At 39.8% G+C, this 265,233-nt stretch overlaps 1 protein-coding gene, 1 long non-coding RNA gene and 1 pseudogene across 3 annotated transcripts; 1 reads left to right on the top strand and 2 right to left on the bottom strand.

Moving 5' to 3' along the window:
- The first annotated feature begins 27,740 nt into the window (after window positions 1-27,740).
- RTN1 (reticulon 1) lies at window positions 27,741-253,852 on the top strand. Of its 2 annotated transcripts, XM_042989811.1 has the most exons (9): window positions 27,741-27,989; window positions 148,728-149,501; window positions 157,258-157,986; window positions 243,489-243,696; window positions 246,115-246,253; window positions 247,697-247,766; window positions 248,525-248,571; window positions 248,657-248,715; window positions 253,089-253,852. In XM_042989811.1, exons 1-9 carry the CDS (start codon window positions 27,749-27,751, stop codon window positions 253,129-253,131), a joined length of 2,310 nt encoding a protein of 769 aa, XP_042845745.1. In that variant the 5' UTR covers window positions 27,741-27,748; the 3' UTR covers window positions 253,132-253,852. The 2 variants fall into 2 exon arrangements, with proteins under 2 accessions (XP_042845745.1, XP_007095291.1); XM_007095229.3 differs by lacking the exons at window positions 27,741-27,989; window positions 148,728-149,501; window positions 157,258-157,986 and adding an exon at window positions 228,318-228,431.
- On the bottom strand, window positions 250,772-256,097 carry LOC122239622. The gene is made up of 3 exons (XR_006218885.1): window positions 255,957-256,097; window positions 252,230-252,295; window positions 250,772-250,926 (listed from the first exon to the last, which is right to left on the bottom strand). It is a non-coding gene; the product is annotated as an uncharacterized LOC122239622 (long non-coding RNA).
- A 1,471-nt stretch (window positions 256,098-257,568) lies between these two features.
- Window positions 257,569-258,997, bottom strand: LOC102955201 (annotated as a pseudogene).
- Window positions 258,998-265,233: the final 6,236 nt, after the last annotated feature.

The raw sequence follows: 265,233 nt of genomic DNA, 5'->3' as shown, positions 1-265,233 counted from the left end.
GCAGGTCTTTTGGATAAAGTACAGAGATTATCAAAGTACATTGCTAGAAATCTGTTGTGAATCTCCTGACCAGTAAAAGACTAAGAGAGAGCTAACACACAGTTTTCTTTATGTTATATAAACAAGTAATTTTAAGACTCAAGGATTTGGCCAGTCAGCAACGGAATCAGAGTTCCTGTGTAGCTGTAGGCTAATAATCATTGGTGATTTGCCAAACTAAAGCCTTTGTCCTGAGCAATTCTTAAAGGAAGAATTGCCTGTTGTTAACATATTCTAGATGGTATTGGGATGGTATTGGATTACAGTTAAAAGCCACAGGAAGAATACGAAACCAGTGATGATCTTGTTAATCTCCTTTTCTCAGCTTTAAAGTTTATAATGTGGTATATGTGTCCGTTCAAGAAACAGTAGAAAATGAGACTGCTAAAACTCCAATGTGTTAAATAAACATTCTAGTGAATTAAGACTTCATTCATCTCTCTATTTATATTCCTAGACAAAGACTAATACATACATATTTAAATCTGTTTACTTATGGGTAAAAGTATCTTGAATCTGAAAATACGTTGTAAACTGGTAGCAAACTTACTGTATCACTGCCTGATTTAAACAAGAATCATTTCAACAAAATAGAGGTGACTTCTCAAACCTACATAAGAAAATCTTGAGTTGCATGCTAATTGTTAATTAAAACCTTTTGAATTGGTTGTTAAATTTATTTCCCCAAAAGCCCTATCCTTTTTGCTGGAGAACCGTGGAGACATCTAATTACAGTTTGGCTTTTTAATGCCTTTAATTCCAGAGAACCAAAAACCTGAAGATTTCAAATGCTAGTTTAATTTAATTTTTGTGTTCTTGTTAACATTTGATCCTTCTGCAAATTAGTACTTTTCTGTTAATGATGTTATTAGATTATCTGTGAAAATTCCCTGTCCCATGTTTGAATTTGATATATCATAAAAAAGTGAACGTAGTATAATTTAGGGCTTACTTTGGCAGTGGAGAGATAATTATGTAGTTCTTATAACGTCATCATCAGAGGCTCTCATTGTTAATATCTGGTAATGAACATATATTATTCAATTAAAAGGAGTTTTCTGAAGTGAAATTTTTAATTAGATGAACAGAATGGTATTTCTAAATGGTCTATCTGAAAAAGTTAAATAATCTTTGTCCATGATTTGCTAACATATAATTAATGGACAAGATTTTCTTAAAAGACAGCCCGAATGGAATTGTAAAGGTGTTACTCTGTTGCAGACAACATAACCTTTTCATTTTACTATCCCAGTTATATTTAGCTATAAGGTAGCAACTTGAATGACAGTGAATTTAACCAGGGATGGTAGTCTTACTTAATTCACTAGAGAGCTGAGCAGTTCTTTGTGTGTGAGAACTCTTTCTTTACCTCCTTTCTTTTGAGTCTTTTATTTATACCTCTGGCTCAGAAAGTCAATTACATCCCTCAGGTTATAGCACATTATCATCATTTGTCCATATGAGGCCCTTTCTTTTATCTCCAGTTCCTTCTCCAATCCCACCCCCATCTCAACCACACCCCCCACAATCTAATATTTCTTATAAACCTTGAGTTGTGTATCTCTCTTTGAAAAACAGGCGGTATTGTTTTGTAGGTCTGTATTTTTTATTTATATAAATGGCACTGTGCTATAAATTGTATTGATAAAGAATCAATACTTCAGTTCTATTCAGTACTATTAAGTACTGAATCAATCCATTCAGTACTATTTTATGATCTTTGTTTCTGAATGTTCAGGTAGATTATTGTTTCTATACTCTGAACAGTATCCCGTAATACACATCTACCAAGGTTTACCTTTTGCTTGTTCCCCTATCTTGGGCACCTAGGTTGACTCCGATGAACAACACTGTGTTGAACAGCCTTGTAATTGCTTTCTTACAGACAATTTCTCCAAGACATATGTCAGGAACAGAATTACTGGCCCAAAAGCAAACAGTTTCCTGAATACCTTCTGATAACTTTCCAGAAGAGCTGTCTCAGATTCTCCTCCCTCCAACAGTGCTTGACAATTCTTATTCACCTTGTTGGGGAAATATAATTAAAACTCAGATCTCCTGACAACACAAAACACCTCTCCACAAAAGTAGAAGGAAAAGAAAATCAATTTTATTACTGAAAAAATTACACATTAAAGCAGAATATGATGGACGTCACAGGCAATCCCCTAAAGAGACTGCAGACAAAAAGAAAACTTACCCTTTTGTATAGCAAGCAGATACAACCTATCCCATGCATGTTCTCAAATAATAACTAGTCCTCAAGTAAGAGGATTTGACAGCACCATTTGTCACAACTTTGGGATTGACATTCAGTTCATCCTAAGTTCACCTGGTAACTGGGATGACCCTCTGTGTTAGCTAATTGACTTTATCCAAAGGAAAAATGAACTCTTTTTGACATAACATCTTCATGACAGAAGGTAGTTTGGGAGCAAGGCAAAGTTGGTTTTTACCCTCCCACAGAAACTGGGACACAAGGGTGCAATTGACAAACACTCTTTTTTTTTTTTTTTATTGAAGTATAATTAACATACAATATTGTATTAGTTTCAGGTAGATGTACAACAGTAGTCCAATAGTTCAACAATTGTATACAAGAGTAGTTACCACCTGTCACCAAAGTTATCATAATATTATTCACTATATTCCCTATGCTGCACTTTTCATCCCCATGACTATTTTATTACTGGAAGTTTGTACCTCTTTTTTTTTTTTTTTTTTTTTTTTAAATTTTTTTTTTCCAACGTTTTTTATTTATTTTTGGGACAGAGAGAGACAGAGCATGAACGGGGGAGGGGCAGAGAGAGAGGGAGACACACAGAATTGGAAACAGGCTCCAGGCTCCGAGCCATCAGCCCAGAGCCTGACGCGGGGCTCGAACTCACGGACCGCGAGATCGTGACCTGGCTGAAGTCGGACGCTTAACCGACTGCGCCACCCAGGCGCCCCGTGGAAGTTTGTACCTCTTAATCCTCGTTACCTACTTCATCCAACCCCTCACTTCCCTCCCCTCCAGCAACCATCATTTTGCTTTTTGTACATATGGATCTATTTGTGTTTTGTTTGTTCATTTGTTTTGTGTTGTTTTGTTTTGTTTTTTAGATTCCACATTTAAGTGAAATGGTGTGGTATTTATCTTTCTGTCTGGCTTTTTCACCTAGCATAATACTCTCTAGGTTCATTCATATTGTTGCAAATGGCAAGATTTCATTCTTTTGTATGGATGAATAATGTGTATATACTTGGAAGCAACCCAAGTGTCTATTGACAGATGAATGGGTAAAGAAGAGGTCTTCACAATCTACATATCACAGCGTGTTGTTAAATATTACCTTATATACCCCAAACCAGTGCTACTTTGACTCTGTAGAGATTTATTGAAATTTTTTGTATCTGTAAAATTTTATAATAAAATACTTGAGAAAGTAACAGATCACCTGTGAGACACACACCCCCCCCCCAACTCCTGACCATTGTCTCACGTTTCTTGATTTCGTGAAGCTAATCTATAACAGGATTAAAAACACTGGGGATTTGCTCCTGTTTTCATCTGTCTATACCCCCAGACTAGTGGGATTCACTAAGTGAATCTTCTACATTGAACCAAACTTTCCCTCAGGTGGACTGTTGCAAGATCTAGTGGGAAGACAGAATGTTAGTGGGTCCTTTTCTGTACAGATATGCAGTCATTTTTCCCAATGGAATTTCCAGTATTAAAGTTGATATTTTGAGCTCTATGTATATGTCTCATGTCTGTTTCCCAGTTGGTTTGAAGCTTGAGAGGGAAAGAAAGGGTTTTTGCCTTCAAAAGCCTGATTCTATAGTCTGGTTTAAGTGTATTTTTGTATAATCCAAATGTTTGAAATTTAAAATGCATATTGACCCTGAAAAAGACAGAATATTCTACAAGTCAGAATAAAGAGCTCTTTTTCCATTTTAGGAAAGTGAAAGTGTGCTGTACTGTTACTATAGATCTACCTGCTAGCCACATGCACACAGAAATGATAGTATCTGTAGGATCTAGAGCCAGCCTACACGGAAACACTTGATTTGCTTTATAAAGCATGGCTAATGTGCACATCTATGCACCTGACAAGAGGTCTTGGGAAAAGGATGTAGCACTGTTATTAAACAGGGAACTCTAAGACAATTACTAGTTGTGGCCAGCACCATTTTGCTAGCTCTGCCAGAATGATCATTGCATGAGCCAACCTGCAAATCCAACACCTGAGTAGCAGCAGAATTTTAATTGTGCAAACACAGGATGAATTCCACCAAGCAGAATATTAGACTGTAATTAGTAACTTTAAATGACCCACTTAAATCATATCCAGGACATCAAAAATAAGAAAGACATTCATGCCCTTGAAAACATTAGTAACATATAATAAAAGCTAGCACAAATATAGTGCGAATGTCTCATATGTATTTTCATTTGTATATATGTATTCATAAATAAACAGAAGAATTTTACCTAAGGTACCAGGTTTTGTGTCAGTTACCAAGTTTTTAAATTATTGTGCTTAGAAGACTAAGCATTTAATTCACCTTTTGTTTTAATACATAATCACATTTAAAATCATCCCAGATATTTTTTCTTTGAAAGATATATTAGCAGTCTTTCATTCTTGTTTTAAAAATCTCTGCGGTGCCTGAGTGGCTCAGTTTGTCAAGCAACTGACGCTTGATTTCGCCTCAGGTCATGATCTCACCATTTGTGAGTTCAAACCCTGCATCAGCCTTGGTACTGACAGCACGGAGCCTGCTTGTGATTCTCTCTCTCCCCCTCTCTCTGCCATACTCCTGCTTGCTCTCTCTCTCTCTCTCTCTCTCTCTCTCAAAGTGAATAAAGTTAAAAAATTTAAAAAAAATCTCTATTGGCTGGACATGTACCCCATACCTGATCTAAACCTGAAATGCTACAGACCCTGTTATCTTTGTCTTTTTTGATCTTCAATAAAGATACCTACTTATTCCAATATTTAGAAGTCCATACTGTAGGGGTGTCTGATGGGTCAGTAAGTTGAGAGTCTTACTCTTAGTTTCTGCTTAGGTCATGATATCATGGTTCGGTTTGTGAGATCAAGCCCCAAGTGAGGCTCTGTGCTGCTTGGGATTCTCTCTCTCCCTCACTCCCTGCCCTTCCCTCTCACATGCACTCTCTCATTCTCTTTCTCAAAATAAATAAACATTTTAAAAAGTCCATATTTTAGATCAGTTCTGTTCAATAGAAATAAAATGTGGGCTATATATGTAATTTGAAATGTTCTATTAGGCATATTAAAAAAGTAAAAAGAAACAGGTGAAATTAATTTTTTACGATATTTTAAAAATCACATTATCATCAGAAAAGTCTTTTTTAAAAAAATTGTGGTATAATAGGGAGGTGAATGCAGGACGAGCTAGGTGGGTGATAGGGACTAAGGAGAACACTTGTGATGAGCACTAGGTGTTGTATGCAAGTGATGAATCACTGAATTCTACTCCTGAAACCAATATTGCACTGTATGCCAACTGACTAGAACTTAAATAAAAATTTGAGAAGAAAAAAAAGTAAAAAATAAACTTTCTGGGGCACCTGGGTGGCTCAGTCGTTTGAATGACCGACTCTTGATTTTGGCTGAGGTCTGGATCTTGCAGTTTGGGGGTTCAAGCCCTGCGTGGGGCTCTGCACTGACAGTGGGGAGCTTGCTTGGGATTCTCTCTCCTCCTCTCTCTCTGCCTCTCCTCAGCTCATCCGCTCTCTCTCTCTCTCTCTCTTTCTCAAAATAAATAAACTTTAAGTAAAAAATAAATTATTTCCTGCATTACAAAAAAATTTAAGTATAATTGGCATACAACATTATATTTGTTTCAGGTATGCAAATTTGATATTTGTATATATTGCAAAATGATCACCATAATAAATCTAGTTAATATCAATCATCATGTAAGTTACAGAATTGGTTTTTTTCTTGTGAGGAGAACTTTTAAGATTTACTGTCTTAGCCATTTTCGAATATGCAATACAGTGTTATTAACTATAGTCATGATGCTGTATATTGCATCCTCATTATAACTGGAAATTTGTACCTTTGGTTCTCTTTACCTATTTTGCCCAAGCCCCAACCCCAACCTCTGGCAACCTCCAATCTGTTTTCTATATTCATGAGCTTGTTTGTTTGTTTTGCTTTGTTTCTGCATTCTGTATATAAGTGAGCTCATACAGCATTTGTCTTCCTCTGACTTATTGCACTTAGCATGATGCCCTCAAACTCCATCCGTGTGGTCACAAATGGCAAGATTTCATTTTTTTTAATGGCTGAATGTATATTTTGGCCAACATATTCTTTATCCATTCATCTGTCAATAGGCATTTAGATTGTTTCCATATTTTGGCTGCTGTAAATAATGTTTCGAGTTAGTATTTTCATTTTCTTTGAATAAATACACAGAGGTGGAATTGATGGATCATAGAGTAGTTCTACTTTTAATTTTTTTGATGAACCTCTATACCTTTTCCACAGTGGCTGTACCAATTTACATTTCTACCAACAGCACATGAGGATTCCTTTTTCTCCACATCCTCACCAACACTTGTTATTTCTCATCTTTTTGGTAATTGTCCTTCTGACAGGTGTGAGGTGATATATCTTGTGGTTTGGATTTGCATTTTTGTGATGATTGATTATGTTAAGCAACTTTTCATGTGATTGTTAGCCATCTGTATGTCTCTTTGGGGAAAACATCTATTCAAATCCTCTGCCAGTTTTTAGTTTTTTAATTGGATTGTTTGGGGATTTTTTTCTATTCAGTTGAACGAGTACTTTAAATATTTTGTATATTAACCCCTTATCAGATATATGGTTTACAAATATTTTCTTTCATTCAATAAGTTGACTTATTTTGTTGATGGCTTCCTTTCCCGTGAAGGTGAAATCAAGTTTAATGATTTTTTTTACCCAAAATATAAAAATATTTTCATTTCAACATGTAATATAAAAAGTCATTAATGGCTATTTTTATTCTTTTCATATGAAAATTTCAAAATTCAGAGTATATTTTATCCTTTCTGAACTCAGACCAGCCACATTTTAAGTGCCTGTGAATTGTGGCTACTGTATTCAATTGTATAGTTCTAAATGATTGTTTTTAATGTTTTCATTTAGAATTTGGATGCATACTAAACTTAGGCTTGGCTGCACTGAAAGAAAGCACAAAATAATCATAGCTTTATAAAGAAATTTATTTCTCTCTTATACAAAGTTTGGAGATAATGCTCTAGTGTTAGTAAGGTGTCAGGACCCAGCTTTTTCACCTTGTTTCTCTGTTGTGTATGGCCTTTATTAACAGGGTTGCCTCATGGTCTAAGATGCTTGCCTCATCTCCAGTCTTCACATCTGCTTGCCAGCCAGCAGATAGGAGGAGAGAGAAGGAGAAGTTTTATATAATAATCATATACCGTCAGCTTAGTCACAAGTCTACAGATAGCAGCAAGAGAGACTGGAAAATTTACTGTAAATTCAAGTTAGCCCTATGTCTAGCTTAAAATGGAACGTTCTTTTACTACAGAAGAAAAGGAAATGGGGAAGGAGGGGAAACTAGTAATCTTTGTTTCAAGAGGGTCTTTGAAAACTCAATGGGTTTCTGAAGAGATTGTCTTTTCTTTTTTTTTTTTTAATTTTTTTTAACGTTTTATTTATTTTTGAGACAGGGAGAGACAGAGCATGAACGGGGGAGGGTCAGAGAGAGAGGGAGACACAGAATCTGAAACAGGCTCCAGGTTCTGAGCAGTCAGCACACAGCCCGACGCAGGGCTCGAACTCACGGACAGTGAGATCCTGACCTGAGCCAAAGTCGGACACTTAACCAACTGAGCCACCCAGGTGCCCCGAGATTGTCTTTTTCTTAATGTTTATTTTATTTTTGAGAGAGAAAGACAGAATGTGAGCAGGGGAGGGGCAGAGAGAGAGAGGGAGACACAGAATCTGAAGCCGGCTCCAGGCTTGGAGCGGTCAGCACTGAGCCTACACGGGGCTGGAATTCATGAACCAGGAAATCATGACCTGAGCCAAAGTAGAAGGCTTAACCAACTGAGCCACCCTGGCACCCAGATACAGTAAAAATTCTTCAAATGAGTTCATTTGTTTTTAATTTAGTAAGTGAATGCATTAGTAGACAATTTAGGATTGTTTGAGAAGAGGAAGGACAGAGGAAACAATGAAGGGAAGTAAAATGTCATACAACCAGATAAATGGGAGAGATTCACTATGTCAGTTGGAGCCTCACTGTTATTTTCTTTACTAGACTGGGCCACTCTCAGGCAGCAGGGTCGCTCTCTCTGTCTCTGTCTTCAGGTCTTAGAAGTGCACTTGCCACATCGTGATTACTTGACAAGTGTGTGTTGTGAAGTAAAGGAGCACTCTTCCTCATTATAGAGACCCCAGGAATGTTGCCAATATTCTTTGACTAACCTAAGTTGGTTGAGTTAAAAAGATACTTGAGTAAAAGTGGTGATTTTAAAGAAATCACATCAAACTCTTTTAAGTTTAATCATGATTGCGATTCTCATTTACAACTATTTCAGCAGCCTCTCAACTGGGTTCAAAGAGGGAAAATAAACTGGAAAAGATATAAGCCCCTTCTGAAGTTGTAGATGAGAGAAGGGACACGAGAGAATAACTGAGATGCTTGCAGGTGAGATCTTTGTGTTTCACAGTCCTAGACATTTCTCCTTCCCTCGGGTGCACTTTATATTTTTAATTCTTCACGTAATCACTTTTACTTCTCATTCAGTTGAAGCGATTACTTAATTCATCTGCAATCATTGTTTTGAATGCCTCAATTCTTTAGATTGCCCTTAAGAATTTTCCAACTGGATATTCCATTTGAAGAAAAAAAATGTTCATTTCTTCAAGGATTTTCAAAATGTTCTTAGATTTTTGTCACTAATCTTCTTCCCTTTGGTTTTATTTCTAAGTTCAGTTTAAGTGAGTTGCTAAGCATTAGGAGTGCTATATGAGCCAGAAATACAGGGACTCAAATGAGAGTCACCCTAGACATTGATGAACAGCTGTAATAAGTAACTGACAGGTACTTCAAATTATAAGCTTATCATGTTTCCTTTTTTTTTTTTTATAATAACAACACACTGTCCTAATTTGTAGAATATCTCAATCTTTCCCAGTGTTCTAGACTATCAAAGCATATCTACAAGGGAGGGCTTTAAATTTAGAATTTCATTACAAAAATCTCTTGATTAGAACAACTATTCTCAAGGTTTTGGTCTCCTTTATACTCTTAAAAATTATTGAGGACGCCCAAAAGCTTTTGTTTGTGTGAGTTATACTAACTGAGACTTACCATACTAGGAATTAAAACTCAGAAATTCAAAACATGTTTATTTTAAAAAGAATAAATAATTACATGTTAACATAAAAAGCATGTTTATACAAATAATTGTAGTTTCTGAAAGAAAAACTTTAATGAGAAACAGCATTGTTTTACATGTTTTGAAAGTCCTTTAGTGTCTGACCTAAGAGCATATGTTTTGATTCTTACATCTGCTTTTGTAGTCAGCTGTTGCAAAATCTCAGCTCACGGAGTTTCATACACTTATGAGAGAATGGGAGTATTACAGCGTAATATTATGAAACTGGTTTTGACTTCACAAACCCTGAAAGTCATTGGCCACATATTGTGAACCATTGGTCTTTAACAACATTTGGTGTATGAATAAAAAAGGTTTAATATTCATAATTGAGAGTAAAGAAGTTTATAATTCTAGGCCTAGAAGTTACTCCATTAGTCATTGGGACACAAGTTTTAAATATCTTTTTTTTTTTAATTTTTTTTTAACGTTTATTTATTTTTGAGACAGAGAAAGACAGAGCATGAACGGGGGAGGGTCAGAGAGAGAGGGAGACACAGAATCTGAAGCAGGCTCCAGGCTCTGAGCTGTCAGCACAGAGCCCGACGCGGGGCTCGAACTCATGGACTGTGAGATCATGACCTGAGCCGAAGTCAGACGCTTGACAGACTGAGCCACCCAGGCACCCCTTAAATATCTTTTAAAATAATTTCTTCACTATTTAGCTTGTAGAGGTCAAGATAAGCTTTAAAATTCTGAAAAATTCCACATATGTGTTTGACATTATTCAGTGTTGACATTATTGACATAATATGAGGGTATATATACATATTGACAGAACTTTAAAAAGTCTTTAGAAGGGGTGCCTGGATGGCTCAGTTGGTTAGGCCTCCAACTTTTGATCTCAGCTCAGGTTCTGATCTTGGGGTCATGAGTGCAAGCCCTGTGTTGGTCTCTGAGCTGGGCTTGAAGACCACCTTAAAAACATGTCTTCAGAAGTTGTCACTTGTGATCTTACCTTTTTAAGCAGTTAGCACCGTCATATTGCCTGGCAGAGTCAGCATGGCACAGTAGAAATAGCTCAAGGTTCTGAATTCTAACTTCAGAATTGACTGACTTTATGAATGTAGATGAGTTACTTCACTCCTCTAAGCCTCAGTGTTCCCATTTGTGAAATGGGAATACAGGTACCTGCACTGGAGAACTGAAAGGACAAGGGCCGGCAAGTGTGGGATGCGGTTAAAGAGCTAATGGCTGTGACTATAAAGATTAAGTCTCAATCTCACAATGTAGCATGGATTTTGATGGACAGCCATGCTGAATTCCACCTGGAAACAGGTGGGGGCAGTGGTGAACTGTATGAGTAGGAAGGCTTTGGCACACCTTAGCTGCAGATAGACTGCAAAGACCCTACTGAAAGAACAACAGACCCATCCAAGCAAGATGCAGCTGTGGCATCAGAGGAGCATGCAGATCAGAGTTAGCACGAGGTACAGAAACACGGAAGCCAGAAGCCAGAAACCAGGGTGAACCCAAGCATGAAAACCAAAGAGCAAGCCACCAGGTCACCAGAGAGGAGAATCAGATCAAGGTCAGGAATTAGGAACAATTAAGGACCTGGAGAGGGTGCAAAGAATATTGAGAGAGAAATTTCAGGGCCTGGTTGAGCCTAGTGAGGGATGAAATCCTTTGAGGTGGTAGCCTGGGCCAGTCACACTAGCCCAGCCTGATCCAAAAGACAACCTGCCCCAGTGTGGTCATAGAGAAGGGATGGAGGCTTTTACCATGATTCTACCCAGATACCAAATGGATCCAGCCTGAGTGAAGTGACTATTCCCCCTACTTCAGCCCCTCTTCCTCTTCATCTTGTAACAGAAGTGCTCTTTCCTGTGGGGAAAAAAGTAAGGTGACCAGTTTTCCTGGTTTGCCTGGAACCGAGGGGATTCCCCAGGACATAGATTTTTTTTTTTCAGCTTTAAAACTGGAAGAATTCCAGGCAAACTGGGATGTGTTGGTCACTGTGTCCCACAGTACAACCAACCCCCCCCCCCCCCCCCCGTAACGCACTGCACGTATCACAAGTGAGGCTGATGGAAGTCCTCATGAGGGACATTCTTCTCAAAGCTATCAGTAAAGACAATGCTATTGCTCCTGGCTGGACTAAGTTAGTGGGATGGATGTTAGTGGGATGGATGTCATGATCTGCCAAAGGTCATTTCAACCACTACAGGGAGAATTTCTGTCTGAGAGATAAAGATAAATCCTCATCCCTGATGATCATCTTGATCCAGCTGAGCCTAAAGCAAGACTACTTAGGGACCTTTCAGTGACATGAACTTATAAACTTTTTCTTCTGCATAAGTTTGGATTTGGCTTCTAGCCTGGCTTAATATAGTGGGTACCTTGAATAGAAGGCAGCTTGTAAATCATGGCATACACTTAGCTACTAGAAACCTTTCTCATTTTGTGAGAAATTAGAGCTGACTAGGTTAAAAGCTGTAATACAGGACTCCTAAAATATAAATTGCTCTCCTCTGACCAATGTCATATGACTGCCTGTCTTACATTGGTTTGATGTGTCTGGTAACATGGCCTTTATTAGAATAGCCTGTTTCTTTTTTCTTTTCTTTTGTATTTTCTTTCTTTCTTTCTTTCTTTCTTTCTTTCTTTCTTTCTTTTTTTCGATTAGCTTGTTTTTTGAATTCTTCTGGGTATTTGTCAGGGATATCTTCTTGCCATAACTGTGTTCAGTATCTCCTCGCCCCCTCTGTCTTAGCTCTTCTAGCACTATACCTTACTTTAAATATCCAACCACATTTCTTCCAGCTCCTTGCCAGTATTTAATGCTCTCAGCTCCACCAGTCTTTCTGGGTTCCTGGCTACCAACACTTCTCCTTGACCTACTTGACTACACCTTGGCCATGGTTTGCTCTAGTCCTTGTTTAACCTGGCCTGACCTTGGCACCAGAAGGGACTGAAAACCAGTGAATGGAACTTTGGCTTAATCTTTAGACACTTGAATGTTGATCTTGGTTGAAACAGCCTGTTTTTGTCATTATTGGAAACATGGTCTATTTCCAAATAATTCTTTTGGGCTTTATGCTGCTTTAGTGGTCAAGAACTTCCTCTCCCATATTATGTAACTTTGGGTGGATGGTTAGGGCAGGGGATGGAGAGTGGTAAACTTGCAGAATAGATTTTTGAAAATGATGACTCAGGGCTGAGTTAAGAAGGATGCTGCTACAGCTATAGTTTTCAGATTTTGTGGATATAAGAATAACTTCAGGGGCTTATTTAAATTGCATATTTCTGAGCCTGTTTCCAGTGACTCTGACTCAGTAGGTCTGGGGTAGGGCCTAGGATTAAGCATGTTAAGTAAAAATATCAAGTGATTCTGATGTAGTTAGTCTCTAGAGCATACTTTGGGAAATACTTCTCCACGGTGTGTTCAGAACATTTGCTTGGGGGAGGAAAGACCCTGATAGTCTGGGTATACTAGAATAGATATAGGGTATATCATCTTTGTGATTTTCAAATCCTTTTGGGTCTTTTATGATGCTTGGCTTGTTTTCCTTAAGCAGTCTGGAAAGTTGGAAGTCAGGATGGAGAAATATGGGTGTATATATATATATATATATATATATATATATATATTATAATATATATTATATATATTAATCAGAATATGATACTGTAAATGTCAGTTCTCTAGAATCATCTCCCCTTAAGACATCAATGATGTATGTGCATTAGGCAGGTATCTGTCTCAGAGTCCCTACATCTGTATTCTGGGAGGGATGAACATAGCCCATTAGAACCAGGGCTCCCAGCACCAAGATGGCAGTTTCCATTGTACTACAAGTTCACTGGAAGTGTTGATGCTTCTAGCATATCTCAAGAAGGCTTTGCTTGGCTGCTGGTTTCTGGACAGAGTCCAAGAAAACCATAGACCTCTCTAGGGGAGCAAAGTGCTAAGTCTAAGGTGGACCACAAATTCTGAGACCTATAGGGAAAAGAGGGATATATATTACATTAAGGGTTAGAGTTTTTTAGTAAAATTCAACAGTTACCATGAGTAGCTGGTTTCTCAAGTTGGCCATCAATGGTTTCAATTTCAGTGGGGCAAAAAACACTGCAGCACTATTTGGTTTCTGAAGGTGTCATTCACATAGAATGCAATGGGCATGGAGCTCCATGGACTATTTTTAATATAGTAATACTGGGGACAACATTGTATAAAAATAGATGTGGTCTCTAGTTATCAGGCAAAGTTTATAGTTCCTGAAACTACTTAGGTTTGTAGACCTTTTGAAGCATGTAGATTGACAGATGTAGGTTCTGGGATTGTTCCATGATGATATTCATCCTTTAATAAGGGCCTCATTACTCCAGAGCTGATTGTTTTTCCACTCTCTCTCCACTGGGGGCTTGTAAATGGTATAGTGCCTCACCTGCCCAAGTGCAAAGAGGAAGAGAACGTTGGAGTCAGGTTAGCTTAAGTGCCTCAGTTTAAGATGATCCTTAAGGAAGCCACCAAGTTTGAGAATAGTGAAGATACCTGAGCTGGTATTTAAGGGGGCATTGAATCAGTTTCAGTCAGTAGGCACAGTAATCTGCACAGAGTCACAACTATTTCCACTTCAGTGGCCCAAATGGACTGACTATTGAGAACTTCCTGAAACTCATTTAGAATGGCTTTATTCCAGACCAAACTGAGTAAACTAAATGAAATTAGCGATCTAGGCCAAGACTAAGATATAGCTCTGGTGATTACCATTGAAACTTCCAGACCCAGTCAACCACCTTTAGGCATCCTTCAAAATCCACCACAATTAAGCTGTGGATTATCCAAAATAGTCAAGCAGGAAACTGTAATTATTATCACTAGAGGCTTTTAACGCTAACCCTCTTGGATTGGAGGTTTATGAGGAAGTCTAAACTTTAAGGTAGCTGTGCTTAAGTTTATAGGTTAAAGATTTTAGCTAAAACTAAAGCCATGCCAAGAGGCTGGACAGATTCTTGTTTCTTTCAAAGGTATTTGGAAGGCTAAGGAGAAAGATTTTAGGAGAAATAAGAGAATTAGGTGATGGACTTCAGTTTTCAAAATATTTAGGAATCCAATGGCCTTCAACGTGGCCTTGAGCTGGGGGTGGTATTCCTTCATGCATATTTGGGGGGTAATGGGCAGAGTAAGCACTACTGACAGAACCCATGAGGTTAACTTCAGAGCTTTCAGGTACCCGGAGTTGCATAAAAGCCTCTATCCCATGGGTAAGAGATGTAGAGAGCAGAAAGCCAAGAAGTGAAAACCAATGACTTGGGTTTAACTGGGAAGTGGGTGGAGACTTGCAAAGTAAAAGCAAGATGAAATGAAACTAGGAAAGGGCAAGTCACCAGAATTGAAGCCACATCTAAGGGAGAAACCAGGACAAGCAGGGACTGAAAGCTTAAATCTAAGCCAGTCCATCTCCATAAGGCAAATATTGGTCAAAGCCAGGATCCAGTATATTACAAGATCTCGAGGTGCCTGGTGGAGACATCTCAGAGTTGGGATGAAAGAGCAGTGTCCCTTGAAGGAGGTGACCCTGCTTAGTCCAAAGGATCCCCAATGTGTCTTCTACTGGGACTCCGCACTTCTTCCTTCATTTATACAGACATCATATATTAAGTACCTACTATGTGCTAGTCACTGCTATAAAATGTCCATATAAATCAGTGAGAAAAAAGACATCCAAGAACTCAGTGCTACCCTGTTCAACACAACATATAGGAAGAATTTCATTTTTACACAACCAAAATAACTCTTAGTCAACATGTATCCATCTTCCCAATGCTCTTTCACATTGGCACTCTTGGCAGCGGGCCCAGCTGGTCAGCCAGCAGTGCTGTTTCCTAGCATTTCCTAACCAAGCAGGGGCATCATTGCCTGTGGCTCTGCATTCATTGATTTTTATGGTGTTTCTTCAACTAGAAATTATTTCACGTTTTTGTTCTTGTTAGAGCAGCTACTTCAAGTCTTGAGAGCATTCATGCTTTATATATGTATGCTCAGGTGCAGTGTTAAATGCATCCTTATTTCTAATATAATTTAATTTTCAAAGTCCAACTTCCTACAACTGTGTAAAAACATATTCCACTAGTGGTAGTTGGAATGCTGGCATTGTCAGTTGGGCTTTAGGCAAACCAATGTTTATTATTGATCAGAATCATCTTGAAGAGACACTAAAAACATTCCTTTTAGAATAATTTGAAACCATTTATTGAGTGCTGACTATATGTCAGGCACTGTGCTGACTATATCATAATAATAGTGTTTATAAAGAGCTCACTATATGTCAGACACTATGTTAAGGGCCTTGTATTATCATGTCGCTCAATATTCACAGCAGTCCTGTGAAGAACAGACTATTATTCCCATTTTTGAGTTGAGAAAACGGAGACGCAGAGAGTAGCTCACCTAAAGTCTCACAGCTAGACTGTGGCAGAGCTGGTATCCAAACTCAAACAGCCTGATTGCAGAGCTCATGCTCTTAACCCTAAATATATGACCCACTTCATGTCATGTTCACAATAATCCTATGAGGTCTGTCTACATTGTGACTGCTCTTTTACAGGTTATAACATCAATATTATAGATATTAGAAATGGGGCTTGGGGTGCCTGGGTGGCTCAGTTGGTTAAGCATCCGGCTGCAGCTGAGGTCATGATCTCACCCTTGTAGGTTCAAGCCCCGTGTCAGGCTCTGTGCTGACAGCTCAGAGCCTGGAGCCTGCTTCAGATTCTGTGTGTGTCTCTCTCTCTGCTCCTTCCCTGCCTGCTCTCTCTCTCTCTCTCTCAAAAATAAATAAACATAAAAAAATTTTTAGTAAAAAGAAAAGAAACTGAGGCTTTAAGGGAATCATTTGCCATCATCGAGTAGGAAGTCTGATGCCACCATGCCCTTTTGCTTTCTTGCTATACTATACTGCCAGTATGTAATACAATTGGAATTCGAATCCCACCTGATTTCAGAATCCCTAACCAATCCAGTTCCAGTCAATCTCACACAGTTCTCTTTGTTTGTCTGTTTTGATTAATGATTTATACTAAGGTTTAGAAGCAGTGGGATAACTATTGTGCCATTTAACTCCACTGGAGTTATTGAGGAACTTTTAGAAACAGAATGTCTTAAGATGCTTTTTGTATGAAATCTTATGTTGATTATTCATTTGCCTTCCAGAGAGAGATATTAGAATGCCTTTGGTAAAGAGCAGTTAGAAAAGTCTTTGATAATATTGGAATTCTCCATTTGGAGAATTAGAGTCTAGCAGATCTGAGTAATAATGTGCTGTAATATTATAATAGAAATCAATTGGAAAAAGCGATACAAATTACAAATATTAGGCTTACATGCAACCTTTCCTATCCTTCAGAAACTCTGCTATTTCCACCTTCATGCTTTAAAGATGACTCTGCCTTCTACTTCACTGAAAAGTTACAAGCTCTCTGACATGAAGCCTCCCTCATCTCCAGCTCAAACTTTTTCCTCAATATTCATCTCTCTTGTATTCTCTTTTCTATTTCTGAAAAAGAAGTCAATTTCCTACATTTTAAATTTAATCCTTGCTCTCAAGGGCCTGTACCAGGTTGGGGTCTTATGGAGAGACTAGATTGGGTAGGGTGTTTTCCTACACTAGATGGGAGCTGGCTAAATTCTAGGGGTGCACATGAGCTGTAGACCAAGAAGAAGGCCAATATCAGTATTGGAGGTAAGTATCAAGCACCCACAGCAAGGAGAGACTTCAGGGCTACAGGGAAGCAGTCAAGATCCAAGAGAGGCAGGAAGAGACCAGAAAGTGGAGTTATGGTGGGTCCACCTAAAATGGTTTAAAACATAGGCAAGAACAATGGGAACTTCTTTGGGTGATGAGTATAGTAGGTGAAGAGAACCAGGTGCTCATTCTATCCTTATCCACTGGCTTCTTCAATATCTCCTCTTTTTCTTGAATCTACAATTTTTCTTTCTATATTTTATCTTTCCTCTTAGCCTATACACTTTTTCTCTCCCTTTCCAAAAGGCACATTCCCTTAATCTCTTTATTTTTTAAGCAAGTGTCATCTTTCCCCCCACTTCCTTTCCAGTGGCCAAATTCAATGGTGAAATTCAGTTGCCAATTGAGTTATCATCACCATCAGGCATTAAATATTGTTGAAGATGCCCATACTTGAAACTCCTCCCTCAACTGTGCTCTCCCCCTACCTCCTTGGATGCTGATTTTTCTTCTTTGGGCTCTTAAATATGTATTTCTTTTTTTAATGTTTATTTCTTTATTTTGAGAGAGAGAGTAAGTGAGCAGGTGGGGGGTGGGGGGGGTGGGGGGAAGTGCAGAAAGAGGGAGAGAGAAAGAATCCTAAGCAGGCTCCATGCTGTCAGCTCAGAGTCCACTATAGGGATTGAACTCACAAACTGTGAGATGAGGACCTGAACAGAAACCAAGAGTCAGATGCTTAACCGACTGAGCCACCCAGACACCCCTAAATATGTTTTTCTTAAGGATATATTCTTGGCCTGTTTCTTAGCCCTCTACTATCTCCCCTGGTATACCTATCCAACTGTATGACTTAGATTATCCTCTCTACCCAGGTGACACCTCAATCTGAATCACCAGCTTTGACCTTGATTGACCTTTCACATTTCAGTATCCAGATGGATACCTTCACTTGTGTCTCATCTGCACATTAAATTCTGTGTGGCCAAACATTAACTAATTATTCTTCCACAACCAGCTACTCTTCCTGTGTTTTTTAAAATTCCTGTTAATGATATTTATGAACTCTCCATTCCCCCAAATTCTAGACCTTTTGGTCAATCTTTACTCTTTCCATGTTTAATCAGCTATCAAATTCTGTTGATTGAAATATTTTTAATATATGTCCCCTAATTTCTATTTTTACTTCCTCTTTCTCAGTGCTCTTAATCAAAACAACTTTAATAGCCTGATGGCTGACCTTTCTACCATTAATTTTCTTCCCTTCCAAACCCACTTGAGTTGCTACTATCTTTTCCTGAATAACATCTTTCATACCTCTCATTAAGACTCTTACCTTTAAAAAAATCTAAGCATCTTAATATAGCATTCTAATTCCTTCACAATCTGAGACCAACCAATTTTTCTATTTTTATTTCTGACTTTGTCAAACCTTTGCTCTAGAAAAACAGACTTATTCTTCTCTGTAAGTGTCCTATAATTTCTCTCTCCCAGGCCCTTATTGTTTCTTAGATCAGAATGATCTCTAGTCATCAGCTCCTCATGTACAAATCCTACAACTTTCAAAGCCTACCTCAAATACTTATCCCATGTAGCTTTTTTGACCTCTCCAGATAGCAGTAATCTTTATGTCTTCTGATTTATCATATGACTTTATCTGTACCTTGTTCCTAGTGCTTATCACCTTCTGCTTTGGATTTTGATTATTCACATGCTCATTTTATTATCTCCATGATTTGATTGTACACGTATTGAAAAAAGGATTCATCTTTGTATTCCCAAAGTGCCTGGTATAAACATTTGAACAAATTTGATTGGACTCACCAGATATTCCACATACTTCTTTATATTTTCCAGGATCCTTTGCCATTAGACTTGGGGCATGTAACTAGTTCTGGCAAGTACTCTGTAAGGAGTTATGTGTAACACTTGGAGTTTGACATATTTGGGAACAGATGAGAATTCTCCACTCCTTCTCCCTTCTTATCCTTCTGTGACAGTCTACAAGGCCATGTGTTCCAGCTACAACTTGGTGGAGTTTCTATGTCTGAGTCTCTGATCGTGTAGATCAGGGCTTCCTCTGAACTGTACTAGTTGTGTGTCTAAGCCTCTGAGATTTCAGAATTAATACTTTACTGCAGCATAGCCTGTCTTAGCCTGACAAATAGAGGAAGTATTCAGTACATTTATGAATGAACAAATGAAGAAGGTATCTATTGAATAAATTGTGTCGGTGGAATTGCTCAAGAAGCATGATCCACAGCCCGTAGGAGGTTCTAGTTTCATAGGTGTCTGCACAAAAAAGGCAATATCATCAGATTGTAAGTAGTCAACCGTTTGATTCATTCTGCCTACAAATATCTTATAAACCTTTTGCTTTAAAAAATTCATTTTGTAGTTTACTTTGTATGTAGTTTCATGGTTTGTTTTCTTTTGGGGGGGTGTAGCAAAATTTGAAGTTAGGTATTAGACATGCTTGCTCATTGAAAGCTAACATGAAGTTTTCTTGATGCAGTCAAATGCATAATCCTTATCTTCCTCTGGTTTATCAACAGCCTATAGCACTCCTTTAATGAATTGATTTTTGATGCTTAAAACGACTTTACATGAAAAATTTATAAGCAAAACTTACTAGTATCCAAAGGATGCTGGTTGTTTACCTTTGAGATATTTAATATAACTTTTTTTTCTTAGAGTATTCAGAAAAGATGAAAAAAGTTTAGGAAGAAAATAAATGTTTTCACAATCCCAGAGATAACTTCGGTTACAATATTACAATCTGTAAGGCTTGGTGAGCAGGGTTATAGTTTGCTGAAATGAATTCATCCCTGAAGAAGTTAAGCATATTCCTCTGACTCTCAAGGGCATGCCATTGCAATTCTGTGGGCTGTCTTCCCTGGGCAGGGCAGAATGCTTTGGCTCTTGACTTCTCTCCTTATCAAAATCTAAGCTAAGCTTAATTAGTAAAGCTGTCTGGTAATTGACTATGAGATGTCAGTACTATGAATGCCAAGTTATCATTTCTGGGGATACTGCCATTTACAACAGTGCTGACCTGACAAATTTATAAAGTCAAAATGTTGAATTTCCAATACCAATTACAGGCTAGAGTAAAAGCAACTTTTGGCAGAAAGATCTATCTAAACTCTCCACAGTTAAGCTGCATAAGAAGTTATAATTCTGTTAAAGAATAACATTATTTCATGCATCACCAGTTAGTTAACCTACAATGTGATATTAGTTTCAGGTATAGAATTTACTGATTCTGAGACACAGAGTTTTGTGTGGTCCCATCTGCTCTACGACACCAGTGGTCAAACTTGTGTTACAGTATATATGGAATCTTAAATATGGTCTGGCTCTGGGCACTTTTACATCAGTATTCCCCTCAACTCTTCTTGGAACTCTCATGTAAACTTAAGCCAAGTAATGTTTCAGGACCCCACTTACAGTGGAGTTCCTGCCAGTCCCTAACTTTGATGAAAAAGCAGCTTTAAGGATAAAGAGCTTCAAGCAAGGAGGGAGAGAAAACAATTTCTCCTCAGACTGACTAACTGACTAACCCCACAGAAGCCCCGGGGATCCGGGATTTCTTTCTTTCTTTCTTTCTTTTTTTTTAACGTTTATTTATTTTTGAGACAGAGACAGAGCATGAACAGGGGAGGGGCAGAGAGAGAGGGAGACACAGAATCAGAACCAGGCTCCAAGCCATCAGCCCAGAGCCCGACGCGGGGCTCGAACTCACGGACTCAGAGACCGTGAGATCGTGACCTTAGCTGAAGTCGGACACTTAACCGACTGAGCCACCCAGGCGCCCCCGGGGTTTCTTAACGTATTTGTCAGGCTCAAAGATGAGGCCATGCCAGTTCATAAAGACTACAGACTCTTGGAAGATGGTATGACACTTTCCTCAGGATATATTGGGGCCATATGAATAAGACCAGTGCCCTTTAAACTGGAACTAACCCCATAACTGTGGCCCAACCATGAATCTGGAGTTTCAGTAATTACCGTTTAAAGTTAAAAGAAAACTGGTTTTGCCTAATGCTCCTGCTGAGCTGTCCAGGGTTCTGACTTCCACACAGGCCATCAGTACCTTTCTCATCCTGGTCTTCATGCTGATGATTTTGCTTCAGACTCAGAATACTTTGGATGTAGTCTGTAATTACTAATCTTGAATACCTCTGTGGTCTATATTGAGCTCTATAGTGGCATAAGAGCTCTGCTGGGCTCTTGTCAATGGCATACTATGTGCAAACTGAAAAATTGATTATACTATGTGAGGACTTTACATTTGGAGAGCTTAAGTCATAGAGTCAGAAAGCTTAGACTTCAGTAACAGCTGCTTTAGCCTTGTGACTTTGATAAAATCTCTGAAGTTTGTTCAGAACCTTAGTTTTCTCATTATGCCTGCACAATAAAATGTGATGAATATCTGCAACATAAATGACAAAAATACAAAACAAAGAGCATTTAAAAATATTTAAGGAAAAATACCTGATTGGAAAAGTAAACACTGGACACAAAAGGCAATTCACAAAATAAGAAAAACAAATTACCCACATGGTATTTAAAGTTAACTCAAAGTGGACCAAACACCTAAACATAAGATGTAAAACTATGAAAATCTTAGAAGAAAATTTAGCTGTAAATCTTTTGACCTAGGATTAGGCAATGGTTTCTTAGATATGACACCAGACCATAAGCAACAAAAGGGAAAATAGATGAATTGGACTTCATAAAAAGTAAACATATTTGTGCTGCAAAGGATGCCATCAAGAAAGTAAAAAAGACAATTCACAGACTGGGAGAAAAAAAAAATTGCAAATCATATATCTGATAAAAGACTTATATCCAAAATTATAAAGAACTTTTACAACTAAATAATAAAAAACAAATAACCCAATTCAAAAATAAGCATAGGAATGAGTGGACATTTCTCCAGAGTCTGAAGCTATACCAATGGCCAAGAAGCACATGAAAAGATGCTGAATGAACATCATTAGCTATCAGGGAAATGCAAATCAAAACCACAATGTGATATTACTTCACACCCACTAGGATGGCTGTAATAAAAACAAGAAGATAATGACAAGTGCTGAGAAGGAGGTGAACAAATTGAAACCCTTATACATTGCCAACAGGATTTTTAAATGGTGCAGTTAATTTGGAAAACAAAATTAAAAATTGACAATTCCTCAAACAATGAAACACAGAGACCCTATATGACCCAGCAATTCTAATCCTAGGTACCTATGCAAGATAAAAGAAAACATGCTCGCAAAAAAACTTGTACAAAAACATTTATAGCAGTAGAAACAACCTAAATGTCCATCAACTGATGAGTGGTTAAACAAATTATAGTGTATACATACAGTGTAGGAGAATCCATACAAAAAAAGGAATAAAGTACTGATCTGTGCTATAACGTAAGTGAACCTTGAAAACATTATACTAAGGAAAATAAGCCAGTCACAAAAGGGCACATATGGTATGATTTCATTCAAATGGAGTGTCCAGACTAGGCAAAGTTATGGAGTCAGAAAGTAGATTAGTGATTGCCTAGGACCGGATTTAGATTGTGGGAATGGAGGGTGACTGCTAATGGGCACAAAGTTTCTTTTTGGAGAGATGAAAATGTTTTCTAGTTGATTGTGATAATGGTTGCAGAACTTTGTGGATATACTTAAAATCATTGAATTAGGCACTTTATATTGTATGCAAGTTATATCTCAATAAAGCTATTATTGAAACAAAAAAATACAAATTACCAAAAGCACATTTGAAATCTCCTAATTCATTGGTCATCACATTAGTATAAAACTTACTGTGAAGATACCATATCTCTCATCAGATTTTGGAAATTAAAAGTATGCATGTGTGTGTACTCAATGAGATCTGTTTACAAACTGCAAAGAACTATTCAATTTACTTCCATAATGTATATTTTGGTTTTCTCCTCAAGCTCAGAACGTCTTAAAAGGTGTTTTGTGAGTCCAAAGCATGGAGAATTCATGTTACAGATCTCCTAATTCATAATTTCACCCAAAGAGAAAAAAAAACTTTCCAGTTTTGTTCAAAGGCACAAATTCTATAAGGAAACCAAAACTGGGTTTAGTGAAAAGTGATCAAGTCTCTTCTGTCCATCCCTACTAGAGGACATTAGAAGCATCTATGTTTTATCCCCATGGATGGCAGAGTAACGGCAGCCACTTCCTATGGACAGAAGGAGCCCAGTGCATTCCAAATGCATTGTGAGACATTTGTGAGTGTTGTAGTGGAGAAAACACAGCGGTCTTGTGCACCAGCCTATGGTCTCTATAAATTAGTTTCAATCTAAGTATTCTTTCACTGCAGTAGGAAATGGAGAACTGTTTTCCATATAAAATTCAAGAGCTTCCACTCATTGGGGTAGAGTAAAACCCATGTTGCAAAATGAGCTAGATGCTATAGACAAAATAAGCTTTGAACCAACCCCACACACAATGATTTCAGAAAAATCTGAGGCTGCAGAATGAGTCTCATCTTGAGTGAAACACTTTATCTTACTAAATCAATGGGAGTGATTTCACAGTTGCATTCTTTTCTAAAAAGTTTCAAAAGTAGAGCCTTGGCTTGGGTGCTAATAAACATATATAATCCAGAGAAGGAAAATACTTGGTATGTGTTGCCATATCTCCTTCACTTGCCTGCATGTAGATATTATCTTTCTAGGCACTTTTTCCTACTGAATCTGAACATGGCCTAAGACTCTCAGCACAGTGCCCCAAGCACTCATTACTAATCAATGAATTGTATTTGCCATTCCTGATATAGGCTATTCCAAGTTGAGATGTATTTGTGTGTGTGTGTTACCCAACTACTTGAAAGAATCTTTGAAGGGGACACCTGGGTGACTCAGTTGGCTGAGGATCTGGCTCTTGATTCCAGCTCGGGTCATGATCCCAGGATTGTGGGACCAAGCCGTGCATCAGGCTCCATGCTGAGTGTGGCGTCTCCTTAAGATTCTCTCTCTCTCTCTCTCTCTCTCTCTCTCTCTCTCTCTCTCTCTCTCCCTCTGCCCCTCTCCCTCATGATCTCTCTCTCTCTCTCTCTCTCTCTAAAATAATAAGAACAGAAGCATTGAAATATATTTATTTTTATGTAAGGTTTGCCTTTCAGAATTATAGGACTTACAAGTAGAAACAGACCAATGGTCACTCAATATCAGGGAACATTTCTCATCTAATTTGATTTAAATGCCTTTAAATTTGTTTGAAATGAACTCTTTGATTCTTTGGCTTTGACTCTTTCATCTTTGCAAATATAAATACCCAGGCAAATATAAATACCATTATAAGCCATTCTCTGGAAGTAATTTGGCATGTGCTATTATACCTTAATAATATAACTACTTATGTAGTACCCATTTGGTGCGCCCCCCTCCCAAACCCAGTGCAGAAGATACTATTAAAATATCTAGGTTACAGTTAAGGAAACTGAGGCACAGAACTCTTATGTAACTTTAATATTGAAGCTGGAAAGGGTTTCATATTGGTTAAAGTTTGTTACTTGTAGTGCTCTTTTTGCATACTCCATGCTCCCTTTCCCCATGATATAAGAGTTGGTCTAAGTTAAGAAGCTAGTGTTAAATAAATGCTCTTCACTAGATTCCTTCTTTTGAAATAATGAACAAAACTTCTTTTCCAGAAAACAACAGCAGGAGACAAAACCTGACAGTTCTTTTGTCTCGACTCTTCTTGCCCAGAATTCTTTAAAAGTGCCAACCTTATTTTTTTTTTTGTATCAAAAGCATGTTAGAGCAATTCATAACTTAGAGCAACTATGCAAGCCCTGCAATTCCACAGTCGACTGTATCATGCCCATAAATCTTCAAAGTAGTCAAGCTTTGTCAGTCTGCAAGGGTGCAAATATAACATTGATAAACATTGGTAAATTCACACCAAAGCACAAACCTGAGGGGCACCTGGGTGGCTCAGTCAGTTAAGTGTCCTACTCTTGGTTTGGCTCAGGTCATGATCTCATGGTTTGTGAGTTTGAGCCCCACATCGGGCTCTGTGCTGACAGTGTGGAGCCTGCTTGGGATTCTCTCTCTCCCTCTCTCTCTGCCCCTCCCCTGCTCATTCTCTCTCTCTCTCTCTCTCTCTCTCTCTCGCTCAAAAATAAACTTAAAAAAAACCCTAAAAACACAAACTTGAAGATTTCTTCACCCAAATAGACGATGATTTGTGTATATCCAGAGGAAGAACCTAAAACATAAAGATAGTTGTGAAAATTGCTAAAACAGAAACAGCGAATGAACCTCTTTTCAGCAAGCAAAATAGAATTATTTATTAAAATAAAATTTCCATCAAATTGGAAATGAAAATGGAAATTTTCAGTCACAATGGAAATTTTCAATTTCCTCTAACAAGTAAAATCTAAATATACTTAACTGGCTATTTTCTCCTCACATTCTCAATTAGAGTACTGATCATCATCTGATGAAATATGGAAAATAATTAGAATCATATTCCCAAATTATTTATTTAGGCACAAGGAAGCTAAGAGGCTTGTGTTGCTATTGCAGTTTTTTAATGATGACTTTCATGAGTGTTTCTCAGGGAAAGAAAATAACATATTCTGTGTAATTCTGTATGAAACTGCCCTACCAGAACAATTCTCAAATATTCAGTACCCATTGGTAACCACTTAATGTTATAGAGTTAGAGCTTTCTGTGTTCTTGGCATGTTATAATAAAACTGGGAAATTCCCTTCTGGTATCTCTGATGGCTTTAAGGGTTGTAAACAATAGGTTTGAAAAAAATCTCACAAGTGCCCCCTGATTACACAACAGGATTAAGCTACACAGAAAGACCGCAGTGGAATAGCTTTTTGTCTTAAAGATTTCTTAAACAGGCTTGTTTTACCCATGGAAAGATTTCAAAAACCACGATGATTCATGATAACCAAGAATTTTTTGGTTGTTGTTGTTGGAGGGGGTGATTTTTTATAGCTTTATTGAGGTAAAATAGATATCCATTAAATTGCACATATTTATAGTAAACAATTTGATGAGTTATGACACGTATACACCTATGAAGCTATCACCATAATCAAGATTATGAACATGTCCTTCATAATTTTTGCAGATAACAGTAATGTAAAATTTTTGTGATCATCATATCCCCAGGGACATCTGGCACTAGTAGGCCATATCTATGGTCTACTGAGTGAATACATTTTCTCTAATTTGTTGTCACTGAACATCTTTTGAACAATAGTGTACTAGAAGAACAAAGAGTTGGACAGAATCCAGGCTTTTAATTTTCAGCATTTTTGAAGAGCATCTGAATAGCCTTTGAATATAAAAATCAACAAGTGGAGACCCTTGACAGGCCTATGGTGGCTTAGCAGTCCCACAAAGCCTCAAGTAGTTCTAGCCCTACCATTTTTAGAGAAAAAGCAGTGGATAAGCCTATTCCTCTACCCTGTGTGTTGGCTTGAACCTTATTTTTTTTCCAGCTTCATCATTTTATAGACCATTTATGAACCAATAGCGCACAAGTTTTGTTTGAAAAGATGGGTCAAAATATGGGAATGACACATAATAAGCCAACTCCTCTGAGTTTTGGTTTTTCTCATGTATCGTCCCACCTTGTCAGAGACAGCTGTAAAAGAAAATAAAAAGAAGCAAGGTTCCTGAGATGTCCACGTTCTCAAATGAAATAGACTGCGCAGACAGCTGATAATCAGTATGGCTTTGGCTCAGTGTTTCTGAAAGGAAGCGTAGCTGCTTTTTGTCCTGCCTAGTGACATCCTATTTGCTTTCGTTGCTGGTATGGATGAGGTCTGGTAAGCTTTTTTTCTGGGACTCTCCTCATAGTTCTTTCCTGTACTCCGCTGTGTTCAGCCCCGTTCTGGAAACAACAGTTTTTAAGAACGCAGTATTTAACTTCGGGGTTGCAGTTGCCTCCCTCTGCCAACACCCATCTTCACCCCTCCCCGCGCAGCCCCACATCCCCTCCACCGCTGAGACTGGTCACCCTCAGAACCGTGGCCTTGAGGTCTCTAAGCTTCCCTTCTTTGCCTCAGGTCCCAAGACGCCAGTCCCGGCTTAACTTTAGGAGTTGGGAGGGCAGCTTGCCTAATCAGTCACGCTTCAGCTGGGGACTGCTTCTACCTGCTCATCTTCTCCTTGGATTCAAGGAAGACTCGAGTGGATTTGGCACATTCCCTAATCTGGGCCTGCCACTAGCAGGCCGGGGGCTGGCGTGGGCCGAAGGAGCCCAGGACGAGGCAGGCCATTTCCACCTGCGTAATAACAGGCTTGGGAGTAGCGAGGCGGCGGCGGCGGCGGCGGCTGGAGTAGGAGGAGGAGCGCAAGCAGCGGCCGCGGCGGGGCCGGGAGGAAGAGGAGGGGGAGGAGGAGGAGCTGAAGCGGGGAGAGCGGCAGCCAGCGGCTCCGCCGGAGTTGCAGCAGCAGCGGCGGCGGCGGCGGCGCTGACACCGCAGCCTCCCCGAGCCCGGAGTCCAGGCGGGGGCAGCAGCAGGGAGCGCCCGGCCGCCCCAGGCACCGCACCTCGGCCCCGCCACACCGCCGTCGCCGCGCCGGGGGCACCGCCAGCCATGGCCGCGCCGCCCGATCCCCAAGACGAGCTGCTGCCGCTGGCAGGCTCCGGGTCCCAGTGGTTCGGGGACCGGGGGGAGGGGGAGAACGAAGCCGTGACGCCGACAGGGGCCAGGCCGGCGCCGCAGGCGGGGGAGCCCGGCCGGGGGTTGGGCGCTGGGGCCGGGGACGCGGCGCCGCGGGAACTGGACTCGGGCCCCGCCCGGCCGCCGCCCGTTGCCATGGAAACTGCATCCACAGGTAAGGCGGGCGACGGGCGCCGCTGCCCCGCAAATGGCGTCGGGGACCCGGGTCCCCCAGCCGGTCCCTTGCTCCGCAGCTCGGCTCTGCACCTCGCTCGCGCTCTCTACCTGGAGCACCAACCTCAGCCCTGCTTCGTCGCCACGGGCGACTGAATATTGGCGGACTGTAGAAAACAGGATTTTTTTTTCTTCCAAATGCTCCGAAGAAGTCAAAATACTATTAATTCTTTTTATGTCGTTATCATTGTTATGTGGGCTTTAAAAATTGTCCTCAGGGGCAAACGGCAGCATCCTGGCTGCCGGCGCGCCCGCGTACAAGTTTCTTCCTTCCGCCAAGGGGTTGGGGGCCGGAGGGCCCGCCCGGCCAGTTGCGATGATTTTCTGGGGCGTGTTTGCGCTCCGCGTGCGCGCGGGCTCCCGGGGACGCTGACAACAAAGCGACGGGCAGGCCGGCTGCCGCTACACCGGGCTCGGTCCCGGGCAGGGATGTGGCTTAAGTCTTCCTTACCCCTTCCCTCCACACATCGCCACACCCTACTCCCTCCCAGTCCCCTCTCCCGGCCTCCACCTCCTCCTCCTCGCCACAGAAAACAGAAACCCCAAGGTGTGTGTGTCTCTTTCTGGAGGGGCAGCGTTGCTAGAGGGTTGGGAGTTGTGGCTGCCCCCGCCCACAACCTTTCCTTCCTAACTGCCCAGATGCCCCCATCTTGCAGGAAGCATTATTGAAACTTGGAACCCCTAAGAGCGGCCGGCCTGGCTGCGGTGTGAGAGGGCTTGAGTGGTGGTGGTGAGTGGACGAGGTACAGTTTACAGGCAGTATGGACGGCCCGGGCATTTGGAAATTGACCTGGGCTCGGCCCCCCTCAGCCTGACTCCCCCTTTCGAGAACCGGAGCGCTTGGGTGCCCAGCTGGGACCAGGGCCTTGGAGCATCCCGGCCAAAGGATGCGGGAGGCGAGATTTGAGTAAGGGCTGCCGGCCTGGGCAGCCCTGTGTTTCCAGGCAGGAGGTTCGAGAGGGGCCGTGTTGTGTTGTTTTCTGAAAAAGCTTTGTTGTAGTGGAATGGGAGTTGTGTAGATTTGGACACGTAGCCCTCGAGGATCTGGGGTGATGGGTGCTTCCGGAGGAAGGAAAGGGGGTGGAATTGGCCTGCGTGCTTTTGGCAGCCGATTTAGGGGAACCCCTTTCTGAAACCAGCAGCTCTCTTAAGGGTCATGTGGAGTGCATTAGGTAGTCTTAACTCTGATCTAGTTAGTATAGAGATTTGAGCTGAGGAAAGGAGGTTTGGGGAATGCGTTAACTAAAACATAAACATTCGGATGGAAAGAGAAAAAATGGGGACCATAATCAGAAAAAAAAAAAAAAAAGAAAAGGAAGAAAATAAAACTCCATTTGTCCTATATTGATTGTTAACTCAGGCTGTGGGGGTGGGAAAGATTTAAGACTAGGAAAGACTGCCTTGCCTCTCTCAACTTCTTCATCTGAATGAAAAGAAAACAAAACTCTTTACAATTGCAAAGGAAGGTAGAAAAAGATAATAGACAAAGGGAGGCACCTTTTTTTTTTGTTGGTTTACCATTATCATTCTTTGTAACTCATAGTTCAGAACCTTTATCCACTGTCATCAAAGTTAATTATTTCTTTTTAAATATTGCCCACCTCCCATTAGTGTCACCAAGGTTAGGGAAACCGGGGAAAGGAAGCTAAGTGCCCCGTGTTCAGTAACTTACTATACACTAGAATGAGTTGCTATATATATGCTTAGGAGAACTCCTGTCACAAAGCAGGCAATTGTAATTTTTAACATTATTATTATAGAAATTTAGAGAAATATTTTGCTTTGTTGAATGTGTTGGGGGTTTCCTATCCTAGACTATAAATACACTAATAAAATAGAACATGATGATTCTAAGTTTGGATGGGAGGAGAATGAAGGGAGGGAGGGAAAAGGAGTACATTGCGTATTTACATAGAAAATTTTTAGTTTATTATCACTGCTTGAAGGACTGTCTCATATAGTTGTTGATTGTTTAATGTTTTAAATCTTTATGTTTCATATTTCCTATACTGGAGAGACTACTGTAAGAGACCTAGATGCTAGAAATGATATCTAAATAAACAACTAGGTCTTGAAAAATCCAAACAAAATCTGGGCCAGCTTCCTTGTCTGTTATTATGACAGTTTTAACCTATAAGCAAAGTCAGTAAGTACATCTTTAACTTTATCAGAGACAAAATCTAGAAGAAGCCTATTACACTGATTTACTTTTTTGAAAGAATGGTGCTCTTTGGGACTCAAACTAAGAAGTAACTTAGACTTTGAGCATGAGGCACTGTAAACAGATTTTGTTTCTTTTACAGATAGAATTATAAAGTGTAAGACAGATACTGATATTTTAAAAGCTTTTTTTTTTCTGAAAAACACGACTAATCATGCCATCTGGACAGAAATTCTGTTATTTATTTTTATACATTGATGGTAATTAAAGTTCCTAAAGAAACATTTCCAAAAATATTTCTTAGTAATGTCCTGCAATGAATGTGTTTAAACATCACTAAAACTGCACTGTAGTTTCTAGTATTCTCATTGCTTCCGTCCCTTTTGTGGATTGGACATGTTCTTAAAAAAAGTAACTCTTAAAGCTACAATTTTTCATGTCTAAAATTGATAATGGGCATGCAAAATGATGTCTGTTGCCAAGGGAACATTTAATACACCATGTGTAGGCTACAACATGTTAGAGTTGTTAAATCATGAATCAGTGCCATCATCTAATAACTTTATACAAAGGATGGTAAGAGCAACTGTTTTGTTTTTTCATGATCAGTTATTTTATTCCTGGAAACCATTCAAAGGGAGCATACAATAACACAAGGATAGAAGAATGGCCCTTTGTTTAAAGGAAGAATTTAAAATAGAACACTTGAGCAAAATGCAGTGGTAAGAAGTTAACTCATGGTTGCTTTGGAAATTAACTCATTGACCGCTTCATGCATGCAAGGCAAAATGAAGAACAGAATGGAGAATGGTCCAGATAAATAAATATGATTTCCTTCTGTAATATTGACTTATAGATAATTTGACTTAAATTACTAGATGATTGGAGAGGGAGAGAAGAGAGAAAGATTTTTACTTTACTTGGATCACAGTGCTCATAAATTTACATTTTTCAAATGCTCAATGTGATACTCTATGGGAAAAACTATAAATTGTCTATCATGATTTAAATAACTTCAGAGTTTTTATATATCCTGTGTTCTGTTTAATATAGTAAATTACCATATACATTACTGATCATCTTCTAAAATTCACATGGAGGCTGGATTGACTGTCTTAACCTGTGGGTGTGTTTGATAGATGTGTGTACATTTTTTTATTTGGAGTCATTCCCAGTAATCCCCTTCAGAAGGTGTAAATTTCAGTTTTCTGTTTTCTTTCATCTTTTGAGAAAGCTACAGTTCTGTTGAAATGAGAAGAAACACTGCACATGCTTTTACAATATTTTACAGAACATGTAAGAAGAATAAAAGAATTTATTTTTTAGTTTTTATTAGCATTCTGGTTCAAATAAGAGTTTCTAATGTAATTTATTTCTCTGGACATAGTCTCTGGTTATAATCAATATTTCTGCTAGAAAGTATGTATATGTCCTTTCATATAGGGAATTCAAATCAGGTTACATTAAAATTTAGAAACACTTACATACCCTAAAAATACATTGATTATAAATTTTATCAAGGCAGGGTGCCTGGGTGGCTCAGTGGGTTAAGTGTCAGACTTTGGCTCAGGTCATGATCTCACAGTTCGTGGGTTTGGCCCTGTGTCGGGCTCTGTGCTGACAGCTCAGAGCCTGAAGCCTGTTTTGGATTCTGTGTCTCCCTCACTCTGCCCTCCCCCGCTTGTGCTCTGTTTCTCTCTGTCTCTCAAAAATAAATAAATGTTAAAAAAAAGAATATTATGATAAATTTTATCAAGGCTTCCAGCATAACTTCCTCTTCATGAGCTCACTGTTCTGGAAACCCATCCTGGTCATTGCCCCTCAAATCTTCCATAGGCCTTCTTGCCATCTTTTTTCTAGTGTTCATCTACTTCTTATTCTGATTCTAGTGTTCCATCTACTTCTGATTCTGCAGGCGAGTTGTGTATTATCTTGCTCCTTATACTGTATCCTGAGTAGGATACAGATCACAAAAAGTTTTATTATCTACAAAGTGAGAAACCATTGCGGTTCAATCCAATTTAGTAAACATTCATTGAATGCCTACTTTTCTAAGTATCGTGGTTTCCTAGAATATGTACATCTTTCTGTGTCACATTAATATTTAGTTTAATGAAACAATTCCTTTGGTGTCATTTCTCATTTTCCTTATTCCCAAGTCATTGCTGGAAGCTTGTCTAGAAGAGGTTATGATCATCTACCCACATGGGCACAAGGGCATGAATTAGTTTTCCAAGGTCAACACAGGATCAATAAACATGAGCATGATTTGCTCAGACCACACAGCTGTGGGAAAACAAAACCTATGTATCTTTGTGTCAATCTATGGGATTGAGGTCAAGAGAAGGGAAGGTTTTATTTATTTTCTTACTATGGGAGACTTTAAAGCATATTAGTAAAGTAATACGTGAGACACCTAGGTGGCTCAGTCTATTGAGCCATGATTTTGGCTCAGGTTATGATCCCACAGTTCATGAGTTTGAGCCCTGTGTCGGGCTCTGTGCTGGCAGCATGGAGCCTACTTGGGATTCTCTGTCTCCCTCTCTCTCTGCCCCTCCTTCGCTCTTGCTCTCACTCTCTTTCTCTCAAATATAAATATATAAATAAACATTAAAAAATAAAGTGATACAAATAATTCAGTAGGGATGGAAAGATGGATAAAGTAGGAGAGAGAGTGCATTTCTTGCAACTGAGTAGGTGAGGGGAAATGGATCCAACGCACAGTGGAGGGTTGATGTTAGATGGACTTTAGGACAGTTTGTGGATATAACTGGAGGAAAGACAGAGGAGGGGGGCACAGGTACAGGGATGGGTCTGAGAACAGGTTGGGGTTCTCTTCCAACTGCTTCTATTTTCGATAAAATAGGAAGCAAGGTCAAGAGCACATGAAGGCAGGAGTGGAGCTGGAAGTTTGAGGGGAGGGGAGAAAGTATGAAATGGTGTAAAATAGCAGAGTGAAAGGACTAGCGGAAGCTGGGAATTCTGAGAAGCCCTCAGGCTCACTTGGAATTTGTGGTCATGAGCTTGATGTGAGACTAGTTATCATACATGTTATCTTTTTTTTTTTTTTCAGCCATGTCCAGCTGTCTGGGCATTGGTTTGGATTAGGTGGATGGTTGAACTGGTTTTGATTTTGAGAAAAAGAGAGGGTCCATGGAGGAGGTGAGCTGTGTATAAGGCAGTGAGGATACTGATGGGTTATGGAATCCGGGGAGAAAGGAAGGAAGACAAGAGGGGGATGACGCACAGTGAGAAGATGATATAAATGGGTTGCATGTGCTGGCAGGACAGAAGAACAGATGGGCCAGGGTTTCCCGAGTGAGGTAGCTGAAAGGATAAGAGGTGGTGCTTCCAGAGTGGGGTTGGAGACAGATTAAGGAGGGGGCACAGTTATTGAGGGGAGTAGGAGACTGAGCGGGAGTGGAAGACAAGGTCATTGGAGGAGTGGGGTCCAGAAGAACGGCAAGGGCAGGAGTGAAATAGTCATCTATATGATTACTGAAATCACAAGGAACCATGGCAGAGATTGGAGAAGGACGGTGAACTCAGTGCTGATATCTTTAGGAAAGGTCATAGTGGCCTCAGCTTCAGTGCTAGGGGTTTTTAGAGGAGAAGGAAGAGCAGTGTCCTATAAAATTATAAATGTAAAGTCCTTATTGTAGGTTCTGCAAACTCTACTTAATATGTACAGAACGTAGGAGATGCAACTTAAAATAGTTCATGGTGGGGGATGGGAACTTTGAGGGTTGTAATTAACTAAATATGAGCTAGTGGTATGGTGAAATTACTAAAATCTCTTATGTAATTTTAGATCGTATTAATAGAAAGTCTTGGGTACACATTATATGAGGTACTAATTCCTCTAGATTCTGCTCTAGGCAGATTTGGAGTCCTGTACTAAACAAATGGATACTATGCTTTGAGAGACATTAATGGATTATAGAATAGTGATAGAAGGGTGACCAGATTGTGAGGCTTCTAGAAAAAATGCCACTTGAGAAACAGTTGAAGAAATTAGTAATTTTTAGCCATAATAAAGGAGGAATTAAAGGAGATCTGAATATTAAATTCGAATACTGGAAACACTCTTATGAAGCAGAGATGTGACCCAGGTGGTTTCACAGGGCAGAATTGGAATGGTGGGAAAATTAGAGAAGCAGATTTTTACTTAGTGAAGGAGAAAGTTCTAATAATTAGAACTACTTGGAAAAGAGATAGATTGCCCATCGGTTACTGATATTCAAGCAAAAGTGAGGTTGTTGTTTATTGGGCGAAACTTTGAAAGGAAGGTATTATAGCTATACCAAGAACTTTATACCTTCCTAAAAGAAAACAATGTGCCTAACTTTACATTGTGGTTGTTAACAGGAACATATTTCTCAAAAGCAAACAGCACGCTAATGAAACCAGAAACAGAGTCCATCTCAAAAACCATGGTTAACTCCAAATTAACTACCAAAATGCACTCTCCACAAAATTGTGGCCTTCTTGCAACTCTGTTGTTCTCCATTGTCCAGAAAAACTCCAGGGATGCCTGGGTGGCTCAGTCGGTTAAGTGCCAGACTTCAGCTCAGGTCATGATCTCATGGTTTGTGGGTTCGAGCCCCACATCGGGCTCTGTGTTGACAGCTCAGAGCCTGGAGCCTGCTTCAAATTCTGCATCTCCCTCTCTCTTCTCCCCTCCCCCACTCACGCTGTATCTAGAGTCTCTCTCTCTCTCTCTCTCTCTCTCTCTCAAAAATAAATAAACATTAAAAATTTTTTTAAAAAGGAAAAACTTCATATTATAACATACTTGCTTAAGAACTACACACACACACACACACACACACACACACACACACACACACACACAAAAGAACTACTCAATTTTATCCATTTGGGGTTATTAACCTAAACGTGCAGCATGATATTTGCAACCATCTCTTTTATTTATTCTTTTTCCTGGACTATCTTTTTCATTTTTTGCTACCATATCTAATTCCATAAATATTTAGCATATTCTAAAATATTTTGGGAATTCACTAAATAATTCTGTGGTGCTAAAAGCATCATATAAATCTCTCCTTAGTCCCCTGTATATTTTTGTGAGATTATTCATTGTAAAACCATGTTGGCTGGGTTTCTTAATGAATTACATTTTTAGTTAGAACAGTTCTGCATTCTGACTTCCACGTCCAATCCCCAAATGGATTTTCTAATTCATCTACTGCATGAGATTATTATAAAGCCAGTAATAGACCAAATTATTGCTTCTTGCATGTGAGGAATTTGTTGTATATCATATCTTTCAAAATACCTAGAATTTTGTTTTAGGCATAGCAAATCTTGATGCATTTTCAAATAACCCTTGGATAACCAAAAATTATGCGTGTTCAAGTTATTGTTGATCTGGTTGATGAGCATAAGAATAAAAGCCAATGTCATGTCTATCTTTGGCATGAATTTTGCAACTGATCCTGAAAAATAAGAGGACTTCTCAAAATGTTGTCTGGAGGTTGTCTGTTTCAAGATCACAGGAGGTGATCCATAGACCTCAAACCAGGGAAACAAGTCTGCCAGCTGCATATTAAAACTTCAAGAAGCACAGATTTATTGGAGCCCCTCCTTACGTTCAGCATTTTGTTAGGAGCTGTGAGCTCTCCATTCCCCATTCCTCTGAGCTTACTGTCTAGATGGGAGATAAGACTAACTCACACAAAACAAAGGTGAACAAGTCAGAGTACAGCCTGGTGCTTGGATGGATGGTACGAGCTTTAAGTGCTGTGCAAACTTCATGATTTTATGGGTCTTAGAGTTACTGGTCTTTTGAAAGAGGTGGGATGTGACTTTGACCTAAATTATAGATAGAATAGGAATAAGCAGAAGTGAGCAGAAAGGCAGTTGGGGTGAGGGGAGAAATATGGGCGATGGGCGATGACCTGGGGATGACCAATGACTAGGCTGGTTGAACCTGCCCAGCTGGGTGAGGGGAGACAGATTCTGGGGGGCTTGAAAGCTACTCACAGGACTCTAGACTCCTTGTATATGTATTCTGGGACCTTTGAAAGCTTGTGGATGGGGCATGTGATATTATAAAGCTGTGTTAAACTGTATAAAACTGTTGCACAGTGGCATAGAAGATGAACTTGGTGGGGAAGCCTGATCCACTGTCAGGGTCAGGGCCTTGAATAGCCATGGGAAGGAAAAGGAAGAAAGATGAGCAACTCCCCAGGAACATTCCATAGGACTTTGTGACTGACAGAATACAGGGGGTGAGGAAAGGAATAATTCAACTCTAAAGTTCCATGTCCTATGGCAGGGAGGATGTTGATATAGAGACATAGGAGGAGGAACTGGTTGGAGAGATGAGGGTAATTGATTCATTTTTAGTCATGTGGGGCTTGATATGATGACAGAGCACCTTGAGTGGAAGTCTCCCCTTGGTGCTGAAGATAAAAGAATGGATTTTAGAGATGAAAACAGGATTGTTGATATAGATATAGAAAGTCAGAAGAGAAGCCCTAGAATACGTTCAGTTTGTGAAAGAGAGTACATTGTATGGGAAGAACAAATGGCCAAGAACAGAGCAAGAGCTCTTTGCCTCTTACTAGCTGAGTGGCATTAGGTAAATTTTTGAACCTCCCTGAGCCTCAGATTCCATAGCGATGTATATGGTACTAGGGGTTGTAGAGAGTCTGGCAATCAAATGGTAAGTATTCTTATTATGAGAGTATCACGAAAGCCAAGATGGCATGGTATAGAATGAGCTCTGACTGGGAAAGCAGATTTGTCTCCTCTTGGCTCTGGCACCTAATACCATGTCAATGTGGGCAGCTCTGCTTTACGACTCAGTTTCTTCATATGTAAAATGGGCATGATACTGGCTATCTTACAGAGCTGTGTGAAGGTAAAAGGAAGTAACACAGGGAGGTAAATGCAAATTGGAAAGAACTAATTATCTGTAAGGTGCTATTAATAGGAAGCCCGGTCAGCACTGTCAGATGCAGAAGAGAGGTCTAGGAGAACAAAGACGGAGAAAAAGTCATGTTACCTTAGCCTTAGGCTTTTTAATAGAAAATGCTTGCTGTGCTTACCTGGACCTCAGCCAAGTATCAGCAAGGAATGGCAGGAGAGCAAGGAAGAATGGGGGTGGGGAGAAGTGAGTTCTGGTGGAGCACATTGGAAGACATTTTGGCTACGGGGAGTGCATTTTGGCTCCATTCCTCATGTCCTGATAAGTGATCTGTGACTGACCAGGGCTAAGGTGTGCTCATGGGGGCCTGCTGGAGTGAGTGAGGGCAGCAGACGGAAAGGCAATAAATGTAGGAAGCTGTCTTAGATGTGTGTGGGAGTGGGTCTGGAAGAGGCTGCTTCTCTCACCAAAGAGGGTATTAGAGTGAAAGCCAGCTCCTGCCACTACCTATCGCGCCCACCTCTTGCCCCCAAGGGCAAGACTAAATCAGCTGGTCCTGTGGACTTGTGGGTATCTGCAAGCAAGTCTCATAGCTCTGTAGGTTAAAGTCTTTTATAAATAGACTAATGCTTCTGGAAAGATGGAACAAATATGCTTTTCTTTATCTTTCCTGCTAAGTAGAGCTAAAAACCCTGAACACACACACACACACACACACACACACACACACACACACACACAACATAAAAAGACTCTGAAAGGTGGAGAGAGGAAGGCAATCTTACTAGGGACTCTGGGACTGAGGATGACACAGCAGTGAGTTCTTTGGGTTTTCTTTTTTCCTTACGTACCTCAGACTGGGTATGGGAGAAGGCAGCAAGTGGGCAATGCCAATGGGCACAGAAAAAAGCACCCACAAGAAAGCCTGCTCTCATCAGATGACCAGGAAAGGGACAGCCTAACAAGACAGAAAATGTTTTGACAATAACTTCTCTGCTCCAGCCAAACACCACAAAATAAACAGCTGCCCCCACCCCTATCCCACCAGCAAATGCTGAGTGGGGAGCCTAGACTTCCACCCATGAGAAGCTGTGAGAGGCACCCCAGCAGCCCTGCCCAACAATCCCAGTGCCAGAGGAGACCATGTGGGAGTCCTGGGCTTCTGCCTCCACCCAGGCAGGAGGCTGGGACCTAATAGGCCTGCCAGCTAGTGTGGTGACAGAGGAAGCCTAGAGGAGAGGTATGAGTTTTGTTTTTTTTTTTTTAATTTTTTTTTTAACGTTTATTTATTTTTGAGACAGAGGGAGACAGAGCATGAACGGGGGAGGGGCAGAGAGAGAGGGAGACACAGAATCGGAAGCAGGCTCCAGGCTCTGAGCCATCAGCCCAGAGCCCGACGCGGGGCTCGAACTCATGGACTCACAGACCGTGAGATTGTGACCTGAGCTGAAGTTGGCCGCTTAACTGACTGAGCCACCCAGGCGCCCCTAGGAGAGGTATGAGTTTTTTTTTTTTTTTTTTTTTAATTTTTTTTTTCCAACGTTTTTTATTTATTTTTGGCACAGAGAGAGACAGAGCATGAACGGGGGAGGGGCAGAGAGAGAGGGAGACACAGAATCGGAAACAGGCTCCAGGCTCTGAGCCATCAGCCCAGAGCCTGACGCGGGGCTCGAACTCACGGACCGCGAGATCGTGACCTGGCTGAAGTCGGACGCTTAGCCGACTGCGCCACCCAGGCGTCCCAAGAGAGGTATGAGTTTTAACACTGCTCCCCAGTAATGAGATGGAGTGGAGAGCCTAAGCTCCCACCTTCCTCTGGCAGTGATATGGCAGTATACCCCTTCGCTATTAGTGTGGCATTTAAAAAGATCTTTGTCTCATAACAAAACACCTCAAATGTCCAGATTTTAACTGAAAATCACTTGTCATACCAGAACCCAGGAAGATCTGAATTTCAATGACAGAGGGATGATCAACACCAAGATGACACAGATATCTGAATTATCTGACGAGGATTTTAACTTATTTTTAATGTTTATTTTTGAGGGAGAGAGACAGACAGAGTGTGAGTGCGGGAGGGGGGCAGAGAGAGAGGGAGCCACAGAATCCAAAGCAGGCTCTGGGCTCTGAGTTTCAACACAGAGCCTGATGCAGGCCTCGAACTCATGAGCCATGAGATCATGACCTGAACTGAAGTCTGACGCTTAACCAACTGAACCACCCGGACACCCCTGTCTGGGGAGGATTTTAAAGCAGCCATCACAAAAATACTTCCATAAGCTATGATGGACACACGTGAAACAAGTAATAAAATGGAAAGTCCCAGTAAGGAAATAAAAAGTTTCAAGGGGCGCCTGGGTGGCTCAGTCGGTTAAGCGCCCGACTTTGGCTCAGGTCACGATCTCGCGGTCCGTGAGTTCGAGCCCCGCGTCGGGCTCTGGGCTGATGGCTCAGAGCCTGGAGCCTGTTTCAGATTCTGTGTCTCCCTCTCTCTCTGCCCCTCCCCCGTTCATGCTCTGTCTCTCTCTGTCTCAAAAATAAATAAACGTTAAAAAAAAAATTTAAAAAAAAAAAAAAAAAAAAAAGGAAATAAAAAGTTTCAGTGAAAAAATAGAAGATATCATGAAGAACCAAAGGGAAATTTTAGGAGTGACCAATACAGTAACTGAAAGAATTGAAGAAAAAGAAAAACCACAGAAATTCAGTGGATGTGCTAACAGTAGAACAGAGAGGATAATGGAAAGAATTGGCGAACTTGTAGATGAACAACAGAAATGACCAAGAACAACAGGGAGAATCAACTGACAATAATAAATAAATAATACATAATCATAAATGATAATAAATAATAAAATGCTTCCAACTGTGCAGCACAGGCATACTGACCGGGACTTGTTCCCTTTGTCAGATGTTCCCTCCGTGTTCATGTGAACAGACTATAGTGAAAACAGACTGAGAGGTGTGTGCCTCACATTTGCTAAGTGCGTACAATCTAAGCTGTGTTGGTCTAGATGCGGGTTTTAGGGAGAATAACCGAATAGTACTGTTTTAAGTCCTTGAGCCATCTTTTTACATTTACAGTACTCACTGATTTGTGACCCTCTAGTACTTAGGTATTTGTGACCCTCCAGTATTTAGGTAACTAAATATATGCACATATTAGCTAAAGTATTTATCTAACAGGCACTTATGTAGCACTTACAATGTGTTCTGAGGGCACTAGTTTTACAATTCAGTAAAATCTCACTGAATCATCCATTTATTTATCCAACAAATAGTTATTAAGCACTCTCTCTCTATGTGTGTATACAAGGTATGAACTAGGTATGAGTAGGTGACACTTAACTACCTACCAGGATATAAAAATAAATGCGGTGGGAGAAAGAGTGTGTACTTAGAGGCACCATACTGGATTCTAGCCAAGCTCTTCCAAGGGCCAGTAGCTAGTCTCCACCTCCGTGGGAAGGGCTAAATGGTGGCTCTAGGTGGATCTTCAGTGTCCATGTAAATGAGGTAACATTTGTTCATTTGTTGCTTTTCTGTATGCTGTAACCTTCTGTGTATACTTCAGTCATTGCTAAAGTTTTTGTAACCAGTTTTACTTAAGGCAGCATCCCTTTAGTGTTATTATCAGGAGACGCTTGAAAGTAAGGTAGAAGAAGATGTTACTTCTCCCTCTAATATTTCCACGGGCCATCTAATGCCACAGTAAGGAAATAAATAAGCAAACAAACAAATAAATAACCTCTGATGTGGACAAGTAATGTGTCCTCAATTTTATGTAAAAAGTGCATATAATATTTTAAAAATTCTGTACTACTTTTATTTGTGTCTGGATACATCATCAAAGTAAAAAACAGGGTTATTCTTGCACAAAGGCAGCTTCAGAAGACATCTTACCAGCCTCTGGCTCCTAAGCACTAGAATATAGGAAGTTTGGAGTGGCTCCTACTATGAGTTTTGTTTAACAGACCTTTTACTGTAGATAATACAAGGGTAAATTGTAACCCAGCATGTTTGCATTACCGGAACTGAACTCGTATGAGTTTATTTTATTTACTCAAATCCATGGTGTTAGAGAAGTCTTTATATTTTATTTTACCAGAAATGTGAAAAAGAATGGACACCTAGTACTGTTCCCTAGAAACTGCATAATCTTTTAAAGGCCAAGCAGTTTATAATTTGGATGTTTGCACATCAGCAATCCAGAAGTATCAGCTTCATTTCTATAAATAATGTGGAACAATCAAAATTTTTTGAAGAGAGGTAATATACTTCTTTCTAAAGAAATGAGCCCCAGAAATAACCTGTCTTGAAGGTAAGTAAATATGTATTAGGAGTAGGGAATAGTTTGCAGTGGGCTATCGGGCCCTTTGTGTTTGTTTGTTTGTTTGTTTGTTTGTTTTCCTTTTTAAGTATCATACAGTGCTTTGTGCTCAGTACTTATTTAACCATTATTATAACTTCCAGGAACATTGGTTCCTAAATGAAATCTCAATCAATTTGTTAACAAGAAAGCTCTGCCATTCTGTCAGACAGGAGACATCAAAGTCAACCTTTAACTGTATCACTTAACATGCAGTGATTAGGTTTCCCCTGTGATAGTTTGTGTGAAAATGTCTTTTGGGTATTGAATTGATATTGATATGTTCCATTGTATAATGAATCTTGTGAAGCAGAGTTTTCAGTTCATAAAAGGGAAAATTGGTACATAGGTTGAAAATAAGAGCCCAGAACTTCTTTTCTTCTATGAAGGGCCCTGTCCTGCAGGGAAAGAAGATACCAGCAGATGACTGTGTATGAGTTAACTGGAATATAATTTAATTGATTTTTTAATGCTTATTTATTTATTTTGAGCAAAAGAGGGAGAGAGAGAGAGGGAGGGAGAGAGAGAGAGGGAGAGAGAGAATCCCAAGCAGGCTCTGTACTGACAGTACAGAGCCCGACTCGGAGCTCGATCTCACCCACCATGAGATCATGACCTGAGCTGAAATATAGCTTATGACACTTAACTGGCTGAGCCACCCAGGTGCCCCAATTTAGTTGATTTTCTTTGTCTTGGAAGTATTTAATTCCACAGTCCTGTTTTAAAATTATAAAAACAATAGGGGCCCCCGGGTGGCTTAGTCGGTTTGGCATCTGACTTTGACTCAGGTCTGATCTCACTGTTCGTGAGTTCAAGCCCCACGTCGGGCACTGTGCTCATAGCTTGGAGCCTGGAGCCTGCTTCAGATTCTGTGTCTCTCTCTCTCTGACACTTTCCCTCTCACACTCTGTGTCTCTCTCTCTCTCAAAAATAAATAAACATTAAAAAAATTTAAAATTATAGAAACAATAAATGTTTGCAAGAGAAAAAACTTACCATCTCACCCTCTTTGCACAATCCTTAGTGCCAACTCTGTATAGTGGTTTTAGGGTTCAATGAAATATTTGTAATGCTTGACACTTAGTAAGGACCTTGTAAATGTTTGCCATTCTTATTATTGTTTTAATTCCCTATTAATTTTTTCATTTGCACAATAATCATTAATCTTCCTTAAGTGCTTTGGAATGGATGAAGTGCTGATATCATTTATCTAGTGATCCTCATTTTACAAATGTGGAAGCTGAGAAAGGCCAAAGCTGCATCTCTGCCTGGGGTGATGGTGATAGAGGGAGAAAGCTTGATGCTTGGAATGGACCCAAATAGACTACAGGGATGGGAAGGTGGGGGAATATATTGGATGTGTAAAAAATCCAATATATATGTATATATGGATTTCTAAAAAAAAAAAAAAAAAAAAAAAAAGGTGGGGGGGGTGAAGAGAGATAGGTAACAAAGCTTTCCTAAAGTCTAGAATTAGGGTCTTGGCCTTAATTTCCTCTGCAGTTATAATTTGCATCTTTTTAATTGTTTAGATTAAACCTTGGCAGAGGTTTTCTAAGTGGGGTGACCTCAGTAGGCCCCGGGGCCTAGGGAAAGAAGCTTGGGGTGTTCTGTGCAGGGCCGCCCAGAGCGTTCTCAGCTTCAGGCTGAATGAAATCAAGTAGTGGGCTGAGTCAGGCCTGTGGGCCCAAGTGGTCCTTCTTCCATCTGGGGATTTTCCAAAGGATTCACAATTAGCCTGGTCTAAATGGAGAAAAAATTAGCTCAGAGTTTTCTCTCAGAAATAAAGGATTATTTGTAAACTTTTCTCCTCTGCACAAGTAGCCCTGAGATTCTTTTTTTTTATTTATTTTTTTTAAATTTTTTTTTTTAGCGTTTATTTATTTTTGAGACAGAGAGAGAAAGAGCATGAACAGGGGAGGGTCAGAGAGAGGGAGACACAGAATCTGAAACAGAAGTAGCCCTGAGATTCATAAATGCAGTGGTTTGGATAGCAGTATGAGAGAGTTACCTGGGTTTTCTTTACTGTGCTCAAATGTAAAGATGTACTCTATACCTTGACTGAGAAATGGGAGTAGTTAAGGAAAAGAGAGGAAAGAAAACAAAGTAAAGAAAGTTAACATTTATTTAGCACAGAGTGTTATGCAGGCAGCCCTTGATACCCATTTTATGTATCTTCTTAGGTTAGTTGTAGTATCCAGTGGCCTTTGAATGTGTGGCAGACAACAGCACAGTCATTTGGTTAATCTGAGTAGCGGTGACCACTAATTTTCATAATTCCCTTTATTTACTTCTAGCCAAGGCCGGAAATTAGACACAGAACAGGAGTCTTCCAGTGAAATCCTGCTAGGCTGATTAGGAGGAGGGACGAGATATGGGGGTTTAAGTCCTAGCTGGTAACAGGTGTATATTTTCAGGGATGTTTATTTAAACCACATTCTTGGGGCGCCTGGGGTAGCTCAGTTAGTTAAGCATCTGACTTTGGCTCGGGTGATGATCTCAGGGTTCGTGAGCTCGAGCCCTGTATCAGGCTCTGTGCTGACAGCTCAGAGCTGTGTCTCCCCCTCTCTCTGCCCCTCGCCTGCTCACACCCTGTCTCTCTCTCCCAAAAATAAACAAACATTAAGCCACATTCTTTTTGGGGGGCATACTGAAATAGCCAGCTAAGGATTTGGGATCCTCCCTATCCTTTCATCAATGATGATTTACGTACGAGTACGTGTTCTTATTGCATCAGATATATGCATGTTGTTTTTTCTTTGGATGAAAGTCCCTCGAGGTAAGTGTAAAGTCTCCAATAGTCTATAATCCCTAGCCGAAGGTCAAATATATCTGTGTCAGAATTTCATCATTTGATGATTTATTTCATTCTTTGATTACATAAAAAGATCTTAATATCATATTGGGATCATAGCACGTTTTCATAAGCTTTCAGAGTTCACAGAATCGATAACTATTCAAAGTATTTAGAAGTAGGATTTGGATTTTTTCAAAAACATTTTTTTAAGTTTATTTATTTATTTTGAGAAAGAGAGAGGGAGAGAGGGAGAGGAGAGCAGAGAGAGAGGGAGAGAGAGTCCCAATCAGGCTCCGTGCTGTCAGCACAGAGCCCGATGTGGGACTCAAACTCACGAACTAGGAGATCATGACCTGAGCCAAAATCAAGAGTCAGATTGGCTTAACCGACAGAGCCATCCAGGCACCCCAGGATTTGGATCTTTTATGTATTACTCATGTGACCACTATTAAATCAATTACAGTGTAAATCCTTGCTCCTGTTTATATGAGTTATAAGACTAATCAGCAAAAATATTTCACATGTCATACCACTTTGAATGTCTTTAAAACTCTAAAGTGCTAACTTAAAAAATAAGAATTCTTGTCAGTTATGATTAAAGATGATGATCAATGAATTCTGTTAATATTTTTTAAATTAACTAAGTGGGTGCCCTTGATAAGGTGTTCAATATTCCTGATAATTTACATAATAAAATGCAGTAGTTTGCACTGAGATTAGTTTGGCACAATTGTCATTAAGAGCTCCTCCTCGGCCCCTGGCAGGCTCACCTGGCAGCCTTGTCCTCAAACAGGGGATGTGGCCTTGAGGTACTGACTGGTACAGGTTAGATCCTCATTTTCTATTCATAGGAATAATAATCGTGAATTTCGTAGGTAGCAAGACATTGCAGTCTCTTTCCAATTCAATTCTTGGCCTTTGAAATCTGGGCATTCGCTTGAGATGAAGGAGGCTGCCCTGGAAGGCAGCTTGAGGACAGGTGTGGGTCTGCTCAAAAAAAAAAAAAACAAAAAACAAAAAACAAAAGATTTCAGGTACCCCAGCAAAGATGGCCAGGCTAAAAGTCTTCACGTGGGATTTGTAAATCAGTTCGGGCCCTGGGCCCACTTCCTGACTGCCACGTGGGGTGGCCCGTGCCAGCTTCCTCCATGGCTACTTGGCCTCTGTCTGCTGCTGTCTCTTCATGTGGCAGGAATAGTCTGTGGGTTCAGGAGTTAGACTTGTTCAAAAGCAAATGTAGCATGAAGTAGGGCACTCTCCGTCCCTGGAAGGTTTGAGCAGAGACTGTGTGATCTCTTTTCAGGGATGTTTAAAAGGAGGCTTATTTTCAACAGGGAAGTTGAACTAGATTACTCGCAATATTCTTTATATTCCTTTTGTCTTAGGATTCCATGATTTTACAGCAAAAACTGAGGTTTGTTATGTGCTAAGTCCTGTGAATGACTTTAAATTGACACATACGTTTTTAATATTGGGGCTTTATATCCTTAGCTAAAACTTACATGAACCCACATGAGCAAACCAGAAACCAACAATCTAAGTTATAACAAGTAATTTTAATACTGAGAAACATTTTTCACTTATGTTTATGGCATAGCCAGATAAAAGGTCTTTGATTAATAAAATGGAAACATTGGTTAATGGTTTTGTTCTTTAAAATGCTCATGGTAGGGGCGCCTGGGTGGCTCAGTCAGTTAATCATCTGACTTCAGCTCAGGTCATGATCTCACAGCTCGTGAGTTCAAGCCCCATGTCAGGCTCTGTGCTGACAGCTCAGAGCCTGGAGCCTCCTTCAGATTCTGTGCCTCCCTCTCTCTCTGCCCCCACCTACTTGCATTCTGTCTTTGTCTCTCTCAAAAATAAATAAACATTACAAAAAATTTTTAAAAACACTATTGGTAGACAATATTTTATAAGGTAGTGCCCATGAGGGACAGTGATGAAAAGATGGGCACTGATTATTTGTTATTATACACTTACATGCCAGGTGTTATGCTAAGTGTTGATAGAACATTTTTATTTATTTATGTTTTTAATGTTTATTTATTTTGAGAGAGAGAGAGAGAGAGAGCGAGCATGAGCTGGGGAGGGACAGAAAGAGAGGGAGACACAGAATCCAAAGCAGGCTCCAGGCTCTGAGCTGTCAGCAGAGAGCCCAACATGGGGCTCAAACTCATGAACCATGAGATCACTACCTGAGTTATAGTTGGCTGTTTGACTGAGCCACTCAGGCACCCTAATAGAAGGTTTTTAAAAACCTCTTTTCTCAAGAAACTTATAGTCTAATAAAGGGGATATATAAAGCAACAATTACATTTTATAGTGGAAAAATATGATAGACCTATGTACATAATGCTATGTCAAGCATCTTAACAGAAGGGAAGGTTGGAAAATGCTTTTTCTTTCACTTTGACTGAAAGTGGTTCTGGAACTGAGTTTTAAAGAATGAGAAATTAGCAAGAGAAAGCATGGAGAAGACTATTCAGAACCTGCTTAAAACCATATTTCTTCCTTCTTGTTTTTCAAAAAGGAATCCTTTTTTTTTTTTTTTTTTTAGTCTCTCAGAGTCTAGGTTTCTAGAATGGTAATGAAGAGGTATAGAGCTCTTTATTCCCCTTTGTCTTTAAGCCTCTAGATTATAGCTGGTTCATAAGCAAAATCAGCCTCCTCGAAGTGGCTGCTTCTATGAAACTGCATATGGTTTTCAGAATTGGACAGACTATGCATCACAAACAGATGTGCAGGCACCTGGCTAAGGACCAAGGAAACGCAAATCCAGACTAGACCAAGTCAATTTTCTCCAGTAGTAAGCCTTTTAAATCATTAGGTTTTATTACAAAATAAATGGATGCATTAGGGAGGAAATTCACATGCAGTTTTCAAATGTGAGACTTTAAGCTTCCTGCATCATGCATCTAGGTTACATTCACAGGCCCTTGGGATACAAACTTACTCTTCTTTATGATGCTTACTTAATTGGAAATATTTGAGAAACACTAGGCAGAAAAATGTCTGGGTAGGTGCTCCGGGTGAATACTGAAGACCTTGAGAACAAGGTGGCACAGAAGTGTGTAAGTGTGTGTGTCCTTGAGAATAAGGTGGCACAGAAGTGTGTAAGTGTGTGTGTGTGTGTGTGTGTGTGTGTGTGTGTGTGTGTGTACATGTGTATACCAACTTCTAGGTATGGGTGCTGGGATGAGAAGAATGGTGTGGAAAAGAATGCTGGGTTTGATGAGTGATGTCTGCCATGTATGAAAAATGAGAAGGGAGAGAAGCAAATTTGGGCCAGGATTTATCCCTGAGATCACTCTATTTCTCCTTCCTCGTAAAAGCACCAGTGAACCTGTAGCCAGGAAGGGGTAGGAGACATGTCACTATTCTAGTCCTGATTCTTTCCTTCCATCTTCCTTGTACCGTGATGTCACTGCCATTCTCTTATATCCCAACCTGGTTCATGGCCTTTAATGGCTCACCCCAGACTGATGGCTTACAGACATCAGAAGTATTATTACAGAGAGTTCTCAGCTATTTTGCAGTTCTAAATTCAGAGTTTTATATAGAGAGCCTTGATCAACTCTATGTTTATCATTTCAACTACTGCTGTTCCTAATCTATGATAGTTCTGGCATGTATGATGCTGGAGTTCAGGGAATTTTTTTTTCTCCTCTAACATGTGCTCTATGGAGTTGTCCATGGCACCTGCATGAACTAGCTTCTTTCTCTGAGTCTAGAAGAATTTCACATGCTGGAAAATTGTGCGGGAGGATCTTCTAGGGAGAGGGTTCAGTGAGTGCAAATGAATACACTTGTAAAGCTGACATGAGGGGATACTGACAAGTGGTTCTGTGTGTGCTGAGACCCTCCTGGGAAAAGGGGAAGGACGAGGGAAAGGTGGATAGGGGCTGGGCTGTGAAACACTCAAAGCTGCTGGGTGCCATACTGACAACTTCAGCTTTTATTCTCTGTTGATAATGGAGAATCATTTGAGGATTTCTTCATCAAGACAGGAGCTCTTTCAGATTGGTGTTAAGAAAGCACTCTGGCAAATGTGGAAGGTCAGAGTGGGGAGCAGGGTGATGGGTGGGAGGTAAGTTAGGGGGCTTCCACAGCAGTCCTTTGAGACATGGTGAGGCCAGACCTTTGGCCAGTGGGTAGCAAGAGGGGTTGGGATGCAGAGATTTTACAAAGTACAGTGGGTAGAACTTGGAGATGAAAAAGACTTCAAAATCATTTCTGTTTCTGGCTTGAACACGTGGGTGCATGGTGATGCTGTTAAGTGAAATGCGGATATAGAAAGAGACAGTCAATGTAAAACACTTTCAGAGATAATAGCACTCCATTGCAAATGTAATGTATTAATATTAAAATCATATTTCACTGAACTTTTCTTTAAGGAAATGGTCATACACAGTATTGATTATACAGATGTAGAGAAACCATTAGGAATCACAAAGCTAGTGCTTTTGTAAAAACCATACAAAAAGTGCAAACGATAAGCGCTTTTAATTTTTAATTGATGCAGGGAATCTGCAATGTCAAGTTCATGTATAAGGTGATTAAGTTTTATAGATTTTACTTTATTAGCAATTTATGATAGGGAGAAGCACTAACCAGTTCTGACTGAATATAGGTTGATTGCATAACTGCATCCTTATAATATCATTATTTAGCATCCATAAACGTTAGTGAAGTTTTAAACCTTAGAGAACAAAATAAAAGCTTGACAAGTTCTGATAAGATGTATCAAAAAGATCCTTGATAATATATTAACCTATTTGGTAATTTATTAAAGCAACAGGAGGATTTGCTATTTACTTAACTTTTACTCATGATTGTCTTTTTTAAATATTATTTTAAATTGTGGTAAGAAGCACATAATGTAATATTTACCATCTTAACCATTTTTAAATGTAGTTTAGTGATGTTAAGTGCATTCACCTTGTGCAACCATCACTGCCATCCATCTCAAGAACTCACTCTACCCATTAAACAATAGCTCCCCATTCTCCCTACTCCCAATCCCTGGCCACCACCAATCTCCTTTCTGTCCATGAATCTGAGTACTCTAGGAGGACTCATTATTTCTTCAGCAAGAGAAGATAATATAGTTTCCTATAACCTCTAATTGATGCTCTGTGTTGGCTAACATGTGACTGACTCATTGTCAGAATAACTTTTGAAAGGTTTTAAAGCAGCACAGTGCATTGGGCTTGGTAGAAAAGTAGCATATTCATGATCCTTGGAAAAGTCCTTGAGATGCTGCCCAGTTCAGATCAGGAGCTAACCAGCAGTGGCTGACAGGCAGTAGTCTGAGAGTATAGAATCTGGAGTTGCTTTGTGTTTGAACCATGGGCCACCATTTTCTAATTGTGCAGGGCTGAGCAAGTTGATTGAACTAGGAGAGTCTCAGTTTCTTCATCTGTAAATCAGTAGACCCTTCCTTACAGTGTTGTTATGAGGCTTCAATGAGTTATTATGTATGAAAGCACTTAGAACAGAGGCTAGCTTATACTATAAGCATTTAATCAGTATTAAATACTATTATTTCTCAGGTAAGTTGCTTTCCTGATACCTTGTATTGTCAGTCTGAGCTGACCAGGGAGCACAATTGAACCATGGTTATAGAATATTTTAAGACATCGCTGCAGTCAATGTATTTGAAATCAGCTAGAACTCGTATGTAAAATATGGTCGTGGTTAGTAAAGTTTATGGAGTTCTACTTTGGGCCTATGTGTTTCTATAGTTTTGATAACGGAAATATGAAGTGTGAAAATTACTAAGGCTTTAACATGGTGACTCACAACCCTGACTACACTGTCTACTATTCAAAAAGATTGTGAATCAAAGCATCAAGGGTTGCCCAGGTTCCTCTGTATCACGACAGAATCTGGGCATGAGGTGGACTGTGGCTCCAGGTAGGGATTTTCTTCCTTTCCATTAGTTGGAATCCTCTTCCGCTTCCCCCAGGACATAGTGGAAGAAATTGATTGGTTCACTTGAAAACTCAAGAGGTTCCCCCCATTCAGCCCTATTCTTTAATAGTTTCCTTCCCATTATTCCACATTCACAGGCTAAAACAGGGTTGTTCTTTCTCTAAGGATAGAGGTTTTGTCACTTATTTACAATATTTTCTGATTGATATGGTAAGGCAAGAAGGATTATATCAGCAGCTCTGTATTCAGAAACCTGGTGATAGCAACTCACTTGTGAATACCTGGTTCATTTTTCTTGTTTGAAAACTGTGTTCTCTGAAGTCTGATTCTCACTGTTATGTCTCCATGGCCCATAACAATGCTTGGCACGAAAGAGTGTTCAAGGGGTGCCTGGATGGCTCAGTCGGTTAAACATTCAACTCTTGATTTTGGCTCAGGTCATGATCCCAAGGTTCTCGAGATAGAGTCCAGTGTCTGGCTGTGTGATGACAGCATAGTGCCTGCTTGGGATTCTCTTTCTCTCCCCCTCTCTCTCTCTGCCCCTTCCCCACTCACATGCTTGTGCTCTCTCTCTCTCTCTCTCAAAATGAGTAAACATGGAAAAAAAAACTTTAAAAAGAGTGTTCAAAACATATTTTTTGAATGAAAGAATACATAAATGAATCAGTGAATAGCTAGTTTTCTCTGGTGGAGAAGTGAGGAGATCACAGGGAGACATCTAGAAGCAAAAAAGTCTAAGCCCTGTGTACTTGTGCCTGTGAGAACACGCACAAGTTTTCCTTGTTCTTTTGCCAGACAGGACTCACTCCTCCATTGCTAAACCAGCCTGTATTCTTGCAGAGAGCCTGGGAGTAAGGGCATCCCAAGAGGATGCTGAGATTCCCAAAGCAGCTTTTTTCATGGAGCAAATTAAGGACAAATACAAATCATTGTGGGATTTTGACCTAAATCTTAACCCATTTATTTTCTTAAAATAAATCCCTTTTTTTCTAGTGCCTTTAAAATGTTTGTAAAAAAAAAAAAAGCACCATGCTATCATTGTTGCTTTCTAAATGGAAGACTTTGAAAATAAATGATACGAGTGACAAAACTCCAATGGCTTGTAATTAATGAACATTTTATGAAGTTTATCTAACCATTTGTAAGACAATAGGCTCTACAAGTTTTGCATTTTTTTCCAGTGTCTCACTTTTGTGAAATTGCAACTCACAATTTTATTTTTTTTTAAATTTTTAATGTTTGTTTGTTTTTGAGAGAGAGAGAGAGAATGAGCAGGGGAGGGGCAGAGAGAGAGGGAGACACAAAATCTGAAGCAGGCTCCAGGCTCTGAGCTGTCAGCACAGACTTGATGTGGGGCTTAAACTCATGAACCATGAGATCATGACCTGAGATGAAGTTGGACGCTTAACCCACTGAGCCCCCCAGGGGCCCCTTCACAATTGCACTTCTTAAATCACATGTGCCTTCCTTTTTCAATTTGTTTTAGCTTATCTTTCCAAGTGCATACAGTTACACTTGCTTAGCAGATGTTAGTAGCAGGTATTTAAGTTCGTATAATAGTGATATGCATAATCTATTAAACATCCTCCACATGTCAGGCTGACTTTTAATTTAATTTCATTATACTATTTAATTTTTTTAAAATACTGAGATGTAATTTACATATAGAAAAACAAACAAATCTTATTTGTACTGGCAGGTAGATGCACATCAGGTACCAATTCCCTAAATCAAGAAAGAACATTTCATGCAGGAAGGCTCATTCATACAACTGCTCCCAGTCAGTCCCCCATTTCCAGAGGCAATCGTTATTCTGGCTTCTATCACCACATAATAGTTGTACCTGTATGAAGGGAATATTTTTGTATCTGACTTTTTTTCCTTCTCTCCTTTTAAATTTTACTTTATTTTAATTCCAGTTAACATACAGTGTTATATTAGTTGCAGGTGTAAAATATAGTGATTCAGCACTTCCATACATCACCTGGTGCTCATCACAAGTGCACTCCTTCATCCCCATCACTTATTTCACCCATCCTCCCACCCACCTCCCCTCTGGTAGCCATCAGTTCCCTATAGTTCAAAATCTGTTTCTTGGTTTGTCTCTCTCACTCTTTTTCCTTCTCATTTGTTTTGTTTCTTAAATTCCACATATGAGTGAGATCATACAGTATTTGTCTTTCTCTGACCGACTCATTTTGCTTAGCATTAGACTCTTTAGCTCTAGCCATGCTATAGCAAATGGCGAGCTTTCATTCTTTTTTATGGCTGAGTAATATTCCGTGTGTGTGTGTGTGTGTGTGTGTGTGTGTGTGTGTGTGTGTGTGTATAAACACACACACCCCACATCCTCTTTTTCCATTTATTAATCAGTGGATACTTGGGCTGCTTCCATATCTTGGCTATCATAAATAATGTTGCTATAAACACAGGGGTGCATGTATCCTTTTGAATGAGTATTTCTGTATTTTTTGGGGTAAATACCTAGTGGTGAGGTTAAATTTCTGAGGATCCTCCATACTGTTTTCCATAGTGGCTGCACCAGTTTGCATTCCCATCAAAAATGTGAGAGGGTTTCTTTTTCTCCATATCCTGGCCAAAAATTGTTATTTTTTGGTGATTTGATTTTAGCCATTCTGACGGGTGTGACATGATATCTCACTGTAGTATTGATTTGCATTTCCCCAATGATGGGTGATGATCAGCATCTTTTCATGTGTCTGGCTTTTTTTTCTTAATACATGCTTTTGAGATTCATTCATGTCATTATATATATTAAGAGTTTGTTATTTTTGGGGCGCCTGGGTGGCGCAGTCGGTTAAGCGTCCGACTTCAGCCAGGTCACGATCTCGCGGTCCGTGAGTTCGAGCCCCGCGTCAGGCTCTGGGCTGATGGCTCGGAGCCTGGAGCCTGTTTCCGATTCTGTGTCTCCCTCTCTCTGCCCCTCCCCCGTTCATGCTCTGTCTCTCTCTGTCCCAAATATAAATAAAAAAACGTTGAAAAAAAAATTAAAAAAAAAAAAGAGTTTGTTATTTTTGTATTATTGTGAAATATTCTACAATGTGAATATACCACAATTAACATTTACTTATTGATAAACATTTGGGTTCTACCCTTATTTTTTGGCTGTGATGAGTAAAGCTGCTAGGCACATTATTGAACATACCATTTTGTGGACCTGTAGAAACATTTCTCTTAATTATGTACCTAGAAGTATAATGGAAAGGCATCGGGTAGGCCTCTTTTAGTTTTATTAGAATTCTTTTTTTTTTTTTTTTTTTTTTTTTTTAGTTTTATTAGAATTCTAAACAGTTTTCCAGTGTAGTTCTGTCATTTTGTACTCCTATCAACAACACATGAAAGTTGAAGTTTTCCATATCCTCACCATTACTTGCTATTGTTAGACTCTTTAATTTCAGACATTCTAATGGACTAATGGAATCTCCTAGTGCTTTTTCCCCCACTGAAGTGTATCAAAATATAATTTACATATAATAAAATGCGCTCATTTTAAGTGTACGAGTTGATGAGTGTCCAAAATTGTATAAAACCACGTAACCACCATCCCAATCCATTTTTAGGTATAAGTGTTCTGTAATTGCCAATTAGGTCACATTAATATCTTTTTTTCATATTTTCTATATCTGGGGTTCTGCGATAACTCATAATGCCTAATGCATGCATTTTATGGATGTGGAATGGTGCTAGTTATATATCATATTTGGAAAAATTGGAAAAAATAGTTATTCAAATCATTTTTTAAGTTAAATTTTTTTTTTTACAACTCTAGTTCAGGAAAGCTGTTCTATATCCTTACTGTTTTTCTGTTTTTTGTCTACTTATTTTAACTATTTCTTTTTTTTTTTAAGTTTATTTATTTATTTGAGAGAGACAGAGACAGCATGAATGGAGGAGGGACAGAGAGAGAGAGAGAGAGAGAATCCCAAGCAAGTTCTGTGCTGCCAGCATAAAGCCAGATGTGGGGCTCAAACTCACAAACTGTGAGATCACGACCTGAGCCAAAACCAAGAGTCAGACGCTTAACCGATTGAGCCACCCAGGCACTCCTTAACCATTTCTGAAACAGGGATTAAAAACAATTTTTTTTTAACATTTATTTATTTTTAAGAGACAGAGAGAGATAGAGCATGAGCAGGGGAGGGGCAGAGAGAGAGGGAGACACAGAATTCAAAGCAGGCTCCAGGCTCTGAGCTGTCAGCACAGAGCCTGATGCAGGACTCAAACTCACAAACCGCAAGTTCATGACCTGAGCCAAAGTTGGATGCTTGCTCAACTGGCTGAGCCACCCACGTGCCCCTGAAAGAGGGATTTTTAAGTCTCCAATTATGAAAGTGGATTTTTTCTATTTATCCCTTTAGTTTTTTCAGGCTTTGCTTGATATAACTGAAGCTCTGTTATTTGTTGCATACACATTTATGAGTGTTATATCTTTGTGATAAATTGTCTCTCAAGTAATTATAAAAGTATGCTAATACTCCTTATTTTGAAGTGTACCTCATCTTCCTTTCTTATGTTTGTTGTTTGCATGTATCTTTGTCTACTCCCCAGCTTTTAGTTTATCTAAATCTTTATAAAGCATGTCTTGTATAGACTGCATACCTTTGAGTCTTGCTGTTTTATTCAGTCTAACAATCTCTTCTTTTTTCCTTCAATTTTATTTTTAAAATTAATTATTATTTTTTGTTGCATGTGTGTGTGTGTGTGTGAGAGAGAGAGAGAGAGCACATGCAAGTGAGAGAGGGGCAGAGAGAGAGAGAGAGAGAGAGTGAGAGAGGGAGAGAGAGAATCTTAAGCAGGCTCTATGCCCAGTGCAGGCTCTATGCCCAGTGCAGGCTCTATGCCCAGTGCAAAGCCCAATGAGGGGCTTGATCTCAATACCAGGAGATCATGAAATGGTCTGTTATTTTTAATAGTTGCTATACAGCTAATATCCTTAATTTATCAAATTTTACTTGGAAAATTGAAATTTAGCATCTTTAACCACTTAATCTTTACGTCTGCTCTATGAAGTATGTATTATTATCCAGACTTTGTAGACAGATGAATAAACATGCCCAAAGAGGGTACGTAAGTTGTTTAAAGTAATATATGGGAATATGTGGAACAAAGACATCATCTAAAGAATGGTAGGTACTCAAATGGCCCTGATGATATTTAGTTCAGTGTTTTTTTCCATATAGTCATTGCTTATGCAAATGACCTTTATGAATAGCATCAAAAAATATTTGCACTAAGGACTTGGTGAAATATCATCAATGCTTCTCATGAAAGAAATTGACATTTTGAAACTATAAGATTGGTTGCTTTCTTGTTGAAAAATTCTTTAATTACATGGAAATATTATTGATAAGTTTCCCCAGGAGAGCAAGTTGAGGAATTACAGAGGGAAAATAATGAATGTTTTAAACTTTGGAGGTGGAAGAATATTTTAACTTTGGGTTTATTATGAGAATGAAAGGCTGAAGTGATATAAAATGAAGGTAGCCTACATTTATTGATCATATACTATGTATTAAGTGCTTTTCAAATATTATCACATTTTTTTCTCTTTATTTCTTGGCATATGTTGACCAACCTCTTCCCAAACCCTCTACCTCCTAGCCCCTGGTAACCACTCTTCTACACTTTGTTTCTATGAGGTCAACTTTTTTAGATTTCACATTGAAGTGAGATCATGAAGTATTTATCTTTCTGTATCTGGCTTATTTCACTTAGCATAATGTCCTCCAGATTCATTCATATTGTCGTGATTCACAGGATTTTCTTCCTTTTTTTTTAAAGGCTGAGTAATATTCCTTTACATACATGTATATATGTCATTATATATTATGAGCATGGAAATGCAGATATGTCTTTGAGATATTTTCTTTGGATATGTACCCAGAACTGGGACTGCTGGATCCAAATATTAGCACATGTAATTCTTACAATAATCATATGTGGTGGATATGTTTTCATATCTAATTTGCAGATGAGGAAATTAAAGCACAGAAAGGATGCAACGTGCCCAGGATCACATACCTGGAAAAAGAGAACTAGTCAGGTCAACTTGAAAGTCTTTGTTCTTAACCACTATACAAGCTGAAGATACAGAGGAGAGGGTGGTTTTCAGTTTACAGCTCTTCTGGACTCTATTTTTTGTAAGCCTCACAACAACTTTCTGAAGTCAATAAATGCAGTTATGATTTTAATGATGGAAAGATGGAGGCAGTGGCTAGGCAATACATCTAGTATTGCCATCAGGAAAGGTCTGCTGTGTCCAAGACTCCTCCAAGTCACCAGATGGACCTATCCTGGAATGGAATAGAATCAGAAGAGGCAGAACCAGATCAAATGAAGTACAGAGCATGTAGTGGGTTCCAAAGGCTGAAAGTGGAAGAGTTTGAAAATGATTCTGGATACCTATTTTGAAAAGTTTGAGAGAACAACAACAAAAAAAGCAAAACATGGCAAGAAATTTCCATTCTAGAATACCGAGAAATCAGGTAATCTTAGAGTCTAGGAAAGGCTAAGTTTACAATGCAGAAAAGATCCAATTAAAATTTTTTTTCTCCTGCAAGTTTCACACCAAAAACAGATTTTCACTTATCCTCTATATGAATGAGAATTCTGCAAAGGAAGTTCACTGTCTAAAATTAGTTACATGTATTAGAGACAAAGCTGAGTTTTCCCTGTGGGTGAAGCTGAATTTGTTGAATTTTTAACCTTCATTTATGGAAAAAATTTCCTACTTCAGAATTGGACTTAGTAAAGGTTTTGAATCACTTTTGATATATTTCCATTGGTTTTCTTGTAAGTATATAGATTCATACTTTGCAAAACCACAGCACATCTTGCTAATGGCCTGAACTTTTTCTTTTTAAGCCTATAAAACTGAAGTAAAGTAAGTGCTTTAGAGAGTGCCAAAGGACAACAGCCAAACAGTTAACCTTGGTTCCTCACTAGAATGGATTTATTGAAAGAAGATTACCAGCTCTTTCTTTTGATTGCTCCAATTTGTTTGACAGGTTACAATAAGTAGGCATCACTTTGAAATAGCAATAATTATAGTAATAATGAAAGGAAATCATAGTATATTTTATGAGCTAATACTAAAGACAAGCTAATGTGTGTTTTGAGCTTCTGAGAGGAAGAACAGGGTTGCTTCCTGAAATCAGAAAGTATTTTTGTAGTCATAGATATATTGAACTTTGATTTCTAGTATAAACTGAGTTACATCTACGTGTGTTTGTTAGGGACTTGAACAAAATAGTAGAAAGCAAAAAAAAATCTATTATCCATTCAAATGAATTTACTTGATAATCCAATTTTATTGATCATTTTCAGTCTTTCTCTTTGATTCATAATGAGGAATCAGTGAGAAATCTGAAGGATTTTGTTAGTAAAGTAGTCTGGAGAAAGCTTCTCTTTATTTTTGCCTGATGCTGTTTCCTTTTTAAGCTTTAATGATATATATTTCACTAGGGTCCATGAAAAGGGCTAAGTACACAAGACTGAACCATTCTAGAGAAAAATGGCAATATTTGAGATGAGCAGAGACAGATTTAGAGGAGATTTTATAGGTGAGAAGCACAGCTGTATATCAATGATCTTAATATCCTGAATCACATATGTCTGTAACAGCCAAAATATAACATCAGGTTTTTTTGAGCCCACTCAAGTTTCACATGGAATTAAATCTTATGGTTGCAGTGCCCACCTGGAGAACTTCAGTAGATGACATAAATTAGTATTTTGTTATATACACACAAATGTACATATATGCCAAAAACATTTGGGCTCGTCTTCTACATACTGTATACTGACTTGTTTTTTTTTTCACTTTACTGGATATTTTCGACATCTTCTAATATCACTGTTTTTTATCAACATGAAGTCTGTCTAGTATACCATTTTGTAGATGCCCTATAAGCATCAAGTTTTCCAGCTCTGAAACTTTGTGGGTTTTTTTTTTTCCATTTTTTCACTACTGAAATACTCCTTGATTTTGAACATCTTTGTATTTGAGTCTTTGGTCACTTTTTTTTGTTATTTCCTTTGGATGAATTCTTTGAAGTGAAATTCTGGGTCAAAAGATATGAATGTTCTTAAGACTTTTGATACAAATTCCTTTCAGAAAGGAAATTTCCTTTCAGAAGGATTGACCTAATATGTATTTCCACTGTGTGAGATTGCCTGTTTATCCAAAAAAATTAGGTATTATCCCTAAAATAATTTTTATCAATTTTAGAAACAAAGACATACTTATTTAATTTTTTGAATACTAATGAAGCCAGTGTTTTTTTTTGTTGTTATATTTGTTGCCATTTGCATTTACTTATGAATTCTTAGTTCAGATCTTTTACTTGGTTTTCTACTATAGTATTTCTCTTGGTAAAAAATCTTTATGCAATAAAGATGGTAGCTTTTTCTGTTACGTATATTTTATTAATATTTTTCAGCTTTTTATTTGATGTGTTTACTGGTGTTTTTGACATATAGAAGTGTTATTCTATGTGTGTGATCAAATCTATTACTAATTTCCTTTCTTTACTTTTATGCATAAAAAAGATTCCTTTACCTTGAGATTGAAAAATACTCATTTTTTTTCTATTCCTTGAATGTCATATTTTTTTATATTTCAACATTTAATCAGTTTTGAATTGGATATGGAAGCCCATCTTTATTTCCAACTTAACCAATCACTTTAGCATCATTTACTGATTATTTATTATCATCCTCTGATTTGAATTACTACCTTTACAATCTACTAAATATGTATTTTTACTTATATTGCTTCTGAACTTTCTGTTCTGTTACACTGATCTGCTTATTAGCATACTAGTTCTACTCTATTTTAATTATTGTAGCTTAGTAATATATTTTATTGTCAGGTAGTATGGTTTCCCCTTTATTTTTGTGTTTTTTTTAAACATGTACTTGGCCAGGGGCATCTGGCTGGCTCAGTTGGTAGAACATGTGATGCTTGATCTCAGGGTCATGAGTTCAAGTCCCACGTTGGGTGTAGCGCCTACTTAAAAAAAAAAAAGTAGCATTAAAAAAATGCACTTGGCCATTCTTTTGTCCTTATTCATGAACCTTAGCATTTTTTTCTTGGACTACAAAAATAAAATAAAAGACAGCAAATATTTGGTTGAGATGGATATGCTCTCCATTTATTCAGGTATTCTTTTATGTTTTTTCAGAGGTGTTTGACAGTTTTTCTCACGTACTTTCTGTACACTTTTCCTTCTTCTTTGCTCCCTTTTTTCCCCAGTTAGTCTTCTGGACTAATTTGCCTGAAGCATTCCTAAGGTTGTTGTCATCTCTGCCTCTGTAATGGCGACTTTCCTCCTTGACATATCGAAGTGTTTACCTATATAAGTCCACCTTTACCTGTCTAAGTCCAAATCCCGTTCCCTTTAAAATCCAGCTTCCACCCCCTCCCCTTTCCAATTTTATCTCCTGTTACTCCCCAACACATGCCTTTTGCCCAGAACAATTTGGCTTTTTTGCCTTCCCTCAATGAAGAATTTTAGTTTTCTTGCCTCTGCTCCTTTGTTCACATAATTTTCTCTGTCTGGGTTGTCATCCCTTCTGTTTTTCCTAATGGTAACAAGTATAGCAGGATGTCTACTGATGAGAACAAGAGACTAAAACCTCTGGAAACCATGTGTTATGAAGAGGAGTTGTGAGAACTGACAAAATTAGGCATATGGCCTGGGAAGGCCTTTAATGCCTCTGAGCCTTAATTAATCTCTCTGTAGAATGAGGACAAGAATAGGACCCACCTCATAGGATTGTTGGAGCGATAACATGGGGTGATGCAGGTAAAGCACTTGGCAGCATGCTTGAGGCATAGTGAATGCAGTGAATGCTAAAAAAAATTAACTGACGTGGGAGGCGAAATAAAGTGTTCTTCATCCAAAGATGTCCATGTACCAATCCCAGCAACCTGTGAATGTTACAGGGCAAAAAGGACTTTGCAGATGAGATTAATAAGGACCTTGAGATGGGGAGATTATCCTGGATTATCCAGGTGGGCCCAGTGTAATCACAATGGGCCTCATAAGAGAGGGACTGGAGGGTCAAAGTCAGAGAAGGAGATGTGATTACAGAAGCAGAGGTCAGAGTGATGGGAGGAAGGAATCGAGGCAAGGAAATGATTCTCCCCTCAGAACCTCCAGAACAAATGCAACCCTGACCACAACTTGATTTTAGCCCAGACTTCTCAGCTGCATAAATGTAGGCTGATAAATATGTGTTGTTTGAAGCCCTTAAGCGTGTGGTAATTTGTTATTGCACTAATAGGAAATGAATACAATGTTATAATTAATTTTACCATCATCATTAGAGTAATTATTAAACCTGGAAAAAAGAAGCCTTAGGATATGATCACAGTCTTCATACAATTAAGGAATTTTCATATGGAAGAGTGATTCTAGGTGGTCCAGGTGGCAGAACCAAGGTCAATGGTTGGAAGTTATAAGGAAAGACATTTTGAGTAATTAAAAAAAATCACTTCCCGAAAGTACAATAAAAGTAAATTACTGCTATACTGGAGTAGTTGAAGCAGCCACTGGATGACCTCTTATTGAATAAGTTGTTCATGCACCCTGTAGAGATTGGGACAAAATTTCAGTCTTTGAACCTAGCTTGCATGCCTTTCCTTTTGGTGTGTTTTCATTGTCATGCCAGCAAAAGTGATTGCTTATGCACATTCTCTCTGTGTTTTGTTCCCATTACTCTTGGATGTCCCACCTCCATGGTATTTATCACATATGACCTTATGTTAAATATTTAGATTCCAGGACTCTTGAGAACCTGGTCAGTGTCTTGCACAACTTAGTAACTTTCACATGGCTTGGCATGGTTTCTCGAGCTCACCAAAAATATGTTGAAGGAAAGATTAAATTCATCACAGTTCAAGTGTATAAAATATTCATATTTTCATCCATCTTCCTTTGGGTTGGTTCATGGAATGAGAGACTATTTCTGCAATTATTTTAATGTTGATTCGGATTTTTATTTTGATGAAGTTATGAAACCCAGGACATGTGGGTAATACCTGTTGAAAGGAATGTCTACTTCTCCACCTTAAAATCTCTAAGATAATTAGTGTTGTTTTAAGACCCTAAGTTTGTAGGCTTCCTATTACTAAATGCTTTCCATTTGTCTTTTATACAATTTGCCTACAGGATATTTGAAATCCATGCAGTCTCTTGGAAACTTGAATTCTATTCCTGATCTGTACCAACCTTAAACCCAGGCCAGAGGGAACTCTGTGACCTGGATCTTGTTCTTAAGAGGGCTCTGTGTATCACAAACACTGAGACCCAAAGATTTAAAGACTTAAAAACTCTCCCTTCTTGTAAAACTTATTTTTTTCCAAGTTCAGAAACCAATTGAGCAAATGAGACCAGGCAAGGACTCAGAGGTGAGATTGTGGGAGTCCACAAGGAAGAAAGAGAATATTACAGCTTCTGTCCTGGACTCCAAAGGGTGCTGAGGCTGCCCGGGCTCCCCAGGTAACTGCACTCCTGCTCTCTGCTCTGCTCAGGCAGGCTTGTTTTGGGAGGCCTCTGGAAATCCCAAGTCTGGGAATTGGGAGTTGCAGGAGAAGCTTGGTTCTGTGAGTCCTCTCAGGGTTCCCGGAGGCCCAGCTTCTGTCCTGCCCCCGCATTTTCATGCCCTCGTTCAGGCTTGCCAGGAGTAGGGAGGGCCCTGTAAGAGCGGCTCCTTAGCCTCTAGCTCTTGGGGCCCAGGAGAGAATGTGGGCTGGGAAGAGGCACAGTGTGATTTATTGCTTTTATATATGAAATTTGTGCTGTAAGCCTCTATTTGCACTCTTGCCTCAGGCCCAGCAAATGTTAGGGGAGGACCTTCTTCTGACTCTACCAGCTTTTAACTTTTATCTTGGACTTAAATAATTTTTTAAAATAAAAAAGAAGATAATATTTTTGTTTAGAGGTGACCACAGAATGGCTTTTTGTCTAATTTGTTCACTGTTATATCCTATACCTGTAGGGGTGCCTGGTACAGAGTGGGTGCTCAACACATTTTGGTGAGTAAATGCATAAAATTACTATTTTCTTCTTCAAAAAACAATTTTATTGAGGTATAATTGACATACAACAAACTGCACGTATTTAAAGGGTGTATTGAGTTTGACATGTGTAAATCTGTGTAACCATCATGACAATCAAAATAATGAACATTCCCACACCCGAAAAAGTTTTTTTGGTGCCCCTTTATATTCCATCCCTTCCACCCCTAGCCCCCAGTCTGATTTCTGTTACTATACTAGTTTTCATTTTTTAAGATTTTATATAAATGTAATTATATAATATGTACTCCTTTTTGGTTTAGCTTCTTTTATTCAGTATCATTATTATAAAATTCATCCATATTGTTGGGTGTGTCAATATTTCACTCCTTTTTTATTGCTAAGTCCACTGCATGGAAACACCATAATTTGTTTACCAATTTTATCTGTTGAGAACCACTTGAATTGTTTCTGATTTGGGGCTGCTACAAATGAAGCTGCCGTGAACCCTATGTACAAGTCTTCATATGGACATATGCTTTCATTTCTCTTGGGTAAATACCTGGGAGAGAATGGCTGGATCATAAGGTAGGTATAGTTTTAAGTTTGTAAGAAACCACCAAACTTTTTTTCAAAGTGCTTGTGCCATTTTATATTCCCACCACCTTGTGAGAGTTCCAGTTCCTTTGTATCCTCACTGACATGTCGTATTGTCAGTCTTTTTAAGTGTGGCCATTCTAATAGGTGTGTAGTGATTTTTCATTGCACTGTTAACTTGAACTTCCCTGATGACTCATAATGTTGAACATCTTTTCTGTTCATATTTGCCATCCACATATCTTCTTTGATGAAGTATCTGTTCAAATCTTTTGCCCATGTTATTATTACATTTTTTTCTTACTGAGTTTTGAGTGTACTTTATATATTCTGCACACAAATCCTTTCTCAGATATGATTTACAGATGTTTTCTCTCATTCTGTGGCTTGTCTCTTCATTCTCTTAACAGTCTCTTAGAAGAGAAGAAGACTTATTTTTTATTAAGTCCAATTAATCGATTTTCTCTGTTATGGATTACTGTCTTTTATGGATTTTACTCTTGTATCTAAGATATCTTTGCCTAACACAAGGCTGACGAAGGTTTTCTCCTATTTTTTTTCTGGAACTTTTATAATTTCAAGTTTTGCATATAAGTCTAAGATCCATTTTGAGTTAGATTTGTATATGGTGTGAAATACGGCAAGAACTAACTTCCTTCCCCCTTTCCTCCCTCCCTCCCTCCCTCCCTCCTTTCTTTCCTTCCCTCCTTCCTTCCTTCCTCCCTCCTTAAGTGGATAGCTGTTTTTTCTGGTATTATTTGTGAAAAGACTCTCCCTTCTCTCCTGAATTGCCTTTTTTGAAAACAAGTTGTCCACAAACTCTCTTGCACTGTTAGTGGGAATGCAAACTGGTACAGCCACTCTGGAAAACAGTATGGAGGTTCCTCGGAAAGTTAAAAATAGAAGTACCCTATGAGCCAGCAATTGCACTACTAGGTATTTACCCAAAGAATGTAAAAATACTAATTCAAAGGGATACATGTATCTCTATGTTATAGCAGCATTATATATAATAGCCATATTAGGGAAGTGGCTCAAGTGTCCATTAATTGATGGATAAAGAAGATGTTATATATATATTACTTGTTATATATATATATATATTATATATATATATATACTTATATATTATATATATGTTATATATATATATATTACTTGTTATATATATATATAACATATATATATAACATTATGCTAAGTGAAATAAGCTCAGAGAAAGACAAACACCATATGATTTCACTCATATGTGGAATTTAAGAAATAAACAAAACTAGCAAAGAGAAAAAGAGAGGGAGAGAGGCAAACCAAGAAACAGACTCTTAACTATAGAGAACAAGCTGATGGTTATCAGAGGGGAGGGGATGGGGGATCGGTGAAGTAGGGGATGGGGATTAAGGAGTGCACTTGTCCTGATGAGCACTGGGTATTGTATGGAATTGTTGAATTGCTATATTGTACACCTGAAACTAATATAACACTTTATGTTAGCTAATCAGAATTAAAATACAAACTTAAAAAAAGAGTTGTCCATGTAAGTGTGGGGTCTATTTTTGGACTCTTTATTCTGTTCTATTGATCTGTCTTTAAGCCAGTACTATACTCTCTTGATTATTATAGTTTTACAATAAGTTTGGACATTAGGTAGTGTTTGCCTCCAACTTGAGTCTCCTTAAAGAAATGATTTTTGAATCAAAGGGAAATTCTGAAGTATTATTTAGAAGAATCTTCAGTGTTTCAGAGCTAGAATTTGTTTTGGGGAGCAAAGATGTCTATATGACCTTTGTTATTGTTTGTGCTCTGAAAAAAATGGAGTTACTATATTATTTACTGGAGCATGCACAATCTCTAAAGCTAATGTATAAATCATGTCACTAACTTTTTAACTATTATTTAATGTTTTCCGGCAGTTTAAAATTTTACATTACTAGTTTGAATATTTTCCAATCACAACGAGACAGTCAATATTTACTCTATTCTTTTTCAATCTTTCTCTACCCCTTAGATTTATATCACCCATGTGAATCCATGTGGATATAAATGTCTTGTTTTCAGATAAATCTTTGAGTTATGAGCTCTTTTTCTAGGTTTGTAAGCTCTGCATCTTGGAAAATATTTGTTCAAGCTTCAGTTTGGCAGTTACCCAGATGTGTCTTGTCATTTATTTTTCTCCTGAGGCCCTTTGTCGTACTCTCTTCCAGACGTGCTCTGTGTACCTCATTTATAAAGATGCTTCCTGATGTGTAATCTTTTTAGAGTGCGGTCTTGACTTGCTTTGCATAGTTTTTTTCTTGACTACCCCTGCTGTAAAGGGAATGAGGGGGAAAGTGACAAAGTGGGTTGATTGCCTATTAAAGATAAATGAGAAGAGAAAAGATAAATACATTGTCTATAACTTATTATAATTATAAAAAATTATTGTAAAGTGGAGAACAAATATAATTATAAAATATATCTTTATAAAAGATACTAATCTTTTTATCTTAAATCTAAATATAATTAATTATATTTATAGGTAAATATAATGACCCTGTTCTGATCCTTACAACCCTGATTTCAGGTTATAGTTTTTCCTGTCTCTGCTCTTTAGGTGCTTGGCATGAACTGTGACTCTCAGAAACCCATGGTTTCGAATCTAAGCCAGATTTGCCAGAGTTAAGGGGGATGATCTATGTGATGCCAGGGAAATGCTGCCTCAGAAGGCCTCAACTAGAGGGGCCATCTTCTGTTCTCGAGAGGGTGAGGCATGAACGGTGCAGAATGTTGGCTGTGTAAAGGCAGGTGGCCCTTCTTTAGAGTATAGTGGAAGGCAATTGGTGTTTTCTAATGTCAAGAAGCTAGCACAGTCATAATTTAACATTTTTTCTTTTGATTTATAACCTATAACTTTAACTTTTATCTTTAAACCCATACTTGCTGGGAAACTGATCTAAAACACCCTTGTATCTTCTTATGAACTTGTCCAGGACACAGAGCTGAGAATTCTAAGTGTTGCATCTGTGTCTTCCACCTTGATTAATAATAGTAATAACAATAATAATGGTAGGTAATAGTTATTTAGCCCTTACTACGTGCCAGGCACTGTTCTAAGGGACTTACATATGTTAACTCATTCATTCATGACAACCACCCTGTGGATGAGGTCTATTTCTATCCTTATTTTACAGAAAATTGAGGCACAGAGAAGTTAAGCACTCGCTGAGGTCACACAGTTAGGAACAGAGCTGTTACTTAAACACAAGTGATCTGCTTCTTAGTTGGGAGGGGACTCAATCCTCTGATTTTAAATGAAGAGAGGACTGAAGAGGGTAAATGATCTGCCTCAGAGGCACCCGCTGTCTAGGAGCCAGAGCAGGGATTTGTCCTCAGGTACTTGTCACTCCCTCGTGGGTGCTTTTCCACAGTGCTTTTTCCCTGCTACCCTCTGTTGCCTGACTATAATCCCCTTTCCCCTGGGCTACCCTTTCTTCAAGTCTCACAGAGCTCTCTTTCTGTTATCCCTGCCTGGGCTGGAGAACTCCCTAAGCTTCCTGACTTAATGAGCAGTGCTGGTGTTGCAGGCTCTGTGGGTGAGAGGGTTGGGTCGTCCCTTGTGGCTTGCTGTTTGATCATTTTCTTACAGCATGCACTTGAAGAGTCAGCACAAAGCATCTTTAATGCTGGCACTGAAGAAGTTTGGCTACTTTAATATTCAGACTCATATCCGATGAAGCTGGGATTGCTTTCCAGCAGGCATTACCCACATCGATCCAGATTCCCTATAATGCCTTCAGGAAGGCATTGTAACAGCTGCGTGCTGCTGGTGGGCAGACAGCTGACCATGCAGAGAGGGCTTCAGAGTTGCCCATTCTGTGGCTGACCTATTTGGGTGACTGTGTTCCAGTTAAAATCCTTTTAGAGTTTACTCTGCTGTCACAAGAAAATCATACGTAAGAGTAAACACATGCCAAAAATACTATTTTTGAGAGAAAACTCTTCAAAAACCAGTGCCCGATTGTACAGTTTGTGTATACAAGGTACAGTTGTGTACCTTGGGATACCATAGTCATTAGCGTTATTTGACAAGTATTTTTGGTTTTCCTCTGGGCACACTCCCATTCCCTGGAAATTAGGAATGGCCGTGTGATTTACTTTGGTCGATGGAACATGAATGGCAATGTCATGCACCTCACTGAGGTGAAAGTTTTAAGAGCTGTGTGCTTGGCCACATTCCCCTTGCCCTGCTTCCTATAGGTGGAGAGGTGGGGCCTTTCTCAGGCTGGTCGGCGTGTGAGGACTGTGGAGCCTGCCTGGACAGGCCGCACGAGCAAGAAATGAAACGTTCTGTACCCCTTTGCTTGCCTGTTTGTTTGTACTTTTCATATGACAGTAATTACAGATTTATAAGAAATTGCAAAAATAGTACAGAGAGGTCCCTTGTACCCTTCACTCAGTTTTCTCCAATGGTTCGATCTTACATAACCATAAAACGCTGTGTTAAGTCACTGAGATTTGGAGGTTATCTCAGCATTATCTATTCTATTTTGATTAATAGAGATGCTTTCCTTTTTAAAAGTACGTACCTTAATTGTAGGGACATGAAACTCTTTCAGACTCACATCATATTTTAATTTCCCCTCTTTTATCAAACAGTATATATATATATTTATATAAATATATATATTTATATACACACATATATTTATTCTCTTTCTGTCAGATCACAGGCTCCCTAAGAGAGCACATCTGATTTACCTTTGAATCCCTCCCAACACAGTAGTGTGTGTTGTGCACTCTAAAATGCGTATTAGTGAATGAATGATAGATTGCTGTGTAGTTGCTAGCTTCTTAGGTAGAAAGGATGGGAAATAAGAAGCTCATCTGGGGACCTAAAAGGTGCTAAATACCCTGAAATTCACCATCATCCAGCTGCTTCAATATTCAGCTATGAGATCAAGCAGAGATGTGGTGAAAGCCTAGGAGGTTGCATAATACAATATTTGGCAGAAGTGGGACTGGCAGAGAAGGCACTTACCATACAGCTTTATTCATTAGGCATAGAATTCTGTCTTGCACCATTTTTAGGCCACCTTGGTTCCTTATTGCCTATAACTTTTTAGTGGTTTAGAAACTTTATCTGTGAATGTATGTCTTTAAAAAAGTTTTTTTCATGTTATTTTTGAGAGAGAAAGGGAGAGAGAGGGAGGAGGGGTGGGGGAGGGGAAGAGAGAGAGGGGCAAACATAGAATCTGAAGCAGGCTCCAGGCTCTGAGCTGTCAGCACAGAGCCCGACGTGGGGCTCAAACTCACGAACCATGAGATCATGATCTGAGCCGAAGTCGGATGCTTAGCCGACTGAGCCACCCAGGTGCGCCGAACGTGTATATTTTTAGAGTCATGGTTTTCATACTGAAATCGTGGTACCTCTCTCTTCCCCACTATTAGATTTTTCCACCATCTACCTTTGGCCTATGGGACCCCAAAATCACACTGCCACTTATAGTTAGCAGTGCATTTACCCCTGTGGCATAGCAGGGAGGAGCTGGCCAGGTGTTATCAGAGAACCCTTCTGTAGGTGCATCTTAGCGAGCCATTGTCTGAGAGAAGAGCTGGGACATATTTGGACCACTGGTGTCTGGATTAAGGCAGTTTGCAGTTCCTGTGCTGCTGGTATGCAAAAAGATGCTCTGCAGCCTTCACTGCAGGCCACAAAACACCCACTCATCCTCACCAATCTCTTCTTTCAGGCCTCTGTCATCTTCCCTCTGTGTTCCTATCTAGTGTCTTCCACAATCCTCTTAAGGTGGGTTTTGTCCAGCCCAGAAATGAGCACAGCTCTCCAGGGAGAGTCAGGCTTGTCGGAACATAATCCCTGGCTTCGGTTTAGGTATTACAGCCAGCCTCTCTCTCCCTTTTTTCCTCTTGCCCTCCCTCTTCCCCTGCACCCCCTCCATTATAATGGTTCTACTTAACCCAATACTTCAATACCGAGAAAATGATTCCATCATGGTGTAGACTTGATCACATTTAATTCTTCAGCTCTCCTTTTAGAATAAAAATGAAGGACAAATGTTTGAAGGCCTTCAGGAAATAATTGAAAAGATACACACCAAATGTCCACGTCAGGAGAGATGATTCTGAACTATCGTTAAAGATGTAAGGTTGCATTTGCCAAGCTACATTCCAGTGCGAGACGAACGAAAGTAAACAAGCCTCCTGAACTCATTCCCAGGGAGGTAAGTAGGGTGATAACTTATTTTGGGCCTATATGGCTCATTAAACACCCAAACACCCTGTCCATTGGCTTGTATGGGAGAACTTAGAGCAGATACCAAGATGAGTGGAAACAAATCATACCTAGGCTGCAACTTCTGGAAGTATGTCTTAAAGAACTATTTGAGATCAAAATACTTGTCTCAAGTGAAAATATATCCAGAGGAAATCATAAGGAAGTTTGACACAGAGCAGAGGAGAGAAGGCATCAGACAGGGCTATTATGGGTTACTTGGGGTGGCTGACCTGAGCCTTTTGTTGAAAGCAAGGTAGAAACCGATTTGAGAAGGCTGAGCTTCTTATTTGTGAAGGACAGACAATGACTGAGGCTTTCTCCTGGGATGAGGCTGCCTGACTTATTTTCAGTTCCAGCCGGATAGTCCTTGGAGCGGATGTAAAGAGTTATGGAGTCTATTGTTTTCTCAATAATGTTTCCATGACTAGTTGCTAGGACTGCGTATGCAATGAGTGTGGGCTGGTGAATGACTGGGTGGGCAAAATAAAATGGTCTGCTCAGGTTGCTATGACAGCCAACAGGAGGGCAAGTCCGGTGAGAAAATGAACCCAACCGATGCAAAGGAGAAAAGTGCAGTAAGAATCACACATGTGCATGTCCTTTGTTGGCTGTAGATTCATTTAGTGCCCCCAGATCTTCATCTGGTTGCATGCTTCTTGCCATCCAGATACCAGCTGGAACGCTGCTTCCTCAGAAGGGCCCTCCTTGACCACCTGCTCTAAATACCACACCCCACGTCCCAGCACTCTCTGCCAGTCAAGTCTGTTTCTTTTCTTTGTACTCATCATTAGCTGATGTTGTGTTTTGGGTTATTTGTGTATTGTCACTAGCATGTAATTACCATGAAATCAGGTGCCTGTCCTTCCCCCATGGTATCCTCAGAGCCTTGCGTGGATCCTAGCACCGAGTAGGGGCTCAGTAAACATTTGCTAGACGAAAAACCGCGTACTGCTTGTGGGGAAATCCTGTATGACTCATCTTTGAATTTTAAATTTCTGGCTCCAAAGCATTTATTGAGCAAATGTAGGCTACTGTAAAGCAGGGAGATAATTCCTGTGACCTTTGTCTTCCTTGTCATTTGGTCCCAGGAGCTGTCAGCCAAAACAAAGTGTGGAAGGAACTCAGGGGCTTCCAGTGAGCTGCTCAAAATTATGGTTTTATGGTCAGACTGGGATTGGAAACGTGGCATTCTGAATATGGAGATGAAACAGACACAGCTTGCTAGAACATAGAACAATAATCACTAATAGTTATGAAGCACTTACTATGTGCCAGCTCTTGCACTGAGCACTTTATATACACTGTGTCACTGAATCCTTACAACAGAATAAAGGAGTGAGTTCTATTATTGTACCCATTTTACAGATGAGGAAGCTGAGGCACAGAGCGTTCAAGTGACTTACCACACATCACCTAGGTTTTCAACGGTGGAGCCAGCACTCAAATGTACATCATCGGCTCATGCTGAGAAGTGAGATGGTTACTTGAAAGTGTACTTTCTGCTCATAAATGTGTGTTTTCTTCATCCCTCCTCTTTCTTTCTCTTTCTCTCTTCTTCTTGGTGCTTTTCTAATCCCTTGATATTGTGGTTTAATGCTTTTATATCAGCTTCCCTTTTTTTTCTGTCTGGTGGGGAAATATAAGTATACCGTGACATGTTCAATCGTTCAAAATGTGCAGGTGCCCATAGAAAAGCCAGTGCTGAAGAATGAACTGTGTGAGCCAGGCTACAGAGCCTGGCTACCACAAACTGGCGGGTGCTTAACTCCACCAGGCCTGGAACGAGCGGCACATGATGAGGTTACAGGCTTCTGGCCTGAATTCCGTGGCTAAATGGCTTGGTGACATTGTGTGTGCCATTTAGCCTGTACAGCCTCTGTTTTGTTTTGTCTAAAACTGAGGGTAAGATGGGGCATCAAGGCAGGTTGAACTTAAACTTCTTTGTAAACGCTAAGAACACGTGATAACTTTTCTGCATGACCTGTTGTGCTTTGTGTGGACTCAGTGGTCACGGCAGGCTGCGTAGTGGACAGCTCCCCCTCAGGCTGATAAAACTTTGAAAAATCAGAAAACGCATTTTAATGACTTAAGTATTATTTGACAGCAACTTACTCTGAGTTAAAGCACTTTTCCTGGACCCCCCTGCAGGCTTTCTAGGGGGAAGCTAGAAGGAGAACAAGAACAGTGTGCCTAAAACATTGTAGAGCGGCAGGCAAGGGTCAGAGGTCAGATAGCCCAGAGGTCAAGTTCAGGAGAGTTACATCACTTTCTCAGTAGGGGGAGCAGTTTTTCCCTCAGGGAACGTTTGGCAATGTCTGCAGGTAATTTTGATTGACATGACTCAGGAGTGCCATTGGCATCTAGTGGGTAGACGCCAGGGATGTTGCTAAACGTCGTACAGTGCATACGACAGCTGTCCACACAGAATTATCTGGCTCTAAATGTCAACAGTGCCAAGGTGAAGAAACCCTAAACTAAGGTGGGAGATCACACAAAGAGTCACATCCAGAAAAATCTGAGATCAGAGATCAGAACCCAGGTTAGAAGCAAACTGAATAACAGCAGGCAGGCAATGCAAAGTTGGAGGTTTGGGCCACAGAATGTTAGAAACCCAGCTAAGGATTAGGATTCAGGCCAGACATCTGGAAATAGGCACAGGCCGCCAGCAGCATAAAACATCTAATGTGCCATCTGCTTTCTGAAACAGGAGCCTCTTTATGTTTGTAAGGACCCTCCTGATGCAAGCTTCTTGCTTTGGATCAAGTCTGGTGGGGGCGCCTGGGTGGCTCAGACGGTTAAGCGTCTGATTTAGGCTTAGGTCATGACCTCACGTGAGTTCAAACCCTTCGTCAGGCTCTGTGCTGACAGCTCAGAGCCTGGAGCCTGCTTGGATTCTGTCTCTCTCTCTCTCTCTCTCTCACAAATAAAAATTAAAAAAACAAAAAAAGGAAATAGGCAGGCATACTTGTAGCATCTGATCCTCACTACAGCTATTTGAGATAGGCATGGCCGTTATTATTTCCATTTTACTGCTGGGCCTTCTGAGGCTGTGAGGGGCTATGTGATTGCCACTTATTACACAGTAACTAAGTAACAGAGTCGTCAGCCCCCAAGTCTTAGACTTGTTTGACTGAGAAGGGTGGAGGCCAAAGTCAGGTCACGTGGGCCAGAATAGGCAAGGCCCGGGGTTAGGATAAGGATAGTTCTCCAGAGTCTCCTTCATCAAAGCTGAAAGATGGAAAGGAAGTGGTCAGTGAAGGAGTGTGCGGTTTATGCTCAGATGTTAGCACATGGGAATTTGGGAGAATTTTGTCATCTTTCATTGAACAGACGTCATTAATGAAATCAGGAATTTCACATATTCTGACGATGTTAATTTTAATGATGCTTGAGGTTGAGGATCTAGACTTCTCAGGTGGTGAATAAAAAAATTATAAAGTAAAATAAAAGCATAATGACTTTTTCATCTAGTTGCTGGCCAAAACTTCTTGTTGCTACAGTTCCTTGAACTATATTTTGAAAAAATTAGCTACCTCTTAAAGGGAAGGACTTCAGTATGGGAGCTGTCACCACATTTTCCTTCAGAACAGCATGGGGGCGGTGGGAGGGGGGAAGTATTTCCTAACAACAGATTTAAAGGATCACCACAAATACAAACATTTGCATGGTAAATACTATACAACATCTTATTTTTCTAGAAATCACATTTTGGGCAACTTTCGGAAATGTTTATGAACCAAAGAGTGAACTCTCTACCCTACCCTCACCACCCCCCCCCCATAAATTTAAACCATCAAAATAAGTGTCACAGCATCCAAAATAAAGCTGAAATATTAGCAGAGGTCCATGGGCTCTCCTTCAAAATGTATGTATTTTACGAAGGGTTTGCACGACAAAAACAAGCAACATTGAAATAATAAAGAAAATGTAGAATGGGAGAAAATATTTTCAATCATTCTGCCAGGTTAATGTTTATTGCACAGAATATAATGAGTATGTCCAAATGTAAAAGTACATCGTTAAATTGATAATGGATAAATAGACACAGCCATTATCTATTGAATGTTTGCTACATCCTAGATATTGGGTTTAGCATTTTAAGAACATAATTTCATTTGATTCTAAACAGCACTGCAGGGACAGGTACTATTATTATCCCTATTAGATACATAACGAAGGTTAAGCTTCGAGAAGGTAAGTAATTTGTTCAAATGACATAAAAGAAAGAAACCAGTTAATCAGCTTTTTGAAAGCTGTTGAACCTCACAGCAAAGAAGCAAGAATTAGGCATTGGTTTGTAGCTATGCAGCCAGCAAAAATAGAGAAGACACTGAAACAGGCTGCTGACAAAGCTGTGGGCCGTCAGGTGCACTCCACCATTGAGCGCTGCAGTGTCCTGGGCTGGCTGGGTATTCCAGGAGGCATGGAAGTGCGTATACGATTCACCAGCACTCCCACTCCACAGAATTTTTCTAAAAGAAAAAAAATGAAAGGGAGAATAAATATGTAGGTAGATAGATGTTTTAGTATGTTAGCAATCGCCCATTAATAAGGAAGTGGTGAAGAGCATTGTGGTGGGTTTATAAAGAGGGCCACATGACTGTCTCTATAAACAAGAAATGTGAAGAGTTTCTTCTTCAGGATACCCACTTTGTCAGGATCTTGGAAGGTGGGGTTATTTTTACAGACAGGTGGAGGAGATTATATGGCAACTTGATGGCTTTTTAAGAAACTGATGCAGATAGGCTTTTTTTCCCTGGCCGTTTGTTTTAGAAATGCAGTTTCCCACCTATGAAGCATCATCTTGGTTCTGTATAAAAGCTCATAGCAGCCTTTATTTTTTCTTTATAGCCCTTGACACCATTTGCAATTACATTTTTATTTTCTTTATTACTAGTTCATACGTAACCCTTTTCCCCACTGGCCTATAAGAGGTCCCTTAAGGATATGAACCATCACTCTTGTAACCCTAAGGTTTGGCTTGATGCATGTCACACATAGACCCTTAGTAACAATTTCCTGCATAAGGGAGTGCATATATATTAGAACTTGAGCTCTATGTTTGACTATTGCCTTCAAAACAGAAATATTTCTTAAGATGCTCTCTCCTGTTTTCTTGTAAGTTCACCATATACTGTTCATCGTACTGAGATTTGCCTTTATTTTTAAATTTTTTTTTAACATTTATTTGTTTTTGAGAGACAATGAGAAATAGAGCATGAATGGAGGAGCAGAGTGAGAGGGAGACACAAAATCCAAAGCAGGCCCCAGGCTCTGAGCTGTCAGCACAGATCCTGACGTGGGGCTCAAGCTCACGAACCGAACCGTAAGATCATGACCTGAGCTGAAGTCAGATGATTAGCTGAGCCACCCACATGCCCCTTGCCTTGAAAACGTACCTAAAACAACCTTTATTAGTTCTGGGTATTTTATAATTTGATCCTTCACAATATTATTATTTCACAGTTCCCCACCCCCAACTCCCAGCAGGTCTTAATTTTATCCTGGGTGCTGGTAACAACCTGGTTTGTGTCCTCCGTCTCAAAATTCATTTCTACATGCAATAAATATTCATTAAGCCCCTGTTCTGTCTCAGGCACTGTGTGAGGGCTGGAGATACAGAGCTCAATCTGATTCTGTTCTGGTTTCCTAGGAGGTACTTGGGGATCAGAGAAGGCAGACAGTGCACGCATTACCATGTGGTCGGCTCTGTAGGGGCAGGGAAATGGACAAGGTGCTAGTGGAGATGTGTGAGGGTGTACAGTGACTTCCCAGGGAATGGCTATTTCGTTCTTTGCAGAAAATCTGACTCACTTGTTAATGTTTGTATTTACGTTTATGTATGCGTGTATATTTACATACTTTAGTTTCTGAAATTATGCATGTCGTATTAAAGATAATCTTAAAAGAGGGGCGCCTGGGTGGCTCAGTCGGTTGGACGTCCGACTTCGGCTCAGGTCACGATCTCACAGTCCGTGAGTTCGAGCCCCGCGTCGGGCTCTGTGCTGACAGCTCAGAGCCTGGAGCCTGTTTCGGATTCTGTGTCTCCCTCTCTCTGACCCTCCGCCATTCATGCTCTGTCTCTCTCTGTTTCAAAAATAAATAAACGTTAAAAAAATTAAAAAAAAAAATAAAGATAACCGTAAAAGAAATAGGAGACAAGAATCCTACACTCAAGCATCAGGGACAAAGCATCAGGGATGTTGAGTAAAATAACTGGTGGGAGGATTAATCAGGGAAGGCCACATGGTGGGAGTTAATGTCTCTAAGAACAGGTGGCACAAAGGACTTCTCAGTGGCAAGGAGAAGCAGCACTGCTAATGGAAGTGGTACCCTGAGCAAAGGCATGAGGAGCTGGTAAGCAACACAGGAAATAGCAGATTAACTGGGTTACTGGAAAAGGGTGCAGATACAAAAAGGGCCCAAGTGGGGATGGGGGATGCTTCAAGTCTGGAAATCAGAATTATGGAAATGAGGTAGACAGGAAGACTCTAAGAAGGGAGGTTGGGTATTGAACAGGCTGACCCCAGGATTGGGAAGGATGGGTGAAGGGCTGAAGGATGGGGAACTGGAATGAAGAAGGAAAAACCACCAGGGAATGCCTTTCTGTCTCTGCGAGGCCACAGAGAAGGTAAGGGTCCATAGATACCTTCTGCAGAAGAGCCTGCCTTGCTCAGTAGGCACTAGTTGATGGACCTGGAGCTTTTGATGATTTGAGAAAGCGGGAGTTGAGAGGTTAAGACAGTATAGATGACCCACCATCTGAAATTGAGGTGAAGAGATGAGATAAGGAGCCCATGGCAACTTCAGGGGTTTGTAGGATTCAGGGGGCGGGGGGATTGTTAAAGTCAGGAGGGAGATTTCAGTATGAGAGACAGAGGATGAACAATGGAGTGATATCTTCAAGGAAGCAGCAGAGAGGGCTCCTATGGGCTGGGAGGAGACTTGGACTCTGTACTCAGGGCTCCAAATTCAAGTTCTTCCAGACCTATTGATGTGGTTTTGGAATGGGGGGGGGGCGTCCAGAGCTGATGGCCAAGAGAGAATTCTTGGGACATCTTTGGTGCAGAAAGGTGATTTTGTTAAAGCATGGGGACAGGACCTATGGGCAGAAAGAGTTGCACTGGGTTTATAAGGAGTGACTGGTTATATACAGTGGAGTTGGGGGGAGGTAGAGGCAAAAGGGAGACCTCCAAAAGGACTTTCATATGCTAAAGAGGACTCCTAAAATACGGGAGGCCTAGCTATTGTCAAGCTAAGGTTGTTTTTTTCCACCTAGTAAAGCATTAACTTTAAGACAGTAGGGGGTTCCTGGAGAAAGGTTATACTCTGCCAGTCTCAAGTATTTGTCAATGAGCTGCAGGTTATAAGGAAATTTAATTTTACCTACCATTTCCTTCTTGTCTTTGTTGCCCACATCACTATGGAGGGGAGGGTGATGTTTAGGAAACTGAGTCTGTAGGTTTCTGGAGATTAGGCTACTGGTAAGATTGCCTTTTTCTTATAATTTACTGAGATATTTGTAAACTGATGGAGACTGAAGTCCTGCATAATTGATCTCTATCAGTTTACCATTGGTTTTCTCTTTCCTTCGTTCTTGGGCAGCCAGGAGTGCCTGAGTGCCCTGGATGGGGGGGGAGCAGGGGGGTTTGTGGGGTGTCAGCTTGCCTTACGCTCCTTCATCACTCATCACTATCACCGGCAGAGTGTAAAATCCAAAATTTGATTTCTGTTTCAAGTTCTAGAATGGAGCTTTACACAGTGCAGTATGCAGGAGGATAAATATTATTAGGAGGGTTGTCAGTGCCCATGACAGTGACCTTAAAGAACAAAGCTCTTTGAGAAGAAATCACTTTTCAGAGTAAATATGAGCTATCTTGCTGTAAGTGGTAGCATCTCAGCCGTAGTATATTACACGCCTTGTTGGAAGTAAATGAATAATGCACAAGCCTTTTGGGTCTTGAGCAATGTAAAATAGCCAGGACACACTGAGCAAGAGATGCATAATCTTGACCTTAAATATTACTATTTCTGCTGTTTCAGCAGTCACTGATTCTATTACAGAGCAAAATCTCAAAAATACTGTATATGAGAAAATCAGGCAGAACACAAACCAGGATAACTTTTCCTTATCAGGATGAAATTATCCCAGAGAGAACATGGCTGCCATTCTAAGCTGTGGACATTCCGTATTTATTTCTTTGTTTGGGCTGTCTGTCATAGCCTAAAATCATTGAGGCCGCTTTACAAGGGTGAATGAATGAGACCATTCATAGGTTAATTTTCAGCCACTTCCCATCAGGAAGAATATTTTGAAGTAGGCACCAGTCTGGCTTGTTAAAGCTGTAGATGCTCCAATGCACTATTGTTTGCAAAAATAAGTCAATGGATTAAAAAGTGTGAGAGGGAGTAAGACTGAGAGGCTCATTTGGCTTTTCCTTCTCATAGTCTTCCTCTACTTTGAGCTGATGACTCTTTGCAGAGAAGTGCTGACTTTATGTGTTCAGAGCCTGCCTCTTCAGATGTAGAGCAGGCTCTAGGCTGTTGCTGGTGAGGACCCCATGCCCTGGCCCCACTCTAGGACAGGGCTTTCCTTGGCCCCTCCCTGCGCAGGTACAGGCAGCTAGCAATCGTGCCTTCTGCTCACTTCTCTGCAGTAACTCTTGTTGAACCCAATTTCAGCCTCTGGCTCTGTTGTCTGCCTTGATTTAGATAACAATACTGTAAGAGGCTTAGTTGACCCCCTGGGATTTTTTCCTCTGGTTGCCCAGCCCTGGGTTATCTGTCCAAGCCTTCGGCTAATGTGTGTATTCTGTCTTTTTTTTTTTTTTTTCCTTCACCTTTCCCTCTTCTTCTTGACTGTAATGTGGACATGATTTCTAAGAGTCCAGCAGACATCTTGCGTGCATGAGGGCAAATCCCTATGTTAAATAAGTCTCTGTGGAAAGATAGGAGTCTGGGCCTTTCATGAGTCCCAACCTAGGACTGCCTACACCTGGGCTTCTTTTTATGAGAAAATTAAACCTCTAAAGTAGGATTTCTGATAACATGCGGTCGAGTGCAGTCTAACTATAATATTGCAGTGGTCCCCAAAACTTTTTTGATCATGATGTCTAGCAGTAAAAAAAAAAAGAAAATGTATTTCTATATATTGATGTGTATTCTTAATTTATAAACTACCTGCATGTGCTAGTATATTAGACATAGAGACAAAGAGATAAGTTAAAGGCAAAAAACATTTTAAAATAATTTCATATTCTATTCTGTTTATTAATGATACGAAATCTTTTTTACTCTCAATACTGAGCAAAATAGAGAGCAGTGTGACTATGATTAATATGCTTTCAATTTTGTTTTCAATTTTTTTGAAAATCTTAGCCTAGCACTTTTGTGATGGAATGATCTGGAGGTCTGTCCTCAAGAGTAGCTTAGCTCACTGCCTGCCTTTATTGGCTGTCAAATCTGAGAAAGATGTCTCACAAAGATACATATTTTCAAAAGGCATAAGTAGAGCATTGGTTGAGCTTATTAAATATAGATACTCATTGTTCAATTCCATCTGTCAATAATGCAAAGTTGTTTTTTTAAATTATTAAATTTGGCCAGTAAACCTCACTGTTCCCTGATGACTTTCCATGCAGGCTAATTGTGGGAGCAGTGCTTTTTATACTTTCAACAATTGGTTTCAAAACCCACAGACAGGAATTCCTCATGTGGAAGATTTTTAGATAGATTGGGAAATGCAGTTTCCAATTTAATGTGTGTAGATATGAGAGTTTACTCATATATGACACACATCATTTTCAGCAAAAAAGCATGTGAGCCATACTTGTTCTCATCTGGTGTTACAACCGTCCATCTAATTTCATTACCACTTCACCTTTTTTTTTTTTTTTAATGTTTATTTATTTTTGAGAGACAGAGCATGAGTGGGGGAGGAGCAGAGAGAGAAGGAGACACAGAATCCGAAGCAGGCTCCAGGCTCTGAGCTGTCAGCACACAGCCCGATGCGGGGCTCAAACCCACAAACCGCAAGATCATGACCTGAGCTGAAGTCAGACACTTAACTGACTGAGCCACCCGGGTGCCCCTACCACTTTACCTTCTTTATCACTTCTCATTAACGCACAAACTACAATCCTCCCATCAGCTGTTTCCAGAAACCTTCAGGCCTTTTTCAAACTGCAGTGCCAAATTTTTTCCGTATATTTGTGTATTTCTTAGCCGTTTAACACATGTAAAGCTTCTGTGCTTCCGTTTTTATTAAATTTCTATCCTTTAAAAAAACAAATCTGCCACGGATGAGTTTTTGAGTGTTTGGGGCATTTTCTGAATAAGCCCTGTGGGTTTTATTGCAATTTTGCATGCTATAATGCTGTGATTCTTTATTTTTAAATTTTTTTTTTAACGATTATTTATTTTTTGAGACAGAGAGAGACAGAGCATGAACAGGGGAGGGGCAGAGAGAGAGGGAGACACAGAATCTGAAACAGGCTCCAGGCTCTGAGCTGTCAGCACAGAGCCCGATGCGGGGCTGGAACTCACGGACCGTGAGATCGTGACCTGAGCCGAAGTCGGACGCTTAACCGACCAAGCCACCCAGGCGCCCCTATAGTGCTGTGATTCTTAGGAATGTATATGTCATGTTACAGCAGACGTGACCATACACTGATGACCTCCAGTAGCTGTTTGTACCATCCTGGCTTTAGCAGCTTTGCTTAATGGTTTGCTGGCGAATGATTCAAGTGAGATTCCATCACTGCAACTTCCTTCCTATTCTCCTTCCTAATGCAAGAAGTATTTACAGTGATTCTAATTTAATTGGTCTGGGAAGGGACCTGACTCGAGGCATTTTTAAAACGTACTCAGTTAATTCTAATGTGTAGTTAGGGTTGAGCATCACCGCTTCAGTACTTCATGCAAAGTAACTCTTTGTGTATTTTATCCTCAAAACAGAGTTTAATTACCGTAAGCTGAGACATGTTGAAACCCTAGTACTTGCATCCAACTGTGTAGCCAACCTCCCACATTGTATAATTTGTCCTAATACAACAAGTCTATTCAAATATGCAGAAATATTTTTAATGCACCTTCAAACAATATTTTCTGGGTTGAAGCAAGTATAATATTAAGCAACACTGAAAAAATTGTAATTGTTGACTCCCTGCTTAAGATGCTTGGTTTCTAAATGTCTTGTTAATTGTGATGACCTGACACTCGCATTAGCTAATATATCAAGAATCAACAGGCACTTACAGTGCAGTTAATCTTTATCCATAGCGGGTATAGATCCATATTTCTGTTAACAAGAAAACAAAGTCCTGTGGTCAGATCTGATTAAATTGTCATTGATTACAGCTTGTAATGTGGCTGATGAAGAAATCAGACTAGAAACGGCAGCCCATGTTTAAGTCATTTGTTTGTGCTTGCGTTATTACTGCTATTGCCAGGCTGTGGTTTCTTCTCTGGAATCTCTTTAAGCCACTTGTCCATGTCGTGAAGGTTGGCTTAAAACTATGTAGCATCATCTTCACATATTGTTCACCCGGTATTCACAGACTGCATTGTCACAACGTGCTAAAAGGAGCTTCACACTCTTGGGAATCCCCTGTATATACTGTGTCATCCACAAGGTGAAAAATACAGATCATCAAGTGAGGGAGTCTATGTCAACCCATACATTTAATATTATAGGTGCTGTAGTAGATTGCCTTGTGTGCCTTTCTTTGGAGACCACAGGGCTACAACTAAACTTTAGGCTCCTATGAAGAGATAGGAGGGCTTCTGCATACCACTCCAGCCATAGTCTGGGTCAATCCCGAGTTCACATTTGATGCTCCAGCATCAGTGAATGGTTTGGTCCCCTGCATACACCATGCTATTTTGCTGTCATGTCTTTGTGTATGCTTGCTCTCTTCTTCACTTGGCTGATTCCAACAAATACTAGAAGGTACTGTTTCATGTATGACTGCCTCCCAAAAATCTTTGCTGACTGTCCCTCCTCCTTGATTTCACTTTGTACACATAACACCTGAAGGATAGTTCTATCACAATGTGTACACGTTTTTTTTTTTTTTTTTGGAATTTTTTGTTGTTGTTACTTCCCCAAGAGACCATGAGCTCCTGGATCTGAGGAATTGAATGTCAAGAATATAAATGGTTGGAGACTTTACCATGCTTACAAACCACAGCTTCATGGATGCTGATAGAGATTCTGGGTTAGAGATAGAGAACTCCATTACACCATGGCAGGCAGCATGAACTTCCTGTTTGCATGAGTTTGCCTGTCCCCAAATCCCATGGGGGTGATGCAGAGCACCTCAGGTAGATGCTGCACACACAGTGGGCTCATGTCACAGCCAATACTCTGAGCTTGGGAAAACCTCCAGTCTTCTAAGGGTCCACTAACAAACCTGTGCCACCTTTGCCCCCAGTGGAGATATCATATCCCAGTTGGGAAACAAACCTGCCCTCTGCGTAGGGGGGAGATGCTCTCCCCATCTTCCAAGACCATATTATTTATTATGAGTAAAAACCACTTACTAATGTACTTTAGGCTGTATTGAAGTAATAGGGCTCATGGAGTCCAAACAAAAACAACTGTACTCTTACCCCTCGCCCCCTTTCCTGTCTGATTTGTGAGGTGAGTTCTTCCTTGCTTTTTTGATAAATGCAAGAGTAGTTCCACAATTTAGTCACTGTTGTAAAACAAAACATCCTCAGTTACTTTGAATAGCAAAAAAACTATCACGTTGTACATGCCCTTGTAAATGTGACAAAATGTCATGTCCTTATAAAACTTCATGTCAATTCATTGAAAGTTAAAGCATTCCACTACCACGACCTTCAGGGCTACTCCATGCGGGAGGTTGCTTTGGAAAAGAGGGAGCCAGTCAGCTTTTCTGTGAACTCTGCCATGTCCTAGTACAGCCTGTGACTTTCCAGGGTTAATTAAGGTGGCAGTGGGGAGAGAAAGCATCAGGAATGGTTTCACTTGAAAGGCACTGATGTAAAAGACTATTGACTTCCTCTGAGTGTGGTATGTGTTTAAAGCCTTTATGGGATACTAGGAATTATTTGCAGATTGTCCTCCTCCCTAAATATCTCTCATGTGCAATTACTTTGCGTCTCCAGTGGACTTTCACATCCTGAAGACCAACTCTGGCCTCATTTTGCGAAGGTCCCCTAACAGGTCCAGGCTGACCCCGGGGATGGATCTAAGACAATGCGGGTCAGGTCTCCTTTGGCTGTTAATAGGTAGAATGCATTTACTTCCCAAACTCAGCTCTCCAGTCTGCAACCACCTTTGTCCTCACTGGCCACCAGACCATAGTGCTTCCAGGCACTAGAATATATCCCAAACTTGGGTAGGTTCTCCTGGAAGGCACTTTCATTTGACTTGAAGCCTCACTGACACCTTCCTTCACTGAAATATTCATTTCAGTTGGTAACTCAGCCAGTTCAACTTTAACACCTTAATCACATCAAATGAGTTAGGGGCAAAGAGTTACAAATTTGATTTTCCCATTTCCTTTGGAATACAGGAGTGCTAGCCACCTAGTCTTTTGTTCTCAGCCTTTTGGGGCCTCAGCCAAATCTGAGATAAAGAATCCTATTTAAAAAATTTAGCTTTGAAAGGCAAAATACAAAATACATTGCAGGGGTGCCTAGGTGGCTCAGTCGGTTAAGTGTCCGACTCTTGATACCTGCTCAGGTCGTGATCTCATAATTGTGTGATCGAGCCCCACTTCAAACCCTGCGTCAGGTGTGGTTCTCCCTCCTCCTCTCTCTCTTCCCTTCCCCCATGTGCACACGTGCCCTCTATCTCAAAATAAATAAATAAATAAACTTAAATATATATATATGTGCATATATATATATATATATATATATATACTGCAATCTATGTTTGTCAATTCAATTATTTTTGCTGGATTACAGTCAGACTTGGAAAAAATTCTATCTCCACAGATCAACATTGAAAAGAAAGATCTATAATGGGAAAGAAGTATAATTTTATGGACTGTGGTTCATAAATTTATTAAATCAAACATATATAATTACTTATGTATGAAATTAATATAATCCATAGCAGATATCCTCTGGTCCCAATTTTATGTATGCTTCTCAAGTAGTAATGAGTTCAGTAAACAAAATGAAAGGCATTATACATTCTTTATCTTTGTTTTGTGCTCTTTCTTTTCTGGGTCTTCATAATGTAATTTGGGAAAGTACCAAATAACATAGAATTCATAAATATTCCCTTTAATTGTAAAAATCAGGAGGAATCATCTAGGAAACCTAACTGATGAAGAATAAAGTGTTCTGTAGAAGAAACTTTTTGGTTAATTGAGGTGTAATTGACATGCAACATTATATTAGTTTCAGGTATACAACATAATGATTCATTATTTGTGTATATTGTGACGTGATCACCACAATAAGTTAATGGTCATCACTACACATAGTTACAGAATTTTTTTTCTTAAAGTGATGAGCACTTTAAAGATCTACTCTCTTAGTGACTTTCAGAGATTCAATACGGTATTATTAACTGCAATCACCATGCCATACATTACATCCCCATGACTTATTTTATAATTGGAAGTGTAGGTGCCTTTTGAAAGTTCCTAATTGGAAGTTAATTGTGCCTTTTGACTCCTTTTATCCATTTGGCCTACCCCCCACCCCCCAATCTCTGGCAACCATAAATGTGTTCTCTGTATCTATGAGCTTGGGTTTTTTTTTTTGTTTTTTAGATTCCACATATAAGTATTCCACATACAGTACTGATCTTTCTCTGTCTGACTTATTTCACTTAGCATAATGCCCTCAAGGTCTATCCAGATTGTCCCAAATGGTGACGAGTTTTGTTTTGTTTTGTTTTGTTTTGTTTTGTTTTTTTACAACTGAGTAATAGTCATTGTACATGTATACCACATTTTCCTTATCTAGTCATCCTTCAGTGGGCCTTAGATTGTTTCCATATCTTGGCTTTTTTTTTTTTTGAGATGGGAGAGAGGGGCAGAGGGAGAGGAAGAGAGAATCTTAAGCAGGTTCCACACCCAGCATGGAGCACAATATGGGGCTTTATGTCATGACTGCAAGATCATGGTCTGAGCTGAAATCAAGAGTCAGACACTTAACCAACTGAGCCATCCAGGCACCCCTAGCTTTCTTTAGAGAAATACCCAGAAATGGAATTACTATATCATATAGTAGTTATAGTTTTTGATTTTTTGAAGAACCTCCGTATTGATTTCAATAATAGCTGCACCAATTTACATTCCCTCTAACAGTGCACAAATGTTCTCTTTTCTCCACATTGCCAATATTTGTTATCTCTTGTCTTATCATCTTTTTTGATAGTCATTCTGACAGGTGTGAGATGATATCTCATTGTGATTTTGATTTGTATTTCCCTGATGATTAGTGATGGAAAAACTTTTTTGATAATAATTTTAGGTCAAACTTATTTATTTTGTTATAATCCAGGTTTATGACCCTATGTAGGCCTTCCAGGAAAGGCTCACTTGTGGGTGTAATTAATTTGAGCATTGGTGATTTTGAATCTAAGCTGTTATCTGATCCTAATGTTTCATTCTTTGATAAAAATGAGGCCTTATTGGGAGGCAGGGGGGAGGCCATGTCAGTGGTTCAGTCCCAATCAGGATGTTCAGATTAGAGACTTGGCCAGACATAGCTAGGTTCTTTGGCATTCCAGGCTGGTGACCTCCCTGTCTTCCCCTACCTTGCTTAAGTCTATAAGCCTATGTGACAGAAACTATTTTGGACTTTGGCAGTGAAGCAATGAACAAAGAAAAGTCCCTGCTATTATAGAATTTATATTCTAGTGGAGGTGGGGGGAGTACAATAAATAATGTCACAATGTGTTAAGTATCAAAAAGAAAAATGTCCAGAATAAAGAGACAGAGACTAGGGCTTGGGGGCGCCATTATAGGTAAGATTGTTAGGAAAGACCTCCCTCTGGACGGGACCTTTGAACAGATGACACTGTCCGTGAAGATATATCATACTACTTAAAGATAGATTGTGATGAATTCAAGTCTTCCATAATTAGAGAAAATTCCACTATTAGTGTTCTTCCCATACTATTCCATGTGATATCTCAGTAATTCATGGATAACACATGAAAAAAAGTATCCCATAATCAAATAGGTTTGGAGTCAGACAGTGTTTAGCAAACTTCTGAGACATGTTAACATACTATTCCATCTTATGCAGCATTTGCTAAGTGTATGTGAATATGGAAACATCTCATGACTCACTTATGTCCCAAGACATGCAATTGGGGCAATGGTGCCTAGTATAGCACATCATGGACAATTAAGTTTTTGAAGCAACTGGTAAAGTTACTAATGTTGAATGAAATCTGCAAAAAAAAAAAAAAAAAAAAAAAAAAGAGGGGCTCTTTTTTCTCACTGGCTCCATTTACTGACTAGTAAAAATAAAATCATGGAAAATGTGAGGATTGATTAGTTAAAACCCAGATAAACAGAATTGTGAACTTTTCAGAAGCAGGGGCTAGAACATTTCTAGTCAAAGTGTGGTCCACGGCCTAGCATTACCTGGGAGCTTGTTTGAAATACAGAATTTCAGGCCAAGTCAAAGACCTCCTGGATCCCAATCTGTACCAGGCTAGAAAAATATGTGGCACTAGGCGGAGTGGAATATGACTTCCCATATGTCATTTTACTCCTGGGGATACAATTCAAATCTATCTGAATCTGAGCTGTAGGAGCATCAGAGTTTGCCTTTGCTTCAATGACTGGTAGAAAGAAACCCTTAATCCAAACTCTGGTTGTTCATGCACCTTCTTGACACTTAATGTTTATATGTAATTTCAGATGAAATAAGCATTTGGAATTCAGTCATCCACTTCAAACTTATGTATTTAACATCTGAGATTTTCCTTAGTTTCCATTTTCAATATTTAAGCAGCTACACCAGGAAGGAGGCTTCTGGATTGTCCATGAATTTCACCCCTGGGGAAGCTTCAGAAATTTTGCCCTCCCAATATCTAACCAAAATCTAAACCAAAATCTCACTTGCTAAAATGGCAACTGATTTTAGTTGTATTAACAAATCTTTTTGCCTTTCCCCAGAATGACGTCACAATCTTGCTTAAGCCAGAGGCAGGCCAGGTACCATCTTTTTGCATGTCTCAGTGTAACAATAAAATGGAGATAGCCCTTTATAAAAGATTGCCTTTACAAAGAGGAGAGATAGAGTTGGGAATTTACAGGTGACATTTAATTCTTTCAGCTTTCACCACTTAAAAAAAAACCCACACGAAAAATCCACCACCCCTTTGATGAAACTGATAAAGACAACAACCTGTCATTTACTCTGGGATAAGCACACAGGCCAGGCAGAAAATAGCTGTCTGTCTAGATGAAATCACAAGGAAGGGATGCCTTCCTTCTCATTTGACTAAAAACAGCTGGTGCTAGGACACCTGTAATCAGAGCCCCCTGAAGCTGTGATTCTCGCTGGCTCGCCTGATGGCCTGATGAGGGGAGAGCAGAGTCGATTCTGTACGAGACACTGAGCTGTGTGTGACTCACCTCTTCTCCCAAGGAGTGTACAATTGAGTAAATGCCTGTACACGCTAATAAGTCAAGCCGGATGTGAATCATTTCCAGACCTGTCAGTAGTAAGTTTTCATCCTCCAGGAAGGGAATGAGTATCATAGAGAATGGATGGCCTATTTCCCTCAAAGGCCAGGTCTCCACAGTCAAAGCAAAGAATTAGGGCAACTATCCAGATAATTCAGGCCACCCAAATCTACGTTGGCCTGAATTATTCAAGTTAAAAAGCAACCTTCTTTGCAAGATCTGGTCTCACATATATTGCAGGGGGGTTGAGATCCTCCAGTATTTTCTTAATTTGAGAAATTGGCATCATTTTCTGCCTCAGCCAAGAGAGGTAAGAGTATTAATGTAATCCACTTACATCTGTCCTGTGACTCTCTTTGCCTGGGTACATTACAGTTTGCTTTCCATTCTAAAAAAAATTTTTTTTAATCTTTATTTATTTTTGAGAGAGACAGACAGAGTGTGAGCAGGGGAGGAGCTGAGGGGAGGGAGACACAGAATCAGAAGCAGGCTCCAGGCCCTGAGCTGTCAGCACAGAGCCCGACGCAGGGCTGAACTCACGAACCGTGAGATCATGACCTAAGCCCAAGTTGGACGCTTAACCGACTGAACCACCCAGGCGCCCCAGTTTGCTTTCCATTCTAAACAGCACTTTCCTTTCCTGCGCTGCACTGTGACCTGAGGGAGAAACAGTAGTAAGTAGCAAAGGAGGCAGTAATCAGGTGGGTGGTTTAGGACCCTTGACTTGGAAGTTCAGAAATCGGAGGCCCCAGTATTCTATTATCTGTATGTGATAAAGACTCTGTTTCCACACCGAGGACTTTATTTATTATTTATTTATTTTAACAATTATTTATTTGCACATAATCCAGAATAGTTTTGGGTTTACAGAAAAATTGTGAAGATAGCCCAGAGTTCCCATATGCCCCCCCCATCCAGTTTCCTCTCTCATTAACATCTTACCTTAGGAGGGTACAGTTGTTAAAATTAATGAATTAATATTGATATACTAGAATTAGAGTCCATAATTCATATTTGCTTGGTTTTCCCTTAGTGTCGTTTTTTTAGATCCCATCTAGGATGTCACATTATATTTACTTGTCACATCTCCTTAGGCTCCTCTCGGCTGTCAGACTTCCCTTATTTTTGATGACCTTGACAATTTTGAGGAGTGCTGGTCAGATATTTTGTAGAATGCCCTCAGTTGGAATTTGTCTGATGTGTTGCTCCCGATTTTTCTGGGGTTATGGGTCTCTGGGATGAATACCATTGAGTACCGTGCCATTCTCAGCATATCAATCAGGAATGCAAGATATTGACATGACTTATCATTGGCCATGTTCATGTTGATTACCTGAGGTGGTATTGCTGGGTTTCTCTACTGTAAAGGTACTGATATAAACTGCTAATGCCACACTTATTATAAATCTATATTCATTTATATGTAAATACAAATATATTTTAAAAAATACTGGCCCTTAAAGTAATTTGTTTTAAAAAGAATTACAGAACACTCATCTGTATAGTAAATTCTAGAGTCTGAAGAAGTCACTGAGGGCATAAAAGATTATTCATATCACAGGTTCAAAAAGTGTTTTCATAAATGTCTGGTATGAGCAGAGGTAATCAGAATTATTATGAAAAGCAAGTAAGAACTAGAAAGCCATCCCCTGGCAAAACTGGGTGGGAGGTGAATTTCCTCCTAGAAATTCAACCGTTTTTCAGGTGCCAATTCTCAGCCATTCTCTTTTCAGATATTTTTCTGCCTTATTCTCTCTTTCTTCCCCTTCTGGGATTCTACTTAACTGTATGTTAATTATTTGATGTTGTCCCACAGATCTTGGATCCTCTGTTCTTTTTTCCCCCCTACTCTTTGTATGTTTCCATAAATTCTTTTTTTTTATAGTGCCTGTTTTTATAATTAAAAAAAATTCTATTTGCTTATCTGTAGTTTGCTTTCTTTTCTCAGATGTATTCAGTAACCTGATAAACTTGTTGAAGGAACTTTTTTACATCTTTTAATTTATTTCTAGTATTCACATTAGAATTTTTTTTTTTTATGTTTTCTGTATCTCTTTGTATTTTTTCTATTTCTCTGTTCATTTTTTTAAACCTTTTATACTAGGCTGATATTACACTGTATGCAACTAACTGGAATTTAAAAACTTAAAAAAGAAAAAAACCTTTTCTACTGGACCTTTTATCATGCAAATCAGTTAAAGTCACTGAATGGTATTTTTGACATCTGTAGAGGCTCTGAGTCTGATTCTGTTGATTGCTTTATCTCTTGACAATTAAGAAAATGTATTTTAAATTGTCTTTTTGTGTTTCCTACAAATTTTGAATACATGTCAAACATCATGTGCAGAAGAGCAATAGAGAATTAGGTAAACAGTATTTATGCCTCGAAGTAGGCATGTCCTTCTTCTGTAAGGCTGTTTGTGTCAGGGGGTGAGTTGGTTGAATTAATCTTGGGTTTTGTTGTTTTGTTTTTTTTTTAATTTTTTAAATGTTTATTCATTTTTTAGAGACAGAGAGAGACCAAGGACGAGTGGGGGAGGGGCAGAGACAGAGGGAGACACAGAATCTGAAGCAGGCTCCGGGCTCTGAGCTGTCAGCACAGGGCCCAACACGGGGCTCAAACTCATGAACTGTGAAATCATGACCTGAGCTGAAGTCGATGCTCAACTGACTGAGCCACCCAGGTGCCCCAGGTTTTGTTGTTTCTATAGTTATTTTCACTGCCTCACACAGTCTTCAAATTCCTCTCACAGTGGGTTACTGTTATTTTGTGCTTACTGTGGTCATGTAGTGCCAAAGGGTTTTTCTTATTTTTCCTGCCTCACTCTCAGCTTGTAGTAGGCCCTACGTATCTACTCCACAGAAGGAATCAGTCTCTCTCTCTCTCTCTCTGCTTTTGTTTCTCCCCTACCTGTAGATTTATTTTGCTTATTACTTGGTGCAAGGCTTGTGGAGGTGGGAATTCTCCTGGTCCAGCTTTAGTTTTAGACAAGTCTTCTGTGTTTAGAGCTTGAAGGTAAGGCCTTCTCATTGCTCTTGTCTCTCTCCCCCTTTGGCTGTCAAACTCTGTCCTGTTATCTCTGGAAGCTCTTGAGAAGTATAGATTCCTCACCCCACCCACTCCGTACCCTGCCCAGTGAGACCAGATGTCTGCTCGGGATCCTGGCCCCAACAGGTTTTCCTTATAAGAGGGCTCTTGTATCTACCTTTCTAGAAGCAGTAGATTTCTTCTTGAGTCTTGGCAGTGAGAAGATTTCTTATCCCTTCCTCCAGTGGCTCAAAATACCTGCTTTGTAGGAGAGAAGAGTCTGTTGAAGTGCGGGTTAATTCATGTCTGTCCCGGGTTATTTCATGTCTGTTCCCAACTGGCAGCTGATCATTACCTGAAAGTCTATGCTACTCAAGTGGGGCTTTCCTGCTCTCTTGCCCTTTACAAATCTTTCTTGTGAGCACCAAATAAGGTCCATGGAGAAGAATATGAACTCTCTGTATTTGGGATTCCTAGTTATTCTAAACTTCTGCACTAGCCCACATTTAGCCTCTACAAATTTGTTAGAACTTTAGCTGATGTTTTATGGTGACTATCTATTCCCTCTATGCTCTGGCAAAGGTGAGAGAGTTTGTGTGTCCCATATCTTCTTGGGGAAGATGTCTCTGAAATTTAGTTCACTGGTTGCTTTATAACCTCGTCTCTCTGATGGCCTTGAGAAAATTGATGATTTTGTAGTTTATCCAAATTTTCCTCAGTGTTAGAATGGGAGTGATGTTCTATTGAAGCTGTCTTCTGAAGAAGAAGGAGAATTTCTTCCTTCATGGTTATTATGATGAGTGAAACTTGATGAGTGTGGCTCAGCAGCTTATTCTCATTCCATAGGTATTTTGTTTTCATTCACACTGAGTGTACCATTGCCGGCCTGGTCTCTGAGTGGCAGTTTGAAAGGATTTTAAATACTTTTTTTCTTTTTCTTTTTTAAAGTTTATCTATTTGTTTTTGAGAAAGAGAGAGCACATGAGCAGGAGAAGGGTAGAGAGAGAAAGTGAGAGAGAATCCCAAGCAGGATCCACTGTCAGTGCAGAGCCTCACTCTGACACAGGGCTTAGTCTCGCTAACCATGAAATCATGACCTGAGCTGAAATCAAGAGTCAGATGCTTAACTGACTGAGCCACCCAGGCAACCCTAAATACTTTTTTTTCTCATCCCAAATTGTGAGGTACTACCCTGAGTTGTATAAAGCAAATCATACATTTAGAGTAACTCAACACTTGTTTTTGAAGTCCAGTCATAATTCACCTGACCTCATTGGAAAGAAAGGAATTATTACATTTTTAGAAAAGTCAGACATATCAATTGCTTATGAAGTCTGGGAATTGTTTTTCAATTGACCTTGGCAAATCACTGACTGTTACTGGAGACCTGAAAATCCTTTGCTTATTCTCATTTTAATAGTTGGAGTCACTTTTTAGGTCATCATTATTTGAAATGTTTTATTTATAAATTTATTAATCTCCATATGTTATAAACAAAATAATACACCCCCAAAGATGTCCCTGTCCTAATCCCTGAATATGTTACCTTATATAGCAAACATGTGAGTATGTTACCTTATATCACAAAAGGGACTTTGCAGATGTGTGCAGTTTACATTATGGACATTGAAATGGAGAGGTTATGTAGGTGGGCCCAATGTTATTACAAATCCTGATAAAAGAGGGGCAAGAGGGTCCGAATCAAGAAAGATGTGATGATCGAAGCAAAGGTCATATCAGAGAGAGAGAGATCAGGAAATGCTACAATGTTGGCTACGAAGATGGGGATGGGACACTAGCTGAGGAATATGGGCAGCCACTTTGAGAGGGTAAAAAAGGCAGGGAAACTGATTGTCTCCTAGAGCCTCCAGAAAGAACCCATGCCTACACCTTGATTTTAGGACCTCTGACCTCCATAACGGTAGGGTAATAAATTTGTGTTGCTTAAGCCAATAGATTTGTGACAGTTTGTTACAGCAGTAATAGGAAACTAAACTTTGGAAAGTTCAAATCCTATTTCTTATGCCTTCATGGCATAAGAAAAGGAATTATCCAGCAGATGTGACCATTTTAAAGAATATTCAGGCAAATGAGCATTTAGTTGGTAATCCTAAAATGGGTACTTGATATTGTCACTTGAACTGCTTAATGCATTTTATCCTATGATTTTAGCAGATATAAATTCATGATAAATGATTCACTTTAATGAAGGAGAAGAGTCATGATTTTTAGTGGCCTCTTATTCTGGGAAAGTGGGTATTACACCCTTTATTCCAGAGATTTAATGTGATATCCTGTTGTAACATGGATAATAATAGACAACAACCTGTCTTTATAATGGGGAGCATATTATCTGGGTTTTTTTCTGGCTCAATATATATGCATTTTCTCTTCACTGTAGAATTTGTGGCCATGATGAATTAAAGCTGTGCTATTATTATTTGTAGCAGTAACAACAACAGCAATAATGAATTTCCATTTATTGTGAGCCATAAACTCTGTGAGCCACCTAACATTTATCTCATATAATCCTCATAGTTTTAGAAGTAAGTATTCTTTTCACTACTTTAGTAAAGCTCAGAAAGTTGATGTAACTTGCCCAAGGTCATACAACGAATCAGTGGAGGAGCTAGGTTTGTACTAAGAGACCTATGTCTCTAAATCTTATGATCCTCATTGCTATAATAAAACACTGCTCCTCAGTAGTGCTAACATAGATGGCACTAGGCAGAAGTAACAGAAAGGTAGATTTTTATCATTAATGTGATTTGCATTCATATGTATTAATATGACTAAGCATTCAGACCTTTTGTTATATCTTTAATGTTGTGCCACGTAGGTAGCTGCTGCTAATCCTTGGGTTATGCTTTCTCAATAGTAGGTTCTGATTACTGGTTGCACAAGGGATGTTTTCTTAAGTTTTAATTTAAATTCCTATTAGTTACCACACAGTGCAATAATAGTTTCAGGTGTACAATATAGTGATTCAACACGTCCATACAACACCCAGTACTCATCATGAGAAGTGCAGTCCTTAATCACCATCCCCAATTTCCCCCACCACCCTCTACTTCCCTCCCATGTGGTAACCATCATCTCTATAGTTAAGAGTCTGTTTCTTGGTTTTGTCTTTTCTTCTCCTTTGCTCATTTGTTTTGTTTCTTAAATTCCACGTATGAGTGAAGTCATATGGTATTCGTCTTTCTCTGACTGACTTATTTCACTTAGCATAATACTCTCCAGCTTTATCTATGACGTTGCAAATGGCAATTTTCATACTTTCTGATGGCTGAGTAATATTCCAGTGTGTGTGTGTGTGTGTGTGTGTGTGTGTGTGTGTGTACACACCACATCTTCTTTGTCATTCATTAGTCAATGGACACTTGGGTTGTTTCCATAATTTGGCTATTGTAGGTAATGCTGCTATAAACATCAGGGTACATGTATCCCTTTGAATTCGTATTTTTGTATTGTTTGGGTAAATATGTAGTAGTGCAATTGCTGGATGATAGGGTAGTTCTATTTGTAACTTTTTGAGGAACCTCCATACTGTTTTCCAGAGTGGCTGCACCACTAACACCAAGAGTGTAACAGGGTTCCCCTTTCTCTGCCTCCTCGCCAACATCTGTTGTTTCCTGAGTTGTTAATTGTAGCCATTCTGACAGGTGTGAGATGGTTATCTCATTGTAGTTTTGATTTGTATTTCCCTGATGATGAGTGATGTTGAGCATCTTTTCATGTGTCTATTGGCCATCTGGATGTCTTCTTTGGAAAAATGTCTATTCCTGTCTTCTGCCCATTTCTTAACTGGGTTACTTGGTTTTTGGGTGTTGAGTCTGATAAATTCTTTATAGATTTTGGATACTAGCCCTTTATCTGATACGTTATTTGCAAATATCTTCCCCCATTCCAGAGGTTGCCTTTTTGGTTCCATTGATTGTTTCCTTTGCTGTGCAAAAGCTTTTAGATGAAGTCCCAGTAGTTTATTTTTGCTTTTGTTTTCCTTGCCTCGGGAGACATATCTGGAAAGAAGTTGCTACTGATGTCACAGAGGCTGCTGCCTGTGTTCTTCTCTAGGATTTCGATGATTTCCTATCTCACATTTAGGTCTTCCATCCATTTTGAATTTATTTTTGTGTATGGTGTGAGAAAGCGGTCCATGGGCACCTGGGTGGCTCACTTGGTTAAGCCTCCAACTTTGGCTCAGGTCATGATTGGGCGGTTTGTAAGTTTGAGCCCTGCATTGGGCTGTCTGTTGTCAGTGCAGAGCCTGCTTTGGATTCTCTGTTCCCCTCTCTCTCTTCCTCTCCCCCTTCACGTGCTGTCTCTCTCTCTCAAAAATAAATAAACATTAAAAAAAAAAAAAGAAAGTGGTCCAGTTTCATTCTTTTGCATGTTGCTGTCCAGTTTTCCCAACACATTTGTTGAGGAAACTATCTTTTTCCTATTGGATATTCTTTCCAGTTTTGTCAAAGGTCAACTGGCCATATAATTGTGGGTTCATTTCTGGGTTTTCTATTCTGTTCTAATGATTTATCTATTTTTGTGCCAGTACCATAATGTTTTGATCACTAGAGTTTTGTAATATAACTTGAAGTTTGGAATTGTGATGCCTCCAGCTTTGCTTTTCTTTTTCAAGATCGCTTTGGCTATTCATGATCTTTTATGTTTCCACACAAATTTTAGGATTGTTTTTTCTAGCTTTGTGAAAAATGCTGGTGGTATTTTGATAGAGATTGCATTAAATGTGTAGATTGCTTTGAGTAGTGTAGACATTTTAACATACTTGTTCTTCCAATCTATGAACATGAAATGTCTTTTCATTTCATTGTGTCATTTTCAATTTCTTTCATCAGTGTTTTATAGTTTTCAGATTACAGGCCTTTCACCTCTTTGGTTAGGTTTATTCCTAGGTATCTTATTGTTTTTGATGTAATTGTAAATGAGATTGATTCCTTAATTTCTCTTTCTGATGCTTTATTATTGGTGTATAGAAATGCAACAGATTTCTGTACACTGATTTTGTATCCTGCAAATTTACTGAATTCATGTATCAGTTCTAGCATTTTTTGGATGGAGTCTTTTGGGTTTTCTATATAGAGTATGGTGTCATCTGCAACTAGTGAAAGTTTTACTTTTTCCTTGCTGATTTGGATGCCTTTTACTTCTTTTTTTTCGCCTAATTGCTATGACTAGGACTTCCTGTACTATGTTAAGTAACAGTGTTGAGAGTGGATATCCCTGTCTTATTCCTGACCTTAGAGGAAAAGCTCTCAGGTTTTCCCCACTGAGGATGATATTTGTTGTGTGTTTTTCATAGATGGCCTTTATTATGTTGAGGTATGTTCCCTCTACACCTATTTTGTGAAGGATTTTTTTTTTATCATGGATGTTGTAATTTGCTTTTTCTGCTTTTTCTGTGTCTATTGAAATGATCATATGATACTTATACTTTGTTTTATTAATGTAGTGTATTGTGTTGATTGACTTGCAAATGTTGAACCACCTTTATGTCCCAGAAATAAATCCCGCTTGATTGTGGTCAATGATTTTTTTAATGTATTGTTAGATTCGGTTTGCCAGTATTTAATTGAGAATTTTTGCATCTGTGTTCATCAGGGATATTGGCCTGTAGTTCTCTTTGTTATTGGAGTCTTTACCTTGTTTTGCTATCAGGGTAATGCTGGCCTCATAGAATGAGTTTGGAAGTTTTTCTTCCTTTTCTATTGTTTGGAATAGTTTGAGAATAGGTATTAATTCCTCTTTAAATGTTTAGTAGAATTTGCCTGTGAAGCTGTCTGGCCCTGGGCTTTTGTTTTTTGGGAGTTTTTTTTTTTTATTACCATTAATTTCTTTGTTGGTTATTGGTCTATTCAAGTTTTCTATTTCTTTCTGTTTCAGTTTTGGTAATTTATGTTTCTAGGAATTTATCCATTTCTTCTAGGTTGTCCAATTTCTTGGCATATAGTTTTCCATAAAATTCTCTTATAAGTGTATTTTTGTGCTGGTGTTGGTTGCTATTTTTCTTCTCTGATTTGTGATTTTATTTATTTTGGTCCTTTCTCATTTCTTTTTGATTAGTCTGGCTGGAGGTTTATCAGTTTTATTAATTTTTTCAAAGAACATGCTCCTGGTTTCATTGATCTATTCTATTGTTTTGTTTGTTTGTTTGTTTTTGTTTTTGTTTTGTAGTCTCTATGTCATTCATTTCTGCTCTAATCTTTATTATTTCCTTTCTTCTACTGTCTTTGGTCTCATTTGTTGTTCTTTTTCTAGCTCCATTAAGTGTAGGGTTAGGTTGTTTATTTGAGAATTTTATTGCTTCTTTGGTTAAGCCTGTATTGCTATATACTTTCCTCTTAGGACTGCTTTTGCATCATCCCAAAGATTTTTGGACCATTGTGCTTTTATTTTCATTTGTTTCCATGTATTTAAAAATTTTTTTCTTTGATTTCCTGGCTGACTCACTCACTGTTTAGTAGCATGCTTTTTTAAACTCCATGTTTTTGTGGTCTTTCCAATTTTTTTTTCTTGTGGTTGATTTCTAGTTTCATAACATTGTGGCCAAAAAAGGTGCAAGGTATGATTCCAATCTTTTTGTATTTGTTGAGGGCTGATTTGTGACCTAATATGTGATCTATTCTGGAGAATGTCCCATGTGTACTTGAAAAGAATGTGTATTCTGCTGTTTTAGGATGGGCTGTTTTTAATATATCTTCTAAGTGCATCTGGTCCAATGTGACATTCAAAGCCATTGTTTCCTTGTTGATTTTCTGTTAAGAAGATTTGTCCACTGGTGTAAATAGGGTGTTAAAATCCCCTACTATTATTGTGTTATTATCAGTTAGTTCCTTCATGTTTGTTATTAAATGCTTTATATATTTGGGTGCTTTCATGTTGGGTTCATAATATTTACAATTGGTAGATATTCTTGTTGTATTGTCCCCTTTATTAAGATATAGTGCCCTTCTTTGTCTCTTCCTACAGTCTGTTTTAAAGTCTAGTTTGTTCAATAAAAGTGTTGCTACACTGGTTTTCTTTTGACATCTGTTTGCATGATAAATGTTTCTCCATTTCCTCACTTTCTTTTTTGTTTAAGTTTATTTATTTATTTTGAAAAAGAGAACAAGCAGGGGAGGGGCAGAGAGAGAGAGAGAGAGAGAGAGAGAGAGAGAGAGGGACAGAGAGAAAATCCCAAGCAGGATCCACACTGTCAGTGCAGAGCCCAATGCAGGGCTTGAACCCATAAACAGTGAGATCATAACCTGAACCGAGATCAAGAGTCAGACACTTAACCAACTGAGCTCCCTAGGCTCCTCCCCCCGTCCCCTCACTTGCAATCTTCAGGTGTCTTTAGGTCTAAAATGAATCTCTTGTAGGCAGCATATAGTTTTGTCTTTTTTTTCTTTTAATGCATTTTGGCACCCTACGTTTTTTTTTTTTTTTTTTTTTTGAGAGAGAGAGAGAGAGAGAGAGAGAGAGCAGGAGTGGAGGAGAGGGGCAGAGGGAGAGAGAGAGAATCTTAAGCAGACTCCACACTCACTGCGGAGCTTAACATGGAGCTTGATCCCACAACCCTGGGATCATGGCCTGAGCCAAAATCCAGTCGGATATTCAAACAACTCAGCCACCTAGGCACCTCCTCTCTATGTCCTTTGATTGGAGCGTTTAGTCCATTTACATTAAAAGTAATTATTGAGGGGCACCTGGGTGGCTTGGTCGGTTGAGCGTCCGACTTCGGCTCAGGTCATGATCTCACGGTCCGTGAGTTCGAGCCCCGCATCGGGCTCTGTGCTGACAGCTCAGAGCCTGGAGCCTGTTTCAGATTCTGTGTCTCCCTCTCTCTCTGCCCCTCCCCTGTTCATGCTCTGTCTCTCTCTGTCTCAAAAATAAATAAACGTTTAAAAAAAATAATAATTATTGATACATAAATCTGTAAAACTCACTGAAGTATACACTTAAAATGGGTACATTTTATTGTTTGCAAATTATACCTCGGTAAGTTGACTTTACCAAAAAAAAAAAGCAAACTAATTATTGATAAATATGTATTTATTGCCATTGTTTCTGGAGATTTTCTCTGATCCTTTCTTGTCTTTGTCAGTTTTGGTCTCCCCTTTACACTCAGAGTTCCCTTTAATATTTCTTGAGGGCTGGTTTAGCAGTCATTAACTCCTTTGGTTTTTGTTTGTTTAGGAAACTCTTTATCTCTCCTCTTATTCTGAATGATAGCCTTGCTGGATAGAGTATTCTTGGCTGCAGATTTTCCCCATTCAGTACTTCAGACATATCATGGCACTCCCTTCAGGCTTGACAACTTTCTGTTGAGAAATCTCCAGTTAGCATTATGTGTCTTGCTTTGGAAGTTAAGGACTTCTTTTGTCTTACTGCTTTTAAGATGTTTCCTTTATCACTATATTTTGCCAATATAATTACAGTATGTCTTGATGTTGGCCTGCCTTTGTTGATTTTGATGGGAGTTCTCTGTGTTTCCTGGATCCGGATGTCTGTTTCCTTCCCCACATTAGGGAAATTTTCTGCTATTATTTCCTGAAATAAATTTTCTGCCCCCTTTTCTCTCTCTTCTTCTTCTGGGACTCCTATAATATGAATGTTATTTTGTTTGATGGAGTCAGTGATTTTCCTAAGTCTATTCTCATGTTGCATGATTCTTTTTTCTCTCTTTTGTTCAGCTTCATTATTTTGCATTATTTTGTCTTCTAGGCCACTAATGTTTTCCTCTGCTTCTTCCAATCTGCTGTTCATTGTATCAAGCATGTTTCCAATCTCATTTATTACACCCTTCATCTGTAATTGATTCTAACTTAACTCTTATCTCTGTAGTAAGGGTCTCACTGATGTCTTCCATTCTTTTCTCAGGTCCAGTGTTGCTTTAAATTCTCCACTGGGCATGTTACTTATATCTGTTTCACTTAGATCTCTGGCCATGGCCTCATCTTGTTCTTTCATTTTGGAATAAGTTCCTCCATCTTGGCATTTTTGTCTAAATCTCCACATTCTTCTGTGTGTTAGAAAAGCCACCTTCTTCTGTGTGTTATATCTCCTGCTCCTGAAAGTAAGGGCTTTATGAAGAAGAGGTCATGTAGTGTCCAGGGTCTCACACTTCAGGGAGTCTCTGGTGTGTGTTGTGTGTGCTCTGCTGTTGTGTTTTGCCTGGCTCTTCCTTCAGGCCCAGTCATCTGTAGAGGCTCTCCTTGCACAACGGACTTTTGGGTAGCTAAAAAGAAAGCTCTCTCCATAGCTTCACAGGAAAGAAAACTGCTGGATATTGCATGCCTTTCCAAATCAGAAGCTACTGCTTCCTGCTTTGACTCGTTCGAACTTTGATTTCTTTTTTTTTTAAGTAGGCTCCATACACAGCATGGAGCCCATCACACGGCTTGAAATTGTGACCCTGAGATCAAGACCTGAGCTGACATGAAGAGTCAGACACTTAACTGTCTGAGCCACCCAATCTCCCCAGTTCCAGTTTTGATTTTTAAATGGAACAGTAGGTTGCATTACAAATACAATTACAAACGCCTATTGATGTAGGGAACCCAACGTGCTTGCTGGACAAGGGGATTTTCCCTACAGTGTATCACTGTCTCATATTCTCTGTGCTTGTAGAAATTGCGCGGAAAATGGTGCAGAATGGTGATGATGATGATTTATGTAGTGCTTAGCAGTAGTTTGTTACAAAGAATAAGAAGTTCAAACTGCTTCATGTATAATAAATAATGAACCTTCCAAAAGAACCCTCCCTGAAAGCCGAAAGCTCATGTTATTCCAAACACTGTTGGGGGAAATGTTCAGAGAATTCAAGTAACTCCCTTAGAATTTGAAGAAGTTATCCATAAATTACAGTAATTTGCATTCAGTTCATTTACAAACTTAACACACCATATCTTTTATTCATTAACTCAACAAATATTTATTGAACTCTTATGTTGTACAAGGCACTATTCTAGGCACAGAAGGTATAAAGATGGACACGATAATATCACTGCCCTCCCAGGATCCCACAGTCTAGTGAATGAAAGAGGTCAGCAAATTAACAGTTAGAAATAATGCAGTGTATGCAATCAGAGAGAATGATTTGTTTGGATAGAATTAGAAAGAGTACCTAATACTATTTACAGTGGTTAAGGAAAATTTTCTCCCCAAAGATGATTAAACCTGAGCTGAATGTTAAAGAATGAGTAGCAAACAAGGAGACCAGGCTGAGGTAGGATTTTATATAAAGGCATGGAGGTATGAGACAGGATAGCATGTTCCTGCAGCCATAAATACTGATGTTAGGATAGGATATAGAGTGTTACAGGGAAGTGCTAAGTGAACAAGAGCCAGTACATTATTAAAGTCCTGTATATCTTGCCAAGAAGTAGGGGTGTTTTCCTGCAAGCAGAGGGAACACTGAAGGTTTTATACATCAACAACAAAAATGAGATGAGCAGCGCTTTATTGATAACTTGACATTGACTATATTACCAGACTAAATATATCATGGCGGTGGGGACCTTGTCTCATTCTTTATCTGCCCCTGTACTCACACAGTATTTGGGACATAGTTGGTGATTAGTACATGATTTTTGGATTGATTATTAGTAGATTATTTTAATGATCATATTTATTATAAAGCCCAGTTCTGGTCTTTTCCTCATCCCAAGTTCCTATTACACCCCAAGTTCCTATTAGATTGTTGGGATTCCAAAAAACCCTCATCTTCTGTGACATTAGTCAGCAACAATTACATGTATATACATCTAAATCTGTCAGTCTTCGTGTACCTGTGTGCTGCATAGGTACCAAATATCAGTGTCAAATTTTGGCCTTTATATCTTGGTAAATACCTTAAAGAGATGTTTGTTTAAAACATCTGTAAGTAGTGGGGCATCTGGCTTAGTTGGTTGAGTGTCTGACTTCGGTTCAGGCCATGATCTCACAGTTCATGGGTTTGAGCCCCACATCAGGCTTCGTGCTGACAGCGTGGAGCCTGTTTCAGATTCCATCTCCCTCTCTCTCTGCCCCTCTCCTGCTTACATGCTCTCTCTCTCTCTCTTTCTCTCAAAAATAAATAAATATTTAAAAAAGTAAGTGAGTAGAGGCTCCTGGGTGGCTTAGTTGGTTGAGCTAAGATTGATTAGCTCTTGATTCTGGCTCAGGTCATGATCCCAGGGTGGTGGGACCAAGCCCTGCATCGGGCTCTACACTGAGTGGGGAGCCTGCTTAGGATTCTCTCTCTCCCTCTGGCCCCTCTCCCCTATTCATGCTCTCTATCTTTATATAAAACAAGATGATAAGATAAGATAAGATAAGATAAGATAAGATAAGATAAGATAAAAATAAAAACCTCTGTAAGTGAATGTAGGTTCCTAGGTACTGGGAAGTTATTTATAATAAACAATGTATAATGAACTAGGAACACTAACAGATAATATAAGCAAACATATTTTATGTACTAGAACAAGTTCAGAATTTTGGCTAAAGTTGACATTATCCACAATATTTGACATTAACCTAGTTATTTTGAAATGGTTAAAAAACAAGCCATTCTCTTCCTAACGGACCTTAGAGAGTAAGTGCTGGCACTTGGTATACCACCATTCTTTAAAAATCTTTAATGTCATCAAGTGAAAACAATTTGGGTTAATTCCAGTTTTTCCTATCAAAGATTAAAAATTAGTCACAGATTATTGAAATTAGCCAGAATTTGAACTTTAGTTGGTATGCACACAAACATACACACAATATGGAATTATTTTCATGTAGCACTCAGCAGATGGAGTTGAAATTCTGCTAAATTGGAGTGGATATTAAATAGGTTTAAAAGAACAAATAGAAATGAATTGGGAAATCATAGGGAATAGATTATTGCATCTATATGTGACAATCCGGGTAAAGGTCAGGGTGCAGAATGAGTAGTTTTCATCCAGTATTCATTTTTTTTTTCTCCCATAGTGGAAGACTTTTTGTCTCAACCGATCGCTGACCAGATGATGATCTCAGCCTCCCCTATAGCTAAATGTGCCCATACAACCATCCTCTGGCCAATAGACTATGGCTACAAGCAGTATGTGCTGCTACTGAATTCTGCCCTTAAATGAAAAGAGGATGCATGCTCTTTCTTCTTCTTCTTCCCTTCTCATCTTTGAGCCAGGAACACAGACTTAGTGATGAGCCACCTTCAACCACAGAGATTACAGCATATCCAAGATGTGATGACAATAAGATATTAAGAACTTGGGCCCCAATTCCATAAAGCGCCATATTGGCCTTGGGCTAAGGCGTTGTTATTTTGGATAATAAATATTTTGGACAACCAAAACTTTATTCTAATATGGTTAGGAAGAAGGAGAAAGCTCTTGTGCTACGAATAACAGAAACTCAATCCAGACTGGTTGAAACAATTAGGAAATCTATTGGCTTCTGAATGAAAACTCTAGAGGTAGACAGGCTTCAGGGGTGATTTAATCCAGTGATTTATAATACCTTCAGGGCTCTGATACTTTTTGTCCACAATTCTTTCCATTTGTCTTCTTCTGTAAGTCAAAAAGATACTGCTGGCAGCTCCTAGGGCTACATGCATTTTTGTTAACACTCTGAGGGCAGGTGGTGGCCACTGAATGAAGAAATTGAGTTTCATTTCGAATGAAACAAATTTAGTTCTCGTGTCTACACCTGAATTCATTACTGTGTCCAAGATAACGCCATATACTTACTGGCTTATCTCTGTGGTAAAGGGGATGTATCATCCTGAATAGCTTAAGCCAGTGAGCAGCCCTGGGCCTAGAGGAAAGGCCAGACTCATTCAGGCTTCATGGCTGCTGCTCAGTGGCAGAGGAGCATAATGGATGCTGTGGTGTAGAGGCAATGTGTATAAGATTGGGTGGGGCTGCTGCAGAAGGTATTTGGAAGTCATAATCCACATTTTGCATGTAAGTTGGGCATTTGGGCTGTGGCTAGAGCAGGACTCGATGAAAGTGAATTTTGGTAGTAGCACAACAGTAAGTGTAAATTAATAGAATGACCCCTAAGAGAGTCCAAGGGAATATATGTTTGGATATAGCTTTTTGATCTTATTACTCTGTGTGCGTGGGTCTGAGACACACCTGAGAAGGCAATGGGATTCTTGTGAATTTCCTGTTAAAAGGCTCTGGGCACAGGGAATGAATTCTATACGGTTAAAAGCACACCCACACACCTACATACAGTAATCAGTCTCTTACTAGAATTCTAAGGGTATGAGTCAACTATTTGTTGTTGTCGTTGCTCTTGTTTTGATTTTGCCTAAATTATCCAGATGACTGACACAATCGTCTGCTTTGACCTGGCTGAAAAGACTTGGAATGGAGCCTGGTGCTTCTTATGTTGCACTTATAATTTAGCACCACTTTCCATCCTATGAGTGGCTGAAAGTAAAGGCGCGACTATGGTTTACATATCCTGAATCCTCTGGCTGTGCCCAGCAGAGAGCTCTGCTTCTGTCACGTTGCAGGATGAATGAAACTGGGAAATCAAGTTTCTGTAGAAAAAAAAAATCTTAGTTTTATCTAGAACAAAGTAAAATACTACATGTTGGTTTTAAAATGTGCACTTCAGGGGCACCTGGGTGGCCTGGTCGGTTAAGCGTCTGATTTCAGTCGAGGTCATGATCTCACAGTTTGTGAGTTTGAGCCCTGCGTTGGGCTCTGTGCTGACAGCTCAGAACCTGGAGCCTGGTTCAGGTTCTGTGTCTCCCTTTCTCTCTGCCTCTCCCCCACTCATGCCCTGTCTCTCTCTCTCTCTCTCTCTCTCTCTCAAAAATAAATAAACATTAAAAATTTTTTTAATGTGCATTCTATGTTAATTATTAAAGGCAGCTCTGTTAAAGCCAAGTCTTTGTTTCTCAGAAGAATTATTATGATGTATGTTCTTCAGATTTTGCCAGTTTCAATAATTTCTCCTTAGGCTTGTCATGGCTTGACCTTGGAGCCAGAGTGGACCAATACTGTTTCAAACAGTATTTTTAGAGTTAAAAAAAATCAGGCTAAGATTGTCATATGATTTCAGGTAGGTTTTCATTGTCTTATTACCTTGCTATTGGCTTATGAAGTAATATAGATCATTTCAATTCAGCATGACAGAATGTTAAAAGAAGCTTTTGTGTTCATTCTGGGGGCCACAAAAGAAAATCTCCATTTAACCATTCTCTTAACTGATAGAAAAATAATGACTAGAACTCCCAGGAAATCTGTAAAGTATTATTGACCATTTCTTTCTTCCTACTGGTACATTTTTGAAGGATTCTGCTTTTCAATTCTGTTTAGATATTTATTAAGTATGGTGGGGTTGAAAATGTGTTGACTATGCCTTGGCACTTCTGGTGAAATTGGAATGATAATAAATACAAAGAAAGTATGAAATGGAGGATTTTGACCCCCTTTTTCAGAACTGAGCCATGAAGAGTACTGTTGATCCTGGTTTTAATTCCCCAGTGATACTAAAACAGTTGTTATCATTTTTTATAAACACATTAAGCTTATCCAATTAAGTATGTCCCATTCTTTATTTGGCTTTCACATTTACTTACGGATTCATACATGTGCATGAATGTATTTCAATAGATGTTACCTCAGAACTTTTTTTCTCAGGCTAAATTGATATGTTTTATGTTTTCACTGTTGAAGAGCAAAACTTATTGAGTTACTTTTGGGAGGAGATATATAACCTTAACTCTGCTTCCAGGATGAGGTGGCAGAGTGAAGCCAAATCACAGAATCCCCTCTCCCAAAAAGTACACATGTGGCATGCCCAGAGACCAAATAAATTTAAAAACCAGCAAAAAGTATGCTGGCAGCCATCAAATAAAAGTACAGGCACAGCTTCCTGCAATGTTAATAGCCAGAAAGAAGCACAAGGCTGCAGGAACCTTGGTGGCTCCTAATTCCATTCCTTTACTTCCTGCCCCCCGATGCAATTGAGGGAATAGGATGTGAGTGGAAATGTCCTAAGGAGGCTCTCCATTATTCCTCAATTTAGATAAAAGCAGTCTGTGGAATGTGTGGGCAGGCCTGGGGAGGAATTTGAAAAGCTCTTTCTGTGCCCTCGGTGTCTCACCAAAGGAAGAAAAGCATCACGACTAACCTTTATGAAACTGACCAGGTGGAAAGAAAGCTGAGAGGGAATTGGGAGTGACTATAATTACCCTGAGCAAACGATCTCCAGCACTAATTGGCGATTTAGATGAATGAAGGATGAAGGGTAACGTGAAGGAGAGAGGTAGGAGCCTAGAGAAAGACGTACTCAGACGATCCAGTTGTTAGACCATAGCGGGATGTTTCTTTTCTTTGGTCTCTGTTGGCTGGGAAGAGAGTGAGATCCACTGCTGGTAGAGGAGGGGGATGCAGGGAAAGTAGACACGGCTCGGTCTAAATGACTTTTCCTCGGCTCGGCGTTTTTGGGAAATTGGGGAAATGAGGATAACACCCATCCGCATAGGGAGAATTAGAAGGTGTGTGCCCAGGTACAGCATCTGTACTTATTAGGAGCAGAGATGCGAGCACAGCAGCGGGGTCTGCTGGCCATAGCTGCCCATAGTCCGAGCTGAGCTCCCCTCCAATAGAACTGGAAATTCCCAACTCTCACATGGAAAGTAAAAGAAGATGAAGGTGTCTGATCATATGGAAGAGCGCAATTTTATGGTCAGCTGTTCAGGTTAAACGTGAGCAAGGTGAAAAGAAAACACATAGAAGCTAGGCAAGAGTAAAGGGGCAAAGAGGAAAAACAAGAGAGAGGAGAATAGAATGTCAGTGAGAGAAAAAGAATTTGTTCTGTAAGAATACTAGCTGTGAAAAAGAAACATCTGAATGTTGCATTTTGCTATAAAGAACTTAAAAGGGCATGAGTTCCATGAAAAGGGCACTTGAGACAAGATGATAAAGCTATACAACGAGATAAAAAAAAGGAAATGCCAGAGTCAAGAATATAAATGGGGGGCCCAAACAATATTGTTACCCCAGTGATAAATAAATTAGAAATAGGAGGAAGAGGATAGACACAGACAAAACCTGAAATAATGGCATAGAAGAGAGGTTTGAAAGAATCAGTGGGTGTAAAAGGGAAAGATAGAGATTTAAACATTAGAAGATAATAGTTATGGAGCTCAAAGATGATCACAGCAAAAGGAAAATTGGTATGTCTGAGTTAGAAAATAGAACAAATGGGATAGAAAAAATATTAAAAGAAATGATCCCCCCAACTCTGAAATCGCTGATTCTCTAGATCAAAAGAACATAGTATGTTCCAGGAAAAATTGACATAGAAGTCTCAATACCAAGATACATATTCTCTGGTTAAACTTAGAAGCTAGAGAATTATTAATTCTTCGGGCATCTTCTTCATACATAAAAACAAATCACTTACAAGCAGGAAAAATCAGGCTCACCTTAGAATTCTCTAAAACAATACTCCCAGCCAGAAGGCAAGAGAACAAAGTATACAAAATTCAAAAGAAAAAGAGTCACTCAAGAATTTCATGTAATTATTAGTTTAAAATTTAAATAAAAATAAGGAAAAAAAGAAGAATACAAACCTCTATTCCTTGCTAAACAAAACAATGATGGCTACCACTCAGAAATAATTACTATTAATGTTTTGTCACATTCCTGCCACATTTTCCTAAGTGTGTGAATGTGTGTGTACGTGTGTATCAGACATAATGAATGAGTATATTGTTACCATTTAAAAAGTTACATGATTACAGATAAGTTAAAATGATCCAAGACACAAACCTATTTTTTAATGTTTATTTCTTTTTGAGAGAGAGAGAGAGAGAGAGAGGGAGAGAGAAAGCGTGAGCAGGGGAGGAGCAGAGAGGGAGGGAGACACAGAATCCAAAGCAGGCTCCAGGCTCTGAGCTGTCAGCACAGAGCCCTATGTGGGGCTCGAACTCATGGACCGTGAGACCATGACCTGAGCCGAAGTCTGGTGCTAAACCAACTGAGCCACCCAGGCACCCCCAAGACACATATCTAGACTCTAAATTTAGTATGTTTATCATTCCAGTCTTCATGCTATACTTTTATACATCTGTACCTATCAAAACCATACAATGTTTTTACGTGTTTTCTTTAATGTATATAAATGGTATTATGCTGTATACATCATTTTGCAACTTGGTTTATGTTTTAAAAAAAGTTTTACATCTGTCCTCATTGATACCCATTTAATGTTCCTTATTCCTTTTAACTTACGTACTTTGTTATATTGTATGTGGATATTTAGATTGTTTCTAATTTTGTTAGTTTTACAAATAAAGCTGCAATGGACATCCATAAGTGTTTATGCACAAATTTGAATGTCTAAGGTAAACATTAGAATTTCTAAGTTGCAGGATTTGTGCATTTTTTTTAGTTCATCCCAAGCATGTTATACCCAGCCAAATTGTTTGACATCTAAGAACAGCAGAATATTTTCAAATATGCAGGACCTTCAGGCATATTATTCCTAGAGAAGCATTTATTTCAACTAGACTTTCAAGTTTATTTGCCTAAAAGTTTGCAAAGTGTTATCTCATAATTCATTTGTTTTTCTTTGTCAAAGGATAACAAGCATAGTCATTTTAGTAGATGCCAAATAGGCACTTGATAAAATTCGGTTCTGAAAAGAGAACAAGTACCTTTTAGCAAAATAGGAATGGATGAAAGTTTTCTTACATTAGTTAAAAGAAATCAATCACACAACCTTAAATGTTCTCCCATTAAAATCATGAACAAATGCCATCTATCTTTATTATTTACCATTTTTCGATATGGCAAATGAACTTAGACCAAAGAAAGAAACAGTGCTAGAAAGGAGGCAAAATACAGTATATTAAGAAAAGCTGAGAGAATTTAACTGAAAATACTGCTCAACATGTTAACAGAATATGGCAAGGTGGCTCATTATGTAATTGGTAAGGAAATAAATATTAGGAAATGCAAAGGAAGAAGAGATCCTATTATAATAAGAGCCAAATGATAAAAATATGTGGGAAGAATTTAACAATATTCCTCAATATGTGAAAGGCTAGTGTAAAATTAACATTAAAAAATCCACTGAGGGGGTACCTGGGTGGCTCATTTGGTTAAGCGTCTGACTCTTGATTTTGGCTCAGGTCATGCGTTGGGCTCTAGCTGACAGTGCAGAGCCTGCTTGGGATGCTCTCTCTCTTTCTCTCTCTGCCCCTCCCTTGCTAGTCCTCTCTTTATCTCTCATAGGTAAATAAACATTTTTTAAAAATCCACTGGGACACTTGGGTGGCTCAGTCGGTTAAGCATCCGACTTCCACTCAGGTTCCAAGTGGAGCCTGCTTGGGATTCTATCTCTGCCCCTCCCCTACTCACCCACTTGTGTTCTCTCTCTCTCTCTCTCTCTCTCTCTCTCTCTCTCTTTCTCTATCAAAATAAATAAATAAACTTTAAAACAGCATTAAAACTCTACCAAAGGACACATGAGAAGACTTATGTAAATTTGTACTTTATTCTTGACTAGGAAAATTCTAAAAGATGTTGTTTTCCCCTAAATTAATCTCTAAGTAAATATCAATTAGAAGTCAAAGTATCCTTTTTGGAATTTGACAGAATGACTGTCAAGACCATGTGGAAAAATAAACTTGTAAGAACGGCCAGAAGATTACAGGGAGACGAGAACGGTAATAAACAGTCAAGATTTAAAAATAAATTATGAAGTTCTAATAACCAAAACTGAAAAAAAATTGATCAGCACAAGAGAATAAAGATTCTAGAAGTAAACTAAAATTCATATAAACGTTTGGTATTAAAAAATGAAGCATTCCAAATTAATATAAGAAAAGATGATAAAAGGCCAATCTACTTAGCCGACAAAGAACAAAACCTTTCAAAACAGAAAGCTGGACAAGGAGCATGAACAGGAATTTCATAGGAAAATAAATACAAGTGGCAAACAAACATGAAAAACAAATATGATAATTATATCACTTATAATCACAGAAAAGCCAAATAAAATGACATGTTATTTTTTGTGTACCTGATGGCAGTGTTTTCGGCACTTGCTAACACACTCTGTTGGCCAGGCTGAGCGGAAGCAGGAACTCTCACGCTGTGGGTAGGAGTGCAAATTAATGCATTATCTTTAAAGGAAAATATTTGGCAGTATTTCTCAACAGAAAAAAAAAAAAAAAAGCACACATACCCTCTAATTTAGCGGCTCCGTTACTGGAAATTTACCCTCTAGATAAGTTATGCAAAAATATGTAAAATTTATATGTACAAGGATGTTTACTGAAGTATTGTATTAAATGTAAATGTCCACTGATAGGGGTCAGATTAAAAAGAACTAAAGTACATTCATACAATGAAATACCTCTGAATCATTACTGAGAAAAGCCAGATGAATAATTGCACATGTGGAACGAGCTCTGGGATGTATTATTTAATGAAAAGAGGAAACAGGTGGGAAAGATCACATGTCAATGGCCCCCTTGTGTAAATAAAGAGGAAGAGGTTTTGACACAGGTGCAGGGCTTGAAAAAGTATAGAGATCGATTTAGGTTAATATAGGCATAAAAGATTTCCTGAGGGACACAGAAAAATATGCAACACTAGGTATCAGAAGGTGAAGAAGCACATGTCTTTCAATCTTCTGCCTTTTGTCCTGTTTGCATTTTTGACCATGTGCGCATATAAAGGTTATACATATCATCCAGTCTACGTGGGAACCCAGCCACAGCAGTTCTGCTGCCAGCCTCTTCTTTTTATCCCTATTAGGGGAGTACGCTCCTACCATGCTCAAGGGCTTTCTTTGGTGCTGACTTCACACTGGCAGGTAGAAGGTGCATAGAGGAAGATCATCAAGCCTGTACTTCTGTTACCAATATTAGTTGTCACTGATGTTTACTGAGTGCTGATTGTGTTGAGGGCTTCCCAGGTATGGTCTCAGTTCCTGTTCACAGGGACTCATGAGACTGGTACTATTTTCATGTCCATTTGACCAAAGAATCTTACCATTTAGCACCACATGGATGGACCTAGAAGGCATTATGTTCAGTCAGTCACAGAGGGACAAACACTACACGCTTCCTCTTATAGGAGGTGTCTAAAATACCAAAAGGTATAGAATTACACAATAGAATGATGGTTACAAGGCATGCGGTGGGTTATGGGAGTTGTTCAATGGGTATAAAGTTAAGGTTATACAAGATGAGCAAGTTCCAGATATCTGCTGTTTAACACAGTGCATATAATTAACAATAAGGTATTATGGACTTAAAAATTTGTTAGGAGTGTAGATCTCACATTAAGCATTCTTGCCACAAAAGACAAAACAAAATAAATAGAAAAGGGACAGGAGGAAACTTTTGGAGGTGATGGATATGTTTATTACCTGGATTGTAGTGATGGTCACACAGTGTATACATATTTCCAAACTCATCAAATTGTACACATTAATTATGTGCAGTTTTTTCTACTACAATTCTACATCAGTAAAGCTGGGAGGGCAGTGGGGAAGAGGTAGACTGAGGATTATCCAGATGTAAGTATTTTCCCAGGCCTTTACCTGTCTAATAAGAAGCAGGTCAAAACTTCAAACTGTGGTGCCCCCAACCCCAGCTAGAACTTTCAACACTATCACAGTACCACTGTGACACTCTTCAGCCCTGGGGGAGTCAAACAACGTTCCCTCGGCCGGGCAAACCATACTTATGACTTCTTTCTCTTGATGGGAATATGTGTCTCAGGTCCCAAATCCTGACTCAGATGGACTTGGGGAAATGTAAGTCCTTTATAAGCTGAGAACCATCTCAACTGAATGTTCTTTTCCCTTCAATAATACATATACAGCCAGAGTTCCTTAAGTACTTTTCTGACCCTTGACTGCTTTCCCCAAATAATTTCTGATTCCTCAATTTTATAGTTGTCAGGACTATTTTTGGTGCTTCAAAGGTGTATTTTCGGACTTACTCATTTCACTTCAGTTCACTTACTGCGTTCTGACAGGATGACTCTTACGGCTAAACATTGTTTCAGGCAAGCTGCAATTTTTCTCTCAAAGGCTATATTGCTCTGACAAACCAGGGTAAAAACTTGGCCCAGCACGGTAGAGTTTTAGCCTATAAATTCATGAGACTCTTTGAACAGAAATTAAAGAGGAGTTTTCCTTAGGTTCTAAAAGTTTGCCTTTTCGTGTTCTTTCCTCCTAATCCCCATCCTCCCTCTTAAGCCTATACTCTTACCCTTTCTCATAACTCTTACTGCCCTTCCCTAAAATCCAGAAGCTGAAAGGGACCTTAACAAGGCTGGTTGTTATCTTCCCTACTACTACTAGTAGTAGTAGCAGTAACAGCAGCAGCAGCAGCAGCAGTAATAATCATAATTAATAATAATAATAAAAACTATCACTGGGTGCCCATGATGAGCCAAGAATTTATTGCAGGTACTTTATGTTTAGTATCATTTATTTCTCTGCGTACAAGAAAGACAGAAGGTCAAGCCTACACTTCTGCTACTCATAATACTAATTTTAACTGCCATGTATGGAGTCTTATGAGGTGATTCTATTCACTCCATTTTATGGTTAAATATAGGCTCTAAAAAGTTGTACCCAAAGTCACAGAGTAGTAAATAGTGTCGCTAGAATTTAAACGTAGACCTACCTGACTGTAAATTCTTTGTTTTTTCCTATGAACTTCTGTTTGAAAGAGGGTTTCAAGCAGGCAATGTTAGACACATAGGTAAATTTAGTAATATCTAGCAAGAAAGACACCTGTCCCTTTTTCTACTCTAGGTTGCCTTCAATGGGCCCCTAAATTCTGTGAGTTATTGATGGTATTTTCCACCTTCTAAGTGGTATCCCTAAGCAGAGAACTTTCTATACCCTCATGTTTGCTGATTGGAGGGAAATTTTCTTAGCCTTTGTGGCCAAAAAGAGGAAGCACAGGGAAGACTTTTGGAAGAAAGAGGAAAGGTCTGCCTCTTTGGGTGGCCCAGTGTTATCCATGCCTGCTGGGGTTTCAGCCCTTAAGACCCCTTTCAAATCTACCCTTTCTTAAGAGATACCTTTGAGAGTCCCAATGCTGGAGTGCCAAACAACACCATCGTGACCTTCATGGATGAGGGGAAGCATGGAAGTGTCATATATTGGAAAAGGCAGGGACAAGCTAGACAAGACTAGTTGAAATTCCAGGTAAACCACTTAAGAACTGTATGGCTTTAAACAACTTCCTTTACCTTTTTCATACTGTTTCTTTATATGTATAATGGAGATAATAATAGTTATAACACAAAGTGTGTGATGGGGACTAAATAATAAAGTATGCAGAGTTTCTTCAAATAAAGATATTTGCCATTTGATATGGCAGCCAGATTAATTCTGGGACAAATGTTAATTTGCTTAAATAAGTTTCCAAACAGATGGGAGAGAAACAAATGTACTTAGGTAGAGACAAAGCACCAGATGACAAAATTTATCTTGGCACTCAGATCTTATGTGTTTTACTTTTGTTATAATTTTTCATATGGGTTTTAGCAATGTACTTATATCATTAGGCACTAAGATTAACTCACGTAATGCAAAATGAGACTTTTAAGAAGAAGAAAAATGAAATCAGTATTGCAGGAAGAATTAAGATGAAACAACTTGAGCATTGATGAGTTTTATTAACTTGATTAACACAAGGATTGGAAAAAACATTGTAACTGGAAAAGTATAAGGGCAATTTCTGCTGCATTAATAGGGTTTGTAAAAAGCCATTTAGAACATGAACCATATCTTTAGTATTGTAAGATACAGACACCTCTCTGTTTGAAGCAGTCAGTGCAGGATTTATCCAGCAAGATAAACTCTGGATTAAGTTTTGCATTGTAATAATATCTGTGAAAACAGGTCAAACTGGAAACAAAAAGTGACAATTGGAAAGGTATTTAAATCTATCAGGAGATTCAGGAAGCCTTTCTCTTCTTAAAATGTATCAATTAAAAGATAGAACTATGCCTCCAAAAAGTTTACCAGTTCCCACTCTCATTTTCAATCTTATTTTCCCTGCAGTATATGCCCCAGTAATTACAGGAGCAAAAGTATCATTGCTTTCTCCTCAGCCACTAAGAGTCACTGAGCAATCCCAGCAATATGAATTTGCATGTGGTATACAGTTTTTTTCTACCAAAATATTCAAGTTGAGAAAAACGGAATAACATGTTTCACAAAAGTGAATTGTGGTTATGAAAAAGAAACTTCTGAATTGCCTTTCTTTCCAAAATGCTCTCTCAGAGCATACTTCCAAGTGTACTCCAGCAGTATTTTCTGCACAATAGACACAACCCAAGAGTTGTCATCAGCAAAGATACACAGATTTGACCACAAATAAACTAAAACTTCTGTACAGCCAAAGATACCATTATTAAAGTTGAAAATAGTATGATGTGGATTTTTTTTGAAATATGTAAAGACAAAATCAAGAATCATGAAATGTAGAGTTTCAACAAAGTTACATAAAAAAGAAAAATGACCCAATAGAAAATAGGAAAAGGATATGAAGAGTCAGTGCACAGAAAAAGAAATAATAAATAGCCAATAAGCATTTGTAAAGATTCATACCTTTTCTTGAAACCAGGAAAAGCAAATTTAAACCATGAAACACAATTTTTTTTTGGCCACCAGGTTAGAAAATTGTAAGAGAAGACTTTACTACCTACCTTTTTCATTTATTTGTCTGTATTACACTGTTTTGTTTTTTTTTTAAAGTAGATTGAAATCATACCAACTATATTTTTCCAACCACAGTGGTACAAAACTAAAGATCAATAAAAACAATAAAGCAAAGCTGAAGTATTTACAATGTAAATATTAAATATTTAATATGTAAATATTAAGCAACATACTGCACAAGCAATGGGCCAAATAAGAAATCAAATGGTAAATCAAAATTTATCTCAAGAGAAAAAGAAAACACAATATTCCAATACTTATGGGATAAAGCAAAATCAGATGCTAGAGTGAAATTTATGCTATAAATGCTTATACTGAGAAAAAAAGTTTAAGTAAACAACAACATACCACAAGGAACTAGAAGAAGAAGAAACTTAGCTGACATTAGTAGAGGAAGGAAATAACAAAGAAAAATCATAAATAAATAAAATAGAGACCAGAATAAACAATAACATAACATTGAAAATAATGACCAGTTTTAAAAAAATTGGCAATGCTTTAACAACATTAACTAAGAGAAAGAGAGAAGCCTCAAAAACTAAAATGAGAAACGAAAGAGAAAACAATACAATAGATAACCAGAGAAATACAGTTTGATAACAGATTAAACAAATACTAACAAATCAGATAACTTAAGAAAAAAACCTAGATAATTCCTGAAAACGCACATTACGGTGATTGAAACATGAATCTTGAAACCAAGAAATAGGAAATCATCTAAGACCAATAACAAGAATGAAATTTGAATTAGGAATCAAAAATCTCCCAGCACAGAAAAGCCCAAGACCACATGGTTTCATTGGTGAATTCTACTAAACATTAAAAAAAAATTAATGACAAACTTTATCAAAATGTTACAAATGATGGAATGGAAGGAACACATTCAAAATCATTCCATGAAGCCAGTATTACTCTGATACCAAAGCAGAATAAAAGCAATACAAGAACAAAAAGTCTAGTTTTTCTGCTATAAGTGTTGCTACTCTGACTTTCTGTTGACATCCATTTGCACGATCATTGTTTCTCCATCCCCTCACTTTCAATCTGCAGGTGTCTTTAGGTCTAAAATGAATCTCTTGTAGGGAGCATATAGTGTGATCTTGTCTTTTTTTTTTTTTTTTTTAATCTATTCTGACACCTTATGTCTTTCGATTGGAGCATTAAGTCCATTTACATTCAAAGTAATTATTGATAGATGTGTATTTATTGCCATTTCATTACTTGTTTTGTCATTGTTTCTGGAGATTTTCTCTGATCCTTGCTTGTCTTTGACAGTTTAGGTCTCACCTTTGCCCTCAAAGAGTCCCTTTAATATTTCTTGCAGGGCTGGTTTAGCAGTCATGAACTCCTTTGGTTTTTGTTTGTCTGGGAAACACTTAAGTGTCCTATTCTGAATGATAGCCTTGCTGGATAGAGTATTCTTGGCTGCAGATTTTCCCCATTCAGCATTTCAAATATGCCATGCCATTCTCTTCTGGCCTGCCAAGTTTCTGTTGAGAAATCTCCAGCTAGCCTTATGGGTCTTCCTTTGTAAGTGAAGGACTTCTTTTGTCTTGCTGCTTTTAAGATGTTTCCTTTATCACTATATTTTGCAAATGTAATTACAATATGTCTTGATGTTGGCCTGCTTTTGTTGATTTTGATGGGAGTTTTCTGTGCTTCCTGGATCTGGATGTCTGTTTCCTTCCCCACATTAGGGAAGTTTTCTATTATTTCCTGAAATAAATTTTCTGCCCCCTTTTCTCTCTCTTCTTCTTCTGGGACTCCTATAATATGAATGTTATTTTGTTTGATGGAGTCAATGATTTTCCTAAGTCTGTTCTCGTGTTGCATAATTCTTTTTTCTCTCTTTTGTGCAGCTTCATTATTTTGCATTATTTTGTCTTCTAGGCCACTAATGTTTTCCTCTGCTTCTTCCAATCTGCTGTTCATTGTATCAAGCCTATTTCTAATCTCATTTATTGCATTCTTCATCTCTGACTGACTCTTAACTCTTTTATCTCTGTGGTAAGGGTCTCACTAATGTCTTCTATTCTTTTCTCAAGCCCAGTGAATATCCTTATTATTGTTGCTTTAAATTCTCCATTAGGGATGTTACTTATGTCTGTTTAATTTAGAGCTCTGGCTGTGGCTGTATCTATCTTGTTCTTTCCTTTGGAATGAATTCCCCCATCTTGGCATTTTGTCTAAGTTTCTGCCTTCTTCTCTGTTAGCAAAGCCAGTTATGTCTCCTCCTGAAAGTAATGGCTTTATAAAGAAGATGTCATGTAGTGTCCAGGGCCTCACACTTCCGGGAGTCTCTGGTGTGTGTTGAGTGTGCTCTGCTATTGTGTTTTGGCCACTCTATCCTATAGGCCCAGTCATTTGCACACTGTTTTAATTACTCAAGGTATATAGTGCATGTTGCTAGCTGGTGAGGAAAATGCCCCTTAATTTTTTTTTTCTTTACATTTTCCCAAAGGAAGGAACAATACCCTCAATGTCTTGGTGATGACCTTCAGTGATACCCCCATGTTATTCATGTGTCACTGGCCCCACTCCCTTCCCCCTCTTTGCTATGGGGGAAAGCAGAAGGTTTGGTTTCACTGTTTCCATTACATGTGTGATTTGGAGTCTGGAGGCTGTTCTTCACTGCTCTCAATAAGGAATCCTAACACCTAGAGCATTTTGTGAGTTTAGTCTCTGCTGAAAATCAGGACTGTGGAGGAGGAATCCTATCCCATATCACACAGCTTTGACTACCCCACCTACTATTCCTGTCACCCTCCACCCCTTCTAAAATTCTGGTGAAAGTATTCTCTAGTGCACCAGTCCTCCTGGGAATGTAATCCAGGCTCTACTCCAGTTGCTTCTCCTGTGGGTTATGGCCCCACCAGGGTAATTTTCTTACCTGGTTCCTTCTCTGCACCACACCTCATGTGGAATTTCCATGTGTATATTTTTCTCCATCTTATTGCACATACATTAGAAATTTGGAGATATTTGTGATTGACCCAAAATACAAATACATAGGCATGTAGGGAGGTAACACAGCATAGGGTTCAAGAAATACTCTAGACTAGAAATTTAGCCACTGTGTGTCCTTGGACAACTTTCTTAAACTTTCTGTCTTTCTTCATCTATACAGTCAGATCAACAGAGCTTCCCTTGTGCAGTTGTTGTAGGGCATAAATGAGATGATATGTGCAAAATGCGCCAAGTGCTTAGCACAGAACAGAGGCTCAAGGTAAGCAGGGCCATTGCTGCCATCACCAAACAGTCACTGAATATAGCCCACTGGGTAAACTTGGCTTCCACCGTCTCCACTACTCCTCTTTGGGTGCTGATCAGACCATCATTCTGCTCAAAAAGAAAGAGAAACTCATGACTGAGACAAGAAAAGAAAAATTGCACCGACACATGATTGCTGCGATTTAGCAACATTACATAGCAGACTTGGAAAAGGTATTGGTGAAGTGCATGCTTTTCCTGGTGTTAATAGGGCAGCTATAAACTAGGGCTTCATCCTGAAAAAAAAATTATAAAAAGTAATCATCACATATTATTCTACTTCATCCATTTGGCCACATTTTGCCTCTTTATTGGCTGTTAATAATTAATTTAGGTAAGAGACTTAGGATAAAAGGCTGACTTGACTCCTTTCCATTTCTGCAACCGTGTGCAGTGAAGTTTTATTGGTCCTTCAAGATGGTTCTAGTTCTGTCAACCCAGGGGAAAATTGCACTAGCTAAGTTGACAGAGAGTTATTTAGTCTTTTCAACTTGCATTCTTAGTCCCAGCTACTTTCATTGTAAAAGAAGCCCCAAACTAGAGTAGCCCAAAATGAGAGTATATTTTCCACTTCCTGTGCATAGATTTTGAGGGATAGATTTCTGGGTAGGTAAGTATCTTCCAATAACAGTGCCTGCATGACCCACCTTTCTGTGCTGAGTCTATGTACTCTTTCATCATATCTTTAAGAAATGTCTGTCTTTCAGTCCAGAGATTTTTTTTCCTTAAAAAAATATTTTAATATATATTTATTTTGAGAGAGAGAGTGTGTGTGTGTGTGAACATGCATGCAAGTGGGGGAAGGACAAAGAGGGAATCCTAAGCAGGCTCCATGCTCAGTGCAGAGCCTGATGCAGGGCTCAATCTCACGACCGTGAGATCATGATCTGAGTCGAAATCAAGAGTTAGATGCTTAACTAACTGAGCCATTCAGGTGCCCCCATCCCAGAGATGTTTTAAAAGCTATATGTTATTTTGTTTTTTAAAACTAATTCTTATCTAACCTACTCACTTCATTATATTTGTGATTTTAATCAAGTCATGTGTCCAGGGAACTCAATGCATAAGAAAAGTAAGGTTTAAATGACAGGCACTTTCGAAATTCTTATAATTTGTAAACATCTCAATAGCAATTAATAACAATGGGAATAGGAGGGAATGGATATATGAAATCTGTCTATGGTTATTTGAAAGAAAACAAAATAATGGCCAGAATATAATATTTTATAGCCTTAAAAATGACAAATGGTGTGAACCATATCAGAAGATGGGGCCAGATTTAAATAACATTGAGTAGAAAAAGCAGAGACTCAAAATTCTATCCTGATTACAACTGAGTAGAACATTAGCATATATAGAAACAACAATTGGAATAGAATAGGAACAGGTACATAAACAGTTGATAACTAAAATTTAGAGATTTTTGTTTCTTTAAAGATGGTAAAGTCTACAGTGAAGTCATTAAGAGAAAGAAAGAATCATCCACGAGGTCTGCTCTGATCTTTGTTCTGGTCTGCTCTGAACAAGTAGAAAGGAGATGGCTGAGTGATGGAGAGACTTTCCTGGATTCAGATCCCAGTCCCATCCTGTCCATGTGACCTTGGTCCAAGCACTTCCATTTCCTTATTTGCATAGTGGGGATAAGACACCAGTTCCACAGAATTGCTTGGGGGGACTAAGTGAGGTGAAAGAAGTAAAAGACCATGCTTTGCATGGTCCACTCATTATTATCATGTAATTAGAACATATTATTGTATACTAATAAAATGTAAATATTAGTATATGCAGATGGACGTAGAAGCTTTCATTCTGTTTCTAAGATAAATACCTCCACCTCTTGATATGATATCTTTTGCTGTTACAAGTTGCAAGTAAAGTGAATAAATATTTGTGGCAGTAATTGTTTTGCAGCACCTTCTTGTATTTACCTTGCTTTTTTCTATGATATAATTAGATTCACTGCTACTAAAATAAGCTTATGTTATGGTAATTCAGTCTTTTCAGTCCTTTATTTAAGTAGCAATGAGAAGAAACAAATAGAAATAGAGTTGCCCTTAAATAGTGAGAGTGAGACAGAGAGAGAGAGAGAGGGAGGGAGGGAGGGAGGGAGAGAGAGAGAAAGGCAAAGACAGAAGAGAGAAAGACAAATGAAAAACTGGCAAATTGTATGAGATCTGAGATCTGAGATCTGCACTAGACCTTGGCTCTCTACTTTCAATAGCTTCTTCATTCACTTAAAATGAGGCTGTTCCATATTCTCTCTCCGCTTTGATAACCACCAGCTTTGATCACCTCCTGGATGGTTGGCACTATTAGGTAACATTTGCTTGTTATGGTTTTTCTTCCTCCAAGCTTCCTCTTGGTTTCATGACAGTTGGATATAAATCCAAGATGATGTTAAGTTTTGTTAATATTGGTCATAGATTTTCCTTAATTTATTTGAATTTCTTTGCTTTTATGGTGATATTTACATGCTAAGGAAGTCAGGTTTCAGTACAAGCATTGAATCTCCTCTCCAGACCTTCAGATAGGATTCCACCCTCAATGTTACCTGCAAAGACCTCTTTCACAGCACGAATCATAGTGTTTTCTAAGTGTCAACCAGTCCAGCCTCCTGGAAGCTCCTTGAGGACAAAAATCATGTTTTTCCATCTTTTATTCCTAGTACCTAAGCCGTGCCTGGCACAAGAGCGGTAAATGAAGGACTGAGGCCAGAATCTGCAGGAAATACCAAGTAGTAGGTTATCTATGGACTTTTTTTTTTTTCTAGTCCTGGTAGAACTTAACTGTAGGAGGAAATGATTCTGGGTTTAAATTCCTGCTTTACTATTGACTAGTGATGTAATCCTTGCTAAATCATTTAACATCTTGGTGTTAATGTTCTCCTCTGAGATTACAGAGTGGAGGCAGGGGAAAGCAGAAAAGCAATGAGGTTATGAACAATAATGAAAGAACTGAGTAATATATGGGCATTTTAAATGTGTATGCACACAGCTGGATTAGGTTCTCCAAAAGAGGTCAGGCAGATTCTCAAAATCACTAAGTAACCTGGTCAGAATATGCCAAAACACCATGAAAATGCCCAGAAAAAAAAAAAAAAACATAATGTATTAGAAGGAGAGTATGATTTTCCTTATATGGTGGGAACCATTTTCTGTTCTTTATTGTTTAGAATAAAAATGTTGGGAATAACTGCCTCCGTTACTGGCCCCAGCTCATCAGTCCACACCACAAATGCAGGTTTGCTTCCTTGGGATTCTGGCTTCCCTCCCTGCAGCTTTCTCCATGACCTCATTCATATCCATGGCTTTACCTACCAACATTGAGCTGAGGTTTCCCACCTTCCTTCCTCTAGCGCAGTGAATAGCTCCACTCCCATGTTTCCCAGGCTGTTTAAATTCAGTGGACCTCCAAATAGAATTTGCTTTCTGTCTTCCCAAACCTCTTTCTGTCCTTCATATGTGGGAAACTTAAACTGCCATTCACCTAATTAGTCATGCCCCTAACTCTAGGATCACCCCCAGACCCCTCCCTCCCTCTCTACTTTCATACCCAGTGGGTATCAGATCATGTTGATTTCTCTTTCGTTAGTGTCTCCTATATCTGTTCCCCTCCATGTCTCCTGCTACTGCCATAGTTGTGATCATTATTACTGCTACCCTGGACCACTGCTGGATCCTCTATTCTGATCTTCCAATTCCCAGACTCACCTGCGCCTAATCTGTCTGCCACTCTCCACTTCAGACTGACTTTTCTGAAATCTTGTCAGATATTCCTTGCTTAAGACCCTTCAGTGATTTCCCATAGCTATAGCATAACACCCAAGGTCTTTGTATGGTATATGAAGCCCTCCCTGACCCGACTGCGCCCACTCATCCCAGCCTCATAATCTGTGTTCCTGCACCGCGAGTAGTTGCTCTATCTCAGGGGGCCCCACTGTCATGATATTCCATGCCTTTGCTTCCAGGGCTGCCTTGATCCTAAAGCCCTTACTCCTTGTCTGTTTGGTAAGCACTTGCTTATATTTCAGGATTCACTGCTCTTCTGGGAGACCAGTCTTCCCTCTCCTATGTATGCCTGGCATATGCTAGACAAACATCCTAACCTGCACAATATTTTATTTGACTTACTTGTTTGCAAACCTCTCTCGCTCAGAAAGACTAGGATCTCCTTAAAGAATTGTGGCTTACTTGTTATTTTATTTCACTGTCTGGCACAGAGCAAAGTAAGTAGTGAGCACTGAATAAATATTGGATGAATGCATGAATAAGTATGGTCTCAGGCTCTATCACTTATAGTGACTTGGACAAATCATTTAGCCCAGCAAACAGTGCTTCTTTATCTTAAAAAATTGGATTTAAAATATCTATAGCACAGGACTTTCTAGGAATTTATTAAAGCCACTTATTCATTAGAAGAATTCAAAATTCAAAACATGGCTTAAACTGCCATGATGAAGAAAAACATATATGGTCCCTGCTGTCATGGAGCATACAATCTAGTTAGAGAAAATAAAATAATCACAGAAACAAATGCAAAATCACAACCGTGACTAGTACTTCAAAACAGAACCACATGGGGCCTGGTGAATCTCTTATAGAGGTACTGACCTAGTCAGAAAAGTCTGGGAAGCCTTCCTGGAGGATGCAGTGAGTGAGCAGAGATCTGAAGGATGAGGAGTCAAGTAAAGAGGGAGGAAAGTATTTTCCAGATAGGACACATCAGAGTGCAGCACATCCAAGGAACTGAAAGAAAATCAATGTCCCTGGGACACCGAGGGCAAGGGGTGAATGCGGGGCAAGAAACAGAGGCAGGTGGAGGCTATATTGTGAAGCCCTTGACTTGGCACAAGAAAGACATGTAGCTATCTTTGTCTTGATTCTTTCTCATCTTTGATTTCTAAAGACTTAGAAAAAAAAAACGGGGGAACAACTCATTCTGCTTTGCTGAAAATGTAGTGTCAATCTCATTAGACACCCACTCCTTCCCCAGGAAGGGTAGGATATAATACCTACCTAAGAGTGGTCCTAAAAAGGGGCTAAAGGGCTAGGATTCAGAGTCCAGCGTTAAAACGTCCTTAGCTGAGCCAAAGAAGCCATCGTTGACTTCCATTTTCCTCCACAAAGAGGTTATTTAGAAGAAGTGCCACCACGTTAATGACCAAAGTGAAGAAAGAGCCAGCAGTAGGTACCAGTCATAATAGAAGGGCATTTAGACAACAAAGTCACTGGATTGGCATAAGTTTAAAAGGAGATATTGCTAAGATGGGAAATGTAGCTTCAACAAGTGTAAGTGTTCTACTTCCAGCTGACCAGTAACTATTACTGGGAGAAAAGGAAGCGCTGAGAGGTAAGAAGTCTATAGGCCATGTTGAAAGACAAACAGGAAAAGCAAGCAGACACCCCAGAATTTTAGGATATGTCTCTAAACCAAGAGAAGAGGGATGGTCCATCACACCCACAACAATGATGGGTAGCATTTGCTCTCCTCCAGTAACATAGTGTCAGAGAAAGCAGAGTGCAAGGTGGAGAGCCTGCATGCTCTTCTGCGACGTGGGCAGAATTCCCATGCTGAGGTTCTCCATGCTGAGGGACTACATTTACTCCTGCTGACACATTCAGTCTTCTTAGGTGAGGGGCATGTCGCCCTGTGATGAACACCTGCACATAGTTGCCTGTCAGTAATGGCAGGTGGATTATTTCTAGTTTGGGAGCTATAACTCAATAAATAGTTTAGGATATCCACAGGAATTTCAGTGTGGATTAATTTCACGCCTTCTCCTCTGAGTTCTGAACCAATCCAGTCAGTCAAGCCTACATGATTGCTTTATTTATGGTAAACCTAGGGTGCCTGGGTGGCTCAGTCAGTTAAGCGTCCAACTTCAGCTCAGGTCATGATCTCACAGTTCCTGAGTTCGAGTCCCACGTCAGGCTCTGTGCTGACAGCTCGGAGCCTGGAGTCTGGTTCAGATTCTGTGTCTCCCTCTCTCTGCCCCTCTCCTATTCTCTCTGTCTCTCCCAAAAATAAATAAACGGTGTTTCTGGTAAACCTGGGTTGGAGGGCACAGCTCGGACCTGCAGGGGTAAAATGGGCTTCTTACTCCTCCAGAAATGAGTTTTCCATCCAATCCCCAGCATAGCTTCCTACTGATGACAGAAAAGAGGAGTGTCCAGTAACAAAGGAGAGTCAGAGAGGAGATGAGAGGCCTGGGGAGGCAGATTGAAGCTCCTTAGCTCCACCCAGCAGAGGAAGGCTCGGCCTCTTCTTTCCAACAGGGACGAATGAGGCAGAGAGCAGAACTAAATAGCTTTTCTCCCTAAAACACTCCAAGGCAAAGGAAGCTCCTATTTTATGAATCTTGTCAGAAATCAGGAGAAAGAAGAACAATGGCTGGGCAACTGATTTTTTTCTCACAAGTGTCAGCACAAAGTATTTATTCCCCAAGACATAGAATTTTGACTGCGGGATAAAAAGGACAATGATAGAATGGGGCTAAACTCAATTATAATATGGCATCTTATCAAATCACATTTTATTTAATTTTCTTATTGGACATTATTTATATTGATTGATCTCTGGTACCCTCAATTTAAAACTTTATATTCCTAGTTGTAAGAGTAACGGTTTCAGACTTCAACTGGCTTCTCCTCTTTATTTAAGTTATTAGAAACAACTTGCCATTCCAAGAATGAATAAACGGTCAGTTTAATAAACCAGGCTACCAGTCCACAATTTTTATTGCCTATTTGCAGAGTGTATTAAAATATATATTGAATCAGGGCGCCTGGGCGGCTCAGCTGGTTGAGCGTCCGACTGCAGCTCAGGTCATGATCTTGCGGTTCGTGAGTTGGAGTCCCACCTCGGACTCTGTGCTGACAGCTCAGAGCCTGGAGCCTGCTTTGGATTTTGTCTCTCCCCGTCTCTCTGCTCCTCCCCCACTGGCACTCTGTCTCTCTCTCTCTCTCTCAAAATAAAAAATTAAACAGAATTTTTTAAAAAATACATTAAATCAGAGGATTTTGGTATTTGTCATATAAAATATAGAGTACAAGTTGTCTTATTTTTGGTCTGGAGATGCATCATCTGGTATTTCAGTTCAATTTCTGTTACTGTGTGTTCTTAAACTCACTGTGCCTCAATTTTCTCATCTGTAAAATAGGAATAATGAATAGTACCTACCTCATGAAGCTGTTATAAGGATTGAGTTGATATCTGTAGAGGATTTAGAACATGTGTGATGCCCAGTTAACAATTTATAATTGTTAGATATCAGCATCATTTTCAAGAAGCATCATGTTCAAAATGCTGTGATAGGCTTTGTCTGAGTTACAGTAATGCTAGCTGCCATTTTTTAAACAAATCAAAGATGTTTAATGCTCAAACACAATCGAGGTTTATTTCTCACTCACACGAAGTCTAATATGTGTGTCCCTAAGCAGCGTGCAGCTCTCCCTCAAATGGTGATTCAAGAACCCAGGCTCCCTCCGTATTTTGTTTCTGTCACCTTTAACATAAGGTTTTCAATGTTACACAGACAGGGACATTCAGCCAGTAGACAGAAGAGAGGAGCGAGGGTACTCCCTTTTTACCCACCTCAGGCCGCAGGTGACACACATCACTTCTGCTTACATCCTGTTGGCAAGAACTAGTCACATGGTCCCACCGAAGCAAACATCTTTGCCATACCCTTGAAGGAGGTTTCTGTTTATTATTATTATTTTTATGGAAGTATAGTTGACACACAATGTTGTATTAGTTTCAGGTGTACAACGTAGTGATTTGGTAACTCTTATAGTTTATGCTTTGCTCACCACAGGTGTAGCTGCCATCTGTCACCATATAGTACCATTGACTATATTCCCCATGCTGTATCTGTCATCCCTGTGACTTATTCATTCCATAACTGGACAGCTGTATCTCCCACTCCCCTTCACTCATTTGTATTTTTTGTTTATTCCATTGTTTTGTTTTTTAGATTCCACATATAAGTGAAATCATATGATTTTGTGTTTCTCTGACTTATTTCATGTAGCATAATGCCCTCTAGTTCCCTCCATATTGTCACAAATGACGAGATCTCATCCTTTTTTACGGCTGAGTAATATTCCATTGTATATGTATATACATCATCTTCTTTATCCATTCATCTATTGGCGGACACTTAGGTTGCTGCCGTATCTTGGCTATTGTAAATAATGCTGTATTTTTATAAATAATTACTGCAATATTTTAAATAAATATGGGGGTGCATATATCTTTCCAAATTTGTGTTTTCATTCTCGGAGGGTAAATGCCCAGTAGTGGAATTACTGAATTATATGGTATTTCTATTGTTACTTTTTCGAGGAACCTCCATACCATTTTCCACAATGGCTGCACCAATTTACATTCCCACCAACAGCGCACCAAGGTCCTTTTTTCTCCACATCTTCACCAACATTTGTTATTTATTTTAGCCATTTCTGACAGGTGTAATATGATGTCTCATTTTATTTTGATTTGCGTTTCTCTGATAGTTAGTGATGTTGAACATCTTTTCATGTGTCTATTGGCCATCTGAATGTCTACTTTGGAAAAATGTCTATTTAGGTCCTCTGCCCATTTTTTAACTGGATTACTTGGTTTTTTGGTGTTGAAGTGTGTGAGTTCTTTATGTATTTTGGATATTAATCCCTGTTGGATATATCATTTGCAAATATCTTCTCCCATTCGGTAAGTTGTCTTTTCGTTTTGTTGATACTTTCTTTTGCTGTGCTTTTTATTTTGGTGTAGTCCCAATAGTTTATTTTTGCTTTTGTTTTCCTTGCCTGAGGAGACGTATCTAGAAAAATGTTGCTAAGGCCAATGTCAAAGAGATTACAGCCTGTGTTTGCTTATTATTGCGACAGTTTCCCCCTGAAGTGCTAATTCAGTAAAGCAATATAAAAGTGGTTGCTTGGCCAGCGTTGCCTCTCCGATTAATGAGAAAAAGATGGTACTTTGATTATCAGGAAGATTTTTTTAGAGGGGTGACTTCCAATCATGCCGTCTCCCTGGGGGGATATTTGTGGATGTTTTATGAGTTGCCTATTGGCTGATTTTACTGTACCACTCCTCAGAGCTCAGCTCTTGGTGGGTGGTGAAATACTGTGACCAGATTTATCCACCTAGCTTGTGGTTTGTTCAGAAGGGAATATTAAGAACCTAGGCAAATATTAGATTCTGAGTGAAAATTACTTAAGTTTCATTGACTTCACAAGTTTTTATTTGAGCCTTCTTGAGGAAAAAAAAAGTAAAGAATTGGACTCTCATGAACTGAATTTATCCGTGTAGAGAAAGACTGCCAAGTAGTTTATTTCTCCATCATATTTTTGGCCTGAATTATATTTGCTTAATTACTTCAGCTCTTAATCTTGCCCGTGTCGACACAGCTAAAACAGCAGGTGACACAGCTAAGATTGCAGAGGTGGAAAGAAACCAGCCCCTCAGAGCCAAATTACAATAATCTGTAGAATGTTGTATAGAGTATACATCACTTTGTACACTTTTTATTCAGAGTTGATTCCACATTCCACCAGGTGGGATGCAGAATGCTTTGGGAGGATAATCAGCAATTTTTAAAGTCAACTTAGTAAGAAAGTCCCAGTTTTTGTTATAGAACAGTAAAGAATTATGCTATCATTAACTCAGCAGTCGCATTAAGTTTTAATTCTGCTGCTTAAGGCACTTAAAATTTTCCTTTCACTTAAGTGGTGCTCACAGCTGACTATAGATACTCTGACCAACGTGTGTGTACTAGCCCAAGATTTGTGAACGTGACTTTCTGGTTAGCAAACCTGTGTGCAGGTTTATCCCAATCTTTTCAATGATGGAAAAATAGCAGTAACTGTTACGAACACAGAAGAAAGAAAGGTTTAGGTGGACAAAACTTCAGACGATTTAAAATCCTTATTTCATCATTACATTCCATCATCCTGGTATGATACCCCTTTCTGGATGTGCCAAAAATGAAGTACCAGAGGATGGACTGAATATTCATTTCTTTTCCTGCCTCTTGTCCTTTTCTTTCATCTTCTCTGGGGTGTGATAATTAATGGGATTGTCAAAAAGCAGGGTGGAAAGGAAAAGAAAGACAGTAAGTGAAAAGTCGAGATACATCATCCCCTGCGTACCTGAGAAATGGCACTGCTCCCACCTGCTTGTAATTTCATGTGCTTGTCCTTGCTGAGTCTTAGACATAGAGGGATGAGCTGGTAGCTCAGGTGGGGACACAGCAGTGCCTTCAGGAGACTCTTCATGTGATGGAACAACTATTTTTGATACTCAATGATGGAAAATTTAGTTTTCATGAGATATTTAAAGGTTCAATCCAAAATGAGAGTATTTATGCTCTCTAAATGAATATTGTTACTGGTTTAAAGTGAGTTCTCTTTTCCATGTTCGTTCTCTACCAGAAATTAGCTTTTGGCAGCAGAATATACATAATAGATATAGAATGCTTCCTCATTTATTCCTGGAACCACAACAGTAAATTATATGATATAATACTATCTTTAATTTTTCCTTAAGTAGACTTAATATGGTTTTGTTTACTGTAACAAGAAATAAATGATGAGAATCTTTCTTCCAATATAACCGACCAGGCATAGGAATAGTTCATAGCTAATGAGATAGAACACACTTTGAAATGTGTCTCACAGATTTGCACTTTATTGTCTTGGGGCTTTGACCTGAGAAGCCACTTACAATACTTAAGGAAAGGACAATGTAGTTAAGTCTTAATTTACGAACTATTTTATGGTAAGGAATGATATCCCTTATTAACAAACTTACTATTATACTAATTTATATCAAACCATCTGAAATTCATTGCTCCAAAATTTTACTGTACCGGTGTTCATTAGAGATGGAATCCAGTGTAAATTGGACACAACTTGAACCTCATCCAAAGGAGCCTGATGACTGGCATACCGAAGAGCTTCACTACCTAGAGCTGGACCATTTACCTGGAATTCAGTCACAGGGATCCCACAGACTTAGCTACAGGGTTTTATAAATATTACATCCTTTAATCGTTTTCTAAGCCCTAAATACCCCCATATCTAAAATGGGGAAAAGTCGTTTATTGACCAATGAGGATATTATTAGTAGGTTGCCTACATGTTTGAGAACCTGAGCTATTAAATAATGAAGGACAAGAGCTGTGTCTCAGTCACATTCATCTTAGGGGATGAGTGTTTTTCACAGCTTAGGAGCTTCCTTGAGCGGAAAAGCAGGAACCTAAAAGATGCATAGTCATAGTTGCCCGATTTAGCATCATGTTAGCAAAGGAATCAGCCAGAAGCAAAGATTTCCTCTTATTGGGCCTTCTTCTTCTTCTTCTTCTTCTTTTTTTCTTAAATCATTGGTAAGGAAAGGAAGGAATTAGGCTGTCATGGAACTTAATTTAGAAAGGCATAAGCTGTTATTTCGACCTTCTTTTCCTTCTTTGGTAGCACTCAAATTTCCTAGTAAAATGCAGAGCGCATTGAAGGCAGCTAAATGTAATTGTGGATAAGTTGAACAATGGAATTGACATATACTGAGCACATTTGTAAATGAAAGTAACTAAGCAGTAAAAAAAAAAAAAAAATCCCTGAGGATAGCATAACTCCTTCAAATTTAAAAGTATCTCAGGATCGGTCTAAAAATGTGCAAACAACAGGTTAATACAGTTTAGTTTTTTAAAGCCAATTAGATGATATAAAAACAATCAGATTTTTTTTTAATGTTCTGTAGATGAAACACCAGTTGATCGACTAAAAATCTTATTTTCCTAGCAATTATGTGCGTCCTCAGCCTCCAGATATAAAAAGTAATTTCGGTACTATTGTCTTCAAATGTTCTATTTGTTCAGCTTTTATGGAATTTTTTAGTCTCTGTATTCTCAGAAGTGATTATAAAAGGCAATAGCAATAAATAATGAATAGTATACTCGAGTCTGAAATAAAATATTTCTTTGACAATTTAAATGTAGACATTCCTTCTCACTGTGTTTCTTGTGGTCTCATAATTTTAAAAAGCACAATGCAAAATGACAGGAATCCATACATGAGTAATTCTTCTGAGAATGTCTTGTCATATCCACAAGAAGCATAATTGGAGCTGCATATAAGCCTTTTATTTACTGATAAGGATAATTGAACATGAAGCACTTCAGTGAAGATTTCACCATATGGGAGAAGTTACTCCATTCCACTGTTTATTTGAAATTTATGGTGAGAATATTCACAGTAGAAGAATAATCTTTATGGCCTCCAGCAGCAGTTTGGCATTTTATTATGAAGTATTTTCATGGCTTGAAGATACAGCATTCTTTTGCTAATGTGCCTCGAACACTGCCATGCCTGTGCAGTGTGTGGGCGTTTAATAAATACTATTTGATGATAAGACTTAAATTAGGCATGACATTTTATGAATGCTTATGATTCACACACCTCCATGGTGCTCACAGATGCACTTGGGTTTTAATTTTGTAAAAGTTAAGGAGCCAACTTGGCACCTTAAAAAGCAATGCCTGCACTTCTTGCATAGTTCAGACTGATGAGTTTACCGGCAATTCTTGGTTATTCTTAGCCTGTTTGGTGAGCAGCCCACTGAAGACCCCTGCAGAGGCCCATGATTTTGATAGATTCCATGGCTACAGTCGGCTCCCTCTGCCTACTCTGCCATTTTGTAAGTATGGAATCAAAATATCAGTTGGGGAATGAGAGTATAAAAGGGTCATCACAAATCCATCACAGCTTTTAGAGAAACAATTTAAAATACAGATCCTGTCGGTGATAGGTGACTTTGATATGAGAAGAAGAGCTCGTGTCATTACATAATTCTTTAAATAAAATATTCAAGGCTGCCAAGGCTTCTGGGAAATAGACTTGGTTTGAAAATCTAAGTCTTTATTTTTATTTCTGAATATTTGTAGTTGATGCAATCACTGTTAATTCCCATGAATCTCTAGTTTATAAAAATGAAGATACATACATACATACATACATAGAGCTTAACCACATCATTAAGGTTTTCAATGATAAATTCTTAGACACGAGTAGAGGTCTGAGAATATTGAATTGGCCTTAATGCAAACTAGATACATTTGCATACCCCAAGAATCTAAATAAAAGGAAACCATGCATTAATCCTTGAAATCCCAAGTGTTATATTGTTTTGGCTTTTGCTTTGTTTATTCTATTGTGTTCCACATAGCTAGTGTCAACTACATCAGACAATCTTTTTCTTAAGACTTGGACTTTCCCATGGCTTTACTCATTCTGTGTTCTCTGTTTGGGGAGGGTGAGACTCCTATCTCCTCCTGTTGCCATCTTATCCATCCACCCAAAAACCAGCTCCTGTCGATGCTCCTCCATATCCCACAGGTCAGAAAGGATGGCTTTCTCCTCCCACATTCCCATAGTGCATTGTCCTGTATCTTCCGTTCATTACCTTTCATCCCAGCTGTCGCCAATGTACTGTAAACTCCTGAAGGGCAGCAGACTACCCCTTCCCTTGGTATCATAAGAAGTGCTTGTTGATGCAGTGGGTTTTCTCCCCCCGAACCAGCCAAGAGGTGCATAGGGCTTTGATGTTTACAGGGATTGTGTAGACTATTGTGTGATAAAGGCAAAGAGAAATAACCCTTTTTATCTAACTTCTGTTTAAATTTACTCTTAATGCAAAACAAGACCTGCATGGCTGATCTTACAAGACTGCATTTCAGCGTTCTCAGCTTCTTGCCCCCCTGGGACCGGATCTGTAAGGAATGGGACCTAGGACAGTTCTCATCAGTAATTCTGGAATTCTTGAGGCAAAACAACTCATTGCTGGGGAAAGTGTTCACCAAAAATGTAATTCATTTCTAATGAGGTTTAGTAGTGAGTCTTTTCATATTCATGTTCATATTACACAGACTAAGGGAAATGCTTGCTATGTATCGATACTGAATTTATTCAGGTGGCAAATCAAAAAGCATGTTTCTTAAAGTACATGTGTTAATGGTGTTTTGAAAAACCCTATAATGGAGATTGCAGTGCATAATGTTATGACTTCATGAGAAAGGCTTTCCGGCTATCACTGTTTTCACTTAACATTTGCTAGATACCCCAGAGAGAATTTCCATTCTTTTGAGTAATTGTCTTCATCAGCTCAGACTGCTATAACAAAATACCCTAAAACAGGAGGCTTATAAACAACAAAAATGTATTTCTATTTCTCACAGTTGTGGAGGCTGGAAGTCTGAGGTAGGGTTCCAGTGTAGTCCAGTTCTGGTGAGGGTCATGTTCCGGACCACAGACTTCTCACCCTGTCCTCACACGGTGGGGAGCGGACAGCAGCAAGCACTGTCACCACTAGGGGCGCTAATCCCATTCATGAGCGCTCTGCCCTCATGACCTCATCTAAATCTACCACCGCGAGTTCCACCTCCTAATACCATCACACTGGAGGGGTAGGGTCTCAATATGTGAATTTTGGGGGTTACATTCAGTCTATAACAATAATGAACACACAAAAAGTCAAGCAGGATAACATCAGAGTTAAAAGCAAGTGCTTTACAGGGCACCTGGGTGGCTCAGTTGGTTGAGCATCTGACTTTGACTCACGTCATGATCGCAGTTCGTGAGTTCGAGCCCAGCATCAGGCTCACTGCTGTCAACACAGAGCCTGCTTCGGATCCTCTGTCCCCCACTCTCCCTGCCCCTCCCCACTTACATACTCTCTCAAAAATAAATAATACATTAATAACAACAACAAAAAAAGCAATTGGTTTAGAATCCAACTACCCAGGTTCAGATGCTTCAGCTACTGACAGGATGACTAGTTTGTCTCGGTTTGTCCAAGACACTCCCACTTTTAACACTGACAGGCCTAAGTCCTGGAAAACCCCATGGTCGTGGGCAAACCAAGATGATGCTCACCCTAGCATTATGTGATGCCTTGTTTAAGTCACTTACTTCCCCTCATTCTCAGTTTATTCATCTGTAAAATTGGCACAATAATAACACCTGCCTCACAGGGTTGTCACAGAGTTTAAATGAATTAATACACTGACAGCTGTCAGCACGGTGCTTAACACATAGGGAGGTTAAATAAATTGGTTATTGTCATTCTTTTTATTAGGCAATATAATTTTGTTTAACAGTGAGACACATGGAATTTCATGAAAGGAGGGAAGCAGGACTAGGTTAACATGTTAGTGGCAAAGTATAGTCATTTCATGGCTAAGACTGCCTCCCCCCCATCCTTGAGTCACTGATAGTAGAAACTGGGGCAGAGGAGTGAGTGTGGAGGAGATGTTTAGTTCTCTAAGTACAGTCCAGGGCCCTGTGGCATGTGGGCAAAGATGCCAAAACCAGACCAGATTGAGAGCCATGATACATCCACCGTTCTGAGGTACAGCGACCCCTCAGTTACCTCCAGTGATCCAGTCAAACTGAGGGCAAGATAGATGATATAAATTCTGATTGTAATCACTACACCATTACCAGGCCTTTGGAAAAGCTTGTCTTAGAATATACAGCTGCTTTGAGGTTTTATCTTTTTGCTGCCAAAGAAGAAGGAATTTCTTAAACATTTGGTGAGTCCTACCTTGTAAACGTAATCATTCGATAAAATTTATTGAACTCTTATTAAGTGCTAAGTACTATGCTAGGGGTACAGAGACAATAGGACCATGCTTGCCCTCAAATATCTCCCTGTCTAGTGTGACTATAAGACGAGGTAGACAACCATTCATATGGTTTGTCGCCGACTGGTTAACTGATGCATGTGGCTTTCTACATAAAGGGGATAACAATGGTACATCCAGAGAGATCAGGTACTCCAGGAAGAGACCTATCCCAAGACTTGATATAGGGGTTTAGTAATTGCACCCTGGTATGTGGACAAGAGTAAGAAAAACAGTGCAGTCAAAATACAGGCAAGGAAAAGAACTGAAAGCACAATAGGGAAATTTGAAAGCTACATATTGCCTCTTCTCATCTTTTGGTCTCCCTCCTCAGAGTGGCCTGTGCATCTTCTTGAAAGTAATCCACCCCTCCCCACTGATAGCCTTTTATTTTTTCTCTTGTTTGTTTCCTTCAGACCACTTATTATAACTGTAAGTTGTTTTATTTATCTGCTTTGTTAGAGCACAACTTCAGCTGCTGTAGCAAAGAGATGCAAAAATAGAGTGGCTCAAACAAGCTAGAATTTTATTTCTCTTAACAGCCCAGAAGCAGGTGAGGGTCTGTCCCAGGAGGGCATCCAGGACTTGATTCCTTCTATCTTGAATGAGCATCTTCTTTGAAGACGTGAGCCAGAAGCAACACACATGGCTCTCATTCACATCCCAGTCGTGTGGCCATATTGAGGTTGGGATCCTCCTAGATATGGCCACATGCTTCTGGACAGTTAAATAAGAGAAATGAAATTTGAGTTTGTTTGAATCACTCTGTTTAGTGTTTAGCTGGGTGACCATATGGTAGATTCCTGGGGGTGGGGGGGGGTTATCTATTTCTAAAGGAGAGAAAGACAGAATAGACACAGGGGGACAATTAGCAGTCTCTGTCATGCCTGCATAGTTGTGGCTTTGTTTGTTGTTTGTTTCTGTCTTCTGTGGGGCTAGGGGGTATATATCCATCTCATTCACTGTTATTTCCCCAGAAACCAGGATAAGTGCTCATTAGCACATTATAGGCATTCAGTAAGTATCGAATGAATGAAGTTTTAAAACACTGGGAAATAGGGGCACCTGGGTGGCTCAGCCGGTTAAGTGTGATGGTCTTGATTTCTGCTCAGGTCATGATCTCACAGTTGTGAGACTGAGCCCTGTGTCGGGCTCTGCACTGGGTGTGGAGGCTGCTTAAGATTCTCTCTCTCTGTCTCTGCTCTTTCCCTGCTCACGTGTGTGCTCCCTCTCTCAAAAAGAAAAAAAAAACACTGAAAAATAAACACTGATTTTTAAATACAAATCAAGTTTGTTATATCATTATCAGGTTTGGCTTTTTAGAATATTTATTGATTGGCATGATGGAAACCTTAAGCGTTAACATGCTGACTGGCAGGTACACAGCAAATATTCAACAAGATAAATCACCTTCCATTTCTTTCAGTCAAGAAGAAAAGGTTCATGTATAGACTATAAGGTATGTTAAGAAATAACTTTGAAAGTATTAATTTTGCCATTCACAGAAGAAATCTGAAGCATTAAAGAATTGAATTAAAGAATTCCCTTAAAGGGTATCATTTGCAAAAAATCAGGTCTCTGGGATCATCTGATGAACAATTAGCAGCAGCTAACTGGCAACTGTACAGCTGTTTTAATCCTTGGTTTCTTTCCAGAATGTAAGAGCATCTGCCTTACACACTTCCAAGTAAATAAAAAATACAGCTGACCCTTAAACAACATAGTTTTGAACTGCAAGGGTCCACTTACATGAGAATTTTGTGGATAAATACAGTACAGTACTGTAAATGTATTTTTTCTCTTGATTTTCTTAAAATAACTTACTCTTTTCTTTTCTCTAGCTTACTTAGTTTAAGAATACAGTATATAATCCATATAGCACACAAAATGTGTGCTAACTGGCTGTTTATGTTACTGGCAAGGCTTCCAGTTAACAGTGGGCTATTGGTAGTTGAGTTTTGGGGGAGTCAAAATATGTGGATTTTCACTGTGAAGGATGTTGGTGCCCCTAGCCCCCACTTTGTTGAAGAGTCAACTGCAATATGTTTGAATAATATGCATGAGTTTGGAGCAAAAATAATAAAACAAAGATAGAACAGAAGGTATACATCGACTCTTTCCTGTTTTCTACACACTTAAGGAAAGAGGAAACTTGATTCTCTGTTTTCTTTCCAACTGCTCTTTTCAAGAAATGTCTATTTCAAAAAAAAAACTACTTTGTCTTGAGAGGCAGATTAAAATTCCAGCTGTTAAGCAATTTTTAAAAAACACACCCTTAAATAGAATTGACTTTTGTTTGTGGCCCAATCTGTTAATTCGGTCCTTAACTAGAGCAAAGTACAATTCATAGGAGTCATGATTCGCGAAAGAGCTCTGAACACCAGATGCAGGAGATAATGTCCTGCAGATTATTTTAAAGAATTTTTAAAAACTATGAAAATTTAATGCTTATATTGAATTATTGACATAGTAATTGGTTGTTGGTTCCTCTTCCGGGACACATTTGATTGTGGCTTCTGCTCTCATGTCATGAAATCGTACAGAACAAAGAAATTCAGTATCCTCTGCAGGCTCTTATTTATATTTATGGTTTTACCCAGAATATTTTAACTGTTCACATACTAGCTTGCTTAGGGTTTAGTCAACTTTTTTACCTCAAACATGACAGATTCCTTTCAGACTATTCAAAGAAGATGACTGTGAGACGGTGTCCAAACTTTAGATGGAATATATGGAAATTCAAATAACTTTGTGAATGTATCTGACTGAACATCAAAGCAGCCACACTTCCGTCCTTAGAAATTCTTTACCTATTTTTTAGCCTACTAGGAATCCTGCACATCCTTCAAGCTTGAGCTTCAATGGTTTCAATTCTGTGAAACTTTCCTAATCAGCCATTTCTGTACTAAAAAAGTCTTTCTTTTGAACCCACTTCCTCCAGTCTCTTTGACAGCGATTCTGTCTGAAGTCTGGAGCTCCAGGCTCTACTTAAATGCGAGTCCTGGTGGATGTTTACTCTTGTTTCATAGCATCTGCTGGAAACAGCCCTTTTCTTAGCCTCTGTATTGTTGAATCCTGCTCCTTCTTTGTTTTCTTCTAATTCTTCCAGTTTGACATACAGGTTTGGCACAAAGAAGAATGTTTTACTAGGCCATTTTCAAATAGCTATGTAGTAAAGTTCAAAATAGTTACATTCTTGAACTTCAGTGGTCTCATAAAAAAGTCATGTACTCAAGGGATGTTTACTGCAGCATATTTTTTAAAAATGTTTATTTATTTATTTTGAGAGAGAGACAGAGAGAGACAGAGAACAAGCGGGAAGGGATAGAGAGAGACGAAGACACAGAATCCGAAGCAGGCTCCGGGCTCCGAGCTGTCAGCACGGAACAGGACATGGGCTCGAACCTACAAACCGTGAGATCATGACCTGAGCTGAAGTTGGACGCTTAACCAATTGAGGCGCCCAGGCGCCCCTACAGCATAATTTTTAATAGCAAAAGAATGGTGGCATCATAAATGTCCAACAGAAGGGGAGTGCCTGAATGAGAACATTCATTCTATGGAATACTGACTTCTAAAATATAAAGCAGATCTCTCTCTCTGTCTCTCTCTGTCTCAGAGAGAGACTAGGAAGTAGGGATAGGGAGTGTAACTTTTTAAGTTATGTATGTTTATATTTTTAAAAAATTTTTATACTGATCATGTATTATTACGTTTATAATTTTAAAAATCACACATTTATTTGACATGACCCCAAATGTATATGCTGCCATTGTGGAAGCTATTTTTGGACTAGAACAATCACTGGGTCCTTGTCTCCCACCACTTTTTAAAGTCCTCATGCTGGCTCCATCTTCCCAGCTATCCCTTCTGGCCTGAATTCCCTCTGCTTCCCAAGCAATCCCTCCTGTTGGAGTCGGGATTCTTTCCAACTCATTATTTTGCCTTTGACTTTGCTATTATTTCTGCCCCGGAGATAACCTCTAACTGCTTCCCTCTGCCTCTCTAAAATCATACCTATTTTCAAAGCCCCGGAGCAAGTCTTGCTATCCTTTCAGTAGCGGTCCTTCTCCAAATTCCTAAAAAACAAAGTATTTTTATGATCATCATTTAGGTAGTTTGTACTAGAAAAATGCAATATTCTAGTTACCCCTTAGAATGTTCAGGTGATTGAAATTTTGGATGAATGTCAGAAATTATGCGTGTTTTTTTTTTAATTGATTGCTTATTGTTTATTGTCCTTTTCTTCCTGGGGTTAAAAGGGAAGAAAGTGGGAAGAAAAGAAATGTTGATAGAGTTTCCTGACTTAGCACTGAGAGCCACTTGGATCAATACCCCCAAACTTTGGCACCTCAATGGCTGAGTTATTGTCTTGCTCTAAACACACAGTTTACCTCAGCCCATAGATCAGATAGCTCAGGGGAGCAAAATGAATGCTGTTGTTGATAAAGGACATTAATCTTTCTTGTCACTTCCCTTGGTTAGTACGGCTACCTCTGGGGTCTATTTTCTGTACACCTAGTAGAATACATTTTCTCTATATATTTTGATCTTGACTCTGTGTGTGTTTGTGTACTTGTGTACACATGTGCATGTATGTGTGTGTGTGTGTGTGTGTGTGTGTGTGTGTGTAAAAGGCAAAAGATTTGCCTTTGAGTCTACCAAGTGATGTGCCCCAAATTCCAGTTTGAAGCTAATTTGCCCCAAGATGTCATTCACCTATTTCTGTTTTATAAGATGCATTCCAATATTAGATTATATTTGAAATCAACAATGCTCAAAACACAAAATTACATTTCAAATATTCCATGACTACCAAAATATAGGAGTTAGATTTTGAAAACTCGAGGAAGAAGAAATGCTGTATAAAGGCAAAATGACAAGTAATGATAATATTGAAAAGAAAATATTTCAAAATATTAACATTTCAAAATAGAAGTCTTCCTTCTACCCAGGTACCTCAAAAAGGCAGTCAGTTTAAGAGTTTTTAAAATCCACTTTGATACAGTCTCAGTTAAATCATAAGTTCTCGAACACACACTTTCTTGCCACAACCACTTAACAATTTATGTAAGAAACGAACATTGATCAGCCATTGAAGTCTACTTTGTGCAGGTTGTGCAAGACAGGTTCTTCCCACTTTACTGCATTATTAGCTATGACGTGACTCCAAATCAGATCCATCTAGCTTTGCTTAAGCAGCCAGCCACAAACTGTTTAGTCTACTTTAATCCTTGCAGCAATTCTGAGAATAGTGCTAATAGCATCCGCTTTGCAGTCCGATTGCCCTAAATCCAACTTTTGGTCCTGCCGTTTCTGGTTGTGTTCCTCAGAGCAAGTTCCTTAACCTCTCGAAGTTTCGATATCTTCTTCAATAGCATGAGTGTGATTTAAAAAAATGTGTCATAAACTGTTGAAGCTGGAAATGAGATAATCTGTGTAACTATCTTGTTTGGAGCATAGTAAGCATGTAACTTACATGTTCGTCATTGTTGTGACCTTCCTCTTTTCCTGAGAGTTTAATGACATTAAAGATCAGTAACTCGACGAAAATGGAGCTCCAGGTCCTCTTGACGCCTGTGATTTTTCTGTCACAAAACGCCATACCCTGAAGCCCACCACATCACACGCCATGTCCTGTCTTGTCGTCATGTCACGCCGCCGTGTACCACAGCACAGCACTGCGCACCACACCATACCGTGGCATAACAGACTTCCTACCGCGTCATGACTCATCACATGCCACGTTATCTTTCTAACAGAATTATCCCTCTGTTGTCATCCTCATTTGTCCTTCCTTATGTACCTCTCAAAGCGGTACATGACGTCGTCTTAGATCCCAGTGACCTATGCGACCTATGATCAGTTCTCCACACTGGCACAAAACCCAAGACCTTCAGCAGAGGATGCAAGCCTGCAGCACAGGTCTGTGTCCACCAGAAGAAGGATATCTTTTTTTTTTCCATCAAGACACAGTATGGACTGGTGGCAGGCAGCCCTACAGGGACGGCCCTATGCTTTGTGGCTGTACATTTCCCTTTATGAAACATATTCTAATGTGAAGTCCCTAATGCCAGCATTAGCTTGATTTTGTGGATTATGCCAAACTGAGGTAGATTCCATTCCTAGGATCTTCTTCAGTGTGTTCTAAATGGTAGATGCAGATGAGAAAGAATGAAATCCTGCCATTTGCAGCAACAGGGATAGAACTGGAGGGTATTATGCCAAGTGAAATAAGTCAGAGAAAGACAGATATCCTGTGTTTTCCCTCATATCTAGAACTTTAGAAACTTAACAGAAGACCATGGGGAATGGAAAGGGAAAAAAATAGTTACAAACAGAGAGGGAGGGAGGCAAGCCATAAGAGACTCTTACTACAGAAAACAAACTGAGGGTTGATGGAGGGGCGGGGGGAGAGGGGAAAGTGGGTGATGGGCATTGAGGAGGGCACTTGTTGGAATGAGCACTGGGTGTTGTACGTAAGTGATGAATCATGGGAATCTACCCCAAAACCAAGAGCACACTGTACACACTGTATGTTAGCCAACTTGGCAATAAATTATATTTTTAAAAAATGATAGATGCAGGTCATAGGCAATTATCATGAAAATTCTTTGCATCTGAATTTGATGTCTTTCAAGCTTATGAAAAACACCCAGTGCTATGGGTTAAGTGTGTTTTGAAATTATGCAGTTATTTAGAAACAAAAGAACAACTTCTATGCCCACAGGTTTTGGTTAGCTTGCAGATGCAACATGAGCCAATAGTGCAGGGCAGCAGGTGTAAAAGTTTGTGAATCAAGAAACAGACTCTTATCTGTAGAGAACAAATTAACGGTTACCAGAGGGGTGGAGGGTGGCAGGATGGGTGAAATAGGGGATGGGGATGAAGGAGTGCACTTGTGATGAGCACCGAGTGATGTATGGAATTTCTGAATCACTCTATTGTACACCTGAAACTAATATAACACTGTATGGTAACTATACTGAGATTAAAATTAAATTAAATTAAATGAAAAAGTTTGTGAGTAAAAATAGAAAGTTTAAGTCATGGGAATCAAAACTGGTAGGGGAAATTATCTCACTGTCCCACCCTGTATTCATCAGCTTATGGTCAGGTCCAGCTCAGATTTTAGAGGGAAAAGGACATATTGCAGTGCATTCCCCAACGGAAACCACCGGTGTGATGAACCTGAAAACATATTTATTCACTCCATAAGTATTTACCAAGTAAAATCTATTTGCTGGCTAGCAAGTGTGCACAGCATGAGGGAAGCAATGAGGCACAAGGTGCAGTCTGTAGCTCCTAGGAACTCAGTGTGCAGAGAACAGAACACGTGAAGGAGAGAATGAAGAAAGTTAGCCTGAGCCAGGAGAACCTCAGAGAGGACATATTTGTCTTCACACCTTTGAGCATCTGTCATGTGGAAGAAGGAAGCTGGGGTGGGGCTTCCCATCAGAGCTTGTGCAATCCTGTTGTTTTTCGTTTTCTTTGTTTTAAAATGAAATTAAAACTTTAAATAGTATACATTCATTTTGTGGAAAAAGGAAAATGGTTTTTAAAAAGAAGGACACGATGAAAAGTCTTCCTTCTACTTCTGTTACTCTCTGTCCTGTCCCAACCCCATGGTTAATAAATAATTTCTCATGAATTCTTCCAGTGTTTCTTTATGCAAAATATATGCTTGTAATGCAAATATATATTCTTATTTTCGCCTTTTCTTATAAAAGACTTATCATTCCGTATATCCATAGTTATTTCTAGACCATATTTTCTGCACCTTACTTTTCACTTAGCAATATTTGTCTGGAAATCTTTCCGTATCAGTGCATGCATAGTGTCTTCATTACTTCATACAACCACACAGCATTCTATGTGTAGAAGCATATAATTTGTTTGACCCAGCCCTGCTCATGAATATTTGACTTAATTCCAATTTTTGTTACTTTAAACTATGCTGTGATGAACAGCTTTGTTCATATTTATTTTACACATGTGCAAATATGTCTATAGACTAGCTTCTGTAAGTAAGAGTGCTAGTTCAAAGAGTAAATGAATTTATAATATGGATAGACACTCCAAATTGCCCTCCTTAGAGGTCTATCATATTCTAATCCTACCAGCCTCCACTCAGTATGAGAATGCCTGTTTCTCCCAGCCTCACTAGAGTGTATTGCCAAACTTTTTTGAGTGTTTCCCAATCTGAAAATGGAGAAATGTTATTTTAAGTTTGTTTTAATTTGTATTTTTATGTTCCGGGGTCACTTATATTGATTTTCCCCTGCAAAGTGTTTATTCTTGTCCTTTGTCTATTATTAAGTAAATGGATTGGTGGCTTTTTCTTCTTGATTCCTAGGAACTCATTATATATTAGAGAGATTAGCTCTTTTTATGCCGTATTATTTACTGATTATTTCAGATGTCTGTTTCCACAAACCTGGGACTAGAGGTGGGGGATGGAAGACGTGAGGGCAGAAGCCAGACACTTAGGAACTGGCCACAGTCATTCAAGTGGAAGGTGATTAGAGTCTCACTGAGGAGGTGGCCATGGAGGGGGAAGGAAGGGAGAAAGATCATGTAAGAGGAATTATGGGGATTAGCTAGATGATTCTATGTGGGGGGAGGGAGCAAATGAACCACTAATGTACAAGGTTAGAGTATACCTTTCTTTGTTCTTTTTTAAATGTTTATTTTTTGAGAGAGAAAGAACATGAGCACGGGAGGGTCAGAGAGAGGGGGACAGAGGATCCAAAGCAGGCTCTGCGCTGATAGCAGAGAGCCCGATGTGGGGCTCAAACTCACGAACCGTTACTATCATGACCTGAGCCGAAGTCAGTCGTTCAACTGACTGAGCCACCCAGGTGCCCCTACCTTTTTTTTTCATATTACCTGTGTGTACATAGCATTGGAGTAATGTGACCCAAAACAATTATTTTCCTCCTTGGGAATAAAAGAGCAATATTCTATCAACAAACGATAAATAGGATAGGATAGTTCTTTTTTATGTTCCAAAGAGAATTCTTTACATGGCAGGGGTAACTTAGAGCTTTCTCTGTATTGATAGCATTAAGAGGAGAATGCATCTGAACTGGGCGGGTAGATTAGATAGTGATAATGGTTGTATAACTCAGTGAATATATAAAAACTGCTGATTGTACACTTCAAGAGGGAATTTTATGGTTTGTGAATTATGAATCAATAAAGCTGTTTAAAAAAAAAGGCAAGGGTAAGTCTATGTAGGGTTTTAAGGATCTTTTCTGAAGATCTAAGTAAATTAGAAATATTTACCTCCTCTCTCCCTCCAAAAATGATTGCCCCCCAAGGAAGGTCACAGAATTGCATTTTTACCTTGGATGGCAAGCAAAAATGTATCTCACACCCCAAGCTCTTCAGAATTTCTAGTCCCGTTTTATCTCCATGCTCTGCAGCTTTGTGTTTTCCAAGGCGCTGCTGAGAACTGTCAGAGAAACTTAGACAGTGGTTTGTCTGCCAGGCCAGAATTTTTCCTCTAACAGAATTTTCTGCTAAAGTGAAAACTCACAGGCAGTACATACCCTGGCTCTTCATACAGGAAGATGACAAAAAAAAAAAAAAAAAAAAAAAAAAAAAAGAATGTAACAACCCCCACCCAAACCAAAAACTTGCTGAATCATTTTTTATTAAACATTAATTTTGCAGTCTCAACAGCTAAATCTATTATCCTGACAAGCAAGCTTTCAGTAAGTCAGCAAATTGGGGAAGAAAGAGTAGTTACTCATATTCTTGAACCCCCAAACTTGCCATCAGCTTTGGCTTAGAGTCTTTTGCTAGAGAATGCAGGCTCATTTTTCTTCTTTTTTCACTCTATTAACTAATCACCTAGATAAATTTTTAAAGAATGGTGTACCTGGATTTTTCAGCACCCATTTTTCATGTTAAATCACAGGCCATTTAACTTCAGAGGGAGAATATTTTCTAGGTGACATAGAGGCTCCTACAGCCTCCCTGGTATATTCATCCTTCTTAAATGGCTCTGTTGTCAAATGTGTCACAGCCTCCGTGCTGTGGGCCTGCTGATATCTCCGCACTCAGAAAAGATGAGTGGGAGTTTCAGGGAAAAAACCTTACAGCCTAAACTCGGTGCAGGCTACTGCCATCCATCACACCGGCAGCCTAAGGGCAGACAACTGTGGGCAGAGGGAATGCAGATTTACTTTGGGTCAGTGCTTCTGGCCTTTAAGTCTTGAATTTTAATGTGTATCTCTCTCTCCACCCCCACTGTCATTACAATTTTTTAATTATACCCCCCTTTTAAAAATATACTTCTCAATTAATGGGGCTAATGTCCCCAAACTCTGTTAAGCATTGGCTCTATTCAAACAATAATTGGTGTTTTCTGTTTTGTTTTGTTTTGTTTTGTTTTGTTTTGTTTGTTTTGTTTTGTGTTGTTTTTTATCCAGGGAGAAGGGTAAACCAGATGTTTCTCTAATAGAGCACATCTACCTCTGTGCTCAGAAAACCTTTTTGGTATAATCAGTCTTTTTTCTGGCACTCTCTGTTTCCATTCAAAGCAGTAAGGGGGGAGGGGGCTTTATTGAATATAATAAGTATTATGTTAAACCATAAACACCTTCTCTTCACCCTGAGGAGTCAGAATGAGCTCTAGTCACAAGGGAGAAAGCTCATCCTTGGACACTGAATTCTTCTGTTCCTTTACTGTCTATTGTCTTGGTAAGTTTCAGCTTTTCACCTTCAAGTCGGTCATCACCACATCCATGAAAGGATCTATGTCATTTGCATCACTAGAAGGTACATAAGGAACAACTACCTGCTCCTGATGCTGTGCGGACAGCCTTGGCCTTGCACTCTGGGGACTTCAGCATCTAAGGCAGACCCCAGAGTGCAACACAAGGGTGATTTGGCTATACTTAACTCTCAGCCCGTAAGATCTTGATCACACCTCGTTACAGATAAAGTACCAAACTAATAAATAGATGGGAGTGTGTTGCAAATGGCTAGTATCCTCTTTGGAAAATAGAGGTAGTAATCAAATCTACAGCTCTCATTTATTGAGTGTGTGCTCCGTGCCACGCACAGAGCTAAGTGCATTATGTCCTCTAATCCTCATAACAGCCTGATACAAAAGGAGCTATTAACTGCCTCCATTTTCAAAATGAATGAACTGACACACAGAGAGGCGTCCACAGAGTCTCCCAACAGACAGTAGTAGAGCCACAATACAAAACTAAGCTGTAGGCCACCAGTCCCTTAAGCTCAATTCTGTGAGGAGGAGTCAGAGTTTAGGAGCTGAAGGATTTTAGGATTGAAACTTTCCTCGGGAAATGTAAAAACCACCTTCCACAAGCCATCTTTACTACCTCATTCCTTAGTATCGCCAGAGGATTAAGAATATAAAATAAAACAAAACAAAACACCCACCCTTTATGCAGTTACTGAATTTGTCTAACTCATGATTAGTATTTCTGACCTAGGACATGGACGGATGCAAAAGCCTGATTTGATTCCCACATGTGCTTTAATGACAATAGTTTTAGCTTATTTTTATTCTTCTTCCTCTTAGCTTTTGGCTAGAAATAGTGGCCTGTGAATCCTTTGGTTTTTTTATTGTGAGCCCGTTCCTGAAAAGTTGCTTGTAAATTGAAAATTTTAATGTCAATCCCATTTAAATGCATCCAAGTCGTGAATTTGCTGTGCCTTCCTGTATAGCTGCCTCCCGAGACAGCATCTGCGGGTCCGCACATTGACTCTCGAAGTACATCTGCCTCCACGCAAGCCAGACTTCTAGATGGCCAAGGAAACAGCTGGAGAGAATGAGGAAGTCAGACGTTCCAAGGAGTCTTTGGTTATATAAAGAAAGTAGTAATTTCTAGCCCAGACAAGGAAAGCACTTTTATTTGGTGGATTTGTATTTAACAGTGTTCCTACTGAGGGCAACTGGCTTTTGCTCTCTGCCTCAGTTCTCACATCTGCCAGCTCTACAGGAAGCGCTGACAAGAATTAATTGGCTTTCCTGAGCCTTGAGGCTCAGTTCAACTTCTCAGATCTATAGTCCCACAGGACTCTGCCCTCACATAATTTACTGTCTAGAAGGACTTTTGGTTTTCAAGAGTTCTGTCTGATAGGCACTATATAATGCATATACATTTCAGTAAGTTAGACCTTAGAGAAACTTTCGGGGTATTTAGCTCAGTTTAAGAAAAGGGGACATTATTTGTTGTTTTTACAAGGGTCCTGACCTGTTCGCACCTAAAACGTGTGGTTTATACAAATGCCTTTATTCTTCCTCCTCTTGTTGGTGTGGCAAAGGGGTCCTTCCAATTTGATGTCAGGCTCTTTAAGCAAGACAGAGCTGGTAGGCCAGGAATTTCAGGGGTGGGAGTTCTTCCTAACTGTTGATTCTGTTTATAGACTCGCAGATGATGTAAATGCACTCTAGATCCTATTCCCTTAATTACCAACGTACATCTGGGAAGCCCCTATTCTTTGTGGCATCACCTCAGGGAAAATTATATTGATTCTCTTTTACAGGTAAGGAAGAAGTAGAGAAGGGGCACCTGGGTGGCTCAGTCTGTTGGGTGGCTCAGGTCAGGACCTCACAGTCCGTGAGTTCAAGCCCCGCATCAGGCTCTGTGCTGACAGCTCGGAGCCTGGAGCCTGCTTCAGATTCTGTGTGTACCCCCCTCTCTGCCCCTCCAATGCTCGCACTCTGTCTCTCTTTCTCAAAAATATAAATAAAGAGTAAAAATAAATAAATAAAAAAGAAGTAGAGGAGGTTGTGTCTGATGACAGGGGCAGCCAGTCAGTATAAATAATCATAGAAAGGTGGAAGGGACTTCTGCACTTGTCTCAGCAACTTCCGCCCACATGCTTGCTCCTGCCTAGACAGATGCCGGGCCTCTCTCTATCTGGGTGCCCACAGGGATCCAAACACTCTTGTTCCCAAGATGCAGGACCATACCCTTGTTGAGTAACTGGAATTCTAGACCGTTCTTTCACATGATAGATTAAAAACATCCTCTTTGTAACTTGCATCAGTTCTAATTTGTTCTGAGGAGCTGCATAGAATAAGTCTACTCATTGATCGATTGGTCCGTTTATTCATTTTGTATCAGACACTTACTATGTGCAGTATAGTGTGCAAGACATGAGCCTCAAATTCCAGGAGGTGACAGGTTAGTAGGACATAACATGGACACATGCCATAGGAGCAGAATAAATTAGCTGCAACAGGAAAGAGGAGGGAGGAATATAGGAAGGGGTCAGGTCCTGACAGTATGGTCAGCAAATTCATCATGGAGGATGAAGCATTTAAAAGCTACTTATCTTTAATGGCTTGAGGCTAAAAGGCAGAGATTTGGACGTGAAGATTGGAAGGATGAAGTGTTGGAGAAGTGATAGGTACTTTATATGAACCAGAGCTCAGAGTTTGAATTGGTGCGTGGAAGGTAGGTCTAGAAAAGCCGGTGGAGTAAGTGTGAGACTGTGAGGGGTTTTGTGTGCCTGGAGTGGAGGGTCAGCGAGAGGAGCAGTAGAGATAGGGCTGTGAGCGAGGCCATGTGGCGTTCACCTCATCGCAAATGCCAGCCTGCAGAGTTTAAGGATTATCCAGTGATTCAGGGCAAAGCCCTGGGGCCAGTGGCTGAGCTGTTGACAGCTGTGTGTAGTATGATAACTGATGGCAGGAGACTGTGGGCAACATGCCAGGTATAGACGTTATGGGCCAGGAGCCCTGAGGTGGCCCCTGCAGTGACAGTGTCAAGTGGGAGTTGAATGACAATGACTGTGCCACAGCCCTGGAAACCACCTACTGCATATTCTCCAGGGGAGCATCCTTGTCCCCACGGCCCACACCTCCACACTGTTTATATCCATGGGCAAGCCCCTCCTTACTTTCAGGCAAACAATTACTTAGTAATGCATGGAAGTGCTTCCAGAGAATTGTGGTAGACAATCCCCAGATCCAGATGTCTGTAGTGAAATACCTCAGGTTTGATTTCCTGCCTCTGGTGAGGTCTACATGTAGGCTGAACCCATATAATGAAAGAAGCTTTGAAATACTTCAGGGTAGAGGTTATGTGCACACATATGGATTTAACTTTAACAGCTTTTTCTTTAATGGTGTATGTATGCTTCGGTAATAAAGTCCATCATTACCATTATTCCTTCTGTAATTGAGCTTGTTGTTGTTGTTGTTGTTGTTGTTGTTTAACTTGAAAAGAGGAGCTGCCTTGGGTAAAGGAAGTACAATTAGAAGCTTTGCCAAAATATACAGATTTGAACTGGTCTGTTTTTCACAAAATTCTGCCACTTGCTCAATAGAGGATCATTATCAACTTTGGGGGATCTTCCAGCGTGTCTTCTCACACAATCCTGTTATTTGTGTTTTATTCTAAACTTCAGATTACCTTCTTTTACTTTGCAAGTATTTATTGAGTACTTACTATGTGCCAGGCCCTCTTCTAGGTGTTGGACTGCCTCAATGAATCGAATATTCAAAGATTCCTGCTCTCATAGAGCATATTTCAACAATTGATAAATAGGTAATAAATAGGTTAATTAAGTGGTATTTTAGAAGGAGACAAGTGTTACAGGAGAAAGAAAAGGTAGAGAGAAAGGTAGGAAGGCACAGGATCACCAGGGAGTTGGAACGTGAGGGCTGGTTGCAATTTGAGAGAGAGTGGTTGGAGTCATCTTCCTTACGAAGGTGACCTTTGAGCAGACTTGGTGGTGAAGAGGTCAGGTCGGCAGGTATCTGGGGGAAGAGAGCTCCAAGGAAGGAAAACAGCAAGTGCAGAGGCAGGGGGGTGCTAGAGACGTTGTGTTTTTCCATTCCCCAAGCAGTGGCTTAAGCAACCAAGAAGAGAGCTAGGAGAAGACAGAAGCCAAGTTTATTTGTGATAAAACTGGCTCAAAATTACTTCAAAGAAAATTCTACAAATTGATTTAAGGTGGTAAAAAGGGTGTTAGGGGATGTTCCCTGACTTTGAGACTTACTGGATTTGAATCCTGGTTGGGCCACCTTCTCTTTGTGAGATCTTAGGTGAGTTATTTGGCCACTCTGTTCCTCTGTTTCCTCATCTGTAAAATGTAGTTAATGATAGTACCTATCTTCTAGGATTGCTTTAATGATTAAGTGAATCAATATTAATTAAAAGCTTGGAACTCTCTCTGACGCATAGCAAGCGTTCAGATATTAGCTATTAGTATTATTGTATCACTGCTACTACTTTGTTTACTTTTATGAGTTGGTGCCCTGGAATATTCTTCCAGTGTGTCCTAAGGGCTTAGTGTATATTTGTGCATATGTATGTGTGTGATGTGTTGGGAATGTGGGGCTTAGTTTATAAAAGAGTTGTGAGAATTAAGTAAAATCACACTGCTTAACACATGATAAGCCCTCAATAAATGTTAGGTTTTCCCCCCTCTGGCAGCATTTTACAGCAAAGAAAAATTACAGAGGTTTCCCCTCTTCTCGCTATTAGTGAAGTTTTGGGCTGGTTTATGGGCATGAAATCCAGGTGAAACCATTGCATTGAGTCAAACTTCAGAAATTTGCTTTGTTCTTAGCACCACCAGTGGAACCAATAAATTCCCAGTGGGTCACTTTGAATATCACGGGGAGGTAGAAGATGGGCAGTAGGCGGGTGAGTAAGGAGGGAAACAAAATGAGGGGAAAACCGAAGAAATAGGGAAGTGCTTATTAAGGTGATACTGCTTTGGGATGAGGCTATTGGAAAACCGGGAGTCCCTTTCTCTGAAGACCTTTAAAAAGAGAAGGGACAGCATAAATCCAGGTGGAGCAGGTGGCCCTGACTGAAAGGGCCAGGCCAGAGGGTCTCTTGTGGCCTCTCCCAGCTCGCTGAGTCTCCAAGAACAGCCCCTCTCCCCACTTGGCTATCCCATTGTTGGATTTACAAACTCGAATCAGCGTACATTTCCAGCTCTATTTGGAGTCATTAACACTTGAGATCCTAAGAGGGCCAAGAAGGACCAAGTCACTGTATATTGAGATAGTAGATGTTGAAAATCAGCTTTCTAGTCCTCTGGGATCTGTCCCCAACTTCTCTTGGTGTGGCAGCTTCTGCGAACCTGTGTGATCTGCCACCCGGAAAACAGCAGTGCTGAGGGCTGTGAGCGAGACCAGGAAAATGAACATGAGCGTGCTCCGAGGGGACTCCGAGGGCTTCAGGAGAAAGGATACCATGTCTCCACAGGACGGGGTGGGTGATGGGTTAGGCAGGAGAGAGAAATGAAGCCAGACACCCACTCCTTGTCTGCTGCTGTTTTGATTCATAGGTGCGGCAGATGTCTCCAGTGCCACGGATCATACCTTTTCAACAGCATCAAAAGATGGAGAAGGATCGTGTTACACATCTCTGATTTCCAACATCTGTTACCCACCTCGGGAGGATTCTACATATTTCACTGGAATTCTTCAGAAGGAAAATGGCCATGTCACCACTTCAGAGAGCCCTGAGGAGTTGAGTACCCCTGGGCCCTCCTTACCAGATGTGCCTGGGACAGAGCCTCGTGGCTTATTTAGTTCTGATTCTGGAATAGAGATGACTCCTGCAGAGTCCACTGAAGTGAACAAGATCTTAGCAGACCCCCTAGACCAGATGAAAGCAGAAGCCTATAAGTACATTGACATAACCAGGCCAGAGGAAGTGAAGTATCAGGAGCAGTGTCACCCCAACTTGGAAGAGAAAGGCTTGGACTTTAAGAATAAGGACATTGCAATCGCAACAAAATCTGAAGAGGCCCGTGAACCGGAGAAACCAGCTCCTGTGGAGGGAAAAATCCTCAAGGACCATTTATTTGAAGAACCAACATTTGCACCTTACGTAGATGATCTCTCTGAAGAGCAGCACAGTGCTCCTCTGATCACTGCCCCCGTCAAAATCACACTCACTGAGATCGAACCTTCTGTTGAAACTGCGACCCAAGAGAAGACCCCCGAGAAGCAAGATATCTGTCTGAAACCAAGTCCTGATACAGTCCCCACAGTCACCGTCTCAGAGCCTGAAGATGACAGCCCAGGATCTGTCACTCCCCCATCTTCTGGAACAGGTAAGGGAACTAGTGTTCCTTGCCTTGGGAAAACCCAGGATTTGGAAATCTGAATTTTAAAGGGATGTAAATCTGCATTCAAAATCTTTTACTATAAGGGTCCCTTTAAGTCTCAGTTTAACTAATTTAATTAAACATACAACTTTTTCAATCTTTTTTTAGTGTTTATTTATTTGGAGGGGTGGGGGGCAGAGAGAGAATCCCAAGCAGGCTCCACACTGTCAGTGCAGAGCCCAACACGGGCCTCAATCTCATGAACTGTGAGATCATGACCCAAGCTGAAATCAAGAGTTGGACGCTTAACTGACTGAGCCACCCAGGCCCCCTAACACAACTTTTTCAGTCTTGTGCCCATGGTACAAAGTTTGAGATCTGGGATTTTCCTTAAAGTCCTATCAGATTTGCCTTATAAAGTGTTTCTTTCCTCATTTGAAGACAGAGGTAAAGATCACTGAAACATGACAATCCTCATGTGGCTCCACTATTCAGAGCAGAGAGGGAGGTGCTGCTTTGCAGCTGGACCTCCAGGTCACCTGGAGGCATCCCAGAGAGAGCACCTTAGCTGTCCTCCCCAGACCAGCCAGGCCACCTGGGACAGGGCATTTCACATTCCTCAGCCCAGCTCCATGTCTGTACAATGGAGGAGGGCTGGGGTGGACTTCAGGGTCTTCAGAGGGACATGAACAGTGAGAGGAAACCTAAAAACAGGATACTCTTCCCCTCCCTTCAATCTCAGCAGGATCATTTTGGTCTTTTTACTTTGTTGAAGTGCTGCATACAGTTTTACTTCTTAAACTTAAAGGATTCATTTGATTAGAGTAAAAAAGTTCCAAATTCACTAAACTATGATCTTTTTCATCTTGAACATTCTCCTACTGTGACCTAAGGTTGGGTGTTAAACCATACTCAGTATATCCTCTCAAACACAAAGGGGTCTCCTATACACGGGTGAAAGGCCAGAGTGGTAGCAGGAGTGTCCCCACCCCACCCTGGGAACCTAGTCCCAGGTGGCAAAAGTGGAGCCTTTGTATCTCTACTTCTTTTGAATGTTCACAAGGTATCAGGATAGAGAGAACCATGAGATGTCTTTGGATCTTCTCCTGCCTCCAGTGTCTGGCATTCTTACCTGACTCAAGAGTGATTTACAAACCTTTCTGATTAAAAAAAAAAATGATTTTCAGTATGTCAGGAAGGAGCTTTTAGTGAAGTCTTAAAACAGATCCAAAGCCTATTAGGAGCAATTGCTCTAAATCCTGATAATGCAGTAAGTCCAAGTGTTAGAGAGGACTTAATGTAAGTCTCTCCTGCCCTGTTTCTCTAAAGATTTTATCATCAATTCCTCTCCTTCCCCAACCTGATCTCAGACTCATTCAACTAAAAAGCTCCAAGGGTCTTAAAGATCCACTGTGCCACCTCCCTGATTTTCAAATTCATTCATTCACTCAACAAACACGTTCCACATACTTTCTTTTGGTCAGGCACTCTGCTAGGCACTGGTGAGGTTAGAACTGAAAAAACAAAAACCAGTTTCTACCTTCCAGTGGGATAGATGACCAAGGAAATAGTCACACTAGTGTGATCTGTGTTCTGAGAGAGGGAAACATAGCATGCTGAGGAACATCGGAGTCCAGCAGCTCCCCAGGTGAACAGAGCAGGAGGAAATAAAGGTGAAGGGGAGGGGTGGCCTTCCAGTCCGAGAAGGCTCAAGGACATGGAGGTGTGAGGTCACAGTGAATTTCCATGTGACATAAATTGAGGTTTGGATAGTGATGACAAATAAGAAAACTGAGGCTCCAAGTGAATTAGATATGACTTGTCCCAGATTACAGGATAAGGTAGGGACATGTCCAAGTCTCAAAGCCTCCTTGTGGTCTTTGTGACAATGCATCGTAAAATCCTTCTGTTATCCGATGAGTTGAAGATACTGATGCTTGGAAAATGTAAGCTATAGTATCAGCTGTGCTTTCTCAAGCTCCAGGGTTGTCTGGGGATCAGTTGAGAAGAACTTCAGCCCAGTTTCATGAAGAGTGAAATGCTCCAGCAATACAGGTCCATTTACATGGCACCTGCCTCATGTAAAAACTACAGTTTACAGAGGTGATGAGAAAGACCTGATATGATGTAGGGTTTATGAATTATTAAGGAATTTCCTTTTTTTTTTTTCTTTTAGTGGCCATAGCCCATTGGGGTTTGGAGCAACTTCAAGATAAGACAAAGACAGATCTGGCTGACATGATCTTGGAGTTTTATAACCTTGGGTTGTCCACTTGACAGCACAGGATTAGGACAATGTTTTCTCTTCAGTTGCTCCAAATAAACATTCTAACCAAAGCTTATTGAAGAAAAAGAAAGTCCCCAGACCCAGTACACAGTCCTCTCCCATGTTCAGCTGCTCCTCTCTCCACAGACACCTCACCTCATAACACCGGAGTCCAATGACAACAGATAAGAATAAAACTAACAGGAAAGATAGGAGGAATTAACTTGCCACTGAGGCCTTTCTCCTTGTTCTTTTTATCCTAAGAGGTTACCAAAACTCCCTTCCCTGTCTTGAGAGCCCCTGGCACTCCAGGCATGTGACACTCTGATAATAATAATGATTCTAATAATTATTAGTAGTATTCTAATTATCTGTCCAATTCTAATAATTCTAATTATGTGAATTACGAATCAGGAGAAATTCTCATTTAGAACAATTTTAGCCACACACCCTGAAGCTTAAGCAAGGAGTCTAATATATTTCCTTCACTTCCAATAAATTATTCCATTTTGTAAGTTACTCCAAAGTACTGAGCTATTTTCATCATGTTAAATAATATATTCTGAGGTACAGAGGCAAAAATTCTTACAGCTTACATATTGGAAATGTCTTCTCAGCAAAGACCAGTCATGAACACAAGTAAAGCATTCTAGGAAAACGTACTAAGGGCCCTGACACATGCCAGACCATTGGCCTACTGGCACCACAGTGTTTCTGACACAGTGCCTAAGGGTATGTTATGGAGGTCATGGATGTTCTTCAAGATGTTGGCCTCAGAAAGGACAGCAATCGAGAGGTCATTGTTAAACCATCCCAGCTTCCCTTAGTAAAAAAAATAAGCAATAAAAAGTAAATCAGTTTCATAGCATCTGAAATTTCACGGAGTCTGATTACAATAATGAGTGATAGAGTGTTGGGCGTGAAGGGGTCAAGGATGGCCTCTTTGAGGAGGTGACATGTGATCAGAGATCTGAATGAGGAGAAGGAACTTACAATTCAAAGGAGGGGGTTAAATGGGGACCCCAGGTACAGAGGAAAGCAAGTGCACAGGCCCCAAGGCTGTATTATTTGGGAACTGAAAGATGATGCAAAGAACTGTTAACCTTAAAAATAGCTATTTTGCCAGAAAACGTTGATTTATTCAGGAATGGCAGAGCATTACAATTCAGGACATGCTATCTATGGTAAAACCATAGGCAAGTCCAACAGAGGAGAAGAACATTATTTTATGGGTAAGACCAAGGAAGTTGGGAGGGGTTGTTCTGAATGAAAGTCCATCAGAGAAAAGCAGGCGTTCAGAGTGATGATGGTTTCTCATTGGCCAAATTGCAGGGGTAATCAATTTCTTCTAGAAGAGCCAATGTACATCTTTTTCTGTTGGGGCCTGTAAGTGATCATTCTTTCCTGTTGATGGTTCTTCTGTTGAGGTCTGCAATTGACAGTTCTTCCTGTAATTGACATTGAGTGGAATAGCACCCCCTTCTAGCCTCTCAGTTGTTAGTGAGGTTTCCCTTTATTAGTTTTTACAGGGACAAAGGAAAAGTATGGCATAGATCAGAGTCAGAGGTGGGGGCGGGGGGCAGGGCCCAGATTGTTCAGGGATTCACATGCTAGGATGAAGAATTTGGATTTTGTTCCAAATGCAATGGGAAACTGCTGGAGGGTTTTGATGTGGGAAGTGACATCACTCATTCACTCATCCATTCACTTAACAAATATGTGTTGACCATTTATGGTCATGCATGCCAGGCATTGTCCCATCACCACTGGGGAAGCAGTGCTGAAACCTAACAAGGTTTCTGCCTGCACAGAAACATTCTATTGGGAAGACTTACATACAAATAAATAAATGTGTAACATAATATTAGGTATTTATAATGGTAATGAAGAAAAATAAAGCAAGATATAGAGTGAAAGAGTGATGGGGTGGTTGTGAGGAAAGTCTTCTCCTTGCTGATGCCTCTGAGCAGAGACCTGAAGTGGGGTAGGGAAGGAGCAAATCATGATGACACGTGAGGAGGAGGTACCAGGCCTGGAGCTGGGAATGTTTTGTGTGTTCAAGGAGGAGCTGCAAGGTCAGTGTGGCCAGACTGGGGAGAAGGAAGGGAAGAGGGGCAGAATCAGATGTGTGTTCTCAAACGATTCTCTGGAGGGTGACTGAAGAATGAGCCAGGGGCAAAGGGGAGACCTGAATGGCAACATCATTCACAGTTGGATGGTGGCATCTGTGACTTGGTAAACTGGCCCATGTTCACCTTTCCTTTTATCATTCTAAATTATATTGTCATAATTAGCAGCAGCAGCAAACACATCTCCCCAGGCAGGGCAGTTCTAACCTTCCCAGTTTTTATAATCTGTTCAGTTATTTTTGCTGACTCTTTCTAGATTTGCTGGGTCAGTTGTGACACATACTAACCAGTATCTCAGCTACAGGTCCATAAATTTTAAAAGCAAGAGTACAAAAAACTTCTATTTTGTTTTAGTTTTTTTCCCTGATTCCTCTTAGCACTTTGTTAAACTTTTGGTTCCTATTAAGAACAAAGGATAGCATCTATAATTTCTACTGAGGTTCTTTTAACTCATATTAAGGATGGATTCTTTTCAGGGTAGTACCTTCACCTGCCCAAGATGAAAGGCATTAGGGCCTTTCATCCCACACCCCACAGCTGTCTGATACCATCCTATTCTTGAGTAAATAAAGCAAGATCCTTGAGCCTTTTCTGAGTGCTGTACCTCAGTGGTTTTCAACTGGAGATAGGGTTGCCAAATAAAACACTCATATTTCATAGGATATCCTTACACTTAAAAAATTCAAAGCTTAGCACAGACTCAAATGTGACTGGATGTCCTGTGTTTTTATTTGCTAAATCTGCCAACCCTAACTGGAGGTGACTTTAGAATTGCCCTTGGAGTGGGGCACCTGGCTGACTCAGTCGGTTAAGTGTCCGACTCTTGATTTTGGCTCAGGTCATGATTTCATGGTTGTGAGTTTGAGCCCCAAGTCCAGCTCTGAACTGACAGTGTGGAGCCTGCTTGGGATTCTCTCTCCCTCCCTCTCTCTCTCTCTGCCCCTTCCTCACTTGCGTTTCCTCTCCCTCAAAAATAAATAAAAATTAAAAAAAAAATTACCCTTGGAGATACAAAATGCAGATGGTTAGGCCCCTCCAGACTTATTTCTACTAAAGTCAGAATTTCTGAGAGCTGTTCTGAGCCATACGTGTGATTAAGAACCACCGTTCTAAAGATGTGAGCTAGTCCTCACATCAGCTCTTCTTTATCGAGGACCTCCTGGGCACAAGACATTGCACTAGGTGCTGGAGATATGACAGCAAATGAAAAGATGTTGGTTGCCCTTTGCGGTCCTGGTGCTTTCGGTCTGGGGTCGGAGAAAGCAGGGGAGCGTACGGAGACAGACATGAACGAAGTCATCACATAAACAAATACAAAGCCACCCAGGGCTCTTAGTTGTGGAAAATGAGTGGACACTAGCCAGTCTCCTGAACCATCCAGCACCAGGTCGGCTTGCACACAGAGCAGGCTGCCTTACAGGACACTTGTAGCCTTTGAGCCCCAGGCCCTGCCTGCCTGTTTCGTGGTTTCCTAGGAATGGTGTACAAGCAGTGGTGATGTTGGTCAGACCCCTTGGGCCTCCTTGTGATACCTAGAAATCATTGCAGCTCCTACCTCTGGGCCTTTGTACTATCTGTTCCCTTTGTTTGGCATGCTTTTTCCTCTAATTATCCTCATGAGTCACTCTCTTACCTCCTTGAGTGTTGAATATAGGTTACCTTACAGATGAGGTCTATCTTGACTATCCTATTTAAAATTGCAAATTCACCCCACCCTGTCCCAGCACTCCTGATCCCTAAACCCTACTCTACTTTTTTTTTTCACAGCACTCAACATCTTCTTATATACTATATACTTTACTCATTTATTATATATAGTTGATGTACTGTGTTCTCCCACTAAAATATAAGCAGAAATTTTGTTGCCTGTTTCATTCATTAATATATCCTAAATACCTATGAAAAAATTTTTTAATGTTTATTTTTGAGAGAGAGAGAGAGAGATAGAGAGAGAGCACTGGCGAGTGTGGGGGGAGGGGGAGAGAGAGAAGGAGACAGAATTCCAAACAGGCTCCAGGCTCTGAACTGTGAGCACAGAGCCCTATATGGGGCTTGGACTCAGAAACTGTGAGATCATGACCTGAGCCAAAGTCAGACACTTAACCAACTGAGCCACCCAGGTGCCCCCCAAACACCTATAAGAAAGCCTAACCTGTAATAGATGAGTGAATACTGTCAGGTTAAAGGATAAAATCAATTCTGCTCTATAAAGAATTAGACAAATCTAAAATGTTTGATCCATTGAGGTTCTCCCACAGTCCTAAAGCAACAGATGACCTAGCCATAGTCTGCTCTCCTTACCACCCTCCCAAATCAGTGACCTCAAAGCTTTGGAGAAATGACGAGTATTTCTTGCTTATAAAAGGGCCAGAGACTACTGTCTGAGATATTCTGAAATAAGGACCTGCTGTATGGCAAGGGAAAAACCAAGCTCCTGAAAACTGTTGTCATGGTGTTCCCAGGTAGTCTCGTCTAAGGGAGAGAAATATCAGCAAGATTGCTGGTGAAGTTTTCAGGCCATCTGGATAAACATCAGGCAGAAGGCAGGCATTCACCCAGGGGACTGGGGGTGATTCTCAGGTTTTGTTCTTCTCAAGAGGAGGGGAGGAGAGGAAAAAGAATGATGGTGGGCTCCACCATCCATTAGAAGCCCAGGGGGGATTGTGCATTATGGTAATCTTCACAGCCTGCTTGGTAGAACTGGCAAAACCTTTCTCTTATATTGCCCTACTTTGTTACACGTTTCACTAAAAATGAGTAAAAGTATTGATTCTTTTGGGAAATGTAAAGCTCAGAAGTCATTGTGTCCAGACCAAGGGACTAAGGGACTTAGGGTCCAGACTAAGCTTTCTTTGCTCACTGAAGGAGGCAACATGAAAAGCAATGGACAAGGAGTAATGGATGATGTTCAGATTTGTTGATATTGGTGGGCCACATTAGAGAGTTATATACGTCAGATTACCTGATGAAATCTGTGAACTTGGAACACTTCCCTGAGAGAAGGTATCAGAAATTAAAACCATGACTTCCAGGATGTTTTCCACATTGAAAGAGAAAAACCAACCGAGGTGCTGTTGCTAAGAAATTGCTTTGTCATTTTTTTTTAAGTAGCTAGATTAAGATAGATAGGTATGTAAAGCGCTGATTAATTGGGCCATAACAGTAATTAGCCTTCTCCTTCAGGTGGCCTGCCTTTTCAGCATAGCCCTGCAAACAGACTATTTTTGTGCTAATGAGATAAATGTGTTTCTCCAGCAACAAGAAAACATCTCCCCTAATGGAATTTTGTTTTATTTCTTCTCTCTATGTCCATCTGTCTGTCCGTGTGCGTGCCTCTCTGGCTCTCTTTTGCTTTGTGGGACCACAGAACCATCTGCTGCAGAATCCCAGGGAAAATGCAGCATCTCTGAGGACGAGCTGATCACTGCCATTAAAGAAGCAAAGGGGTTATCCTATGAAACGGCGGAGAGCCCACGGCCGGTAGGCCAGGTGGCCAGCAGGCCCGAGGCCAAGGCCAGGTCCGGGCTGCCGGCCATCCCCAGCCCCCTGGACCACGAGGCCAGCAGCGCCGAGTCGGGGGACTCGGAGATCGAGCTGGTGTCCGAGGACCCGCTGGCCGCCGAGGACGCGCTGCCCTCGGGCTACGTGACCTTCGGACACGTGGGCGGCCCACCGCCGTCGCCTGCGTCGCCGTCCATCCAGTACAGCATCCTGAGGGAGGAGCGCGAGGCCGAGCTGGACAGCGAGCTCATCATCGAGTCATGCGACGCGTCCTCTGCCTCGGAGGAGAGCCCCAAACGGGAGCAGGACTCGCCCCCGATGAAGCCCGGAGCCCTGGACGCCATCCGGGAGGAGCCCGGCGCCCGGGCCGAGGAGGGCGCGCCCGGCCCCTTCCCCAAGTTCCCCTCGGCCGCCCCCCAGACCGGCCCCGAGCTGCCCTCCGGGGACCGGGCTCCGGCGCCCGACGGGCCCGCGGCGCAGCAGCGCAAACCTGCGGAAGCCACGAGCTCCTGTCCAAGCCCGGCGGCCGCCCAGGGCCCTGAGCCGCGGGGTCCCGGCGTCGCGCCTCCTCTGCTGTTCTTCAGTAAGCAACAAGGTAAAGTGACCGCTTTCCTCATTGAAGCGACTTGTCTGCGCAGTAGTGTTCTTCCCCTGGGTGCTCTCAGGTACTCAGCCTGGCCTGGCTGGTCGACCAGTTGCCCAGAGAACAGCCAGGGGAGGAGGGTGAAGAGATGATGGTGAGAGCGGGCTTCGCAGCTGGGACTTGCATGGGAGGCACGTGCTCCAGGGGGCCGCCCTGCGCTGGCTCAGTCCCCGCGCGTTCCCAGTGAGGATCGCTTTTGTGGACGCGCCTGGATCTCCTGAATGGAGGGAATGCGTCCTTGCTTTCATCCCGGGGTTGGATTTCCTCACTTGGGAAGGGTGGGTGTTTTGTGATTGTCAAGGCTCATTTCCAATCTCCCACCCCTCAGTGATGGAGAGTGGCTGCATCGACCCATCATTAGCACATCTATTTCGCACCCAAATTCGCACCCATTTAAATGGCCCCGGTAGCATCTCAGCACCTTCCTCTCTCTTACCCAGGGAACAAGGCATTTGGACCTTGATAAAGGTTTTTGTGTCCCAACTAGTCAGGAAAGACAGGGACCAAAGTTAACGCCAGAATTTCTCTTGTTCTTCAAGCAAGACCTAAGTTGATTTTTAAAGTCACATATAATTGAGGATGATTTTAATTTGGTCGTTATAATCTTCCTGTGAGAAATTTTCCTGTGAGTTGAAGACTTCAAACGGGCGAGAAATGGAAGTCGTTTTGTCTTACAGATATTTGTATGTGAAGAGCGTGTAGCATTCTTCTTCCCAAATCATCGACTACACCTGACTGCAGTTGTGTTACAGAATTCAGAAAGGAATCAAAGAGTCAGTGAATAAATTAAGCCCTGTGCAGTCTAGTTCATGGGCTGCATTGAGGGAAAGGAGGGAACCTCTCTCCAGCTCCTGGGTGGAGAACACCCAGGTAGAACTTTAAAACAAACCCTAAAAGCACAGCTTTATTCAAAGTCCCCTTCCACCCATCTCCTCTGCTTGTCGCTTCTTTAGGAGTATTTTGCCTTTTGCGGGTAAATGATTTCAAGAGTACACCCTCCTTCCTGTGTATCACTGTGCTAACCCAGTGATCTTGGTGGTGATTAAAGTGCTTCATATAAAAATAGAGGGCAAAATCTTTCCCATTATAGATTGAAAGCTAGCTTCTAAATTCTTTCAAATTAACACATTGGAACAGGGGAATCTAGAGGGATGTAATAAAAAGATAACCCTGCTGCATGGTTACTGGTGGCTTAGACACATGGCATTATCATGTAGGGGCAGATATAACTGACTTTCAATTTCCCAAATAACTCTTCCCTGAGAGTTTAAAGTATATTTAGTGTGTGCAATAGTGAGGATATTTGATGACATTTAACAGTGGCAGTGTGTGTTTGTTGGGTGAATATTGAAACCAATTTGGATTCTTTTCCTACCACTCTGACCGTGATGGGGATGGACCCTGAAACTTGCAGGGAGCCCTGGGGAATAGCATAAGCACACACCATGTGCCATCCCTTCCGGTCCTGAAGCAGTTGAGCTTGAGTCTTGCTGAACCTGAGTTCCTATCACTGTACTTCAACAGACCTGCGTTTCCATTTTATCCCCTAAATAGCATCCCTGAAATAGTCACCATGTGTGCAGCGCTGTTCAAGTATATATATTCTCAAAAGCAAATAAATTGGGAAGCTAATAAGGAGAAAATTGAATTGTGCAGGCCCATTTCTCTCCCTAGTAAATCTGAGAGATAAGTGTGACAGCTGGGACTGACTGAGTGACCAGACGTCTCATGAAGAGCTAAGGCGATGGACAACCGCAGCTGTGAATGCAAAGGCTTCCGAGCCAATTCTAGTGTCATTCTAATCTCTGTGCAAGTTGCCCCATATGGCTTGGACCCTCTGCTGCCAAGTTCAGACATTAGAGAGAAGAGAGTGGCAGTCTTTTCAAATGATTCAGGCATGCCAGGGTGAATAACCTCTGCTCTCTGCACCGAGGGGTCCTTTGAAATCCAGTCTCCTGCTGAAACTTACCGCTCAGCTGCATTATGTATAAAGAGAGTCTAAAAGGCCTTTCTGGGGCAGCCAAGCGCCCGAGGTCTTGGGCGGATGACTCAGCGCTGCCAGCATGTTATCTGAGCTCTGAGGTTCCGCCTCATCTCACCTGCTCCATCTCAGCAGGTGAGAGGATCAGTGCTGCCCAGCATCCCCCAGGCCGTTCTTAATCACTGTCAGTGGACAGTAGGATTGTGCTCACGTCAAGCAGGACTCTGTCAGCAGTAAAGTCAGGTCAGCTTCTGTGGTTTCCTGCTCTTGCCCACTGAAGCCTCTGGCCGAATGAGTGCATTCAAGTTCAAGTATTCACAGCATGCTCATCTCCCTGGCTTTGGAGCCATGTTGCTGAGGCTGAACTAAGTTGCAGAAAGGTCCAGAAATATTTATTTAGAATAAGGTTTGGCAAATACCTGATGGCATCGTAATATGTACTGTCAAGGAGTTTCGGGGTTTACTGGTGCACACGCCCTGATAAGGTTTATTTTTGGATCTTTTTGCCCTTCAGAGGCCTCTAGAGCTATTGCACCGGAGACGAAATGCAGTTTGTCATATTCCAGTTCCCTTCCTCTGTGCACCCTTGAACTTCTGCTGCCCTATAATTCTGCTCTCCCACGCCTTCCAGGAAGGTCTGTGAGGAACATCAGAATCTGAGAGCATGGATAAGTTTTCATTGCCGCAAGGTTGACCCTGACTGTTAGGAACATCTGAGTGAAAAGCCAATGAAGAGATTCTCAATAAAACACTGATACCCAATGTGACTCATCAGGATGTATGTGTGGTATTTACCAAACCTGTAGATTTTTTTTTTTTTATCAGTGTTCCTCATGGTTCATCTCCTAGGGAACACATTTTTGGGAAATAGTGTTCTCTTCCTACTCACGAACTCCCTACATTCTGATTTCTTTACCTTGCAACTCAAAAGTAGGGTGCTTGGACCAGCCATGTGAGTCTTATGTGACAGCTGTTAGAAATGTCACTCCATCCCAGACCTACAGAATCAGAATCTGCGTTCTGACAAGATCCCCTAGTAATTCCTAGGCATGGCAGAGCTTGAGAAGCAGTGTTTTAGACTGTGGCAGCCAGCTTTCACATTCCTACCTGTAACCATCCTGATGAAAGTCACCAGTGATACCTTCTTGCCCCTAAAATGGCCTCTTTTGAATCTCATCTTTTTGTCCTCTCTGGTAATTTAATATCATCCTGCTGACCAGTCCTGAAAACACTAGAGAGAAAGTGGTGTATGTTCAAAATAATACATTTAAACTGCACAAAATAGTGCAAAATAAAAGTTACAGTCCCCCTTCTCCACCATCCTGATCTAATTCTCAGAGATAATCATAGGATTTTGGTTTGGTTTTGCCATTCCTGTTCCTTTCAGAAATTTTCTTGAAGTATTTGGGCACATACAATTTGTTATCGCACAAGTGCTATCACATTGAACTGACTGCTTTGTAACTTACTTCCTGTAACAGTCCCCACTCTCGTGAACATTGTTCTCTCCTTCTCGGAACTTTTTCCTCCTTATTTCCCTGATGTTTCCCCTTCCTGCTCCACCCCTTACTCTCTGACCTCTTTTCTGATCTTTTTTGCCACCTTCCTTCCAGTTCCTGTCTTGCCTCTGAGTTCTGTCCCTGTCTTTCTTTGTCCCTCATTTCCTTGCTGTCCCCCACACAGGTTTTTAGCCACTGCCTTTGGTGCCCCACCTCACAGATCTCTGGCTTTGGCGAATTCTCCTTAGCTCCACGCCCATTTCCCCACTGTTGGCTGGACATCCCATAGACCCTCCAAATGTAATATGTTGATGTTATTTGTCAAACTCTGCTCCTTTCCTTCCTCTGTGCCCTTCCTGAGCTGATGACAGGTTATCATTTGGGCTTCACGTTGGCTTGAACATTCAGATCGGGTCTAGATCTAAATAAAGACTCCCTAGCCTGAGACAAGGTTAAAAGTGCAACCTGAATGTAAACACTTCAGTGGAAGTCTTGTGGTAGTGTTTGGTTATAAAATTATCATCCAGATGATCCAGAATGTTCTTAATAGTTGAACGATTATCAAAATAAAAACTACAAAATGTAAAAATCCTCTTTGTGGCACTCTTAAGAAGGCATCCAGTGATACCAGTTTAAGAAATACCAGGTTAAGCCAATGGTCCTCAAAGTGTTGCCTGAGCACCAGGTTTCTCAGAATCTCCTAGAGTACCAATTAAAAAATGCAGGTTCCCACTCTGCCCATACCCCAGAACTACAGAATCAGAATACGCCAGGGCATAAACCTGTACTTTCAATGAGCGTGCTGAAGAGCATTCTGGTTATAAGCAGATGAGCCGGGCAGCCCAGACCCGTAGTAAAAAAACACCTTGGTGAGTGTGCCCCTAGGTATATGTTGCTTTTTAATTAGAGAGACTGAGGGGGCTCTCAGCTGCTTCCATCCCTTCTCATGCCCCGGGAAGCAGGCCTCTGCACCTTTTCTCTCTGTGGACACCAGCTGCAGCAGCTGGAGCTTGCCGGGCTCTGCCCCTCATGGTAGGGAAACGCTTCTCTCTTCCCTGGGGGAGTGATTTGCAGGAAGGCTACCAGATGGAGGTCTTCTAAATAGACCTAACATTTATGATGTTTATTATTGCTTCTCATTATTAGGCCAGATATTGCTTCTGTCCTAAAACATTTGAAGAGAACCAAAATAAGTGTGACCCACTTACTTTTCTTCCCGTAATTCTAAGCAAAAAAAAAAAAAAACAAAAAACCATCTTCTAGTCCCATATTTTATTTGCTTTCATGAGACTGAATTCATAAGTCAGGCTGTCAAGATTCCTGGAGAGTCGCTACCTTTCACAGCGCACATTTCAGAATCATTCTGAGGACTTAGGCCCCTTCCCTTGTAGCGGCTGCCCCCGGCACCAGCTTTCAACAAGACGGACCTGGTAGCTGCTGGATAAAGTTTGGCTTCTGTGAGGATGAATGCAATGTAATACTTAGATGGAGACACTGAGCCTTCCATCTCAGACTATTCACAACAGTTAAGCTACTTTTATGAGACTTTGCCCCGCGATAGAAGGTGCTGTCCTGGCCTAGGCATCCCAAACGAGACTGCCTGTAAGCCGCTCACCTCACTGCCTTTACCTTCTGAAGTAGTCACAAGGCAAGCATTGGCCCAGATTGCATATTGATCTATGATTTTTAAATGGTGACTTCAGAACACTGGGGAGATTTTCTTTTCAGGCTTGGATAGAATTGCTCCACCCCTTGGTGGCCCCAGAGCCTATTCTTTCTAGTGACAGATATTCTTTGATACTTCAGTAGGGTGTGTATAATAAAGATGTGATATGCTGATTACATCTCTGTTATATTTCAGTGTCATTTTTGGGGACGTAGTAAACCCCAACTCCCTAGTAAATTTTGCCTGGGCACAGAGTGGAGCATAGATTCGCTCCTAAGATGGATTCAGGTCAACCTTGAACTTGCCTGTAGAGACAGAGTTCACAGATGGCAAGCATTATGGTGCCTCTAAGAAATAATGACCCTGTTAGATGGTGATTCTGATTCATCATCCAGCTCTTTTACCACTCACGTAAATCATCCTTTCTTGCTGATGTAATCATGCAGCTTGGAGGATATAACTCACATACTTCTAATTCTCAGAGCCAAGACCTGCTCCAGGGTATTCCCCGCCCCTTTTAAATGCTAACCTCACCTTCCACTGAAGTCTGGATGAGATACTCACAGATATAGTCTCTGCATTTCTGGATTCTATCTTTGCAACCCCACAAAACACTCTAATACAGAATGAAATAAATTTTACTGAATGTATGCCAGCCTTGCAAAAGCAAGACGTTACCAATTCATTTATCCTTCTTTTGAGTCAACCAATAAGGTATACTACATGCCTGATGCTGTCCATATAATGGTGACTAAGGCAGACATGAATCCACCTTTGTGGGCTTACACTGGTGGGGAGGAAGGGTTTCGATGAAAAAGGAAATCAATAGAATGATGTGTATGAGAGTGAGAGTTTCCTGGTGGTAGTGACACTTAGATAGGAAGGTCAGAGAAGGAGGAAATTGCGTAGTCCACTATCGTAGGAGATTATTCAAGAGGGGCTTCTGGGTGGCTCAGTTGGTTAAGTGTCTGACTCTTGATTTTGGTTCAGATCATGATCTCATGGTTGTGAGATCCAGCCCCACATCAGGCTCTGAGCTGACAGTGCAGAGCCTGCTTGGGATTCTCTCTCTTAGTCTCTCTCTGCCCCTCCCCTGCTCACGTGTGCTTGCTCACTCTCTTTCAAAATAAATACACATTTAAAAAAAAGAGAGAGAAATAATTAAAATTCCAAATAACAGAAAATACCAAGCCCAGAGGCAAGAAAGTTCTGGGGTCATTCTAGAAACTGAAAAAAAAGGTCTGTGTAGATAGAGTGTGGTAGGCAAAGGGGACTGTGACAAGAAGTGGGATTGGAAGGTTGGCAGTGCCCTTTCATACCCAGACCAAGGTGCAGAGTTTGGTCTTTATATCAAACATTGCAGGAAGCCACCAAAAGATTTTGAAACTTGGAAGTAACATGACCTGCTTTCCATTTTTTTGGGGTCACATTGGCTGTTGTAGGGGGGAAAGATTGGAGGAGGACACGTATGGAAGCAGGAAGGCTGGTTAGGAAGGTATTGCAGTAGTGGGGGCATGGGATGATGGTGACTGGGAGAGAGTGGTAGCAATGCAGGTGGAGAGGAATGGATGGATTTGAGGTGGATTTTGGAGACTGACTTCATAGGACTTACTGATGCATTGGATGGGTGGTTGCAGTGATCTTATTCCCAACACCTCTCGGTTCCATTTCAGTTTTCCGTCACCATAATGATTACAAGTAGATGCAAAAAGATTTACAAAGGGAAAAATACCCTAAACTTTGATGCTGTCATTGAATCTGTGTTTTTGTGTCCGCTGCTAGAAACCATCCATTTGGCTGATGATGGCACTGAAATACTCTCACAGTTTGAGCTGTATATCTAGTATATTTCCATGGCCAAGCAGCTGAGGGTCTAATGGTCATCAGTGTGTTTAGATGACAGGGATGTTTGGGTGGCTGGGGCTGGAACTGAAATGAGGGTCAAATATGGTACCTGTGGAGATTAAATAAGGCATGTAGTTAGGTGGGCAGGGATTGTGGACAAGCAAATCAGTTATTTAAATAGAATTAGATAAGAGGCACCTGGGCAGCTTGGTTGGTTGAGCGTCTGACTCTTGATTTCAGCTCAGGTCATAATCCTAGGGTCGTGGCATCAAGCCTTGCATCAGGCTCGGCACTGAGTGTGGAGCCTGCTTCAGAATCTGTCTCTCTGACTCTCTCTTTCTCCCTCTGCCCCTCTCCCCTCCTCATACTCTTCCCCACCCCCTGACTTCTCTCTAAAATAAAAATAATTTAAAAAAATAGAATTAGATACAAGGTTGGGTAGAGGCTGGAACTCATAAAAGCTTCAGAAATCCTAAAGTACAGTCCTAAATATGAATAAAAATTATACTAACAAGCAAATTTGTTATACTAACTAGCAAAGAAAAGATAGTACCCTGGCAGAGAGCAGAGGTTAAAGTCAGAGGAAAGGTAGCTTTATGGCAAACCCTCAAATTGGGTCTGAAGGAGGGACAAGCATTCCATTGGGTGTAGTTACCTCAGCCCAAGGCTACGGCTGACCGTGGGCTTTGTCTGTGATTACTCAGTGCTTCGGAGTCAGTAGGCTCTGTAATAGTCCTTCTGAGTTTTAAATGACCTACGCTTGAGGCAGTAGTCCTCCTGTGCCTGGTGAAGTATTGATACAGGAACTTTCTCTCTCCTTGTGGAAATTTGGGACACTTGGTAGGGAGAAAGGATTAGGTGCTCAGTGGAACTGTTTGCTTCTTGTCGACAGTGTTTCTCAAAGTGTTGTTGGTAGGCCATTTATGTCAGAAACAAATTTGTTTTTTAAAATACAAATTCCTAGGCTCACCCCACGGTCTCCTAGTGAGGGGGTTGAGGAATCTGCTTCATTAAGTAGCTTCCAGTGAATCCTAGGCACACCAGAATTGGAGAATGATGAGGGAATTTTGAGGAATTATGAGGCTGAACTTTCAGAACACTCAGAGTAATCTTTGGCAATTTTTTTTCCTGTAGTGCCCCAACTTCTTCAGGGCTTGAGCCAGAATCCTCAAAGTTGGCTTTTCTGTTTGGGCTTAGAGATTAATTAAAATGGTTCTTGTATGGAGTTTAGAATGAAGATAATACTGTTAACTCTGAGACTTCCACCTCCTCATGGGAGAAGGGGAGGGGAGGTCATGTGAGTCTTACCAGCTCACTCTGGAGGATGCTTCTAACATCTCCCGACCTCACAAAGCCTCCAGAACAAAGACCCCAGAAGGACATGGTGGGAACACAGACAGCTAACCATTCACATTCCCAGTAGTGTAGGGCCTCCTCAGTCAGAAGAGTCCCTCAGGTGGCCTCTGTTTATAGCTTGGAAAATTCATGGAAGAGAAAAAAGGCCTGAGGGTGGAGTTGGGCTGTATACTACCAGGCACAGTGAGGAGTTACAAGATCTCATACAAGATAAAAGATTTCACTACCACTAATGATTCAGTTCAAAGCTGCATATTCTGGTAAATATAGCATTCTGGCTTAAGTCTTCCCTTCTGGCAGTTATTTTCTTACAACTCTTGGCTGAGCACTGAAAGCATGGGGGATTTTTCTACACACAAACTAGTAGCAAAAGCAGACTATGTGTTCCCAAACTAATTCTTTTACTTCCAAAGTCACTTTTTTTTTTTTTTTACCAGCCCCTAACATCTCAAGGAGATTTGATTCTACACCTTAAAAATGCAGAGGAAATTAAGTAAAGCAGAAGAGTGGTTTTTGTATTCATTATCTCAACTGAGTGTTAATGTCTGTTGCCATCCAGTGGTTGTGATGAAAATATCCAACCTTTACTTTTTAGCCTCATCTCAAACTGCCAGGATTTCAAATTTACAGATCTCTTGGGATATGATGTAAGAAAATATGTCTTTGATTGATTTTACAGTGGCCACTAAATGGCTAAATGGCTGGGCCATTTATGAGGTGATTGATCAGTTAAATTATTATCCATATTGGCGGGGGGTGGGGGGGGGGAACCAGCACAAGGACAGTGTTTCAAAAGATATTCCTAAATGGGTAACCTAGTTTTTATCAGAATTAATTTTAAGCTATACCATTTGGCCTGTAACAAACACAAAATATAACATGATGTAGAATTTATGAACCATAGTTTCCTACTAATTGGAGTTTTTGGATCAATGCCCTCATTTTAAATTGAAGTCAAAAACTTAGGTATAGTCAGTTGTTCCAAATGATATTTCAGGGGGAGAAGAACCAGGATTTGAAATAATATCTGATTGATTCGCATCTAGTGCCCTTTTCCAAATAAATTGATTTCCAAGTAGTTTAGTTGTTTTTAAGAAAATCTAAAAGTTTCTCTATGCCAAGTTACTTTAGAATATAAAGATGTAAGATTTATTATCATAAATGTATATGTACATAAATAGGACTTTTATAATAGTACACGATATGTGCGGCTAGGTCAAGTGTTATCTTTATCAGTCAGCTGGAAATTCAGTCCAGTACCCTGGAAAGGATTTAATTTTTCTTTAATTTTAGGCTAGCCAACTGATAATGAATCAATTTTACATAAAGTCATAGTTTTCTCTAAAGTTGGAAATAAATCATATCATAAGTAATTTGATTCTAGATAATTTTGATATGGGTAAAATGGCCTCATTGTCAATTTGTCCCTTTTATTTTCTTACTCTTCCCCTTTGTTTGAGTCCACAATTTTATGCCCTTTTATATTCCTCTGAACAGAATCTTGAAATTCAGGGTAGATTTTTTTATATTCTGCAAAGATGTGCTCTAATTTCAAAGCCAAAAATCCTGGCTTTGACTTTGATTTCTAAAACTTTTCATGGTTCACATTCTCATTCTTGTGGACACCACACCTTTCCCTCAGATCCCATTAGTGTGTCTAAGAACACAAAAGGACTCCTTGATTGAGAAATCCCCGAGCCAAACCCTAGAAGCTGAGGGCAAAATCCTCTTGAAGAGACACTTTTTGGATTTCAGTGTTACTGTTCATGGGTCACATCTGGACTGTTATGCCTCTAGGATGATACAGATCATTCACTTGAATTGTAAGTTTTATACCTCCAACTGTACATAATATTTGCCCTTATAATTTATATGATGACTATTTTGTGATAGGTAAAGACAGATTTTCTACCACGTTGATACATCCTCTTCCGTAGTACAGTCATTGCTGGGAAGTGGCTTCTCAGTTCGGCATTGCATTTCCCAGCCTTCCTTGCATCTAGGTGAAGCTATGAGCCTCATTCATATCAATAGAGTGTGAGTGGAAGTGAGATGGGTCACATCTGGAGCAATGTTGAAGACACAGTTGTACCTTGTCCTTGAAGGCTCTACAGCTAGGGAATGACAAAGGGAAAAGAAGCGAGGTCCTAGACCAGCTACCTGGAGGAAATCTGCTTGCTAATGCACTCCATGTTGATCGATTACATTAGCTCAAAATAAATTTCTCCCATGGTGAGCCACTGAAATTTTGGGGTTGTTACTATAGCTAGCCTCATCCTGACTGATATGATAACATGGAACATGAGGTTGAGAAAAGCCTACAGTTAGAACATATGTTGGAACACGTGTCCCATAGCTGCACAATTTTATGTCTTGCTTCTCCTTCTCTATACCTATTTTGTACTCTCCTCTACTGATGTTGGTCAGTCCTTCTGCCAGAATTACTGGTAGCATAATTCTGATCCTGTTTGAAAAAGACAATCCTGTCCTCAAGACATTGTGTTGCAACTTAGTGAAATATTGTCAGAAAAATGGAAGAGATCTTTAATAACTGCAGGGTGAGTAGCTGGCGCCCTCTGGAATTGTGCAAAGTAAGAAGTAGCCCTCGTGGTGACCATCAGGTTCACCAGAGCAAAAGCATATAAAGTTTTTGTGAGATAAACTGCTGGGAGAACTAGAAAAGTCCCTCTGCCTAGCGCTAGCCCCAGGCAAAATTGGGACATAAACACAGTATCTTGGGGTCCTCTACCTCCCACCACTCTCGCATCCTTTACCTCAACACTGTCCTTCAGCTACTTGAAGGCTCCCAGTGCTCCTGAGGTCTCCTTGCTTCCCTTTCAAAACATGCATTCCCTATATTCTGTATCCTCAGAGTCCTTCATGCTTCCCATTTCTTAGGGTGTACTATACAGGTTTAATTTGATAAACCAATTCTTTTTCATGTGTTAGTGAGCTAGTGTATGATTCCTCCTATGCAGCAGATCTCCAGAAGGCTCTGAAGGAAGGAGCCACCTTAGGGTAAGTCTAGTCCACTGTTTTAGGGAGTAGTTTCCTCAGTCCAAGACTCCATTCCCAGTAGTATATGTTCTGAAACACAAGCATATTAGACTCTGGAATAAACTAGGATGCCTTTTCTAAATTTGCACTGCATATGTACCAGGAGAACTACATCCTAGTGTGGAGATCAGTTCATTGTTGCCTGAGTGTGTGATCTCCATCCTAGTGTGGAGATCAGTTCATTGTTGTCCTCTAAGAACTGGGATCCTCAATTAGAATTAGAGCAGGATCCCTGAGCCAGGCCTAAGGTCCTTCCCTCTCCAGTGGCCCCTTGTCTAGATTCCCCTTCTCTGGATTCTGTATGATTTTGGTTGTATATCCTTGTCTTCACTGGGACAAGGACTCAGGGGCCAGCTGGGTTTGGATCCTGTTCCGCCACTTACTACTAGCTGTGTAATTTTGGGCAATTTAACCTGTCTGCACTTCAATTTTTTTCATCTGTTCAAAGGGGAGAATAGTACATGCATCACAGGATTCTTGTGAGGGTTAATTGAAATCATAGGTTAAGTAATTACTCTCTCATTTTATTACTATTTAAATATTTATGTTAATAATAATTATACAATGAGATAGGACTTTGGAAGAATCTAGCCCAGTTACTAATTTAATGCAGGAATTCTTTCTACAACATATTCTTTCATAAAATTTCAATTAATAAGTTTATAGGTTTTCTTCATATGTCACAGTTTGATTGGCTGCTTTCCAGTGATTTATAGGAAGTTGACTTGATCTCACTAATAAGCTCCTTCCCAAGCATATTGTGGGACAGGTTGCTTCTGGGAAGGCTTTTTAAATCCAGCTGGCCCAATTTATCTTCTTCTGTTAAGTGTTGATTTTTTTACCCAAAATATATATGCTTAGGTCCCACCCTAAATATCCCAGAGTATAATCTTTGCGTGTAACATCCGTATATCAGAATTTTTTAGAATCCCCCAGGGTGATCTAAAATGCCCATGTAAGGTTTGAAGCCACTGAGTTGACCCCAACTGTGGTATGCAGTTCCCTGAATCTTCAGTCCCATTTGTTTTTTCCCCCCAGGCTTCGGCATTTATAGTTTTCTGACTCTGTCAGGCCATATTGGAGTAACAAACCGCCAAATCTCAATGGCTTAGCTCAACAAATATTTACTTCTAGCTCCTACAGAATCTGCTGCTAGTTGGTGGGGACTCTTCTTTGTCCAACTATAAAGAGATCCAAGCTTCTTCTCTTCTATGCTACCGAATATCAACGTATGGTTTCCCAGGTCACCATGACAGAAGAGAAAGCTGGAGGGGCACGCTCGTTCTTCACAGCTTCCTCCTGGAAATGATACATTTAAGTTTTGCTACCATCCATTGGCCAGAATTAGTGACATGACTCTCTGCTGATGCATGGGACACACTAGAAATTCAATGAGCATGAAGTGCTTATCACAGACCTCTTGAACAAATATCTCTTGTTTTAGAACTTCATAGCACTTACCATTACTTACTATATTATACAGATATTTGTTTGTTTATTTATTGCTTGTTGCTACCATGTAGATTTTAAGTTCTTTAACATCACACACTTTGATTTGCTGCTGTGTCTCCAGTGCCTACAATGGTGCCAATGGTAAATAGTAGGGACACACCAAACATTTGGTGAATAAATGAATAGTGACACCAGACACATAGGTGAAGACACTGGAGTATATTATGGGATTTTGTTGTATGTCAGTGTGTTTTATAGCTGTGCTCTTTCCCAAGAGCTCATTTAAATGTTATTGAGTCCAGTGAAAGGTTAAAGAATAATAGGCCAATTAAGTAGAGAATACTGTGTGTGGATCCCCTACTGTTATTCATGAAGAGCATTTACCTCTTGGCTGTGCACTCCTGGAGTGATCAGCTCAGGAAAGGGCAAACGGAGTCAGCAGAGAAAGATGCTTTTCTGCGGTTCAGCTGACATAGCCAATAACAGATTTGAGTTGACAAAGCAGAAGGTGACGACATCACTGTAGGCCTGTGTGCAGCCTTTCTTTGCTGAGCCTATGGAATTTGTACAAGTCCGGTCTATTGAAACTTTATAACCCCCATAAAATGGGAAAACTTTCTGTGGTGAATGCTTCTTGTTATTTTGAACGCAGCAGAACCCAATTTAAAAGCAGGACTTGTTATTAAGGTTGGTGTGGAGACAGGCAGTATTATGGGGTGACTAAGGCATGAGCTCTGGAATAAGACAGATATGGGTTTGAACCCCAGTCTACCAGTTGCTGACCTAAAATTTCCCAAGCCTCATCTGTAAAATGTGGCCAATAATTCCTACTCTTAGAGTTGGAATGAGATTCAAATTGAATTCATTAAATGATGTTTTAAGGGGCTTAGGTTAGTAGAAGACTGGCACATTGTAAATGGCAGCAGTTATTACCACGTTCCATGGCTGGATCATGTTTTCTATACTAGATAAGGCTGTACACCCCAGCTATAGTCAGTAATGGGAGTTGCCAAGGATACGAGAAAATGTGAGGCAGTGGGGATGGGCTCCCCTCAGTGAATCAGCCTCCTAGTCTTGGAGGCTGGCAGTATGGCAAGCCTCTCTAGCACAGTGGTGGCAGCCCAGCCATGCACCTGAGCTCCATCAGCAGCCCATCCATCTTCCTTCTACACAGTCAACATTACTGTTCCCCAGGATGGGGAGGATCTGAGTGGGCTGCTTCATCACCATCTGATGCTCACCTGTCACAGCCCCTTCTCAGGGACATTACTCCCCTTCATCAACGTTTAGTTCAAGCCACCAGCACAGGCTAGCAGGATGGATTCCTCCCAACACAGAAGAGTGACCAAGGTGGTAGCAGCTTTAGCAGAACCATTAAGGCTACTTTCCTTTAAAAGGGACTGAATTCATAGCAAGCTTAGAATTGCAGATTCTTCTTTCCCAATTCCCCAAGCGTAACTATGCACACAAAGACGATTCATCCCTATGATTTATTTTTATGGAAAGCTACTTTCTGAACAATCAGATTCTTCAGGAATATTTGAAATATTGTTTGGGGAAAAGGTTTAGCTATGTTGTCACGATGATAAACGTGGAATAACCTCTTTAAAATGGATAGGCATATCCTTGAGGGTGTGTTGCTTACATAAAATGCTTCAAATGACTGCCATTTCTCTCAAAAATCTCTTCCACTTCTGTTATATGCTCTCGGCAGTCCTAAGTAGGATGTAAGCTGGGCGTCCAATTCAGGGCAGTCTCTTCTTGTCTGCCTGGTCCCATATAGGCAGGTGGACTGGCACCGGGCAGATGGGATTTACACAGAAGTTCTGTCTCCGTCTCTGGAGTTTTCTTGTAATATCTTCCTTGGTTAATGCATTTTGCTTCATCTTTCTTTTCCACCAATTTCATACTTTCAAAAATAATTATGTATTAACTCCCAAAATCCATACAGGGTATTTCATAGGCACTGACAAAGACTTGTCATCCATGTCATCCATAACCTAGTATGTATTTTAATTATCCTTTAGAGAAGACAGGGTTATGGTCAGCTCTTCAAACACTTAACTCTTATCTATGATTTGGAAATGAGTACTCCTGGTTCTTTTCAAAAAGCTATTTAAAAGAGGTTATTATAGAAAGTTGCATACAGATTGGAGAAAATACTATTATGAACTACCACATAAAGATAAACAAAATTTAACAGTCATTACCATTTTTGCACACTTGTTTCAATTGCTTTTGAGGGGAGCATTTTAAAATGAAGTTACAGCCATCAAGATATTTAACCTCTATATACTTTAGTGTACATCTCTAAAAATAGGAATTTTTACTTAGGTAACCATGGGACCATTGTTACATCTAATAAAACAAATACCTTCCATTATCTAATGCCCAGTTCGTATTCAAATTCTCTCAAGATTCCTCCAATTGTTTTTTCAGTTGGTCACTTTTTTTAAAAGATTTTATTTTTTAAGTCATCTCTACCCCCAATATGAGGCTCAAACCCATGACCCCAAGATCAAGAGTCACATGCTTTACTGACTGAGCCAGCCAGGCACCCCTTCAGTTGGTCACTTTTAATTAGCCAATGAGCAAATATCTCTCAGCTTTTATTTTTCCACTACGTTGCCTGTAATAACATGGAACAATGGAGAGTTCCTTTGGGTTGTATGTTATATGATCAGATGTTATTTCCTTTCTTCCCAATATTTTATTATAAAAATTTTCAAACGTATGGAATAGTTGCAAGAGTTCTTCAGTGCACCTCTGTTTACATGGTACTATTTTTAATTCCTTCTCTGACTTGCTGAGGTGACTGAGACTGGATAGTGTCTATACCTCGGATTCAGTTAGACAGTGAATATTCTACGGCTTCTTTTTAGGTAGAAGCTTTAAATAATATTTGCAAAGCAGATAGATAGTGTACTTATTACTTTGCACGGTTTATAAATCTTGAGAGTATCTTCTCCAACTGGCAGCCTGTAAATATTATTAAGCCTGACTTTCAGTTGACAGTACTTTCCTGGGGTATCCCCGGAGAGCCAGGTGCTGCACTGTGACAGTGGCACCACCATTGTGGGTTAAGTGAGAAAAATGACAAGCCACCCTAATACTGGAGCAATTGGAACAGGCAGTGTGTTTACACCTTATGCAATGTCAGTTGTATTTCAACATTATCCAAAAATATCATGCAAAGGTACTTGGAAAAGAGAAAAACAAATCTGGTTTCTAAAGCGTCTGTCTGAGGGTTGCTACTGTTGCTATGGAGATCAGAGAAGCAGATTTTCATGGCTTTACCACACTGAGCTTGTTTTTGAACAGATTCATGAGACTGTGGGCTTTTTTTCTCTCTCCTATTCTGGGTGGTTTTGTTAGACGTAACCTTGCCTGAATAATATTAACATATCACTTGTGTGAAAGCACATTAGATGCTAATGCTTGGAGTTGTTTTTAGCAGAGTGATTTAACAGTACAGGATTCGTTTTTTCATTTGAATGTTTTAAAATAGACTGACTCTCCTAATCAGCATTAACATAGAGCTCAGCTTGGAGCATAAGGAAATGCTAGTTTAATATTTTAGTGCCATCTGCTGTAAGTTTCATGGCATTCTACCCCATCTGGCTTATTTGCAGCAATCCCCACCACCACCTCCCGCCGCCACTTTCTTTTTTAGTCTTAGTAGAACGCAGCAAATCTCCTTCCAAATGTTTTATACTGATTGGCCCTGTTTCTTCCTACTGGTCACTGGATGAGGCTTCTGTCAGAGAAATATATTCCCTTGGCTCTAGGTGTCCATTTCCTGACGACTTCTGCTTCAGCCTAGTGGCTGCACGCATGCACGCGTGTGATAGTTATCAAGCAGTTAACACATTCCTAGACCTCTCTGCTTTATCTCAAACGAATGCCTGACTCTTCATGAGTGAACATTTGTAAATTCAGCAACATCACTAAATAAATAATTCTGGAGAACCTATCATGTGCTAGGCTCTTTCCTAGGCAGGGTGGGTGGTGGGAGGAGAGGAGAACAAAGCAGACGCCCTGCTTGCATGGACCATGGAGTTCCGTTACAGGGGAGACTAGCAGTATCCAAGTGAACACATATATTACAGTGTCATGCAGTGGTAAGGGCTGTGAATTAAAAAATGAGGGTGGCAAAGCTACTTTAAATAAGATGGTTAAAGATGGATGATAGGATTAAAATATTGCAATGGACATCTCTAATGTATTACGGTTGCTAACAAGGACAACAGATGTGTCCTCCAAGCCTGTGCCTTGAGGCTCTTATTAAAGACAGATACTTATTGTTAGTTAATTATTTTTGAACATTAACCAGCAACATTGCACAGATGAAAAACAAATCTATTCTTTGAAAGCTGTCAGATTCTGCTATTGTGGGAACTAGGTAAACTTTGGACTTGACTCAGGTTGACAGTTCTTTAATTCAGCGTACAGTTATAGCTTCTATATGTTGTCTAGTTCTTTGCTGGGTTCCATGGGGGACCATGGGCGGTTTTAAGCCAGGACCTGCTCTCCAGCAGTTGCTTTTCACTGAATACTTCAGCAACTCTCAACCTATCCAGGGGATAGAATAAATGCATATGGAACATTTAAGTAAAAATTCCAGGCACTGTTAAAATTAACTCTCTCTAGAAATGCTACCAATCTTAAGTGCAATCATGTTGGACTTCAGAGAAGAGAGAAGTGTTAAAATGTCCCATGCATCTCTCTTCACCTACCCTCTTTAAATGTCAATTTGAGCTGAACATTGAGCCCCATGGAAATTTCTAATATTTCTGTAATTAGAAACAAAGGAGATTCTGAGGTAATTAGAACCTTGAGCAACCGATTGGATTCCTCTGTATGTGCGTGTGTGTGTGCGTGCACTCACATGGGCATTCATTCATTCAGGAATCAAGTCTCAGACACCTTATTACATGTGAGTGACTGGGCTGTGGCTGAGGGAGCTAAGATAAATAATGCCTACAGGTATTTGTAGGGACAAGGATACAGATAAATTAGTGCAATAAAGAGTTACAGGAACAACGAAGCTATACTTGTCCTAGCCCTGTCTGTGTTATTGATTTATGCTGCATTGGCTGAGATGCTATATGAGTATTCTGACCTTTCTGTGCCTCTTTTCTCATTTCTTAAAAAATCTGGGGCAGAGAGAAATGTTAGCAGAATGATTCCTATCCCTTTCTTACCTTAAGGAGGAAGGTTGAATTGTTCCAAAGAGGTGAGAGTATTTGTTTTAGTTTACTGAAAAATAAGCCATATAAATAAAATCAGTTTTTAAAAATAGTTTATTTATTTATTTTGAGAGATTGTGGGGGAGGGACGGAGACAGAGAGAGAGAGGGAGAGAGGGAGAGAGAGAGAGAGGGAGAGAGGGAGAGAGAGAGAGAGAGAGAGAGAGAGAGAGAATCCCAAACAGGCTCCGTGCTGTCAGCACAGAGTCCAGCACGGGGCTCGATCTCATGAACTGTGAGATCATGATCATGACCTAAGCCAAAATCAAGAGCTGAATGCTTCACTGATTGAGCCACCCAGGTGCCCTTAGAATTCGTTTTTTATTAGCGGGAGTACCATTATCAGATGCTAAAGTGCTAGCACATCAGTGGGAGAGAAGCGAATGGTGAGAATGTTTTGTCTCCCTGTTTTCCTCTTTGTACAATGTACATGGAGTTACTGGCTAACTTTAGAGACTCATTAGCCCTCTGTACTGTTAAATGTAAATGCCCACCTCAGTAGAGGCTGATGGCAGGGTAGCTGCAAATTGAGAGGCACGGGTGCTGTATGTACTCCCTCCTAAGTATGCAGTCTCTCCTGCCATGTGCCTGGGAGCCAGCGGTAGCCTGTGTGGAAGCAAGAGTAAAACTGAGTTTGGGAATAGGAGGAGGCTGTTAAGTGTCTTATTTATTTCCTACTCTCTGGAGTACTTTTAGTGTGATTTTTCTGGGCATAAAGGAGAGATTTAAGTCTGCCATATTACCCTTACTGTATATAAAATTTCCATCAGTTGAGTACCACTTTTCAAGGCCAGGAATATATTTGCTGGGCTAACTAAAAGCTGTAAATATGGCTTTTTGCTGAGTGTTTATATCGATGATCCAGCCCTCTGGTTATCCACTTCTCCTCCTTTTCCCCAATCCAATATGCTTGGTTGGCATCAAAATGACATCTCTCTGGTCTCTGGCACAGCCTTTGTGAGAGATGGATTTCCCTCCTGATCACAGCGTTGGGGAAAATCAGTGGAGGCAGCAGCAAGTCAAACTCCAGGACCAACAAGGGCTCTCCCCAGACGGTTTTATTGTCATTTCTACATCTTCTCTCCTCTCTTTCAGTAGCTGGCAGCTTGATTATTTCTCCATATTCCTTTACTTCTGTACTGTCTGCACAGGACAATGCTGCATTCAAAACAGAAGAACCCAGCCATCACTTTATTCCATCGCAGGGACACCCTGTCATTGCGAACAAGGACTAGCGTGTAGATTCTAGTGACTCCCTGCCTTTGGAACTCTGAAAGCTGACTCTTTAAGTGCCAGCAGATTTTCAAAGCTCTATTTCTGTTTCTCCTTTTCCTGATGGCAGACCATATTGTACTCACTGCTCTTTCATTCTATCCTCACAAAGACATAAGGAGTAGTTTGCTAAGAGGGAACATTGTTAAATATTGGATGGGATTTCTGAGCAATGCCAAATAATTTTCTAAGTAGATCTTTGAAGCTGACAGAGATTTAACTATTTTAAGGGGATTCCTAAAGGGATTAGAATTCAGAGATTCTTATGCTGGACCCTTCCTGCGGTGTGAAAGTTGTATCCCCCCCCCCCCGCCCCCCGCCAAATTCATATGTTGAAATCTTAATCCCCAAAGATGATGGTATTAAGAGGTGGGGTCTTTGGGAGGTGCTTAAGAAACCATTGCCCAACCCAAGGTCACAAAGATACACTCCTACGTTTTCTTCTGAGTTTTATACGTTAACTCTTATACTTAGGTCTTTGGTAGGTAGGTTTCTTTTGAGTTAATTGTTATATTTAGCATGAGATAGGAATCCAACTTCATTCTTTAGTATGTGGATATATAGTTGTCCTAGAATCATTTGTTAAAAAGATTGTTTATTTCCCATTGAAGCATCTTGTCATCCTGCTCAAACAACAATCGACCAAGTGTTAGGACTTATTTCTATACTCTTAGTTCTATTCCATTGGTCAGTATGTCTAGCCTTATGTTAGTACCACAGTATTTTGATTGTGCAGCTCTGTAGTAAGGGAAATCTGGAAGTATAAGTCCTCCAAGCTTGTTCTTCTTTTTCAATATTATTTTGGCTATTCTGGGTCCCTTGCACTTCCATATGAATTTTAGAATCAACTTGTCAGTTTCTGAAAAACAGAACTTGATAGGGATTGCTTAGACCTTGGTAGAGATCCATTGTTAGGGATTGCACTGAATCTGTAATTTGCAGAATATTGCCATCTTAACAATATTATGTTTTCCAATCCATGATCATGGCAGATCTTTCCATTTATTTAGGTCATATTTCATTTCTTTCAACAATGTTTTGTAGTTATCATTGTACAAGTCTTGTCCTTCTTTTATTAAATTTATTCCTAATTACTTTATTCTCTGTGATAATATTGTACCACCACCTGCTTTTTAAAATACAATTTTATTGGAACACAGCCACACTTATTTGCTTAGACATTGTCTTTGGCTTTTGTATTGCAAGGACATAGTTGAGTAGTTGCAACTGAGACTATATGGCCCACAAAGCATAAAGTATTTACTGTCTGGCCCTTCACAGAAACAGTTTGCTAATCAACATAATGTATTCTCAGACAGTGCTGATTCTCTTCTTTTTCTCCCTCAGAAATTCTGTGGGGTAAGATGGAAGAGGAATCAGAATCATTTATTTGATGGTGAGAAATACAAATAATGTTGGATAGGGTGAGTTTTGGAGTTAGCGAGACCTAGGTTCAAATCCTAGACTATCACTTTTTCCATTGGATCTCTCTGATATTCTGTTCCTGTTCCTTGAAATTTTAGTATCCTTTTCTTATGAGGGAAGAAAGTGACTTGCTAAAGTCATATGTAAGAGCCACTGTCAATAACTGGGCCCAGAACTCAGCCCAGAATTCCAGAGCTTCTACCTTTTTGTCCATTTTCATTTCCACAGCTTAGAAGTTAAGTCTCTGGGAGATATAATTTAAAAGTTGCTCCTTCCCTACTTCCTACACTAAATTCTTTTCTTTTCTTTTCTTTTCTTTTCTTTTTTTTTTTTTTTGAGAGAGAGAGAGGGTACAAGTGAATGAGGGGCAGAGAGAGAGAGAGAGAGAGAGAGAGAGAGAGAGAGAGAGAGAATCCACAAGAGGCAGGGGAGCAGGACAGAGAAAGAGAGAAGCAGGGCTTATCTGAAGTAGGGCTCGTGCTCACCCAATGCGGGGCTCATGCTCACCCGATGTGGGACTCAAACTCATGAACCATGAGATCATGATCTGAGCTGAAGTCATATGCTTAACAACTGAGCACCCATGTACCCCCTGCCACGCTAAATTCTTAACATCAGCTTGCTAGATGTGCCTTTCTTAATTATTTATACCATTTGCTTCTTTTCCACAAAAATTTAAGTGCTAAAAAATATGTTGGTTACTCAATATTAGGTGATATTGGAATAAGTTTTGTTTGGTTTTGCTGTCCCCTTACAGAAAAGATGTTACCTCCGTTTCTTAGTAATGATGTTCTGGTTTGGCTCATGAACATATAGGACATATTTACATTAGATGTGATGAAATGGAACACATAGCAGTTTCAGCCACCAAAAGCATTTCTCTGCAGTATCTATTTTGTTGGTATAGATGACAACAGACTTCCAGCTGGAATATATTCAAATGGGTTTCCTCTTGCTCCTTTTTTGAATCTACTCCAGAAGAATGTTGACTATACCAAAACGGATTAAAATGTTCCTCAACAACTCCAGTTGTACACATAAAAGTCAGACTTCCAGTCACAACTAAAAGTTTCAAAAGCCTTTAGAAGTGTAACCCTATGGTTATCCGAAATCTAGTGCTTACAGAAAGGCCTTTCTCAGTCACCATATTTTTTTTGCCTTGATTCTTAATGCTTTACAAAAAAAAAAAAGCTGTTGTAATCTTTTAATAAAACAGCAGGCTATTATGACTACTCATTCTTTTCAGTGGGGCATAATATTAGAAATGACCAAGTGTTGGGATGCCTGGGTGGCTCACTTGGTTGAGTGTCTGACTTTGGCTCAGGTCATGATCTCGCGGTTTGTGGGTTCGAGCCCTGCATCGGGCTCTGTGCTGACAGCTCAGAGCCTGGAGCCTGCTTCAGATTCTGCGTCTCCCTCTCTGTCTCTCCTCTGCTCACACAGTCTGTCTCTTTCTCAAAATAAATAAATAAATATTTAAAAAGAAAGAAAGAGATGTTAAGATAATATTATCTTTTTCTGGAAATCAGGGAACTTCTTTAAAAAAAAAAACAAAAACAAAAACAAAAAAACAAAAACCTGACTGATCAAAGAGCTCAGAATCAGAGAACTTCTGGGTTGGAAGGAACCTGTACAAAAGACCTTATAAACATTCTCATTGACAGGGAACTCACTGCCTGTTAAACTGACTTTCCATCCTTGGTCACTTCTGAAGTTTATCTCATATGTTGATGCTACATATCCACTAAATCTATTGTATCATATGGGGCCATAAATAAAACGATAACTGTCATAATAACCTTGCATTTTTGCTTTTCTAGACTCTAAATTTCCATTGCTATCAACCAACATTTGTTGGTTGGTTTCAAGTCTTTTGTAGCCTTTTGGTTCCTCCAAACCCCTTTTCTGAGCATCATACCCCAAGAAGAACATCATTCTGAGTAATGTGTGAGCAAGTTAGTACATTCCACAGCAAAACCATGGCTTCTCACTGCGGACACCCAATTTCTACCAATCCAACCTATGGGCACATTACCTGTTTGTCAGCTCTGTTACACTATTGACTTGTGTTGAGTTTACGTCATCTAATACTCTTAAGATTTTATCTGTATGGGCTATCAATAAGTTATATTTCTTCAATCTCACATTATTATAGTTGGCACTTTGGAAGGAAGTACTAGAACTTGCATTTTATCTCTGTTAAACTTAATCTTGTTAGGTTAATTCCATTTTCGTAGTCTGCCAAGATTTGAGAGGATTCTGTTACTCAATACATTTGCTATCTCTGCTAACTTTTACATTATTTATGGGCATGATCACTTGCTTTTTATGTATCATTGATGAAAGGTTTGAGAGCCCAAATCCTGTGATTGGCTATTAGAAACTTCTCTCCAGATTTAAACTTAATTCCGTAAACATTTATTCAGCATGTGCTTGGTAATGAACTATAGTCAGAGTTGGGAATTCAGTGATGAACAAGGTAAGATGTCACAACCAAATCAGTAGTCTATATAAAGAGGAAGACATCCAAACAAATAACTATAGTATAAAATAAGGAGCACAGTAACAAAGATGTGAACAAGGAACGCAGAGGAGAGGTCAATAATTGCCCAGGGAGGTAAATGATGTGTATCAAGACAAAGTGATATTTGAGCCGAGTCATTTTTTTTTTAATATTTTTAATGTTTATTTATTTTGGGGAGAGAGACAGACAAAGTGCCAGCAGGGGAGGAGCAGAGAGAGGAGACACAGAATCCAAAGCAGGCTCCAGGCTCTGAGCTGTTAGCACAGAGCCCAACATGGGGCTTGAACCCACGAACTCTAAGAGTATGACCTGAGGTGAAGTCAGATGCTTAACCAACTGAGCCACCCAGGTGCCCCTAGTCTTTTTTTTTTTTAAGTTTATTTATTTTTGAGAGAGACAGAGACAGTGCGAGTGGGGGAGGGGCAGAGAGAGAAGGAAGGAGAGAATCCCAAGCAGGCCCTTAGCTGTCAGCACAGAGCTTGATGTGGGGCTCAAACCCCAAAATGATGAGATCATGTCCTGAGTTGAAACCAAGAGTCAGACACTTAACCAACTGAGCCACCCAGGTACCTTTGAGCCAAGTCTTGAAAGAGGAGGAAGTATTTGTGAGAGAAAAGGAGAGTCTGATTATCATTTGTTAATCATTATGTATTCATAGGAAAACAAAATGTTAATTTCCTGAGAGTTCTTCTGTTGAGAAGCAAGTAGACCAAAAAGTTGAGACTCTACCACTATAGACGATGATAGACAACCTAACCTATAAACTCCAGAGTATCCAGTGGTTCCTTCACAATGATACTGCAATTACATTCTATCAAAATGGGAAATTCCATTTTGAGATTTTCTAGATCATGTGTTTTCCTGTTTTTTTGTCTCTTGAGGGTGGTTAGGAAGCTCTTACTAATTAATGTTCCTTAGATTTAGGCTCTGTGAGCCAAGAATAGGAAATCCTGAAAAATTGTTTCTTGACAGCTTATCTTTATTGTCCCAAGTCTCTCCTTTGTGACAGACTCATCCATCGTGGAGGAAAAACTCTTATCTAGATTAGATCCTCCGACAGCTAGATTATAGTATCTTCCAACTTCTTCAAAGTATTTGGGACCCCTGAGACTCACAGTGGACTCCATACCATCATTGAAATTCAGAAATTTGTTGCTGACAATAAATGGATTTGTCACTAGGCCTGCGAGCCCAAAAGCCAGGACCGGCTCGTGCAGCTATAGTGAATAACATTTTTTATTTAGTATCTCTACAAGGACAATAAATTTAACAAGAGATTGTCTCCTTTAAAAACTGTAACAAAATTAAAGCTGTCTCTCTTCTTTCACAACAAGACTTGAGAATATAAAAAGTACTTGTCCTTTTATTAAGTTAAGCTGCTGACCTTTTAAGTGATGTCTTGGCCCTGGGAATGATGAGTGACTCAGGCAGAAAGCCAGCTGAAGACCAAGGTAATTCTGCTGCAGGCCAAGTCATTCGTTTAGTCCAAAGTGTCCAAGCCATTTAGCAATGATCCTGCATTTTTTAAAAGCAAAGTCATTCTACCTGCTGCCTCAGCGTAAAGGCACATGACCTCGTCCACTGCCAGGCAGGTAAATGCAGGCATTAAATTGGTGTTGACAGAAGGTAAGTGGAGAAGTTTAAAACTTAGCTGAATTGTTGGAAACTTAGTTGAATAGTTGCTCTGACTTCAACAAAGTTACCTGCTAAATCTGTCTAAATCTCCAGGGAAGCCAAGGATAATATAAGGGCCCTAAAAAAGTAAAACTTTCAAAACTACATTAAATTTCTGGTAGTTTGCTATTCTTTGTAGCTTTATCATGGTTTTTAAACACAGATTTGTCCCTGTATTCATTCATTAATGATTGTGTTCCCACTAGAGTGTACGCTCCAGGAGGGCATGGATTGTGTTTTGTCATTGTTGAAATGCTGACTACCTAGCACAGTCTTCTTTGATGTGAAGCAACTGAGAATTCAGTGGAAGACAAGTGACAGTTACTAGTCCTCCTGCCTCTGCCTCTCAAGCTCTCAGCCTGGCTTCCTTATTGGTTTTGCACGTATCAGCCTAGAGCTGAATGTTTCTAAAGAATAGTACCACTGGGTGAAGGTTCTTAAGGCAAAGTGAGTACCAGAGAAGAATCTTCCTTGGCAATCTCTTTCCTTCTGGTCAAAGGCAAAAGCAGAAGCAGCACTTACAGACATGTGTCTAAGATGAGAAATAGTGAATGTAACTCACACGTGTTTTCTCTCAGCCTCTTTTTTGCCTGTAGTTTAAACCATCAATAGGGGATTCCATCATGTATATATTTCTTCTTTCACTCATCCAGTAAACATTATTAATTGCCTATTATTTGCAAGCCCCATACTAGACCCTACATGAAAATAAAGAATAAAAAATAAATAAAAATATGAAAATCACATCAGCATTTCCCTCTGGTGGTTCCCTACAAGGCTGGGGGAATAATGTACTGGCGAATATCAAACCAGAAGGTTGACCAGGGTGACTCGAAGGATTTGCTTGAAGGAGGTATACATGATGACATATACCTTCAGGTACTTGTTGGTTCTGGTTTACCACTCGTCTGCCGCCTTTGGTTCTTCTGCATAAAGTCTGCTTGAGATTACCATCCCTACACCCCCATCATTATGATGCATGGGCAATATATATAGTGTAAGATTTGGGGCCAAATAAACATATTATTTGAGAATTTTTCTATAGACTCCCATCAGTATGGTGCTAGAATTTTTTTGAGATAGTTTGATGGGTGGATGGGTGGATGGATCAATGGATGAATGGATAGATAGATAGATAGATAGATAGATAATATCAGGATATATGAAAATAGTGCTGAAATAATCAAAGGTGTTTTTAGGGATCAATAATTAAAATCAGATAATATTCCTCAGAGGGAAAAATAAAGAATGATCTTTAATTTGTATGGATAAAACAGATGAGAAATCCTTTTGTCACCCACTAAGTCAGTAAGTTTTCATCTTTTACTGGTTTATAACAAGTAAGCCCCAGATCTCAGTGACTTACAACAAGAAATAGTTTTTCCTCCACACATTGTATCAGCATTTGACTCCACTAAACTCTGTTGGGCTCTGCTGTTGTTGTTGTGTTTTAATTGTGGAAGCCAGGCTAAAGGAGCAGCCTCTATCTAGGACATGTTGTTCTTTCTTCTGGTGCAAGGATGAGCAAGAGGGCCCCCACCAAGCCACATGGCCACATTAAGTTTCTGCTCAGAGATGGCAAATGTCATGTTCCCTCACATCCCATTAGCCAAAGCATGCCACAGAGCCAAGCTCAAAGTCAATGGATGGGTAAGTAAGCTGAAAGAAAGGAGGGAGAAAATAATGTGAACAAATAATTACACAGTGTAGCACATCAACATTAGAATTGTAGTCATATTTGTTGGACTTCCTGGCATCCAGCTACATTGCTATAAAAAGTGATGTCCCGTATTGAAAATGATCTAACTGAAAATAAAAGCCTTTTAGTTCAGTGTACATTGGGGAGATTTGTGAGGCTTTACTTAGGTAGTACTGTACTTGGAACCTTGAAAACATGACATTACTGTAATCAGATCCTTTTAATCCACACAGCAGAGCTTCTGGGGTGTTTAGGTTCCTTCGCAATTACTGGGGTTGATTGTTTTGTAACAAAGCAGAACGCTTCTGATGGGCTTCTAGGGAAATCTAGGATAACCATCCCAAGTTGTAATAGGCAGTTTGAGTAGACACCCAAGCTGGAAAACATCAGCATTGCCCAAAACGAGTACAAATGGAAATGACCCAAAAACCATTTGTGTTTTGAGCATTATTTAAATAATGTCCACATTGCAGTGGCTATTGTTGATATTAGGGTTAAATCCTTTCTTGAGACGTAAAATTCACAAATTTAATAGAAGTCAGCACTGATCGAAGTATCTCTCTGACCATGATGGATATTATCTATGAAATGCAGAAATACCCCATTTTCAAACTATACTTTGATGTTGCGGAGAAATCAGCTATGAGTCATTGGAACAATTGCATCAATAATATAGTCATTGCAAATGAAGGGTAATTCAAACTCTGAGAAAATACATTGCCAATCAGAGTATGTCGTATTATTTAAGACATTTGTAATATGCTGCTGTTATGTCAGAGTGACCAGTTGGAGGAGATTAATCTGACTAGGTCTTGAACATGAGACACTTCCCAATCAACAGTGCTAAATGTTGATTAAGCCTGAGGGTCCACAAAAAGACATAAAAAAGTGGATTTAATTATACCTATGACTGTGAATAAGTGAAATCTTTTAATCTTGAAACTTCAGTTTCTGCTTGGGCACATAGATAAAATGGTTGGCTGTTGTTTTTTATTCACGGTGAGTGGAGGGAAGATATTTCTCAAATGCAGAGATATAAGTTAATCATGCTCTTTACTATAGTGAAATGTATTTCATTGAAGTCCTAGCTCTCATTTTATGTTATTTGCCTTTAGCCCTTCTTTCTGCTTATTCCCACCCCTCTCTCCTTCCCATCACCCACTTTAACGGGATTGATCTACATCCTTGGATTTGTATGTATGAACCAAACGTTTGGTGTATTTTTAATTTTAAAAAGTGGTATTGTGCTACAATTCTAATTTTGTTTCTTATATTTTCTGCTTCAAATATGTTCTATGTGCACCTAGTTCATTGCTTCCAACTACTACATAATATTTCATTGAATGCATCCATCAGATTTCATTTACCCATTCCCTAATCCCCAGTGATGGACTCCTAGCTGGCTTTCCATCCATATACATAACTGTCATAAAAATCCTATATGTGTCATTTTATCAACCTGTGGCAGAATATCTATGGTCTACTCATCATATGATGGGGTTGCTACCTCATTAGGTATTTGAATTTATTTAACTAAATATTACCAGATTTTTTCCCCAGATTTCTTAGTTTACTTTCCTACCAGCCAGAGTAGTTGAGCATCTTTTCAAATACTTGTTAGCTATTGAGGCCTCTTATATGTAAATTGACTAATTATAGTTGATCTTCCATCTTTTTTTGTTGTTTATTCTCCTATTGGTTTAGAACTTCTAGTTTGTCACCCATTTGTTGACTGCTGTGCTGTTGAACAGAAATCCTTATTTCGATGTAGTCAGATACATAAATTTTTACCTTGTGGTTTGTGCTTTTTAGTTCAGGTTTAAAAACAACAAACATTTGGGGTACTTGAGTGGCTCAGCCAGTTAAGCGCCTGACTCTTGGTTTTGGTTCAGGTCATGATCTCGTGGTTCTGGGTTCAAGCCCTGTGTAGGGCTCTGCACTGGTAGTGTGGAGCCTGCTTGGGATTCTCTCTCTCTCTCTCTCTCTCTCTCTCTCTCTCTCTCTCTCTCTCTCTCCCCTACTCTCTCTCTCTCTCTTTGCCCCCACCTCAAAATAAAAATAAATAAATAAAAATAAAAACAACAAACATTTTTGAGGTAAAAAGTTTTATTTTCTTACATTATCTTCTAATATCTAGACTTGCCTCTACAAATACTTAAGCCATTTGTAGTTTACTCTTGAATATACTTGTAAGTTGGGAAGCTAGCATCTTTCCTTCATATAATTATAGAGTTGATTTTCTCAACAGAATTTATTGAATAATTTATCTTTTCCCCACAGAACTGTGGTACCACTTTTATCATATATCAAGTCTCAATCTCTGTGGTTCTATTTCTGAGCTCTGGTTTCTCTTCCATTGCTTTAATTTTCTCTTTTTGTGTCAGAGCCACATTTGTTTTTGTTAACTATTATACTTTAGTTATCTGTCTTAATAGTTGCTAGGGTGAATCTACTCTCTCTTTTCTCCAAAATTGACTTTTTTTTGCCTGTTTTTTTTATTCTTCCATGTAAGTTTTAGAAAAAATTTTTGCATTCTCAAAAATCATATTGGAATTTTTATTAGAATTGCATTGCATTTGTATATTTAACTAGGAGAAAATTACCATTTGTTAACTTTTTCATTCATGCAAGCAGTATATACCTCCACTTACTGGAGTCAGTTATTTATTTGTATGATTATTTAATAAAGTTTAAACTTTTTCCTCATAAAGTTCTTTTACCTTTTCAGGTTAATTCCAATAGTTTCCATTGCTATTGTAAAGGCAACATATTTTTGTTGGTTATTACTAATACAGAGGAATACTGTGTGTGTGTGTGTGTGTGTGTGTGTGTGTGTGTGTGTGTGTGCATACATATGTACATATACATTTTATATCTGAAAAGTTTGCCAAACTTGTATGTTAGTTCCATATCATGTCTGCTGAACCTCTGGAGTTTCTATATAGATGATCATACTTGTCTTATGCCTGATCATAAAGGAATGCATTTAAACTTCCTCGACTAAGTATGATGTCTATAATTTGATTTTGACATATATCCTTTATGAAGGGAGTTTCTTTATATTCCCAGTTCTCTAATATTTTTAGTCATAAAATAGAAATTTAACTTTAAACAATTTATTATGATAATCATGTGATTTTTCTCTCTTGGTCAATCAATGTGGTGAATTAAACTGGTAGACTTTCTAAAGCTAGATAGTCTTACATTCGTAAAATAAACTCTGGTTTGATTAACTGCTATTTTATGTAGCATTTTAATATCTGTTGGTTAGCTAATATTTATTTACAACTTTGATATTCATATCAATATTAATAATTACTAACAATTAGAGAACATTTACTCCATGCCAGACACTGGCCCAGGACTTTACATATATTAACTCATTTAATCCTCCCAACAATCTATGACATGTATACTAATATTTGTCATTCTCATTATACTGATGAGGAGGCTGGGGCACCAAAAAAGTAACATTCCCAAGATCACACAGCTAGTCAATGGTGGAGCTGCACCTTGAACTCAGAGAATTTGGCTCTGGAATCTGTATTTCTACATACTGTGCTTTACTGCCTCTTATAAATGAATGGAGCCTACAATCATTTTTCCTCATACTGCCCTCATCCCATTTTGGAATCAAGATTATACTTGCAACATAAAATTATGTGGATAGTTTTTCCTTTTTGTCTCTTTCTGGAACAACTTGCATAAAATATGCATCATTGAGTCTTTGAAAGTGTGGTAGAAGTGAAATGTAGAATCATCTAGAACCTATGGGTTTCTTTTGTGGAAGAAGTCTTTGATTACTATTTCAGTTTCTTTGAAGATTATTGTTTAGTGTAAGATTTCTATTTTTCTTTATACTAATTTGTACAAAATTTTCCCAAAACATATCCATTTTGTTCCAGTTTTCAAATTATTGATGTAGAGTTGCCCACAATATTATTTTGTAATCTCTGTTGTGTCTATAGCTAATTCTTCTTGGTCATGTTGCATTCCGTTTGCTGCTCCTTTCTCTTTTTCTTGATCAGTCCTGTCCGTCATTAATCTTTTCAAAGAAGCAGACTTTTCTTTTCCTTTGTTCTGTTTCATGTTTAAGTAGGTTCCACACCCAATGTGGGGTTTGAACTCATGACCCTGAGATTGAGAATTGCATGTTGCACTGACTGAGCCAGCCAAGTGCCCCAGCAGGTTTTTTTCTTTTTAACTTCCATTTTCATTGTTTTCTTGTCTCATTCATGGATTTCTTTTCATACGGATATTATTTCCTAATTTCTTGTGTCTTTGGATTTACTCTGTTGCTTTAGTAACACTTGAGACAAAAATATAGCTTGTTTGCTTTTGCCTTCTTATTTTCTGACTGATATATTTAAAACTTACAAATTTGGACATGAATTTTCACTGTCATTCAGATCTAAATTTTTAAAATTTCCTCCATGGCTTATTTTATTTTATTTATTTTTTAACGTTTATTTATTATTGAAACAAAGAGAGAGTCAGAGCGTGAGCAGGGGAGTGGCAGAGGGAGAAGGAGACACAGAATCTGAAGCAGGCTCCAGGCTCTGAGCTGTCAGCACAGAGCCGGATGCAGGGCTTGAATTCACAAACTGCAAGATCATGACCTGAGCCGAAGTCAGACGCTTAACCAACTGAGCCACCCAGGCACCCCTCCATGGCTTTTTTTAAATGTTTATTTATTTTTGAGAGAGAGAGAGTGCATGTGAGCAGGAGTGGGGAAGGGGCAGAGAGAGGGAGAGAGACAGTCCCAAGCAGGCACTGTGCTGTCAGATTAGAGCCCGATGCAGGGCTTGATCTCATGAACTAACTGTGGGATCGTGACCTGAGCTGAAATCAAGAGTCTGATGCTTAACTGGCTGAGCCACCCAGGAGCCCTTCTCGTATGGCTTTTAATTTTATCACATTTTGGTTAGTTTAAATGTCTATAATGTTGATTTTCTAGGATTTACGAAGGTTTTGAACACTCCCTAGCAAGTAGTTGATTTTTGTGAATATTTCTTATATTCATAAGAAAGCAAAATACATCTTTTCTATTGGATGTAAAGTTCTCTATTAATTTGAATTTATTAATTATGATATTTAAATCTTATATATCTTTGACAACATCTGTGTGCTTGATCTCTGAATTTCTGTGCAGGGTTTGTTAAACTTTCAATTTGTGATGAATTTCTTTCGCCTCATAGTTCGATCAGTTATACTTCATATATTTTGAGCCTCTAGCTGAGTCCCACATGGTAAGCCTGGGGAATGGCAGAGGGAATGTTCTTCAGAGTACAAAGCCTCTCCTGTTATGATCTGGGTTTGACTTCCCCCTGCTCCTGCTCTGTCTCCTCACTACCTACCACCCCACGTCACTCAACTTGTAACACCACCAAGAGACCTTGTCTTTCTGGAACCTCTTTGTTATCCTCCCCTGGGAGGAGGAGGGAATGCTCTGCCACTCTGGGAAGCTAGTATTGCTGTTTTTCTGCTTCCAGTGACCAGTGGCCAGAGTAATAAAAGGGGGGAAAAAACCCTAAGAAGCTCCATTCCCTTCTTAATTCTGTGAGTGCCTACTCTCTCCCACTCTGGACTGTGTCTGCTGTCCACACTGGAACCAGCCACTACTGTCCCCTGAGAGTTTCCCCATTTATGCCTGAGTTTCTGAGATGTGTCAGCCTCTATTTCCTTTCTGTGACATCTCCAGGGTTAGACTGGGGATGGGGAGAAGGAGGGAGAAGCAACTGATGTAAATTCCCAGTCTTATCGGGCTACTTTGTGTTGTGTAACCAGTAATTTGCATATCCTAACTACAAATTGATCCATAATGTTGGGAGGTTGCCAATCAATTTTGAATATCATATTAGGTTTAAAGTTACCAGGGAAATTTTCTTTTCAACCTGAATTTTTCAGGTTCTGAGACACCATATGGCATTTTCTCAGTTTTGTAATTGATGTACCTTAATGTTTTTGCACCGTGCAAATTTTCAGAATTATTTTCAGAAACCTGTAATTAACATTTCTTTAAAAAGGTATTTCATTATCCTTGCCCTATGAAATATATTTTGACGAGCTTCTGAAGAAGAGTGCACATACATTCACACATGTTATATCTTCCTTCCATTCTTGTAGTGTTGCCAATCATTTATGCCCATTGGGAGTGATTTTCCACTCACTCCCTCCCTCCCAGTCCTGAACTGTGGCTCTGCTTGTTTCTAGATGGATAATCTGCTGCATTTAACTGTCATGCTGGCATTACTTTTATTGAGAACTATGATCAATACTTCATTGAAATTAAAAAGCCCTGATTTTAAAAAACAAAATAATGACTGCAACGGAGGAGTAAGAGCTGAGTAACAAAACACCTGGCTGAAGACAGTGAACACATTGAAGACCTTATGCTGAAAGATGGTATTTAGAATTAAAGTAAGGTTCCAGAACCTAAATGGACCATTTTCTATGAGATGCATCTCCTTTAAACCAAATCGAGGTATGGACAAAGGTGTAAAGGGAACTGAAAAATGTCATCCTGGTTCTGAGCATGTTGAGTCTGGTAGCAATCATCTTTAGATGTGTTGCCATGGAATAGGCCAATTTCCTTTTTTGGCTGAACTCATGTACCTGTTGTAGTATAGACTAGCCTTTGTTTGGATTCTCTGGCACTCTGACTGCATACATTTTTCTCTACTAGCATTGTCTGAGTGTGTTCTAAGCGAAAGTAAGGCACAAAGAGAAAAACAACTTTGGACAGTGATATCCATGTTGAATTAGACTATAGAGTTAAACTAAACTGCACAAAACAGTCAAAACGAGGAGCCATGTTCAATGAGATGAACATACAGATGTTCGTTAATATTCTAGTAAATGCTGCAAAAGATGAATTGTGCAAAAATTGATCTTCAGGGTTGCTCATTATTTCTTACTGGTCTTTTGCTTCCACTCTGGCCCCATACAGGCTGTTCTCCACATGGCAACCCGAGAAGCTTGATTCAGAGGATGTCAACTACTAGTTAAAAACCATTCATTGTCTTCCCAGTGTGGACTGAGCTCCTTAATGTGACTTAAAAAGCCCTGAAAGATCTCATTCCTGTCTCACTCACTGACCTTACTTCCCACCACTTTCCTTCTCATGCACTTACCTTCTTCACATTTCTGTAACACACCAAGTTTGTTCCTGCCTCAGGGCATTTGCATTAGCCATTCTCTTTGCCCAGCATTCTCTCCTTTTCTGATTTTTCTATGGCTATATCTAGCTTGTTATTCTGTTCTCAACCTGCATGATACCTCCTCAGAAAAACATCCCATGACCACTAAATCTAAAGTACCTACCAGTTAGTTAGTTGTTTGTACATGATCGTATTTTAATTTTCTCTCTGAAGTAGCTAATTAAACTCGGGGATCTACAGGGTTCTAGTTATATAATACATGCAGGACCTACCCTTCACGTTTAAGAGGTATTAGACATTTTGTGCAGACACTCTGCTTTTCAAATATTGGCAGAATCCTGTGATACTAAAGAAAAGTTTAGAATGCTTAAATATTAATGCTGGAAAGAAATTTAGGAAGTCCTTATTAGCCTGCTTCACTTAAAAATGAGGGAAACTCCATAGGATTCTACCCCAAAAACCAAGAGAACACTTTACACACTGTATGTTAGCCAATTTGACAATAAATTATGTTAAAAAAATAAAAATAAAAATGAAGGAAACTGACACAAAGATGTTCAGTGACTTCCCCGATAATTATAATTGATTTATAGCAAAGCCAGGAACAGGTATGTATTAATAAAACAATGATTACATTTTCAGAGCAAAATATGTCAACAGACTTAAGCTTTTACTAGTCTCAAGAAGATGTCTAGAATGGCCTGAGGATCTTTTGGTTCAAGATGACAAAACAAGCAGTTGTGTCCACCTCTCCTCCCTCCCATTTTCCCATTGAAATGACAGAAAATACTTTTTTAAATCGTAAATTTATATATAGGCACTGGAAAATATGATCTAATGAAATTAGTGAACAAGAAGTTTTGAAGATGTTTCTGAAAAACAGAAAGCAGATGGGATTGGACTGGCAGAGGAAAGTGTAGTCCAGACATCAGCTCCTGGTGCAGTTCACCCCAGGAAAACCAGAGACGCACCCAGCTTAACAAATACCATGGCCAAGTGGGCTAGGGGACCCCTCTGCATGAGTTTGTATATATGAAACAGGGTTCACTACCCTCCTTAACTAGGGGCTGGTAATGGGACTTGAGCCCCTCGGCTAAAACTAGAGAACCCTTTCCAAAGAAAGCCATCTTTCCTACTGGGGAGCACACCTCACGAACAAGAAGGGTGAGTGAAAGAAGAATATAGGTTGAGGGCATGGGAATCAGTCAGGTATTATATTTCTGAACGGCACCACACATAAGACAGAGGAGCAACGATTTAAGATTTGTGTGGAGAAATGATTTTGAACCTAGACTTCTATACTCACCCAAACTCTTATTCACATAAAACAGCAAAATCAAGATATTTTCTGACTTGCAGACTCTGAAAGGTTCTCTCTGCACTCAAGTACCCCTTATGAAAATAAAATTCTCAAGGAGATAACCCTAACAAAATACAAGTAAATTCAAGGAAAGGGTGGAGTAAAATGTGAGAAAGACTAGTAACTGAATATGACCTATGAGAGCAAAGACAGGTGGAAAGAAATTGCTAGAAAATGTATTGGATCTCAACGTTTAAGGCTTTTTTTTTTTCTGTTGAGCTGTGGCAGCTTTGGTGGTAGATGATTAATTCCCCCTTTTTGAGTCTAAACTCACTATTTATTTCTGTGGTAATTAATATTTAAATAGCTATACTGTTATAACTATAAATACCATAAGTTTTAGAATCACCTCCTTGGACAAGGCAGAGAAGTCCCAATTAAAACTCTTTAAAGGAATGTACATTTTATAAACATTGGCACTAAAAATAAAGTGAAAAATTAGTAACAGGAAAGGAAATGAATGGTAGTGAAAGTGTACTGAGCTTTTTAAAAATTTTTGTATAGTAGATATTGCCTAAAATTAATAAATCAAGAACTGGTTGCAAAATAGATTCATTTAAATAAATCATAGTAACTAGTATACATAAAAAACAGAAACTAAGAAGAATGGGGTGGAGTTGAGGAAGACTTTTAAAAAAAAAAGCCTGTTCTAATTAAAATTCACAGAATCTTTTGCAGTTATATTATCACACCATTGCAAACTAAATATGCACTCTGTCTGTTTTGCTTGATTCATTACAAAACTTTAAATGCAGTAGCTTTCTGAGCCTGTGAAAGTCAATCACTTAAATTACTTTTAAGAAACTTACTCAAAGCACGGTACTTGATAAGAATGACACAAAGACATCAAAACACTAGGGTACTATTCACAGTGAAAGGAGTTGGCTTTGACAAGAATAGAAAACCAAAGACCAAATCAGATGGGTCATCAGTTTTCTTTCATGGCAGACAAAAGCCAAAAACACTTTTCTGACTAATAAGGTCAACTACCTGAAACCAAAGAGGAAATAAAGAGTAATTCTAAAGCAAGAGAAAGGAGCCCTTCAAGGGACCTGCTATTGAGCTAGAGTATCTAATCTTTCAGGAAATAGAATGAATAAACAGATTTGTAACTTGGCTCACCTGGTTTGAGGAACAAAGAAAGTTTTTAGAAGCTGTGGTAAAATCCATCATTTGTGACATTCAATCCTACAATGAATGGATCTTAGGAAAGTACTGCAAAGTGTTCTAGGACTGGCCAGAGACATACTCTCGCCAAGATTTTTTTAATTTTCTAAAATAAATTTAAAAAAAAATTTTTTTTAACGTTTATTTATTTTTGAGACAGAGAGAGACAGAGCATGAACGGGGGAGGGTCAGAGAGAGGGAGACACAGAATCTGAAACAGGCTCCAGGCTCTGAGCTGTCAGCACAGAGCCCGACGCGGGGCTTGAACTCACGGATCGTGAGATCATGACCTGAGCCGAAGTCGGCCGCTTAACCGACTGAGCCATCCAGGCGCCCCTCTAAAATAAATTTTTAAAAAAAGAAAGAAAAAGAAACCCTAGTCTTTAATGCTTCATAAGATGATAAAGATTTATATTAAATGCATAGCATTTCAAATATGCAAAATACATTTGCCATCTCAACTGTATTGCAAATGTGCAATTTTTTTTTTACTTACCCAATCCTAGAATGATTTGGAAATATTTAGATAAATAAGTTGTGGTATGAATTCATGAAAATTAATACCACTTCTGTACATTTCTATTTATTATTTTATTTTTTTAATGTTATTCACTTTTGAGAGAGAGAGAGAGAGAGAGAGAGAGAGTGCAAGCAGGGGAGGGGCAGAGAGAGAGGGAGACAGAATCCAAAGCAGGCTCCAGGCTCCAAGCTGTCAGCATGGAGGCTGACAGAGGGCTCGAACTCACAAACCATAAGATCATGACCTGAGCTCAAGTCAGTCAGCTCAGTCAGTTAGTGCAATTTTTTGACTGACTGAACCTAACTGACTGAGCCACAGGCACCCCTATATATTTTTAAACTGATTAATTAATGTATTTGTTCAGGGAAAAAAAGCAAAAGGTGGATGCCAATTAGTGATTTCCAATAGAAACAGAACATGAAATTGAGTTTGGAATAAACCTCTCTGCAAAACCAAAAGAATGCATTAGAAAAGAGAGACTGGCATTAACAGATTCATATATCAACCACAGAATAAATATCAAATATTTTGTGTCATTAGACTTTTAAAATGTTAATCAGGAACCAAAATGTCACAACCTACTGAATGAGAGAAGATTTTTGCAAATGACATATTCAATAAAGGATTAGTATCCAAAATATATAAAGAACTCATACAACTCAACACCAAAAAAACTCCCAAAAATCCAATTTAATAATAGGCAGAAGACACAAACAGACATTTCTCCAAAGACATAAAGATGGCCAAAAGACACATGAAAAGATGCTCAACATCACTCATCATCAGTGAAATACAAGTCAAAATTATAATGAGATATCACCTCACACCTGTCAGAATGGCTAAAATCAACAACACAAGAAACAACAGGTGTTGGCAAGGAAGTGGAGAAAAGGGAACACTGATGCACCGTTGGTGGGAATGCAAGCTGGTGCAGCCACTCTGGAAAACTGTATGGAGGTTCCTCAAAAAGTTAAAAATAGAACTACCCTATAATGTATTAATTGCACTACTGGGTATTTACCCAAAAAATACAAAAACATTAATTCAAAGTGATACACGCTCCCCTATGTTTATTGCAGCATTATTTACGATAGCCAAGATATGGAAGCACCCCAAGTGTCCATTGATAGATGAGTGGATAAAGAAGTGGTGTATATATACAATGAAATATTATTCGGCCATAAAAAAGAATTAAACTTTGCCATTTCCAACAACTAGGATAGAGATAAAGAATATAAAGCTAAATGAAATGTCAGTCAGATAAAGGCAAATAGTATATGATTTCACTCACATGTGGAATTTTAGACAAAACAAATGAACAAAGGGGAAGAGAGAGAGAGAGAAACCAAGAAATAGGCTCTTAACTATAGAGAACAAACTTATGGTTACCAGAAGGGAAGTGGGTGGGGGATGGGTGAAGTAGATGATGGGGATTAAGGAGTGCATTTATCATCATGAGACTGAGTAATGTGTAGAATCGTTGAATCACTGTATTGTACACCTGACACTAATATAACACTGTATGTTAACTATACTGGAATTAAATTTTAAAACTTAATATAAATAAATAAACAAACAAATAAATAAATGTATGTATGTAACTCAGTGGAAACCACTCCCCCAGCCCAAAGAAAGAACCAAAATGTCACTTCCCTAGCTACAAATCAGATTTCTACTTCTTTCTCTTGCCTGTAGCCTTAACTGCTTGAATAATCCTACAAGTAAGATTTCTATCAGGCAAATCAGTGCAGTGTGTATTAGAAATCACAATTTCTGGAAGTGGACTACAGTAGATCTAAATATAGTTCTCACTCTCAGTCGATTTTAATCATAAGATTATGAGGGAGCTTAGAAATTATCCACTCATATCCTAAAGCATTTCTAAGGACTCCTGAATCGTGTGCTTTCTAAATGCAGTTCATTTTGCTTCCTGGAAACATAGAATTGTTGTGTTTCTCTCTTATGAAGTATCAAAGACTACTCTTTGAAAATTATGAGTTCCTTTTACAGTTGTAAAATGTCATCATTCTGATGCTATAGTCAAAACAATGCAGTTGCAGTTTGTTCAACACACATTTATTAAGAACCTATTTTTGCTGGAGCACCTGGCTGGCTCAATCGGAAGAGCATGTGATTCTTGATCTTGGGGTCATAAGTTCGAGTCCCATGTTGAGTGCAGATTACTTAAAAAATAAATAGATAAACTTTGTTTAAAAAAAAGAACCTACTTTGGCTATGTTCTGGGTATACAAGAATGATTATGATCTACTCCCAGCCCTCTAGAAGTTAAGGGGAGAAAAGGTATAATTAGGAAGGGCGGTAAAGGCAATGTGAGTCCCTCTGTGGGAGTAGACATGTCTGTACATCCAGTAGCCAGCACAGTGCATGGATAATATTGAATCCATAGTAAATTTTGATTGAATGAATAAAATATCATGAGAACATTTATAAGAAGTAGTAATGCCATAAGGAAAGGGACACAAGAGGATTTGAACCTTGAACTAAATCTTGGAAAAAAAAAGAGATGGGACAGATGGGAGGATTCCAGTTGAAGAGAAGAGTATCTGTCCTCAAAGAAGGAAATAGCTTGTGGGTTCAGGGAACCAGGATGGTTCTGTTTGCTTGAGATGTTGGATGTCAGTGGTGAGGCCATGGCAGATGAAGTAGGGCAGATGGGAAGTAGCCAGATCAGATAGGGCATGCCAAGGAGATCTACATTTTAGAAAGATTTCTCCATGTGAAGGATAGATTGGCAACCAAGAGGATTGTTAGACGATCATAACAAAAATCCAGTGAGGAGTGATGAGAGTATACACTCTAAAGCAGTAGCAGATAAGGGGATGAATTTGACAAAGATTTGGGAAGTAGAAATGAAGGTGTGAAAGTGGGCATGAAGGAGACAGTGGGAAAAAAACAAAGAATCTAAGGTGATCTTTGTGTTCTCATTTGATTGCGCACTGGAGTGTTAGTTCCCAGAACAGTCTAAGGAGAAGGTAGTGCAGGCAGGATGAGTTCATAGATGCCTATGAGACATTCAGGGAGAGCTGTTTAGTAACCTGAGTCTAGAACTCAGAAGCAAGATCCAGGCTAGAGATAAAGACTTGGTGGTACCTATGTCTGGTGGTAACCATGAATGTAACTGAGATAGTCCAGGGGGAGGATATAGAATGAATAGCCCAGGTTCATTATTTCCCAGTGCCTACTGCAATGTATGTTCACCATTTGAGGATGGAATTGATATGGTTCTCATTGTCTATAATCAGCATTGGAGCTAGAAAAAACAGTTGGAGGAAAGTAGGATGGAGAAAATTTTGATATCAAATTACCATTTTTCAGGTGATAGACATACCATTACTATTCAGTAATGTATAGAGGACAAAAAAAATTCTCATCCACAATGTAATCACAGAGGGTAACCATCACCAATTTCAACATTTTCCAGGTTTTTTTTTTACATATTGTACATACTTTATATATATCATGCTATATATATAATCTTGTGTGTTTTTTTACTTATATGGTAATAATTTTCCTAAATTGTTAAGAACTTTCTTTAAACTTGATTTTTAATGACATCGTAAGATACCAGTCATCTTCTAGTTATTTGCTTATACATTCTTTATTGTTCAACATATAGGTTTTTGTTTTTCTATTTTATTTATTCATTTTTAAGTGTATGTATTTTGTGAGAGAGAGAGAGAGAAAGAGAAAGAGAGAGAGAGAATTCCAAGCAGGCTCCCAGCTATCAGTGCCCAGCCTAACGCAGGGCTCCAACTCACAAACTGTGAGATCACGACTGAGCCAAAATCGAGTCAAATGCTTAAGTGACTGAGCCACCCAGGCGCCCCAATGTTTTTTCTATTTTATTTATTTTATTTTTTTAGAGTGAATGAAATTTCAGCAACACTTTATTAATTTAATTAATTAATTTATTTTTCTGTTGATACAGTGCATTTTTTTTTTCAGGAATAGAATTTAATGATCTTTTTTTGTTTTTCTATTTTAAATACCACTCCAATGAGCATCTTTTTTTATAAAGCTTTGTGTCTATTTAAAATAATTTCTATGCATGGGTTCCTCAAAAATGGAAAATATAGAATTACCATATTAAAAGATGCTATGGTCTGAATATTTGTGCCTGGACACCACCCCTCCGCACCCTGCCCTACCCTCCTCCCCCCCCCCCCCCCCCACCGGCGGCAAGTTCATATATTGAAATCCTATTGCTGGATGTGATGATCTTACATGGGGGTGGAGCCCTCATGAATGGGATTAATGTTCTCATAAATTAAGCCCATAGAGATCTTCACCCCTTTCACCATGTGAGAACACAGCAAGAAGGCACAGGCTATGAACCATTATGAGGGCCTTCACCATAATGTGACCATGCTGGTGCCTTGATCTTGGGTTTCCAAACTCCAGAACTATGAGAAGTAAGTTTCTGTTATTTATAAGCTACCGAGGCTGTGATATTTTATAATAGTAGCCCAAAAGGAGTAAGCTAAAAGGTATGAACATTTTCACATTCCTTTTGCCAGGTTGTTTTTGGAAAAGATAGGATTGGTTTACACTTCAGTCAGCTTTATGTGGCAAGTGCCATGAAGCATATTATAAAGCCTGTGTTTGGGATCATTGGGAAATTGGGAATTGGCACTATCCTTGTGCTTTATTGACTTAATGAATACACTGAGCAATTCAAATTAGTGTAAAGGTGGTCTTATTTTAAACAATCACTGCTGCCTCTTTTGTTAGCTAACCTTTATGCAAAACAGTCTTAAAAATGTAGGTCAGGGGCGTGTGGTCATGGGTTCGAGCCCCACATTGGGCTCTGTGCTGACAGCTCAGAGCCTAGAGCCTGCTTCAGATTCTGTCTCCCTCTCTCTCTCTGCCCCTCCTCCACCTGTGCTCTCTCCCTCTCTCAAAAATAAATAAATAAATAAATTTTTTTTTGAAGTGTAGTTCAAAGCACAGTACATTCTGTATGTTTTGTATGGTCAAGAAACTTGGAAATGCTTCTCTAAATGAAAGAGAGAAGAAATGTTTCTTTAACTGGTATCCAGGGGAAGAGGGATTTATTATTTTATTTTTAGTAAAATTAAGCTGTATTTAGCAACAATTTTGGAGGGGTTTTGTGGCTTCTTGAAGACAGACAGACAGTGTCCCATTTATTTATTCAGGAGCAAAGCTTTTAGGAGGCAGTAGCTAAGGGCTATATTACCGATTGTTCCAGGAGTGCTGCTCAGCTACCATGGTGATAGGTACCATGGTAATAGACACACTTTGTCAGATGTATTGTAAATGCTTTTCAGTATGAGGGCAGCAATTGCCGCAAACATTTTGTTATCGCTGTGTTGTAGAGGTTGTACAACATACCAAAGCTTATTTAGATTCTCTTGATAGGTTTGACCTAGATTAAAAAGAAAGTTTCTTTAAAAATAAAAAATAAGAAAAACAAACTTAACCTATGAGACCTAAAATGAAATGAGAGCGATTTGCAAGGCTCACAGCCATCTTTTAAGAGAATAAGCAGGTCTGTGTGGAAGCTCTAGAAAATTATATAGTATTCCAAAGAACTTTGAACTTTGAAGTGTTGCAGTAGGTGATAGGCAGAATGTGAATAATTGAAATCCATAAGTAATCCTCAGACTTTAGTTAAACAGATCAGCTTCTTCTCATTGTTAATTTTTAGTGACTGTGTGAAATTATTAGCAGTGGTTACTGTGTTAATACCGATTTTGTGCCCTGCTTTTTTCACTGGTCAGCCCTCTTTAACAACCCTGAAAGGTGCATATGACTGGTACTATAAGCATGCCTATTCCATAATGGAGGAAATGAAGGTATAAAGAAGAAATAAAGACTTCGCAGTCTCAGCTGAGATGGGTGGAGTTTGAACCGATAAAAGTGAAAGCCCTGAGCACCAGCCTTATTTTACAAACTGATACAATGGCAGAGATGAAACCTAAGTCATGGGATATATGGGGTTATCGTCGTGGCTCTGATTAATAGATAATGCAATTTAGCAGAGAGCACTGTGCTGTTGTTTAATTTGGGAGCACCACCGTGACTCTTAGCACTAAAGAGGGAAACGCAGACTACTTCTCGAATTGATACCCAAGCTACTCTAACAGTTACACTAACACATGATACTGGATAAGTCATCGATTACGCTGGTCTTTTTTAGTAGGTTTCTACCTGTGCCTACTTCTTCCTAAATACCATTATCCCTCACAATCCAGTCTCTCACTTTCTAAATCCCAGGAACAAACAAGACCCAGATACTGTCCCTTGCTTTTGAATTCACTATTGAACTCAAGAGCCAAGCAGATTAGAGACTAAGACTTTGCACCTACGGTTGTGATTCTTTTCTGTCTATATCTATATATCTATATATCTGTATCTATATCTGTATCTGTATCTATCTGTGTCATCTGTATCTATATCTATCTATATTCATTTTGAGAGAGAGAGAGAGCAAGCAGGGGAGGGGCAGAGAGAGAGAGAGATCAGGGAAGAGAGAGAGAATCCCAAGCAGGCTCCACACTGTCAGCACAGAGCCTGACTTGGAGCTCAGTCTCACCAACCATGAGATCATGACCTGAGCCGAAATCAAAAGTCTGATGCCTAACAGACTAAGCCACCCAGGCGCCCCCACTATGGTCTTGACTCTTAAACTGACCTGCGTATAAGAATTACCTGGGAACATGTTAAAAACACAGATTCCCAACTCTCCATCCTGACTCATTAGGCCTGGGGTAGGCCCATGAAGCCGCATTTTAATGCACTCTTCTGATGGTTTTGAGGCAAGTGGTCTGTGGGTCTCACTTTCAAACACCTGAGAGGCAGCTTTTCAGTCTGTTACAGCCTCATCCATGCCTGTGGTCATGGGGACGGTGGGGACAGTGGGGAGTTTGAGGAAGTGGTACCAGGGAGAAGGGAGGCCTGTGCCTTTCTGCCTAGGGGCCCAGCAAGGATCCTTCTGCCCTGAGGTCTCAGCATGTGCTGTGATCAGACTGGATCTGTCTGTGCATGAAAAAACAACAAGCCTTCAGTATTTACAAAGAGGCACAAGGTGAAACAAAAACAGGAATATGGTGATCCGCAATCTGAGTCAGTGAGAGTTATCTGTAGTTACGTAAGTGTTCAAGGCAATTTTTTTCCCCCAGATAGTGGAAACCAGAACATACATTAAACAAAGACTAGGCCCCAGCCTTTTAGAGAAATGAAAAGTTTTGTGACTCATTGGTGGCTTCTTTCTTGCTGATAGGAAGGCCTTGCCGGAGTAGCTAAAGTAATTGAGCTGGGCCACTTTAGTGTTAACATGCAATCCTAAGAAAAAACTTTGGAGAAAGGCCCTTTTCTTATTCCCCACATGCACCCCCCCACACACACACTGCCTAAGCTTTGTCAGACTTCCAAATCTTCTCAGAGCCTGAAGCAGGACTTGTCCCCTTGGCTTGTTTTCCAAGGCTTATGTGACACCTTTGTTCCCTTCTTGGCAATCCAAGTGAAGCTGTCTGTCTCTGGCCACGACAGTGTAGTTATTGTTGTAAATAACTTTGACTAATTTATCTTTCTAAAATGCTTAGAATAGCATTTAGATGCCAAGATACTGGGAGTGGGAAAAGAATGTTATTTTTGTAAGAAATACTATTTTAGGGGATTGTTCTAACATTAAAAGACAGAAATGGGCCAAATGGTTTGTTAGGAAACTTCCTTGCAAATAAAATCCATGTTACTGCCTTATATGAGTGGGGTGGTTAGTCACTTTCTCACATTCTCTTAAATGAGGTCCTGATTCCTGACTTAGGGCCACCTCTCAAAGCTAAAAGGTACGAGTCTGGCCAAAAGCTTTGAATTGACTTAAGAGAAAGCCAACATAGGCTTTATTGATTTCCATCTACCTGTGGAAGCCAGGTCCTTATCTTCCTTTGGCAGAGTAATTATGACCACCTGTATCATCTCCCTCCCCAGGGCCAGATTTTTTTGTTCTATTGTTTTGGTGATTAAAAGTCTCCAGTATTAATATCAGTCTTTTGTTTCATTTCCTATTACATCATATTCTATCCATTTAAGGCAGTATTTGATCCCTTGGGCTACCCATCAAATTATAAATCTCTCTTCGTGCCTCCTAAAAAAGGAGGATTTTTCTTGTGTCTTTATGTATTGCCTTTGTCTTAAGATAATAACCAGTGTTACCCCATTGACCAGAGCAGTGAGGTACCATCATCCTTGCAAAAAGATGTCCTGAATAATCTACAATGAAAATCAAATGGAGAGGGACACCTGGGTGGCTCAATTGAGCGTCCAACTTTGGCTCAGGTCACGATCTTACAGTTTGTGAGTTTAAGCCCCACATGGGGCTTGTTGCTGCCAGTGCAAGGCCTGCTTTGGATCCTCTGTCCCCTTCTCAAGCCCCTTCCCCGCTTGTGCTCTCTCTCTCTTTCTCTCAAAAATGAATTTAAAAAAAACATTAAAAAATCAGATGGAGAGATCCTTTGCCTGTTAGAAGCTCAAAATAGGAGAAAAACCAAACTGTTGTTGTTTTTTAAATTCAGAATGCATGAATACATTGAATCAACCTATCAACACCTATGGGCATGCTCTTTATAGAAGACCCGAAAGACTGGAATTATGGAGGAAGGGGTTCAGAAGGCACGTTGGAAGGAAGAAGGAGCCCCAGAGACAGCCCTGAGGTGACTGCCAGTGCCTCACATTTGGGGAGACCTGAACAGAGAGCAGTAGAGTGGGTGTACAGGTAGAGTTGTGGTGAGAACTGCTTCCTAAGTAGGGTGTGGTGAATATGACAAATCTGTTCTCATCATCTGAATTCATAAGGCCTTTCTCAAAAAAGAAATCCCTTTGGGGTGCTCATCTTGCCTCCTAGAGAATAAGCATATCTGGACCTCATTGCTTTCTGTGCTGTGGTTATTATTTTTTTTAATGTTTATTATTTTTGGGAGAGAGAGAGAGACAGAGACAGAGACAGAGAGCAAGCAGGGGAGGGGCAGAGAGAGAGGGAGACACAGAATCCGAAGCAGCTCCAGGCTTTGAGCTGTCAGCCCAGAGCTGGACGCGGGGCTCAAACTCAGAGACCACGAGATCAGGACCTGAGTTGAAGTCAGCTGCTTAACCGACTGAGCCACCCAGGCTCCCTGTGCTGTGGTTATTTATCGTGCTTCATGGATTTAAGAACTAGTGGGTCATTTTTTTTTTCCAGTTCTTAATAATGACCCCCAAATCCTGTTAAAATGCAAATTCTAGGGCTTCAGCCCCAGTGATTCTGGTTTGCTGACTTGAGGATGGATACAGAAATTTTTTTTTTCATGAATATACCGAGTGATTTTTTAAAACTGATAGAATAGAGGTACACTACCCTACTGTCTTCTTCCCTTTTCCTCCATCTTTCATACTGTCCTGCCTCCTTTTTTGGCATTCTTCCACCACACACCATGTTTGTGTATGTGCCCTTTGCCCTCAGAAGTCCTTTCCAGTCATTAGTCAGCTAGGTACCCATTAAGCTTTAGCTTATCTCTTGGGGGCTTCTCACAGAATTCCATTAATTTTTCTTTGCATCAAACTCTGACTTCTCTCTCAGGCCATAAAACTACCAGTATTAATTGAACCTGTTCCCTGGTTGCCGCCACTGCAGTTACAAATAATGATGATGATATTCTCAAGGTCATGTATATGCTACAGAAAATAAACAGCATTTGCTATATGCACAGAACCTTCTGAGGACCTGGTATACAGGTGTCCCCTGCTATCTGAAAGTAGAGCGTTCTAATGAAACCTTTCGTGAGCTAAAATGGCACAGTGAAGAAGCAATTAACATTTTGTGAAAGTGAAAAGTCTCTTTGGATTTCTTTCAGCTAGCAAAAACAGGTATTAATGTAGGTCTTTCGTAGAAGCAAAATGGCATAAAGCAAACCTTAGATAGAGAAACCTGTGTACAGAAGGCATTGACTCATTAATCTGCACAATTTCTGTGCAAAAACTAGCTAACATTACTTTTCCCACTTGCCAATTGAAGATAATTGGTCATAAATGTATACATTCCAATGTTAATTTTTTCCTATTAATCTTGATTTAGAAAATTCATTTAATGGATGCTTTATTTTTTTAATGTTTATTTATTTATTTTGATGGAATTGGGCACATTCAGGGTGGTATGGCCTTAGACTATTTATTTATTTTGAAAGAGAGATCAAGAGCATGTGGGGGAGGGGCAGAGAGAAGGAGACAGAGAATCCCAAGGCTCAAGTTCCCAAGCTCAAGAATCCCAAGTTCAAGACATGGGCTTGAACTCACAAACTGTGAGATCATTACCTGAGCTGAAACCAAGAGTCAGATGCTTAACTGACTGAGCCACCCAGGTGCCCCCATTTAATGGATATTTATTTTAAAACTAACTGCCATATGTCAGGCACTGTACTAGGTGCTAATGACACAGTGATGAACCTACCCTCATGAAAGCTTATAGTCTATTTGGGGAGCAGACAAGAAGACAAGGGGAATTTTGAGCACATACATGGAAGCATCTAACCCAGTATTAGAGGGGGCAGGGCTCTCAGGGAGGTGCCTTGAAGGACTGAAAGTTAAGTAGGACCAAACTTCTGAATGGAGGCTGAATATGTTGACCCTAGATCATGTCCTTCATGATTGGTTTCATTGAAAACAAAATTCCAGGATTTATTTTCTTATAATTTATATATTAATTATAAAATTGCAGTAGAGGACAGATAATAAAAAATAACGCAGTTAACTGAGGGCCCCTGAGTTTGAATCCAAGCTCTACCAGTTATACATGGTATGACTTTGGACAAGTTACTTAACCCCTCCAAATCTTAGGCTTCTTATCTGTAAAGCAGAATTAATCATCCCTAAATCAGAGGGTTGTTGTGAGAATTAATGTGAAATGACACATGAAAAGCATCTAGTGCAGTGTCTGGAATAGTAAATGCTCAATAAATTTTAATGCTCTTCTCTCCCCAACTGCTGTCATCCTCAAGTAATTAAATTTTGTACTTTAATTAGTCTCTTGACCCCCAAATCAGCACTCTGGCTTCCTGCTGAGCGTTCTGACTTTTGCCTCCAATTCTCCCCGCCCCCCGCCCACCTCAAGAACTTTGCATGTGCACGCCCATATTTTCTTTCCTCTCTGCCCCACCTCTTGCCCGTATGCACACATTCTTTGTGTGACTTAGTTTACTCATCCTTCAAGACTCTGCTTAGACACCGCTTCCTCCTGGAAACCCTTAATGGCCCTCTTCACCATATCTTGGTTAGCCATTCCTCTCACGAGCCCTGTGATTCACTGTCCTGCCCCTTAATGGTGCCTCTCCCACTGTGTAATTGTGTGTGTGCTCATCTGCGTGGCCTGCCAGGCTCCCTGGCCTCATATGTGACTTGCTCACCTTTTTATGTCCAGCACCGAGAAGGAAGCCCAGCCTGTGGTAGGTTCTCAATGAATGAATGAATAACTATATCAATTTCCCCCTAATTTCAGGTGAAGAAAGTATTTACTTTATTTGGCTTCCCATTATAGTTCTTTACAGCTCTCTTGTCTTTTCACTCTTTACCATTTGCAATTTTTAAAGTATTAATTTATCTCTTTCGCTGCTTCTGCCTTTCAGCCCAAGTATGTTCTGTTGTTTGCATGGTTCATTTTAGAGTTATTCATGTTCTGTTGCTTTCTTTTCATAGTATGAAACTGTAAACTTCTTTCCATTTGTAAAGAACTTCTTTCAGTATAAAAGATGAAGATCTTTCAGTATGTTGAATACCACACACACACACACACACACACACACACTCTTTATGTTTGGGTTAGTTTTGGAATGCCATTTGTTAAATAGCTCCTTTAGTAGTAACCCTCCCTCGTTTAAGTAAAACCATTGTTCAAAGCATTTTTACTAATTGGTCATTTTTAGCTATCATTAAAATAGCTCTTTATTTCTCCAACTCTGAATTCCTTAATCTGCACTGGAAACCAAATATTTGAAAGAAATTGTGGTATCGCCTGCATTGCAATTACTCTTTACATTTCCACCTCCCAATTATTGATGAACACATGTATTTTATCCATCTTTGTTTCTCCAGCACCCAGCATATGCCTGAAACACTGGGCAATCAACAACTGCTTGTTAAATTAAAAACTGGAAGAGTGCTTGCCCCAAGTATGTTTCCTCACTGCCAGGAAAGCTGCCATACTGGTAACACATAGAGACATCATCACCTTGCTCTCTGGCCAAGCTAGCCAATGTAGCCAACAAGGCTGTGATGAGATATAACCTTGTTTTCAAAATATTTATTCATTCTTACTTATCTCCTGTGGACTTCTAAGACATGTAAGAAATAGGCCTGTTAAAAACAGAATTAAATGCGGGAGGATTGTGCAAGGGGAGTGTGGTTAAAAAAAGGGCATCGGGAGGGATTTTTTGTGGTATGGGAACTGTTCAGTGTCTCTACTGTGATGATGGATATACATACCTAAACAAGTGATATATTTGTAGAGAACTTAATACACACACACACACACACACACACACACACATACCCCAGTACAAGTAAAACAAGAAATCCGAAGAAAGTCAGGGGATTGAATCAATGTCCACACCCTGATTATGCTGCTGTATTTACCGTATTGTTGTTTTGCAAAATGTTACCATTGGAGGAGACTATACAAAGTGCACAGGGTCTCTTTGTGTTATTTATTGAAACTGAAAGTGAATCTACAAGTGCCTTAATAAAAATTTCAGTTAAAAAAACTGAAAGTTGGGGGCGCTTGGGTAGCTCAGTCAGTTAAGTGTCTGACTTTGGCTGAGGTCATAATCTCATAATTCATGAGTTCGAGTCCGCATTAGGCTCTCTGCTATCGAAGTGGAGCCCACTTTGGATCCTCTGTCCCCGGCTCTCTTTGCCCCTTCCCTGGTTGTGTATTTTCTCTCTCTCTCTTTCTCTCAAAAATAAATAAACATTAAAAAACCCCTGAAAGTTGGGGTGCCTGGCTGGCTCAGTCAACAGAGCATGCAACTCTTGATCTTGGGTTTTAAGTTCAAGTCCTACAAGTTCAAGAACTTACTTAAAAATAAATAAATAAATAAGAAAAAACTTTAAATGAAAGTAAAAAAGAAATAGGAAACTAAATCCATAAAGGAAAATGAATGAAGTAATTGTGCTATGATAAATGTTAGTATAGTTCCTCTGATTTTATATTACATTTGGCTTTGAACTTCCTGGTCGAGCAAAAAAAAGTCAAGGCGAAAAAAGAATGCTTTGTATTCATTCATTCAACACAAAATTATTTGTTAAGTAACTGCCATTATCTAACAAAACATAATTTATTTTATAAAAGTAACACCTCCCTTGATATTAATTTAGAAAATAACTTGCCACACGATACATCCTTTGTGTGGATTATATGAAACTCAAAACACCATGGTAGAAAAATAGTAATTCTCCTTGGAATATAATAGGGTTTTAAAGTAACATCCTTCAAGGGGTGCCTGGGTGGCTCAGTCGGTTAAGCATCCGACTTTGGCTCAGGTCATGATCTCACAGTTCGTGAGTCTGAGCCCCGCGTCGGGCTCTGTGCTGACAACTCATAGTCTGGAGTCTGCTTTGGATTCTGTCTCCCTCTCTCTCTGCCCCTCCCCTGCTTGTGTTCTGTCTCTGTCTCTTAAAAATAAATCAACACTAAAAAAAAATTAAAGTAACATCCTTCAAGGTTCCGAGGTAACTTACTAGTGCTTTACTTACTACTGTGGAATGGCTTTTTACGTTGAGGTGCACTGTCCAATTTTGCCCTCTTCTGAACTGGCACCAGCTGCTATGTACTCAACATGTGGCCTAGTTACCTGTGTGTGGTAAGCATTCTCTTCTTTTTCCTGCTGATAAACCCAAGCACAGGGAAGTCAAACTGTATCTGAGGGAGTGAGACTAGGGAATGGCTGAGTCAGAAATCTTTCTTCTGCCATTGCTGCATCTTAACCAGACTAGACTCACATCCCAAAGTCCAGAGAGAAAGCAAGGCTGACTTTGGAGACTCCCAGCATTTGCATATCCAACTGATCACTTCCTAGGCACTATGGCATCAAGTTGTATGGTGTCCATTTCAAGAAAGAGAAAGGCAAGAACTAGAGGTCAGAAATGTAATATCTGAGCTTTCCTGTCTTCATTTTGTGGGCAGTAGCCAATGACTAGGCAAAACACACAATATCCTCTCCCTTCATTGAATTCGGAGCCCAAGTCCAGCTCCACAGAGGCTTGGAGCTGTCCTCCACCTCGGGATTGGCCTTTTTGGGTTTAGAAGCTTTAGACCCTTTGTTTGCCCAGCCCCTGGCTTCTCTGGTACAGACAGTGGGTGGTTGTTAGGAAATGTCAGTTGGCAGTAAAGTGCCCTGGATCACAGCCGGAGTTCTGAAGCAGGAGAAACCTAGGTCTGAACCTGATTCTGCCTCTAAGGGACTTTGGGGGTGGGATCAAGTTACCTAACCTAATCTGAGCCTCAGATTCCTCTCCCCTCTGCACCTTCCATCCCCATAAATGGAAGTATTAGCAGCCCTTCCTTATAAGTTTGTTGTATTAAATGAGAGCACCCGTGTAAAACATTTAGCCCAGTGTTTGTCACTTGGTATATATGTTAATGAATGTGTGCTATTATTGGTATTACTCTTATACTTCTGGGAGTGGAATGTTTCTCTGCTCTTTGATTTATGTATGAGTTATGCATAATCTTGATTCTGTGTTATCTGACAGTTGCAAAAGGAGGAATAAGAAGGACTTTTTTTCCCACAAACTCCTGATGGTTTGTCTTTAACAATGGTTAAAAATAGGAAGTAAGAATCCTCCACAAATCTGTATACTATATAAAGAAGGATGTGCAAAGAGGGGCAACTTTGACGTTGGGCATTGTCTCCTTTTCTTTTCAAAAATTTGACTCTTTGACATGTGTCTTTGCAGGACAAACATCTCTTTAAAAACTTAAATAACAGGAGTGCCTGGATTGCCCAGTTGGTTAGGCTTCCGACTTCAGCTCAGGTCGTGATCTCACCGGCTTGTGAGTTCAAGCCCCATGTCGAGCTTGGTGCTGACAGCTCAGAGCCTGGAGCCTGCTTCGGATTCTGTCCCCCTCCCTCTCTGCCCCTCCCCTGCTCATGCACTGTCTCTCTCTTAAATATAAATTTACATTTAAAAAACTAAAAATTAAAAAAAAAGTAAAAACTTAAATAGCAGCCTTCTCTCCACCCCATGTACACTTCCACGCATATCAACCCCAGGCTGAGTCAGTATGTAGTGCTGCAGGCATGGTAGGAGGAGGGGTGTGCATTCAGTGTGCCAGCACTGCTGCTGGTTTTGTGGTGGCTTAGGCAGAAAAGTCCACATAAAGGATATTGTGCAAGCATAACTTGCCCAACTGGCCTGTATTTTAATGACAATCACTTAGGAAGACTTGGTTAATAACCATATTGATATTTAGGAGTATTCCAGGGAAACTACTTGATTACAGTCAACACCTTTTAACATGGCTCAAAATACCTTGCAAATGGGGCGCCTGGGTGGCTCGGTCGGTTAAGTGTCTGACTTCGGCTCAGGTCATGATCTCGCGGTCTGTGAGTTCGAGCCCCGCGTCGGGCTCTGTGCTGACAGCTCAGAGCCTGGAGCCTGTTTCGGGTTCTCTGTCTCCCTCTCTCTCTGCCCTTCCCCTGTTCACGCACTGTCTCTCTGTGTCTCAAAAATAAATAAACATTAAAAAAAAAAATTAAAAAAAAAAAAAAACCTTGCAAATAGGGGCACCTGGGTGGCTCCGACAGTTAAGTGTCCAACTTCGGCTCGGGTCATGATCTCACAGTTCGTGGGTTTGAGCCCCGCATCAGGCTCTGTGCTGACAGTGTGGAGCCTGATTGGGATTCTCTCTCTTTCCCTCTCTGTCTGTCCCTCTCCCACTCGTGATTTCTCTCTCTCTCTCTCTCTCTCTCTCTCTCTCTCTCTCTCTCTCTCTCAAAAATAAATAAACTTAAAAAAATAGATTGCAGGGGCGCCTGGGTGGCGCAGTCGGTTAAGCGTCCGACTTCAGCCAGGTCACAATCTCGCGGTCTGTGAGTTCGAGCCCCGCATCAGGCTCTGGGCTGATGGCTCGGAGCCTGGAGCCTGTTTCCGATTCTGTGTCTCCCTCTCTCTCTGCCCCTCCCCAGTTCATGCTCTGTCTCTCTCTGTCCCAAAAATAAAAAAAATTTAAAAAAACGTTGAAAAAAAAAATTAAAAAAAAAATAGATTGCAAAAATACACTAGACATTATTTATGATAATTGGATGTCATTTACTTTCTTTGAGCATAATGACTTAGTATACACGCACTTATTCAGCCTATACCAGCACATATTTTTCATCCTCAAGCACATGAATGGGCTGAAAGACCACTGTCCTCCCAGGGAGCTGCTGAAACATGTGGTTGAAGATTGATCAACACATGCCCGATCTCTTTTAACTTCAAGTTTTACATCAGATGTCAGTTTTGCTGAATTACTTTTAAGTCAGTATCTCTAACCTTCAAGGCTCTTAAAAACCATCATCAGTTAGGTTAAAGGAAAAATAAGAACATAATTGGAGCACGGCTCTATATTTTATACCACAAAAGTAAGTCTATGCTAAGAATACTGAAGTTGATTGAAGAAGTGTCTCCAAGTGTATTTCTGAGATCAGTAGACCTTTGAGAAGTAGATCTGTGTATCTCTTCAGTTAACCAACTTCAGGAGCATTCCTGCAAAGGTCAACAACAACAACAGAGTCACTATTATAAGCATCTTTTAAAATTCACCTCACATGAGTTTTTTGCCCGGGACCTGCCGTGGCTATTCTGAAAGAAAGAATACCTCTTTGGTCCCTAAAACTTCTAGACTTACTATAACACAGATACCACCCAACACGTTAGAGGTTACATGATTGTTAGGTTAGCTAAGGGAGAAGAGATGGTCACATTTTAGGAAGCATATTGTTTCAGTCTTTGTGGTTTTATTCCTTTGAGCTCCTATGGCTGTGTGCTACAGAACTTTGCAGTGGGTTTTTTCTAGTACCTATTCCCCCACAATAATCAATTATTCTTGTGCTTTGTCTATTTTTTCCCTAACACAGAGCCCTCCTCTGAAATTCCAAACCTTAAGCAGTGAGACTCCGGTTTTGTGGATCCAGGTTGCCTCTTGCTGAGAAAAACTTTCAGTGCTGCCCCAGCAGCTTCCTAGGCTAGTATTTTTAAAAATTCCCTTCTAGATATGTTAGGGGTGGTTTGAAAAGCTGTAACTGTTCGCAAAAACTTACTGCTGTGCTGTAAATGTTTAATGGCATCTTTTTTAAATCTAGTTTCTGGTCTTTGTTCATTAATGCATGTTCAGCAGAGGGAAACTTTTTGTGTGTGGTGACTTTATACTAATAAGGTACTTTTGCAAAATCATCAGAATCTCCCTCTATGACATATAGTTAATTGAAAATGTTTATTTTACATTGATGTACAAGGCAAATTTTTTGCAATAGCAACCCATTTATTTAGTTATTCTGTTTTCTGTAGCTTTCTGTCAAACTGGTCCATGATGACCTTCAAAGAGCATAGTTGAAAATGCTAACTCATTCATGGTAAGAGGAAAGTGCAGAAAATGGAGAGACTGGAGAAAGTGCAGAAAATGGAGAAGGTTTTGTTCCTCCTCACTGAAACAAGGAGTCCATATAATAAAGTCTCTATGTAAAGAAAAAAAAAACCCACAACACCGTTAAGTAACCCTTTTATAGAACCTCAGTCAGTGATTTGTCAGTAGGAATGCTTCTGGCTGCAAGTGACAGAAAAATCCGAATTAGTATCAGTGTGAACCATAAGGACACTGGGTGTGCACTTACTAAGAAGCTTAGAAGTAGGAGATTCCAGAGACACTGATGGCACAACACATCCACAATATTAGGGCACTATACTCTTGACAGTTATTATGGCCTTCTCCTCATGATCACAAGATCGCTGCAACAGTTCCAAGCATCACATCCTCAAAGAAAGCTGGGGGAAGCCAGAGTGAGAAAAGAGTTCTCCCTGCTTTTTAATGAGGAAAACAATCTTTCCCAGAAGCCCTCCAGCAGATTTTTCCTTTATATCTCATTGGCTAAAACCTGGCCTTATTGCTACTGCTATGTGCAAGGCATTCTGGAAAAGCTATTTTGTGTGTGTGTGCATGATAACATTATTTTTTTAACTTGTTTTATTATTTTTTTTAAATTTACATCCAAATTAGTTAGCATATAGCGCAACAATGGTTTCAGGAGTAGATTCCTTAGTGCCCCTTCCCCATTTAGCCCATCCCCTCCTGCCACAACCCCTCCAGTAACCCTCAGTTTGTTCTCCATATTTATGAATCTCTTCTGTTTTGTCCCCCTCCCTGTTTTTATATTATGTTTGTTTCCCTTCCCTTATGTTCATCTGTTTTGTCTCTTAAAGTCCTCATATGAGTGAAGTCATATGATTTTTGTCTTTCTATGACTGACTAATTTCACTTAGCATAATACCCTCCAGTTCCATCCACGTAGTTGCAAATGGCAAGATTTCATTCTTTTTGATTGCTGAGTAATACTCTATTGTATATATATACCACACTTTCTTTATCCATTCATCCATCAATGGACATTTGGGCTCTTTCCATACTTTGGCTATTGTTGATAGTGCTGCTATAAACATGGGGGTGCATGTGTCCCTTCAAAACAGCACACCTGTATCCCTTGGATAAATGCCTAGGAATACAATTGCTGGGTTGTAGGGTAGTTCTGTTTTTAGTTTCTTGAGGAACCTCCATACTGCTTTCCAGAGTGGCCGCACCAGCTTGCATTCCCGTGCATGATAACATTATTATATATACAGTTAGCCACTGACCAACAGGTAGCAAGAAAAGAAAAATAAAATCTGGAGCCACCCATAGTTAGAGGGCAGGGATGTACAAAAAGCAAATCTGAACAACCGAATCCCTAGTAAAGAAAAAAAATCTGCAAATACAGTCATGCCCCAGGTCTGGTGGAAATGTGTAGACTGGAGAAACCAATTCAAGTTATGTCCAACAATAGAAATTCTAAGACATGTGATGGGAAGAGAGGACCAGGAAAGGGACAGCAATAAACTCAGGTTGTCAAGGAACTCCAGACAGCGATTTTGGCTGGAGCCAGAGTTGTGTTGTCAGTAGAGGCTGAGACAGAACAAGGCTGGCTTGGAGGGTGGGCCGAGTAGCAATCCAAGCTGCCATGCAAAGTTGCCAGGTTGTGCCCTTTGTAAGAATGCCTGGCCAACATGGCGAATGAGGCTCGATTCCAGCTCACACTCTGTTCACCAGGCCTCATGCCGAGATGCAGCATCGTAGCCATCTGGAGGAGGAATCTTTTTTTTAAAGCATATATAATCTCTTTTTTTTAATTCTAGTATAGTTAACATACAGTATTGTATTAACTTCAAGTGTACAATACAGTGATTAAACAATTCTATACATTACTCAATACTCATCATGACAAATACACTCTTTTTTTAAAGTTTAAATTCAAGTTAACATACAGTGGAGTATTGGTTTCAGGAGTAGAACCCAGTGATTCATGACTTGTATATAACACCCAGTGCTCATCACAAGTGCTCTCTTTAATGCCCATCACCCATTTAGCCCACCCCCCCCATCAGCCTCCCCTCCAGCAACCCTCAGCTCATTCTCTGTATTTAAGATTCTCTTATGGTTTGCCTCCCTCTCTGTTTTTCTTATTTTTCCTTCCCTTCCCCTATGTTCATCTGTTGTGTTTCTTAAATTCCATGTATGAGTGAAATCATATGATATTTGTCTTTCTCTTACTATTTTGCTTAGCGTAATACACTCGAGTTCCATCCATGTTGTTGCAAATGGCAAGATTTCATTCTTTTTGGTTGCCAAGTAATATTCCATTGTGTATATATGGTTGCATGTGCCCCTTCGAATCAGCATTTTGGTATCCTTTGAATAGATATCTATTAGTGTCATTGCTGGATCATAGGGTAACTCTATTATTAAGTTTTTGAGGAATCTCGATACCTTTTTTCAGAGTAGCTGCACCAATTTGCATTCCCACCAACAGTGCAAAAGTGTTCCCCTTTCTCCACATCCTTGCCAACATCTGTTTTTTTCCTGAGTTGTTAATGTTAGCCATTCTGATAAGTGTGAGGTGGTATCTCATTGTGGTTTTGATTTGTATTTCCCTGATGAGGAGTGATGTTGAGTATCTTTTCATGTGTCTGTTAGCCATCTGGATGTCTTCTTTGGAAAAGTGTCTATTCATGTCTTCTGCCCATTTCTGCCCAGTGGTCTTCTGCCCACTGGATTATTTGGTTTTGGGTGTTGAGTTTGACAAATTCTTTATAGATTTTGGATACTAACTCTTTATCCAATATGTCATTTGCAGATATTTTCTCCCATTCTGTTGGCTGCCTTTTAGTTTTGCTGTTTCCTTCACTGTGGAGAAGCTTTTTATCTTGGTGAGGTCCCAATAGTTCATTTTTAAGTGTACTCTTCATCTATTTTAAGTGTACTCATCATCTATTTCACCCATCCTGCCACCTCCCTTCCAGTCACCATCAGTTTGTTCTCTGTAGTTAAGAGTCCTTTTTTTGATTTGTCTCTTTTTTTTTCTTTGCTTGTTAGTTTTGTTTCTTAAATTACATATATAAATGAAATCATGTGGTATTTGTCTTTCTCTGATTAACTTATTTCACTTAGCATTATATTCTCTAGATCCATCCCTGTTGTTGCAAATGACAAAATTTCATTCTTTTTTATGACTGAATAATATTCCATTGTATATGTATACACCGCATCTCCATCCATTCATCTATCAGTGCATACTTGGGCTGCTTCCATATCTTGGCCTTATAAATAATGCTACAATAAACATAGGAGCACATATATCTTTTTGAATTAATGTTTTTGTATTCTTTGGGTAAATACCCAGTTGTGGAATTACTGGATCATATGGTAATTCTATTTTTAGAGGACCATCCATACTGTTTTCCACAGGCTGCACTAGTTTGCATTTCCACCAACAGTGCATAAGGGTTCCTTTTTATCCACATCCTTGCCAACACTTGTTGTTTCTTGTGTGTGTGTTTTTTTTAAGTTTTATTTATTTATTTTAAAGTAATCTCTACACTCAATGTGGGGCTCAAGTCACATGCTCTTCTGACCAAGCCAGCCAAGCATCACTGTTTCTTGTTTTTTTTTTTTTTTTAATTTTAACTATTCTAACAGGTATGAGGTAATACTGTTTTTTCACTCTCTTGACAGTATCCTTTGATGCACAAAAGTGGTTTTTTCCTAAGTCAAAAAAACTTGTTCAAAATTTGAATTTATCTATGTTTTCTTTTGTTCCTTGGGCGTTAAAAACCTCTGCCCAGTCCAAGGTTGTGACAATTTATGCCTGTTTTCTTCTAAGAGATTTCTAGTTTTATCTCTTACATTAAGTCTTGAATCTATTATGAGTTAATTTTTGTATATGATGTAAGTTAGGGATCCAGCTTTGTTCTTTTGTATAGCAAGTTGTCCCAGCGCTATTGTTGAAAATATTGTTCTTATCCCCATTGCATGGTCTTGGCACACTTAATCAATTGACTATATATATAAGGGTTTATTTCTGGACTCTCAATTTTATTTCATTGACCTACATGTCTAGCCTTATGCCAGTACCACAGTGTCATAATCAGTGTAGCTTTGTAGTAGGTTTTGAAATCAGGATGTGTGAGACCCACAACTCTGTTCTGTTTCAAGATTGTGTTGTATGTTATGGGTTCCTTGCATTTCCATATGAATTTTAGGATCAATTTGTTGATTTCTGAAAGAAAAAAAAACTTAGCTTGGATTTTGACAGTTTATATTAAATCTGTAGATTAATTTGGGGAATATTGCCATCTTAACAATATTAAGCCTTTTGATCTATGAGCAAAAATGTCTCTCCGTTTAATTAAGTCTTCTTTAATTTCATTCAACAATGTTTTATAGTTTTCAGGTATAAACTTTACACTTCTTCTGTTCAAATTATTCCTAAGTATTTTTTTATGCTATTGTAAATGTAACTGTTTTCTTAACCTTATCTTTGTTGCTCACTGCTAGTGTGTAGAAATGCAGTTTCTTTTTAAATATTTATTTATTTTTTAAAGAGAGAAAGTCCAACCAGGGGAGGGGCAGAGAAAGGGAGGGAGACAGAGAGTCCAAAGCAGCTCCAAGCTGCCAGCGCAGAGCCCAATGCAGAGCTTGAGCCCATGAACTGAGAGATCATGACCTGAGCTGAAATCAGATGCTTAACTGACTGAGCCACCCGGGCTCTCCTTGTGGAGATAATTTTACTTCATTTCCAATCTGGATAGTTTTACTTCATTTCCAATTTTCTTTCTTTTCCTTGTTATATTCTAGAATCTCCAGTGCAATACTCAATAGAAATTGTCAGAGCAAACTTCCTTGTCTTGTTCCAGATCTTAGGGGGAAAGCTTTCAATCTTTTGCCATTAAGTTTCATGTTAGCTATGAGTTTTTTCGAGATTCCTTTTTAGCAGATTAAGGAAGTTTCCTTCTTTTCCTAGTTTCTTGGGTGTTTTTTATCATGAAAGGTGATCAATTTCTCAAATGTTTTTTCTGCATTGAGATGATCACGTGGGTCTTGTTCTTTATTCTATTAATATGATGTATTACATTGGTTGGTGTATTACACTGGCTTAAATTTCACTGAGTTGTGATGTGTCCTTTCTATATATTGCTGGTTTCAGTTTGGCAGTATTTTATTGAGGAATTTTGCATCTGTATTCCTAAGGAATATTGATCTGTAATTCTCTTTTCTTATAATACTCTTGTTGGGTTTTGGTATCAGGGTGGTAGTGACCTCATAGAGTGTGATGGAAAGTTTTCTCAATTCCTCTTCTTTTTGGAAGAGTTGTGAAGGATTGGTGTTAAGTATTCTTTAAATGTTTGGTAGATCCTCACCAGTGAAACCATCCGGGCCTGGGCGTTTCTTCATGGGAAGCTTTAATACTACTAATTCAATGTCTTTTCATCTCAGTCTATTCATATTTTCTATCTCTTCTTGAGTCAGTTTTGGTAGTTTATGTTTTTCTAAAGATCTGTTCATTTTCATCCAGGTTACCTAATTTGTTTGTCTGTAGTTATTCATAGTATTTCCCTAGAATCTTTTTAATTCTATAAGGTTGGCAGCAGTGTCCCCTCTTTCATTGCTGGTTATAGTAATTTGAGTCTTTGTTTTTTCTCAGTCATTCTAGCTAAAGGTTTGTCAATTTTGTTGATCCTTTTAAAGAACCAACTTTTGGCTTCATTGATTTTCTATAATTTTTCTATTTTATTAATTTCCACTCTCATCTCTATTACTTCTTCCATCTGCTTGCTTTGGGTTTAAGTTGTGTTTCTTTTCTGTTCTCTTAAGGCAGGAGTTTAGGTTACTGATTTCTTTTTTTTCTGTCCTGAGTGTTTACAGCTATACATGTCCCTCTAAGCATGTACATTACTTTGGCTGTACCCTCTGATTGTTTCATTTTCATGTATTTTGAAACATTTTTAAATTTCCCTTGTGATTTATTCTTTGACCCATTGTTTATTTACAAGTCTATTGATTAAATTTCTCAGACTTGTGAATTTACAAATTTCCTTATTGATTGTTAATTTTATTCTAAGTGGTTGAAGAACACATTTTGTATGATTTCTATTCTTTTAAAATGTATTGAGTCTTGTTTTATGGTCTGTCATATAATTGAAGTGATGTGATCAGCCCCTCACCATAGCTGCTAAACAGACGAAGGGGTGAGCCCTTTCTGTGGGAAAATAGCATCAACTGCCTGTCTTTATAGTTCTTGAATACACAATACCTATTATGCTATAAAAAATTACTAGACATGTAAAAGAGGCAAGAACATGTGACTGAGAAACATAAAAAAGAGACAATGGGAATGGATCTAAAGAGTATAATGCTACATGAAATAAGTCAGAGAAAGACAGATACCATGTGACTTCATGCATATGGGGAATTTAAGAAGCAAACAAATGAGCAAAGAGAAAAAGAGATAAACCAAAAAACAGACTCTTAACTATAGAGAATAAACTGATGGTTACCAGAGGGAAGGTGGGTAAGGGGATGGCTGATATAGGTATAGGAGATTAAGAGTACACTTAGTATGATAAGCACTGAGTACTGTATAGAATTGTTGCATCACTATATTGTACACCTGAAATGAATATAACAATATGTATTAGCTATGCTGGAATTTAAAAAGACAGAAGACAATAGAAGCTGACCCATAGATGATCTGGATGCTGACATTAAATAAAATCTTTTAAACAACTATTATAAATATGTGAAAGAAAATGGATAAAAAGATGGAGAATTTCAACAGAGAAAGGGTATTTATAAAAATAAATTCAAGTGAGCTCTCGAGAACTGAAAAATAAAATTTCTGAAGTTAAAACTTAATTAGATACATTTAATAGCTCTTTGGACACAGAAGAAGATAAAATTAGTGAACTCAGAGATAGCTCAATAGGAAATATCCAAAATGGTGAAAAAACTGAATAAAAATATGAAAAGAAGAGAGTATAAGAAACTTGTCAGAAGGGCTAACCTATGAATAATAGGATTTGTAGGAAAGAAGAGAGAAAATGAGGCAGAAGGGATACTTGAAGAAATATGGCTGACATTTTTTTTTCAAAATTGGTAAAAGGCATCAATCAGTATACAGATTTAAGAAGTTCAGTAGACACCATAGGAAATATGAACTTATCATAATCAAACTGCATAAAACCAAAGCTAAAGATACAAATTTTAAGAACAGCCATAAAAATGAGAAACATTATTTTCAAAGAAACAAGGAGATCAACTGCTGACTTTTCAACCAAAACTAGGAGTGATCAATGGTCAATAGGATTAATTCTTTAAATTGTTGAAAGAAAAAGAAAAAAAAAACTGCCAAATTAGAGCTCTTTAACCAGTGAAACTAACATTCAAAAATGAAAGTGAAATAAAGTAAGAAAAACAAAACTGAGAGAATCGGTTGCCATGACCAGAACTGAAAGATAGTAAAGAAAATTCTTTGGACTGAAATAAAATGATCCCAGATGGAAATATAGTAATGCAGGATGAGATGAAGAACACTGAAAAAGGTATATATGTTAGAAGATGTAAAATACTATTGACTTTTTTAGAACAACAAAAATTATTACATTGTTTGGTATTTATAACATGATAACCCGAGCTTAAAAGTGGCAGGCAGTAATTGGAGTTTACACTTGTAAAATTATTTTATTGCATAGGAAATTGTAAAAGTACTATATAAGATAGACTCCAGTAAGTTAAGGATGAACATTATCACTGTAAGCTAATCACCAAAGTATTTAAAAAGTATAACTAGAAAATTATTGTAGCAAATAAATGGATTAATTAATAAAAACTAGGCTTGATTATTTTGAAAGAAGGCAAGAAAGGAGAAATAAAGGAGCAAGGAAAAGATCGTGATAAATAAGAAATAAATAGCAGATTGATGGACTTAAATCCAACAATATCAAAGATTACATTAAATGTAAATTGACTTAACACTGAATTTAAAAAAACAAAGATTACTATCCTGAATTAAAAATAAGACCCAAGGGGTGCCTGGGTGGCTCAGTCGGCTAAGCGTCTGACTTTGCCTCAGGTCATGATCTTGTAGATCATGAGTTCGAGCCCCGCATGGGGCTCTGTGCTAACAGCTCAGAGCCTGGAGCCTGCTTGGGATTCTGTTTTTCCCCCCTCTCTCTGCTCCTCCCCTGCTCAATGTCTGTCTCTTTCTCTCTCAAATAAATAAATAAACATTAAAAAATAAAAAATGCCCAAGAATATACTGTCTTTAAGAAAATAAAAAGATACAGATAGTTTGAAAATGGAGGACAGAAAAAGACATATCATACAAGCACCAACCAAAAGAAAGCTGTTGTGTATATATCTATATCAGCCAAACTACACTTGAAGTCAAGGAGTATTACTAGAGATAAAGAGGAACATTTCATAATATGATAAACAGGTTAACTCAACAGTAAGACGTGATAATTCTAAATTTATAAGTGCTCAATATATATAAAGATTTATATATATTTATTTATAGCATTTATTATGTAAAGTTATGTATATATAGAGAGAGAATTGAAAGGAAAATAGATCAATCAACATGAAAGTTAGATGTTGTTATATACTTACTTCAATATCTGGCAGACATACAGCTAAAAAATTAGTAGGAAGATAGATTATTTGAATAATGCTATTAACCACTATGACCAAACTACATTTATAGAACACTCTTAACATTTCAGAATATACATCCATGTCCACTTAACACATGTATCAAAATAGATCATATTCCAGGCTCTAATGCAAGTTTCAAGAAATTTTCAATGGATTAAAATTGTACAGAGTTTGTTGTCTGACTACAGATGAATTAAACTGAAAATAAACAATAGGATAATTACAACAATCATCCAAAGTTTATAATTCTATATAATTAATGGACAAAAGGAAAAAAGTCACAGACGACTGTTAGAAAGTATTTTGAACTGGACAAATAGCATGAATATAATGTTTCAAAACTTGTAGGATGCAGTTAAAACAGTACTTAGAGGGAATTTTATACTTTTAAGTGAATATGAATATATTAGCAAAGAAGAAAGGCTGAAAATAATCTAAGCCTCTATCTTGTGGAGGTAAGAAAAGAAAAACAAAAGTAAAAGAAGGAAATAATAATTATAAAAATAGGAGTACAATGAAATAGCATATACAAAGATATACAAAAGAAAAAAAAATTATTCTTTGAAATTCATTCATAATATTGATTGACCTCCAATAAGATGATCAAGAAATGAGAGAAAAATAAAACTTAGCAATATCATAAATGAAAAAGTAGACATGGCTATAGCCTCTCAGATTATTACAATCATAACATTATGATATTATGAATAATTTATACCAATAAATTTGACAATATATTTTAAATGAATGAATTGATTTGAGGAAAATAAAAATTACTAAAACTGACACAAGCAGAAGTTAAAAATTAGAATAATCCAGTATCTACTAAGGAAATCTATAATTAAAAAGCATCTCACAGGGGTGCCTGGGTGGCTCAGTCGGTTAAGCAGCCAACTTCAGCTCAGGTCACGATCTCACGGTCTGTGAGTTCGAGCCCTGCGTCGGGCTGTGTGCTGACAGCTCAGAGCCTGGAGCCTGCTTCCGATTCTGTGTCTCCCTCTCTCTCTGCCCCTCCCCCGTTCATGCTCTGTCTCTCTCTGTCTCAAAAATAAATAAAACGTTAAAAAAAAAATTAAAAAAAAAAAGCATCTCACAAAAAAACCCTCCAGGTCTAGATGGGTTCACTGGTGAATTCTTCCAAACATTCCAAAAAGAAATAATACCACCTTACATAAACTCTTTTAGAAAATATGGGAGGGAGTAACACTCTTCAGCTTCTTTTGTGAGGCCAGCATAAGAAGGATATTACAAAAACTCAAGAAGGATATTACAAGAAAAGAAAGGTAGAGGATAGAGCTCATGAATACATATAGGAAAAGTCTACACAAATCATTAGAAAATTGAATCCAAATTGAGCAGCAATATGTAAAAAGAATGTCACATCAGAGCCATATGGGGTATATCCTAGGAATGCAAGGTTGGTTTAACATTCAAAATGCTATCTGTTTTATTTATGTATTAGCTGAATTAAGGACAAAAATCTCTGATCATTTCAGTAACTTCAGTAGAAGCATTTGATAGGATTCAATACCTGTTCAAGACAAAAACTGAAAAAAAACTAGGGATAGAAGGAACTTGCCTTAATCTGATAAAAGACAGCTAAAATATTCACAGCCAACATCATATTTAATGTAAAATTCTGAGCACACTTTTCCCCTAAATTCAAGAGTAAAACAGAGAATATATAACCTTTACCACTTCTACATAACATTGTATGTGAAAGTCCTAGACAGCACAGTAAGTCAAAGTAAAGGGTTAAAAGTATAAAGATAGGAAGGGAAGAAATAACACCATATTTGTTCAGAGAGAATATGATTATGTACATAGAAAATTCAAGAGAATACACAATTAGAATTAATACGCGTTTAGCAAAATCACTATGCAAAAATTTATTAACCTGATGTAGTTCCTTACATTACTGTGTCAGTATGTTTTAGGATTTTCTTTTTATAAACATCCTTAAACTAGATTTTTTTCATCTAATCTGAGAGTTTCCATCTTTTTAGCTGGCATTATTTGGATATATTTAGATACCTTCTAATACTTTATTTTATGCTTTCTATTTACCAGTTCTTTGTTTCTCGTGGTTTCCTTTCCTGACCTCAATGTGATTTAATATATTGATTGCCTTGTTTATACCTTTTACTCATTTAGTAGTTATATGTTTTAGTTATTTCTAGTGGTGACCCTTAAATATTTAACACACAAATTTGACTTTTCATAGTCTAAAATTAAGGTCTCAAAGAAAATTAAAGATCTCTACTGTCCTCCTGAATAGTACTAGAAAGTTAGGATGCTTTCACTTTCATCACTCCTTCCTACCTTATGTTCTATTTTTTGTCTACTACTTTAATTTCACCTTTCTTTTATAAACCCCCAAATTAGCCATTACCAGTTTTTACACGTAGCATTCTTTCATGCATTTCGCTTCTTCTAAGTTCAGTTTTCTTCTTCCAGAAGTATGAACGTTGGTAGCTTTTTCTGCAGGGCTTGCAGTTGGGAAATTCATTTCTTACATAGTTGAAAATGCCTGTGGTAGTCTTACTGGGTACAAAATTCTAGATGACAGTTATTTCCCCCCCCACTCCTTTGAGGACATTATTCTGTTGTCTTCTGGCTTCAGTTAATTAACAGACTGCAGCTGGCCCAACAGTTTCTCTGAGACAAGGTATCTTTTACTTATGCCTGCTTTTAGGATTTTCTCTTGTCTTTGATGCCCTGCAGTTTCACTACGATGTGGGTCAGGGTATCGATTTTTTCTTGTCTTGCTCAGTGCTATAATGTGTGGCTTTTATCAATTCTGGGAAATCTTAGGCCAAATTTGGATAAATTATTCAACTTCTCAAGGTGTTATTCCTCCCCTTGAAACTCTGCAATGTTCCTTCATTTTCTGACAGTATTATTCCTTGAGTCTGTCTCACTGTCCCTTGCACCTGTCCATGATTCAGTTTCCATATCTGTCTGCTCAAACTGGTGATCCTCTTTTTTTCATAACTCAACCTAATTATCATCTATTCTCTGAAGCTTTTCCTGAAACCTCTTCTTCCCCCAGTCACTGTGTATCCACTCTTTCCTGCTCATACATCTATCAGTTGATTGCATTTACCTATTTATGTGTAAATCTCCCCCTACTAAACTCAAGTTTCTAGTGGGTAGCTCTCTTTGTATTTACAATGACAGGCACTTAGTATGGACTGTGTAAATGTTTGGAGATTGGATGAATGAATGAATCAAGAAAATGAATGTAAACACTATCTACCTCTTAGGGGTCCTGTAACAACTAAATATATACCATATGGGAAAGCACCTGGCAAATAACAAGTGCTAATCTGTTGTTTGAACTGAATGCAATTCATGCATTATTTTGGTACCGTGGGTTATGTACCAAATTGGTTGTTACTTTAAATTTCCTTATTCCATATGGCATAAAGCAGAGTTCTTAGTGTTCTTTGATCATAATGAAGTACTTTTTTGGTTTTGTGCCTTTCCTTCCAATTGCTATACTTCTCAAAGCATTAAACACACACACACACACACACACACACACACACACACACTATACAAGGAGTTCTATGAGCTTCATATAGTTTACCAGCTATTACATTCTGTCCTGAAAACTCAGTGCATTTATAAATGCTACTCTCCCATATAGCTTAATGGCTTTCTCCTTCTCTCTCCTTTAGTGTCTGTCCTAATTTTACCTTATGAGGTAGGCCTTTGCTAACTCTCCTCATAAAATAGAAAACTTCTACCCCACTCCCATTCTCGATCCCCTTTACCTGCTTTATTTCCCTCTGTACACTTGTCCACAAGTGAAATATATATTTACCTCTTTTATTATTAGCTGCCCATCCCACACGTAGTAGCATATAAACCTCTTAAAAGTAGCAATTTTGCTTTATGCCTAGAACAGTGTCTGGAATACAATAGGTGCTGAATAATATTTATCGAATAAATGTATCAGCGTAGGTGCCACTGATTCTCATCGGTAAAATCCTAGGGCTACAAAAACAGACACCATGCAGCCATTCTGAGCATTGTAGTCTTCAACACTTCTCTTGATCTGGGATGCGATTTCAAAACTTGACTATTTTGTTTTTCCTTAGAACTGAATGCCTACAGCATGATTTCATCCTGAAAACTAAAGAAATCACTTCCTCTCCTGGCAGGCACCTAAACCAAGTTCTGAGCTGGCTGTGTACAAAGCCCGTCTGTTCTCTCCTGGTTTAAAGACAGTGGCCGTTCCTGCCCGCATTTAGCAAGCTTGATTTTGCTTTCTGTTTTCTTTCACCCCTCAAGGAAAATTTACATATCTTTTCTACCCATTTTATCATTTTGATCTTGGCAAGAGCTTTCAATTCATACTGTGTGGGTACTTGTGCAGAGGAAGTACCCACTTACAGTGTCTACAAGAAATAAATTATTATTTCACAAAAACAAAGATGTAAAGCTGTAATTCATCTGTATGAGAGGAAGGTCGGAAAGTGATAAAGGTGATAACTTGCCGAAGGCCACATAACTAACTTTTGCAACATAAGTGGGTCTAATGCCCACATCCTCCAATTCTCAGTCAAGTTCTTCATACTTTTCTGCCTGACTTTTCTTTAATAAGTTCATTCCTGTTTCACCTACTACCTCTGCCCCTCAATTCTTATTTCATTTGTGTGTATCTCTGTGGCATCAGATGCCTCACCTCAACCTTCAGCTGTCAAACTGCTATCTTGATTTTTTGGGTGTCATCAAGCTTCCGTCTTCACATTCAGCATGACTACACACAGTGTGGCCTTTCAGCTAAGCTGACATTCCAAGGTCAACTCTGTAGCCAATGGAAACCCATGGCCCAAGAAGTCTGACACCCTCCCCTTCACTTGTGGGAGAGCTTGCCTCTGCCTGCTTTCCCTCACCGGGGATGTTGCTGCCCTCAGCTTGCTGAACCGTACTGTCAGATTACCAATGAACAGTGGCTCTGGTAACTCAGTGGACACTTAATACTCGCCACTAAAGGTAACTGGTGGGGGGCACCTTCTGGACTTAGGTCTGAAGACTGGGGCTATCATTGGACTGGCAGTGCCTCCTAGTGGCCAAGCCTCCAAAGGGTTCCAACAGAAAAGTGGCCAGTGTGGCAGCAGCCCACAATGGCAACCCCTTTCTTCTCCTTCCTCTGAGTCTTGTCCCCCAACCTGTTTTTAGTTCGTCCAGCCTTGCCTCATACAGTGAGCATTCACTGCTGGTCAAATCATCCAGTACCTGTCTTTTCAGTATTTTGCTGACTGAATTCCCAAACATGACCGTGATGTTGAAAAAAAAAAAATTGGGAGGGGGCATGGAAATAGAAATATTACAAAGTCACCACTGTCACTGGAGCAGGTCAATTTGAAAAGTGCTTTGTAATAACTTTTTTCCTTCCTGTAAGCTCCGTGGTAGCTCTGACACTCCTCCTCTTGTAGGAGACTTCAGCTGCCCAGGAGTGCCAAATCATCCTCCCGATCTCATTCTTATTAAGCTTCATGAGTAGTTTCAGTTATGTTACAGAGATACGGAGAGAGGCTCGGTTTCTCTGGAAGCTTGCATCCTAAAAAGAATACGCATCATCTCAAAGATCCCATTTTAAAGTGTATAATCTTCATAAAATGAAAGATAAATCATATCTACAGCATAACCTTGAGACTCCTGTCTTTAAGTCCTCGCTGGTACAGGATGTGCAAATGTAGATTTGGGTCTGGCAAGGAATGTCTCTGGGAACTGTGGAAGAATCGTGAAGGCTCCATTTGTCCCCAAGGGACAGAGAGGAATCCTGTGTCATGGATAATGCCATGCCACAACAAATAAAATGGGAACTCTTCCTTCTGTATGCCCCTATGGTTCCCAAGGTGCCCTCTGTCCCCATGTTATGTTTTGTCTCCTCAAGGGTTCCTTCCACCAGGACTGTCTTTCCCCAGATAATGCCCAAATTCAAGGCCTTCCTCTATGCCATCTCTCTTTTCTTCATCAAAATGTACCTATCCCCTGTCCATTCTCTCAAAGCCTTGGTGTTTAATCTGATGAAGTATTTCATGGTAAGGTTTAAATAGTAGGACACCTCCCATTGGCATCTGCATTGTGACTGGGGACTTGAATCTTGATTCACTGGGATTGGAAACCAGCTTTGTATCTCCCAAATGATACACACTGCCCACCTCCATCTCCCCCCAACACTCAGTCCCAAAGATGATGTTGTTGAGGCAGAATGCCCTTTTCTTCCCTGGCTTCTTTCTGGTGCCCCCACAACTGACCTCTCTTGGAATATCAGTGCAGTGACAAATAACTCCATGTGGGGAAGTCCAAAGGCTTTGAACCAGAGCCTACAGGCACCACATTCTGACTGATATGTATTCGTTCAAACCACAAACTGAGCTGGAGAAGAGGGGCAACAGGAGAAATACACAAGACCTACTGAGCAGCAGGATTTCTTTACTGATTGTGGCTTGCCAACAAAGGTTTTGGATAGCCGTGGAATATTCCAGAAAGAGGAAAAGATCTGGCGATTGCTTGGAAGATGCCAGGCAATTAAAATAAACCGTGGCTGGAATGTAAAGAATTGGGGAAGAGAGAGGTGAATGAGCAACGGGGACAATTAGGGGGCATCATGCTGAAAGCCTGCCATCTGTGCTGACATCAACTGCGTCTTACCCAACAGGTTTCTTGGGTGTCTAAGAAATTTCTAGAATATGCACCCCGTGTCAGGAACTCCCAGGAACAGCCCGAGTGCCGCACTCTGATCCCCGCCCTTGGCCCTTTTCCCCTCCTCTTCTCCCACGCCTCCCACACCTGGCCTGCTTTTGTGCCTCCCGGGTCAGAGCCGCCTCAGCCGTCTCCAGGGCAGGCCCCCAGGACGGACGCCGAGCCCGCGCTCTCGCATCGAGCGGCGCCCGCATCCCTGTGCGCGCAGGCAGCCCCGGGGCCGCGCCGCGCTGATTCGCTGCCGCGGAGACTGCGGCGCCCGCGACGCGCCCGCCCCTTGCCGCGCGCCGGCTGGTGCAGCCTCAGTCAGTCTGCAGCCGCGCGGCCACGGTGAGCCCTGCCGCTGCAGCCGGGGCGCAGACCCTGAGTGCCAGCTCCGCGCCCCCGAGGAGAGCAACGGCGAGCCTCCAAAACCCGCACGATGCAGGCCACTGCCGATTCCACCAAGATGGACTGTGTGTGGAGCAACTGGAAAAGTCAGGGTATTCTCTTTATTTCGGTAGTGCATGCCTGCGGTGCACGGGAACCCCGGGACCCGGACTCGGCCATTGTGCATCATTTCACCTGTGGGACCTATGCATGCTTTATACCCAAGAGCTTTGTGTTGGGGGGAGTAAACTTGTCATGTCAAAAATCAAAATGGATGGTGTTTGCATTCTTTTTCTTTTTTTTTTTAACCCCCCCCCGCCCCCACCCCTTTGTTTTCTTGTTGTAATGCTAGAAATTTAAATAATGCATCAGTTGCCTCTTCGGGGAGCTCTTTCGGGATCCATTGATCATTCAGTACTTGTTTAATCTGTTCTCCTCCCCGGAGTTGAAATGCTTTCTTATTGTTCCATGAATCCCGTTGCATTTAATTTCTGCAGAAAGGTTGAAATCTCCTGGTAGAAGCATTAAGTGAGAGGGCTCTAGTGCATCCTTTTAAGAGGGACACACCCATTTCAGGGTGGTTATTTGTGGTCACACAAAGGAGCCTGGAAATGCAGTCTGGCTCTCGAAATCCTGAAAATATGATGGCGTAGCCACATATTAGGATGGCTCACTTTGAAATATTTCAGGGTTTTTTGTCTGTCATTGGAGTAACCTGTAACTACTATTTATTAATAATGGGTATCTGTGGAACAAGTAGAGGGGAAATAAAAGCAGTGCCCAGTACCCTCTGGCATAGCAGATTTATTTTGAAACAGTCCATATTAGCACTGGGTGTGGCCACCCTCCAGCCTCGCTTGGATTGCTTTTCAGCCATTTTTATTCAGCCTCATACTTCACACATCCATCTCCTTTGTTACATTAAGATTCTCTCCTTCACCTTGCTCAGTGTGAGATTATGAGGAGAAAGAGAGAATTTGGAAGAATGAATTATGTGTTGTAAACTCTGGTGTTTGTGAGATGAAGTGTCTTTTAATATTTAACAAATAAGGTTCTGAAGAAGGCGCTTTTGACTTAACCTGAAGGGTTGCAGCGTCCCTCAGGGGACCAAAAATACTCTGGAGCAGAAGCTGGTGTGTTTTGTTTTTTTTTTTAAACCTGGCATCTTCCCCTTGTCATTTTATATCACAGAAGGAATAGGATGGCTTTTCATCTTTAGAGCCCCTGTAGGATTTTTTTCAGTAAATTTTTTAAGCAAAGAAAAAGTAAAGACCAATCTCAGAATTAAGAACACTTTGGCTGTCTCTTATTTGTTGGTTCGGGTGGCGGTGACATAAAACAGAATTGTCGAGTTCAAATTGTGTAGGTCTATTGGAAATAACAACTGTCAAAAGTAAATAAATGGGCCTAATAAATTTAAAAGCTAGGAAGTAAGAAATCTCCAGCAGTTCAGGGGCATAATTTTAGAGAATGATGCCAATGACATGAAATAGCATGTTTTATACAGAAGGCAGTTGTGAAAATTCTTGGTGACCATTCTTACGCGTTAAACTCCTCTGGTTTATTTGATACACACTTAAACAACTATAGATTGGCATAATATCAAGTTTAGTTGAACACGAGGACATAAAAAAGTTGGCTTTTAGACTATTATGGGTTTCTTCTATTCTGACCAAAAGTAGATGCCAAAACATGGCAGATTTTCTTTTTTGTTTGTATACGATACAAGATGCTATTTCATTACAGTTCTGTGGGTTTTCCTCACTTGACCTTCTCACTGCAGGGGTTAAAAAGGTACATGGCTGTTGATAATCAGAAAATAACGCAAATGTCATCATTTGTCTATTGAAAACAATCATTTTCATTTTCAATATAAGGCCACTTGTGAAGATTAATGCAAGATCGTTGAAGGTCTTTTACACTCCGTGACCTTTAGTAGTTTTCAGTACCATTGATTTCCTTTTGTCAGATAGAACAAAGCCATCATCTTGAAAATTGACTGATAACTGGGCGGGTGGGTTTATAGGCATGAGAGAGGAATAGTAAGAAGTGAATTATTCCTTTTTCTTTCCACTAGGAGAACTTTGCATTTAAACTAAATCTACAATAAGATTTTTGTTTAGCATTTTCAATGCATCTTCTTAGTTCCCTCATTATCAAAAACAGTTCTTAACCCTGGCTACACATTAGTATCATCTGGGGAGCTTTTAAAAATACAAAGGATGCCCACCCCTAGGGGTTCTGATTCAATTGGGTCAAGTATCAGTATTTTTTAAAAGATCCTCAAGTGAGTTTAATACATAATCAGGGTTGAAGTCACTGGTGCGTAGTGATTCTTAGTGAGCCCAGTCCATAGACCTGCAGAGCAGGGTCGAGTATACAAATGATGAAATGGGTGTGATCCAGGAGCATCTGTGAATTACCGTTGCAGGAGGCAGTGTAACATTGTTGAGAAGGTCCTCCACAAGTATTATGGGTGAAAGTGTTGCTTATAAAAAGAAATAAAGGAAGTGAGCTTCAGGTTTTTTACATATTCTTAAACATTCCGTGGAGAAATTGCAGCCCATTGAACATTTCATGAAGACTCTACTGAAACTAATACAATTGTCATAAGAACTGCAGTACACATGCAAAAGGAACCTTATATTTACTTTATTAATATGCATGATTTCAGCTAGAGACAAGAACATTTAAGGAGACTAAAAAGTTCACATTATGCTAGTACAAAGATTTTGTAATACATATAAAATGTATAGATGACTATATACATTACAGTACATTAGTACATTAATGTATACCTTACAAAGATTTTGCTTCCAATTAAAAAACATGATACAACTACCCCTATATTGGTTAATAAAACAAAGCCCACCCAACTCAGTGAAAGTAAAAGGAGAATAAAACAATCGCCTAATAAAACACCTCTGTAGATAGTAATCTTACAGATCACAACAATACTAATATTTATCGGGCACTTTTACTGAATGCTTTACTTGGATCATTGCACTTAATCCTCACAAATCCTATGATGTGTAAGTTCTATTATTGTCTCATCTTATAGGTGATGAGCTAAGGCTTCCACCAAGGCACATGGCTGGTAATGCCAGAGGAGACTAGATTCGGGCCTAGGCTATCTGACCACAGATCCCCTCGCTTCTCACTGCTCTGCCATCTGCCTCAATGGTAGATGGCTTTTTCCTCAGTGGTTTTTCTAAGAATATGAATTATGTAGGTGATGGTGATTTTGTGGGCCTAGTAACTCATCACATTTACATAGTTTTCATTTGCCGCATATCTTCTCATTTGAACTTTCAGTTTACTCTTGGACATCATGAGGCTCAAAGAGGATAAGTGATTTATCCAAGGTTTTTTGATAAGTGGTGAATTGAGTGGTGAAAAGGTGACTGCTTCAAATCCAGAACTCTTCCCGTGACAGCACTCCACCTCTTTTTCTCATGCTGAGTTATAGAGTAAACTTTCATGTACTCCTGCTGAGATATTTTCACATAGTTTCTCCCTTTACAGACAGCAAAATTTCAGTGATCTTGACCAATTTATGCTATTATGGTAATCCTCACCATCATCATCAACTCATCATCCACATTTCTCTGTAAATATTAGCTATGTCCCAGTAACTATCCTAAATGCTTGTTACATGTATGACTCCCATTTTACAGAGGAAGAAACTGAGGGTTTTGAGGCAGAGAGGGCTTGGGCTTGCCCTTGGGCTTAACTGGGTCCCAAACACAAGGCAGTCTGATTCTGAAACCTGTGCTTTTAATGACTTTACTATACTGCCTAAATCCAAATGGTACTATGGCAGGGGAATAAAGTTTGAGCAAAATCCTTCATCCATATTATTCCATTCGTGCTCTAAAGATAATTTTTTCCAGATATCATTGTACTCAACAAATTCATCTGGCAGGATGCTTGGTAATACAGTGGGGTTAATACTTGTCACCTGTTTGGGGCTCCTGCTCAACTCCCACTTGACTCTGTGTTGCAGCATTCTGTAATTAAAGCTTTCCCAGCATGTAAAATATTAATGAAGGGTGAAACACTAAAAGTGTTTCTGGTTTTTTATAAAATAAAATATTTTATGCTGGTCTGCAGTGTTCTGGGGAAATGCTATTCATGGTGGTCTATTCTGAAAGATGCTAGTTCAGAACAGCCAAGCATCCCAGAATACACAGAAAAAAATATCTGTTTTAGCTACAGTAATTGAAAGAAATGCTTGTATTTTGAAAAGGGCATTTGGTAAAGATAATACATACGTAAAGGCAGATCATTACCACCTTTTATCAAATACCTTCTATTTGGGCTCAATCTCATTAGAATCCTGTACAAATATTACAACATAAGCATTACACTTGCACACTCCCTCTCTGCAGATTGTAATGAGATCCAGTGGGGAAACTGGCTTAGCTGGGGATCTGGGGATTTTTTTTTTTAATGAAACAAAACTCACTATACAGATAATATACCAAATATGGGTAGTTACTACTCCATTGCAAAATAAAACTCTACTTTGTCACAGTGTATGATTATTTTCAAGAGAGTCTTTATAAGGGAATATTCCAAAGTTTGAGGAGAGAATGATGGCTTTATTTTTCTCTAAAAGTGATACATGCATATTATGAAAATTTCCATTTGTACAAAGAAAGGTTCAAAGCCGCAAATCACCCAAAGTCCTACCACCTACAGTTAATCAGTGTTAATATTTTGCTGAATATTGCCCAGTATCTCCATACCATGTAACGTGAAGCTAGAGGACTGGGTTGGCAACAAAAACAGCTTTTATGAAACAAGATTATATGTGTCTCAAAAAATAACTTGAAGTAATCTAATGGAAGAAACTGACACGAAACTCGGAGAATTGCTGAACTTCAGATACATGTTTCTTTACTGTATGAGCTATTCCTTCCTAAAATTAAGAAAAAGTCTATGAGATACATCAATAGATTAGGATAATTTTTTACTTTTATGTTTGGGTTTTAGACTGTACTGATGGACTCTGTGCAGTGTCTAACTTTGTTTTTAGAGGAAGACCCATCACAAGTGAGAAAAACTTGACAAAAATGGTGATCTAAATCCACATCTCCAAATCTATTATTTTTCTCAGATTTCCCTGAATTAATATTTAGTTCATTAAAAGAACACAGGTGCTGGGTGGCTCAGTCAGTCGATTTGGGCTCAGGTCATGATCCCAAGGTCTTGGGACTGAGCCGCACATCAGGCTCTACACTGAGCACGAAGCCTGTTTAAGAGTCTCTCTCTGTCTCCCTCTGCCCCTCTCTCACGCTTGCATGTGCTCTCTCTTTCTCTAAAATGAAATAAAATAATTAAAAAACAAAAATATTCCTGATACTCTATGAGTAAAGCATTAGGATTATGATTGCAGATTCCTAGTCCATCCTTAATGAGCAGGCCCCTTTCTTAATCATTTTTAAAAGGTTTCTCTCTTCCTCTCTCTCCCTCTCCCTCTCTCTCCCTCTTTCTCTCCCTCTATTTCTCTCCCTCCCTCCCTTTCCCTGCCTCCTTCTCTCCCACTTTCTCCTTATGTTTGAAATGATATTCTTTACTCATTTCTCTTTCATATTTAGACTAGTTAATACGTTTTGGGAACAGAATCTATGAAGTAATTGATACATTTTAAATCACCTTACAATAGAATTAAATCCTAAAATTCACTGAATCCAGCAAACAAAAGCTAACATAGGTGGATAACTCCCAGGACATCGCCTTTCTTTTTGGAAATAAATGTACATCACCACAAAATTTCCCATCCTTCTCAACTTGATTTCCTAAGTTGTGTACGCATTTGGCCATGTATTAACATTTACATATTGTCACCTCTCCATTTCTTATGAAAGTACACACAACCGTCCAAAGAAACAGGATTGCCTTATAATTAAGCTCACAGTTTGAAAGTCAAGAATTAGACATTAATAATCCTTTAAAAGCCATCTTTTGTCGAGATGACAATTAATAATAATTACATTAAAACCTTGGTCATTGTAAATGTATTCCAAATTTATAGCATATATTCCAAATAAGAAATTTGCTAGAGGTTTTAGAACTTAGAAGTAGAGTTCTGTTTAAGCTATTTGTTTAGCTATATGTTTAAGCTCTATTTTTAAGTTAAATCTGAGTGAAGTTGTCTTATAATTCAAGCACTCCTTGCCCAAACTGATGTTATAATTCAAGCTCTTTGCCCAAACTGATGTTAATTTTGAACAGATGAAAAGTACAAATGTAACAAGCTTTAATTTTTAGAATTTATTAACAGTTCCACCCATTTTGCAATGAGTATGTCTCGCTTTCAAGATCAAATATAGTGGTAACAAGTATTAAGGTGGACATAATGTTTTATCGACTGGAACAGAGGTACCATGAGAGAGCATACCTTTGCCTTATCTTTTTAGTTCAAAAAACATTTTGCCATTATGGTTTTGGTCAAAAATTTTAAATATAGTCCGTGTCTATAAAGAAGCAATAGCTGTCTACCTCCGTGGTTCTTTTCTATTCCAATACAATGAAGGATTTTAAGATGTGGCCCAGACAAGGGCCCAGACAATTGTGACTGGTTACCACCAACCAAATGAACAGTTTTGATTTTGATCAAGTCAGAAAGCTTAAAGAAAGGAAAAGCACATGAGGACATCCATTACTTACTACCTTGCAGATCTTTCTGTGTGCTTCCCTCAGCTACCGTGTGCCCAAAGCCTATCTTTCTCTCCATATGGTCATCTCTTCTTTTGATGCCAGTTGCCCTGTTGAGACCCCTCCAAATGAGTCCATTTGCTAAAAGATTTAGCAGGAGGATCTGGCCACACTGTCTTCAATACTGGCCCCTGCTGTTTCATTTCCTGGCCAATTCTACCCCATCCAGGTGACAACGGGCCTGAGCACCACTGCGTTCATTTCCAAGCACAGGGAGAATGTGGTCCTACTGGTTAGAAGTAGCATGGGGATTAAATGCTCTGTTCTTTTACTGTCTACACAGAATGCCAGGTGTAATGTATCTACTCATTCAAAACATCTGCTGAATTATTTAAACATCCAGAAATAATAGTATTGGCATTTTTCTCTTCACAGTCATATTGACTGCATTTAAGCAGTGAGAGGGAAGAGCCTGGAAAATGGAATCACTGCAGGTGTTTTTATCAGCAAAGGTCTCTTCCATCAGTTTCCCTCTGGATTACCATTTAAAGTTTAAATATATGTAGGAGCCTATTTCATAGCAAAGGAAACTCATGGAGTAGTTGACTAGGAGATGTCATCTTTGAAGGTCACCGTGCATGTTTAATGTCTTGTATGACATCAGTTCCCATTATGTTTCTCTGGTTTGATGGCAAACGAGGGAAAGTTAAAGTAGGGAAAGTTACTGCTGTTTCTTTTTTTTTTTTTTTTTTTTTTTTTGCTGTTTCTTTTTGTTAGCTCTTTATGGTGTGATATTTTGTTGGCCTGAAAAAGGCGGTGAAAATCAGAGAAACTGGCTGTCACTGCTTTGGACACTGGGTTGTAAAGAAGTGAGGTTTTTTGAGCCTCTAATCCTTTTCAGAAGGTGGTCAAGTACTGTAGTCAATTATTGGAAGCTTACTAAAATGTAAAGTCAACAGCATGTAATTTTTCAACAGTCCTTTCAATGAAATGCTGATACTATCTATAAACAGGATTTTCTCCCTTGGCCTTTTATAAAGTAGCACTTACTTATCACATAGCAAGTGGTGCAGTGCTGCCCGAAATCTTTACTGGACCAAGATGGACTATAAATAAACACATTTAAGAATATGGTGCAATAATGCAGATAATTGTGCACAATTTATTGCCATTTCATTGTTATCCATTTATACCACATTTTGCCTTATAAATAAAATATGAGTAGCTGCACCACTGCCTTTCATTTCGTACATTTTTAATAAACTTTCTGAATACTGTACCGCTATTGGATCATATAATTGACTACACTTAAAATGGTTTCCTCAACCAAAACATTTTGGGCAGCAGCTAAGGGCTCTCTCTCTAGAAGTTTGACATAGCATTTTATTTCCATTTAGCTATTAACTCAAACCTTGGATCACTTCTATTTTTTCTTTTCTGTTCTTGATTGGATTGTGGAAATTAAGGATAGCTCTGATTTCTGCATTCGAAATCAGGAATCTTCAAATCTGCCAAATTTGCCAGTTCACCCTTGACTGAATTAGTTCTAGGTGAGCCCCAGGCAAGCTGCAGTGGGTTCTCCCACATGTGGTTTGGGGACTAAGATGAGATCACCAAGCCCAGTCCATTTATCAATTGATAGGATGTACTGGTCTCTCATTTCAAAGCCAATGCATTGCTCCTTGGTTTTTAGCAAAGTGACTTTGGTTTTTGCAATTGACAAAGCAATACAGTAATTTACCAAAAACTATGGGGGTTAATTTGTTGCAGTTATAGAGTTACTTATATTTTTTTTACTTTGGTTTTATGGAAAATTTATTCAAATACCCATTTTTTCTGGATCAGCTGCTATAACCTTCCTACACAAGTTTACATCACTCTGAGCAGAATTAAAATGTGAAAAATCATCATTTACACAGCAGATTGGAACACAGAAATTCTCTTCTCTGATCACACTTCACCACTTCCTACCCTTCCTACTGAATCATCACAGGCCATTTGCTGTCACTCTGACCACACACAGCCATTGCCATTCCCCCAGCGCATCAGTTTCCAACGGTCTTGGCTGCTTGTCATTCACTAGAGATCCTTGACTTTAGCCAAACCCTCTTTATTTTCTGGCAGTCCTTTTATTGATTCCTTTCTGAATTTAGACTGTATTTTTCTAGATCAGCACTGTCCGATACAAATATAATGTGAGTCGTTACCTAGAAATTTTAAATTTTCTAGTAGCTTCTTCATTAAAAAGTAAAAAGAGGGGCACCTGGGTGGCTCAGTCGGTTAAGCATTCGATTCTTGATTTCAGCTCAGGTCATGATCTCATGGTTCATGAGTTTGAAACCCATGTCAGTCTCTGTGCTGACAGTGTGGAGCCTGGTTGGGATTTTCTCTCTCCTCTCTCTGCCCCTTCCACTTTCTCTCTCTCTCAAAATAAATAAAATTAATAATAGTAATAATAAAGTAAAAAAGAAACAAAGTTAATTTTGATAATATATTTAATCCAACATATCCAGAGTACTAGTCTTTCAACAATAAAATCAATATAAAAAGTATTATATGTATAATCTACATCCTTGTTTTGGATTAAGTCTGAAATCCGATAGGTAGTTTACAGCACGTCTCATTTGGGACTAGTCACATTTAAGGTGCTCAGTAGCCACATGTGGCTCATCACTACTGTATTAAACAAGGCAGGTTTGGACTTTTCCTAAATTCTTCAAGCCCCATCCTTATCCTCCTCCGTCTCAAGAAGACCTCATAACTCATTTTCCAGGATTTGAGTAAATCTACCTCAAGCCACTTTACGTCACTCTATGTTGTTCCCTTCCCACCTCAACACATATCTGTAGCCACACCCATACATTCCCAAAATGTCTCTCCCTCTTTGCCCATTCTTTTCATTCTTCTCCCTTCTTTGAAAACAAAGAGCTATGGTTAATCCCATCCTTTTGCCCCTTCTCTGAGACTTTGCTCAGCCAAATCTCCCCTCTTTCCAGGATCCTCACTCCTCCCTTTCTATTAATATCCCCAGGCTTTGCTCAACCTAAAGGTTTGCGTTTGCTGCTACTTGCCCAAACTACCATTGTATTTGCCATCTTCTTCATTACTTTGAACTTCCCACCATTTATCCAACCCTTTACAATATGGCTTCCATCCTCACTACTGCTGATACTCCCTGCCAAGTTATGAGTGACCTTCCAGTCTCCAAATCCAGGGTCCTTTCTCGGTTATCATTTCCCTTGTTAGGTCATCAGCACCCCTCACTGTAGTCTACCCTTTTGTCCTGGGAAGTTTCCTTCTTCTTGACTGCCATAACCTACACTGTTGGGGTACCCATTCTGACACTCAGACAGGACTCCTTTGATATGCTCCATTTATTTCTTTGAATCTTAAATTATGGTTGCATTCTCAGTTGCATTTCTTAGTCTCTCCTGTCATGGGGGCTTCCTCCACTCTCATGGCCTCAATCGTGCTTTCTACTCATATTCAGCCCTCCTTACTAAATTTCAGTCTTGCGTTTCCAGTTTCCTACTGTGCATATTCATCTCAATATCATTGGAATATGATATTACTGACCATTTAACTCAGGGCTTCTGTGACAAAGCCTATAGAAAACCCAAATTATTTGGTTTTTAAGCTTTATGAAATTTAGGAAGTATTGTAACTGTCAGCTTCATCTCACCTGTGATCCCTATCCCATCTCTGCCCTAGACTGTGTCAAAATGCCCTTTTTTGATGTCATCGTGTTAGAACCTGGAGGTTTAAAAGCAAGTGTCCACTTTATCCCAAACCAGCTCCCACTCCGATTTCCTGTTTTTGTCAGTGATATTAATCACTCAGTCACCCAGCTTTGAAATGTTGCCTTCACCCTTAATTAGCTCTTCCTCCTTTCTCCCACAGCTAATTAGTCACCCTTCTTGTTGACTAATCCTTCATAATATTTCCCTTTATCCACTCCATCTCCTTAACAAATTGTTCACTACATTCACAAACCATCCCACATCCTCTTTCATCAATTCCAGCACCGTCCCTTCCTTGAGCTCAACTTTTGCCACTTCCAACAGCACAAAATGTATTGGTACTGATTCAGCATTTTGTAAATGAGCATCAGTCTTCCCAGCTAGATCTTAAGTCCCTTAAAAGCAGGAACGGAATTGTATGATCTCTTCGTTCTTGGTTTCACTAGATGAATAGATGGCCAATAACTATTTACTGTTGATAATGACATGTTGTCACCTAAAAGTTTTTTTTCACATTCAATATCTAGCTCTGGAAGCAGATTTAAATAAATCAGGTTGCTCAAATTAATTTTGCATACTTTGGGGAATGTTTAACCTATAACCATATAATGCGAGAGAGGCAACTGTTTTCTTCTGGAAAAAGCATCAAACTTAGGGTTTGAACTCATTAACTAGTCAGTACACAAGTTTCTTAACTTTTAGCTTCTTTATCTGTTATACGTAGACCTATCCAGCAGAGTTGACTGTGAGGTGTAAATGAGATAGTATCAGAGGATGCTTTGAACATTTCAGAATCTACGTAAATAGCTTATGGTATCGGAAAAGCACTCAGAATAAACATCCCATTGATGTTGTAAGATGAATCTTTTGCTAACCTCCTAATTAGAAACCTCTAGCAATCTTTTTGTTTTATTTTTATTTTTTATTTTTTTGAGAGAGAGAGAGAGAGAGAGAGAGAGAGTAGGGGGAGAGGCAGAGAGAGAGGGAGATACAGAATCCAAAGCAGGCTCCAGGCTCTGATGTGTCAGCACAGAGCCTGACACGGGCCTCGAACCCATGAACCATGAGATCATGACCTAAGCCAAAGTCGGAAGCTCAACCGACTGAGCCACCCAGATACCCCAGAAATCTCCAACAATCTTAACACGTTGATGGAAAGACCTGCTGTGTAATGACTACACCAAACTAATTTAGTTGATAGTTCACATTCTCTGCCCATAGTCTCTTCACATAAAGCCCTTACCTGGTGCCTGCCATTCTTGGCTATTTACACAGGTGTCCAGAGACTGAGAAGGCTTTTCTAGAAGGGTACACCGTTTTTAACAAGTGTTAAGTGACTTATCAAGTGGGGGTCCACTTGATAATACCAAACTTTATATTTTCTTTGCCTGAAAGTTTCTCGCAGGGTCTCCCATGCCACTTCACATCATCTCAGAGGTAGGTAAGCCCACCTTCTCTAGTACTAAGGAGTGCCCCCTTTAGCACAAATCATTCTGTCTTATAATGTATTTGTTTCTAAACGTGTCTGCCATGTGAATCTAGGGGTGTCATGAAATAGAAGATTACGACTTATTTGTGGGTGGGTTTTCTTTCTTTCTTTCTTTTTTTTTTTTTTTTAACAATTCATTGATTTTTATATCCCTGGGACTTAGCACAAAGCCTGGCACTTAAAATAAAGTTCTTACTCAATAAATACTGAATAAATGAATAAAATGTAAAAGAGGCAACCCTGCAGATAATGGTGATGTTTTAGTCTTTTTGTTCTCCTTCCCTCCCCCCACCTCCCCAACAGAATAAATGCTAGGAGGCTTCAGTTCCCTAGGGACCTTTAGCCCTGCTGGTCTGGACTTCCCTCAATGTGTTAGTCCAGATCCATTCAGCAACAGGGGGGCGCTAGGCTTCTGGGAACATCCCTTCTCCCACTTCTATCACCTGCCCTCAGAGGCCCAGGGGTTTCTTGTTGTCATGTCTTCCAAAAGATCGGTCCCTCTTCTCTGTCTGAAAAGGAGTATTACTTTGGTGCTCTTGTCTCAACAAACTCGTCTAAAACAAAACACAATTGGTAAACTCATTTGAATTTTGTTGTTAACGGTGAGCTCATCTTCAGTGTATTATCCCCTTCTTTAAAAAAAAAAAAAGATAAAAAGTATTAACCCAAAGCAGTGAATTTCTAATAGTAGAATGTCAGTCCATGTGACTGGTGCTTGGGCCTGGGAGAAGAGAGGGGCTTTAGAGCAGCAGTGCTTTTCCTTTGCCCCTGGAAACCTACTTGTAGAACCAGCCCCACTCAAGAGAAGAAAAATCTTTTGTTTCACACCAAAACACGCTTGTGATTCTCTCCTCTACTTCCTACATCACAAAAGTGTTGTAAGAACAAATTTTTGCCCAACAAAATGGCAGACTAATCTTGTGTGTTAATGTCACTGGTGGACCAGGTCATGGTGGATATGGAGCCGGTGGAGATGGATGACAGATCAGCTCAAAAGGAAGTTCTCTCGGGGCGCCTGGGTGGCTGAGTCGGTTAAGCATCCAACTCTTGATTTTGACTCAGGTCATGATCTCACGGTTTATGAGATCGAGCCCCACATCGAGCTCTGCAATGTGGAGCCTGCCTGAGATTCTCTCTCTCTCCCTCTCTTTCTGTCCCTCCCCCCCCATCAAAATAAATAAACTTTTAAAAAAGTAAATTCTCCTCCAGCTTCACACTGCTGAGGTATCCTCAGCCTGTTATAAAAGAGCCCCCACCCCACCCCTTAAGTCCTTGATTTCCTCTCCAGCCAGCCTGAGGTAAAACTGTTGCGGAGGGTTAAAACTTGGCTCCGCAACACTCCTTATATCCCCTCTAGAACGTCAGAGAGTTGTCACAGGCTATGTGACCTTTTCAGTACTGTTCCTTCAGCTAGCTGCATACCTGTGTATGATGGGAGCAGCTCCTGCTCTCTTCAACCTGGTCACTTCCATTTTCCTCTGAGCAAATGACTGATATCTAATCCTTTAGTAAACCAGCTGCCTTTGGGTATACCGCACATGAAGCTGGCGGTATAAGCAACTGCCATTTTCATTCGGGTGTGAGATGGGGATTTTGTGTCTCATTTTCTCTTTCTGAAAATGTATTCATGTAACATTCGATAAAAACCATTTGTTGCAACAACATGGATGGACCTTGAGGCCATTATGCTAAGTGAAATACGTCAGACAGAGAAAGACAAATATGATTTAATCTCATTTATATGTGGAATCTAAAATAGCCTAACTTGTAGAAACAGTAGAATGGTGGTTACCAGGGTTAGGGGGTCGGGGGACTGGAGAGATGTTGTTGATTGGTGGGTACAAACTCACAACTAGAAGGTAAGTAAATTCTGGAGATCTAATGCACAGCATAGTGATTGTAGCCAACAATACTGTATTATAAACATCAAAATTGCTGAGAGACTAGATCCTAAATGTTCTCACCACAAAAGAAATGATAATTATGTGCCATAATAGAGGTGTTTAATGTTCTGCTTGCAATCTTATTCTAATATTTAAATGTATCCAATCAACATGTTGTACACCTTAAACTTATGCCATGTTATTTGTCAATTATATCTCAATGTATTTATTTAGAAAAAATTTCTTAATGTTTATTTTTGAGAGAGAGAGAGAGAGAGAGAGAGAGAGAGAGAGAGAGCTTGAGCAGAGAAGGGGCAGAGAGAGGAAGACACAGAATCTGAAGCAGGCTCCAGACTCTAAGCTGTCAGCACAGAGCCCGATGTGGGGCTTGAACTCACAAACCTCAAGATCAGGACCTGAGCTGAAGTCGGATGTTCAACTGACCGAGCCACCCGGGCGTCCCAATTGTATCTCAATTCAAAAAAACATTTGTAACTTGCCTAATTGGAGAATAAATTTGCATGCATTCTCCAGCAAGGCTTCTTTGTTTTTTCATAATCTGGTGACCGGAATATGGAAAATATTTACATTTTGTACCATATTTGAAGCACTGTGGCTTTGTTCTTTTGAACTCAGTTTTTTGTTTGTAAGCGAAAGAGGGAAATAACTGAGTGAGAGATGTGATCTAGATTTTTACAGCTGTATTCCGTATTTTTAAATCATATAATAGGAGTGAATAAATTATGTTGTACAAAATGGTTTATTCCAAGTGTCAGCTTCAGGGATTCTTGAGATAGCTACTAACTTTTCAGTTTTGCTGGCTTTGGTGGCAGGCCGTGTCTTTTTTCAGAAAACTTTGCCATTGGCTGGGGTCTCTGGACCTGTCGCCATGCTTCTGAAGGTACCACTTCTCTGAAACCTCCCTTTTCATTGTTCCTGCCCTTTCTGAGCAGCAGGAACAGTCACATGTCTGCTGTGCACATCTCCAGGCCACCATTAAGACATAACCTTGTCAGCAGGGTATCAAGATGCATGCAGTCAGTACCTTCCAGAGAGGCGGAGCAGGTACTTTAGAGTCCTCTGTACTTTGAGGTTTGTTTCAGAGTCACAGATGGTGTGGCCCCGCGAGATGCACTCATAGAGGTATGGTCGCTGGAGACTCACCAGCCTTTTCTTACCTGCAATTTATAAACTGTCCTCAGGGACGGAAAAGAGTCTTCCAAAGCAAAACACAATGGCAGCCAGTGCCCTGGCCAAAGCCCTGTGTCTGCTCGCTGGTGTTTGGGAATCCTGAGTCGAGGTGAGGACCTGCGGCCACCACGGCTCCGCGGAATGAGTCCCGCGGCAGTTCTGCCAGTGCTAAGTGTGTGTGTGGCTTTGGTCTCGTCCCCACAGCTATTGACCTGCTCTACTGGCGGGACATCAAGCAGACTGGGATCGTGTTCGGGAGCTTCCTGCTACTGCTCTTCTCCCTGACCCAGTTCAGCGTTGTGAGTGTCGTGGCCTACCTGGCTCTTGCCGCGCTCTCAGCCACCATCAGTTTCCGCATCTACAAGTCTGTGTTACAAGCGGTGCAGAAAACCGACGAGGGCCACCCTTTCAAGTGAGTACCCCAGCTGGGCCAGTCCTTGCCCAGTCTCTCACGGGGCTCCTTCCCTCTGACTCTGTTTCAGCTCCTGTGCATTTGGGTGATAAGTCTCTGGGACCTGACAGATGTCTCCGAGTCTCTTTAATGCCCTGGCTTCTAATAGCTAATATTTCTGGTGAATTTCTAAGGCAAACTCAGTTATCCCCATTGTAACACTTACTTGCTGTATTGAGCTTTTATATTTAATTATTACTAATGAATTAAGATGCATATTTAATATAAATTTATAGAGCATACACATATTTCATATTTTATATTTAATTATTACTAATAGTGATCATAATCCATTATATGTGCACAATGTTTTATAATTTAAGGAGTAAGAAACAATTAATCCTCCCTACCCTGTGAAGAAAGCAGAGCAGTGTAATTAATCTCTACGTACAGGTGGGAAAACTGAGGTTCTAAGACGTAAAGTGACTTGCCCAAGGTCATATGGCCAGTAAATAGCACAGAGTCAGGGCTAGGGTGTTTGGATTTTTATTTCTACGGTCTCTGGAAGCTTCATACCAAAGGGCCAACTTTCTGAGGGGTACAAGTTCATGAATAGTCTTATAACGTGCCCTCCTCTGCATTTTTATACTAGGGAAATCTGACTAGAATGAACATTAAAGAGAAGGAATTGTTTTTAAGGCCATATACTAAGGATGAATGAAACAGGGCAGAGGGAGGCAATAGTCTTGCCAGCTGCATGCCACCCAACTCCACCCCAGTCTGTCTCCTGACTCTGGCTTGTGAGCCCGGGGAATTTCAGCACTGACTATCAGAGTCACCCCCTCCCCTGCTGTTGGCCCCAGAGTGCAAGCTGTACTATAGGTGTCCTCAGTTCCTGTAATGGAGGGGACAGTTCTGAGTCCTGGATGAGCCTTGTAGATGCTGCTGCAGGTGGCTTCTGGGCCAGACCCAGTAAATCCTCCCTGGCTCACCCACACCAGTAAGCTGAATGAAGACCTTAGGGCACCGGGCCCTTAAAAGGTGAAAAGATGCCTGTGTTTTGGGGACAGAAGGGAAAAGGCTGCACATCCAACCTCCCTTCCCAGCCTCTGGTTCCTGGCCTCGGTGTCAGTTACAGTCTGAGCACTCTTGCCCTTGGGATGTATTGGGCTTTCTTCTAATGCAGTTAATGGGTCTTCTGGGCTATAACTTGTCTCTACAAATCCCTGTTCCAAAGGGGGGAAAGCATAGAAGTGCAGTGTCTTCACATCAGGGTTATACCATGCCTACCAGCCTGTGACCAGAGTTCACATCTTCAGAGTCCTGCTCTGCCTCAGCCTCTGCCCTCAGCCATCCAAGAAAGGCTAGTTTCTTTCACATTCTTGGCCCCCCAAGACTGTCATGTTCAATTAGTTCAACTAATTTTTCTTCCTTTAGGAAACAGATTTAAAAAAAAAAAAAAAAAAAACAAAACAAAACTTCCCTGTGGTTGAGTTGTTTTTATCAGTAAATAGAATACCTGACTAGGAGCACATTTTGGGATCAAAGCTTAACTAGAAAAATCAGTATTTTTCTGTATTTTTTCCTAAAGAGTAGGAAAGCCATAAGATTTCATTGTAAGCTCTCTAAATTCAAACCAAATGCTACTTTATTTTTTCCCTCTCAATTCTCAGAATTAGATAAGCACTGTAAGAACTCTAGAAATATCCTCTGGGTAGATAACGTAGTGCTGTCTTAAAACAGAACGGAAGGAGGGGAGGAGGTAGAGAGGATGGGCCCTCGGTGGGGGAGCATGGCCAAACAGGAGGATGGACTACATGGGGAGCCTGGTTTATCTGCCCATAGTTACACTTCATCGTTTGAACAAATGAAAAATGCAGTCACTAAAAATATTGCTCTTAGTAGAAACAGTGAGCTTTTGAATAGGGGCCAGGTCTCTTGAGCTTTCAGAGCTCTCTAGATAAAACCTGAGAGTATTTTCCAAAATGCAAACATGAAATATTAAAGTTGAGGTGATGAGCAATAATTGGCAGCTAGGATTTTCAGATACCTCTGTTATTTAAAAAAATAAACCATCTCCATGCAGCCAAGAAGAAATGAGGACTTTCACAACTACCTGGCAGACCAGGGATTTATGGAGAATTCAGTGAATGAGCTGATTCTGGACTGACTTCTCCCTGGTCCAAGCCAGTTGCTTTGAACCATCAGCTCACACTGTCACGCTGTCTTGGGGACACAGAAACAGTCATAGCACACCATTAACGGCCATAATTCCCGGGTTCTCCAGTATACTGGAAGTGGGTGTGTATGGTCCCTGCAGCCCACTGGCTGGCGTAAAGCCCCCAGAGATGGCCTGGCTGTCCTCAGAGTGGGAGGAGGAAAACTCAGCTGTTTCATGGTTACCTCTGATGGAGCTCTCTGTGGATGGTTTGTTGACAGGACCTACTTGGAGCTCGAGATCACCCTTTCTCAGGAGCAGATCCAGAAGTACACAGACTGTCTGCAGTTCTATGTGAACAACACACTTAAAGAACTGAGGAGGCTCTTCCTTGTCCAGGACCTGGTGGATTCCTTAAAAGTACGGTTGCTTAAGCCATTCACTTGACAATCTTGAGTTTTGTTTTCCCTAATGGTATAACGTAAACCACCACATAATGGGGAATAAGAGGCAAGTGCTAATTACATTCTAGAGTGAGAAAACCTCCAGCTGTGTGGTACCATGGAGTGCATCCAGTCCAATCCTCTCATTTTACAGATGCCACAACTGTGGTTCAGAGAGGCTAAGTCACTTGCCGGAGGTTGCCCAGCGAGTCACTGGCTGGGATCAAACCGAGGGTCACATGGCTTCCAATACTATACTTTTCACAACACACCAGGTTGTTTCTTCTTATCATTTTCAGTCCCTTGGCCAATTTCCTAAAATTAGTTCTTTAAAAACTCTAGTTTTGGAAATGTGAAAAAAATATATATGCTTTTTTCATTGAAAGAAACTCTGTGGACTCCTAATGGTGAGATGTCCCTGTGTCCTTACCTGGTGTGTGCTGTGAGACTGAGCCTCAGAAGCATGGAGGACCTTGGCACCTGTGTGTTATTCCTGGCACTCTCACTGAACTTACTAGGTTTCTTTGAACAAGCTGCTCAGCCCACCTTGTGGTGTATGTATAAGACTGAAGTCAACGGGGCATGATTCAGCAGGGCCTGAGCGAGGTTGTTGTGAGTTCCCTGTGCTCCCAGAGTGCTTTGTATGCACACTGGGCAGGGGTCTTGTCGCTGGGGCTGCCCAACAACTGTTTGAGGAAGGGCAGAAGGAAAAGTGAGTGATGTGGCCTTGGAAGATGCTCTCCTGGAATAATACTACTTTCCAAGTAATGACTGAAGAGAGATACCAGGGAGATGACAATTACTGACCCAAGGGCTTTTAGGTTGATGTTTCTATTTGTATTTGTAATGTAAAAATACGGGCTAGAGCAGAGGTCATCAAACCTTATCTGTAAAGGGCCAGATAGTAAATCTGTTAGGCTTTGCATGCCACATAATCTCTGTCACAGCTACTCAGCTTTGCCATCATAGTAGGAAAGCGGCCAAACACGATGCATAAATGAATGGCTGTGGCTGTGTGCCAATAAGACTTTATTTATGAATACCGAAAGTTGCATTTCATATCATTTCTACATATCACAAAATGTTGCTCTTGCTTTGGTTTTCTTCAACCATTTAAAAATATGAAATTTAATCTTAACTCATGGGCCCATAAGAAAACAGGCCAAGGGCCATAGTTTGCTGACCCCTCCCTTATTATTTCATGGAGTCCTTCAGATCTTCTGACAAAGATGTCCAAAAGGTTCTAAGAGAAGTAAAGGCTAGGTTCTCTTTCAGTAATTCTGTGATGAACTTTAAATGCTTACATTTCTTATTGAAATGGTGTATTTTCCCTCCATTTTTAATCTAAAAAAAGTCAATGAAATAAGACGCTCATCTGTCACAAATGGTTTTAGAAGCTCTGATAGATTCCATTCTTCAGTTTGCAGTCCTGATGTGGCTCCTGACTTACGTTGGCGCTCTTTTCAACGGGCTGACCCTGCTGCTCATGGGTAAGGACAGATGAGCATGTTATGTCTTCCTTCACACTCTCCACGAGCATAAAGCTTCCTATGCTGTTAGCTGTGAGCTTGCTGTGGTAGAGTCCTAGAAACAACACCATAGTACAGGGCATTTCCCTGACCATCATAGTTCAATTTAAGAGTGTATATTATACATTAATAATGAATCTCTTAGTTTGAAGGATTTTTTCTCTTGAATCACAATTGGTTTTATTTGGTTTCTAATTATATATTTGTTTGCAGTAGGCAATTATGGGTAGAAATTAATTTTCATTGTGGGAAGGCACAATCCATCCCTCATTCCTGGAATGAGTCTGGGAATAATGGCTCAATATCTGTAAAGGGCTCAACATCCCTTTGTTTTCCTTATGGACTGTCCTGCCATCTTTTTAAATTTTTTTTAATGTTTATTTTTTTGAGAGGGAGAGAGAGAGAGAGCCGGGGGTGCTGGGGGAAAGACAGAGAGAGGGAGACACGGAACCTGAAGCAGGATCCAGGCTCTGAGCTGTCAGCACAGAGCCCAACACGGGGTTCAAACACACAAACCATGAGATCATGACCTGAGCCGAAGTCGGACATTTAACCAGCTGAGCCACCCAGGTGCCCCCAGTCCTGCCACCTTTTAGCTAGAATGCTAGCTACCATAAAATAATGCTATAAGATTACATAATTATATAAAGATGTATCTAAAAGCTTATTCTCACTGATAACTCTCAGAATTTTAATACTGTATTTGTTTTTCATCCCAGCTGTGGTTTCAATGTTTACTCTACCTGTAGTGTATGTTAAGCACCAGGTAAGTCCTGTGTGATGTCAGATAGTCACCTTAAATTTTGACCTTGTGACCTTTGGATGTGCTCATGATTTCTTCTTCTTTGTAGGCACAGATTGACCAATATCTGGGACTTGTGAGGACTCACATAAACGCTGTTGTGGCAAAGTAAGTTACACAGTGCAGTTCCTAAAAAAGAGAGACTATCTTTTTTTTTATTTTTTTTTTTACGTTTACTTATTTTTGAGACAGAGAGAGACAGAGCATGAATGGGGGAGGGTCAGAGAGAGGGAGACACAGAATCTGAAACAGGCTCTGAGCTGTCAGCACAGAGCCTGACACAGGGCTTGAACTCACGGAGTGCAAGATCATGACCTGAGCCGAAGTCGGCCACTTAACCGACTGAGCCACCCAGGCGCCCCAAAAGGAGAGACTATCTTAGGCAGGAATTTGTGTGGATTAGATATGGGTAATAAAAGGACAATAAAATAGTAAGTTCATTTATGATCATTCACTTACTGGAGTCAGGCATTTACACCTTTCCCAATCATATGATTTCAGAAAATTAATTATACACTTTAAAATGCTTAATCAAGTAAAACTTCAGTGGCTTAATTCAGGTATGATGATGAATGAGTTCTAATGAATGAATGATATTATGCTTTATCTGGAGACTGGCTCATGTCCAAGAACAAGATGGGTTGGAGGAAAGAAGGAAGCCTGATTCAGAAAACTAAAATTAATTTACAACAGTTTGATTGAAATAAAAACCATCAAATTAACGTACATTTTCAATCTTTCAAACAATAAAGAGCACTGATTTTTTTAAATATAATTTATCGTCAAATCGGCTAACCTACAGTGTGCTCAGTGTGCTCTTGGTTTTGGGGTAGATTCCCATGATTCATTGCTTGCATACAACACTCACTGTAAAGAGCACTGATTTTTAAACCATTGAAATTATTTTTCCAACTTGAAAAAATGTTTAAATCTGTAATATTTGTTATATTTTCTGTTACACCATTTTGACTCAACAAGGGTGTGTGTTTGCTTATTTAATTAACACCATTGCTTTTTATTTTTTCTTCTTTTTAATGTTTATTTTTGAGAGAGGGAGAGAGCTTGAGCAGGGGAGGGGTGGAGAGAGGGAAACAGAGGATCTGAAGTGGGCTCTGCACTGACAGCAGCGAGCCCATTTACGAACCGCAAGTTCATGACCTGAGCAGAAGTCGGACACTCAACAGACCGAGCCACCCAGGAGCCCTTTAAACAGACTCTACGTTATGGTTCCTTTGTATATTAGCAAATAAAGATTCCAGTTATAAGTATCCACAGCTAGTATGGACATTAAACTTAGTTCTTCATAATTTTTAAATAAATTAGTGTTTGTAAATTTATGTCAGTCTAAACCACCTGGAATGATAGTTTTTATATTGTCATTTTGTTACTGATTTTGTTTTAATCAAAAGCTGACCTAGGCTCCAACTGGAAATACATGTCACAAAAGGGCTAGACTATGTTGAGATTGAACTCCCTCTCCTAATCTTAAGATCATGGGGCTAGACCTCAGTGGTGGTCAGAATTAGAGGGAAATATGTTAGACAGCCAATGATGTATCAACAACACCAACAGATAAGAGAAAGCAACCATTTTAAAGTTCCTCTGCTATTTGATTTGTGCATCATCAGTTATGATTCTCTCCTAAACTATAGGAAGCGTTTTGTCTTGTTTTCTTTTGTTTTGTTTTATTGTGTACTGCTCATAATTCTTCCTCCTAAATTCATGGTGAATTTGGATCTAGATCAGATCTGTGGCACATTTCAAAATGTCTGAAATTATCTCCTTGGACCCAAATGCAACTAAAACCTCATGAAAATCAACAAACTGAGGATAAAGTATTCATTATTTCGTATTAAGGAATGGCCCCATGGTATAGTGTAAAAGTCAGTGGTTGCCAAAACCTGGGAAACTGTCAAAGACACCAGTTCCCAGATTCTTAAAACAGACCTAGAGAATTCGAATTTCTAGGATTGGGGACCTGGAATCCGTATTTTAATGAACTCTCCAGGTAACTTTTTGGCAATTAAGAGCTGTGTTTTGGGGAACTGTAGCAACACCGGAATAGGAAGGAGAACACCAGAATAGGAGCTTAGAAATCAGAAGCTAGACATTCTAGTCCTAAGTTATCCAATACTTAGTTGGGGGATCTTGAACAAATCACATCTATTAATTTTTTATTTGGTCAATAGGTTGGTTGGCTCCAAAAAGAGACATGCCTGTTATGCCCCAGGTACTGCGTGGAACAGGCACGGAGGGTAAAAAGATGAATGAGCTGATCCCCACTCTAGTAGAGCTCTCAGCCTCTCTGTGCAGATAAAACTGTAAAGAGATAAATAAGTATAAGACAATATAAGAACTACAATGGAGTTGTATAAAATGTTAAGGTCAGGGAGATAAGGAAATAACTGTTCCTACCTGGAGGGGTAATGGAAATGGCATTAAATCCTTACTAAAATGAAGGCCTTTGTCTTAGTTCAGGCCACTGTACTAAGTACCATAGACTTGGTGGCTTATAAACAACAGAAATTTATGTCTCGCCATTCTGGAGGCTGGATGTCCAAGATCAGAGTGCCAGCACGGTCAGGCTCTAATTAGGGCCTTCTTTCAGGTTACAGACTTCTTGCTCTGTCCTCACACGGTGGAAGTGGAAGGGAGCTCTCTGGGGTTTCTTTTATAGGGCACTAATCCTACTCATGAAAGTTCCACCCTCATGACCTAATCACCTCTGAAAGGCCTCATCCCCTAATACCAACACAATGTGGGTTAATTTCAACATACGAATTTGAGCAAGGGGCAGGGGGGTGGGGTGGGGGACACAAATATTCAGTCTATGGCAACCTTGAAGGATGGGTAAACATTCATCATGTGGGTGATGAGGGGAAAGACATTGCAGGAAGAAGAGATAATGTAAGCAAAGGGAGAAGCATGAAAATGTGGGTCATGTAGGAAATAATGAGTCCACCAGTGTGTCTAAAGCTTAAATGAGTGGAAAGATCAACTGCCAAGACTCTAGAAAGAGAGGCTGAGGTCAAGTATTGAACGCTGTAAGGAATGGTGACTCTGGCCCAACAGGAAATGGACAGCCCCTGATGTTTTTATGCGGGGGTGATATGCACTGTATGTGCACACAGATGTGCATACTGTGACAATCTAGTGAGAGGAGAACTGAACAGGGGAGTGGAAACGTAATCAGGTCAGCTAGGAGACTATGGTAATTCACAAAAGGTGACAAGAGTCTAGGCCTGTTAAAGTGGAAAGGAGAAAAGACAAAGAATGTACGATGTATGAACCTACATGTGCAATGTAATTGTTAATTAACATTGGAAATCAAGGCTGGGAAAAGAAATAGAAAGAGGGGCGCCTGGGTGGCGCAGTCGGTTAAGCGTCCGGCTTCAGCCAGGTTACGATCTCGCGGATCTCGCGGTCTGTGAGTTCGAGTCCCGCGTCAGGCTCTGGGCTGATGGCTCGGAGCCTGGAGCCTGTTTCCGATTCTGTGTCTCCCTCTCTCTCTGCCCCTCCCCCATTCATGCTCTGTCTCTCTCTGTCCCAAAAATAAATAAAAAACGTTGAAAAAAAAAAATTAAAAAAAAAAAAAAAAAAAGAAATAGAAAGAAAACATTACCCGTAAGGACTAATGTGGTTTCTATAATTGAGCTTCATTCAGATTTGGATCTGAGCTTCTCGGTAGCTAGCAAAAAGAGAAACTACGTAAGTTAGATCGGTCTTGCTATCAGAAAGGAAGGAACAGCAGTTTTTGAAGAGAACCTGTTTTGCCTGACACTAAATCTTGAAGGAAATTTCTTGGTGGGGGTCTTACCTCTAAGGCTCCTTCGCCTCTGAAATTCTGATCCCATGTTAGAATAATTCCCAGCAGAAGAACCGACATCATTTTAGTAAAACAGTTAAGAACACGATCTTTGGAATCAGACTACTTTGAGTCCATTTCTGGTATTTTTAGCTACATGAGTTCATCATAAATGTTATTTGACTCTCTGAGCTGGTTTCCTTATCTGCACATTAGTAATGTTAAATACTTAACTCATATGGTTGTTGGGGATTAAATGAGATAATGTCTATAAAGTACTTTTACTTGGATTGGATGTAAGACACAATAAATATTAGACATCAGCACGATCATCGCCATCAGCACCATCATCCTATTACTGCCTAGAGATTGGTTAAGAGGAGTGTGGAGAAAGTCCTAGACCTGGTGCAGTAGACCTCAGTGCCACTCCCTTCTCTATGTGGACTAGATGGATAGAGCCTGTCCCAGTCATTTCTGGGTCTCAGGTAGACGCACAGAAATAGGTCTCTATTGTTGCATAGAAATGTGTTCACAGACACTCACATACTTTAGTATCTTTTGGAATATTAGCCTATTTGGTCAGCTAGCTAATTACGGCAACAGCACATGATGAAGTCACAAAATGATTTTATTAATAACACTTGTGACTTACTGTTTTTTGATATTGTCTTTTTAGGATTCAGGCTAAAATCCCAGGCGCTAAAAGGCATGCTGAGTAAATCGATATCCCACCAGGGACTGGACACAAACCAGAATGTCTGGAGTGGTAACAACTCTGTTCTTACATGTTACTGCAAATTGATTGTTTCTCCCCCCAGTACCATAATCTTAGAGACAAACTTTAAAACAGCTGTTTTTAGGCTGTTCCTGTACTCTTAGGATATTTGAGTCACTTGTGTCAAGCACTAAAGTATAGAGAAAAGTGTATTAGATGTGGTTTTAATTTTGTGTTGCTAAAAAAAAAAAAAAAGTGCATGATGGTGAGAGCCCAGCTTATTTTGTCTTCTTCGGTGTTCTCCTCCTCCTCTCTGCAATGCTTCTGTAGCTTCTGACGTTCCCCGTGGCTAGGCCCTTCCTGCCGAGTGCACTGATGCAGTAGTGGAAATCGCTTATATGTCCTTGGGTTGCTGGTTGGATTAATCTTTAATAACAATATATAGAATTGTAGACTGATGTTTTAGTGTTTTTCCAACACACAACATAAAAATAAAAACAGTCGACCGTACTTATGGTAATCAGTTTTGTATAACTTAAAATAATTAAATAAATGAATAACCCCTCCTCCCTGCCCTCCCCCCCCCAAAAAAAAACATGCAGTACTTTTGTTGTGTGGGACTGACAGGCTGATTTACATGTATGGTAAAAAAAAGTACCAGCATGTTAACTTTATTACGATTTGTATTACTTTCTCTGTAGTTCCTAATGGACCTAATTATGGACTCTGGATATTTGCACTTATGTACTTGATACTGAATGCATAAATAAATGTTACTAAATGTAAAACCTTCTCCCTCTCTTCTTGTGGTCTTACCAGAAAATGCAAAAGTTCTAAGAGCTAGAATCTTCTGAGGACAGGCTGGGAAGCCTGAGACCAAGAGCTCACTTTATTCCTGTCTTCAGGACTGCATGGTCCAACTTCAACTTAGTATATGGCTCCTTTGGGGTCTTTATAGAAGTCACTACAAAGTAGTAAAACTGGAAAATACTCTTCATGTTGTACTCTGTGGGATTGATGTAGATATCTTAAGCAGGTATATATATATATATATATGTCCTTCTATAGACTTCTTATAATAATATGCAATAATTATATTTGCTAGGAAGCCACTCTTTTGTTAACTATTTCTTGAGGACCTACTGGGTGCCAAGCACAGAGAAGAGGGCTGTGAGTAAGAGAGATGACAGTTCCTGCCATCATCAAGACAAATCTTCTAAGGATTGCTTGCTGCTTTTCATAAAAATCCAATTGCATATTTTATTTCACTGTTAAGATCAAAAGTCAAAGATGATGAGGAAGAAGTGGATGAAAATAGTAGCAGTGGGAAAAATAAAAGTAGTAGGAGAAAAAAGGAATAGTAACTTACAAAACGCTGCCTTTGACCAGTTTTATGCTTGGGCTCCATAAGCACTTATGGAGGTACCCTTGTGTACAAAGTGGTGTGACGACCATAAGGGCAACTGGACATTGTGCCAACGGCCAGTATGGCGGGAGATGGGAGTTGGCTATGTGAAAACTAAATAAACTAACTAAATAAAAGGCAGCAGGAAATACGAGCTGGCTTACAAGACTAGAGCAACAGAGAAGGATTCTCAGAGGAGGTGAACTTTGCGGCTGGGTTTTCCAGATGGAGAAGGTGGTTCATCCCAGTACGAAGAGAGAACATCACCTAAGATGCTAAGTCACAGAAATACATGGCATCCACTGAGAATGGTGAGTGACAAGTTGAAATGGGTTGTAAGATGCTTGGGCTGAAGATGTGGTGCCAGGTGAGGCTGAAAGGCTGGGTTGAGACCACTAGGAAGAAACTTGAATGCTAAGGAGTTTGAGCTCCAAGCACCCACTGTGCCCAGAGGAGCCTCTAGGAGATGATGTGGAGGGAGATGGGATCGGAGTTGGTGATGGACTAGATGTGGGGTTTCAACACCAAGGCTGACCTTGGCCCTCCTCAAATTTCACACCCTTGGCAGTTCGCGTGCCTCGCCTTAGCCCAGCTCCGTCTGAGACTGGCTGTTCAGGAGAACGCAATACCATTTTTCAGGGTAGAAATCCCAGAAGACCTGGTATGGGGGAGGAAGATATTAAGCTGGGTTTGGTGCCTGCCATTCTTTATGGTTAGTAGGTACAGAAGAGGATCTTTTTTCTCTATGTGTGCTTTCCAGTCTCCAGCCCTTTGAGATGAAGTTTCCTCCAAAAGCTTTACTGTGTAGAATTAACCTCCCCCCCCACATCTGCATTCGCAGCATCTTCCTCCCTCCTGTTAGCCCAGAATTCCTTTCATAAGCAGCCGCGCATCAGGAGGATCTAAGGAGAAATTTCCATTTGCTGGCAGTGGTGGAGAACGTTTCCCGAGGAAACCCCTGTCTTTACAAAATGATAGGTACGGACATAGAATTTTACCAAAGGGAGCATGGGGCACATAATATCAGTCAACATGATATTCTGGGCGATGGATATAATGTGAGGACTCTATGAACAGGTAAGAAGAGGACCAAGAACAGGATCTCCCAGGGGCCCAGAGTGAGTGAGGTCATCCTGAAAGCTGTGCACAGTACAAAAATTTTACGGCCTATGGATGAGCCAGACAAACACAGGGTAGGGAGACACAGAAGCTGTGGTATGCCTTATGTCTCATTTCAGGAGTAAAGGTGCTCTTTCCCCACCTGTGTTAGTTTTCTGGGGTTGCCCTAACAAAATGCCAAAAACTGGATGACTTAAAGCAATAGAACTTTACTCCCTCACAGTTCTGGGGGCTAGAAGTCTGAAGTGAAGGTGTTGGCAAGGCCATGTTCTCTCTGATAGCTCTAGGGGAGAGTCCTTCCTTACCTCTGCCAGCATTGCATGGTGCTCTTTGGCTTGTAGATACATCACTCCTGGCACATGGCCATCTCCTCCCTGTGTGTCGTCCCACGGTCTTCTCTCTGTATCCAGATTTCCTCTTTTCAGAAGGTTAGCAATCATGGTGGATCAGGGCACACCTTTGTGACCTCACTTGAATTTGATTGTCTCTGTAAAAGACCCTATTTCCAAATAAGGTCGTATTCTGAGGTACTGGGTTAGGGACTTCAAGGTCTCTTTTTGGCAGGACGCAATTCAACCCATCATACCACCCCAGGCCTCACAATGGCCCTTAGGCCATTTTGAAGACTTTGCCTCCTGTGTAGAGCCCAGACCTATTTCTCCCCTTGTTCCCCACTAGGGAAGTACTGCTGAAAAGAAGTGAACTGGCTCCTTTCTTACTCAAAGGTACTTGAGTGTGGCCGAATGCTGGACCTCACTTCACTACTACAGGGTTCTAGTAATCACCACACTGTCCTTGAAGAGAGCTCCCAGCACCCAAACTTTAGCACTCTCATTAGAGTACAGAGAAGAGGTAGGGGACATGAAAGAGCCACCGCTGGTGTTTTGGTGTTAGCCATTGTAGTAGTGGTTTAGTGCTCTGCTGATCCAGGCAAAAGGGCCATTTGCCTTCAGATTCCAACCTGCTTCTCTACTGCTTTATACTGGGCACCATATTTAAGCTCCTCAAAATGATTTTTTTCTTTTTGATACATTCAACATTACAAAATTAGTTCACTTTTTCTTTGATGAATAAATTGAAATGAATTCTTTTGTATCCTAGGCCACAGTTTCCTTCTAAAGGGATTCTACTGGTATGAGCTCCTTCTGGCTTTTAAAGGAGGGGGGGGGGGTTCAAGTAGAAATGAAAGGACACTAAACAGCAACACAAGAGACTCAAGTATGAAACTGGTTGGTAAAGTAGATTTTAGGTCAAAAACTGTATTTAGAGACAAAGAAGGTCATTATATAATGATGAAAGGGTCAGTTTAACAGGGACATATAACAGTTGTAAAAATATATGCATCCAATATCAGAATATCTAAATATGTAAGACAAATATTGACAGATATGAAAGTATACATTGACAATAAACAATAATAGTAGGAGACTTCAACACCCTACATTCAATAATGGGCAGAACACCCAGACAGAAAGATTGAAAGAAACAAGGGACTTGAGCAACACTAGAGACCAAATAGACCCAACAGACATATACAGAACTTTTCACCCAACAGCAGAAGAATACACAATCTTCTCAAGTGCACATGGAACATTCTCTATGATGGGTCACATGTTAGATGACAAAAAAAGTCTTTTTTTTTCCAGTTTCAATGGATACTTTTATTATTTATTGAATAGATCACCGACTTTGTCACCCTACCCACCCACAGTTAGAATTTCATCTTATTTCCATGCTGAGCAGTGAAACAACGCCAAAGCTAATCAGAATAAGCTACTTCAAACAGGGAAGCTAACACAGCTCATTTTCTTTTAACAGGCAAAATATAAATATATGCAATTTAGAATGCACAACGGTTTAGTCACTAAGAAATTCAGATGGTATCTTGGTGCGGTAAAGAAGAGCTGAGATACCGTGCAACTGTTTTAAGGGTTCCTGGCATTACATCTCTTAGCCACTAGCTGAATCTTGACGTGGGGGAAGATTTTAGCTAATGCCAAGTAGAGATGCAACAGGTGCTAAGTTGACTTAGGGGCTGTGCACAGGAACCAAAAGGCAGGAAATTACTAAACACTGCTGAGAGCATCCACCCCAGGAAGGATTTTACCTTCCAGGAGCTCTAAACTGGCACCACCCCCAGGGCTCACATGGCTGACTTTATCCTCTGTGTTCCATTTGGCACGGCAAGTGGCAGTGTCTCCACCACCTATGATGGTGATGCAGCCCCTGGAAGTGGCTTTCACCACCACATCCATGAGGGCTTTGGTTCCTTGGGCAAAAGCTTCCCATTCAAATACGCCCACAGGGCCATTCCACAGAATCTGCTTAGCCCGAGCGACTGCCTCAGCATACTTCTTGCTGCTCTCAGGACCACAATCCAAGCCCATCTAGTCAGCAGTTATGCCAGAGGCCACAGTGGCTTGCCCTGTCTTGGCATTCTCATCAAACTTTTCTGCAGTGACAAAGTCAACAGGCAAGGTAATTTCCACACCATTCTTCTCAGCTTTGGACATCAAATCTTTGACAATCTTGGCTTCCTCTTCATCAGAGAAGTGTCAATCTCCATGTTGTTGAGCACCTTAAGGAAGAAGGTAAAAGCCATTCCACCACCAATAATCATCTCATTGACTTTGTCCAGAATATTATTGATCAGCTGGATCTTGTCTACAACTTTAGCTCCGCCCAGGATGGCCAGGAAGGGTCGCTCTGGGATCTCCAAGGCCTTGGCAAAGTAGTTCAGCTCCTTCTTCATCAAGAAAAGCTCCAGCCTTTTGTGGCAGATTGACTCCCACCATGGAGCTGTGGGCTCGGTGAGCAGTGCCAAAAGCATCATTGACATAGACATCTCCTAGCTTGGAAAGTGAAGCTTGGAAGGCTTCTATTTTGGCTGGCTCAGCTTTAACCTTATTCCCAGAAGCATCTTTTCCCTTCCCCGCTTCCTCCACATGAAAGCAGAGGCTCTCCAACAGGATGACAGACCCAGCAGCTGGGTCAGCACAAGCTTTCTCCACTTCTGGGCCCACACAGTCCTTTAAGAATAAAACATCCTTGCCAAGCAGAGATTTGAGTTCTACAGCAACTGGCTCCAAAGAGTACTTGTCAGGCGTGGGGGCACCATCAGGCCGGCCCAGATGGCTCATAAGAACAACTGACTTAGCTCCATTGTCCAAGCAGAATTTGATGCCTGGGATGGAAGCCTTGATTCTCTGGTTGTTTATTATCTGGTTGTTCTTCATTGGAACGTTGAAGTCCACTCTCATGATGATCCACTTCGCCTTCACGTTCAGCTTGTCCAGAGTCAGCTTATTAGAAAGCGACATCTTGGCAATTCAATGGCAGCAAGGCTGAAGGCTTAAACAGCGGAGAAGAAGGCGGCCAACGTGTGCTCTAATCTCATGCAGAATCACTGACAAAACAAGTCTTAACAAATTTAAGAAGATAAAATTATACCATGTATCATTTCTGACCACAATGGAATGAAACTAGAAATCATTAAAAACAAGAAAATGGGAAAACTCACATAATATGTGGAAATTAAACAATACAATCTTAAACAATCACTGGGTCAAAAAGGAAATCAAAAGGGAATTTAAAGGGCACTGGGTGGCTCAGTCAGTTAAGCATCCGACTTCAGCTCAGGTCATGACCTCACGGTTTGTGGGTTTGAGCCCTGCATCGTGGGAATCTATTCCTCTATAATCTCTTGATGGCAAATTGATACCGTCTTCCTTTTTGCTTAATGGGATGTAGCCCGTGGCTTTTTGTTTCCCCTCAGTGAGAGAGAACACCCAGATGCTGGCTACCACAAAATATATTCCTAACAGAATAGATGGAGCTTTCTTCAGGGACTCTATTATGTTCTGTTAGGTTATCTGCGTGAACCCATGTGGGTGCCCAGTTTATGGCAGAGTCTTTAATCTCCCTACCTACATTGGGAAGAACAGTGCTAAACCAAGAGCCTTTCCTCCTGGGCTTATAGGGTTTCTTATTAGGTAAAGTACATTTAACTTTTTTCATTTTTACAAACATTTACCTTAGTTTTATTTGCATTCTTTAAATTCCAAGTTGGTTATTATATTAAATGTTTTAAGCCAATTGACTAATATATATGTAATTTAGCTATCTGATTTATTAGTTAATAGATCATTTTAAAACAATTATTTTAAGACTATTAAATGACACCTTTTAGCAATGATATAGCATCATTGAGTCAGACACTATGCTGGGCTCTTTACAAACATCGTTTCTAATCCTCAGAATTTCAAAATCCTACATGATTAATATTTTTATATGTATTGTCCAAATGAGTAAATTGTAACTAAAGATGTTTAAATAACTGACACAAGTTTACACAACTACCAAGTGATAAAGCAAGGACTTGGAACCCTGTTTGTCTGGGCTCTTACCATTGAGTGACACTGTCTTTCCTGTGTTTCTCTGCCCCTCTTCCTACAGTCTCTAGCTCAGAAGCAGTGCTGACTCAGCAAGACTATTTGGTTGCTAGTAAAGAAAATCACTAAAGTATATGAACCATAAATGGGCATTTATTGGAAGAACATACAAATTCCAAAGGCTTAACCGCAGAGGATGGAGTATTTTCCTAAACACACAATTTTGCTGCTTTGACCTTTGTGATTAAAGAAGAAGGTACTTATTCAGGCATTACCTAACAACCCTGCCATCAACAGGGGCAAAAAAGAAAGTGCACAAACCTTAAAGAGCTCTATACCATGACTTAATTTTACACACACATTTATCCTAAACCGTAACACGCATCCACATTGCAACAGAAAAAGAAATCGTAATAGCTCAAGCCGCTGTGACAATTCATTTTTCAACTTCAGAAGCTCATTCATCTGGCAAAACTGAGAATTCAGAAATCTCATTAACTGTGAAATCATGGTTAAGTAAGAGTTACCATTTTTTCTTTAAATGTTTATTTATTTTTGAGAGAGAGACAGAGCTCAAGTGGGGAGGGTTAGAGAGACACAGAATCCGAAGCAGGCTCCAGGCTCCGAGCTGTCAGCACAGAGCCTGACGCGGGGCTCGAACTCACGAACCGTGAGATCATGACCTGAGCTGAAGTCAGAAGCTTAACCAACTGAGCCACGCAGGCGCCTCAAGTTACCATTTTTAAATAAAAATTGAATAATAATTCAGGTATAATAAAATTAACTTGGAACCAATCTTAGAACCAATTGACTTAGAATCTGGTGATTCAAAATGTCCTTCAGGGTCTTGTAATAGCAATGATCATTAATGTCTTCATGAATGTCAGTTCTTGCCATACTGGCCTGGTTACAAAAGTGGTATGAGACCCTGAGGAAGTTGCCTTTTTCCTCTAGTATTTTTTTCTAATAAATGCTGAACTGCGGAAGATTTTGAATTATATATATATATATTTTTTTTTTTAATTTTTAACGTTTATTCATTTATGAGAGACAGCACAAGCCGGGTAGGGGCAGAGAGAGAGGGAAACACAGAATTGAAGCAGGCTCCAGGCTCTGAGCTGTCAGCACAGAGCCCAACGCGGGGCTCGAACTCACAAGCTGTGAGATCATGACCTGAGCCGAAGTCGGAAGCCCAACCAACTGAGCCACCCAGGTGCCCCTGAATTATATATTTTTAAAAATTCTGAATACATGGCTCTTTTCCTATTATCCATTTCAGTAACATCTTAAGCATCTGTTATGTGCGAATTGCTATGCTGGGTGCTACAAGAGATTCAAAGAGTTGTAAAACACAGTCCTCTCTTTTAAAGAGTTCTTAGTATAGAGATAATAGCAACAACTAAATTTATGGAGTGGCTCATTTTGTTTCAGGCATTGTTTTAAACACTTTATATTAATTTGCTTAATTCTCGTGAGTACGTTACAATGAAGGCCCCATTTTACAGATGAGAAAATTAAGGCAGAAAGGTTACCAAGCTATTTAGTAATAAATTCTACAGAAAAACTACACAGAAAACTATAAGACCACTCAGTCTAGGATAATTGCCATCCATGAAAAGTTTGAACAAAGTGCTTTGGAGGCTCTGAGATTATTGGGATCAAGGAAGAATTTATGAATGAGACAGCTCTGAGATGGGCTGGCATCTCAGTAGGCAGAGAAACCACCTTCAATGCAGACTTTGATCTTGAACAGGTTGACTTCGACATGCTGCAGCACAGCCGGATGAAGATGTTTAGTCTACAAGACCAGTAGTTTCGGGAGAGGTTGGGCAAGAGATACACCCTGAGAGTTATTTGTGTAGACTCATTTCCGTAGAGGGAGGAGTTTAGAGAGCATGAAGAGAAGACCAAGGATGGAGCCCAGGCAGATCACCCCCTTGTAACAAACAGGAGGAAGAATACGAGAAGCCAGAGAGAGGGGAAGTGAAGGGGGAATAGTCAGAACCAATGAGGAATGAATTTCTAGAGAAGGTCTGGGGAAAGTGGGTAATGATATTGGATCCTTCAGGAAAGAAGATGGGTGGGAATGGGGCTTGAGGAAAGGCTGTTAGAAGATGAGGAGGCAATTCAGAATTCATGGTGAAGGGATGCACAACTGCCCAGATGTAGACCACACTTAAGAAGTTTGGTAATGACGGGAAACAGAGAGGGAGGGTGGCAGAAGGGTTTAGTAAGATGCCTGGGCAAGAGTTCTGACTAACACATGAGGTGAGGGGGAGCTGATTGAGAAAGGTCCTTGAGGGGGTGGGAAGGAATGGGATTGAAAGCTGGAATGACTTACTTATATTTTTATTTTCCAAATGAATCTGGAAAATCTCAACTGCAGCCATATATGGAAAGAACAGTCAGCCAGTGTTATCTGACATTTTCTAAATTTGCTAAAGACAAAAAAGAGAGGACAGATTTTTAAATCAAATGGAGAGCTTACCTACTCCAGTGATCTTTACTGAATCATCTTCAGATGAATCATCATATCTAAAACACTTTTTAAAAATAATTACAGGGGCACCTGGGTGGCTCAGTTGGTTAAGCGTCCGACTTCAGCTCAGGTCACGATCTCACGGTTCGTGAGTTCGAGCCCCGCGTCAGGCTCTGGGCTGATGGCTCAGAGCCTGGAGCCTGCTTCCGATTCTGTGTCTCCCTCTCTCTCTGCCCCTCCCCCATTCATGCTCTGTCTCTCTCTGTCTCAAAAATAAATAAACATTAAAAAAAATTTTTTTTTGAAAAAAAAAAAAATTACATTGGGACATCTGGGTGGCTCAGTCAGTTAAGCGACCGACTTTGGCTCAGGTCATGATTTCACGATCTGTGAGTTCAAGGCCCGTGTCCGGCTCTGTGCTGACAGCTCAGAGCCTGAGTCTGCTTGGGATTCTGTGTCTCCCTCACTCTGCCCCTCCCCAGCTTGTGCTCTCTCTCCCTCAAAAATAAATAAACATTAAAAAATTTTTTTCTAAAAATTAAATAGATTAAAATAAGGAAAAGAAGAATGCTGCTACTTAAAGATCTTGAGTGTTGGAAATACCTAGAAAAAATGCTAAGTGTTACCTTCATTGCTATATTCATACCATCATTGCTGCCTTTCTAAGATTTTTTTAATGTTTACTTATTTTTAAGACAGAGAGAGTGGGGGAGGAGCAGAGACAGAGGGAGAGAGAATCTGAAGCAGGCTTCACACTGTCGACAAAGAGCCTGACATGGGGCTTGAACCCACAAACCGTGAGATCATGACCTGAGCTGAAATCAAGAGTTAGTTGTTTAACGGACTGAGATACCCAGGTGCCCCAATCATTGCTAACTTTCTAAATAAGGATGACACCTGAAACATCAGTGACTTCAGAGAAGAATGGCATTCTTGCTAAATATGGCATTGTTGTTTCAGGCCCAATTTAATTTCTAATTACTCTTCAGATGCTCACTTGAAAATATCACAATGCCTGTAATTAATAATGACATTCTGTATACCATAAAATGTTACCTTAGGCAAAAATAAACAACTACCAAGCAGCTGCCAGCAGGGAGCAGCTTAATCTGTTCTCCATCAACATTCTCACAGCAGCATGGCCGGAAGCATAAAATCCAAACTCCTGAGCTTAGAATTCAAGGCCCTTTACGGTGAAATCACCACCCAAATTTCTGGTGGGCTCCTGCTTCTCTCCATGCACCCCATGCTCATTGGCCACACTCCGTGACTCTGCTGACATCCCCACCCCAGCCCCAGCTCCCTGCCCTGGTTGGGGAGTCACAAAACAGCTCTGGTAGAGCTGAATGTGTCTCAGACTTGGAGTCAGAAGGATTGTTCTGTCATTGTCCCAAGGTTATCCCCAAGATGATTGACTCTCATCTTGGTGTGATTTTCTGAAAAATAAGATAATCATAATAATTGCCCTGGAGAATGATGATAAAGACTACATAACTCATGGCAGCAGTTATAAAATGCACATGTTGTAAAAGCACAAAATGCTCTGGGCGTGTGATACCACCCTATACCATACAGGAATTACACTTGGTTGTGAACTGTACTTCAGAAGCTACCCTTTTCCCCTAACTTCTGGGCCATTTTCTTAAGAACAGAGGACAGATCTTATCCATGTGTTTAGTCAAAGCACTGATTAGAGTGTTAGGATGTGACAAAGCCAGATCCAATTGATCTGGATTCATCAGAGAAAGTAAACCTCTAGGCATAACAAGAAGAAAGGAGGATCTTGTGAGATTGACAAGCTGACATCTCCAGATTCCTACCTCTACTCTCTCACCTTCCTCTTCTTTCACTGTACTCTTTTTGTGTTCTCTCTCTCCGAACCCTGATTTTCCTTCGCTAAGAGAGTAACAAGAGAAATCTGGCTCCTTCTCATGGCTCAGGTGTCCGTTCCTCAGAGAGGCCTTCCCCGATACCACTATAGGCCTCTGTTGTATGTGCTCAGTGCTCGCACAATGTTCAGCACACAGCAAGCACCCAATCAACACGTGAACCAATAAGTCAGATGTTGGCTCATGTGCAGCCATGGCTTTCTCTGGTGCCTGGCAGGCTCTTTCCCTTTGTGCCAATGTTTGCCCTCAAAACTCTCCCTAACTGAGCATGCTAGGCAGTCCCTGCCATCCAATAGACAGGACATGGAAACAAAACCGACTTCCCACCTCTGGGACAGCAACTTTTGATTTAATTGCAACAATTTTCACTAATGTTTGAATGACCGAGAGGTTTAAGGAAGGTGAGGGGGACAGAAAGGACATTAGCATTTGTATTTCAGAAGAAATGTTTTGGTTTTTTTTTTAATTTTTTTTTAATGTTTATCTTATTTATTTTTGAGAGACAGAGAGAGACAGCGTGAGCAGGAGAGGGCAGAGAGAGAGAGGGAGACCCAGAATATGAAGCAGGCTCCAGGCTCCGAGCTGTCAGCACAGAGCCTGACACGGGGCTCGAACTCACAAGCTGTGAGATCGTGACCTGAGCCGAAGTCAGACACTCAACCGACTGAGCCACCCAGGCACCCCCAGAAGAAATGTTTTTTATTTTCCATTTAGTGGAAGGAAAAGATAGGAAATAGCTGGGGTCTGTGGTAAGGATATCATTATTCTGCTTAAGCTTCAGAATCCCAGTGTGTAAAATCCCATTTTTCAAATGAAGAATGGA

Source organism: Panthera tigris, chromosome B3 (assembly GCF_018350195.1).
Source record: "Panthera tigris isolate Pti1 chromosome B3, P.tigris_Pti1_mat1.1, whole genome shotgun sequence".
Lineage (NCBI taxonomy): Eukaryota > Metazoa > Chordata > Mammalia > Carnivora > Felidae > Panthera > Panthera tigris.
The sequence above is the reverse complement of the archived record's forward strand: the minus strand, read 5'-3'. Positions and strand labels throughout refer to the sequence as shown.

Excerpts from the sequence above, each read along its gene's own strand:
- RTN1 (XM_042989811.1), top strand. The coding sequence starts at position 27,749 with ATGGCCGCGCCGCCCGATCCCCAAGACGAGCTGCTGCCGCTGGCAGGC. Across the intron at positions 243,697-246,114 it reads GACGAGGGCCACCCTTTCAA|GACCTACTTGGAGCTCGAGA; the intron begins GTGAGTACCCCA and ends GTTTGTTGACAG. Across the intron at positions 248,572-248,656 it reads TAGTGTATGTTAAGCACCAG|GCACAGATTGACCAATATCT; the intron begins GTAAGTCCTGTG and ends TCTTCTTTGTAG.